This window comes from Heteronotia binoei, chromosome 5, assembly GCF_032191835.1.
Source record: "Heteronotia binoei isolate CCM8104 ecotype False Entrance Well chromosome 5, APGP_CSIRO_Hbin_v1, whole genome shotgun sequence".
Taxonomy (NCBI): domain Eukaryota; kingdom Metazoa; phylum Chordata; class Lepidosauria; order Squamata; family Gekkonidae; genus Heteronotia; species Heteronotia binoei.
In genome coordinates this window covers 105,351,348-105,607,078 of record NC_083227.1, presented here as the reverse complement: position 1 = coordinate 105,607,078, position 255,731 = coordinate 105,351,348, and the positions used below count along the sequence as shown (strand labels likewise).

At 44.0% G+C, this 255,731-nt stretch overlaps 3 protein-coding genes across 5 annotated transcripts; 2 read left to right on the top strand and 1 right to left on the bottom strand.

The window, feature by feature from the left end:
• Positions 1–36,022: 36,022 nt before the first annotated feature.
• Positions 36,023–167,575, top strand: GRM2 (glutamate metabotropic receptor 2). Of its 2 annotated transcripts, XM_060239986.1 has the most exons (7): positions 36,023–36,474; positions 36,782–36,851; positions 107,769–108,503; positions 148,397–149,234; positions 152,891–153,957; positions 164,465–164,630; positions 166,933–167,575. In XM_060239986.1, the coding sequence occupies exons 3-7, from the start codon at positions 108,033–108,035 to the stop codon at positions 167,004–167,006; spliced, it is 2,616 nt and encodes an 871-aa protein (XP_060095969.1). In that variant the 5' UTR covers positions 36,023–36,474; positions 36,782–36,851; positions 107,769–108,032; the 3' UTR covers positions 167,007–167,575. The 2 variants fall into 2 exon arrangements, with proteins under 2 accessions (XP_060095969.1, XP_060095968.1); XM_060239985.1 differs by lacking the exon at positions 36,782–36,851.
• Positions 167,576–175,839: 8,264 nt separating this feature from the next.
• RRP9 (ribosomal RNA processing 9, U3 small nucleolar RNA binding protein) lies at positions 175,840–201,200 on the bottom strand. Its single transcript, XM_060239983.1, has 15 exons — positions 200,922–201,200; positions 199,060–199,142; positions 193,356–193,462; positions 192,545–192,612; positions 190,851–190,892; positions 189,424–189,550; positions 185,278–185,399; positions 184,913–185,005; positions 183,362–183,462; positions 182,407–182,541; positions 180,222–180,284; positions 179,977–180,122; positions 178,737–178,816; positions 176,923–176,996; positions 175,840–176,021 (listed from the first exon to the last, which is right to left on the bottom strand). The coding sequence occupies exons 1-15, from the start codon at positions 201,006–201,008 to the stop codon at positions 175,916–175,918; spliced, it is 1,434 nt and encodes a 477-aa protein (XP_060095966.1). The 5' UTR covers positions 201,009–201,200; the 3' UTR covers positions 175,840–175,915.
• Positions 201,201–202,002: 802 nt separating this feature from the next.
• Positions 202,003–238,589, top strand: PARP3 (poly(ADP-ribose) polymerase family member 3). 2 transcript variants are annotated; one of them, XM_060239982.1, is made up of 11 exons: positions 202,003–202,022; positions 206,532–206,743; positions 207,931–208,056; positions 225,540–225,731; positions 227,771–227,906; positions 228,542–228,768; positions 231,784–231,951; positions 233,821–233,907; positions 236,176–236,353; positions 237,326–237,472; positions 237,959–238,589. In XM_060239982.1, the coding sequence occupies exons 2-11, from the start codon at positions 206,555–206,557 to the stop codon at positions 238,126–238,128; spliced, it is 1,620 nt and encodes a 539-aa protein (XP_060095965.1). In that variant the 5' UTR covers positions 202,003–202,022; positions 206,532–206,554; the 3' UTR covers positions 238,129–238,589. The 2 variants fall into 2 exon arrangements, with proteins under 2 accessions (XP_060095965.1, XP_060095964.1); XM_060239981.1 differs by lacking the exon at positions 202,003–202,022 and adding an exon at positions 202,502–202,635.
• Positions 238,590–255,731: the final 17,142 nt, after the last annotated feature.

The following is a 255,731-nucleotide window of genomic DNA, read 5'->3' as shown; positions in this document are numbered from 1 at the left end:
GTAATGCCTTTCAATGATAAAGGTTTCTGAGCAGAGTTACTAAGAACATAAGAGAAGCCATGTTGGATCAGGCCAATGGCCCATCCAGTCCAACACTCTGTGTCACACAGTAGCCAAAAAAATTACATATATACATATGCACACATCTATATACACACTGTGGCTAATAGCCACTGATGGACCTCTGCTCCATATTTTTATCTAACCCCCTCTTGAAGCTGTCTATACTTGTAGCTGCCACCACCTCCTGTGGCAGTGAATTCCACATGTTAATCACCCTTTGGGTGAAGAAGTACTTCCTTTTATCTGTTTTAACCTGACTGCTCAGCAATTTCATCAAATGCCCACAAGTTCTTGTATTGTGAGAAAGGGAGAAAAGTAATTCTTTCTCTACTTTCTCCATCCCATGCATTATCTTGTAAACCTCTATCATGTCACCCTGCAGTCGACGGGGTTACTGTGATCCCAACTTCTCACATGTTGTTTCTGCTCTTTCTTTCCCACTCCCCCTCATTTTATTGTACCACCCACTTTCAATGTCTTTCTTCCAGACACTGCCTGACCATGGAAAGAATTAAGTTCCTCCTAATTAGAGCTGTTGCACCTGTGAGCATCTGTTGGTGTACTCTAGAGGATGGAACTTGAGAAGTACTTTGTCAAGCCTTACATGAAAAAGAGCCCCTGTGAGAGAAACAGCCATCCACAATACCATTAAAGGTGCCCTCTTCTTATAGCAAAGGGGCTATGGAGGTGTCTCGGCAAAGGGGAGCAACGGAACAACTGAAGTGATGCAACCATATCTTTCTAGTGCTGGTCTTCTGAGGCTTTGGTGCAGTGGTAGTTTACTCCTAGAGTGGGACATTCATGCATTCAGTGCTGTGATGTTGCTGGTTTGCAGTGGTATCTCAAGTGTAACCATAGTGGTGGATTTGATGTTGTGTGCCTGTGCTGGGAATAGCTGGATACTTTGAGTTGTAGCTGGAGATTAACCCAATGGTGCCTCACTTTTTTTTTAATGTAGACTATAGTTTCATGTCTCTAATTCTGGATGTTCACCAGGAACTAATCCTTTTAGGGGAAGCAAGTTATATATCCTGCCCTTAAGTCAGATAAGAATTCCTTCAACTGGCTTTGATTATAATCATAGAAGGATGGGATGAAACAGATCCTCTTCTTGAATTATTAGTTATTCTTTTGTATTGCTCAGTTAGGTCAAACCCGCCTCTGTTGAGATTTCTTGTTGGAGCTGTAGACCAGAGTTCTCATGGACATGACTCTGGTGAATTTATTAGACTGAGAAGTCAGTTGATAAGAACCATGCCAAACCTTTGGAATTCCCCAGGTTCCATTATTATAGCCTGAGGATGTCACTAGGGCAGTAGCAGGAAGAAAGTGTTGATACATGCATTTTTGGAGTGAGTAAATGAAAAGTTATGATCTTCCGCACTGCATTCTTGTTTGTTTTGCTTGCATCCTCCCATAGAGGTCTTGGATCCATTGCTCACTGTGTTTCTTAATGGACTTGGATCCATGCTGTGGACAAAGAAGTTTGACATTCAGCCACCTTCAGCCCTGCATTCTTTCCAAGCATTGACTTAGCCTGGAGGGAAATCAATGGCATGCAATGTTAGACACTTTCCCCTTGGGCTGCCTGGTCTTCAAGGCTCCACTGATCCATCCCCAAGCATTCACCATTGATTCCTTGCTTTCCTTTTTGAGCTCCTGCTGCTACAGTCTATAAAGACTTATTTCTGTTTTAAAATCTATATTCATGTTTCCCCCAATTCTGATTTACTTTGACATCGAAATCAGCAACTCCACTTTAGCTGTGGTGCCCCAAAATCAATAGAACTGATAGAAGCAGACACGTATTCAATATGTGGGGAACTGAATATGTTCCATCCCCCACTTTGTGGTTGGATTCTTCAGGTGAATGTCCACATGTTATTGAGTAGGTTTTCTGATTCTATTGTACATCTGATGTTCTGTGAATTACTTAAATTAGCATCTTTCCAGCTGCCCCATTTTGACACTAATTGTGTGCACACTGTAGACCACCAAGTAAAGCTTCCAGACTGCCAGCACAGAACTAGGAGATGTCCCCAGAGGCTTCATGTGCTTTCACAGCTTATGTATGCTCATAATGCATCTTTATATACGTAAATGTGCAGATGTGTGCTCCTTTGTGTTCCTTTGAGCATGTGTGACTGCCTGTGCCTGTTCATTGTGTGCTTTGATCTATATGTACTAGTGCCCATATACTTGTCTATATGTATACATAATAATTGCACTCCAGCTTTCTTAATAGTAGGGTACTATTAGAGTGCAGGAAAAGGAAAGCAAGCGCAGCAGGAGGCATTTAGATAGAACTGTATTGTGCCTTTCTCCAGATTTCATTGACAGATATAAAAATACTAGTCTTTCTCTGCTGTGCTGCAAGGGACAGTGAAGGGGGAAGTAATTTTTCTCCATCTTCACTGCTGCTTATCTATGAATTCTGCTATTGTAGAAGCCAGGACAGTGTGGGGACACACTGGACATCCATGTGTTCATGCATACATACAGTGGTAACACAACCTCCCCTCTTCACATTTAATCAAGCATAAATGAATGTGATCTGTTTTTGATCTGTTTTTATTAATGATGCTGTCCAGATTATATGAGAGAGACTGGGCAGACATGTGGTGCAGCCTTCCACAGGAATGTATTTACTTAATGATTTATGTACAGGATAGCTCTCACCTCAAAATTTTGTGCATATGAAAAATAGCTATGGCAGAGAGATAAATGTCACTGAATGCAGAATGCTTGCATCTGTAGGATAAGGCTGGGCTAGATTATTTTCCCTAGCCTTCTCCCAGGCATGCAGGCTTTCCATGTGCAGGAAGACTTTGGCAAGGCACATGTTCAGTTGTGCTTTGTTTATGTGGAGAAGTGTATTCTGTGCCAGCCTGAATATCTCAGCTGGCTCCAAACCTTGTAAGGTGAGAACCTTTGAACTATATTCTCATGCTGACAAGAGTTCAGCCTTTCCTTATCCATCTGAGCATAGATGAATGTAAGTTTTTCCCTTTGCAATCTTCCTCCCCCTAAGTCAGCCTGTAGTGTAACTGGAAGTGGATTAGCAGCACAAACAGAGCTACTTTGGGCACTGGAAAGATATGGAGTAGTATGTAAACCTAAAATATCAAAGGGAACCCCTATGCATGCCCTGGATTAAAATGAGCAACTGGTATAAAAAGTTACCATGAACCTGGGACACAACCCTCATTAGATATTAACAGACAATGGTAACAGTTATAAGCCACTTACTCCTACTGATTTAATAAGACTTCTGCAAATGTGGTTGGCATGTCACTGAGTTAAATATTGACATTTCCCATCAGCTCTAGCTTCAGTATTCTGATTAGGTATTCAAGTGGCTACCCTCCCATGAACTGGACAGAGACAAAGGGGATCACCCTGGTTAAAGGTTCTCGTTAAGCTTTCCTTATGTGAAAATCACAAATAAAAATGCTGGCTTTGTGCAAAGAGTTGTTTAAGTAGATATACATAGCTTCTGCAGAGGTAAGCCCCTGAATTATTATCTCTTTCCTCTGAAATAGTGACATGTCCATCATGAAAATACTGATCCCAAATGTAAATGACACTACCTTCATTAAAATAAACAAGGATCTAGTTGCGGTTTAAAGACCAACAAGTTTTTATTCCAGCATCAGCTTTCATGGGTTTAGAAATCTCTAGTCCACAGAAGTTTATGGTATAATAAAATCTTGTTAATCTTCAAGGTGCCTCAAGACTTCTTTCCTTGAAACAGGTTAACAGCTGTCCATCTGAAATTATGGGAATCTGTTAGCTTTCATCTTTGTGAGTCACACATCCTGTTGTGAACAAAGAGTTTAGGATATGATCCTCAAATCAGAACAGAGTTGAACTGAGACAGAGAGCTCTTGATGTTATATGCCAGCATCCTCTACTCCAATCAGCAGAGGGGTCATATTCTTCGCTATGTTGAGTATGTGAGTGAGAGAGATCTTGCCCAGTAGTGTTTCCTGACTGCCTCAGGCATTCTTTCACGCTTCCCCCTCTTTCCCAAAAATTGAATTGCCAGGGGCATAACTGGAGCCTGCTCTTATTAGGCAGCTGTCTGGCAGCCTTTTCTAATGCTCTGTTTGTTCTGTGGCTTCCTTGGCATCTTGGTTTTTGCACTCGCTGTGACTGTGAAGGGATTTGGGTGATAAATGAAATTGCCATCCAACTGTGGTAACACATCAGAGTATCCCAAGAACTATCAATGTTTCATCTGTTCCATATTTAGTCACAACAGACTCAGTTTTGCTCCGACAGTCAGTTACAAGTGTATTGTAGCCTACAACTGGAATAGAACATAATACTACACAATTAACAAATATGGGCAGATCTGTGCAGCTAGATAGAATGGCAGGTCTTTATTACTGTTGCCTTTTGAGACCTTTAAGAGCAACAGCAGTTTTCCTAACATGTTCCCTTTTTGGGACTAAGCATCCTTTGCTGTCAGCATCTCACTTCCATTATTAGCGTCAAACTGTTGCTACTAAGATTCTCACTCTATTTTGAAAGACCTGTGGGATCTGCCCAGGAGCAAATTGAAGCTCACAAGAGTCTGGTCATTTATCTCAATGAGACTGAGTTATTGGGTAGGAATAGCCAGGGAGTCAGAGAAATCCAAACAATTATGAAACAGTACAGTAGGGGTTTTACGCAGCACAACATGCAACCAGTGAACTCACATAGTTCAGATAGCGCCCCTGAACCTAAAGGCCTTGTAATGTGCAATGAAGTGTTTTGTTTTTTTTAATGGCTCTGGGCATTTAAATTCACCGAGTTTTTCTTTATGGGGTTTTTGGAGGGGGAGCTTATCTTTCTTCTAAGTCTTTTTTCTTTCTCTACTACCACTTTGTCATTAGGCATCGTTTCAGCTTTCCAGCCATCCTTAGGAGTAAGAAGAAAGCAGAATGCTACCTCTCCATCCCAATCCCAACCTCAATCCAGTACATCTAAATAGAGTCCCGATCCAATACTAAAAGTCTCTTGCTCCAACCAAGTCTCAGTTACCACTTTCTACCCCCTGCCCCTATTCTGTCTCCTTCTTCAAAGATAGTCAAGCACTATTTTGTAGGTACGTAATAGTCATCATACGTGGTCATCTAAGGTTACAGATCCAACTTTGAAATCTTCAGATAGTTAGTGCTCCTTTTTACACTCAAGAAGTTTTGCACACTTGTTTTATAATATCCTCAAACAAAATTTCCTTGGATAGTCAAAGTGAGGTTTAGTTTTGCTTGCTACTATATGAAATAGAATAACATTTTAGCAGACTGGTTGGCAAATCTTGCATCTCAGTGGATCCCAAATCTTCTTATACTTTACAAGGTTAAGTATCTGTAACTCACTTTTGTTCCCAGCAGTTGGACACCAGTGCTTGGAGGCATGAGGATTAGATCCAGAACTCTTTCAGTTTGACTGAAAAACATGTGGACTATAATTTTTTCTGTGAACTGTTAGTTAGCCTCCAGCTGTAAAACTTCTGTAACAAAGTTTATTTGGGTTTTGTGTATGGAAGGGTTCATAGCAGTGAATTCAGTCATTAACATACACAGGGAATATCTTGCAGAACTAATGAGAAGGGTGTCTGTGTGTGTGCACATGCAGAAAAGGAGCCACAATATTTGGATCCAAAGCCCACCCCCCCAAAAAAGAAAATTTTCATTGTAGAGCTAAAAGAAGAGACAATTTAGTGCTTGATTGTTGTTAAGGTACCTTGCAAAGCTGTTAGACAATTTTGCTTTTTAGTTCTGTTCTGAAGTGAAAACTTTGTTCTGATATGTATTTAATCACTATTTTGATATAATGTATAAGATTTAAAAGTGATTTGTGTACCAGCCTGGTTTAGACATAGATGTTGGGAATGGGGGGAAAACCTCCTTGTTGAAATTGAAAATGACAAATAAAAAAACAAGCCCCTTTCCTTCACACTCTGTGTGTTTGTTTTCTTTATACCCCACTTCTCTCCTCAATATGGAACCCAGAGGTAGCATACATTGTTCTCTGTTTTATCCTCACAACAACCCTGTGAAGTAGGTTAGATTGAGTTTGTAAGTAGGCCAAGGTCACCAAGATTCCATTGCAACACAAAGGTTCAAACTTGGATCTTCCAGTTCCTAGTCTGATACTACAGTCCTTCCAAACAAATACTGAAAACACTTGGTGAGTATTGAAGTATTTTGCAACACTTTGAAAATGTACACTCATGTTTTATATCATGAACTTGCCTTGTAATGTTTTTTTCTTGGGGGGGGATTATGCTATTTCAAGATTTTGTACTATTGAATTCTTTTATTCTCTATACATAATAAGTCAGACTCTTGGTCCATTCAAACCAGTATTGCCTACTCCAACTGACAGTAGTTCTCATGCCTGTTAAGATTTTTAACAGATGAGGTCAGGATTTCCCTGACCTGACTTCGATAATGACAGTCAAACACCAGGAACTTTCCAAGCACCTTGGCCCTAATTTGGATCAGGACCAAGACATAGAGAGAAAAGGAGCTTCAGCCCTCCCTTTTACCATTTTCCTTGCTCAAAACAGTTCAGGAATATCTCTGTTGGGGGGCTGCATATGTACTGATAGTCTACACGTGCATCCCCACGAAGTACAAATAATGCTCCTGTGACTGTTTTGGGTTGGGGGCTGAATCCCTTCTCATCCTGAGGTCCTGATTTCAATCAGGGTCCTGTGCAGTTGGAAAAGAAGTTCCCCCGCTCTTGATGACTGTCCGTCAACACTGAAGTCAAGTTGAGGGAACCTTTACTTGACTATATATTGCAAATCATAATGTAAAGCTTGGGCTTCAGAGAGAGGTAATTCCTTTCCTGCTACATTAGATCCTTTAAGCTGGAGACACCAGGGACTGAACTTGAGATATTTTGCATAACTTTACCACTTTCTTCAACGAAGTCTGTCAGTTCATATTTGATTCCTGTTCCTACCCATCTCTTAGTAGTGGCAATTGATGGGTGAAATGCGAGGAGGGCTAAGGCTTCAGTCATATATTAACTTGCAAGTATGTTCCATTGTATGAAATGCGAATTACTTTTAAACAAATATAATAGCATCATATTGTACATCACTGAGATAAGCAAATGTCTAAGAGGAAATGTGAAAAAATCAGTTCAATTTATTTTGATATATGTTCAGCTCAAATTATTATATTTAAAAAAAAAAATCACAGCCCATATCATGATTGTGTTGGGATTTCCTATTGCATAATTACATGATGGACGTTGTTGCCCTCTCCCAAGGATGACTGCAAGGGTTGGGAGTGTAGAGAAATTGACAATTTGAAACAATTTTTAAGAATGTCCCAGTATGCACCCCCAGTTTCTAAAGCAATGAAGTATCCCTTTTAAAAGCTGTAAGCCAACACTTGAAGGGATTTTATTACAAATCTATTTTGGAAAGACTTTCAGTGTGTTGTATTTACCATCAAAGAAACATCCTAGTATGTGCTGTTATGTCCCTTTCATGAAAAAAGTAAAGGACTGTATAATACTGGAATAGTGAACTCCCCGACATATTAGAAATATTATGTCTTGAATTTCAGAGTGCAATTGATGAAGATGAAAGCTACCTCTACAATCTATCTGTACAATTTTAACCCACTTGCCTCCAGCTGGCTTGGTGTAGAGTACATAGTTCTCTTCCAGATGCACCTTTAGGACTGAAATAGTGGCAGCTTGTGATATTTCATTGTAGTATAATCCACATTATAAGTAACTCAAAATAGATTACAGCTTTGGGGGAGAAGCAATGTAGACTAATGCTCAGCTCCCCTGACAAATGAGATAGTAGTCCACAATTTCTGGATATCCTGGCACATTTGTAGAAGCAAGATCAAAGGCAAAGGCAATACATAGTGTCATAATCTATAAATGGAATATCTTGCCAGATATTAGGATCTATACTAAAATTCTGAGGGAATTAGAGCTCCATGGTGCAATCCTAAACAGAATTACACCCTTCTGAGTCCGCTGAAGTCAATAGGTATAAATTAAATTTGATTTTATTTATACCCCACCCTATCCCGCAAGTGGGCTCAGGGCAGCTTACAAAGAACCCATCAAAAAAATAAAAACAGTACAACAATGGATGGCACAATAAAACAGTAACAAAAACTCATGCCTCATATCAGGCAAAGATGGGTACCCTGTGAAGCTCCAGTGTCCAATTCACATCCAGCAGAGCACTGGGAAAGGGGCCTTGAAAAATTGAACATCCGCCCCTCAACTAAAGCGTGGTGGAACAGCTCCATTTGACTGTCCCTGCAGAATTGTAGTAAGCCCCACAGGGCCCTAATCTCAAGTGGGATCATGTTCAAAAAAGCCCTTGCCCTAGTTGAGGCTAAGTGGACATCCCTCAGGCCAGGGACTACCAGGTGGTGCTGATTGGCAGAGCATAAAGCTTTCCAGGGCTCATATGCGGAGAGGCGGTCCCACAGGTATGATGGTCCCAGGCCACATGGAGCTTGAACCAGATCCAGTAGTGGTGTGATTCTGCTTAGGGTTGCACTGTCAGACAGGCTTATCAACTCTCAGAGACAACAGCTTTGGACTAGTGACAAAAATAGCTATGGGAGGTCCAGGATGAAATCCAGAATGAAGTCCCTGTTGAGCTACTGGGGGATTTTTGAGCCCATCACCATCTCAGTCTAATCTACCTCAGGATTTTGTAGGGGAAGTAGAAATCACTACCCTGAGCTCCTAGGAGAAGAACAATATAAAATAAATATAATAATTCCAGGGAAGGGGACATTCTGGTCTCATTCTCACTTGAGATTTTGAACTATAGGATGCATTCCCAGCCACAAAAATGTATATGAACCTCATGAAATCTGAAGGGTATGTATATATATTTTTGTTATGATCTGTATGTAGATCCGATGGTATGATCCACATCATACACACACACACCATTCCCTCCAAGACTTGCTACCCGCTTCTACTGGAATAGAAATGCAGAGATCATGTTTACTTCTGTGGTACTTTATAAGTATCCTCAAGTATGACCATGTTTTCTGGAAGGGGGCAATGCATGCAGTTTTAAAAGACTGCATTCATACACATATATCCTTTATGTTTATCAGGAATGTCTGTGTTACCACTGAGTATCTGTACCTCAGAACAAAACTCAATGAGCGATGGTCCTCAGTCCAAAGTGACAGCTTATTCTACCTTAGAACTTTTTTAAAAATCAGTTTGGAAACACAAACATACTGATGGTGACTACAGAACTGTTTGATCAATCTATGTACAGTCGACACTCTTTGGGCTGCTTTATACATAATCTGGCATGAGGTAAATGCTGCCTCCCCCATGGTTATTCACATGGCATTCCAGAGCACATAAAGGTTCTGCCCATGTGGTTTACGTAACAAGCCAACAACAGCCGTGGGCAATACCAGAATGTTATGTTGCAAGTATAGCTGAACCATATGGGTGAAAACATTACACATTTCCACAGCAGAATGGAAGCAACCAACAGAGGAGGTGGCAATCCTGCTGCTCCAGGTAACGTGGCAAAGTCAGAAACCTGTGAACCATCATTGTACTGTTTATTCTGTGAATGGGCTTAAAGAAAGGTATATGATGCTGAGTTTGAATAGGAACAACTTGTGTAAGTCTCAAGAGAATGGAAATGACTTCCACTTTTGTTTCCTTGAATATGAAGCAACGAGTCAGAAATAACTTGGGGAGAGAGAAGCTCAGCCTACATATTTGCAGGCAGCAGCTTGTCACAAATGTTCTGAAATTGGCAGTACCAGGAAGGATTCATCTGGGACTGGAAATAGAATAACAGAACAATGTCACAATCCTAAACCCATTTGCTTAGGAGTCAGTCCCCTTGAATTTAAATGGAAATTGCTTCTAAGCGTGTTATTGCTGGGGTATCAGCTCTTTTGTCTGTACAGGTCACTGATGGATTTATGCTGTTCTTACCTGTACTGTCGGCTGAGAGATGGAAATGGTTTTACAGGATGTGGCACTAGTGTAGTAGCGGAATCTGTTCCCAAGGCATGCACACATCTTGTTGCCATGTAGCCTCTAGTCAAACAGGCTTTTCAAGTTTTTTAAATACTATGATGTTCTGTAGAAACCTGCTTACAAGAGACAACAGTGGGATATGTATACACACTGTGAGCCTTGTTTCATATAATACCAACTTCACTTCTTTCCATAAATCTATTTTTTACCTCCAGCCTTTGACATTTTCAACCTGTTTTTGCTTTTAAAATTTCTAGAGGAATAGTTGGAAAGCATGCGTAGAGAAACACAATAGCAGGCAGATAACAGGCAGGAAAAAAAGGGAAATCTCCAGCACTTAAAAAAAAAAGTAGAGAAGAGGAAGGTAATCTTAAATAGATGGGAAAGAAACTGGCCAGATCTGGAAAAATACTGGCAACAAAAACAAGCCAACAAAGCAGTACCCTGCTAACATAAAGATGAAAGAGCTACAAAATGTCAGAATACATTTTAATGATAGAAGGCTCTCAGCCTGTTTAAGCTTTTAGTTTAAAAAGTAGAGGTGCTTCTCACAGTCAGCAAGTTTGGGTTTGCTAGAGAGGTCCTGTGCAGATAAAAGGCTTAACCATGTTCCCCTCCCTCCTAACTGTAGTTTAACATTTTTTATCTGTTAAGCCATGGGTAAGAAGAATTGGCCACAAAACTAGGATATAGAAAAAAATAGCTTGAACCACAGGTTTGCAAACTGTGGTTTGTGTCAATGAATGAGCCTTACATTTGCACCAAGCAAACCATAGTTGATAGCCTCCCTCAGCATCTCTGCTTGCAAGGCCTCTCTATGCATCATCCACAGACAATTCTTAGCTCAGCAATGAAATCATGGATTCAATGTGCACTAGGGATCTCAACCAAAATTTAAGGCACCAAACTGTAGTTAATACTGATCATAGTCATTATGTGTTACATCTGTAGCATTCGACTAAATGAAGCTGATAGCTCTAATTTCTGATCAGAGCATATTATATGGATTTGGTTCATCTGCCATCATCTGATACACCAAACAAACAAAAAATCACCCTGTGTGTGTAATAAATATATACATACTTAAAATGTGTATCTATTTCTAAATTTACTAGAATATTAGCACCATCATACAATTACAACAGAAGTAAATACTCCACTGAAATATATCTACAACATGTTCCAACAGTCTGAAATATTATAATATAACACAATGGATTGCTAGTCTCAATAAAAATCCATTTCAGATCAAATCCTTTTTCAAGGGTCTTTATATAAACAGCCTGTAGACTCTTCACCATGTTGGTTCATGTACAAATCCTATATATTGCAGTGGTTCCTAGGCTCTTAAAATACACACGAGTACTCAAAAGGAGTCAGTATATATGGAGTATTCCAAATGCTTTGCTCACCATGGAGCCATTATCGCTTTCATCACATAGTTACAATACGGAACTGTAGCTCACATTCATCAAGCAGCTTTCTGATATCACTTGAAGAACATCCTTTTGAGTATACCATTTGGTTACCATTTCCTGTGGTCTCTTTTGTTATTCTGGATCATCTAATATGCCAACAGCTGGGGAAAGGGCTAGTTTCTAGTCTCTATTGAATATGGGGTTACTTTGTCATAAAAAGAACAGGTTACCAAAAAAGAAAGAAGAGGTTACTGGGATATTTTACTTTTCTTGAAAAAAAATACTGTGATTTTACTTTACTTTCTTATAGATGTTGTCAGGCAAATGTATCTCTGTGAATCTCTGAATATCAACTGAAGGAGCCAAACAACTGAAAGTTATCAGACCTCTTCCTGCCTTGAAATAGTCACATTGTATATGGTTTATGGAAAGCCAAGTTTCCTGGGATATACCTGAATTTCCTCAACAGGTCCTGGGACTGTTTCCAGCTGGGAAAATGGGGGTGGGGAGAGAGAAGCCTCTTTGCCATGTGATCATGGTCCTGATTCTAATTGGACACCACACACGCAGGAATTTTTGTGTAACTTCACCCCACCCCCGCCCAATGTCTCATTTTGCTCCATTTAGCAATTCTGAACCCACAACTTGTGGGATTCTGTTATGTTAGACACATGGTGGGATTCAAACCCGACTTGTGCATTCCATAATTTGCAAAGAGTTCTTCGTTCGCGAAGCCAAGCCGAGAGAGAAAAAGAGATGTCAAGTCAATTGGATGTAGTTGCTGAGTACAGAATGCTGGATATGAATGAAATGTCTGATCCAGCAAGGCAATTCATATACTATTACATGATCGTTAGATCACTGTTATACCACCAATGAATAAGTTTTGTGGGGGAGGTGGGTTGTGGGAATTGTCCCTTGTGCATGATGATGTACAAGATGCTGACCTGGTATTAACTGTGCCTAACAAGCTACCTCAAAATGGGAATTTCAGCCACAAAATCCTTTTTGAGAGAATAAGGAGTTAATAACTTTCTTAATGGGGAGAATCAAACATCTTCCCTTTTGGACATTCAGAATTGCTAAATGGAGCAAAATGAAATATTGGGCGGGGGTGGGGTGAATTTACACAAAAGTTCTAGCCTACAAAAGATACTAAGAGCGAAAGAGGTGAAACAGGCAGGGATATCAAAGGGCAGCTCTAGAATTCAGACAAGAGGGTGTGGGAAGAGCCAGTGAACTACACAGCGTGGTAGAATTAATGGGGACAGGAATCTAGCAAAAAAGAGTTATTGCCAACTGAAAAAATGTGCAATTAGGGATATATTCGGCAGAAGCCCATTTTTAGAAATATTTGATCATGGACTCTTTTCATTTGTTAAATAGATGGAATCATTAGGATATTTGGAATGTGGTAGTTTCTGCCCTTAGCATATATTGAAGCTGGACCAAATGAGTTTTGCAATCCTTTCCGAAATGACAGTTTTGACAGTGCATTGAACAGTAGCACATTGCAGTTACAAGGATATACCTGAGTCTAGCACCAATGCTATTTTAGATAGTAGGATATCAATCTTATAAAGAGGCAACTTAAATGAAAGGATTCTGGGGCTTGGGGAGGAGGGGCAGCGGAATCCATTCTATTAAAGAGTTAGCAGGACTGCATAATGAGGCTTATAGAGGTGAAATGTTGCATGGTGTAGAAAGAAAAAAAGCTGGGGGGGCAGGAATGGACTAGACAACTATCTAAGGATAGCAGATACAGAGAATGGTCCAGTCATTAGCTAGTCAGGGGATGACAAGCCAGCTCTGAGATGGCTTTGCCTGCTATCTCAGTCATTGTTTAAACTAGGAGCGGCCAAACTGTGGTTCAGGAGCCACATGTAGCTCTTTCATATATATTGTTTGGTTCTTGAGGCCACCGCTACCCTGTTGGCCAGTTTAGAGAAAGCATTTCTCTCTTTAAATCAGTTCTCCATTCCATTCCAAGCCAAGCCAGCCGGCAGCTTAGAGAATGCATCTAATGCAATTGCTTTCTTTCCACTACTCCCTTCCTCTTCCTTCCCCCCCCATCTATTTTCCTTCCTTCCTTCCTTCCTTCCTTCCTTCCTTCCTTCCTTCCTTCCTTCCTTCCTTCCTTCCTTCCTTCCTTCCTTCCTTCCTTCCTTCCTTCCTTCCTTCCTTCCTTCCTCCCTCCCTCCCTCCCTTCCAACATCGGACATTCATGTCTTGTAGCTCTCAAACGTTTATTCTATGTGGCTTTTCTGTTAAGCAAATTTGGCCATCCCTGGTCTAAACTGTCTGCCAAATGTAATTTGAGACCCAGCATGGTGTGGTGGTTGGAGTGTTGGACTAAGATCTTGGAGACCCAGGTTTGAACCCCTACTCTTCTCATGGTAGCTTGCCAGGCTCCCTTTGGCCAGTCCTTCTCAACCTAAACTACCACACAGTGTAGTTGTGAGAATAAAATGGATGAGTGGAGAATGATAGAATGATGACGCAAGCCACTTTAGGTCCCTATTGAGGAGAGGTGTGGGATATTAATGTCTAAATAAATTTGCCAGTAATGGTAACAGCACCCAAGTATAGTCTCCCCTTCAGTTTCTCCGATCAGGATACTATACACATACTTGCTACAAGTACGGCATAATCCTGGAGTTAGGGAGAGGTACATGAAAGCCAGTGTGGTATAATGGTTAAGAGCAGTGAAAATCTGGAGAAACAGGTTTGATTTCCACTCCTCCACATGAAGCCAGCTGGGTGACTTTGGGCCAGTCACAGTTCTCTCAAAGCTCTCTCAGTCTCACCTACCTCTGTTGTGTCTGTTGTGGGGGGGAGGAAGAGAAGGCAATTATAAACCACTCTGAGACTACTTCAGGTAGTGAAGAGCAGGGTATAAAAACCAAGTCTTCTTCATATTCATTTATGCATTGCACCAATGATTTCTTTAATCACTAAAGAAGAAACAGAAAGAATTTCCTGAGCTCCAGATCTCAGCAATCCAATTCAGCTATAAGACTGCTGAGGCTTTCTTTTCCTGTGGTTGCTTTGTTTCCACTCTTCTGTTGAGTATATCTTTGGGGAAGGACACTATGCCTTGTGAGACTCCAACACTGTTACATGCCAATTAGCTGAGCCCCTTCTGGGATCACTGTTACAAGATCACTGTTACACTGTTATAAGAGCCCCGTGGCACAGAGTGTTAAAGCTGCAGTACTGCAGTCCTAAGCTCTGCTCACGACCTGAGTTCGATCCCAGCAACAGCTGGTTCAGGTAGCCGGCTCAAGGTTGACTCTGCCTTCCATCTTTCCGAGGTTGGTAAAATGAGTACTCAGCTTGCTGGGGGGAAAGCGTAGATGACTGCAGAAGGCAATGGCAAACCACTCCATAAAAAGTCTGCTGTGAAAACGTTGTGAAAGCAACGTCACCCCAGAGTAGTAAACGACTGTTGCTTGCACAGGGGACCTTTCCTTTCCTTCTGGGATAGTTGACATGCTTCCAAATGACACTTAGACTATTTGAAGCAGCCACCAACAGGACAGAGGTCTAATATCTCAAGGTGACAGTCATTATGGTCTTTGTTTCCCTGTCATTAACTAGGATGTGGCGTCTGTGGGGCTTTGAATGTCAGTCTGCCCCCAGGGAAATGTGAACATTCCAGGCACATGCATTTGGGAATATGATGGGCATCCAATTTTGAAAAGGTCAGGATTAATCCTCAAAGAACAATTGACATGTGATAATTCAAAAATATTTTGTGCTCTGACTGATAAAATATTAAAATCCTCCAAGCCTGGATGGGAAAATATTTCTCTCCTTATGTGTTTATCTTTCATCCTGGTTATTACTACACAAGAAGAGCAGCAAGAGCCTAAAATGTTTGTTCCAGGCCCCATCCATCATGAGGGCCATTTCCTGACAGTGTTTCTGAAAGACACTTGTTTTCTTCCCTTGTCAGCTACGTCAGCTAGGGAGAAGGTCACCGGTGCAACCAAATAGCAGCCCAGAAAACAACTGGAAAGGGCATGAGGAATGGAGGCCTGTTTGTTCCAGGATTGGGTCCCACTTCTCTTGCAAATTTTTGCTTAAAGATACCTTGTAATGACTTTCCCCAGTCATTTTCAAGTGATGAGCTAGTCTTCCAAATTTGCTTTTGTATGGTGAGGTCTGATATAGTCTGCAAAAGCCTCTTTGATATTTCTTTATTTAAAACATTTTGGTCAACTCTTCCATCTTGCACAGGGTCCCCCCAGGTGACACACAGTTGAGATTAAAACTGCATAATCAAAAAGCAAGAAAAATAAAACCAGCAGATTCAAAACACCCAAACTAGCAGCATTAACATCCAGTTTTGGAAAGCTTTGCATTAAAATCAATTATGGATCAATAATTAGTCAATTGTCAATGTTAAAATAAAGCCTTACTTGTAATATTCTAGAGCAGGGGTGTCAAATTCATTTGTTACAAGGGCTGGGTCTTACACAAATGTCACTTTGATGGGCCAGGCAATGTGTGCCATAAAATGTAACACGAGGTATTGGAGATATAAACTTTATAAAGATTATTTCAGATGCTGAATGGCAATAGTAGACTTGCAGAGGGGTAGAAGGCACAAAGATATCGGTATTGGTAATGAGACAAGAAACCTAGGTCTCAGTTTGGTATAGGAGGATTCAGTCCAGGAGGATGCAAACAGTAAATGGAAATAAGTCTGGAGATGTGAGGAATAACTCACAAAAGAACATACCCTACCACAAATCTTGTTAGACTGATTTCTCACTAGCGTTGCTCCACCCCCAGGCTTCTGTTTTCCCTGGCGCAAGTGATTGATTTCCCACCAGTTGCTCCATGGCACATTTTGATGTGGGGCTCCCTCCAGTTCCCCTTGCAGCTTAATGATGCTGTCTTTTAAGAATTAGGAAGCCACAAGGGGAACTGGATGGAGTCCTGTGTCAAAATGTGCCCGTGGAGCAACTGGTGGGAAATTGATTGCTTGTGCTGGGGGAAAACAGAAACCTGTGGAAGGAGCAATAATGCTGAGAAATCAGTATTAGTCTTTAAGGCAAGGGTGTCAAACTCATTTGTTACGAGGGCCGGATCTGACATAAATGGGATTTGCGTATTATAAGATATTATTTTTTACTTAAAATACAAACATGCTTAAAACTCTTGCAATATTTTGTTTAAAAGGGAAAGGTGGGGGAATATTGGTGTTTGGCAATGAATTTTTTAAAATAAAACATCAAGAAAAAGCACAAGGATCACAGCAGCAACTGAAAATATAAACCAAAAATATAAAATGCTTTTGCTTAGGAAAGTATGAAATGGCTGGGCATTGCAAGCTTCTCCCCCTGCCACCAGGTCTACTCAGACTGGTAATGACTCTTCTCAGTGTAATATCCCTTGGCTGTGGGTTCTCAGGTTAGAGTACTCAATATGCACCAGTTCTAAGGTCCATTCCGCTGAGATAAGCTGGCTCAAAGCATCAACCCAGTTTATTTGCAAGGTCACACAACTCCAGTAAGCAACAGCTTCTAAGTGGCCATATAAATGCTGAAAAGTGAAACTGAGCTCCTCTCCATTAAAACACATTGCACCACAAAGCTGCAAGTAAAACCCAGAATGGACTTTCCATTAAGGTCTCTGTACCCAGAATCTGTGCCCAGTATCTTAATGGAAAGTCCATTCCACATTTTCTTGGCAGCTTTGTAAGGCCAGAAGAACTTCCTGCTTCAGAAGGACAAGGAAGGAGCTGGAAACTTTGGCAGCCTCAGAGCTTCAAAGGGTAAGGACAGGAGGGGAGAGGAGAAAAGAGCCCCATGGGCCTGATTAAAACCCTGGGCAGGTCAGTTCTGGCGTGCAGCCTGGACATTTGACATCCCTGCTTTAAGGTGTTACTAGACTCTTGCTCTTTTCTATTGTCATTAGAAACCACAACATTGAAAAAAACAGTGGGGAAAATTTTAACCTTCCAGGACATTCAGTTGCTGACTTAAGAGTAGCAGTTCTCTCATAAAGGAATTTCAAGGAGATTAGAGAGACTGCTGAGTTGCAACTGATAATGAAGCTCAAGACAATGCATCCTCCTGGACTGAACTGAAACACAGGATACCTTCTCTCTCTCTCTTTGGCTTGTTCTCCCTGGCTCTTCCCCCCCTGTACCTCCCCCCCCTTCTTCTCTCTGTCTCTGAAGAAGTGCGCAGGCACACAAAACCCAAATGAGGAATAAAATGTTGTTGGTCTTAAACACTGGACTCCATCCAACCAAGGCAACCACCAGTTTCTATATGAAAACAAGCAAACCAGGCTGGAATCTAAGCAGTATCCTCCAGGAATCTTTGGAACTGATTTGTCACCAACTATTTGAGCACCATGGCCAAGAATGGAGCATTGGAGACTATAGCCAAAATATCAAAGATGAAAGGGTCAAGGAGACTTTCTTTAGCAGTGCTACCATATCTCCTTTTCAGGTAAAGGAAACCTTGACCTCCCTTTAAAGAGGCATTTGTAAATTCTTCTAACCAGTCAGCCAGTCCCCATCTGACAGCACTAATAAACCAGGAAGGGTAAAGGTTGAATGAATGGATGGTAGTCCTCACTCCTCCAAGGAACCTGTTCATATCCTTACACTAAAGAAGCTGAAAGGTATCCAGCAGAAGGAAAGGAAAGGTCCCCTGTGCAAGCACCAGTGATTTCCAACTCTGGGATGACGTTGCTTTCACGGCAGACTTTTTACGGGGTGGTTTGCCATTGCCTGCCCCAGTCATCTACACTTTCCCCCCAGCAAGCTGGGTACTCATTTTACCGACCTTGGAAGGATGGAAGGCTGAGTCAACCTCGAGCTGACTATCTGAGAACGCAGCTTCCACCGGGGATTGAACTCAGGTCGTGAGCAGAGCTTAGGACTGCAGTACTGCAGCTTTAACACTTTGCGCCACAGACCAGACACACAAAAGTCAAACCAAATTGCCATCTGTAATGAATGTGGAATTACAGGGCAAAATGCCAAATCTCAACATGTGAATGCATGTACTTAAAACCTGATGAAGGCATGACATCGTATCTACTGTGCTGGGTGTGCATGGGGGCTCATCCTTCACTATGCATATGGCCCTTTGCTCTAGATAGCAAATAGTCACCAGAGGGTTTTTTTGTACTGTGCAGCATTCTGTGTTAAGCAACATATGGTGTAAAGTGCAATGCATTGTATCATATTTTATTAAAGTGGAGTTCAGAAGCTTGAGCATCACAGAGCACAGGAGTCTGCTGTGCTCAGCAATGTGTACACATGCCCCTCCATGAATATCTAGTCCATTGCCTTGGGCTTGCAAACTCTCATCACACAGAGAGCCTTAATGACACCGGGGAACCTGTGTTTGAGAAACAGGCTCCTTGTAGCACAGACAAAAATGCCATATGTGGCTACAGTGGGGAGAAGACCAGAAAAATGCTGAAACAACACTAGACAGCTGTGTGACAGGCAAAGGTCTCCATCCACCAGCTGCCAAACCCCTTTCCAGCTCTTGCTTACTCATAGAAGTTCTGGAAAGCAAATGAAGAGAAAAGGGACTAGCCTGGAAGTCCCAAGAAGGGTAATCTTCAGTAAAACATCACCTGGAGGAAACAGCTCTAAGTTGAGCTTGCCTATTTGATCCCACTTGGTAGTTTTGTGATCTGCAAGGAGGGGGAATGGCAGAGGCTCAACTGTTTATATTAACTTTTCATCTGCCCAGTGTCCACATCCTTCATCTCAAAGACATCAAATGAAAGCTGGCAGGGCCTGAAATGGCAGGTTTTGAATTCCCCGCAAATTTCAGAAATACAGTCAGAAATCACTCCAATTGGACTTCTGTCAGGAAAATCCTGCTTCCTTTAAGAATAAACCCTGAAAGGGATCTAAAGAGGGAGCCAGTGACCCATTCTCCTATTGATATTCAACAGCTGCCTTCCTATTCTTTTCCTTCCTATTCAGTCAGGTTTCCCCTACCACCATTATTTTCACACACAAGCTGTTTCTCTTTTCTATATCATGTCACACTTATAGTGAATTTAGCATCCATAATTTTTAAAAAAACCTTCACCTTACACAACACTCCCTATAAGGTCTCATTGCTCTGCTATGACTTCCCCTTAGTCCATTCTTTTTCCAGTCACCATTCCAGCATCCCATTCTCCATCCACCCCATAAATTCCAACCAACTCTGCTAGGGTTGTCAGGTTCTACTCAGAAAATATCTGGGAACTATGGAGCCAGGAAACTTTCTGATTCCCTAAAATAAATAACTAAAAGTACAGTAATGCAGTTTCCCTGAATACAGTCTTTATTTCCTCATCCCCACTTCCTCTAAATGAAAGTGATCACACACACACACACTCACATAGCAGAAAAAAAAACAGTTTGCAAGCACACACTTTTGTGATCTCACTGGGGCAGTTTATTCATGGGAGTTGCTGATGTAACCATCTGCTGTATTTCAGTCAGCTTCTTTAGACTAACAGCAAAATGAAAGGAGAGCAGCCTAGGGGGTGGAGTTTTCCTCCATTCCATAATCAGGTTCTAGTTAACTCTATTTTACTATACACACGACTCCTGAAACCAATGCAAAACGGAAGGACTGTGCTGTCTTCCTGTCTCATATGCTTCACACACTCACCAGGAAGAGCCATGTGGCTCTGCTTGCTCACCCTGCTCATGTAGCTTTCCTCCTGCTGAGATTTAAAGGTACACACACAGTCCAAAACACAAGCAGTTTGAAAGCTTCTTTTAAAGCCGGCCAAGGTTTAAAGGCACAATGTGGCTGTTGGGGAGGGGCTTCCCTCCACCAGCCAGCTGGTTGGTGGCAGGGAGGGGTCTGCAAAACTGGGGGCTCCCTCACCAGGACCTACAGCTTTCCCACCCAATATTCTTTTCATTTAGATCCTCTATGAACTGCCATCTAGTGATGCTATGTGTTGGAAATGGGCTACCATGAGTTCATTCTTTCACACTATCCTGAGGGCTGGCTCACATATTAATTTCAGTGCACTTCCATTCCCCCTGTCCTGCAAGTCATATGCCCAGTTTAAGGCATAAATCAAGAACTCATGGATTTCAGCTGCCATAATTCTTTAATTCATTTCTTCAGTCATGGCATTTCTATGCTCCTTTTCTCCCCAAAAGCACCTGAAGTGACTCTGAAATATACTAGAATACAATTTCCCAAATACCACCACAACAACAAGCACAAGAAACAGATCTCAATTAATACAGGTCTTTTGGACTCTCGGACTTGCCTATAAAGACGGGAGAGAAGCTTAGCTTAGATGGAACTCTGCTGTTGCTAGCTGGATGCCAGCAAATTCGTCTTTGTGGCTTCTGTGCAGTCCCACATGGGACTGCTCAATCACAGGCCAAGCATAGAGAGGAGCTAGCAAACTTCTTACAAAGAATTTTCCAGACTCCCAAGAGTGCTCCCTCCCCAACCAATCACACTGTTTCCCACTCAGAAATCATGTGACCTGGGAGGGATGAGCACTCACCCCTCAATTCTCTTTTTGCTGCCAGTGAGAATCAGTGAGCTTATTCTTCCGGATGTCCTGTGAGGGAAAAGAGTTTTTTTCTTCTTCTTTTGGATTTTGAAAGTGAATTAGTTTATGGCACTTTTTAAAAAGTGCAGTGAGTGCAGGGCGAAGATGGCCCAGTCGGATGACCATTCCTCCTGCCTGCTATGCCTTGGTGAGGGGCATAATACTGCCACTTGCCAGGCCTATCATTGATTGACTCCTAAGGTGAGAGAAGGAAGAGCAGCCCGCCTGAAAGCCACATTGTGGGAAAAGGCCCTGCAGGCACTGTCGAATGCTCTCTCAGACAAACTACTCCTGACTGAAAAACCTCCTTTGGAGGGATCACTGCATTCCCAGTGACCAAGCCCTTCAAAGGAGTCAGAGTCTCAAGCAACATCCGAGCCTCCATTTAAGAAAAAAAGTAAGAAAACCAAGCACTTGACTCAAACTTCTTCCCACTTACCATTCCGGGCTCTGCAAGTGAGCAAGACTAAGTCTTCCTCAAAGTACAGAAAGTCACCTTCCCTGGCACAGAGGCCACTGCCAACCAAGCACCACCTGATATCCCAGACCTGGAAGCGATTGGCACCATCAGCTGCCAATATTGCTTTGTTGCCAAAACCCCATTCACCATCACTTTTGACCAACAGGCATTGGAGGCAACGTGAGTCTTGACACCAACTCTCCTCATCACTGAAGAGACTGTCTACCCCTCTGCGGTGTCATATGGCTTCAGCATAGAGAGCAGCTCTCCCTATGGAACTGGAGAGGTCAAAGTCTAGATGTCAGCCTCAATCAGACATGATTTCCAATGTGAGATCCTGGACTCCTTGACATCAAAGCAACACAGGAGTTCATTTCTATAGTGGTACTTGGTGCCATGGTACTGACACCAATGATGCTTCCACCATACTGGAGTGCATGGGATCATCCTTACCTGAGCCCATGGTACCCACTTTCCTGCTGTTCCAGAGGAAGAGGGGGTCTTTCAAACATCCCCAAGGTCATGACTATGATTCCCATGTCCCCATGGTGATGTCAGTAGTGATAGAGACTCCAACAGGGACTCTAAACCAGCATCAGATGACCAATGGGCATTGGGGGCACTTCCCCAGATGACGCCATTGGGGAATCACATACATCATCACCACCTGATGGAAACAAGCCTTATGCTGAACAGCTGATAAGGATGACAAAAACTTTAAACTTGAAGTACCTCTCCACTGAATCTCATACAAAATATTCTCTTATGAAAATGTTGTTTGGTCCGCAATCCAGACCTGTAGCTCTTCCGTTCCTTTAAGGAATTCAAGAGGTCATCATGTTTACCTAGTTGAGACCAGCTTCAGTTCCAGCCTCTTTGAGAAAATGAGAGGATCTTTATCATGTCAAGGAGACTGACTGTACTTACTTGTTTCAGTACCTGAAAGCTAACTCTATGATGGTTGAGTTCTACCCCTCCAATAAGGAAGGGTGAAAGATGGACATTGTGGGACATAAAATATATTCATCCAGCGTGATGGGACTAAGAGCAGTAAACCATTTAGCTATCATGAGTAGCTAACAGATGCTGCTCTGGGAGAAAATGTCTCAGTTCCTTGAGGTCCTTCCTGATGGCAAACAGCCATTGGCTAAGGCCCTTATTAGTGAGTGGGGATTTGGGGAGACAGCAGTTAAATGCTTCCTGACACAAAGCAGACACCAAGGGTAGTGCAATGGCCTCTACACTGGTTATGAGTTGCCATTTGTGGCTTAGGGCCTTGACTTTGCCCCCTGCTCCATGGTGAAGTTCAAAGACTTCCCTTTTGAGGGTGATGGATTATTTAGTGACCAGACTGATAAAGTCTTGGGAAAGCTGTGGAAATATAAGATGGCAACCAAGACCTTAGGCATTTCAGAATCTGCTTCTAAGTAGGCATCCAAACAGAGGTACTGGTCCAGAGCAGGCTGAAGAACTGGTTGTTCTAGATATTTTCAATACTTTGACTATAGGCCCCAATACTACCCTTACCAGCAGTTTCCAGGAACTGCTTGGTCACTCTTTCAACAACAGGGCCAGACCAAGTGGAAGAATAGATCAAGGAATAAGACATTTGCCTCCTTCCCAAGAGATTAGCTCCCTAAGGAATATGTGGCCCCCTGAGTAGCCAGGCTCAGGGCAGATCACAGAAAATAATGGACCGATATACCATCAATAGATTAAAGGTCATGATTTAATCTCACAAAAATAGGGATCAGAAACTTAGTTCAGATTCTTCTCCTTTGGCTTTTAAACATTTTTTATTCTTCGTTAACTGTACCCTCTAGTCTAGAATAAGACATGTCTCTGCATGCATTATCCAGCACTATATACAGAATTGGTTCCAGTACTGAGATTAATATCTCACCCACCGACCCGCATTTTCCTTGTGGGAGGGCGAGTTCACTTCTGCATACGGATATGAGCATGGATTGCAGGTCTGTGTTTAATGAATTCTGAAGGGAGCTTGATGTGGGAAGCACTTTCATACTGGGCTGAGAGTGTAGGCACAGAAGCAGGAATCCCTGACAGGATATGCTGACAGGCAGCCTGCATTGTGATCAAGCAGCAGCATGTATAGGTTTCCTTTTAATTTAATTTTGCTCTGGATTAGTCATCACCAGAGTAAAAGGGGCAGCAGTATTGACTCTATGTTATGCATGCTGGTGGTTTACACATCCCTTGCAAACTGCCAGGGATATATAGAGTTCAGCAGTGTTCAGCTGTCGTAGAGGTTAAGGTGAAAAGTCACCGCAGAATGAAACTGACACAATTAGTACCTTATAATCAGGCAGCCCAAATTCTCTGGCCTGTTGCTGAGCAAAGTTGGAAAAAGGAGAAGGCAATTTATGGTGGAAGGCAAAGGGCTTTCAAGCTGAATATGCTCATTTTGAAACAAGGCAAATGCTTTCTTCAAAGCCTCCAGAACGTCATTGAACCCTTATTTCCTCTCCCTGTCCCACACCTACTATCGACAATGGCCACAGTCCTTCCCTCAACTAGAGTGCAAGGAGTTTAAAGAGGCAACCATCTGACTTGGGACCCTGAAATCACTACAGACAAGCTTTTCTTCTCCGCTAGGAAGCCCTCTCAGAGTAGGAAGCATTTTGCAGGATGGGGGCCCAAATCAGATTTTGTTGCAAAATTGAACTGACATAATACTATCGCCACTCAGCTGCTCTGCCCTAATTTGAAAACTGTGCATGAGCAACAACAAAAGAGAGATGGGACTTATTGGTGGGCTGGATCGGTGGAACTGGGGTCCATGTGGACAGGCAAGGAGCCATGACAAGTATCAAGGTTTAGGTTTATTGGATTTATATCCCACCCTCCCTGCCAAAGCAGGCTCAAGGTCTCTCAAGGGAAGCTCCTGCCTGATCTTTTAAATTTCACAGCCTTTACCAGGCTTCGCTGTTCTATGATTCTATGAAAAGGTAGGTACATTGTATCAGTGGCCTGAAGTGTGCCCAGCTATTCATCAGGATACCATCAAATCTCGGGTTGTCAGGTCTGGATTGGAAAATACCTGGAAACTTTGGGAGTGGATCAGGGAGAGGGTGAGGTTTGGGGAGGGAAGGGGCCTCACCATGGTACCATGGCATAGAGTCCACCCAGCCATTTTCTCCAGGGGAGCTGATCTCTGTCAGCTGGAGATCAGCTGTAAAAGCAGGAGGTCTCCAGGCCCCACCTGGAGGCTGGCAACCCTAACAAACCACAGATGTTTTCTCCATATCTGTTAGTGTCAGAAATGTGCTATTTGTCAGCAAGGATTCTTCAGAATCTGGTGAGTGTCTTGCATGCAGCATGAGCAACCTAATTCCATTATTTGTAGCACAGTTGTGGCTGTGCATTAATTTTGTATCCCCATATGTATGAGTAAGCACAGGGCACTACGGTTGGAAACAGGATCCTGTGTATTTATTGAAATGATACAGCTGATAGCATAATACAAGCAATCATTTAAGGCCAAGAAGATGCCAGGCATTATTGCAAAGGACCTGGGGATGTGTTAGATACATTTAAGTGGTCTATGAATTTCAGTAAGAAAACAGAAGCCAAGGCATACAATTAAACCACAGTAAAAAGGAGAACAAATGTAAGCTAACCAGGTATCTGCTTTGCCATTGACATCATTGGACAAAGACAAGGGCCAGTGTCTAAGATACCACCTTAAAATAATTTGTACCTTGGTCTTCTTACAAAAGCTAAGGAAAACATCTGAGTTTGCACTAAAGCCTAGTTCTTTTTTTAATGTTCCCAGAATATTTATTTATTAGATTATTTTAGTCACTGCTCACCCAAAGGGTCTTGCAGTGACTTACATTACAACAGTATAAATCAGCTGAAAACAGGCCTGTAGCCACAGGGGGGCACTGCTCCCCAACTTCCAGGCATGTCCTTCCTGACTTTCAGGGGCCTTCTGGGGGGCAGGCTTCTCCTTTCCTTTTTTTTGCCATGGCTGAGCTGCTGAGGTGTCATCAGCAGTAGCTGGAGCCAGGAGACCTGAGCAAGGCACATTGCAGAGGAGAAGCAAAAGCAGCAGGCGAAGAGGAAGGAAGTGGAGGAAGCTGCATGGAATGGGCTGGGGGGGAGGGTGATGGATGGAGCTGCTGGCTGCAAAGTGCTATGGTGGGGGAAAGGGAAGTGGGAGGGAAATCCCTTCTTGACTCCAAAATTTTAGGGCTGGCTGCCTCAACTTGGCCATTTTCAGAGCCTCCAGCTCAGGGCCGTAGCCAGGATTTTAAAAGTTGGGGGGCATTTTAAAAAGTCAGGGGGCACCCTTTCCCATCCACTGTAGGGCTTGCTACTTCTCAGAAGCTTCCTGGGGTAGGGGCAAAAGCTGGAGTTCCTGAAAGTGGCCAAGTTGAGGCAGAAAACCCTAAAACTTTGGGCTCAAGAAGGGATTGCATCTTGCATGCAAGCAGGGGGTTTTCCTTCCACCTCCCTATCCCCCACCCCAGCGCTTTGCAGCAAGCAGCTCCATCTGTCCCCCTTCCGCACTGGCCCATTCCATGTGGCTTCCTCTACCTCCCACTTCTTGACTTTCCTCCTCTCCACCTGCCGCTTTTGCTGCTGTAGTGCATTGTGCCCTGCTCAGCTCTCCCAGTACTGGCTGCTGCTGAAAAATAAAAATAAAAAGCAGGCTGCACCCTGGAGGTCCCCCTGGGAGCTGGGGACCCTGACTGGAATTCAGGGGGCAGTGCCCCACAGGTCCCCCTGTGGCTACAGGCCTGCTCCAGCTTATACCCCTACCCCAGAGAGCTTCTGAGAAGTGGCAAGCCCCTACAGTTGATGGGAAAGTGTGCCCCCTGACTTTTAAAAAAGTCTCCCAACTTTTAAAGTCCTGGCTACAGCCCTGGTTGAAAACAACATAAAAGCAGATAACAAATATAACATATTAACATTAAAACGTTAAACTATTAAAATGTTGTATAGCACCATACCACTAATGTGTACCCAAACATGTGGATTACACTCTGAAGGCCAATCTAAATAATTTGGCCTTGCAGGCCCTGTGGAAGAAAAACCATTCAATAATCAGATTTCTCTAGTCTAAGATGTAATGAAATCTCCACACCATGTTATGAAGTAATGAAAGAATCCTACCAGTCCATTCCATTGGCCCTGCTGCATTTCTCCAGCATAAGGCCCTACTTCTACCTTTAGTGGCAGTGGAAGGTTCCTTGCACAGGACCAGTGGATCTCAGATTCTTTGAAGTGGTACCCACTTCTAAACTTACTGTACTTTTCAAGGCCCACATCACTTTACATAACATAAAGGCAGGGACATCTATTATCATTGAGCAAGTTTATAGTTTATTTTTCATATTGATAAATATACAAGTGGAGGACTACAAAGACTTCTGAGGTAGAATCTCATTTTTCTCGTTCCCTTTCTTAACAGCTTCCTTAGCCTCATCTTTTTCCTGTTGCCTTCTCTCCTTCCCATTCACCAGCCAACCTACCTTTATTTGTTCCATGACTTCAATCTGCTCAACTTTCCAGCAGGGAAGCCTCATTGAGGGGGGCATCTTATTTTCTCCTGTGCCTCTTTCCCCCACATCATTTCCTCTTTCCAACCTACGTAACTTTTATCTGTCCCCCCAGCTTTATCTACATTTATTATTTACTTCATTCATACCCCACCTTTTTCCAGAATGGGATCCCAAAGCCACTTACATCATTCTTCCATCCTCCATTTATATCATCACAATAGCCCCGTGAGGTAAGTTAGACTGAGAATGTGTAAGTGCCCCAAGGTCACCCAGTGAGCTTTCACTGCTGAGTGGTGATTTGAACCACGTCTCCCAGATCCCAAAGGGGTGTCAAACTCATTTGTTAGGAGGGCCAGATCTGACATAAATGAGTCTTTGTGGGGCCAAGCCATGTATGTCCTAAAATATAATGCCAGAGAGAGGAGATATACACTTTAAAAAGGACAGAGGCAAACACAATTAAAGATATTATTTTTAACTTACAAAGATGCTTAAAACTCTTGCAATATTTTGTTTAAAATGGAAAGGTGGGGGAATAGTGGGATTTTGCAATTCAGTTTTAAAAATAAAACATCAAGGAAAAGCACAAGGATCACACAACAGAAAACTAAAAAAAATGCTTTTAACCTGGGAAAACATGAAATGGCAGGGCATCCCCCTCCCCCTAACCTGAGCCCCATTTTGCTTCCTTCCATCCCCTATCTCTGTGTTGTGCAGAGAGGAGCTGAGCTGCCTCTCCTTCCATCTCCTTTCCTCCCAGTGTTTGCGAAAAAAGCTGAAGTCCACTGGCACTTTAGACCCATGAAGTGTTCTTCAAGGTATGAGCTTTCATGTGCCTTGCAGTATGTTCTTTTGGGAAAATTTCCCCAGGAGGCCTGGACAGTAAAGAAGGGGGGGGGATGTTTTTCTCAGCCAGAAGGGGAGGAAATGTTGCTGGCTGGGGTCATCTGATGTTAAGGCTTTACCCCCCCCCTCTCTCTCTCTCTCTCTCTCTCTTTCTTTCTTTCTTTCTTTCTTTCTTTCTTTCTTTCTTTCTTTCTTTCTTTCTTTCTTTCTTTCTTTCTTTTTTTCTTTCTTTTCCTGCAAGTGATGCTCTGTCTGTATTCTTGGTGCTGGGGGGGAGCAACAGTGGGAGGGCTTCTAGTGTCCTGGCCCCACTGGTGGAGGTTCTGGTGCTTTTTGAGCATTATGTGAGAGAATTTTGAACTGGATAGTCCACTGGTCTGATCCAACGTGGCTTCTCTTATGTTCTTATGTTCTTTCTTTCCATGGATTTCTTTTCCGTTCCTTCCATTTCATTCTTTCCCTTTCCTTCTTTTTCTTTTTTCTTTCTTTCCTTCCATTTTTATTGGATGAAACTTTTCTATTCAGTGTTCATCATACTGTTGTTACCGACATAGGAGCTCTGCCAATGAAAAGTTGACACCCCCAGTTGTTGCCAGCTGGCCTTTCTATGAGATTTCTTTGTGAGTGAGTGAGAGTGAGAGGTGTGGAGCAAAAAGAGATTATTGGAGATTACTGCTGTATATCTCAACAGCACTGGAAGTTATAGTACTATGAACTTGGCACCATTTTACTGGTCCTGCTTTTAACAGCTGTCTGACACCAACATTAAACTCCTCCTGTAGATATTAAAATGGATGAAAGAAGTTCACTGGCTAAATATCTGCACAACATGTTGCTCTGAAAGGCATGGGAAACAGCCAGTAAAAAGCTGCAAGCCCCTCATAAATATCCTTTTTGGGATAACTGCAGAAAAGCTTGAATGAACTTCATATAACTTGAAATTAATTCATTAATTGCAATACAATTCTCTGCTACCTTTCACAGTAATTTCCCAGTGATTCAGCCAAGGAAAAGTATGAAAAATAGCTGTCAGAAAATTTTCTTGAAACCAAGGAAGCTTGGTTGTAGCTTGAGGCAGGGTTCCGGTAGTAGCACTTGAAGGAAGGGCCTACTAAATATGTCAGCATATTTTGAGGTAAAGCAGCTGCCAGGGCCCAGTGTGGGTGGTACACAGTGCTGGCATTCCTGATGGCAATGGCAACAGCACTCCCAACTGCATACACTGGCCAGTGCTGTTGAGGAAGGGGTGTGTAGGTGATGCAGGCAATTGGAAACGGGCATTAGGAGTGTTTGCAAGCTGGAGAAGAACACACAAACAGATAGGTCCATGCAGATGTGGGGGTGGAAAGAGAGGACCCAGGGAATGTATGAAAAAGTTGCAGACCGCCCACTTTCCACCCCCATTTTGGCTCAGCATGAATTTCAGAGATTTTTCTGAAAACAAAGTTACTTCAGAAGAAGAAGCAGGTTTGGGGGAGTGCCCTGTAAGTGACATCACAGGAAATGGTGGAGTTTTGGTTCAGTGTGCCCTGGAACTGACATCACTTGGTCCTTGACTTGGAAGTGATACCAAAGAAAATGACATAATTCCTGTCTCCTGGCTCCACCTCCAAAGTTTCCTGGCTTCACCCCTAAATTTTAGTGGGCCACGAAGGAGAAGCGTAAAAATAACCAGGCCATGGGGGGGAAGGGGAAAGTTTGGGAAACCCTGCCCTAAAGTATGATCAGACATGCTGTTTGATCTGATGTCATTGCTGTTCCCCTCCAGATTTAAATGCATGATCAGACAGCATCCTCCCTAAACCATCCCACAGTTGTTGGCCCCCATTCTCACACCTCTCTGATGTGGTTTTTGTTTTTTACACCAGTAAAAGTCCAGGGTTATGAATTTCTCTGGTTTCATCACACATTTCCGGATGTCTGAACTCTCCATTGCGATGTCAAGCCATTTCAGAAGTCTGAACCTTCCCTTCTGTTTTAGCTCCTTTAAAAAAACAAACCAGTTAGTGATATGTACATAAGCAGATCTTTGCCACAGGGTTGTGAGGCACTGCTTGCACATTTATGTGCAATGTTTTGTTGTTATTAGGAGCCCCCAGGGGTTGTTTTTGAGTGACAAATTCAAGGAAAAAATTCTGCCATTTCTTGGGGTGGGATGACACTGGAAATAGTCCCTATTTAGGCTTCCATATCAGTCAGGATTCCACCCCTGGAACTTTACTCCAAGCCATTTCATAATACTGCTGTAGTGGGAAAGCTCTATGGGGAGAGGGAAAAAGGGAAAACTTTCCTACTAAATGAGTGGGAAAGAGAGTAAGATAAGGCAGGAAAGGGAGTGATTTCTGGCAGAGGAATACAGTTGTGTAGGAACTGATTATCACAGTACTTGGTAGAGGGATTGCGGAGCCGACAAAAAGGAGCTGGTGCTTCAGATACGTGCTTATGCACATGTGTGAAAAACAAACAAAAAAAGGATGCTTCCCGACTGACTGCTCCATGGTTACCATGCTGCAATAATCTGGATGGTCAACTATGAGGTGAGTGTGTGGTGAAGCAAGTCACGGGTAGATATTTGTCCAAAATTCTCTGGCACACAAAAAAATATTGGATCAAATCAGGTAATGGGGAGAACTTGGAAAAAGCATGACCCATGATCACATGTTTTGTGTCCGAAGATCTACCATCAATAATTTGAAGAGGCTTTGAATCTGATGTGTTTTTACATTTTACTGGAGGTTATCATCATATGCAGCAGTCCCATGGCACAAAGTAGTAAAGCTGCAGTCCTAAGCTCTGCTCATGACCTGAGTTCGATCCCAGCGGAAGCTGGGTACAGGTAACTGGCTGAAGGTTGACTCAGCCGTCCATCCTTCCGAGGTTGGTAAAATGAGTACCCAGCTTGCTGGGGGGAAAGTATAGATGACTGGGGAAGGCAATGGCAAACCACCCTGTTAAAAAGTTTGCTGTGAAAATGTGAAAGCAACATCACCCCAGAGCGGTGCTTGCACAGGGGACTACCTTTACCTTTTTATCATCATATGAGTGGCTGGAAGAGGATGGAAATGCCTTCCATTCACAGCTATTGCTTTTGTACCTCGTACCAGCTTCTAACTCTTTCAGTGGTAAGAAATGTTGTTCTTTTGCTCTATGTATGGCGGGGGTGGGATCTCTCTGGAACTACACAGGCCAGGTTACTGAGTCCTGAATCAGCACAGGAAATGGCATATACAAGTGACAGAAAAATGGAGAGCTTCTACCTGTAACACCAACCACAGCTAGAAAAGGGCTCCTGCATCTCACTATAGCCAGGGTGAACCAGGTGAGCAGCAAAGGCCTTTCCCAACCCCACAATGCAACATTGATTGGCACTGGCCTGCCTGAGGCCATCTGGAGACCAAGGCAGCTGGAGACCTGGTGGCAAGGCAAGTGAACACATGGGAGATGGGCTGGCTGTCCTCCTAAAGCCATCTCCACCTCTGAAAAGCAACCTCTATCAGGTGCATTGTTATTTGGACTGAGCCCCTCTCAGTGTTTGCTTTGGCACTGGAGGAACTTGCCTTATCTCTCTGAATTTATCTTCATTCCTTTTCCTGGAGTGAATGTGCCTGCTAGACATTCTTCTTTCTGTTGCTCACCCTGTGTTCTATTAAGGGTGTCATATTTTTGATCCATCATGATTTGTAAACATGGAGCTAACTATCAGAAAGGGCTTGGTCCTGTTGAATGAATAATCATCCAAATTAGTATAGTTCTGGCTTCCAGATTTCTATCTTGTTGCTCTCTGGATTTCAAAAAACCTCAATTGTTTGATGCATTCTACAGCAAATTGGCCACAATTGTCATCTAGTGCGGAATAGTTCTGTTTTACAAGCAAACATTAACACTAATGTGAACTCTGCTGGACCTATTAGCTCCATTAAAGCACAGAAAATAATATGGATCCAGGGGTTTTTAATCCGTTGATTGCCAGTAATCCATTTTATGTGCTTTAGGATGTGAACCTATAAATTCAAGATTCCACTGTTTTAGATTCTAGATTCTATATTGACCAGCAGTAGCATAAAAAAGTTCTTGCAGGAAATAACCATTTACATTTTGCAAACAGAGATCACAAGGATGTGTTAATTAAGATTCAGAGTTTACATTCTCCCTGCAGCAAGCTTGATTTTTCTCTGTCACAATTTACTAAGTGGATAGGACTGAACATGGCTGTCAGATTGTTCAGACCTGGATGTTTCCATAGTTCTGCATACAGGTATAACCCACACAAGCTGGTGAAGATGAAGGTCTAACTTTAGGAAAGCACTGGAAGAACATGCCAAGTAATCAGGCATCTTAAAAAGAACAGTCACCATTATTTGAATGCCTCAGATTTATTTGAGTACAGAAAGATGTGCTCCACACACCACCACCCCCAAAACCACCCATATTTCTCAATAACAAAGTGCCTTTACTACAAGGTTGTGTTCTTGTTATGTTTAGCTATCTCCAGGGCTTTTTTGTAGCAGGAACTCCTTTGCATATTAGGCCACTCACCGTGGATGTAGCCAATCCTCCTGAAGCTTACAGTAGGCCCTGTACTAAGAGCCTTGTAAGCTCTTGGAGGATTGGTTTTATTAAGGGTGTGTGGCCTAATATGCAAAGGAGTTCCTGCTGCAAAAAAAGCCCTTGCTATCTCTGAACTCCACCTGCATTCCAATGCATTGCTCAGCATTGCTCAATGTAGTGTAAAATGTTCCCATCTACTTTGAATCTGGTGGTTGTAGGAAGGGTATGTTTAATAGTTGAGCAGTGAGCTCCCTGAGGAAAATGTCTTTCATTCTCAAGCATTCTCATGAGATTTTATTGAATATTTGCTGTTTCCATGCAGTCAGCAGGGGAGTGATAGAAAGTGAAATGTAAAGGGAAAAGTAAAACAATGGGGAGGGGGGGAATCCTTGAAAGTTCTAGCAGTCTCACAATGGAAATACACCCCAGGTGCAAATAGTGGCTGGTTGTTTCATTAGGGTATGACATGTTCTTGGAAAATGGCTCCAATCCACAGGAATATATTTATATAGAGAGAGAGAAGAGAGAGAAGTCTTGGTTTGTCTATATCTATGTCTTTCTCAGTAAAGAACAACCTTTTTGTATTTGTGTGCAGATGGAGCAGGTTGGGTGTATGTATATTTGGAAGATGTAAATTGGCCATTATGAGCATTATGAGTTTCAAAAGCTGTTCCCAGGAACTATTCCTAAAGATATACGCTTGACTGGAAAACTTTGTATTCTTTGGACAGAGTCTCATTTAGCAATTTATTCCAGTCCAAATAAATCTCCGGACTTCTGCAGATCAGGAGACCCAAAGCTTTGGCTAAAGACATGTGCTGGGCCAGCACCTTCTATCTTTCACCATTCCTTCTATGCTAGTGAATATTTAATGGCTGCTCTGAGTGGAGTGGAAGGCACTATCATGTGCTTGGCCACAAGAATGCTGTCCTTCATAGTGTTTAAAATCACCTCATGGAAGGAACAGCAGTTGTATGCCTCAAATACCATGCAAGAACAAGCAGCTCTGGAAAGAAAAGGATATGGAGCAATCACTGAAAGAAGCTGCATGTTGAATGCTCTCCTTTGTTGTGGTAAATGAAACTTGTTCTCAATCTTAGATGAGATATGGTGGTTAAAGAATAGGTACCTGGGTTAAGCATCCAATTGATTTCAGCCCCACTTAAAATCAAGGACATTTTGAAAGCGCTTCTGACATTTGGGGCTCTTTTTCAAAACTATCATTCATTTTTCTGGCAGATTTTGTCATGTTCAGAAGCGCTCAACAGGCTTTGATTTATGCATAGCCTGGTGCTAGGTGCAGTTGCAGATGGCATTAGTTCATTCCAAGGCCGTCTGTGCTGGCGGCATCGTCTTCTGTTTATAGAAGAGTCTGTGTGAGAAAAGACTGAGGCAGGAGAAGTAGCAATGTTGGCAGTGGCAACAACACAATACGATATGGTAGCACATTGGATGAGACAGAAAAAATACAATGTAGTGTAACATCAAGCATACGTTTTTTCCTGAGAATAGTGAAAATCTGGAGCTGCCAATGAGACAAAATATTACAACCAAAATGCAAACTTGCTCAGTCAATTCTAAATTATTTAATTCTTCTAAAAATCTCTGGTCATCTTGTTTTGTACTAAAAATTCCATATGCCTCAACTTGCAACATCTAATGCTCGAAAAAACATGAACCTCTATGAAGTGGGCAGCCAGAGAACATGCAAAGAGATTAATCCAGTCTTCAAACATCACTAATCTTGTTTTGTTACATTACTATCTAACACTATGAGAGAGAGAGAGAGAGAGAGAGAGAGAGAGAGAGAGAGAGAGAGAGAGAGAGAGAGAGAGAGAGAGAGAGAGAGGATTAAAACTAGTACTATAGTAAAGTGAAGATGCCCAGTATCAGAACTGGACCATGCAACTGCAGAAAGCTCATCAGCCTAACCTAGTCCTGTGGACTCCAGTAGATCCAGGAACTCAAGACTGTCGAACTCCAGCTAGAGTCTTCAAAGGTGAACTTTGTAGCTCTGTGAAAGATGATGGTTTTTCTAATCTTTCCCAAAGAGATTCTTTGGTGGTGGGGAGCATGTAGCAGGATCTGAGGGTTCATGAGAGACCTACACTCCTTTTCTGAGTGGGAATCATAAATAATACTAAAAAATGGATACATTTGGACCATGTCCTGTAATAAGTATTAAGATAAAGGCATTTAAACAAAACAAATCTGGATAAGGAAAGATGCTCTGTTGACTAAGTTGCTTCCCCATAGCACATAATTAGTGGCTGATTAAAGAGGCTGCTAACATAAGGAAGGGGAGAAAACATGTCAGCCCTGAAACACAAACTATCCCTAGATTGGGAACAACTCAAGGGAATAATTTGCCTTTCCACACCATCAAACTGATTTGCCCATTTAGTGAATTAAGTTCACTCTAAACCATAGTCTTATCCACAAGTGGGATATGATTAAGCCTTTAGCAAATTTTTTTTTTGCTCATGAATATATCTGGGACAATTCACAATGTTTTAGCCTGGGATAGGGAGAGAAGCTAGTTATCTTTATATGATTCTTGTCATGCATTATAGCTTCCATGAAACCTTCTTTACCTGAAATCTGAATCCTAGTGCAGATCATTTGGGAATCCAAGCAAGGGAGATCACAAATGCAGAAGTCAATGGGCACAGATTCAGATGATTTTGTCTAGAAGCAATAAATACTTAAAATACCAAACCATTACATGTTCTTACACATCCAAGGGGTGTTTTTTTAAGCTAGAGCTGTTACTCGAGGAGCAAGTGGAACCCTGCATTGACTCATGGTAGCTGCATAAGTGAAGATTTCCAGAAGATTTTGCCTACAACCTGCTTTCTGTTTTATCTTCTTTTATACTACCATTTCCTCTTGTGTCTCCTGTTACCCCCAGTTATCTGCTCTATCACCAGTAAAGCTTCAAAGATATTTAACAAGCTGTAGTTACAAATTTGCCGTTTATGGCTTCAGATTAATAGCCACTGTTTGAGGAATGCGAACAGGAATCCTGAACAAATCCTTAAACACTTGGATTCCCTTAGTCAGACGGAGGAAAATGTACCTTTATACTGATCTCTGCAGTGAGACCCACCTTTGGAATCCAAACAGAGGGGCAGCTTCCTTCCCACAGTTTGCTTCTAAGATTCAAAATAGATCTTGAGGACCTGAATGAAGGAACGGGAGGTGAAGGCGGCTTGCTGTGGCCTTTATATGACTCAGACCTTCCTCCTATCAGATACATCCAAGCGGGCGGCCGTGTTGGTCTGAAGCAGTTGAATAAAGCAGGAGTCAAGTGCACCTTTAAGACCAACCAATTTTTATTTAGAACGTAAGCTTTTGTGTGCTCTTAAGCACACTTCATCAGACGAGGAATCCAGCACAGTGAGTAAAGCCATACATAGCTGAGCAGAGCCATACATAGCTGGTAGGCTCCTCTCAGTTTGGCATCCTGGGGGCAAAGTGTTTTAGCAGAGGGTGTGCCCCTGTAGCTCCCTGCGGGAAATGTTCGATGCCGAATCTCCTAGTCCTGGGAGGGAGCCTGAATTTAACACCACATTGTTGGACAGCTCCCACCGGGAGAATGCTTTGTGCTCCAACCCCCCGCGCGGGGAGTTTGATTTCAGCACCCTGGATTCGGACAGCTCCCCGCTGAGAAAATAAATGCTTGGGAAGCTGCTTGACATCAACGTCTTTGGAGGAGTTTCAAACGTGAATCAAATATGCGAGCATCGCGGCCAGCCAGAGACTCGTTTGTACGCTAAGCAAATCAAGAGCTTTCAGCAGCAGAGCTGTGGGCAGCTACTTATGCAAGAGAAGAGAATTCGGAGGCGCAGCACCTCCACCACTTGACAGAGGCGGCATCTTTACAGCAAGGAGCAGGCATCCAGTCCTCCCGGAACAAGAAAGTCGGAGTATCTTTGGCTAGCTCGCCTGGGAAACCTCAAAAGAAGCCAGGATCGGAGAGAGGCAGTTTCCCATCGCCTAACAGGTGTCTCTGCTTTGCAAGGTAACCTTTGTTATTCAAAGACGTTGCAACTACTGAAATAACGTCGTTACCTTCTATTATGTCATATTCTTACTGTATGTTGTTGCTGTGCACGGCTCGTTTTTTGGGAGAGGGTGCTGTATGCTCTGTAGTGTTATCCCTTGTTCTTATTTCACATGATCAAACTGATATTGTTTGTTTTCCCCTCCTTTCCTCCTCCCTCCCAGTTATTTGACTGTGGTGGGATGAATTAGTCCAACACGTTGCTTGGTTAGAGCTTTTTAATCCTATAGATATCCTTGGCATCTAATCCTGTTCTTTCCAACAGATTTAGAAGCTAATAGAAGATTGCTTTGGAGCTAGGTTGAGCCTCTGCCAGACACCCACTGCCATTTCTGGTAATTAATTGTCTTTTAAAGTTTAATTTGGAAGACATCAATCTATTTCAAAGCTCACTGCAGGAGCTTGAGCCAAAATCTGAGAACCGCCCAGTGAGATCCCACAGGTAGCAAAAATATTAAGTTTTGCAACTGATTATCTAACTAATCATTTTTTAAAAAAATACTCTCAGCAGCAAAGCAGTGGGTGACCTGTTTGATGAGGTTTGCTAGGATTCAAACTATTATCATTTTAGAAGCAAGATTTGTTAAAAGTATAAGCAATTTAAAAGACATTCCAAGATTTGTGTGTGCGTGTGTATCCCGATAAGTGAATTACTAAATAAATGAATACATGGAATACGGAAATTAGGAAATGCCGAGGAAGATACATGATGGGCATGGGGTGTGCTTCTAGTATCCCAAACCCCTAACATCTTACTTAGGGATGCTTTGCTTCTTCACTGGTCTCCCCTATCACTTTTAACCACTCTTAGTTTATGCCTTGTCCAGTATGTACAGGGCCTGCATAGGGAAAAACAAATAGATAACAAGAGTCATGCTAGTTTGTTTTACTTTCTTCCAATTTTTCTACCCATTCTAATCAGTTAGTCAGAAAAGACATTGAGAATTCATAACTTCAAAGTTCAACACTAATATAAAAATAATAAGTCTTTCTTCCTTCCTTCCTTCCTTCCTTCCTTCCTTCCTTCCTTCCTTCCTTCCTTCCTTCCTTCCTTTCTTTCTTTCTTTCTTTCTTTCTTTCTTTCTTTCTTTCTTTCTTTCTTCCTTCCTTCCTTCCTTCCTTCCTTCCTTCCTTCCTTCCTTCCTTCCTTCCAAGAATATATTTTACAATCTAGAGCCACATTCTACTTTGCTAGAATGTTTAATAAACTCCTAGGGGAGAGGATGTGTGGTGGATTGTCTCCGCTCAAAACAAATAGCCAGATGAAACCCATATTTTAATACAAGTTAAACAAATAACATTATTTATCATACACAGAGAAAAAGACCAAGTGTCATTACAAAAAGTTTATTTTATAAAAAAACTTATCTGCTATTCCAAATCCTTTAAAATACAAAAGCCAAAAATTGGGGTGGGGATTAGAAAGTCAAGTCAGGGTGTTCATATTCCCACTGGTGTCTTTCAAATGTTTTATTTGACCAGCTACTCTGAAAAGCAGTCTGAATTAATTTGCGTGAATTTAAAATCACCCTGGACTGCCATCCATCAGGCAACCACTGACAGATCATCTCCCAGTCAGAAAGCTGCCCCTACAGAACATCTCGTTTGGGGTGATGCACCGGAGTGACTGATGGTGTCAATTAAGCAAGAAACCAAAGGAACTTGGACCTTTTGCCCGCAGAATCACCTTGTATATTTTAGAGTGCAGATGACTGTCAAATTCTGAGCCTGGAGCTGTAGATGTATAGTTCTTGAAAGATAGCAAAGCAGAGCAACAGGAGATTCAAACATTGTGGCAGCTTGCATATTGCTTTTGCTTTCACATGTAAATCACACTGTTTGCTGCCTTCAGATTGTTGTGATGCTGATGCCTGTTTAAGCACTGGAAGACTTCAGAAGTCTTTTTGCAAAATGTTGTGGCAAGACTTTTTGACCACAAGTGAACAGAAACAAATGACTACTTCTCCTTTGGAAATAAGAATGCCCATGATAGTATTTTCTTACAGTATTGCCCTGGTCCACAGTTTTATTTTAACCATAAATTTAGGGTAAGAAAACATGTAAACAATTCTTGGAAAGCCAGTGTGGTGGAGCAGCTGGACCCTTAGAATGGAAAGAACAGGGTTCTGAACTTCACTGAGACATGAGTCTCATTTATGAGTGATGCTAAGCAAGTCAACATGTCCCAGCCTGATCTGCCTCAACAGTAATAACATGAGGCAATCTCATTTTTGCTGTCCTAAACACATCAGAAGAAAAGTTAGGAAGAAACAAATAAACTGGTGTCTATTTCTACAAATGTTGCTTTTCATGCATATCAGGGCAGATGTACTGATGACTGTTCCAATCCATATCACTGAAAACAACAAAGTGATAACCATTTATAGCAAGTGAGGGATACTCATTGTAGCCCACTCGGAACTAAGAAATGGTGAAATTGTTACTGTGTGTTAACTCACACAGGTGGAATGCATTATAATTAATGGTTGATAGAAGTTTTGGAGAGGGAGAAAACTAATGTAAAAATACAAATATACAAAATTGTCATCAAGAAGAATACAATTTAGAAATGGATATGCATGGGATTAGAAGTATCTTGTCTGCCTCTCCTCTATCCAGTTAATTAAGACCATGGCACTAATTGAACTGTTCCCTAGTAGGCTGCCTCAGCAGTAGAACCTAAAAAAGCCTCTCCTGTGAATTCTACTGTGATTATGTGCACATTTATTTATTTATTTGGTTTACATCCCACACTGTCCCATGGGCTCGGAGCAGCTTATAGCAGTTGTTCCAAATGTAAATATTTCTATCCCCGAAAGACTCACAAAAATAATATTGAGATAAAAGAGGCCAACAAAAATATAAATGTGGTATTTTAGAGATACAAACCTATTTAGAGTTTAGAAAGAAATTCAAACGTTCATCAAAAAGACTGTCTTCTGCAGGCAGTCCTCTGCTTAACAACTGCTCATAGAAGAGGAGCTGCTAGTGGAAGCAGAGAAATGGAATCACCTGCATCGGAAGTAGAGCTCATTCCTAGATGGAGTGGCTGTGAAATTTTTTGAACTCTAACCAGGAAATAGATGGATCTTCACTCCCAGATCCTGTAATTCTCCTCCTCTCCAGCAACAGCACCTGTGGTCAACCCACCAGAAAAAATGCAGAGTGTACTAGGCTTTCTGTTGAAGTTCTTCAAAACTAGTTGAGTACTCTAACCACTTCACCATGCTGACTTTCTGGATTCTGAATGGCAAGCACAAAAAGCAACTTGTTGTTTTTCATCCACAATATTCTAGAAATAAATGTCCAGGACTATTTTTTCCACCCCACCCCAATTTTTGGGATTTATTAGAATGTGATGTGGTATTTGCCAGGAGTATAAGATTAGGCAAGTTTATCAAAGAGAGGAATATTGACAGTGTCTGTTAGTTAATATGGCTAAGACATATGCACTCTTGCTGAAGGTAGTTCTAAACACAGGAATGCTGGAAACTCCACATGATTGATAGTGAATGGAAGTCTCAGATAGTCTTTGCTTATCTGTTAGACATTTCATTTAAATCATGCCGAATTGGCTTTTATTAAGAATGGAATGCTGGACTTAATACACCATTGATCTGATCCAATTACATCTTTTATATTCTGGAAAATTGCTTCAATAATCCTTCCTTGCCTTACGGAGGGACTGTAAAGCAGAGTGTTAGTAATTTGTTCAGAACCTCTGGGGCACCCGTGAATGAAGTCATCATTATGACAGTTGTCCTTGCAGAAATAGATATTAAAACAGGAAATTAAATTAAATGTGTGTTTGACTAAGGCAAAAGGTTGAATTTTTACCACTGGGTCATGAAGAAAATAAAACAGCCCTCAAAAGGGAATAGCCTTACGAGGCTCTAGTGCTTTCATTCCTACCAAGACAGCATATTGCATTGTTCTTCCATAAGGCAAGTGAGCATTTTGCCAGACTAAAGAGTATGCCAAAAGGATCAGACTTTGGATCCACGTTTATTGCTGAGAGATGCTAAATGAGATTATCTCCTCAGTTTGTTGAAAGCCTCATTGACGTGACTGTTGACCGTCTCAGTCCCTTATGAAAGAAAAGGATATCTTAACAAAGCCCTATTGCTATCACCACTTGTTTGCAGAAGTGACCTTGAAATACTTTGGTTTGTGTGCTAAACACTTGTGGCATACACCTGTAAAACCCTGGTTACAGCCTGATTTATCCTGTCTCTGAGGACCAAGCTATACACTACATGAAAGTGAACTTAATAAACTGGGATAGCTGTTGCTTATAGACAAAATGGGTACAGGAAGGCACAATTAACAATGCAGAAATGGCATGGGGGAGGTACGCTTGCCCCTTCCTCCTTTTGCTACTTTGCTGCTTCAGCCCTCTGCTGCCTGGTAGGACCCAAATGTATATTTATATTTCATCCCTTGAAGACATGTTTTGAGAGCCCTGGAGGCAGGGAGAACAGAAGTGAGTAGGGAAAAGGAGTTGTAGTGGACCAGTTAAGGGTTGGGACTGGGAGGATTAACTACCTTCACTTCTCCCGGCAGATCTCACTCTCTCAGACTACTTTGCCTAGAAGAAGCAGTGATGGGGTTCTATATCAGCTTGGGTAATGAATAGATTGCAATGAATAGATTGCATTAACTCTAGCTCTTGTGTATATTAGTTCTAGCCTGGATATCCATAATGAGGCTAAAGCCCAATTTTGGTTTATGTCTGCAAAGGTGCACTTCATTTGCCTCCCTAGCCTTTTGTTTCTTAATGTACGTGTTAACAAGTTTCTCTCTATTGTCCTGATGCAGCAACGGGGTTTTACATTCTATTGTATCCTGATCATGTTTTCTGCTGGTGGGGAAACTGATTTCTTGGGAGGCTATGTTGTTCGTAGTTTAGAAGATGACTGCTTCTTGCCTCCATTGCTTGACTTAATACAGAACAGAAATGTTAACAAGAGGTGGTGGTGAAAATGCTAAGTGGAAGAAGGTGCATTCTGTATTCAGAATGTCCCAGGTTTGATCCCTGGCATGTGCAGTTAATCAGTATCAGGAGGGTTGGACCGGGAAACAGACAATGCAATGCTAAACAGAGTTGCACCCTTCTAAACCTATGGACTTCAGTGGACTTAGAAAGGTACAACTCTACCATCAAAATATTGGGCCAGTTGTGGACAAATCATCCAGTGCAAGTTGTGTGTGTGTGTCTGTCAAGAGTCATGGAGTAAAAGGACAGGTCCTCTTGTGGATCAAAAACTGGCTGATTAATAGGAAGCAGAGAGTGAGTATAAATGGGCAGTCTTCCAGGTGGAGGACGGTAAGCAGTGGGGTGCCGCAGGGCTTGGTACTGGGTCCCATGCTCTTTAACTGTGTCATAATAGGTGATTTTAACTACCCACAGATTGATTGGGTCAATATGTGTTCTGGTCGAGAGAAAGAGATTGAGTTTCTTGATGCTCTCAATGACTGTGCTGTGGAGCAGATGGTCTCAGAACCTACCAGGGGTGGGGTGATCCTGGATTTGGTCCTAAGTAATGCCCAAGGCTTGGTGAGAGATGTAAAAGTGATCGCACCACTTGGGAGCAGCGACCATAACATTATTGATTTCACCATTTGTATAAATAGGGAGTTGCCCCAAAAGACCGGCACAACCACATTTAACTTTAAAAGGGGTAAATTCTCTGAGATGAGGAGGCATGTGAAGAGGAAACTGAAAGGAATGGTAAATACGGTCAAAACTCTTGAGGAAGCTTGGAGGCTATTTAAAACTACAATCCTAGAAGCTCAGATAAAATATATACCACAAGTTAGGAAAGGCACGAACAGGTATAAGAGAAGGCCTGCATGGTTAACAAACAAAATAATGGAAGCTGTAAAAGATAAGAAGGACTCCTTTAAGCGGTGGAAAACCAGTCCAAGTGAGATTAATAAAAAGGAACACAGGCTGTGGCAAATCAAATGCAAGACTGTGATCAGGCAGGCAAAAAGGGACTATGAAGAGCATATTGCAAAAAACATAAAGACCAACAATAAAAATTTCTTCAAATATATTAGAAGCAGGAAACCAGTGAGGGAGGCAGTGGGGCCCCTGGATGACCAAGGGGTCAAATGATTACTGAAGAAGGATAGGGAAATGGCTTAGAAGCTGAATGCATTTTTTGCCTCCGTCTTCACTGTGGAAGATGAGAAGTGTTTGCCCGCTTCAGAACCACTAATTTTGGAAGGGGTATTGAAAGACCTGAGTCAGATTGAGGTGACAAAAGAGGAGGTCCTACAACTGATAGACGAATTAAAAATTAATAAGTCACCAAGTCCGGATGGCATACATCCAAGAGTTCTGAAAGAACTCAAAGTTGAACTTGTGGATCTTCTGACAAAAATATGTAATCTTTCATTGACATCTGCCTCCATTCCTGAGGACTGGAAGGTAGCAAATGTCACCCCCATCTTTAAAAAGGGTTCCAGAGGAGATCCGGGAAATTACAGGCCAGTCAGTCTGACTTCGATACCAGAAAAGTTGGTAGAAACCATTATCAAGGACAGAATGAGTAGGCACATTGATGAACACGGGTTATTGAGGAAGACTCAGCATGGGTTCTGTAAGGGAAGATCTTGCCTCACTAACCTGTTACATTTCTTTGAGGGGGTGAACAAACATGTGGACAAAGGAGACCCAATAGATGTTGTTTACCTTGACTTCCAGAAAGCTTTTGATAAAGTTCCTCATCAAAGGCTCCTTAGTAAGCTTGAGAGTCATGGAGTAAAAGGACAGGTCCTCTTGTGGATCAAAAACTGGCTGATTAATAGGAAGCAGAGAGTGAGTATAAATGGGCAGTCTTCGGAGTGAAGGACGGTAAGCAGTGGGGTGCTGCAGGGCTCGGTACTGGGTCCCATGCTCTTTAACTTGTTCATAAATGATTTGGAGTTGGGAGTGAGCAGTGAAGTGGCCAAGTTGCAGATGACACTAAATTGTTCAGGGTGGTGAGAACCAGAGAGGATTGTGAGGAACTCCAAAGGGATCTGCTGAGGCTGGGTGAGTGGGCGTCAATGTGGCAGATGAGGTTCAATGTGGCCAAGTGCAAAGTAATGCACATTGGGGCCAAGAATCCCAGCTACAAATACAAGTTGATGGGGTGTGAACTGGCAGAGACTGACCAAGAGAGAGATCTTGGGGTTGTGTTAGATAACTCACTGAAAATGTCAAGACAGTGTGCGATTGCAATAAAGAAGGCCAATGCCATGCTGGGAATTATTAGGAAGGGAATTGATAACAAATCAGCCAGTATCATAATGCCCCTGTATAAATCAATGGTGCGGTCTCATTTGGAGTACTGTGTGCAGTTCTGGTTGCTGCACTCCAAAAAAGATATTATAGCATTGGAGAAAGTCCAGAAAAGGGCAACTAGGATGATTAAAGGGTTGGAACACTTTCCCTATGAAAGAAGGTTGAAACGCTTGGGGCTCTTTAGCTTGGAGAAACGTCGCCTGTGGGGCGACATGATAGAGGTTTACAAGATAATGCATGGGATGGAGAAAGTAGAGAAAGAAGTACTTTTCTCCCTTTCTCACAATACAAGAACTCATGGGCATTCGATGAAATTGCTGAGCAGTCAGGTTAAAACGGATAAAAGGAAGTACTTCTTCACCCAAAGGTTGATTAACATGTGGAATTCACTGCCACAGGAGGTGGTGGTGGCTACAAGCATAGCCAGCTTCAAGAGGGGATTGGATAAAAATATGGAGCAGAGGTCCATCAGTGGCTATTAGCCACAGTGTGTGTGTCCATCCATCTATCTATCTATCTATCTATCTATCTATCTATCTATCTATCTATCTATCTATCTATCTATCTATCTATCTATCTATCTATCTATCTATCTATCTATCTATCTATCTTTTTTTTTTGGCCACTGTGTGACACAGAGTGTTGGACTGGATGGGTCATTGGCTTGATCCAACATGGCTTCTCTTATGTTCTTATGTCTGTTTGTATTCATTCATACCTGGTGGTTCTTTTTATCTTCTGGGTGGATCTAGTGTTTTTGTATTATACCATATTCACACATAGAAAAATGTGTGCAAATATTGCCAACCTGTTGCAGTCCAAGTGATACAAATATACATGGCAAAACATGATGTAAGCCATCTGCTAGGTATAACAAGGTAGAGCTATGTGCCACCTGCCCAGGAAGAGCCAGGTGCTGTGATGGGGCCCTGAATCCTTTCTGAAGGATGGAAATTAAAATCCAATCCAATTCAAAACCCTTAATAAAAACTGGAATTTCAGGTTTGTCCATCAGACTATTGTTTCAAAATTGAATTAATGAAAACAATAAACTAAAAAATAATTACTCTCTGACGCTGGACTGTAACAAGAAATTAAGATTGTCTTTGAAATTGATTTTAATGACACCAGTAACAACAATATCAAGATTTGTGGCCCTATAGATTGACTCAGTGTTTTATACAGTAGTTACTACTCTTGGATTGAGCAAATCAGAGAGTTCAAATTCACTCTCCATCATGGATGAACTTGGTCCACTTGCTGACTCTCTGCCCAGACTGTGCATAAAATAGCTCATAAGCATGTGGTAGTCCACATTTCTGGGGCTACGTGGGCTTAATTGCTCAGCTGTTACACCCCACATGGGCATCCAGTGACATCTCAGGTAGGGCAGGCAAACAGGATAGCCAGGGAAGGAAGGTTCAGTCTTGCTTACCTTCCCCCTCCATGTACAGTCTTTCAAACTGTATTTTACTGGGTGGCAGCTCAGGTTTCTTTGATTTTTCCTTTTTCATCAAATGGTAGCATCAGTTTTATTACCAATTTGAGCACCTCTGGAAAGGGAAATGAGAAGGGTGTGGGTGAGATCTCGGGCTTCAGAAGGACAGGGCATGGAGAAATGGGTCCTGTCAGCAGCAAAGGGGGGCAGCTGCTCTAGTAGAATGTTTTGCTGTGGATCAGTTGTGGATAGTGCTGCTGAGATATGTGTTTGCAATGGAGAGTGGGTTCTATAAACACAATGAAGCAAAGACCCAGTTCTGTTTCTCTGTTCCTGCATTTTGATCGTCAGGTATACTCATGCAGCACAGAGCTCATAAAGCCTCCCTTCAGAGATCATACAATGTGTGATGCTTTGGGCATTTTTCTCCCTTTGAAAATGAGTGTGTGGGGGGAGAGGGTCACATTGGGTGTTGTATTTGAAGAATGAATTGGGGTTCTTAATGTGCGCATCAGCTGCCCTTTCAACGCCTTTTTTTAAAGGGAAGTATTGCACTGTACTGTGTTTCACATCTTTCCTGACACCCTTGAAAGCAGATCTGAGACTCAGGAAGGGGGGGGGGGGTCATCCATGAAACACAGAGCACTGTCCTGATTGTGAATATCAATGCTCATTCCAGTGTCTTAGTACTACAGGGAGATATTGTTTTTCATTTACCTCCTACTATTTTAAACAAGACCCTAAATCTGCCCTTACGCATTCCCTGCTCTGATACCTTGTGGTCATTTTATAATCTGTTAAGAGTAGCCTCAAGGCATAATTCTTCAAGAAAGGGCATGGATGTAAACTGACAGGGTGCAGCAGATGGGCAAAGGAAAGAGATGAATGGTGTGGACTGGGGGACCATGCGAGCTTTGGTTCGGGAGAGGGACAGTTTCTCCCTTTAGAGCTGAAAATTCTATGTAGTGTCAAATCACTGCTGGTCTGAAGTCCCCTCACCTTTATAAGCATCTGTCAATTATTACCTGGTGATGGAGCAATCTGCTCATTGTGCCGTACTTTGGTTTTGCTTCCTTGTTTCTCATTCTCAGTAACACTTGTTATGTTATGGCTATAAAAGGTAACGAAACAAAACATAAACTTCTTTTGATTTCTGAAGTTTGTTCTGGTGACCACCAGACTGTTGTTCATACAATAGAAAAAGATATGTATTAGTGGTTTTGAATGATTTTTAAAATATATATGCATTACATGTTATATAATACTTAAAAGGCAAGAAGTGTATATCAAGGGTGGGTCCACATGAGGGAATGTGGCAGTCATCCTTTGGGCTCAGGGCTGCACAAATGGATACTTGTGAATGGTCAGTGGAGCCTGTCTTGATACTGTCCACTGTACACCATCTCCTTCTGGCTAGAGCAAAATTGAGCAATGAGCTTGGGAAGTATGGAAGAATAAAATATCTCGGGTTAGTTTCAGATTTTCAGGTGCATGATAAAGTGATTAAAAGCTGCATTAACAATTCTTTCTGTTTCTCTCATCAAAAGTCAATTCAATCACTTTAAGAGATGCAAAGCAACACAAGGAGGACATAAACATTGCTTAACTGTATCAGGCCAAGGCTGGTCTAGCATGTTGTTCCTGAAATGGTCAGCTGGGTGCTCTTGGGAGCTCAGCTGCATGGCATGGTGGTTGTGGTGGTAGCTGTCCCTTTGTTTGTTCCCAACACTGAGCATGTGAAAGTTGCTAATGGATGTTAACAGACTTGCTTGTTTCTCTAAAGTCGTCAGTGGTCCTTTCCATAAGTGGTAGCATTTAAATAGATGCGATGAACAGCCTATGCTGGAATCAAAACAGGGACTATGGTGACTGGAAGTCCTAGTAGTCTACAGGGGAGGAAGGATGGTCTATTTTAAAGAATGGTTGCCTTAATTTCTAACTATTAATTATTGCCCCACCCTTCCTTTGGAAGACCCCTGCATGGCATATACAGTCCTGCCTCCCATTTTCTTTTCACAACAGCCCTGTGAGATAAGTTATGCTAAGAGTTAGTGGTAGAACATCTCTGTTCCATTTGCTGTTTTCTGTCTCTTGAGAGCTGCATAGCATATTGGCACTCCATCCTTAATAAGTGACCAGACAAAGTTTCATTTATAATAAAATAAATATGGGGTGTCTCTTTTCCACTGGGTCTGTGCAGGTGGTACAACAGCCCAGAAGAAGGGATACTGCTTCTCTCAAGGCCATTAAGGGATCAGTGCACAGTAGACCTGCTGTAGTTGGAAGACAAACAACCAGGGTTGCAAGCTTTATTTGACTTAGCAGGTACATTAATCAACTAAAGCGTCCATTGATTATTGAGAAGAGGGGATGTTAATCAATGAGGGCAATCTTTAATTGGAGAGTCTGAGAGTGAAGGACACCTTTGTTTATTTTTGAAGCCATTTTTAAATGGGTATATTATTATAGTGGGAATAAAAATATTAAATGTTGGCTCTTCCTCCAAGTAATGTGGCAGCTTTAAAAAAATCTATTGCAAGTTTATCTTCAGTTTCCTCAGAAAGGCAGCTACTTTGAGACATTTGTGATTTGTAAATTTATTAAAGTGTAATAAGGCAGATGTTTACAAGGCAGATGGTTAATCAATTGAGTAAACTATTTAATTGATAGAAGGCCTAGTAAATAGCATGGGGAAAATCCTTCACATATTTAGTTATTGTCCTTATTATGTTGTCTACCATTTATTAATACTTCACATTGTTCCTATGAGGAGACTGAGTACACATGCATAAAAACATTCAGCAATGGAAATGAATCCAACTGTCTTCCTCCATCTGCCTAATCTACCAATTATGGGGATGAGCTGGTCCCCTGCTGCATCCTTCCTGCCTCTTTCCACATATATTTTATAAATATATTGATTGATTTTATTCAAAGCATTTTTATGCCATTTCTCCCAGTGACCTCTCCCCAAGGCTCCATCTCTCTCTCACAGCTCTGAGCATGTGCATTTCCTAAACCTACATGTGTCATGACAAGCTGCCATCCAACTTCAATCAGATATGGAAACGGAGAGTTGCTGTGCTTGTGCCTCTGCCCCTTTATACACAGAGCTTGATGCAAAATTTTCCAGCTGGATCAAGCTCCAGTTCATCATGATGTCTGAACACAGGTGCCACAACAAATTGGAGTTTGTTTCCTTCCTCCCCTCAAGCTGGGATTCTAAACTTCAGTTGAATTGCAATTTAGTATCCCAATTCATTTGGAGTAAACAAGTTCCGATTCACCGAGGTGCCTGAATCAAGACATCACGGTGAGCTGGAGTTTGAACAACCTGGGAAGTGTTTGAGCAAGCACTAGAGTTGGGTCAGGGGAGGGCTGCACGCAAGCATAGCAACAAGCTGGGCTGGTGCCTGATTGGAGTTCAACTGCAGCTTGTTGTGACATTTGAGCATAGCCTAAAAATTCTGTTCAGCTTGAAAACTGACACAATCATTCGCCTACAGATATTGACCCAATAAAAGCTAAGCCTTCACTAAATTTGCAGCTCTTCACAGCAAAGATTTTTTGTGAGAGAATAACACCAATATCTCTGCATTGCCTGCATACAGTTGCAAATGGATACATCACAATATTTAAAAACATAGAGACATTTTTCCCCCTCTGTTAAAGGCCTGCTCTGACCAAGCTAACTCTGGCTAGCCTGATCTTATTGGATCTTGTAAGCTAAATAGGGTCGGCCTTGGTTGGCACTTGGATGGGAGACCACCAAGGAAGTCAAGGGTCACTACACAGAAGCAGGCAATAGCAAACCACCTCTGAACATCTCTTGCCTTGAAAACCCTACAGGGCCACCATAAACTGACTGCAACTTGATGCAACTTACACTACCACCATTAAAGACCTATTGAAAATATAAAGATTAAACCTCATAATTTCTAGGAATTCATCTCATCCCTCCTATCCTCTGTTCTCTGTTACTTAGCATTTCCCTCTGTAGGCTGTTACAATCTGCCCTCAGATCTAGCACCCAGCACACTGAGCAACACCAGCCTCCCCAGCTAGCAGGTGGCCACCCCCACTTGGGTCCTGCCAGAGAACTATCTGGACCTTCTGCTTGGACCACTTTCTGGCAGTTGTCCCACCTTGCTCCTTTGTCCCCAGTGCCACTGGGTGGAACCCACCATTTCTGCACATTGGTCTTTGTATACTTGAGGAAACTTGCATTGATTTATTCTAGCACTGGTCCTTTTTAAAACTACCAGTACAAATATAAGCCTCTGCTTCACAGGTAAGTATCATACTGTGATGAAAGAACATCAGGATTCTTCTCTATATAAAATGAAGCTAAGGAAAACTCCAGTTTATTTCTCAAAACTCATACTTTCAGGCATCTTGAGATTTTTAGAAGCAGCAGCATTGATGCCAACAATGCACATAGCCATCACAATGGGCACAATTGCTTAGCTGGCAAGACCTCCCCCCCCCACCTTTTTTTTTGTACTTCCCAGATAGTTTCCTGAACCCGAGGTTCTGTCCAAATCGCAGAATCCATGATATGGGGTTTCTTTGCCATCTTGTACAAAATGCCTTAAAATATACAACCATGACTTGTCATCCACATTCCATGCTGGTTAAATTAATTATATGTAAATGAAACATGCAAATTATCTGACAGCCTGAAGGCCAGGGTATCTTTCTAAGGAGGTGAGGTCCTTAGCACTGGACAGCATTTGGTTTTTGTAACTTTGCTGACAGTATCTTCACAGGGATTTCGGTAAGCCTTCTGCTGGCCAATCTAGCCACAGAGACTGTAGAATTGATGCCCAGCTTCTCTCTTGCTGCCTTGAGGAGTTTGAGATATCCCTCTAGGTTCCACTTTTTCAGCCAGAATAATAATCCTCATCACTCGACTACCCCTCAGTGTTATGTGAGCCTTGCTTTGACTCTGAGAAGTGTAGGCAAAGATGTACTCTTGGCAGGCTGGCTGACTAAATTCTCTGAGATGTCAACAGGAGATGCAGCTCTCTCCATATGGGCAACATGCAGTCTTTGTCACCTGCTATTTAAGTCTATTTCCAATGCTGCAACTGATGGTTGGCTGCAGGAGCAGAAGCTACTGCTGTGAGCCTAATCAGGGACTGGTAGAAGCCAGGACTCCCTGCAAGGAGCACAGAAGTAATCTCCACACTCAATTATTATGTCTATTGGCTCCAGTTAATTCCGCATAGGCCTGAACTTGCAGGGTTTCAAGCCACTTTGCATGTCTCTCTCCCTTCAGCCTCTGCAGTTGCTGTTGTCTTGGCTATTAGAGCTCATCAGATCCTGTCTCTGGTTCCTTAAGCAGCTCTGCTCACCCATCTTTATGAAATGCAATAGTTTAACAGTTCTGGATGGATAGCTAGGACATGCCTGATTGCACCATCGTCCCATTAACAAGGGAAAGGTCAGGGGGTGTTCAACAAATATTTAATTCAAGGAAGCTGCCGCTGTCCTATTTATATCTCATTCAGCCTTCTCATCCATGACAGCCCTGGGATAGCCTACTCTAGATACCACTTCTTCATGGGAAAAGCAGGTATTGAATGCTGTGACAAGGGCAATTATTGCAACGGGCTAAAAGCTCTTGGCTGGAAAAGGGCCCTTCATCAAACAACCCTTCTTAAAAGATGTTGGTATTTTTAAAATGGTGTATGCGCGCTTGTGTGTGTGTACAGATGGAAGGAAGGATGGAGATAGTGAATGTTAAATCCATTTCTTCATGCTTGTGAAAAGCTCACTCTCTCTACCCTATTTTTATCTAGTCCTTAACACACATGGTTCTCCTGCCCCTCATTTTATCATATCTGGCCCTTCTATATGTACTTATCCACTCAGGTCTGCCTAATATTCCCTTTGGTCCATTCTCTCTGTACATTTATCTGCTGTGAGAAACTAGGTCCCTGGAATGTCCTAACAAAGGATGAGCCTGGAGGTCCCTTCCACCTCTATGATTCTATGCAGAGCTCCCTCTTTGGATGTTAGATTATCTTTTAAAAGACCACCTGGTTACAGGCAGCATTTTGCTGATGTCTTGTGGGTGATGATGAGCTACACTTCCCATTTATTTAAGCAACCTTTGATGGTTTCTCTTTAATGAGCAATTCTAAGCAGGTCTACCCAGAGGCAAGTTTCATGTTGTTCAATGAGGCTTACTCCCAGGAAAGTGTCTTTATGCCTGCAGCCTTAGTTATTGTTTTTATATTTTGCATATTGTTGGAAACCTCCTCAACCATTTGGAAAAATTAAGTAGATTTTTTTTAAAGAAAAAATAATTCTCACAATAAGCTTAAAAGATTCCTCCTCACTTACAACACCTGACCTCCCTTTGCAGCGGTGAGATGGGTGGTGGCAGTGGTAGTACCTTGCCTGTAGAATGGCCTTCCCCTTGAGGGTCACTCACCTGGTACCCACCCCACTCTCTTGGCGGCATCAAGCAGAAACATTTCTTTTTACCCAGGCTTTTAATTAAGGGGCCAATCTTTTAAATTGTTTTCACAGTCTGCTTCTAGCCTGAAAATTGTTTTAGGAGACTGATTTTAAGCTGCTAAATGATTTGTGTTGTTTTTATGCCGTGACTGAGTTTTTAGTAGTTCACCATTTCTAATAGTTGTATGCTGTTTCATGATTTTACCATGTTTTACTTAGGAAGCTACCTTGAGCAGGTTCTGTAGAAAGGCAGCATATCAGTTTTCTGTATGAATGAGTGAGGTAGGTTAGTCTGAAAGAAAGAGAAAGCAGTGAGCTTTCATGGGAATTCGAACCCAAGCATTCCAGGTCCTAATTTTTCTACCCTCTATACCAGGGGTCCTCAACCTTTTTAAATAGGGGGCCAGTTCACTGTCCCTCAGACTGTTGGAGGGCCGGACTGCCATTACTGTACAAGGCCGCGGGCCGTCAGTTCTCCATCTTCTGCATCTCTCTCCCTTCCCCACACCACACACCCCGGCCTGGGAACTCACCTCACCTCGGTATCACCTCACACTCTGTCTCCGCCGCCTCAGCCCAGTGCCGGAAGTGTGCGTTGCTAACGCAAGTTTAGGTCGAACGTCACTTCCGGTCTGATTTTGCCATAACCCGGCGGGCCGCATAAACGTCCTCAGCGGGCCGCATCTGGCCCGCGGGCCGTAGGTTGAGGACCCCTGCTCTATACAACACTGGGTTCTCCTTGAGCAGAAAAGACACAATCTGCACTCATCTGTTAATATCTTGCTTACAGTTCTATTTCTCTTCCACACCATCTGCATTAGTTTATTTATTTGATACATTTTTAGCCAGCCTTTCCTCCCCCTTCCTCCTCCGTTTCATCCTCACAAAGACCCTTTGAGGTAGTTTAGGCTGAGAGAGAGTGACAGTCCCAAGATTACCCAGTGAGCATCAGAGCATTGTCGAGCTTTGAAACTGATTCTCCCAGATTCTCCACCAGCCACAACACCAAGCTGGCTCAAAGAGCTCCCATTTTCCCTCAGAGAGAAAGCAGAAATATACAGGAAGTGTTTTCTTCCTGTGTTCCTGCGCTGGGAAGGGCAGAGGCTGACCTGGAAAGAAGGCTGTTCTCAAAGTGGGCCACAGAAAAGAGGAGAAAACTCTTCTGACTTTGTCCAAGGACATTTACCTCTTCAGAGACAGATAAGGCATTGGTAGACTACTCTTAGCAAAAGCTCTGTCTGTTCCCAGCCTTCTTGGTGGTTACATCCGGCAAAGTGGGGTTTGGCTCATGAAAACATGCACCGCAATAAAGTTTAAGGTGTCACAAGGTTCTTTGTCATTTTAATGATAAAATGAACAGTGCCAGAATATGTCTTTGAAAGCTTGTAAAGCTGAATCCCAGTGAGGCCTTAGTGTCCTATTTTGTGTTAGGTGGCAGGCTGTGATCTTTGGTGTCTCACATGACAAGGCAGAATAATCAGCAAAATCAGAAAGGCAAACAGGTTTACTTACCAGAAGCACTAGTGTGTGAAGCTCTCAGAGTAACAGTACCTGTCACATTCTGGCTTCTGTGGCCATCAGTGCATATCAGGGGTGATCTCCTGATTCCTTCTTTGCTGACATTGTAGTGTCTGTCTATGAGGAACGTGGGCATACAATAAGGATGGTTGACATCAACATTCCCTAAAAATCTAAGTTTTGTGGAAGCAATTGGTAGTAGATGGACATCTCCAAAACCCAAATGTAATTTCTCTTTGCTGTCTTCATTTCACAGTTGAACACCACAGGCTCTGAGGAGTATACAGGCCAGTTATGTCAAAGTAATTAGATTTTAGGCAGCTCAGGCTGCAATACTAAGCAGACTCAGTATCCCATTGGACTCAGCACAGCTTACTTCTGAGTAAACATGTTTAAGGTTAAGCCAGATATTCTCCCAGGCTTTTAGTGGTTCATTCTGATGTGTGACTGGTTCTCGCCCACATTTTAATATCGATCTTACTACTGCTGAATGGATTTCATGATTTTTCTGCAGCAAAATTATTTGATTGTGTTATTGTTCCTACATAGTTGGTTTTATTGCTACTAAATGGATTTACTCTGTGTTGAGCAGAATGGTTTAAAAAGTTTTCAGACTGCTGCCATTTCTTATTTATCATGAGGGCTTTATGGGTCTTTTTATTTGTAATTTGTTTTGTGTAGTTTTCAGTTTTATTTTTTTGTTTACCACCTCAGGAACCTTATAAGGCAATATAAACAAATTAAATAAATATTGCTCCTCTCTTTAATGTGAAATGAGTTGCATAATTTTTGAACATTTTATTCTCACAACTCTCTTGTAAAGCGGCCACTGTTGTATCTGTACACAGTGGAACTGAAACAGAAACAACGACTAGCCCAGGGCCTGCCAGTGTGAAAATGAGCATGGGTCTACCATCCTCCACCCGCTGCACCTCATTGTTGGAACCAATGAAGGGAAATCAAATTAGGGAACTGGGCTCCCAAACCTCAATGGGCACCACTAGTGCCAGCACTGAGGGTTAGAAGCCTTGGGGTGATATTGGATGCCTCGCTTTCTGTGGAGGCCCCAGATCACAGCAGTTGTCAGATCTGCTTTCTACCACCTTTGACAGGTCAGGCAACTGATTCCTTTCCTCTTCACTCAGGATCTCACCACAGTGACCCATGCAATGGTCACCTCCAGGTAAGATTACTGCAATTTGTTCTATGTGGGCTCGCCCTTGAATTTGATCTGGAAACACATTTCTAGTTGTAACTATTTTCGCTTCCCATCCAATTGTGATTACATCCTCAGAGATTATACGCTCACTGAAGAGAACTCTGTCAAATAAAATAACACCCATTTCATAGGCAATATATATTTTTTGCTTGAAGGCATATATGGGCTTAAAAGTCAGTTTTTCTTCCAGTGATCCTCAAGTGCATGTGTGTGTGTGCACGTGCACATTGGGAGGGGACCTGCTTTAAGCAACACTGGAGCATTGGAAGGGTGCTAAATTTTCACCCTCCTTCTTACACTGTTGAGCCTGAGTATTTTTCTCCTGGTCCAGTTGACTTCCATGATCAAAGCTTGGCTGGGGAAAATAAATCGTTCAAATACCAGTGTAAGATGTGAGAGAGAACAGGACTGATCTCCCCAGCTCACAGCCACATGCTCCACTTTGTAAAAACTAAATATAGACTTCCCTCATCTCCACTTTGTTTGCTCCAGCCTCCATTCTTCTATGAATATGCAGTTGCCCATCTTTCCCCCTCTAGTAGGGTTAACAGTGGAAGGTGTGGATAGCTCATATTAGGGGACTGGTATTGCTGTTTTTAGTGCATGTAAAATGTTTACCCCATCCCTGTGGGCAAGGGGAATGTAGCCTCTGCCTGCCTCCCTCCCTGTCTGCAACTACTGACTTCAGAGAGTACTAGCAAACTATGTGCCCTATGCAGGGGTGCAACAGGTGAGGCGGGAAGAGAATGGAATGGCAAGCTAGCAGGATCCCATTCAGAAATGGTACAATGACTGGCAAAAACATTGTACCCAGAAATGCTTGAGAGGACCATCTGCTAACTTTTCTGGTTGGAAAATGCCCTTGTGCTAATTAGACTGTGACATGAGTAATGCTCTACCCTTGCAGTCCCTTTCACATCCACCTCAAGTGACTGTGAAAATCAGCAAGCTCAGGCACCAGGAATCGCAACACTTTCCCACTGATTTCCAGAGACTATCAGTTTTTTAAGTGATTGGATAAATATATTGAAGAAAAATGGGGTTTGATTCAGATTTTTTTCCAATTAATCCCCGAGCTTCCATTAAAGTCTCTTGGTTTATCTACTGAGTGATTTGCTCATTGCCTCTGAGTTCATTTACAGTCCCTGTGGAAGTAAAAGCAAGGCCTTCCAACTCCCTAAAATTTTTAAAAATGAACCAAAACGGATTCCTCATCCCTCCATTTCATGCTGTAGCAGAAAGGTGTTTTGCTAATCATTTCTCAGTCCCCACAGTCTTCTTCAAAAGCTGGAGTTACTTTTCACAGCTTATATTCATTTCCAAGGAAGCCTCACATGCATAGATCTCAGATTAAGGTTCTGTAACTGGAAAAAAACAGGAGATACACACAAAACAATTCTCCCTCACACAGCCAGGAATTCACTCCATGCTTTCTTTTTTTAGTCATGATACAGTAATGGTAAACTGTAGTATTTTGTATGCTTCCTTCCCACCCAGTCTATACTTTCAAACAAAATCAGCTCTTGTATTGCACTGTGAGCCTCGCTAGATAGAAATTAAGGCAATTGTTTCTCCTACTCATAGTTACAAGGGGTAATCCAATAGCCAGTGGGGTCACTGTGATCAGATAACATGCTGGAGTGTGGGATAATCACTGGGATTTTAACACCCTTGAAATGCATCTCCAGTATCCTTGCAATCATAAATCATAACCAAACTAAACAATGCAACTGCAGGCCTTCTAAGAAGCTCTTTTCTCTGGTCCTCCTCAACCTCTGTGAGGACTAGGGACTTCACTGTACTCGCCAGACATATCCTGTCTTCGCCAGACATTTGCCCATGTTGCTAAATGGTTGCTTTGACTGTCCAGGTCACAAAAATCTGTCTTGTCATCACTCAGTCTAAAGAGCAGTTGATGACTCAGATGTAAAAATGGATCACAGCCAAGGTCACCTTCACGTCCTACTTCTGGAAATAGCTGGCTGGCCGCTGTTGGAAACAGGCTGCTGGGACTAGACAGCTCCTTAGTCTGATCCAATTTGCATTTTAAGTTCACGGTGTGCTGCTGCAAGTGTGATTTCACTTCTGCTGTGCAGATAAAAGAGCTTAAGAGGGGACTGAGAAGGAAGAGGAATTGAAATAAACTGCCAGATAGAGGCAATGTAATATTATTTTACAGCATTCTGTGCAAGAGTGTGAAATGATGTCCTCGATTGTATCTCTTTGCCTTCCCTTTTTTTCTGGGCTCTGTCAGGATGCTGCCTGCCCAGGCTTTTGTCTATAAGTTAAAGTACAGCCGTTGTAGTCTTGGGAGTGAATCATGAAACTTGGAGAATGGTTTTCTTAGCTGGCCACTATATAAAATTCAGAATGTTTCATATGTGACCTACTGAGACCAAAAGGCAAATTAGCAGGTTCAGAAAAATAAGACTGAGGTTGCTCTTGAAGTTCAGCAAGTCAACAGGTTAAGTGCCTTTGTGAACTTCTGTGTTGCGTCTAGGGTTACCAGCACTGGGTTAGGAAATACCTGGAGATTTGGGAGGTGTAGCCTGTGATGGGTGGGGGTTGGAGACGGGAAGGACCTCAACCAAATGCAATACCATTGAGTTCATTCTCCAAAGCAGCCATTTTCTCCAGGGGAACTGATCTCTATTGTCTGGAGACCAGTTGTAATAGCAGGAGATCTCCAGGCCCAACTTGGAGGCTGGCAACCCTAATAGAATCACATCCCCACTGAACTCCTTCTCACCCCCAAAGTCCACCCTCATAAGGCACCACCCCCAAATCTCCAGGAAATTCCCAAGCCAAAGTTGGCAGTCCTAAAGTTCCACGCTAGTTTATAGAAACAATGGAAGAGTCAGGAAAAGGTACTTGCTCCTCTTTATTTATTTTATTTGGTTTTTATCCTGTCCTCTCCTGCAGGCAGGGCTCAGGGCGGCTTACAACATATGTAAAAATGGCAATTTAAAAAATTACAAAATTACAAAATAAATATAAGTTCAATATAACAATGTGAAGTGCAAGATGGCTCCAATGTGGTTAGATTGCTCATCAATTCCCATTGTATATGTGCTCAGGTGGTTTGATAGTTCAACGGGTGGCAAAACTCCCATCAGTAATAACATAAAAGCAATGCCTCCAAATAGCCCTGGCAGATGGAACAGGTGGGTGGAGCGGGGGGAGGGGTTAATTTGGTATCTGCCACCTCAACCAAAGGCCCAGCAGAACATCTCCATTTCACAGGCCCTGGGGAACTGTAACAAGTTCTGCAGGGCCCTGATTTCACTTGGGAGAGTGTTCTACCAGGCTAAGCAGATATCTCTGGGAGGGACAAAGAGCCTTGTGTTCTTTAGATCAACATCCACCATGGATCACTGGTAGATGTTGATCTAAAGAACACAAGGCTCTTTGGGGGCATAGTGGGAGAGATAGTCCTGCAGATATGCTGGTCCAAGACACACAGGGCTTTAAAGGCTAATACCATAACCTTGCACTTGATCCGAAAGCCAGTTCAGTGGTGGAGCACTGGTTTTATATGTGCTTGCATAGATGTCCCAGTGAGGACACATGCAGCTGCATTTTGAACCAGCTGAAGTTTCCAGATCAGTCTCAACGGTAGCCCTGCATAGAGCTAGTTACAGTAATCCAGTCTGGAGGTGACCATTGCATGGAGCACTATGGCTAAATTGTTCAGGGAGAGAGAGGAACCAGTTGCCTGACCAGCCATGGATGATAAAAGGCTGATCTGGCAACATTTTTGATCTGGGCCTCCATTGAGAGTGAGACAACCAGGTTCACACCAAAATTCCTTACCATTGACGTTGGCATTAACGTCCTATCAAGGGTAGAGAACTGGATTCCTGATTCCATCTCCCCATGGCTCAGGCACAGGACCTCCACCGTAGATGGATTTAATTTCAGTTGACTCTGCTTCAGTCAGTCAGCCATGGCCTCCAATGCCCTGGCCAGGACCACTGGGGCAGTGTCCAGGTGGCCATCCATCGGCAGATATAGTTCAGTGTCACCAGCATACTGGTGACAGCCCAGTCCAAACCCCTGGACCAGATGGGCAAACCACCCCATCACAAAAAGTCTGCCAAGAAAACATCATGATGTGACATTACCCCATGGATCAGTAATGACTCGGTGCTTGCACACCACCATCCATGTGCTCATGCCAAGTTTTTGAAATGCTGCCAAAAATATTGAGGCCCATCTTCCCAAGATCAATATGATGGATGCCATCAAGAACTTCTCATTAGTAACCCACTGACCTGGTTATCTCTCAGTACCATGCTAGCATTTTGTGAGTGCCACTGGTCTAACATTCTTCTGCAGCAAAAGCTGTTATTTCAGGAAATTGCTGTGATATTTTGTTCAGCTTTTAGCTACAAAATGTCAGTTGAATTTAGGAAAGTTGTATTTACTTTTTGTTTTCTGGTATAGAAAATATTTGGTAACAAAAATATATGATCACTGCTGATTTTTCAATTCATAAGCCACTGTGGACTGTAAAAGGAGAGTTCGGGTTTAGAAAAACAATGTTTCTACTGTTTGGAAGCAAAATTTAATTTAGAAAAGGCAAGCATAATCTGATTATACACCACTACTGACTCTTCACACATTACAGTTTTCTTTTATGAGTATATTTAAGAAATTCTAAGCATATGCTTGCAAATGTAAGTATAGATACGAGCATGGTTTTCTGTGGGTGGAGGAATTTGTGCTCCTAGCACAATTGTCTTGCCTTCCCCATCCCACAGCATGCATTTGTCATGTATCTAGGATTAACTGGTGAGTGTATATTCAGTGGTAACCCCAGGTTTGCTACTGGATAATATATGAGATGGTCTAATATCCACATAAACATTAGCAGAGGAAGTGTAGTGGTAAAGCTTGGTGAACAGCATTCCAAAAATATCCAATACATTCACTTTAATATTTTAAAAATGCAACATTGTGTGTGAGCATTCAAGTTTGCATTCTTATTCATGAAAATGCTGAAAATAAAAATCAACAATTTTGTACACAGCTCCCCATAATTGGTGTGGGGTAGGGTGGAATTCACTAAGAAAGCTAAGTAATCATCTTGACCCTTAAATCAGCAGCCTGAAATGCCCCACTCATGTCTTGTTCCTAAGGGTGAAAAAACCACAGGAAGAAGGTTTTTGAAGAGGGGATTTCAGGCTCCTGCTGGATGCTGAAAAAACTACAGTCTATGAGTGCATATTTCTCAGCTCACAGAAAGCCTTTGGGTCTGGTTGCCAGCCTCCAGGTGAGGCCTGGAGATCCTCTGGAATTACAACCATTCCCTGGATGACAGATCAGCTGCCTTGGAGGAAATGGCTGCTTTGAAGGATGAACGCTATGTTGTTATACCACACTGAGTTCTCACCGCTCTCCAAACCCAGCCCTCCCTGGATTCACCCCCAAATCTCCAAGAATTTCCTAATCCAGAGCTGACAAGCCTACCTCCAAGGGGTACAAGTTTTTATATTGGCAGCCATGCATTTGTCATAAGTAACTAGGATTAACTGGTGAGTGTATATTCAGTGATAACCCCAGGTTTGCTACTGGATAATATGTGAGATGGTCTAATATCCACATAAACATTAGCAGAGGAAGTGTAGTGGTAAAGCTTGGTGAACAGCATTCCAAAAATATCCAATACATTCACTTTAATATTTTAAAAATGCAACATTGTGTGTGAGCATTCAAGTTTGCATTCTTATTCATGAAAATACTGAAAATAGAAATCAACAATTTTGTACACAGCTCCCCATAATTGGTGTGGGGTAGGGTGGAATTCACTAAGAAAACTAAGTAATCACCTTGACCCTTAAATCACCAGTTCCCCTGAAGAAGGTTTGTAACTGATAGTTCAGACACTGAGATTAGGGGATGTTATCCATGTTCCTTAACCCAGTTCATTTTGCAGGTTGGATGAGCTGTGAAGTGTTTATCAACAGCCAGAGAACTGCCTGCTTTCAAGTTGTATGCATTTATAATTCATAAAAGGAACATAAGAAAATATGTAAACTGTGAGCCTGTGAGGAAGGGTTGTGAAACAGGGCAGGTGTTTGCCATGGAGAGGGCATATAAACAAGCAGCACAACAAATGTGAAAGTGTGAATCTCCAAGAAGACAGATGCTCCAGTCCCAGCTGAATAGGGCCCTTTCTAGGAATATTCAGCTGCAGGGAATATTATGGTATGTTTGTACATGGCATGCATGCATATATACATGCAGTCATAACTTTTTTTTGCTGCAGTTTTGTTAACAGCTCTGTTGATCTGCATGGGTTCAAGACAAGACAGACAAGAGGCAGGAAGAAACAGGAGACTTCTGTGAGATTGTGAAGCTAGGGTAAGGTTGCCAACTCCTGCTTGGGAAATTCCTAAAGATTTGGGAGTAGAACCTGGGGAGGGTGGGCATCGAAAGGAGAGGGACTACAGAGGGCATTTCTCCACGAGAACTGATCTCTGTCATTTGGGGGTCAGTAGTAATTCCAGGAGATCTCCAGGCCTTGCCCAGAGTTTGGCAAGTCTAAGCTAGGGCTGCATTACATACTTGCATGCCAATGTACAAGTACAATTGCCTTGGGGAGGTTGAAAAGTACCTAGAACCCTATGCATACACATAAACAGCACCTCCCACCTTTTCACTGCTGTTCCAAATGTGTTCACTACTTGACCTGCAGCTACTTTGGAACTATTTTTAGATAGGGGTGGGGTCATGCTTCCCAGCTATGTGATCTTCACCAATCAGGAGCCAAGTAGTTATCATGCCATTGTGACAGGTAATGATGTTCCACTGGCATGTGACATAACACAGCCAGTTCAGAATTGAGGGCTATGCTCCAACAAAAATATCCCCGTTCTTTTCACAGCTGACAGATGCAAAGGCAGTTTGTCTAGAGCAGGGATGGCCAAACTTGCTTAACATAAGAGCCACATAGAATAAAGTCAGATGTTGGGGAGCCGCAAGACATGAACAAATATTAAACACACATCTTTATAAAAACTCTTAATACTTCCTTTGCACAGAAAGATACAATACATATGTATGCACTTTACAACATGACCATGCTAGAAAGAGACTTTAAAAAAAAGCTGGGAATAACAGGTCCCATAAAACCAGCATAGAGAAAGGTTAGGGGATTATTTTTTTGGCACTAGTGGAAGAAGGAAACACACATGTACCATATAAATCACTGACCACAGTTGCATCATTAGGCATCTCTCTTTATCTAGACACCAAGGTTAGTAAATACAGCTCCTACAAGTGCTATGAAACTAAGGGGGAACCCTGAGCCACCCTCTTTAATTCTGTCCCTTCTTCCAGTGGCTCCCTTGGCTCTTGTGCTCTCTTTCCCTGCTGCAGGTCTCCAGGCAACCTTTGTGGTGCAGGAGAAGAGCTTGCAAGTCTGCTTATTTCCCCCTCCTTCCTCACTTCACACAGAATGCAAATAGTCACCTAGCTATGGGTCAGTGCTCAGAGGCTAACTGAGGTCCCAATGCTAAGCATACTTAGTTCAGAGTAAACTTGCATTAAGTTCCTCCTCGCCCTCTGGGAGCCACACAATATGTGTGAAAGAGCTGCATGTGGCTCCTGAGCCACAGTTTGGCCATTCCTGGTGTAGACGATCACACTCCTGGACAAAAGGGCATAGCAACAGTGTGAACGCTTACCTTCAGCAGGAAGAGAGGCAGAGACAGAGGACAGAGGCACATGCTGCAAAAGATGAATAATGCATTGGATGAATATAACCTCCATTTCCACTCCAGGAATCCCCATGAGCAAATCAGCATTTCGTTGCATTTATGCATTACTGAAAATTATTCAGTGAACCCCCTCTCCCAAGCTTTCTTGACTCTGAATGCTTGTTGGGAATTGTTCTCTGCCTGCAATTGCAAGGGAATTTCTTTCCCATTCAGGAAATACTAGCACAAGGCCTTTGTGGTAATGAGATTAAGAGCTCTCCTCAATCAAAAGGTCCTCTTTTTTGTTTGGACCTGTCTGTGTCTTTGGTGATGCTTAGATGAACCAACTTGAAGACAGGACCGGATCTACATGTTTTTTGAGGGGGGGGCAAAATTAAAAAAATGACTCCCTCTTTTGAGCCATTCAGTCTTATGGTCCCATAGAATACAATGGACTCCATACCCAATTTGGCGCCCCCCCCCCCATCGGTGCCTGGGGCAATCACCCCTCTCTGCCCCCGCTTAGATCCGGCCCTGCTTGAAGACGTGTGTGTATGGCTTTCACCACCCTGGATGGCAGTGAATTCACCTACTAACACAGGAGCAGAAATAGAGTGTGGGTATAAAGTGATTCTCTTCCTCTTACTGTTTTCTAATACAGCCCCACATATAGCAAGATCAAGATTGACATGCCAAGGATGTGGTGGGAAATGATAGTATTAGCCACAACTTTGCTCATATAGTTCACTGCAGATGAAAAACATTTGTTGCTGCATGCAATGGCTAGGGAGGCGGGGGAGTACAGAGATTTTACATCTGCCATCTATGGCAATGGGTTGCAGAGAAATCTGCCCTCCAGTGGGTTGTCTGCAGGTAAGCAAGAAGATGGTGCGGAGTGTGGTTATTTCATGTTTTCATAGGTCCTTTTGGCACCAACTAGGTTTATAAATGCATTAAAGGTCACCCCAAAGGCCCTTGTCATAGGGGCCTCTGGGCACTCTCCTGTTTCCCTTATGGTGGGCATCAAAGAGGCAGAAGAACTCAGCTCTTTTCTGCTGCTCGGCACCCAAAACGCTTTTAAAAGCACACTTTCCTGAATCCAGTAATTGGCAGAGACAGCTGAAGGTTGTGTAGCAAACCTTATTTGTGCTCCTCTGTACCCATTCATTCATTGTCACACTTCCTTCTGATGGGAAAAAAGTCTGGATGTGCATTGGAGATTGTACATAGGAACTCATTGGAGGGGGAGAGAGATCAGTCTGTTGGACAGTATTTTTCTCAGTGCCCCCTAAACCTGCAGCTGCCTCTGAGCTTCACCCCTTCATAAGATCCAGTGCATAATGATACTGGACAACTGTCAAAGCCATTTATTTGACAGTACCCACAACCCCTCTTATGTCAAGACATACTGTTTTTCCTAATCACACCTGTAGAAACCTGAGTATTGCTTTTATAGCTTGTTGTTTTATATTTTCCATGAGTGCTCATGTAACCTTTTAAAAAACTGGCAAAGATCAACAGAACTTCTCTCAGTTTATATTCCAATCCCAAAGAAGGGTAATGCCAAGGAATGTTCAAACTATTGCACCATTGCACTCATTTCACATGCCAGCAAAGTCATGTTAAAGATCCTACAAGCTAGGCTTCAGCTGTATGTAGATCAGGAAGTACCAGAAAAATGTCTATTTCTGCTTCATTGACTATACTAAAGCCTTTGATTGTGTGGATCACAACAAACTGTGGCAAGTCCTTAAAGAGATGGGAGTACCAGATCACCTCACATGTCTCCTGAGAAATCTGTATAAGGTTCAAGAAGCAACTGTCAGAACGGCATATGGAACAACTGATTGGTTTAGAATAGGAAAAGGAGTTCAACAAGGATATATATTGTCACCCTGCTTATTTAATTTATATGCAGAGCACATCATGCGGAATGCTGGCCTGGATGAAGCACAAGCCGGAATTAAGATTGCTGGGGGAAAAAAATCAACAAACTCAGATATGAAGATGACACCACTCTAATAGCAGATAGTGAGGAGGACCTAAAGAATCTCTTGTTGAGGGTGAAAGAGGAGAGCACAAAAGTAGGCTTGAAACTCAACATCAAAAAAACTAAGATCATGGCATCTGGCCCCATCACACCTTGGCAAATAGAAGGGGAAGACATTGAAGTAGTGACAGACTTCACATTTCTGGGATCCAAGATCACTGCAGATGGTCACTGTAGCCATGAAATTAAAAGACGTTTGCTCCTTGGGAGGACAGCTATGGTGAACCTGGGCAGTATAATAAAAAGTAGAGACATCAGCCTGCCAACAAAAGTCTGTATAGTCAAAGCGATGGTATTCCCAGTAGTAATGTATGGCTGTGAGAGCTGGACCATAAGGAAGGCCGAGTGCAGAAGAATAGATGCTTTTGAGATGTGGTGCTGGAGAACACTCTTGAGAGTCCCTTGGACTGCAAGAAGATCAAATCAGTCAGTCCTAAGGGAAATCAACCCAGACTGTTCCCTGGAAGGTCAGATGCTGAAGCTGAGGCTCAAATACTTTGACCACCAAATGAGAAGGGAGCACTCCCTGTAAAAGATCCTGATGCTAGGAAAGACAAAAGGCAAAAGAAGAAGGGGATGGCAAAAGATGAGATGGCTGGACAGTGTTACTGATGTAACAAACACGAATTTGAGCAGACTTTGGAGGATGGTGGAAGACAGGAGGGCCTGGCATGACTTTGTCCATGGGATTGCAAAGAGTCGGACTCGACTGTGCAACTGAACAACAACAAATCACTTTTCATCCCTCCCTCCTTCCCTCTTCTCTGATTCTCCTCAGAAGTCTGGCTGTTGCTTTCTCCCTTTTAGGGTTGCTAAATCCGATTCAAGCAATATCTGGGGACTTTGGGGCTGGAGCCAGGAGCAAGGCTGTGACAAGCAGGACTGAACTCTGAAGGGAGTTCTCTCCATTACATTTAAAGGGACCGCACACCTTTTAAATGCCTTCCCTCCATTTGGAAATAATGAAGGATAGGGGAACCTTCTTTTGGGGATTATAGAATTGGACCCCCTGGTCCAATATTTTTGAAACTTGGAGGGTATTTTGAGGAGAGGCACTAGATGCTGCACTGAAAATTTGGTGTCTCTACCTCAAAAAAAAGCTCCCCCCCAGAGTGCCAGATACCCACAGATTAATTCTCCATTATACCCTATGAGGACTGGCCTCCATAGGGTATAATGAAGTGCCCAGTGGACATTCAACCCCCCCCTCCAATTTCTTGATGACCCTGAAGTGGGGGGAGGGCCTCCAAACCAGGGGATCCCCTGCCCCCAGCTGGGGATTGGCAACTCTATCTCCCTTGAAAATACCATTGCTTCCTGCTGCCTTGGTTGTAGCATCTTCATAAATGTTTACTTTGAGATGACAGGCATTTTACCAAAAACACTCTAACAAAAAACACGTTCTTGACTCACCTGAAGGCAGCCACCCTTGAAATCTGAGTTGCAGGGAAGGTCTTCATAGAACATCTTTAGGTTCTGAATGTGTACTCTTTTTTTAAAAAAGAGGGGAAGGGAGCGTGTAAATACATAAGTAAAATGAGCGTTCATTGTTAATGTTTGCATGTTATGGGCTCTGAATGAATGGTGCACAGAGTCATAAGGTTAGAAGGAGTGAAACGTTTACAGTAAATTTGTACTTCTATAGTGCTTTAGAGTATTCAAGGTGCTTCACAACATTATCAATAATCCTTACATTGCCTCTACAATTTCCCCATATTAAAAATGTTCAAAAGGGAAGCTGAAAGATAATAATAATAATAATAATAATAATAATAATAATAATAATAATAATAATAATAATAATAATAATAATAATAATAATACATTATTTTTATTTATATCCCGCCCTCCCCGCCGAGTCAGGCTTAGGGCAGCTCACAAGACATGGTACATACCATGATTACAATAAAATACAGTTAAAATACAATTAAATTACAAATTCATAAATTAGGTTAAATAAATAAAGTAAAACCAGTATAAATTGAAGGTGCTGCCGTTCAATACATATATATAAAGATGGCTAACTTAAGGCTACCTAACTACCAACAGTGGACTCTTAAACAGAATTACACCTTTCTAAGTCTATTGAAACCAGTGGGTGTAAAAGGGTATAACTGTTTTTTATTCCATTGTGAGACTGTGATGTAGATCTATATCTGCCTCACATTTTTTGTTGTAGCTGCAGCGAAAATCTGAGCAAATTTCAAGACCGGACCATTATGCTTCTAGAAGAACACATTACAATATAAATCTAGACAGGACTTTTTTTGTAGCAGGAACTCCTTTGCATATTAGGCCACGCACCCCTGCTGTAGCCAATCCTCCTGGAGCTTACAGCAAGCCCTGTAAGAAGTGCCCTGTAAACTCTTGGAGGATTGGCTACATCTAGGCTTCCCAATCCCCAGGTCCCAGCGGGGGATCTCCTGGTTTTACAAGTTCCCCCCCCCCTGCCCCCCAGCCAGCTAGCCGGCAGGGGAATCCCCACCCCCCACAGTCCCCACAGCTCTAGATCTCCAGCAGTTTTAGGGAATAATGGGGAATTGATCTGCGGATATCAGGGGCTCTAGGGGGGCTGTGTTTTGAGGTAGATGCACCAAATTTTCAGTATAGCATCTAGTGCCTCTTCTCAAAATACCTCCCAAGTTTCAAAACGATTGGACCAGGGGGTCCAATTCTACGAGCCCCAAAAGAAGGTGCCCCTATCCTTCATGATTTCCTATGGAAGAAAGGCATTTAAAAAGGTGTGCGGTCCCTTTCTATGTGATTGCCAGAACTCCCTTTGGAGTTCAGTTGTGCTTGTCACAGCCTTGATCTTGGCTCCACCCCTAATGTCTCCTGGCTCCACCCCCAAAGTCTCCTGGCTCCATCCCCAAAGTCCCCAGATATTTCTTGAATTGGACTTGGCAACCCTAGCTACATCAGGGGTGTGTGGCCCAATATGCAAAGGAGTTCCTGCTTAAAAAAAAAAACCCTGTCCTGTCTTCACCATTCCGCTCCTCTTGGCAGCCTCTCCCTTAAAAAAACTTTGCATGGTTCTGGCCACCAGGCTGGGTGAGGCCTGGCTGCACAGTGGGAAATCCACAAGGACTTGTGGGAGGCAGCTCACTTTCACCTGTATTGCCCTTCCCACACTATTTCCTCTTTTTCCTTCTTGGATAGCCCCCAAATCCTCACCCTTTCCCACTTCCTTTCCTCCTTCCCACCCTTCCACCCACTTACCTATCCTCCTACCTACCCTTTTATCTGCCCCCACTCCCCCAATCTTCAGCCAATCTTCAGATATATATATATATTTTCATTTATACCCTGTCTTTCATTATGGACGCAAACAGCTTACATCTCCTCTCCTCCATTTTATCCTCAGAACAATCCTGTGGGATAGGTTAGACTGAAGGTGTGTAACTGGCCCAAGGCCACCCAGTTAGCACCAGGGAGAGAAAACATTCAAATCTGGATCTTCCAGGTCCTAGTCTGAAACTCTAGTTACTAGGCCACACTGGCTTTTGTGAGGTGGTTGCTGTTGAATTATAGTGAACAGCCAGGCTTGTTAGTGGTTGCTGCTGCTTGCTGAGTCTTTTCTCAAAAGTCAGAAGAGCCAAAGAAAAGGCACTACCCCCTCCCCTTGCCTTTTACTGACAGAAACCTGAGCTTGAAACCTGGCAACATTATTGTGGTTGTTAGGGTTGCCAAGTCCAATTCAAGAAATATCTGGGGACTTTGGGGGTGGAGCCAGGAGACATTAGGGGTGGAGCCATGATCAAGGCTGTGACAAGCATGATTGAACTCCAAAGGGAGTTCTGGCCATCACATTTAAAGGGACGGCACACCTTTTCAATTCCTTCCTTCCATAGGAAATAATGAAGGATAGGGGCACCTTCTTTTGGGGCTCATAGAATTGGACCCCCTGGTCCAATCCTTTTGAAACTTGGGGGGTATTTTGGGGAGAGGCACTAGATGCTATACTGAAAATTTGGTGCCTCTATCCCAAAAAACAGCCCCCCCCCCAGAGCCCCAGATACCCGTGGATTAATTCTCCATGATTTTCTATGGGAATAAATCTCCATAGGGAATAACAGAGTTCCCAGCAGACATTTCCCTCCCCCCCCCCCCGCTTTCTGATGACCCTGAAGCGGGGGGAGGGCCTCCAAACCGGGGAATCCCCTGCCCCCACCTGGGGATTGGCAACCCTAGTGGTTGTCAAGCACCTCCCACAATGGCCATAATTTCCTAATGGTACACAGGCCTCGGATTCAGCGGGAGCTCACAGGAGTGCAGTTCCTGAACCTTTCTGAGAGTTCTACCTCCTCCTTCCCACTTTGTCCATTGAACAGTAGGTGCAGCTGCATAACAATCCCTGGATGAGCTCCACCACCTATTTTTCTATAAAACGACCCCTGATGGTACAGATGCTACTTTATTTTTTATTTCAGATATATCTGGGAATTTGTGACTTTCTCAGGTTTATAAAAAGATTTGTCTTGCCTGCTCATGGCTTCAGTCTCTGGATTTAACTATTCACAGATGGGTCCATGTTAAGAATTAGATATACTGATGTGTTTGCCAGTGTGGTATGTAATTAGACCACTGTAAGGTATTTTTTAAATTTACTTTGGTATTTCAATTATGTTTCAGTTTGAAGGATGGCTTTAATGGTTTGTTTCTTAAAATTGTATTGGTTGTTTAGATACACAAGATGTTTATTTACTTCAGCATACCTTTAGACTTTAACTTCATGAGACAATAAATATTTTCCTTTGTTACAGTTATTTTAGATAATTCTAGTTGCCCTGCTAGTGAATCCCCTTTTACTAAAATCATAGATTGAAGCCCTCACAGTTTGTGTGATGGATGTTAGAAGGGGATGTTAGTTGGGAACACTTAATTTGAATTCTGAGCTAAGTTAGTTAAACAGTTTGCAGGAGGGAACTCCCTGTGTAACAAATGGTACTTTCACATATGCCAAATAATGCACTTTCAATACACTTCAGCAATTGGTTGAAAGTGAATTTTGCCATTTCACACAGGAAATTCCAGTTGCAAGGTATATTGAATGTGAATTGAAAGTGCTTTATTCAACATGTGTGAAAGCCCTGAAAGACTACAGAACTATATGATGAAGATAGACTCTGAAGTCTCATCAGATCTTCTCTCCCAATCTGGCCCATGTAAAGCCAGAAAATGAATGGGAGGAAAAACCCCCAGCAAAGCTGAGTAAAGGAAGTTCTTAATTTGATTGTTCTAGTAGTTGGAGAGTGATGTGCCCTTCGTTTTTGCAAATGATCCAGTTAGGACTACTTGTCTAAAATGATTTTGTCACAGATCATTTTACCATAGTCCGATTAGACACAAACATGGAAGCATTATTAACAGAATAGTCCAAAGCTGTTACTCCCAATGACAGGGCATCTGGAGGTCAGGAATTTACCAAATGACTTGCATTTCAGCCTAATGAAAATGGTCAAAGCCAGAAAAGTCTTTCCTGCAACCTGATCCATTACGGCTAAGACTAATTTTTGGATTACAGAAATCAGTGGAACTATCACTAGGTCAGAGAGAGTCAATTAATGAATGGAATGGGTGTCAAATGACAGAATATATATGTTGCAGGACATTTTTATAAAACATATTACTATAGCAAGGGTGAGTGGAAGAAGCCCCAAGGAGAAGAAGGTTCATCAGCAAGGGTCTGAGGTGCTAATTTCTAAGCAACAAATGGAGAATATAAGCAACAGGAGTTAGATGCTACCCTGCCCATGCTTTAACTTGCTACACTGGTGCTATCAGCATTCTTCTACCAACCTGCACCCCCTACCAGAAATCAGCTGGGGAGGAGAGGGATTCTTCAAGCACTGGAATAAGGTGGAGGATAAGCCAATGTTTTTTTCCCTGACTTGTTTCTGCTTTTATTTAACAATAGCAACACACACAGTTTCTCTCTATCTGAATGAGAAGTATTGTTTAACTTTTCCCCTTACTGGGCTAATGGGGGGTAGGGAGGAAAGAATTTTGTTGGGGGAAAGGTACAGCTGCTTAATACTATTACTAAGTACTTAACATAACCCTTCTCTTATATGCTGACGATGCGGTGCTGATTTCTAGGACCCCTGTCAGTCTTAAACGAGCTATGAAAATCTTAGCTCAGTATTGCCATTTCAATTATATTAAAATCAATTACCAGAAGTCTAAAGTTTTAGTCTTTGCTAACAAGCCCAGAACATATCATTGGCGAATCAACTCAGTAGAAGTTGAACAAGTTTGCTGTTTCAAATATTTGGGAGTAGTTTTTCAATCCTCTGGTTCCAGAAAGGCGCATGTGGATCATGTCATAATGAATGCGACTAGAAGTACTGGGGCAACGGAGAAATTTTTCTGGAACTCAGGGGGACAGAATATAGCTGTGGCAGTTAAGATCTTTAAGGCCAAATCTCTTGCCCAACTACTATATGGAGCCCCTTTGAGCATATCCCCACATAAGACACACTGGCAAGCATTAGAAAGAGTTCAATCTAAGTTTCTAAGGCATGTTCTTCAAGCCCCACCCGGTGCTTCAAATGCTTTCATACGAGTGGAAACTGGCATGGTCACCTTACAGGCCCGTTTATGGATTGCTATCTTTCTATATTGGTACAAACTAATGACTAACTCTACTGTGCTAATGAGCCTGATAATGAAAGACTCCTTGACACCTTACTGGGTTAGAGAAACCAAGCTTAAATTAGCTTATTATGGGCTCTCTAAACAGTTTATGATGCAGTTGGAAGGTAGTGCAGTTAAACCCTTCCTTAAACAAAGGATTCTAGATACCAAAAGACAACACGATTTGTCCCAGATTAAAGGTTATCCTTCAGGCACAGGAAACCTGAATCAAATAATTCTGATGCCATACTTGCAGAATTTAGATAAACCTGATTATAGAAGAGCTTTCATACTCATGGGAGCAAATATGCTCCCTTCAGCAGTCACAGAAGGTAAATACAAAAGGCACCCCATGAGGAAAGGTTATGTATCTGTGGAGATGGGAGGATAGAGACGAAAGAGCACATTCTCTTGAATGTAAACTTTATCAGAATATTCGTTTGATTTATATTACTCCTATTTGTGACCAATTCCTAGGGAGAGATTTTAGCTTTTATCTAGATAAGATGTTAGCAGATAGGAACCAGGAAATTACTATGAAGGCTGCAACATTTGCTGTACAAGCCATAAGACTCCATAAACAACTAATGGATAAAAGCATTTAAATGTCTATGAAATATTTTATGTTTTATAACTAGAAATGGAAACTGAAATTTTTATGTATAATATTTTGTATTGTGCCCAAGTTCAATTGTATTCCTTGGTTGTTGTTTTTTTAATGCCACTTGTTACCTATTTTCTTTCTTTTTGGAAGGGTCTCTGACCGTATTGTCAGCGTCCCCATGGCACAGAGTGGTAAAACAGCAGTACTGCAGTACTGTGGTCTGAACTCTCTGCTCATGATCTGAGTTCAATCCCAGCAGAAGCTGGATTCAGGTAGCTGGCCCAAGGTTGACTCAGCCTTCCATCCTTCCGAGGTCGGTAAAATGAATACCCAGCTTGCTGGGGGCGAAAGTGTAGATGACTGGGGAAGGCAATGGCAAACCATCCTGTAAAAAGTCTGCTGTGAAAACATTGTGAAAGCAACGTCACCCCAGAGTCGGAAACGACTGGTGCTTGCACAGGGGACCTTTCCTTCCTTTCCTTTCCTGACCATATTAAACTAAACTTGACTTAACTTGACTACTGTTACAGTAAAATACAGATGCTGTAACTTCTCACTTCCTGAATCAGAAATTCTTTCACATGGAGGCTGGATTTTTCCTCATAACTGTTCTGTCACATCTTATGAGATTGGAGACGCATGTTTGTGTTACTGTTCAAGGGCGGAGATTTTACACAGCAGGCACACTGCCTGTCACTGGTAGCAACAGTCTGAGCCTTTGCCTCTGTTTCTCCATGACATCTGAAGCTCTGCCTGCCTGCCAGGTAGTTCAATCAAAGCATTACCATACATCCTTTGCAGGGTGTGAAGCCTGGGTAGCACTGCCTACTATACTTGGGAGAAAGCCATAGCTCCTGCTTCCTTCCCCAAAGGAAAGCAAACTAGCTGTCTATCATGAGGATGGTGAGGTAAGCCATAGCCATTTGCCTGCCCTGCCACTAGGCAAATTAGGGAATTGCCTAGGGTGCTGGCCTTCTGAGGGCACCAAATCGGGTGCTCCCCATGTGATTCTGTGATGTTATCAGTGCAGGGGGAGCACTGGAAGTTAGCCTTGCCTAGGGTGCCAGACAGTCTAGGGCTGGCCCTGCTTGCTTCCAATAGAAACAACCAGAGCCTTTTGGTTTTCCTAATTAGTATGCACACCCTTGGATAATGCAGTAGTTCAGACAAAGGGAACATGCTTATGTGTGTGTGAACTGCAATCAAGTTACAACTGCCAGTAAGGGGCTTTCAAGGCAAGTGAGAAGCAGAGATGGTTTGCTATTGCCTTCCTCTGCAAAGTCTCCCATCCAAGTACTGACCCTGCTTAGCTTCCAAGATCTGACAAAATCAGGTTATACTATACCATTCCACATCCCTGAACATGCTTATATAGAGCCAGAAAGGTTTCCCAAAGCCAGTGAGATGGTATGATGATTGGAGGAAAGTGGAAATTGACAGAATTGCCAATTAGGACAATTCTATTAGGTGGGGAGTCTTCTGACACAGCTCCTGCCAGACACTTCTCCCCTGATGCTGAGTTACTCTTTCCTTTATCCTCCTCAGCCCCGCCCACCACCCACTTCTCAGGAAAATGATGCCAGTGAGGCATTAGAATAAAGGTTTGTTTGGAAGGGTTCTGCCTCCTCCCTCCGAATGTCAGAAATAATTGTATTCACATTTGGAGCATATTTCTGAATTCTAGGTCAAATCATAATTAGTAAATATTTTAACAGACTTCCTTTTTTCCATCCAGGCCTTTCTATAAATTATTACAATAGCATTTATATCATGCTGAGAATTCACAGTACATTATCTGCATTTCTGCATGGTAGGCCTGTTGTCAAGCATCGATATTTCGCAATAATCAAGCTTCTGTTCTTCAATCGAAAGTTGCTTTATTGTTGAAACTCCATAGCTTGCCAAGGACGGATGCCTTGGAAGTAATGACATACACAGTATTGCATAGTAACTTATAGGCATACTTCAAAGGGATAGGTTACAGATAACTTCAAAAGGATAACATAAAGATGCAAATTGAGTTGAGGGTTCAAAGGCTACTCACTAATATCTCTTTGTGACTAAGGAATGTCAGCTAATAAAAAACATCTCCCTTTCTCACACATTCTCTGGGAACTGATAAGATCTGGCTGTGTGAATATGGGGGAGAGGCACTCTACACCGTTAACACAAGGTTATTCTAAACATTCTGGACCCAGATGGATTTATTATGCACCCTTTGGTTAGAAGGAGAAAGCAGGGGGGTGGGGGAAGGAAGGAAGGAAGAGAGTATTAAGAGTGTTCTGCTTTGGATCTGGCCTGTCTACAAAACGCCATTAGGAATAGCATATAGAAATGACATGCTTGACACCTGTATTATTAGCTATATTATTGCAGGTCATGAGAAGGGCCAAAGCTGAGTTCACATCTAAGAGGAGCTTTGAGCTAGGCATTTCCAGGCTCTCTCTGTTCACACTAAATAGTCATATCAACAGTCCACCTCCAATTATACACATGCTTAGTGGAGACATGTTTCAGTGCATAACAGTGCCTGGCTATTATGTCCAGATAATCCTTAGCTCCATTTTGGTTTATGAAAGAAGTAGAAAGAGGTAGATGGTTGTCTGAGATGATCCGCTTAGCTGGACGGACAGACTGTTTAGCATAAAGGGCTGAGAGATGTCTTTTACTTTGAAGGACTCTCTCATTTCAAAACTCCCTCTGTCTGCAAAGAACAAACCCCACGCATCTCCACAATGTCCCTTTCTCTTTGGAAAATGTTGATATGGAAACCCCATGTGGCACACTGCAGCAAGAGAAACTAGTATATCTGTATGGCATACAGCAAAACAGGGTAAACTATGCCAAAAGCCGCAAGTTAACAATAGCTTTTCACTATAAGATTGTGACAGTCAGAGCAACACACCAGGGAGCTGTAATTAGGTAGCTTAGCTAGAGAGAAGAAAGGTCAGAGTTCCTTTCTATAGGAGGTTTTATCATCCCGTTTCCTATCTACCTCTTTGTACATTCATGAGTTTTATAAAGAAATAATAGAAGTCATTGAAATGCAATAAAATCGAGAGGCTGACGTCAACTAGTTTTATGATCCAGAAGTAAGATTAAACCATTTTGTATCTTTTTTAATGCCTACAAAGCTGACTGTTTGAGGGTCAAATGACATGAAATGCTAGAAATGCATTACTGGGTTGGCTAATGTGTAATTTAGGGGCAAAAAGCAGCTGGGGGGGGGAATGATCTAGATCAGGGTCGCAACACTGGTAAAGGAAGGGATAACTCTTCTTCTCCATGCCGTTTGCCTGGTTGAAGTGTCCCCTGGCTGCATTTAGCCCTGCTGGGAAAAAGACAGGCAGTCATCTTAAGCATGTCTTTCCCCCTTCCAGGGCTTTAAGCTGTGAAGGGGTCATTTTCAACCAGGTGAAAATGAGGTGAAGAATTAAAACCAGCAACCCCTTTCAGGCCTCCTGCAGCTGCTTTTGCAGTTAGATTATATGTTAGGGCAGGGATGTCAGATTTACAGCCCAGGGGCTGAATCAGGCCCCCGGAGGGCTCCTATCAGGCCCCTGAAGAACTGGCTGTCATCTGCTTCCTTCTCCCTCTCTCTTGCTTCCTTCTGCATCACAGCTTGCTTTCCCAGGAATTCTCAATTGTACAGGAGCTACAGAACAAAGCCTCTGTTTTCTCCATTGGCTGAGGCCATTGGCCAACGTTACATGGAGCCGCAGCTTCACAGAGCTCTTGAAGAACCAGTAGCAGCAAATTAGAGCATACGTGGATCCATGTTGTAAAGAGTAGAGCTGTGGCTCCATGTAACGTTGGAAGAAAGAGGCTAAGGAAGAACTATTGAAACCGTGAGGAGTCCTTTTAAAAGGGGTTCCTTGGGGTTTCTGGTTTCGGCATGACAACGGGTAGCAACGTTCCTTAACACTCTGGCAGGGAACATGCTGACTGTGCAACTTTTGGGGGTCTTGCAAAGTTCAAGACCTGCTAGGCAGGGGGAGCTTGAGGAAGGTCGAATTGGGGCGTAAGCTTCAGTTCGGACCCTCCCTTCTTTTTTCCCCCTTAAGTCCAGGTTGCTGCAGACGCCATTTGACGATTCAGTCATGAACACCAGAGAGGAGGAGAATTGTGGTTGAGATTTTACAACAAAGAAGAAGCTTTCCCCCAAAGCAGTTTGTTTGTTTAAAGCTGGTTTGGTGCAAAAAGAGGAGACAACGGCTTGACCGAAGAGGAAAAGAATGTTGGATCTATGTGGAGATGGAGAGAGGGAAGGTGGAGAAAGTGGGGACGGTGCCAGATGAAATTGACTAAAAGCTTTGGTGTGGCGGAAAGGCGCAAAATTACTGCATGGGGTACAATTAACTGACCAAGTTTCCTAAGCATCATAAGAGGACAAAGTGGGAATGTAATATCATGCTCTTGAATTCAGAGGAATGTTTACCTTACAGAATTTGCAGCTTCTGGCATTTGACTAATTACTGTTATTTAAATAGACATTCCATCAGTGTGTAGACGGGGAGAAGAAAGGGGTCGAAGAGGAAGAGGAAAGAAGACCCAGAAGATTTACAATAGAACTTAAATGAGAGGCAATGCTTGTATGTAACGTCTGAATAGTTGAGAGTTGAGAGTAATAGTGTATAAGTGCATAAGTAAATGTGCGTGAGAATGAGGGATGAGAGGAATGAGAGAGTGAGGTGTGGTTGCGCAACCGGGGAGACGTGCTATTGGAGAAAAAAAAAAGAGGAGGGGGGTTGTATGTGTGTAAGGGTGGTAAAGCCTTGATGGAGAATTTATAAATATAAACACAAACAAACTAGAAATAGACTGCCTAGGCAAGTGCCTTAACTAATGTATAAAAGCACAGAAGATTGAAGAGTCAGAGGAGAATGAAGATTTTTTCCTTTGGACTGGACTATAAGAGAAAAATCACCTTGGAAGGGTCTGAATCAGTTTTTCAGAAATCACTTATGGACAGACTGAACTAATTTTGTAAAATTTTGAAGTGATGGAATAAGGTTGAAAGAGACTGACTTAGTAATGAAGAGACTTGAATGAGTGGACTGGAGAAGAAGTAATGAATTAGTTCCGGATGTTTAAATTCTAAAATGTGCAGCATAACCTTACATTTTGAATTAGTAACAAATGGGTTGATGAATTGTTTATGAAATTAGCATCAAGTGTTCATTTGTGCTTTATTGATTATTAATTAATTATTAATTGTAATAGTTGTGGAATTAATTATTAATTAATTATTAGTGGGAGTAAAAGGAAATTGGGTTTAAGGAAGACCAAAGGTGGGAAAAGGAAAGATATTAGTCACTAGTAGTGGAAGAGGGTATAAGTAGCTAAGTGGAAGAGAGTAAGAGGCACTAGGTGCAGAAGAGGTGATAGGTATATTTAATTGTTGTTAATTGTGTATTTGTTTGAGGTGATATAAGTGTGTGAATAAGGACAAGGCGTACGAATACGGAAAAAGATAAAGGAAGATGAAGAGGTTAACCACTCCCTGAATAATAATACAAATAAGGACATTGGTCTTTAGGTTAAAATATGTTAGTCAAGTCAGCAGCCTCACTTGATGCCCCCAAATCAATGGAGCCCACAATATCTCAGGACGCGATTAAAGAACTACAAAACAATATGCAAATCTATTTTAGGACAATACTGAATCAGATGCAGGCGAATCTAGCAGAGCAGATGGGTGGGTGGGTTGAACTAAAAAATGGACAGCCTACAGGAACAAATAATAGGAACTAAGGAAGAGATTCTGGGCTTAACTCAGTCTTTAAAACCTCTTGATACTAAAATGAAGTTTGCTTATCAAATATTGGAGGCAGATAAGACAACTCAAGAGATAAAAGAAGAAAGGTTAGTTAGTCCTGAGATGGAACAGGTAATTTATAATTTGAGATCTCAAGAGGTTCTAGAACAAAGACAAGAAGATGATTTATTATAAACATCAAGTGATGCATTGGTAGTAGTAATGGAAATGGAGCCCTTATTTATTTATTTTGATTTATATCCCACCCTCCCCGCCAAGGCAGACTCAGAGTGGCTCACAACATAAAAACAGTTAAAACAATACACATTATAAGTCATACATTATATAAATTATTCATTTTACAGTTAAAACAATCAAAATTCATTAGGTGCTGGTTTTGCAGGCCCTGTGGAACTGGACAAGGTTCCGCAAGGCCCGCACTTCCTCTGGCAGTTGGTTTCACCAGTGGGGTGCTACAATCAAGAAGGCCCGTTCTCTGATGACTTTCAGTTTGGCCTCCTTCGGCCCAGGGATTACTAGTAGATTTTGTGAACCAGATTGCAGTACCCTCTGGGGAATATATGGGGAGAGACAGTCCCTAACGTAGACAGGTCCTTGGCTGTATAGGGCTTTAAAGGTAATAACCAGCACCTTGTAACAAATCCGGTATACTATTGGCAGCCAGTGCAGTTCCCGCAGCCCGGCTGTATGTGCTCCCACCTAGGGAGCCCCAATAGCATCCTGGCCGCTGCGTTCTACACTAGCTGCAGCTTCTGGGTTTGGCACAGGGGCAGTCCCATGTAGAGGGCATTACAGTAGTCCAACCTCGAGGTGACCGTTGCATGGATTACTGTTGCCAGGTTGTTGCACTCCAGGAAGAGGGCCAACTGCCTCACCCGCCTAAGTTGAAAAAAGGTGGATTTAGCAGTGGCTGCTATCTGGGCCTCCATTGTCAAGGCAGGCTCCAGCAGCACCTCCAAGCACTTGATCTTGTGCGCCATTTTCAATGGCGCACCGTCAAATGCTGGTAGGGGGATTTCCCTGCCCAGACCGCTGTGACTCAGACAAAGGACCTCTGTCTTCTCTGGATTCAACTTCAACCTACTCAGCCTGAGCCATCCTGCCACAGCTTGCAACGCCAGATCCAGATTTTCTGGGACATTGTCAGGCTGGCTGTCCATCAGTAGATAGAGCTGGGTGTCATCGGCATATTGGTGGCAACCCAGCAATATCTCCAGGCAATCTGGGCAAGGGGGCACATGTAGATGTTAAACAACATCGGGGAGAGCACCGCCCCTTATGGCAACCCACAATTGTGGGTGCCTCTGGGACAGTTCTTCCCCAATTGCCACCCTTTGTCCCTGACCATCGAGGAAAGAGGAAAGTCATTGCAAGGCCAACCCCTGAATCCCCACGTCGACAAGGCGGCGGGTCAGTAACTGATGGTCAACTGTGTTGAACGAGGCTGACAGGTTTAACAGCATCAGCACCGCCAAACCGCCTCGATCCAGATGCCACTGGAGATCATCCACCAGGGCAACCAGCACTGTCTCCGTCCCATGACCTGGGTGAAAGCCGGACTGGTGGAGGTCTAAAACGGAAGCATCATCCAGAAAACTCTGTAACTGTAACCCTACTGCCCTCTCACTAATTTTACCCAAAAAGGGTAAATTTGAGACTGGCCGATAGTGTGCTGGGTCTGATGTAGCTTTTTTCAAGAGAGGGCGGACCACCGCCTCTTTAAGAGCGTTGGAAAAAGCCCTTCCAAGAGGGATCTATTTATGATGTCCCGTATAGGACATCTAAGCTCCCTCTGGCAAGCTTTAATTAGCCAGGAGGGACAAGGGTCACAGATTGTTGGGCGTACAGTGGAGAGGATTCTGTCAACTTCCTCCAGGCTGAGAATGTTGAAGCAATCCAGAACTGGGCCAGAAGACAGGCACGGGGCCTCGAGTTCACATACTGTTTCCAATGTGGCGGGGAGGTCTCGTCGCTCCGTCACGACCTCCCCGCCACATTGGAAACAGTATGTGAACTCGAGGCCCCATGCGTGTCTTCTGGCCCAGTTCTGGATTATCTGCAAAAAATTTCGCAAAAGCCTCACAGCCTATCTCCGATTCCCTAGCATTTGGCCTGCCTTGTGGCAGTGTTGTAACAGTCTGAATTGTCCTAAACAATTGTGCCAAGTGCAAATTTGCAGATGCAATCTTGGCCCCAAAGTAAGTTTTCTTTGTGGCTTTGACTGCCATCTCATAGGACCTCATAAACTCTCTATAAGATGTTCTAGTCACTTTGTCTCAAGTACACCGCCATTGCCTCTCTAGCCGTCTGAGCCCTCATTTCAGCTGCCGCAATTCCAGGGTATACCACAGTGCCAGCTTAACACGGGGGCACAGAGGGCGCCGAGGTTTAATCTCATCGATGGCTCTGGAGAGTTGGCCACGCCAAGATTCCACCAGGTCATCGAGAGAATCGCCAGGGGGCCAGGGATCCCAAAGAGCCATTTGGAACTGCTCAGGGTCCATCAGGCTCATGGGCGAGCCAAAATATGCTCGCCAACTAAATGGACTTGGGGCGGGACATCCACACAAGCCTTAAAGGTGAGGTGGTCTGACCATGGCACTGCTTCAGCAGTAATATCATCCACCAAAACCCCTGACACAAAGATCAAATCTAGTATGTGCCCCGCCTGGTGAGTGGGGGATGTAACAAGTTGGAGAGTTCTAGTGTTGCCATGGATGACACTAACTCCATCGCCTGACTGGAGGTCGCATCATCAGCATGGACATTGAAGTCACCCAGGACCACAAGCCTTGGGTACTCCAATGTCCAGCCTGCTATGACCTCCATCAAGGATGGTAAGGCGCTGGCTGTTGTGTTAGGCGGACGGTACACCAGCCATATCGTCAACCCCTCCCCAACATCCCACGCCAGACTGGCACATTCAATGCCATTGATCTCTGGGGCTGAGAGAGCCCCAAAAGAGTAAACCTCTCGTATGTATAAATCCACCCCTCCCCCCCACTCGCTCATCTGTGATTGGTGAAAGACTGAATATCCCAGGGAAGCCATTTGGGAGAGTGCTCTATATCTTGGATATAGAGGAAGAAATAGAGGATTCATATAAGGGTAATTCAGCCCATAATAGAAAGTATTGTTCTCAGAGGGAAGGTCATAGTACCTTTAACAGAAAAATGGGTAAGGAGGCAAGTTGGAAAGTCTTAACAGATCAATAATTAAAAATCACTGAACAAAAAATTATGGTCTTAAGAGAAACTTCATGGTTGGTGAGGAAGAGAAGATCAAAATTAATTCTAGTCTATACAAGTGATTTCAAGGAAGGGAGGGAGGGAGGAAGGAAGGAAGGAAGGAAGGAAGGAAGGAAGGAAGGAAGGAAGGAAGGAAGGAAGGAAGGAAGGAAGGAAGGAAGGGAGGGAGGGAGGGAGGGAGGGAGGGAGGGAGGGAGGGAGGGAGGGAGGGAGGGAGGAAGACAAAGAAAAAGGAGGAAGGGGGGGGAAAGAGAGTGAGTGATAGATTTTCTGCCAAATATATTGTGAACAGAACAGAATTAATATAAAATATGAAATGGGTCACCGCCCTATGATTGGATTTGCAAATGTAAATAATGGTATGTGGATTTCATTAGAGAATGAAGCCGGTTAAAAGGTTAGTAAATTAGTATGTTTAAGATATTGGATGTTGAGGGAAAAGGGATCAAAAATAATTGTTGAAAAGCTATACAGTTGTGCATTATTGAATAGTTATATATGGAAGCTGCATTCTCCATCCAAATTTATGTTGTCATGTTGTTTGGTATTGATTTTTTTTTCGTATGTATTTCTTTTTCGTATTTGGTTTTTGGAGAAAATAAAAAAGACTATCAATGGAAAAGCGGTTCCTTATTCTCTCTGCACCATCACGAGTGGAACACTAAGAATTTAAAGACTTCACCCATGTCTTCAGGGCTCTTTTTCTAGCAGGAGCTCCTCTGCATATTAGGCCACGCCCTCCTGATGTAACCAATCCTCCAAGAGCTTAGAGGGCTCTTAGCACAGGGCCTACTGTGAGCTCCAGGAGGATTGGCTGCCTCAGGGGGGCGTGGCCTATTATACAGAGGAGCTCCTACTAGAAAAAGAGCCCTGCATGTCTTCATTAAGTCCTATTTGAAGAGGCTATCATTCTTTGTGACTGTTGAGAGACTTTGTGGGGAAAATTTCAAGAATGTTCAGTATTCCTTATATTTGTTTTTGTTTTACTTCACTAAAAATGCATATTTACATGCTTTACGTGAAAGTTTTATTACTTCTGGTGGTTATCTTATATTGCTTTGCCAGTAGGGCTGCCATGTCCCTGGGCCAGGTAGGGTTTCTCCCACCCTGGAGGTTCTCAACCTGCCGGCCCACATTGGGCCAGTGGGGGAAACCTCCCCCCAATGTCGCCAATGTGATGACGTCACCTGGAAGTGACATCATCGCACCAGCAATGTCACTTGCTGGCCGCTCTAAGTGTTTACAGGAAAACACTATGGTTTTCCTGAACGCTCTAGCGATTTGGGAGGGAACATAGGTACCATAGAGTTTTTTGCTCCCAAATTGTTAGAGCATCCGGGAAAACCATAGAGTTTTCCCAGAAACGCTTAAAGTGGCCAGCGAGCAACATTGCTGGTATGATGATGTCACTTCCGGTGGTGTCATCGCACCGCACACGCATTACGTGTGCAAAATAAGTCCCCCGCCGGAACCCACAGGGGATTTAGCAACCTTATTTGCCAGGCTCTCTCAATTGTGCAGCCGAGCTACTGAGTCAAGCCTCTTTCTTCCATGGCCCAGCCCAACAAGGTTGCATTAATGTCAGATTTGGCCCTCATAACAAATGAGTTTGATGTAGGGTTGCCAAGTCCAATTCAAGAAATATCTGTGGATTTGGGGGTGGAGCCAGGAGACTTTGGGGGTGGAGCCAGGAGACATTGGGGGCAAAGCCAGGAGCAAGGGTATGACAAGCATAATTGAACTCCAATGGAGTTCTGGCCATCACATTTAAAGGGACAGCACATCTTTTTAAATGCTTTCCATCCATAGGAAATAATGGATAGGGCTCATAGAATTGGACCCCCTGGACCAATCGTTTTGAAACATGTAGAAATGACAATGACATAAGAGGCCTCTCCTGTGTCATTGCCATTGTCAATGCAGCAGATAATGGGATATCTGTCAGGGGTACTTTGGGGAGAGGTACTAGATGCTATGCTGAAAATGTGGTGCCTCTGCCTCAAAAAACAGCCCCCCAGAGCCCCCGATACCTCCAGATCAATTCCCCATTATACCCTATGAGAATCGATCTCCATATAGGGAATAATGAAGTGCCCAGCAGACATTTCCTTCCCTCTCCCCCACCCCCACCCCCATTTCTGGCAACCCTGAAGCGAGGGATTGGCATCTCTACTCAAGAGTTGCTGCCAACTTCTTCAAAGTAACACAGACACACCATTCCAAGAGGAAGTCTTTCCAATTGGAGACTGAAGCCTCCGGAGGTGGAAAGTCACATGGTGGCTTTGGGGACAGGGTTTCCCCCCGCCGGCCAGCTGATTAGGGGCGGGAAAGAGCCTGGGGAAGTGGAAGAACCCCTGCTGGGACCTGGGGATTGGCAAGCCTAGTTTGATGCCCCTTTGCCAGGGGGTCCATCCCAGGTCTCCAGCATCATGGAGAGTTTGGCTTTGACTGCCTTGCAACCTGTCTTTTTAATTCATTATCTGCTGCATTGTTGGTGTCTATCAAACTTCAGCTTGGGAATTTTCCACCAGGATCACCATCTTTCACTCCCAACAGCAACAAGACTGTATACTTTTCTTGTTATATAGTAAGATCAGTGAAACCATATTCCTTTGTGCAAACCTTTTTGTAAGTTTGTGTGTGCTGCTCTCTCTGTACCTAGTAAACAGGTGCCCTCTCTCTTTACACTGAGTTTCCTTCATACAGGCACATACATCAATTTGTCACCCAAGACATAATGAATGCAGAAATGAGTTCCTTTGAAAAGCATTGTGCCTTTGATCAGAGGAAGTGATATGCAAGCCCTAAATTCTGTATTCCAGCCCAAGCCTCACCAGTCCTAAGGAAAGCAGAACAGCACTATTAGCTCCTGTGTCATATGCACAGACATACAGACAAGATCTCTACCAATAGCCATCTAGAAGAGTCCAAGAGGTTCCTTACCTGACTTCTGATTGGGCACTGAGCTATCCAATAAATTGTCTTGACTTTGGGGCTCCTAAAGGCTACTGTGGGATGCACAATGCAAATATCTGTCTTCGCTTTGATGTCTGCACTGCTAACAGGAGTCCAGGTCTCAGCCAGTTCCTCCTCATTGGTCAGTGCAAAAGCCTCAGAAACATGTAGGAATGGCAATGACATAGGAGGCCTCTCCTGTGTCATTGCCACTGTCAATGCAGCAGATAATGGGATATCTGTCAATTATTTGTGGTTTGAGGTAAAAAATCACTTTGAAGATCTTATGGCTTAATAAATCTTATTTGTTAAAAGATACCTAACACCACCATCATAAGCAAAGTTAAAACTGTGAGTCTAAAGTCAATTACTTTAGAAAGGTATAACTCTGCTTAGGGTTGAACTGCAAATGAGGAAAAGAGTTATCGTACAATAATTTGTGAAACTCACTGATTAGGTGAATATAAGCCATTAGCAGCATTGACTTGCAAGAACTTCTGAAACAGAGGTAGTACACAATCTGCTTGGAAGTTCTGCTGTGTAGGTACCATTGAAAGAATGGGAGCCATGCAAGAGCAGTCCAAACTGGGTTTGTGTCAGAAGATTTCCCTACAGATCATGCCCATTGTCCACAAACAATATGGGAAGATTGTCACCTGCATGAGCTTCAGAAGGATCTAGGTGCTGGAAGAAGAATGCAGATTCAGCAATAGAGTACCTTCAGGGACTTCAGGCCCGGTCACCTCTGAGAAGGGCAAATTCAGCTTTCACCTAAAGCTGAGATTTCTATGCAGTCTTATTTGAAAGGATACAGGATAGAATCTCTCTTTATTTCATCCTTTTTTCTTCCATCTGTCCATCTTTTTCTGTTTATGCTAATAAGGACTAGAAACCCTTCATGTGTTAAAAAATACCAATTGTGTTTATTCTATAGGGAGAAAGAAAAACCAGTAGTTTTTTGAGAGGAAATCTTTATTTCAAAGGCAGCTTCAAACGAACAACAAAACATTTCCTTTGTTTGGGAAAAATACAATGAATCGCAAAGGAAACTATTGCCATTAAAAAAAACCCCTAGTGTGTTGCAAAAGCATTTGATTCCCCTAGCCCCCACACTCATTTGTACAGAGGTAGCATGTTGTATGTTTAATTTGATATCATTTAATTTGGGAGAAATTAGTGTTTAGATTTTTTTAAAAAGGAATCAATATATAATCTGGGAGACCCATGGGACTGATGAAAGGGAAAGAAATGACAAGTAACAAAATTGGCCATGAAAAATATGAACTTAAAAAAAATCTTCCCACTTTTGTTATTCTGAAATAACTACGTTTGAAACAAAGAATTAATTAACTGGCTTGAATGCATAACTTGCCTCATCACGTACAAAGCTCACAGTATTTTGCTTTGTGTTGTCATCCTGACTTTGCTTTCTGCCCAGAAATTTCATAGCTCCAGGGAAGCTTCACACATTTTTTTTTTAAAAAAACCCTGCAACTAACAATGTAAAATATGCATGTGATAAACAGGTATTTAAAAATGGGCATGATGCAGAAACATTCATCTGTCAATTAGCACGGGCTATGGCTCCATGGAATAGATGTCTGTGAGCAAATCTCATTTGGAAGCTGTGCAATATGAGATGTGGTCACCAATGCTGACATTATCAGAGCTGTATTATAGCACAATAAAAATGATAACTTGGTGGGTTACAGTGGCCGCAGGCTTAAGCAGCAGGTGGTTTCATTTCTCCTCTTATTTATAGGTCTTTTGTATTGTGAGACCCTACGAGGTGCCTGTGGGTGCCTTGGCACCCTGAACACCTTTCCTGATGCCAGCAAGTGCTTTTAGGAAGTGGTTGGGGCTAGGTGGAGCTTTTGCTTCATACATCTTCTGATTCTCTGTCAATCTGATCAGCTATAAGATGTTGCTTTGGCAGCAGCTGCCACCACAACATAGAGACTTCACTTTATGCTGAAGATAAGTTGTGTGTACGCAAGAAAAATATTTTAAACAATATGTTAATTTTAAAAAACATCCTGTTAGGCAGTGCTTCTGACCGAAATGTTGAAGCGTTACTATCAGAGTTATGCACAATCACATTCTCTGATATTTTGTGGTTGATTCTAGGGATGGGCACAAACCAGGAAAGTGTGATTTGTTTTGATTTGTAGTTCATGGCATGCCCAGTTTGTGAGCCACAAACCATCACAAATTTTTAGGTGCCAAATAAACTGGTTTGGTTCATGAGGTATGTGATGCAGTAGAATGCCCCTCCCAGGCATACTAGCAACACTAGACTCACAGGGGATCTCCAGCTAACTCTCCTCTACCTGCCAAATCTGGTGCGGATTGGATCTACAGGGTCCAAGTTAAAGCCCCCCTAGCAGCGGCACTCCCCTCTGGTGGTATGCCACTATAGGCAACCACCTACATTGCCTACTGGTTGGTGCCAGCCCTGGGCCCCCCAAAGAAGATGCCCCCAGGAAAGTACTTTCTGGTGAAATGACAGGTGCAGATTCAGAAGGGTATAGAATGGACATTGTGCAAGCTAGAAGCATCAAACTCACAGGAGACCTCCCCCTGATGGTTCTCTACATCCCAGACAAGTTATGTGCAGGATGGACTTAGGTCTGATTATGGTCCCTCAAAAAGAATGCCCCCAGGAAAGTGCTTTTGGTGGAAATGTCAGGTGCAGGTTCAAAAGTGTATAGAGTGGACCCTACACACACCGAACACCCAGGAAACCTCACCCTGCTACATGCTTCTCTACAATCTCTCCAAATTGGGGGCAGATTATATTTCAGTTACAAAGAAGATCTCCCAGTACTCTCTTTGTAAAAGAAAACTGCAGTTACAGGAGTCTGTAGAACTCAGGAACAAGCCAGTGACACCAAACTCACAGGGAAACTGCATCTAGGCAGACCCACTCCCAGCCAGACACTAGAATCAAGGTAAGCATTTCCCCTATGCTCACAGCCTTCCCTCCCCCAAGTCTCCAAAGAAAGGTTCTGAATGGCAGGCAGACATTCAGAGTTTCAACAGGAGTCCCCCAAAGTAATCCCATGGCAGCTTGGCTGGCACCCTAACTATACAACACAAGCAAAAGAATCATTCCCACAACTCTCTCAGTCCTCACCCCAGGCTGAAACACAGGCCCAGAGCACACCCATCAAATAGGGTGTATTTTTCTACACAGCAAAGGAACAGAAACACAAATTTTGCTGGCAAGGCCACCTTCAAGCCTCCAAAGGCAGCTTCTGAAGGACAGAAAGGAAGACATCCCCAGAATTTTGACAGGATGTCCCCAAAGTAACTCCGTAACAGCTTGGTAGAGACCCAGCAAGGCATGCCCACAATGCTCTCAGGCCCCCTCAGGCTCAAACACATAGATCCTCTGGTCACAGACCAACCCTACATGAAATTTCTAGTTATTCACCATTGGTGGAACACATTGTACTGATAAGACATCACCTGTTGTGTATTGTATGAATGCAATGGAAAGGTGTAGTCAAACAGGCAGATGTTTGTTGAGATAGGTGTTTGCTCAGTGGATGTTGTTCCATGAGGAAGGTTTTGTGTTATGAGACAGATGTTCTTTTGTGAGGTAGGTGTTGTGAGGGAGATTTTCTTTGGAGGGTAAAAGTAAAGTGAGATATCCAGGGATTTTCTCAGTGGAGGAAATTCAGTGAGAAAGGGTTGGGAATGGGGCCAGCCTATGCCTACCCTGCAGAGATGGCCATCCTTCCATCCAATTGCCAAGTGTGCAACCCACAGACTGGATCACCCAGAGAGAAGGTGGGATGATGGGACACACAGGGAAACAACAGGAGGATTGATATTGATCAGGAAGAGGCTGATCTTGAGGAAGGGCAGCTCATCCACCCTGGTGAAGTCCAGGCAGGAGCAGTGGGGGCTGAGAATGTCTCCCAGATGGGAGAACACTTGCTTGCTCTGGACCCTGATGGGAGGGCAGGAGAAGAGACTCATGGCCATGCAAGAGAGGCTGGGCCAGATGACAGCCTTATGTGACTGGCACTCCAGGGGATCATGTCAGCAAGCTCTGTCCCTCACCATCACCTCTGCCAAATCCTCTGCCATTGCATGCTTGACATCCCCACTACTGCTGATCTCCCAGTTCACTGCTGACAAGAAGTGGGGCTTCTTCCTGAGTCAGGGGTGCTGGGCTGTGGCTCCTTCTCCTCCTCCTCCCCAGCTTCTTCCACCTGCTGTTCCCTCTGGCCACATCTGCTGGCCTGTAGCTTCTGCACTTCTTTGAAGAGCTCACACTTCCATTGCAAGAGCTCTGCATTCTGGAGAGCAATTCTCCCTTTTATCTGGGGGTCACAGATACAGGCCAGCCTGTACTCCCCTTCCTTGCAGAGAGAATGCAAGCTGATGATGCCCACCTGCAACCTCTGTGCCAAGGTCCTCACCCATGGTCGAACTGCCTTGGGATCCGACTCCAGTCCAGAGGCCAGTGCCAGGTCCAGCCCCCAAATCAGGGAAATCACTTGCCCCAGGCTGGCTGCATGGGTACAAAGCACATTGGTGGTGTCCTAGAAGGATATACATCATTTGGGAGAAGGTTAGCCAGTCACTGGAGCTGATACTTAGCCCCTTTTCCTTGTGCAGGATGATCATGGAGGAAATGACAACCTGCACTGTGCTCTTCTGTTCTACCAAATGTGCAATCATGGCATAGGTGGAGTTCTAATGAGTAGCTAAGTCTAGGATGAGCCAGTGTTCAGGCAGCAGACAGGCAGACTTAATGCTGCATGAGAAGTGGGTGGCCAGTTGCTGGCAGATCTCAAGCAAGGACCACATCTCAAGGATGTCAGCATCCCAGGTGGCCTTGACAGTGCTCCCCAGCCCCAGAGTGTCCTTCACCACCAGGTGAAGCATATGCTCCAGGCAGATGATGCCCTTGAGGTACACAGCCACCAGCATGTTGGTACCAATGTCCATGACCGTGTAGCTATGGACAATGTTGACACTGTGTGTTCTTAAGATGGAAGCAGCAACAGGGAGTTGGGATGTGGAAGGGGATGATGCTTCCCTCTCACCCTCTGAACCACTGCTGCCCTCTCCAAAGAGTGTTAGTGTCACGGGCTGGGACCAGGCCAGGCGAAGTCCAGGGGCAGTCGAAGGTCTGTAGCTGGGTAGCAAGGAGGGTCCAAAACCAAATCACAGTCCAGGTATCGTAGGTCAGAGGTTCAGAAGCCAAAGTCAGGGGGTCCAGAAGTCAATGCCAGAGTCAGGGGGTCCAGAAGCCGAAGTGGATGCTAGAACGTCAGGTAAGTGACTAGTTGCTTCCACAAAGCCTTCTCTCAAAGCCCACAGCTATATAGCCCTCTGCTGCCTGTTGCCCATTTGGGCTAATTGCTGACTCAGAGGGCAGCCAGGATCCTGCTGAGACTCAAGCACCCGCACTCCTAGAAAGGCCAGAATCCTTTCAAAACTCAGGGCTCAGGGAGCGTCTTGCTCGTGAGCGTGCCGCCCTCCTCCGATCCCTGAGGTCCTGACGAAGGCGGTCACGCACACAAGCCACCCGAGAGGGCGAGGCAGGGGGGCTTGGATCTTCTCCAGCAGGAGGCAGGGGCACTGGTGCAGGTGGCAGGGGCACAGTTTCTTCTGCAGGCTTGGCTTCTTCTGCAGGGCCCCCAGCACCCATGACAGTTAGCAACTGTTGGTATCTCTGGGCAGTGCTAACAGCTCTTTGTCCTCTGTGGAGAGCCCCAGGAACAGATCTGGGAAAGGAGACTCTGAGATCCCCAGTGATGCCCTGCCAGGAGTAGGCTCCAGTGGGCTGGCAGGATGGGTTTGGTGCCCAGGGATGTGGGCCTGTGGTACTCAGGGGGTGGAGGACTTCTTCCCCACAATTAGCAACCTTTGCATCCACTTTCACTCTCATGGCACACAGAGGTGTTCATTTTCAGGAGGAGTGGGAGGGAATAAATTCATTCATTCATTCAATATATAACTCGCCCTTCCCTGTAAACAGGACTCAAGGAGGGGAACGACATTTCCAGAAATACACAATAATTTAAAATTGAATTAAAATTAAATAAGCTTAATTCAGTTAACAATTACAAATAACAATTTCAGAGGGTGCCAGCAAACACACAATTCAGTAGCCATTCCCGATGAGAGAGATGGAAGGAAGAAAACAGGCTAGCTAAAAACTGTTGCTGTCCTCATCCATAAGCCTGGTGGAACATCTGTGTCTTACAAGGCCTGGAGAACTGAGTTAGGTCCCACAGGAAACGAATATCATTCAACAGAGAGTTCCACCAGGTTGGTGCCAGGGCTGAGAAAGCCCTGGCTCTGGTTGAGGACAGCCAGATACTTTGTGGGTCTTCTCTCTTGAGCTTAATGCTATTTGGAGAATACACCAGGAGAGGTAGTCCTGTAGATATGTTGTTCCCAGCCTGTTCAGGGCCTTTAAGGTTAATAGCAAAACCTTGAATCTGATCTGGTATTCAACCTGGAGCCAATGCAACTGGAGGAGCACTAGTTGAATATGTGCTGTCAATTGTTCAGTTTCAGGATCCACAATTTTAGAAGGATATAGACAAGCTGGAATGTGTACAGGGGAGGGCAACAAAGATAGTGAGAGGGTCTTGAGACCAAGTCCTATCAGGATAGGTTGAGGGATCTCAGTATGTTTAGCCTGGAGAGCAGATGATTGAGAGGTGATATGATCACCATCTTCAGGTTCTTGAAGGGCTGTCATATAAAGGATGGTGCAGAATTGTTTTCTGTTGCCCCAGAAGGTCAGACCAGAACCAACAGATTAAAATTGAATCAAAAGAGTTTTTGGCTAAACATTAGGAAGAACTTCCTGACAGTTAGAATGGTTCCTCAGTGGAACAGGCTTCCTCAGGAGGTGGTGGACTCTCCTTCTTTGGAGGATTTTTAATCAGAGACTGGATGGGCATCTGACAGCAATGCTGATTCTGTGAATTTAGGCAGATAATGAAAGGGAGGGTCACATAAGTGCTTAGTTCTTGTGGCCCCTTCTTACACACCCAGAGAAATGCAGGGAAATGCTGTTCACCATTTTGGGGTCAGGTAGCAATTTTTCTCCAGGCCAACTTGGGCAGGGATCCTAAAGGTTTTTGTTTGTTTGTTTTGCCATCTTCTGGGCATGGAGCAGGGGTCACTGGGTGTGAGGGAGAGGTATTTGTGAAGTTCCTACATTGTGCAGGGGGTTGGACTAGATTATTCTGGAGGTCCCTTCCAACTCTATGATTCTATGGATCATTTGCAGTTTCTGGGTCAGTCCCTTACAGTAGTCTAACCTGGAGGCAAGTGTTACATGGATCACTGTGATTAGGTCAGGGTGAGACAGGAAGAGAGCCAGTTGCCTGACATAGCAACATTTGCAATTTGGGTCTCCACTGATAAACACACCCAGAAACACACCAAGGCTCCTGATGGTTGGAACAGGTGTTAAAGATACACAGGCAAGGGCCAGGAGTTGGCATCCTAACACTATGGATTCTCAGCGGAGGCACCCAGTAGCTAAGCCCCTTTGCACAGAATGAGCAAAAAGACAGGATGGAGCCCTGAATCTACCTAATACCCAAACCCCACGGGGGAGAGGTGTTCACAGTGAAGAAGGGTGAGAAGATATAAAATGAGGCTTCTCAGCAGAGGGACCCAGTAGCTAAGTCCCTTTGCTTGATATGAGCAGAGAGATGGGGTGGCTCAGAGTACTGAGTCCACCCTGCACTTAAATCCCACCAGGGGAGAAGTGTTCACAATCAGGAATGGGTGACTGTGCTCTGCTTTTAACAAATTCTCTGCCTCTCTGTCTAACTGCCAACACCCAACAGAGGAGATAGTGCTGAGATGAAGGTATATGTTGCATTTTGATCCCATAGAGCAGAATGGGAATTCTGTTATTGGCAACAAGAGGTACCTGTTAAGCTATGGAGGGCCCCTATCAGTGTTAACAAGGCTGGAGAATACCACCCTGCTGTTGCTTTGAAGTTTGGTAAACATTTTGATTGAGCAGGGACAGTCTGTCTGGAAATGTATCCATTCATGAACTGACATGAAAGATTTAAAAGTTTGTGGAAAGTTTGTACTGGTTGACCTGCCATGAACGCCAGTTACTGAACCGCTCTGCCTCTTATGGCAGTCATTTTTGCTTGGGTCCACCATCCAGTGTCATTCCAAAGGTGCCTGCAGACTCAATAAGATGCCCTTAGATGTAGCTTACTTAGCTTATGCCTACATTCTGCCTTTGGATCCTATGTTCTGACAAAGCCCCCACTGGATGACAGCTATTGGATATGGCAACAAAACAGCTACCAAGATAATACTAGACTTTGCATCATTTGGGCCAGGTTGGTGTGGTGGTTAAGTATGTAGACTCTTATCTGGGAGAACCGTGTTTGATTCCCCACTCCTCCACTTGTAACTGCTGGAATGGCCTTAGGTCAGCCATAGCTCTCACAGAGTTGTCCTTGAAAGGGCAGCTTCTGGGAGAGCTCTCTCACCCCCACCTACCTCACAGGGTGTTTGTTGTGGGGGAGGAAGGTAAAGGAGATTCTGAGCCGCTCTGCAACTCTGAGATTCGGAGTGGAGGGCGGGATAAATCCAATATCTTCATCTTCTTCTTCTTGGTTTTAATACTGACATGTTAAATGAAGACTTGACATGACCAGTCATTCTTTCTAGATCACCATTGGCTGCCACCTATTAATCACAGTTCCTTCCTGCATTGCCTTCCTTCTTCTCTATCCCTGAAAGAAGTACATCTCTCCTTATGCAGAATTTAAATCTTGGGGTGGTCTAGGCAGTGATATAGCCACTAATTCCTTTGAAGTCAACTGTTAGGTCTCTTTATGCTCACAAAAAGCCCCTCATCTGTCATCCTTTAGATGAAGTACTGACTAAATATATAACATAACCATCATGCCAGCTGATGGATTCACTCTACTATGTTCTACCTCAATCCATTAATCAAGCCTGTATTAATCTCAAAAGATTCTGATGTTCATCCAGCACAAAGATATTAGACATAAAACGAAAACAAGAATGGGGAGAATTAGCCTTTGCAAAGGACATATCTTCACAATCGTCATCTTCTCTATGGCTGGATTTCTGGAGCTGGTTTATGTTCAAATGTAGATGCTTTCTTCTGCTTTTTCTTAAATTTGCTGTGATGCAATGCTTGTAATATTTATAAACAGTCATTAAGTGGAGCTATGCTGTTGTTTTCAGAGCTAAAACATTAATTCAAAAAGGGAAATCTTCCTTGGAAACTTCCTGTCCTTTTCCCATTCTTTATGGCAGAGTGTGAGAAGTGGTAAGAGACTACTTGCTTTACAGAAGCAAAAAGCCAAAATAGTACTTATATGACAGGATTTTCAGTAAAGAAAAAAGCATTTACTCCTGTGAACTGTAACATCAGTAATGAAAAATCCATGCAGGATGCTAGAAAAGGAAAAACAAATCCATAAGACACTGATAGTATGTAAATTCACCTTGCTGCTTATATGAGTGTGATGTAGTGGTTAAGAGTGGTAGACTTGAATTTGGAGAGCCGGGTTTATTTTCCTTCTCCACATGAAGCCATGCATGTGGACCTGGCCCAGTGGCCATGACCACACAACTGGGCCACATTTTTCCTAGGTCAGTCACAGTTCTCTCAGCCCCACCTATCTTGCAAGGTGCCTGTTGTGAGGAGAGGAAGGAAAGGTGATTGTAGGTTGCTTTGAGACTCCTTTAGGTAGAGAAAAATGGGGTACAAAAGCCTACTCTTTTTCTACTAAGAAAGACCCCCATGGTGCAGAGTGGTAAAGCTGCAGTTCTGCAGTCCTAAACTCTGCTCACAACCTGAGTTCGATCCCAGCAGAAGCTGGGTTCAGGTAGCCGGCTCCAGGTTGACTCATCCTTCCATCATTCCAAGGTCAGTAAAATGAGTACCCAACTTGCTGGGGGGAAAGTGTAGATGACTGGGGAAGGCAATGGCAAACCACCTCATAAAAAGTCTGCTGTGAAAACGTGAAAGCAACATCACCCCAGAGTCGGAAACGACTGGTGCTTGCACAGGGGACTACCTTTACCTTTTTTTTCTTCTACTAAGAACACTAGGAAAGAAACTTCTCCAAGAGACTTCATGGTCTTCTTCAAAGTCTAGGATGCCATCAGTTGCTGCTTGCACACAATTTACAACAGGCTTGTTTTCCCCATATTGTACAGGTTTGTGTCTCTGTGTTTCATCCATTTCATTGTTTGAGGCCATGCTATGCAGTATGTGGAAGACAAAGTCTGGCTGCAACTGAGTCAATTTTATCTATAGCCAAGTGACCACATCTTAGGATACTTAAATTCAATGGCTGCAGCTGTGAATGGGCAGAATATTTTTACAAACCTGAAAAGGGCCCCAGGTTTGCAGGAAAAATGTAAAATTAAAAAAAACACATTTTGGGGGGGGGGGGTTAAAAACCTCAAAAATGATAAAGGGAGCACCTGTAATTTTAAGCAACAGATTCCTTCAGTGGCTGTTGCTAGGCAACAGCAGTATTCCAGGCTGAGTTTATGTGAGAGGAAAAAGGTGTATGGGGGGGGAGAGAGCCCTTCCCAGGTCTATTTCAGCTTTTGAGGCAGGACTTATTGGGGCCAAGCCTGACTGGGGTTGCCAACTCCATGTTGGGAAATTCCTGGAGATTTTGTGGTAGACTCTGAGGAGAGCAGGGCTTGGGCCCTCAGTTGGATATTCTGCTAGAGTCCACCCTCTAAAGCAGTCATTTTCTCCAGGGGGACAGATCTCTGTCACCTGGAGTTCAATTGTAATTCCAGGTGGTCTCCAGGTCCCAGTTGGAGGCTGACAACTCTAGGCCTGAGAGCAACCTCCAAGTGACTTGATACCACCCAACTTGCATGATTAAACTAGGCCTGGCTACTTGCTACTCTTCAACAGCAGCCACCCTATGGAAGCCAGTGCGGTGTAGCAGTTAGAGCATCATGGGTCTAAGAGACCCAGGTTCAAATTCCTATATTGCTGTGGAAGCATACTGAGTGCTTTTGAACCACTCATATACTTTCAGCCTAACCTACCTCACTGGGTTGTTTTGTGGATAAAAAGGAGGAGAGGAAAATAATGTAAACTACTTTAATCCCACTGTGGAGAAAGGTGGAGTATAAATGAAGTAAATAAATAATAAATATAGTTGAAAATGGGAGGCAAAGAAAAAATAAGCTGGTGAATGGCTGAGAAGGAAAGACTGGGCAGGGGGAGGGAAGAGAATATAGGGGTTGACAGGAGGAGAGAAAGTGTGGGGAGGGGGATAGAGGGGAAAGTTAGTTGCCACCACATAAATCCTTGAGGGTTCTCTACCATGCATGTGGGCCTGGCCCAGTGGCCAGCACCACACAACTGGGCCACAGTTTTACTAGGTAGAGGCTCCTGCAGGGGGTGGGAAAGCTGAAGACAAAGGGGCAGGTAAAGGTAAGCTGACTGTTGAGTGGGAAGGCGATAAGGTTGCCAGCTCCAGATTAGGAAATTCCTAGAGATTTGAGCAGTGTAGCCTGGGGGGGAGTTTGAGAAGGGGAGGGACCTCAGAGGGGTATAATGTCATAGACTCCATTCTCCAATGCAGCCATTTTTCTACATGGGTTGCCAACCTCCAGGTGGAGACTGAAGATCACCTGAAATTACAATTGTTTCCTAGATGACAAAGATAAGTTTTCCTGGAGATAATGGCTGCTTCGGAGGGTGGAGCCTATGGAATTATACCCTGCTAAGGTCCCTTCCCTCTCCAGACCTCACATTCCCAAGGCTCCACCCACAAATCTCCAGGAATTTTCCAACTTGGAGCTGGCAACCCTAAGGGGGAACTGATCTCTGTATCTGGGAGATAACTAGGAGATCACTAGGCTCCACCTAGAGGTTGGTAGCCCTAGAAGGGGAGATACTATAAGGACTTTCAGGCAAAAAATCCCCCAAGTTCAGTTTCTGCCATCTCCACTTTGAAGGACTCTGGGAATCAGGGCTGGAAACCTTCTGCATGAGACCTTGGATATCTACACAGCCAGTTAAGGGAAACAGTACTAGATCAACCAATGGTGGGACTCATTATAAAAGAGCTTCTTATGGTGATATGCAGTAGTCCGTGCTGCCTGGTCATACATGCTTCTTCCTACTGCCAAAGAGGCCACAGAATCACCTTGAGCCAAGAGGAAAAGTGGGGTATAAGTATTTTAATAAATAAATAAATAAATAAAGGGGTCCTTTTTTTCTGGGTACCTGAGCAGACTGACCTTGTTATCTTGCTATTCATCTTGTATTTTCACATCTACTTCGAGCAGAAGCCTGGTGAGGCTGGATTTCATTTTATTTCATTTTACAACTCAAGAGTTATACTTTATTCATTGACCGTGTCAGCCAAGCCCTGCATCTCACAATGGCTTGGTGGGGAATTGTCTAGGAACAGCAAGCAAGGTTGTCCCTGCTTGAAATGCCTCTTCCCTTTCAGCTTGCTTTACATCTCTCCCTGCAGGCCTGGTTGCGTCTTTGTTCTCGTTTCTGTCAGAGGGTCAGGCAAATTGATGCTGATCATTATTGTATTCACTCCACTGCTATAAACAGAAGTGCCTTCCTCTTAATGGAGATTTAATTATAGAATTAAACAATTATATCATTTTCTTCTACTGATCCCATTAGCAGCAAGGAGACAAAACAGTTCAATCTCACATGCAGTAAGAAGCGCACAAGCCTACGCATCTTATTCAGGCAAAGCCACAGGGATACATTCACCCCCTCGCCACAAAAGCACAGACATCTGAACACAGACAGAGAAGCCTGCCTATGTGCAACGTGTATGTTGTGACTCTGCATACATTCCCAAACCCATGTATGCAGCGACACGGAAACCGTAGGCATGGACTGATGTAAACAGACTCTGTGTACAGGAATCCCCTTTGACAAAAATCTGCACAATGGTGAGAAGCACACATGCAAAAACACCTTGCGTTAAAATATATTTTATTCATTTATGTAGTCAGTTGGGCTTTTACCCCAAATAAAGACTCAGAATGGGTCACGTATCACAATGAATGTGACCAGAGCTTTTTTGTAGAAAAAGCAAAGCAGGAACTCATTTGCATATTAGACCACACCCCGCCACCAAGCCAGCCGGAACTGCGTTTCTGTGTGTTCCTGCTCAAAAAAAGCCCTGAATGTAATCCACACAGAATCACATGAAACGTTACAAATCTTTGGCTGAAGAAAGATGATCTTTTTAATGACAACCTCCAGAATCATCTTTACCTTGACCATAATCCCAGCCTTGTGAAGGAAAATCTCATGCTGCTTCTCTTTTCTGGGCATTGGTGGTAAATCAATACAAATGTATTTCAGCAACAAATAAATATAAACACTATACAGCACATTTCAAGTGTTGATGCAAAGGAACTTTCCAAATGCAGATTGCTGCATCATGCATTAACCCTCTCCTACATGGATGGCACTTTCTCATAAGTAATAGCCTGTATCCAGCCACACATTTCAAAGACTTGCAGACATGTAAAGTTTCTTAAGAAAGACCGACATTTCCACAGGATCTCCCCTCCCCCTGAAGACCCCTGTGTTGCCCTTTATGCTGTTACTGAGAGTCTGCTGACCCCAGGAACAAAATTTGGGGCTACTCAGTGGGCTGCAGTGAGAGAGGCAAATTGGTAGAAATTGCTACTTTCTTTTAAGAAAGCTTACCCTTAACTGTGTGGTTGGATACAGACCAGTAGAACTGCATGTAAACAACCACATCCTATGATGGTGCTTAATTGCATGCACTTGGAAGGCACAGCCCACCACAACTTTCCACTGGTGTGTCTATACAAGGAAATAAACATAAGTGCATCCATCATACATGACTATCTAACAACAGGTTTCCTGCCTGGCATGCAGAGATGTACTTTCCATGTTGGAAAAACAGAATATCTGAGACAGTCCTTAGAATGCCTTTGTCTGTGTCCTCACCATTCACAGGTGGGACAAAGAGGCAGCGCACTGCCAGGAGATCACACTCTGCAGAGCTCACTAGGGTGGAGGGCAGTGTTCCCTCTAAGCTGAGTTAGCGTGAGCTAGCTCATAGATTTTTAGCCTCCAGCTCACACGTTTTTGTCTTAGCTCAGGAAAAATGGCCCCAGAGCGCAATAATTTATGCAGTAGCTCACAACTTTAATGCCAGCAGCTCACAATTTTAATGCCAGTAGCTCACAAAATAGAATTTTTGCTCACAAGACTCTGCAGCTTAGAGGGAAAATTGGTGGAGGGTTGCAGTTTTTACATCTGGAAAAGTGCTCTTAGCCATCATTGTACCATGATGCTGCAAGTGACTTCCAGTCCAGGAGGACCTGAAACCAGAACATCCAAGATAGGCTGACATCTCTGTCAGAGGAGAGAACCAAACCATTGTTCATTTTGCATGATGACTTAGTACAATAAAAATGCAACTGCCCAGCTTTTTTGCCTTCTAAATGTATTTGGAGAGAACTAGCTAGGACAGGAATCTCAAACTGCCCACAAACATTTGAGAGAGACACCAGGCTTCAGTGTTTGTTTGCAAGCAGACTGCACAGCAACCTCTCCAATGGAAAAATGTAATAATAAGGATATTGCAATGATTTACTAGACATTAATCTCAAATCGGGGTGTGTGTGGGGGGGAGTTGTTTGCAAAGTTTGAGTGTCAGGGTCTGCCTTGGCTCATAAGCCCTGACTAAGAGAAACAGGAGAAGAGGGGCAATGGAAGGGCAATGAAGAGATACTTCAGGTTATTGGGGAATTCCTCCACCAGCCCATCAAGATGAAATTGACAGTGCTTCCCCCTTGCTTTGTTTCCCAGGCAGGCTGAAAGCTGAGGAAATCCAAGGATGTCTCCCCTTAATAGTCAAGGAGATTTGTTTCATCTCTCTCCACTACTGCCTATGATAGGATCTGTCCAAGCTGTGAAAGACACCCTGGTGGCAGGTGGGTGGGAGCAAGTAATTCATCCATGACGGCTTTGACATGCCTTGAGAACTCCTGCAATGCCACAAGACAGGATTGGATAAGCTTGTCATTCTTGGTTCATAATGCAGAATTTTTTTAAAATGCTTTCACAAAGCAACAAAAGGAGCAGAGAGGCAGGCGAATAACCTCTCCTCCTTATCGGCACATTTTAAGCACTCTTCCTCCTTGAGCACTTACAGTATGCAAAGTGCTTTGTTCTCTTCTGCTTCCCAGGAATTTCTCCTCAAGCCACACTTGCCCTGAAAATGGAAATGAAAGAAAACTTTAGACTTATGCCCGGTGTTTGCTAGTCAGTGTTCAAGGCCTGCCTGGTACACACAAGTATTTAGGACATTTCTATGCCATCTTTGCACCCAAACAGGGTCCCCAAGGCAGAGAACATCAAAACATTTCAGCACTGAAACACCAATACATTAAAACAGCACTTCAAAGAGAGTGTATATAAACTATTTAAACACTTCAATAAAACATATAAACACACAATACACATAGCACAACCAGGGAGAAGGGCCAATAACAGTTACTGGGGGTATGCCAAACAAAACAAAAAGTCTTCACTCATTGGTGAAAGACAACGGTAGAGAAAAAGAGATGGATCTCTCTGGGGAGAGCGTTTCAAAGTTTTGGTGTCACAATCAATAAGGCCTTTTCTTAAATTGTCACCTGTTTAGTTTCAGTCAGTGGGAACAGCCAAGCAGGGCCTCCAAAGATAACCTAAGTGGGTGGGTGGGTTCATATGGGAGAAGGTGATCCTTCATAGTCTATCAGTCTTAAACCATGTAGGGCTTTAGAGGTCAATGCCAGCTCTTTGAATTGGGTCCTGAAACAAATTGGAAGTCAGTGTAGATGAAATAATATTGGAGTATCATGGTCCCTGCAACTCACTCCAGTCAACATTCTGTAGCTTCTGGACAATCTTCAAGGGCAGCCCCACACAGAGCGCATTGCAGTAACCTAATCTAGATGTAACCAGGGCATGCACCACAGTAGCAAAATGGGTTATAGGTGGCTCATCAGCCATAGCTGTAGAAAGGCACCCCAGGCCACTTCTTCCACCTGCTTATTCAACAGGAGGCCCAGGTCCAGGAACACTCCCAAGCTATATACCTGCTCTTGCTACAGGTCCAGTGCTCCCTAGTGACTAATTGGAGCCCCCTTTCCTTTCCTTTCCTTTCCTTTCCTTTCCTTTCCTTTCCTTTCCTTTCCTTTCCTTTCCTTTCCTTTCCTTTCCTTTCCTTTCCTTTCCTTTCCTTTCCTTTCCTTTCCTTTCCCTATTTGGCAACTTGGAAATGTGTTAGTTATACCTTTGTAATATACTGCTAGAGTGTACAGTCTTCTGTTTTCATCCTCCCCTATGAATTTTGTGCACATGTATGCAAATACATGTGCACCTGCTCACACACAAAACACTAGCGTGTTGCTTCCTGTTCTGTTTCCAAGGAGGCACCATATTGTCTGACCCAGTCAGTCATGAAAACTGATGAGGTCTGACAGTCAGAGAATGGATCAACATAGGAGCTGTCCAAGGTAAAAATTAAGTGGGTCACACTATCAGGAGCTGAGTGTTAGCACAGGAGCAGTTTGGGCAGGTCTTCTAAAAGCAAAGGCTAGCCTAGCGAAATGTTGCATTAGTGGCTGTAAAGACACTACTGAAACTTTTCATAGTTGGTCTGGGAGTTGCACCTTTCCTGGTGTACTGACTAGGGCACTGATCTGGCTGAGACCTAGTGTTCAGTCTCTTCCTCTTATGCAAGTCTGCCAGGTGGTATCAGGAGGACCTTGTAGGTTAAAAAGGCAGTGAATTGCAAAAGGTGCAGTCTATTTAGTCTATGACATTTCAATGCAAAGCTCAATTATATACAATATAAGCACACAAAAAAACACTCACGGTAGCAATAATAGGTAGGTGATCACAAAATCTGCCTGGCCATTTCTCTCCTCCACCCATCTGTGTTTGATATCTTTGGCTGAAGGAATGTTCCTTTAAAGGAACAAACAGCATTCCCTCTGATATACTCACAAATCAGGCAAGTAGATGCTGAAGTAGATGGTTACTTCCAGAGTAGGCTGGACTATGTTATTTTTACACAGTGCAATTTTACTTTTCAGTAGCTGGAAACTGCAATTGTGGAACCATTAACACAGATTTAGTTCAAGCTGGGAATTGTTCTGTAATGCTTGCAACATATAAATTGACATTTTTAATTGCAGGCTATCAGCTGGTATGTTCAAAAGATGGTGACAGCAGTTATTTAAACTTCCCAGCACACACCTGGTGTGCTGCACTTAAACAGGTGTTTTGGTGCTTTTAAACTTAAACCTGAGGGTATGTTTTAATTTTTTTTTAAAGGATGCTCATTGCATTTAGAATTCAGTACAAAGATATCTCTAGGCTATAGTTTCCTTATTTAATACCTTATAAGAAAAAAATGCTTTTGTTAGTGTGCTCTCAGAGCTTTATTTGAATCAGCGCTCAGCCATGGAGCTTGCTCTTGATACTCTTGAACATGTGAAACAGTCATGGAGAAGAGCACATCTGAGTGCATGAAAAGTACATTTTACCCTTGGCAGTGAGTAAACTCACTGTGCTTCTTCTTGCACATGTACTGTGAGTAGCAAACCTTACACTTGTCTTCTTCACTGTGGGGGTATCTTGCATATGTTGCTAAGCATTCAGTGCTTGATGTGTGCTACCACAAGACTTCAATGAATAGTAGGGATGCTGCAGATTTTGCCACAAAAGTGTTTGATAGTCTTAACTTACGGTCTTCAGACATGTCAGTGAGGTGGGAACTGATCACCCAGCCTGTTCAGTTCAAGCTGAACAGTGATAACTGCCTACTGAACAGGCTTCCATTGGGTTGTTGCAAAAGTGTGCACTCACAAAAATGCTACCACTGCAGTTCATGTGGACTGCTTAAGCAAACACCAAAGGGTGGGATTTTATTAAAACACAGCGTTTATTTATGACTGGTTGGCATGGTTTTTGACTGCTCAAATCATCTAAAGAGTTGGCTCCTGAGTGGAGCAGTTACACAGCAAGGAGGTATGTTAGAACTCAATTGGGTTGTGTGAATTGTGCAAAAAGCCAATTGCACCAAACTGCATGATTAGAAAGGAATACACAGAAGCCACCAGGGCTGCTGAGAGCCACCCCAGACAATGATTCTATCTGCCCCCTATACGACCCTGATCCAAACCAAATATCATACACAAAACAAACATATCACCTGGCTTGCTATTTCCATGAATCCATAGTAATTAATGAACTGGATTGTCTGTCCATGTTTGTTTGTTTCTTTCTCTCCAATGGCAACCCAAAGTAATTTACATAATTCTCCCCTCCTCCATTTTATCCTCACAATCACCCAATGAGGTAGGTTAGGCTGAGAGACTGGCCCTAGGTCACCCAGTCAGCTTCTATGGCAGAATAAGAAATTGAACCTGGGTCTCCCAGATCCCAGTCCAACACTTTAACCACTACACCATACTGGGGAGAAAGACTAGGTATGGTATTTGTTATAAATCTAATGTTAACAATATTAAAAAGATTACGGGCGTTTTCGCACTGACCTTAATCGGCAGCTACGTCCCTCTTCACCGCGCAGGATCTGCGTGGATTTCGCACCAATTGCTGCGGAGCACCCGGAAGAGCCGCAAAGTCCCACGGCTTTTGTGGCGCAAATGGAAACTGGTTTTTGGCGGTTTCCATTTGCACTGCAAAAGCCGCGGAACTTTGCGGCTCTTCCGGGTGCTCCGCAGCAATTGGTGCGAAATCCACGCAGATCCTGCGCGGTGAAGAGGGACGTCGCTGCCGATTAAGGTCAGTGCGAAAACGACCTACATCATTTGTCACACAACAAAGTAGCCTTTAGAAAGGGCTATTACATCTTCCACTCCCACAATAGTAATGATAACAACCCAGTGCCTGAACTGGGAGTTGTAACTTCTGTTCCACACATATAACCATTAAATTGATTAACGTTCCATTACCATGCATGTAAAGGGTGGAGGAAGGGGGAAGCATCCTTTTAGCGTTTTGTTAGCTCATGGGGAAATATTAGCTCCCCCTTTTTTCATAATGTTACCAAAGGTTAACTTCTATACTTAAGAGTACTTTCTGTTGCCAAACAGGAGAGGGAAGAGAAAAACTAGGCTGTTAGAGACAATGACCTTGTTAGGAGGCTGGCATTACTGTAGCAGCCATCAGTCTTGTCTTGCTCTAGTGCTGGCTTGGTTGATGGGCTTGGCGATTGGTTTGGCAAGTTTGCATCTGGCTTAGAAAAAGGGAAGTGTAGCTGAGAGCGCTTTTTACTGTGCTCAGACTTTCCTGCACCCCTAGTGGATGCAGCTGTATTAAAAATAAATGGAAAGGCTGGCACTTCAGCTGACTTGCGCCCCTGAATTTTGCCACCCCCCCCCCCCCAGTCCTCCTCTGTTGGCAGTCCTAGAAGCAACCTGCTGAACACAGACAAATGGATTGAGAAACAGTCGAACTGGCCATTTTTCTGTTTGTGATTGACAAACAGAATATGAGCAGGACTGGGGGGTGTTTAAACATTCCTAATGTTTAGAAGTAACTATGATGGGTACCAGGCAGCCTGGAATCAATTTCCATATGTATGGTTCCAAGCTGCCATTTTATAGATAAAAAGGTAAAGGTAGTCCCTGTGCAAGCACCAGTCATTTCTGACTCTGGGGTGATGTTGCATCATGACATTTTCACAGCAGACTTTTTATGGGGTGGTTTGCCATTGCCTTTCCCAGTCATCTACACTCCCCCCCCCCCCCCAGAAAGCTGGGTACTCATTTTACCAACCTCGGAAGGATGGAAGGCTGAGTCATCCTTGAGCCACCTACCTGAACCTAGCTTCCGCCGGGATCGAACTCAGGTTGTGAGCAGAGAGCTCAGACTGCAGTACTGCAACTTTACCACTCTGCGCCATGGGGCTCTTTATTTTATAGATACACACAGATGAATACAGCCTGTATAATTTGTCACAATTTTGCATTAGCCATGCTAGGAATTTAAGAAAGTATTCATCATAATTGTTAATCCAGTTCAGTTGTAAAGGACTGGGTCATATTTTGAGGATCACGTTTTAAAGCAGTGCCTATTTTTTAATAGAAAATGTTCAACCCACTCTTATCCACACATTTTGAACCTGTCATTATCCCTTTAAAAATAATTGCTGTGGTGGCAGCATTTAAAAACTAATTGTAGCTGACTTTGCTTTTGAACATCTGTGAGTTTGATTGACTCATGATTAAAGCAAGAATGAAAACACACAGAAACATTCCCTATTATTTACAACACACGCCGTGCACTTTAAGGTAGAAGACCTTAGCAACATGAAGGAAAATACTGGAAATCTTCCTGTGGTCCTTAGGAGTAAACGATAATGGTTAGTTTTGCATTAGAACGGGTTTTTACTCTGGCGAGCTGAAACTATGAATGTTTAATCAAAAACATTTATGAAAAACACTTTAGGTAGGAAGAGGGGGGGGGGGCTGAATACTAATTTTGAAGACAAATTGTGCTGTGTATAGATTCACATCAGTTCCTGTGATCTTATGCATCTAACTGACTGATTTCTATTGAAAGCTATTGGATTTCCAACATGCAGAGCTATGGTTAAGAACATGACCTAAGTACCACCATGAAATATATTGCAGCCATGAATACAGGGCTTATATAAATGTGTACATCTGGTCATCAGCAGAGGCCTTATTCCAGGCTGTGGTAAGGGATTGGCTGCAGGCAAAGAAATTCCTGTCACTGTGGAATATGTGAGGGCTGTAGTGGGAGAATTCACGGTAAGGTTCAAAATCCTGCTCTTGCATCTATTTTAGATTTCATTATCCCCCACAAATGCATTTTAAGAGCATGATTATTTTAAGGGTGCAATGTTTACTCAGTTCAGATTAAGTGACAAAAACCAGGCAAGAGGTGCCTCTGATTAATTAGGCAAAAGAGTTTTAAAAACTCACCAAAACTTCTTAGAAGAGGCAATCCTCCTAATGTGGTGATGACTATGCTACATCTGAAATGAAGTGTGGTCTTTTTTTGCAGAAACAGGTTTGTTCATATGCCAATTTGCAAGGATTTGAATCAATCAGCTAAAATCATCCATAATGAACTGAAAGTCTTTAGTTGGGTGACAGCCCTAGTTACTTTTTTGGGGGGTGGGCACCATCCAGCAGCTACTGTGGCCTTGCGGTCCAGGCTGGGTCCACTGTCAACCCCTGGCCCTTCCTTCACCCACTGCTTGTTCCCTCACTTTACTCTGGATGAGGAGTTGGCAATGCTAGTGGTTGGAAGAAGCACTAGTGGTCTGATAGAGGCAAGATTCCAGAACTGGAAAAGTACGGATCTATTGTTCGCCACCACTATAGTCAGGGACACACAGGTATCTGTAGCAGCAGCATGTCGCTCCTCATCTTCTGGCTGTTGAAACCATTCTGACTAGTTCCCTGTCTTCAAGACAGTGAATAGGTGAATAGTGGCAACTATTCCTTCTCTTTTGCACTGTTGCTGTCCACTGGACAGTGACTAATGAACCAGCAATGACAGCTGGAAGCAGCCACGTTGCCACTTGCTCACTCCACCTTGTACACGGCAGTAGTACTTTGTGCCTGCTCTTGAATAGGTTGGGGCGACTGGTTGGCCTATCAAGGATCCCCAGCACACTACACCTGGCTCTAAAATTGTTCCTGGACCTTTCTAAAATGGCACCCATGGTTGCTAGTTCTCTCCATCTCCTCACACCTCTCTGAACACCAAGGTACTAAATCAAAAGCAAACTTGTTACTTCTTTTTGTTTAGGTTCTTATTCCAGTAGTGCTCTCCTTGGGTACTTGGCATATCTTCATGGCTTTAGTTTATTTCCTTGTTTTATGTTTAGAGTGTGTCCCTCGAGAGTTTCAGTAGTCAGGTCTTTATTTTTCGCTGTGCTTGAGGAGAAAGGGGAAGAGAAAGAAAAGAGAAAAGACAGGGGAAGGGCATGGTCTGTAGGAAAAGATGAGCTAATAAATGATGATGTTGTGCTACCTAATCTGTCGTCCTAATAAAGAATCTCAAAACTGGTACTGTGTCTTCCTCCAGGGAAGTTTAGTTGCAAGGGAGTGGGGGTTTGGAATGAAGTGTGAATTTGATGGGCACTTTTCCTCCACCACAGCCCACTGCCTTTGTTTCCCTTTAGCAGTAGGATCACTCGAAGCAACAGCTGGCACATAAGCAGTGGGCAAGTAAGGAAAATTCTGTCCAGGGTGCCTTAGAATTAAAGCCCCAAGGGACATTGTGAGACACTAAGCTTGGCAACTTTGACACAACTCACAATTCAAAACACAACGAAAGGGGAAGGGCAGGCTAAAAGGCTGGCAGACTTTCCCCCGTGGGTATTCTAGGGTGGTGCTTTTTTGTTTGTTTTAATACATACACTGCCAGCCTTAAATATTTTGGAGCCCGGGTGGAAAGTTAAAATTGCAACTCCCACACTGTGCAGATCTTTCAGGCAGCAACTCATAAATAATACAGGTCAGTTCAACAGTCGTAAAGAAATTCTGTGTTACTCACCATACCTCCCTCTGTCTTCTGCAAAGTGCCTCTTGCAAATTTTGCAATGAAAGTGCTACCCAGTGAACTGTGTTGCCCTAGGAAGCCACCTACTGTTGCCTAATGATAGAGCTGCCCCTGCAAACATGTATGCATACACAAGCATCTCCCTTCCTATCTGTCTCCTGGTTTCTATGGTGACAAGGAATCCTAGAAAGCTGCAACCCAGAAGTATCTTCTTTTGAAGCAAGAGTAGCAAGATCAGCATCCTTAAAAACACAGTGAGCAATATGAAGATGTGGACTTGGGAGAGTCTGAAATGAGCCCTCCATGATGGGTGAGATGATATTTCAAACTGTGACTTCTGAATCTAAACCCATTCATTTATCCACTCTGCCACACCATTTCTTCCCAGAACATCATGTATGGCATAAAGTTAGCACTATTTAATTCTTACAGATGATTTGTACAAGATGTGCACATTTTCAGCACTTTTTTTCCATGACAGGATAAATATTGCAGTACCACAGAATGGTCTATAGGTCATAGGCCTGCAGTCTTGTTTTCTGGAGCATATTCAATTGGATTTATACTTATCAGAGGTCTAGAAAAGAAGAATGTAATTTTAAAAAATAATGGAGTGGGGAGATCTTGTCAGCAAGAGAAAAAAGAGAGGCAAAGGCAGAAAGGCTTGGAGGAGGGACACAGACTTACTATCATGTAGCCTGAAGGGTAAATCCACATAGCGCTATAAAATGGTTTTAAAGTTGATGTGTAAATTATGGTTTTATATGTTTTATCGGATTAATTGTTTTATAATGTTGTAAGCCGCCCTGAGTCCGCTTGCGGAGAGGGCGGGATATAAATGAAAAGTAATAAATAAATAAATAAATAAAATAAAAATTTTAAAATTTCCTGGCAGCAGGGGTCATTAGCTTCCACTCCTCCTGGTTTCCTCCATGGTTATGTTCTCCTGCTGCTGCCTTTCCTTCTGATGTCAGCAGGATTCCAGGTGAGCCAGACAGCAGGTGAGGGAGGATACAGAAGAGAGGTCTGGTGGAGAGGGGGTTGAGGAGGAACAACAATTAGAGTTTCTTCTGATGCAGCAGGAGTTTTAGAGGTTTGTGTTTGGACTGCCTGGCATCAGGCCTGTTTTAATATTCCTTCAGGATTCTTTTCCTTCCATTCAATGGCAACTTTCTAGCTGCTTAGGGGCATGAGATCAAAATCTGAAAACAAAGGGAAAACTTGAGCTAAATGTGTCATCTTCTCAGCTCTATGAAACGGCAGGGTTCTGAAGTATACCCATTAAGTTCCATGCTACAATACATTCCAGAACAAAAAACAATACTTTGAAAATAACCCATGAAAATAGGGGACATCTGGTATCCATTCTTTACCAGCCTGTGGGAACAGAATGCAAATGACTCAGATATTCACTGCCTGAATTCTAGCTGTACCTGAGAGGCATATTCCCTGAGGTTATCCCATGCACACCAGAAAGCTGACTCTAGCCTACCCTAAATAAATACCACTTTCTGTTTTGTAGGCAGTGATTTTAGCATCTAAATGCTACAGAGTGACTGATTTAGGGATTCCCCAACAGGAGTGATAGCATCTGTAGACTCCTACAGCTTATCATAAAGGCACTGATCCAGAGCATAAAGACATCTTTTGTCTCTTAGATGTTTATATTGTAACTAACTAACTCCCTCTTTCTCTCTCTCTCTCTCTTCCCCCCCTCCCCTATTCCCATAGGTGCTGTGAGTTTCCTTCTGCAAAGGGGCTAGTGAAAGTGCAGCCGCTATCAATACCAATGATTGCTTTCACTGGGATACATCTGAGGATGAACATTCCTCAGGCAGCCACTGAGCCAACAGTGATATTTCCACGAGGTGCCAAGTACAACTGCCTCTCTTTCTCAACTACCCACATCAAATGGTAGGCCAACAGAGACCTTTGCTCTGACTAGGGTGACCTGGTGGTTCAGAGAACCTTTTGTTGCCCTTTTGAGGCAACACAATGGCATTCTCTGCCACCATATGGATTCTGCTGGTCTACCCTTTAATGTGTCACACCAATAGCCAGAATCCTAGCTTCAGCGCAGTACCCAAGAAGGAGATCAGCTTGGAAGGTGACCTGGTTATTGGGGGCCTCTTTCCAGTTCATGAGAAAGGGAGCCCCACAGAGGAATGTGGCAAGATCAACGAACATCGTGGCATCCAACGTCTTGAAGCTATGCTGTTTGCCCTAGATGAGATCAACAAAGACCAACGCCTTCTTCCGGGCATTACACTGGGGGCCCATATCCTAGACACTTGCTCCAAGGACACATATGCTCTAGAACAGTCACTAGATTTCGTCCGTGCCTCCCTCACCAGAGTGGATGGCTCTGAGCACATCTGTCCTGACGGATCCTACGCCATCCATGATGATGTCCCCACAGCTATCACAGGGGTCATTGGGGGCTCCTACAGTGACGTCTCTATCCAGGTATTGTGAACAAGAGATAGTGAAGAGGCAGAGTGCAGTGTTTAAAATCTGAAGGTGTTATGGCCAGGGTCTTATGATACTTATACTCTACCTTTCTTCCATCATTAATGTTAAGACAGCACACATAGAGTTTCCTGAAGTTCTCCAGTCCAGACACTGGCCAGTCCCAGACCTACTGGCTTCAGTGAGGCTGCCCTATTGTATGCTTTTCAACCAGATCCTGGTGCCAGCCATGTTGGGGACCTCAAAGAACAGTGGACCTGATGTGGTGATATGGGAAAGCAACAGTAAAAACAGAGAGAAAGCATTACATTATTTCCTTTCAGTGGGTTGTAAACTATAAACAAATTTAAATCTATGTTAATTAGTGAACTTACTAGGTAGCATTAGGTGAGCGATTATCTATCTCTCAGTCACTCACTACCCCAGTCCATATTATAAGGATAAAACTGTGGCATACTTACAGGGATGAGGATTTCTTGGGTGGTACTTGGATGGACTGCTGCTTATTTCAATGCATCACAGTTTCTGTAAAACATAATAGAGTCCCCTATCTCAGATTTTACATCTCTAGGATATTGCTAATGTTGGGATTTTATTCTGTATCCATAAAGGCCCAAAAGGTCATCTCAGCACCGTGCAGTCTTGTCATGGGAATTTAAGCTGAACAGATTTAAAAGGATCGTAGCCTTTCCTATACAGAAGAGATCTATGGCAAGATGAGGGGTTAGGGCAAAACAAGGTGAGCTACACCTGAAACATATTCATGGGAAGGGGCTGTGGACAGGTGAACACCTTTGACAGTGATAATGTAAAGTGAGCTCTGAGCAGCTGTATTTATCAGAATGTAACAGACAGTGATTGAGGATGGTAGCATAAGACTGGACATGCTGGGAACAGATCTGGTCACATGTGAAGTGAGTACATCGAGTGCCTTTTCATGCCCAGGGTCTTTGGGTGTTTCTCAGTGTCCTGGTTTAGCTTTACTGACATTCCCTGAGATGCAGTGAAAATGATAATCATAGCCTGAGTCACATACCTGTTCAAGAGCTGAAAGTCCTTTTTATAGCTTTCTCTGACCGCCACCTCTGCCTTTTTGTCCATCCCTCCCAACAAAAGCTGAGTGGGATGTGAGGCGTGCTAACACAGGGACCATATCCCAGAACGTTCATATGACAGAGTAATTAGCTGCTGCTCCTGAGAAGCCCCAAGGATGTATTAATGCTATAATTAATGCAAATTAATATATCATTATCATGTACAGAGCCCATTGTTGAAAGAAAGGATGGAAAGCCGCTGCCTCGTTTGCAAAAAGACGCAACGCCTGTTTCCAGGGCTTTGCTGTTATATCTCTGGCCCACTTCCCTAAAGCAGAGCATGACAGGACAGCTGTTTCTTCACATGAAGCCTTTAACCTTCCAGGGAGGCTCATTCATTCAAGAGAGGGAGGCCTTCTTCAGTAATGCCAGTCTGAAAAGGAGGGGGGCGCCCTGTGCTATTCATGCCATTGAGCTCTGTCACCTTGAGTGATGTTTGCTTCGGTCTCAGATTTGACCCCGATTCCTTGGGCAGGAAGACCACAGGATCTCTTGGAAGACACCTGAGACCAGAGCCATCTGTCATTTCATTTTCTACAGACTCCCCAGGCCAAACTCCTCCTCTTCTCTCCCCCTTCCCTTATTGAAATGCCACTACAGTGCACAGAAGACAGGCTGCTGGAGCCAGCCTTGGGTGTCTGGAACAAACAAGCCAGGGATGGGTGGAGAAGAATGAACGCTTCAGTGTCGAGAGTGACACTGCCTGACTCATAGCAAGTCCTCACAAGTCTTTTCAGTGGCTAGTTGGGTGCACTGGCTTTATACATGCTCTTCGGCAGAGGATTCAGCTGGCAGAAGGGCATGAATGCTGCTATGCTGGGCTTGGCTGTGGCCATGCAGCAGGGCTGGGCTCTGCAACTGCACTGCTAGGCCATAGAATGAAGGCAGCATCAGGTAGGGTTGTCAGCCTCCAGGCAAGGCCTGGAGATCTCCCAGTTTTACAACTGATTTCTAGGTTGCAGAGATCAGCTCCCCTGGAGAAAATCGCTGCTTTGAAGGGTGGACTCTATGGCATTGTACCATGCTGAGGCCCCTCCCCTCCCCAAAGCCCACCCTCTCCTGACTCCACTCCCAAAGTCTTCAGGTATTTTCCAACACAGACTTGGCAACGCTAGCATAAGGAGAATGCCTTTCCAGGCCCTGTGTTTCCTCTTCCCCTCACTTTCCAATGGGAAGTTGCACATGACTCTTCTCACTTCTAGATATTTAGGGCCAAGCTAGATGTGATGTTGTAAATCTCTGATTAGGTCCCCCTTTAACTTAAAGCAGCCAGGGAAGGAGTGCATATAGACCAACCGGGAAACTGAAAAGCCCCATGCAGTTTCCCTGGTTGAAAATGCTCCCTCCAGGCCTCTTAAGCCTCAGGTGTGAAAAAGACTGGTTCTCAAACTGACTCGCCATGGCTTATAGCTGTCTGTGCACCATTTGCCCCCTTCCCCAGAGTGATGGCCCCAGTTCGCTGTGCAGCTAAATTACAGGCTGGGGCATCTGATGATGGATCTCCAGAATCAAAAGTAGTTTGGCCTTCAGAAGTGGCAAAGGAGGGATGAGTAGATCCAGAGCTGACATACTTCCTTGGCCGTCCTTTGGGACTCCAAACAATATTTTTTGTCCTTCCAGTGTTCCTCCACAAAGGTCTATTTGTTCCATTCTGAAATCCATTACCAAAGAACTGGAGCAGGGTCCCCCCTCTCTCTTACTTTTAAAAGATGTGTGTCACTGAGCTATAAAGAAGAACATAGGAAAACACACCTTTTTAAAAAGAGGTTACAGGTTAGGTAGGAGAATCTTTATGGTAAAATACAATGGCTAGAAACAAAGAAGAGAGATTATTTTAAACACTGGAGGAAAAGGAATGTAATGTGGCAAAGAGTGGATGAAAACTTAAAGCAAGGGAAAGTTAACTGGGAAAAGGGGGAAGAGAGGAGAGACCGGGGTGGGGAGGGCAGTCTGTGTGAAGAGAAGAGATGGAACTGATTATCAGCAGTAAAATCTGTTGAAAATGACCATGGTGAAAATAAAAGGGTCACCTTGTTTTTCTACTTTGATGGTGCTTCTGGGCAAACAAAGTGAAGCAAGCAAGACCCCCAACACAGAGGGACAGAAAGCAAAATAGAAAGCATTTTAAATCAAGGAATCATAAGCTAAATTAACAGCCCAAAAGGTGGGTAAATACAAAGCAGTGCCTGGAGTCATACAATGTGAGAGGGGGATAGACTGGCAACATAATTAGGCAGCTTATTAAAAAGATAAGCAGATAAATTGGCTACAGCGGCAGGCACTCTCCACAGAGCTCTGCAGTGGTGGCAATAACACAAAGACATTTATTAATAAATCTGGGCTCCTCTCCCTCACTGCTGTCCCCTATGCTGCGCATCCCCTCCAGGCTGAAAGAAACCAGAGTGCTCTCTGTCTCTGGTTCTCTCCTGCAATCCCCCTGGGGTTGGCAGCAAGAGCTACAGATTTGATCCAGCTGAGACACTACATTTCCAAACAGCACAGCGGATTAACACCTTCCCATTTCCCTGTCAGCTCCCCCAAGAACAGTTTCAGCAGAGGATGTCAGAAAAGGAGAGGTTCACTAGCAACTGTGGTGTGCTGCATAAATGTATAAGCCCACACATTTGTGGCATCCTCTCTTCTCTTGGCCCGATGGAGCTAATTAAACTAACAAGGTGATTCCAGTCTCCCTATCAAGCACGCTTTAGTTCTTTGGGACAGCATAAGGAGCAGAGTTCAGGGTCATAGGAGGACAAGGACTACAGTTTTGCATGCACTGTCTGGCTTTTGTTCTGATTCTGTTTAAAAGTTTTGTGAGAATGGTTCATCCATGCAATGAAAACCAGAGTCCTCCAAGCCTCTTGACTCAAGGGATTTTCTAAAAGTACACTGTATGTGGATGAGCCATTTGTACATATCTTGGCCCAGAGAAGCCTTCCAAGAGATGGTCAAGGGGAGCAAAGTAGCATAGTACTTGTGTAATGAGATCCCTTGTAAGCAACCACTTGCTTTTTCAGTTGTAGTGAGTAACCATCAGCCTCCAAGTAACTAAGCATGGAAACCTTTAAAATGTGGATGGTCCTGTTATTTTAGGTCACAAATGATTAATCTAGCCAGAAACTGAGTTCAAATTGTAGCAGGACTAGTAGCTTCTGTGGATACTTAATTATCATTGTTCGGTGTGGTCCAGACTGAGATTCCAGAGCAGGGGTCCCCAATGTGGCACTCACCAACAGCTCTCCTAGTGCCTGCCAATTGTTTTTAGAAAGGGGTTGAAGCCAGGTGGGGTTTTTGCCCAGCAAAGCTTTTGATTGGCCATTAGAGAACGGATTGGCTGGACACTGGCAGCAACTGCCACCACAGTACAGGGATCTTTATTGTAAGACTGAAAGTAAGCTGTGGCAGCCATTTTGTGGCTGGCTCTGAATCCTAACATAGCCATTTTTGGCTGCACCCACCATACTCTGTCAGATTTCCAGAAATGACCACAGATTCAACAAGGTTCAACAAGATGACTCATATATGTGCATGTATGGATCTGTGTTTTAGGTCAAACCACTAACCAATGACACACCAGCTGCCTAAAAAGATGGTGAGCTCCCCTTCATTGGCAGTCATCAAAATGTGGCAGGATGATTATTTGTCGGAGATGCTTTAGGCTGATCCTGCATGGAGCAGGGGGTTGGACTAGATGGCCTGTATGGCCCCTTCCAACTCTATGATTCTATGATAAACATTCACCAATGAAACTAGCAGACATAACAGTCAGGCCTAGATCTTAATTTTTTAATCCTTCTCCTGGAAGACCTGTGCAAGCACCATGCATGGGGAGACTGAAGAAAGTGCAGGTACCATTGCACCACACTCCTTTGTGATGCACAAGTCTAGACTGACTCAGTTGACTCAGATTTCACCCATAACATTTGAGCTGTTGCCTCAAAACTCCCCATGCATTAATTGAAAGCTACATTTGAGAAAGAAATTAGATTATAAAACATGTGTTTATTTTACCAATGGAGGTCTGACTCAGAGAACAGTCTTTTCTACCTTCAGCATGGAGTCTATTTACCCAACAATAATCTCAATGTTCAAGTTCACTCCCCCACAGGCTGGGTTGCTGCTTGAAAAGTTTCTGGCAGCTCTCAGGTAGGCGTAGTACCGCCAGTTGTTTTGGATGATTAGGGCTGCCTTCTGATACTTCTTGTACTGGGTTTTCCTAAGCCACATTTTAAACATAGACTGCAGGAGGACAGCATTCTTCTGAGGCCAAATGTATGTCACCAGTGCCTTTATCCTTCGCTTTTCCTGGAGCCGGCAGAAAACACGGGCCCACCACTTCTGGATGTACCATACACAGATGACAGCATGTCTCAGAGTACGCCGGACTAGCTGGCCACGCCACCAGGCTTGGATAGTGACAGCAGCCTGGAAGATAAGTTAACAAGGGAAATCTCACTTTCAGTTTATAGTATGGAAAACAAAGAACTGGTTGTCACTAAAATATAAGCAAAAGGGTAACCCAAAGTGCCAGGGCTGGATTAACAATTAGGCCAAGTAGGCACTGGTCTAAGGTCCACCATGCCTTGAGGGGCCCCGGCCTGGCATTTCCCTCCAGTTTTCCTCCTGCTTGCAGCCCTCCCAGCCTGCATGCACAGCCAACAACTCAACTGCTCTTTGCCCAACTTTCCTGGTGTGGCTGATGCTGGCGTTGTCGCCAAGTTTGCCTCTCTCTGCCTTTCTCCTGCAGCTTAGTAAAAGGGGCTTTTTAAGAAGGTGCCTGCAGCCTGCAGTGGGGGTCATGGGCAGCGGGGTGGGTGCTCAGACTCTGAGATAATTTGCAAGGGGCCCCCTGAGATTTTGACTGCCTAGGGGGCTCCACAGGGTTTAATCCGGCACTGCAAAGTATTTTCCTAGGGTTGCCAGTCCCCTGGTCAGGGTGGGGGTTTCTCCAGGGGAGGCACCAGCCCAAAACAGCCCCCTCCCATGTCAACATAGTTGGAAGGATGAAGTCATGCAGAAGCGATGTCATTATGCTGGTCATGTCACACAGCAACACTCTAGCACGCCCAGCATGATGATGTCATTTCTGTGTGATGTCATCATGCTGATGATACCATGTACAGTGTTGTCCCCCTGACCTCTGCATTCCTGAAAGGCTCCCCCACCCCTGTTGGCCGGGTAAATAGGTTTAGGTTTTATTAAATTTATACCCCGCCCTCCCCACCGAGGCAGGCTCAGGGCGGCTTACAACAATCATCATAAGACAATAGGAGACTAACACATTAGTACATCATATTAATAAAATCACTTAAATTTAAAACAATTTAAAACCATTGGTGCTAGTAACATTGTGATGTTATTCAAGTTCGATTCTGGTGTTATTCAAGTTTAATGACATCAGTATTCCCTGGATTCCTCCCGCTGTTACAAGTCTCAAAGTCAGCCAAAAGCAAGCTGGAAGAGTTTGGTCTTACATCCCACACGGCTCTAACATAAGAACATAAGAGAAGCCATGTTAGATCAGGCCAATGGCCCATCCAGTCCAACACTCTGTGTCACACAGTGGCAAAATTTATACACCCACACACACACACACACTGTGGCTAATAGCCACTGATAGACCTCTGCTCCATATTTTTATCTAAACCCCTCTTGAAGGTGGCTATGCTTGTGGCCGCCACCACCTCCTGTGGCAGTGAATTCACATGTTAATCACCCTTTGGGTGAAGAAGTACTTCCTTTTATCCATTTTAACCTGTCTGCTCAGCAATTTCATCAAATGCCCACGAGTTCTTGTATTGTGAGAAAGGGAGAAAAGTACTTCTTTCTCTACTTTCTCCATACCATGCATTATCTTGTAAACCTCTATCATGTCACCCCGCAGTCGACGTTTCTCCAAGCTAAAGAGTCCCAAGCGTTTCAACCTTTCTTCATGGGGAAAGTGCTCCAGCCCTTTAATCATTCTAGTTGCCCATTTCTGGACTTTCTCCAATGCTATAATATCCTTTTTGAGGTGCGGCGACCAAAACTGCACACAGTACTCCAAATGAGACCGCACCATCGATTTATACAGGGGCATTATGATACTGGCTGATTTGTTTTCAATTCCCTTCCTAATAATTCCCAGCATGGCGTTGGCCTTTTTTATTGCAATCGCACACTGTCTTGACATTTTCAGTGAGTTATCTACCACGACCCCAAGATCTCTCTCTTGGTCAGTCTCTACCAGTTCACACCCCATCAACTTGTATTTGTAGCTGGGATTTTTGGCCCCAATGTGCATTACTTTGCACTTGGCCACATTGAACCACATCTGCCACGTTGACACCCACTCACCCAGCCTCAACAGATCCCTTTGGAGTGCCTCACAATCCTCTCTGGTTCTCACCACCCTGAACAATTTAGTGTCATCCGCAAATTTGGCCACTTCACTGCTCACTCCCAACTCTAAATCATTTATGAACAAGTTAAAGAGCATGGGACCCAGTACCAAGCCCTGCGGCACCCCACTGCCTACCATCCTCCACTGCGAAGACTGCCCATTTATACTCACTCTCTGCTTCCTATTACTCAGCCAGTTTTTGATCCACAAGAGGACCTATCCTTTTATTCCATGACTCTCAAGCTTTCTAAGGAGCCTTTGATGAGGAACTTTATCAAAAGCTTTCTGGAAGTCAAGGTAAACAACATCTATCGGGTCTCCTTTGTCCACATGTTTGTTCACCCCCTCAAAGAAATGTAACAGGTTAGTGAGGCAAGATCTTCTCTTACAGAACCCATGCTGAGTCTTCCTCAATAACCCGTGTCCATCAATGTGCCTACTCATTCTGTCCTTGATAATGCTTTCTACCAACTTTCCCGGTATTGAAGTCAGACTGACTGGCCTGTAATTTCCCGGATCTCCTCTGGAACCCTTTTTAAAGATGGGGGTGACATTTCCTACCTTCCAGTCCTCAGGAACAGAGGCAGATTTCAATGAAAGATTATAGATTTTTATTAGAAGATCCACAAGTTCAGTTTTGAGTTCTTTCAGAACTCTCGGATGTATGCCATCCGGACCCGGTGACTTATTAGTTTTTAATTTGTCTATCAGTTATAGGACCTCCTCTTTTGTCACCTCAATCTGACTCAGGTCTTTCAACACCCCTTCCAAAATAAGTGGTTCTGGGGCAGGCAGCTGGTTTCACCAGCAGGGGGCTGCTACTGAGAAAGCGTGATCCCTGGTAGCCATCTCCCTCGCCTCTTTCAGCCCGGGTATCACTAAAAGATATTGAGTTCCCAATCTTAGTACCCTCTGGGGAACGTGTGGGGACAGACGGTCCTTCAGGTAAGCAGGTCCTCAGTCATAAAGGGCTTTAAAGGTAATAACCAGCACCTTGTAGCTAATCCGGTATACTATTGGCAGCCAGTGTAGTTCTTGCAGCGCCAGCTGTATGTGCTCCCACCTGGACAGCCCCATTAACAGCCTGGCCACCACATTCTGCACTAGCTGTAGTTTCCGGATTTGTGACAAGGGCAGCCCCATGTAGAGAGCATTACAGTAATCCAGTTTTGAGGTGACCGTTGCATGGATCACAGTTGCCAGGTCGCTACGGTTAAGGAAAGGAGCCAACTGTTTTGCCCGCCTAAAATGGAAAAAGGCGGATTTCACAGTTGCTGCTATCTGGGCCTCCATTGTCAGGGAGAGCTCTGTAGCATCCCCAAACTTCTGACCTTGTGCACCATTGTCAGTGGCGCACTGTCAAAAGTTGGTAGGGGAACTCCCCTGCCCAGACCGCCACGACTTAGGCAAAGGACCTCTGTCTTCATCGGATTCAGCTTCAGTTGACTCAGTTTAAGCCATCCAGCCACAGCGTGCAATGCCTGGCCAGGTTTTCTGGGACATCATCAGAAAATAGACCTGGCAACCCTGTTTTCCTGAGTGATAAAAGAATTAGAGATGTGACATTGAAGGCCAAGTTAATGCACAGACACAAATGTGGCGTTAACAGTAGGTGAGTCCTAGTCTTTCACTTAGGGTTGCCAAGTGCAATTCAAGAAATATCTAGGGACTTTGGGGAAGGAGCCAGGAGACATTGGGGATGGAGCCAGGAGCAAGGTTCTGACAAGCACAATTGAACTCCAAAGGGATTCTGGCCAACACATTTAAAGAGACCACACACCTTTTAAATGCCTTCCCTCCATAGGAAGTAATGAAGTATAGGGGCACCTTCTTTGGGTGCCCCTATTGGGACCCCTGGTCCAGTCTTTTTGAAATGGAGGGTATTTTGGGGAGAGGCACTGGATGCTATGCTGAAAATTTGGTGCCTCTATCTCAAAAAACAGCCCCCCCCCAATAGCTCCAGATACCTGCAGATCAATTCTCCATTATCCCCTATAGCAGTGTTTCCTATTTGCAGGGTTGCGACCCGGTACTGGGCCATGGAAGCCTCACTACCGGGTCAAAAGGAAAAACCAAAGCTAGCCCCACCACCAGCAAAGCATGAGGTCTGCTCTGCTTCCTTCCCGCATCTCTGTTTTGTGCAGAGAAAAACTAGCCTTGAAGTCTGACACAGGCTGCAAAGCCTGAGCTCCATTTGGCTTCCTTCCTTCCCCCGTCTCTGGAGTCCACTGGCACTTTAGACCAATGAATTGTTCTTCAAGGTATGAGCCTTCATGTGTCTTGCAGTATGTTTTTTTGGGAAGATTTCCCCGGGAGGCCTGGACAGCAAAGAAGGGGGGGATGTTTTTTTCAGCTGGGAGGGGTGGGGAGTGGGCATTCCAATAGCTTTTTTTTTTTTACCAAACAACTCCTGGGCAGAATTGTTGCTGGATGGGATCATCTGATGGTAAGGCTTTTCTTTCTTTCTTTCTTTCTTTCTTTCTTTCTTTCTTTCTTTCTTTCTTTCTTTCTTTCTTTCTTTCTTTCTTTCTTTCTTTCTTTCTTTCTTTCTTTCTTTCTTTCTTTCTTTCTTTCTTTCTTTCCCTTCAAGTGATGCTCTGTCTGTATTCTTGGTGCTAGGGGGGGAAGCAACAGTGGGAGGGCTTCTAGTACCCTGGCCCCACTGGTGGACATTCTGGTGCTTTTTGGGCTTTGTGTGAGAGAATTTTGGACTGGATTGTCCACTGGCCTGATCCAACATGGCTTCTCTTATGTTCGTTCTTCCCATGTGTTTATTTTCCTTTCCTTCCATTTAGGGTTGCCAAGACTAATTCAAGAAATATCTGGGGACTTGTGGGTGGAGCCAGGAGACTTTGGGGGTGCAGCCAGGAGACACTGGGGGTGGAGCCAGGAGACACTGGGGATGGAGCCATAAGCAAAGTTGTGACAAGCACATCTGAACTCCAAAGGGAGTTCTGGCCATCACATTTAAAGGAACCACACACCTTTTAAATGCCTTCCCTACATTAGAAATAATGAAGGATAGGAGCACCTTCTTTTGGGACTCATAGAATTGGACCCCCTGGTCCAAACTTTTTGAAGCTTGGAGGGCAATTGGAGGAAAGGCACGGAATGCTACACTGAAAATTTGGTGCCTCTACCTCAAAAAACAGCCCCTCCAGAGCCTCAGATACCCCCAGATTAATTCTCTATTATAACCTATGAGAATCAATCTTCATAGGGAATAATGAAGTGCCCGGCAGACATTTCCCTCTCCCCCCCCCCATTTCTGATGACTCTGAAGTGGGGGATTGGCATCTCTACTCACAAGTTGCTGAACTTCCAACTTCTTCAAAGTAACACAGAGCAACCAAAGGTTCAAGTTTACCTTCCCCTATGCAAAGGACCTCTGAAAAGACTGTGCAACTACAGCCACTGGGAGCAGTCATGTTTTTCTGCTTACTCCCCCCCTCAACCCCATTCAGCTTTAAAGACACACACACACCATCCATTCAGCCTTACAGACACAAGAGGAAGCCTTTCCAAGTGGAGCCTGGAGCCTCCAGAGGTGGAAAGGCACATGGGGGCTGTGGGGGCGGGGCTTCCCCCCACCGGCCAGCTGACTGGGAGCGGGAAGGAGCCTGGGAAAGTGGGAGAACCCCCGCTGGGATCTGGGGATTGGCAAGCCTACTTCCATTTCATTCTTTCCCTTTCTTTCTTTTCCTTTTCCTTTCTTTCTTTCCTTCCATTTTTACTGGATGAAACTTTTCTGTTCATCATACTGTTGTTGCAGACATAGAAGCTCTGCCAATGAAAAGTTGGCACCCCTAGTTGTAGTCAGCTGGCCTTTCTATAAAATTTCTGTGTGAGTGAGTGAGAGTGAGAGGTGTGGGGAAGAAAGAGATTAATGGAGATTACTGCTGTATATCTCAACAGCACTGGAAGCGATGGTACTATGAAGTTGGCACCATTTTACTGGTCCTACTTTTAACAGCTGTGTGACACCAAAATTAAACTCCTCCTGTAGATATTAAAAAGGATGAAAGCAGTTCACTGGCTAAATATCTGCACAACAGGTTGCTTTAAAGGCATGGGAAACACAGCCAGTAAAAAGCTGCAAGCCCCTCATAAATATCCTTTCTGGGATAACTGCAGAACAGCTTGTATGACCTTCATATAACTTGAAATTAATTCATTAATTGCAGTACAATTCTCTGCTATCTTTCACAGCAATTTCCCAGTGTTTCAGCCAACGAAAAGTATGAAAAATAGCTGTCAAAAGATTTTCTTGAAACCAAGCAAGTTTGGTTGTAGCTTGAGGCAAAGTTCCAGTAGTAGCAGCTGAAGGAAGGGCCTACTAAATGTGTCAGCATATTTTGAGGTAGAGCAGCTGCCAGGGCCCAGTGTGGGTGGTACACAGTGCTGGCATTCCTGATGGCAATGGCAACAGCACTCCCAACTGCATACACTGGCCAGTGCTGTTGAGGAAGGGGTATGTAAGTGGTGCAGGCAATTGAACATGGGCATTAGGAGTGCCTGCAAGCTGGAGAAGAACACATAAACAGAGAGGTGCATGCAGGTGTGGTGGTAGAAAGTATGAACGTATGAAAAAGGAATTTTTGAAAAAGCAGACCGCCCACTTTCCACCCCATTGTGGCTCAGCATGAGTTTCAGAGAGATTTTGCTGAAAACAAAGTTACTTCAGAAGAAGAGGCAAGTTTGGGGGAGTGCCCTGGAAGTGACATCACAGAAAAAAGTGGAGTTTTGGTTCAGCGTGCCCCGAAAGTGACATCACTTGGCCCTTGACCTGGAAGTGACACCACAGGAAATGGCATGATTCCTATCTCCCAGCTCCACCCCCAAAGTCTCCTGGCTCCATTCCCAAATTTTAGTGGGCCATGAAGGAGAAGTGTAAAAATAACTGGGCCACAGGAATCAAAGTTTGGGAAACCCTGCCTTATAGGAATTGGTCTTCATAGGGAATAATGGAGTGCCCGGCAGAGATCCCACCCCCCACTTTCTGATGACCCTGAAGCGGGGGGGAGGGACTCCAAACCGGGTGATCCACCTGGGAAGAACCTGGAAATCTTACAGACATGTTCTGAACCTTGTTGGTCTCCTGTGAATGTATTGTAAAGATTGGGTTCCAGTGATAAATAAGCCTCCAAACTGAAGAAAGACAGATGAAATGTCTTGATATCTAGAACAGACTTCTTTGGAAGGGCTTCTTTTAGGATATTTTTACATTCAATTTGATTAGGGTTGCCAAGTCCCATTCAAGAAATATCTGGAGACTTTGGGGGTGGAGCTAGGAGATTTTGGGGGTGGAGCTAGGAGACATTGGGAGTGGAGCAAGGAACAAGGGGGTGACAAGCATAATTGAAGGGAGTTCTGGCCATCACATTTAAAGGGAACTTCAAGGGAGTTCTGGCCATCACATTTAAAGGGACAGCACACCTTTTAAAATGCCTTCCTTCAATAGGAAATAATGAAGGATAGGGGCACCTTCTTTTGGGGCTCATAAAATCGGATCCCCTGGTCCAATCATTTCAAAACTTGGGAGGTATTTTTGGGAGAGGCACTAGATGCTATACTAAAAATTTGGTGCCTCTTCCTCAAAAACAGCCCACCCCAGAGCCTTCGATACTCACTGATCAATTCCCCATTATTTCATATGATAATCGTTCTCCATAGGAAATAATAGAATGCCCAGTAGACATTTCCCTCCCCCCCCCTTTCTAAAGTGGAGGGAGGACCTCCAAACCAGGGAATCCCCTGCCCCCTCCCTCTCTCTCACACACAAACACTTACTTGGTCTGGTTCCTGCACAATTTTACTTGCTCTGAAAATGAAAGCAAAACAAAGGGAGGGGCTGTTATTGACCCTTTCCCATGAAGTGCTTCCTGTTTCCTGCTCAGCTTTAAAGGCACACATTTTAAAAACGGACCTGTTTTCAGGTTTCTAAACCTGCCGGAGCTCTAAAGGTACATGGTGACTGTGGGGGCGGGGCTTCCCCAGCCAGCCAGCTGGCTGGAGGCGGGGGGGGGAGCCTGTAAAAACGGGGGATCCCAGAGTTCTAGAGTCTTCAAATCGTCTGCCACTGTTCCACTTTAATTATTTTCCTTTTACATTTAAGCGTTTCAATTTGGGGTGGGGGGATGTCTCTGATCAGAGGGCAGCTCGAATACCAGTGCTTAGTTAAATGTATACAATTGCTTGCAAATTGTGTCAGCACTGCAAAAACAAAACAAATTTAAATTACTAGATGAGACAAGCAATGATATGTAAAAATTTCAAGTGCTGTCAGTTCTCATGCAAATTACTGCACCTTGTGGCTTTTGGAGGAGTCTTTTAAAACGCATGAAAATTTCTACAATACAAGTTTGAAACGCCTGTAGAGAAAAGACCAGATCAAAACTAGTGTCGAGAAAAATGTTGCAGCACCAGCTCCGAAACTCATCTCACCAAAACAAATGTAGATGTTTCGGGCAGCAGCGATGCAAAACAGTTGTGAGAACGTTAGGTAATGTAAAAAGTGAGTTTCCAATGCAGTGATAGAGAGTCACAAACTGTCAGTGTTAAAACACCCTTAGTTCCATGAACTAAATACTGGATTATTGTCACTCTTTTGTGATTGGAAAGACTGCTTTTGAATTGTCTTCTGTTTATGTTTTTTGCTACATGCTTTCTATTTGAAGTTCTATGTGCAAATTTTGTCAGTACACCACTTACATTACACTGTCTTCTTGTTTAAAATTTATGGTGTTTCTTAGCGTTTTTTTTATTTACACAACTGTATGCTAAGTTCCTATAGTTTTGCTACCCACCTAGGGATTGGCAACCCTACTTTCACTATTTGAGATGAATGACTAGGTCACTGCCTTGCATTTCAATGAAAAAACAATATTTCTTTGCTACCATTGCTTCTGCACTGTGTAGACCTGCAGAACTCTTTGAGGTGGTCTGGGGCCTAGTGGGTTCTGGCCTGTGGGAGGAGGTAGAAAGCTCGATGGTTTGCTGTGTGAGATTAGTTTGTTCAGCATGTTGCAAACAAAATCTCTTCCAACTTGGATTCTCCTTAGCAGTAAAAAGACTGGATGGTCGAGTGCTGATTTGTCCAATTGTATGGTATCCCTTCCAGCTTGTTCAATCTGAGGATGTGGATAGGATTCTTGGAGGTTTGAGACCTACCTCCTGTTTATGTGACCCATGCCCCCCATCCTGGCTGCTTAAATCTGATTGGAAGGGGCTGGTGGACTGGGCCAGGAGAGAAGGGATAGTTGCCCCTGTCTTGAAATGGGCAGTGGTGCATCCACTCATAAATAATTTACTCTGGGCTCAGGAGAGTTGAATAAGTATAGTCCAGTCTCAAATGCATCATTCTTGAATAAGATTTGAATTAATGGTGGCTGACCAACTTCAGATTCCTGAATGAAGTAGATGGTTTGGATCCTTTCCAGTCTGGTTTCAGTATGGAACTGATCAGTCTTGGTCACATTGGGAGATGACCTGTTCCAGGAAATAGACAGGGGTAGTTCAACCCTGATCATTCTTCTGGACCTCTCAACAGCTTTTGATGCCATCGAACATGGATATCCTACCTATGGGATTGCCTTACAGGGCTGAGACTAGGAGGCACCATTTCATGGTGGCTTTGGTCTACCCAGAAAGTAGGTTTCAGAGTGTTGTCCAGGAGACCTGCTGCTTGGCTTCCTGGCCTCTGGTGTTTCTACAAATATGCAGCTAGCACTCAGCTCTATCACACATATATACCAGACCCCTGGGACGCTGTAGAAGCTGCGAACAGATGCCTAGAGGCAATTTTGTTTATGTGATTATATATTTCATTTCAATATTTTAAATATTTTAGCTTAAATAATGTTTGAAATATTTTAGTGATAATATTTTAATGTTTGTCACCTTGGGGACCCTGAGCTAGGTGAAAAGCGGCATAGAAATGTTTTTAATTGATTGATTGATTCGCCCACAGACACACCTAAAAACCTGGTAGCATCAGAGATGGTGACTGTGGAGGAAAAGTTGGTCCAAGATTTCTCCTGCCTGGCTTCCCTAGACTAGTTCATTCCCCCTGGTCTCCTTCCAAAACAAGAAGTCATGATAGAGAGCTGACCTGATGATACCTTACAATAAGGATTTCCAAATTTTTTGGAGCTTCTGGGCACCTTTAGAATTCTGACACAGCGTGGTGGGCACAATCACAAAATGGCTGTTGTGGGAGGCCAAGCCACACACAGATCCAGAGAAAGTGCAGGGAAGAAGGGTAATTTAAACAATACACTGAAAAAGGAGCCACTTAAAGGGGCCACTTGAAGGGGAGCCACTTAAACAAACAGCATTTAAAGAGGACTGTATATTTTAATATATATATATATATATCATGAAGATAGAATGCCAGCAGGGGGTTGGGGGCTTTCCAGTGTTTTGCACTGAGTGTCACATGTATGACTATCTGCCCACAGGACAGAAGTCTTGGGTGTGTGCTCGATGCAAGGAGCTCCTGGTCCTCAGGGAATGAGTTCGTACCCTTGAGGCCAAGGTGACTGCCCTGGAGAAGCAGAGACAGTCAGTTAGGCACTTGGGGAAGACTCTCGGGGGCGTATTAGATGAGCCCCGCTCTGAACGTAGCAGCCTCGTTGCTGCCAGAGAGCGTGAGGGTCGAGAGGGAACAGGGCACCGGGCTGAGGACAAGGGGAATGCGCCCTTAGAAGGGACCTCTTCTTCGGTTGGTGAGCGGGTATCCTTTCGCGCCAAGGAACCATCCCTGAGCAGGGGGAGAGGGGGGGGTTTGGTAGTTGGTGATTCAATCCTTAGGCAAGTAGACAGCTGGGTGGCGAAACCGCGTACTGACTGTATGGTGACTTGCCTGCCTGGTGCGAAGGTAGCGGACATTACGCGTGTAGTAGATAGACTGATAGACAGTGCTGGGGAGGAGCCTGTGGTCGTGGTGCATGTTGGCACCAACGATGTGGGGAAATGCAGTCGTGAGGTCCTGGAGGAAAAATTTAGGCTGCTAGGCGGGAGACTTAAGGCCAGGACCTCCAAGGCAGCCTTCTCAGAAGTGCTACCTGTTCCACGTGCAGGGCAGGAGAGACAGGCACAAATTAGAAGTCTCAATGTGTGGATGAGACGATGGTGTAAGGAGGAAGGGTTTAAGTTTGTTAGGCACTGGGATGCTTTCTGGAACAAGCGGGAGCTGTACAAAAGAGACGGTCTCTACTTGTCCCCGGATGGAACCAGGCTGCTGGCGCTTAAAATCAAAAAGGTGGCAGAGCAGTTTTTAAACTAAATCTTGGGGGAAAGCCGACAGGAGATGAAATGTCTCTGGTTCGGGAGGACTCGTCTCAAAGAGATGAAGGGTTAGCTGCTATTTTTCTACCGGGTAACGGACCAGAGTTGTCCACTGTGAAGGTGACAAACAATATGGACTGTCTGCCAGAGTCTCGAGGCGGCAGGAGGAAGGTGGCGGGCCTAGCTCGCCTGGTAAATTATAGATATTTGTATGCAAATGCTAGAAGTGTTCGAAGTAAAATTGGTGAATTGGAATGTTTAGTGTTGGGAGAAAACATAGACATTGTGGGAATTTCAGAAAATTGGTGGAATGAGGAGAATCAGTGGGACACGGTGATTCCTGGATATAAGCTATATCGGAAGGGAAGGGTTGGAGGTGGGGTGGCTCTGTATGTCAGAGAGGATAAACGGTCCAGTAAGACTGAGATCAGAGAATTAGATTCACTTTTAGAAATGCTTTGGGTTGAAATAGAGGGCCCAAAAGGAAATTTAACTATAGGAGTTTGTTATCGCCCACCAAATCAAAAGAAAGAGGACGATTATAATATGATGGAAGGCTTAAAGATAGCAGCTGAACGTAAAAACTGTGTCGTAATAGGTGATTTTAACTACCCGCAGATTGATTGGGTCAATATGTGTTCTGGTCGAGAGAAAGAGATTGAGTTTCTTGATGCTCTCAATGACTGTGCTATGGAGCAGATGGTCTCAGAACCTACCAGGGGTGGGGCGATCCTGGATTTGGTCCTAAGTAATGCCCAAGACTTGGTGAGAGATGTAAAAGTGATTGCGCCACTTGGGAGCAGTGACCATAATGTTATTGATTTCACCGTTTGTATAAATAGGGAGTTGTCCAAAAAGACCGCCACAACCACGTTTAACTTTAAAAGGGGTAAATTCTCTGAGATGAGGAGGCATGTGAGGAGGAAACTGAAAGGAAAGGTACATACGGTCAAAACCCTTGGGGAAGCTTGGATGCTATTTAAAACTATAATCCTAGAAGCTCAGATAAAATACATACCACAAGTTAGGAAAGGCGCAAACAGGCATAAGAAAAGGCCTGCGTGGTTAACAAACAAAGTAATGGAAGCTGTAAAAGGTAAGAAGGACTCCTTTAAGCAGTGGAAAACCAGTCCAAGTGAGATTAGTAAAAGGGAACACAGGCTGTGGCAAATCAAATGCAAGACTGTGATCAGGCAGGCAAAAAGGGACTATGAGGAGCATATTGCAAAAAACATAAAGACCAACAATAAAACTTTCTTCAAACATATTAGAAGTAGGAAACCAGCCAGGGAGGCAGTGGGGCCCTTGGATGACCATGGGGTAAAAGGATTACTGAAGGAGGATAGGGAAATGGCTGAGAAGCTAAATGAATTTTTTGCCTCCATCTTCACTGTGGAAGATGAGAACTTTTTGCCCGCCCCTGAACCACTAATGTTGGAAGGGGTGCTGAAAGACCTGAGTCAGATTGAGGTGAAAAAAGAGGAGGTCCTACAACTGATAGACAAATTAAAAACTAATAAGTCACCGGGTCCAGATGGCATACATCCGAGAGTTCTGAAAGAACTCAAAGTTGAACTTGTGGATCTTCTAACAAAAATCTGTAATCTTTCATTGAAATCTGCCTCCGTTCCTGAGGACTGGAAGGTAGCAAATGTCACCCCCATCTTTAAAAAGGGTTCCAGAGGAGACCCGGGAAATTACAGGCCAGTCAGTCTGACTTCAATACCGGGAAAGTTGGTAGAAACCATTATCAAGGACAGAATGAGTAGGCACATTGATGAACACGGGTTATTGAGGAAGACTCAGCATGGGTTCTGCAAGGGAAGATCTTGCCTCACTAACCTGTTACATTTCTTTGAGGGGGTGAACAAACATGTGGACAAAGGAGACCCAATAGATGTTGTTTACCTTGACTTCCAGAAAGCTTTTGATAAAGTTCCTCATCAAAGGCTCCTTAGAAAGCTTGAGAGTCATGGAGTAAAAGGACAGGTCCTCTTGTGGATCAAAAACTGGCTGAGTAATAGGAAGCAGAGAGTGAGTATAAATGGGCAGTCTTCGCAGTGGAGGACGGTAAGCAGTGGGGTGCCGCAGGGCTCGGTACTGGGTCCCATGCTCTTTAACTTGTTCATAAATGATTTAGAGTTGGGAGTGAGCAGTGAAGTGGCCAAGTTTGCGGATGACACTAAATTGTTCAGGGTGGTGAGAACCAGAGAGGATTGTGAGGAACTCCAAAGGGATCTGTTGAGGCTGGGTTAGTGGGTGTCAACGTGGCAGATGCGGTTCAATGTGGCCAAGTGCAAAGTAATGCACATTGGGGCCAAGAATCCCAGCTACAAATACAAGTTGATGGGGTGTGAACTGGCAGAGACTGACCAAGAGAGAGATCTTGGGGTCGTGGTAGATAACTCACTGAAAATGTCAAGACAGTGTGCGTTTGCAATAAAAAAGGCCAACGCCATGCTGGGAATTATTAGGAAGGGAATTGAAAACAAATCAGCCAGTATCATAATGCTCCTGTATAAATCGATGGTGCGGTCTCATTTGGAGTACTGTGTGCAGTTCTGGTCGCCGCACCTCAAAAAGGATATTATAGCATTGGAGAAAGTCCAGAGAAGGGCAACTAGAATGATTAAAGGGCTGGAGCACTTTCCCTATGAAGAAAGGTTGAAACGCTTGGGACTCTTTAGCTTGGAGAAACGTCAACTGCGGGGTGACATGATAGAGGTTTACAAGATAATGCATGGTATGGAGAAAGTAGAGAAAGAAGTACTTTTCTCCCTTTCTCACAATACAAGAACTCGTGGGCATTCGATGAAATTGCTGAGCAGATAGGTTAAAACGGATAAAAGGAAGTACTTCTTCACCCAAAGGTTGATTAACATGTGGAATTCACTGCCACAGGAGGTGGTGGCGGCCACAAGCATAGCCACCTTCAAGAGGGGTTTAGATAGAAATATGGAGCACAGGTCCATCGGTGGCTATTAGCCACAGTATATGTGTGTATATAAAATTTTTTGCCACTGTGTGACACAGAGTGTTGGACTTGATGGGCCGTTGGCCTGATCCAACATGGCTTCTCTTATGTTCTTAAGGAGGAAAAGTGACAAAATAAAACCGAAACTGTGGTGGCAACTGCTGCAGAAACAATGTTCTTTTCATTTGCACAGCCAATCAGATCTTCAAAGACTAATAAGAAGCCATAGTGCGCAAGAGTCCTACTTGAAACCATCCACTTTTCGAAAACACTTGGCAGTCACCCAAAAGAGTGTTGGTGGGTACCATGGCATCCATGGACACCATGTTTGGGATGCCTACTCTAGAGGTTTTTGCCCCTGTGTTGTCATTATGAACATGCCAGGGATGGCATATTTTCTCATTAAAAATTGTAAAAATTGTCTCACTCTAGAAAGCTGCTGCCTGCAGCCAAAATTTGTTTTGTAGTAGTGTTCATTTTAGCTCCACAAACTGGTTCTTCCTCCAATTTCTCATTCTCACCTATTTTGACTTGGTTTATTGTCCAGTATATCTCAGACCTGGATAGCCTTAGCTGGATGGCCCAGGATAGCCTCATCTTGTCGGATCTCCAAAGTTAAGCAGGGTCAGATCTCATTATTATTTAGATGGGAGACCACTGAGGAAATTTGAGGGCAATACACAGAGGCAGGCATGTCTCTTGCCTTGAAAACACCTTGGGGTTGCTGTAACTTGATGGCAACCCCCCCCCCCCCCTTCAGACCATATATCAATCATTGTTTTCAGAGCAAGGGCAGTCCTTATTTAGTGCTATTGTTTTTCTAGCCCCAGTCATAGATTGGCAAATTGATAACTACAGATTTTATTGAAGAGGGAAGGGGTAAAATGTCTGGAAGTGTGAGAAATAGCCTTGTTGCGTGGCTCGCTATCTTTTTGTAATTTACAGAAACCCTAAAGATGTAAATCGATTGGATATATGGTCATCTGAAGTAGCAGATAAGTGCTTCTCCTTCCCCCTACCCCCCCCCCCCCAAAAAAAGGAAAGGAAAAAAAGAGAAAAATTTTACAATCCTTAAAAAAAACCCCTAAAGACAGTTCTAAAAAGTATACCTGACATAGCTAGAACATGTCACAGGCATTATTCAACAGATGCTCTTGAGAGTCATGATAATACACTCAAATTAAATAATACAGATTGCTCTTCAAGGAGACTGCTAGTTGACTGACAGTGCCAACCCAGGCAGAGTGACTCTGTATAGAGTAAATGGGTTTAAAACAGCATAGGGTTACACTGTAAACCAGATAAGGCTTATAGTGTTGCTGGAACCCATGTTGGATCAAGAAAGGAGTACTACAGAAAAGATGTGTGTGTGTCATTTTCAGGAAACCACGTACGCATTCCCAGGTCTCTAAGAGGTTACATCCAAATGAACCCTTGATAAGCCTAATGCCTTCAGCTCACATACTTTATGGATCTGATGAGATAGCCCCACCCCAATAGCTTGGATCCTCTGCACTGTAGACAGAGCTGCACTTCAAAAATAGCCATTTCCCCACTTGTCTGCTTCTATTGCAGTCTTCCGACACCAGATATTGTGTCCCCATGGGCCAACTAATCCCCAGGCGTACCATGGGGACTCAAGTGGAGGGGTGTCAAGGGGGGGAGGGGTTTGGCAAAATGCCACCCCCCTCTTCTGTGAGCAGAAGTACATAGAGTGAATGGAAAGGGCAAAAAGTCAGTATTATCACCCTACAATATGCATAGCAGCTCTTGGCACTAACATCTCTTGCTTTGAAAGCCCCATGGAAAAAGAAAAGGGAAAGATCCCCTGTGCAAGCACCAGTCGTTTCCGACTCTTGGGTAACGTTGCTTTCACAATGTTTTCATGGCAGACTTTTTACCGGGTGGTTTGCCATTGCCTTCCACAGTCATCTACACTTTCCCCCTAGCAAGATAGGTACTCATGTTAACAACCTCGGAAGGATGGAAGGCTGAGTCAACCCCGAGCCAGCTACCTGAAAAACCAGCTACCACCATGGATCAAACTCAGGTCATGAGCAGAGCTTAGGACTGCAGTACTGCAACTTTAACATAAATCAGCCCTGACTTGAGATATCTCTCTCTCTCCACCCCCATCTCTCTCTCTCTCTCTCCACCCCCATCTCTCTCTCTCTCTCTCTCTCCATCCCCATCTCTCTCTCTCTCTCTCTCTCTCTCTCTCTCTCTCTCTATCTATTGGAGAGAGAGAGAGATGCATCAAAGACCCTAGGCTGTCAGGAATATATACTGCTGTGTTGATATTTTAGATGCAGGTTATTCATTAGCCAGTTTGGTGTGTTGTCTTCTCTCCAGCACAATGGGAAGGGAGGAAAAGCAGTGTCAGTCAAAGACCTTTGGTACCTGAAGCAGAAAATCCAGATGGCATCCCCTGCTCCATTTGTTAACATGGGCTCCCCTCTAACAGGAAGGTCTGTGCTTGCATGCTTCATTGAAACGTGCAAGAGCATGACTGTGCCCTTGTCAGCTCCTGCTCATTTCAGTGGGGCTTATGCAAAACAACTTCCCATAAAACCATACACTGAAATAAATTTTGTTAGTCTTTAAGGTGCTACTTGACTCTTGGGTAATTTCCCCAGGAGACTGTGCCCCAGGGGGTTCTTCTATTGTGTCCCCTTAACAGCACCCCAAATCTGTCTGTAGGACAAATCTGCCTCATCTTGCTCTATAAGAACATTGTATCTGAGGGAAAAATAGGAAACATAATATCATGCATGGTGGGGCGTGGTGCATGGTGGTGGATTCTTGCTTTTGCCCTGCTTTATGTTTCAAAGACTTTAACATCATAAGATCTGGTGATCGATTTATTGGCTTTGTGATTGCTGACCCATTTGAGCTATTAAAGCCCATCAAACATGTATAACTTAAGCTTTCCTGACTGGAGAGTTTCAGTAGAATCATCCTGACTCTTATTTGTCCTGTGCCTGAGGCATAAAATTCTACATACTGTTCAGAGCTTGTCTGTCTTTTTAAAAAGTGCAACCTATGATGTACTAGGGATCTATTCTCATTTTGATTAAATGCACACAGCAACCTTGATAAGCACCCATGAGGGAACAGCTTCCTAAGCAACCCGTGAGTCAGGGGACTGGAGGGTATTTGCTACCAGCGCTGCTACAATTAGGAAGGAGAAACTTAATCACCTCCCATTCTGCTAAGGTCAAATCATGTGTGTGTGGCAAAGCCATTGCTTGACATAGAGGTTAATGTTACAGCGTGTTCAAAGGACAGAGAGAACACCATATAACTGAGTTTCATCGGTTTACTGTTGGCTACATACAAGCTTGCTATGTACCTTAATTGCTTCATGCAAAGGTGGTTCTGGTTCAGGGTAAGCTAGCTCCTCATCAGCAAAACTTCTTGGATACTTGGCATCCATTGCAAAGACAAAGAGAATAAACATGGTAAGTATAGATATCAGTTTAAGGCTTAAACAATGAGAAAGTCCCAAATGACTTCCCTTGGGATTCTGCCATGTATATAATTGTGCACATATATTAGGTATAAAGACTTGGAAGAGCAATTAAGTAGGATATACCTTGTTATTAGGTACCGTATTTTTCGCACCATAAGATGCACTTCCCCCCCCCAAAAAAAGTGGGGTAAAAAGTGTGTGCGTCTTATGGAGCGAAGGTACCGTACGTACCTTCCTCCGGGGGGGGGGGCGATCCGCTGCCTCCGTCCCGGCACTTCCCCGCGCCTGCCTGCCTGGCTCCAGCTCTGACGCTTACAGCAAACGCCAGGATCGCTCCCTCCGCCCTCCGATCCCAGCGCTTGCTTTAAGCATCAGCGCTGAAGCCATGCAAACAGGCAGGGAGAAAGCACGCCGCCCCCTCCACAGCTGGCGCTCGCGAAGCGCTGGGTTTGCGGAGGGGGCAGGTGCTTCCTCTGCCTGGCTTCAGCTGCTGCTTTCAGCAAGTGCTGGGATCGGAGGGTGGAGGGAGCGATCCTGGCGCTTGCTGTAAGCATCAGCTGAAGCCAGGCAGGCAGGCAGGGGGGAAACACGCCGCCCCCTCCACAGTCCAGCGCTTTGCGAAGCGCTGGGTTTGCGGAGGGGGCGGGTGCTTCCTCTGCCTGGCTTCAGCTGCTGCTTTCACCAAGCGCTGGGATCGGAGGGTGGAGGGAGCAATCCTGGCGCTTGCTGTAAGCATCAGCTGAAGCCAGGCAGGCAGGCAGGGGGGAAGCATGCCGCCCCCTCCACAGCCCAGTGCTTTGCAAAGTGCTGGGTTTGCGGAGGGGGCGGGTGCTTCCTCTGCCTGGCTTCAGCTGCTGCTTTCAGCAAGCGCTGGGATCGGAGGGTGGAGGGAGAGATCCTGGCGCTTGCTGTAAGCATCAGCTGAAGCCAGGCAGGCAGGTGGAAAGCACGCCGCCCCCTCTACAGCCCAGCGCTTTGCGAAGCGCTGGGTTTGCGGAGGGGGCAGGTGCTTCCTCTGTGCCTGTGTGCCTGGCTGGGAGACAAGCGGCGAGATCGCCCCCTCCGCCCCCATCGCAAACCCAGCAGTTCGCAGGGAGCGATCTCTCCACTTGTCTCCCAGCCAGGCACGCAAGCGCGGGGGAAGCACGCCAGCGCCTGCGTGCCTGGCTGGGAGACAAGCGGCGAGATCACTCCCTGCGAAGTGCTGGGTTTGCGGTGGGGGCAGAGGTAGCGATCGCGCCGCTTGTCTCCCAGCCAGGCACCTGCGTCTAATGGTCCGGAGCATCCAATGGACCGAAAAATACGGTATATCATGTTTTTCCATTCTAAAAAAAATACTCCAGCATTTCGGACTTGTCTGGTAACCACAGCCTTGGTTCAGACCTCCTAATTCCAAACATGTATGGGAAGGATTTGGCTACTCAGTGAAGACTTAAATAGGCACTGAGCAGGTACCATAGGCAGGGGAGGCCAAGATGATTGAGTGCCCACCTCTCCAACCAAAGGCCTGTTGGAATAGTTCTGTCTTACAGGTCCTGCAGAACTGTAACAGGCCCCACAGGGCCGATCTCAGAAGGGAGAATGTTCCACCAGGCTGGAACCAGGGCTGCAAATGCCCTCGCCCTGGCCTAGGGTTGCCAAGTCCAATTCAAGAAATATCTGGGGACATTGGGGGTGGAGCCAGGAACAAGGGCGTGACAAGCATAATTGAACTCCAAGGGAGTTCTGGCCATCACATTTAAAGGGGCAGCACACCTTTTCAAATGCCTTTCTTCCATAGGAAATTATGAAGGATAGGGGCACCATATTTTGGGGCTCATAGAATTGGACCCCCTGGTCCAATCATTTATAAACTTGGGGGGTATTAAGGGGAGAGGCACTAGATGCTATACTAAAAATTTGGTGCCTCTACCTCAAAAAATAGCCCCCCCAGAGCCCCCAATACCCGCTGATCAATTCCCCATTATTCCCTAAGGGAATCGTTCTCCATAGGGAATAATAGAGTGCCCAGTAGACATTTCCCTCCCCTCTCACACTTTCTAAAGCGGGGGGAAGGGCCTCCAAACCAGGGAATCCCCTGCCCCCTCCCTCTCTCACATGCACAAATATTTACTGGGTCTTGTTCCTGCAGAACTTTACTCGCTCTGAAAATGAAAGCAAAAGAAAGGGAGGGGCCGTTCTCTGAGGAAACTGTTACTGATCCTTTCCCATGAAGCCCTTCCTGTTCCCTACTTTCTGCTCAGCCTTAAAGGCACATATTTTAAAAACTGTTTGCAGGTTTCTAAACCTGCAGGAGCTCTAAATCTACAGAATGACTGTGTGGGCGGGGCTTCCCCCGCTAGCCAGTTGGTTGGGGGCGGGGAGAAGCCTGTCAAAATGGGGGATCCCCCACTGGGACCTGGGGATTGGGAAGCCTACCCTGGCCAAGGCTTAGCGGACACCCCTCCAATCAGGGATAACCAAAACGTGCTGATCTGCAGAGTTCAAGGCTCTCCAGGGTACATATTAAGAGAGATAGCCCCATAGGTATGCTGGTCCCAGTCCTCATAGAGCTTTCAAGGTCAGTACCATAACCTTGAACTGGATTCAGTATTTGATTGGCAGCCAGTACAGTTGGTGAAGCACTGGCTGAATGTGTGCCCCTCACAGAAATTGCTGTCAGCAGGTGCACTGCCTAATTCTGCACTAGCTGCAGAGCCTTTTTTGAGCTAGAGTGCACCAGACCACAGCTCTGCCTGGGATGGCCAGGGCTCCAGCCCTCCTCTAAAGCTGTGGTGTTTCCTGGAGCCCGGCCTGGAGCCAAGCCCTGACAAGCTGAAGTTTCCAGATCAGGTTCAAGGGCATCCCTGCATACAGCAAGTTACAGTAATCCAGCCTGGAAGTGACCATTGCATAGATTGCTGTAGCCTGGTCCTGGGAAGTGAGACAGTGAACCAGCTGCATGATCAGCTAAAGGTGATAGAAGGCCAATTTAGCAACTGCAGTGACCTGGGCCTCTGAAGGGTTTCCAATCCCAAGTTAGGGCCAAGGAATCCCCCAATTTGGAGGCCCTCTCCCCACTTCAGGGTTTTCAGAAAGTGGGGAGGGAGATTTCTGCTGAACACCCCATTATACCCTATGGAGACTGGTCCTCAAAGGGTATAATGAAGAATTGATCAATGGGTATTGGGGACTCTGGATGAGCTATTTTTTGAGATAGAGGCACTAAATTTTCAACTGGTGCCTGTCCTCAACCCCTCCCCCCTAATTTCAAAAAGATTGGACCAAGGTATCCAATTCTATGAGCCCCCCCAAAAGGTGCCCCTTCCTCCATTATTTCCAGTGAAGGGGAGGCACAGTCCATTTAAATGTGATGGCCAGAACTCTCTTTGGAATTCAATTATGCTTGTCACATTCTGTCTCCTGGCTCCACCCCCAAAGTCTCCTGGATTCATCCCCAAAGCCCCCAGATATTTCTTGAGTCAGACCTCGCAACCCTACTCCATAGAAAGTGAGGGATCCAGAATCACCTCAAGACTCCTCACCCTCGATGCTGGCCCCAGTGTATGCTGGGTTGGTACCCTGTGTTTTACAGGATGCCAAATCACATGGAGAGAGTATACTTACCTATGTATGTATATAGGCTCCATGCACACAGAGCTGACCAAGTATGGATATTGGGGTGGAGTTTGCTACTACAATTCTGATCCCCATTCCATGTATTCTTACTTCAAAATAAAGGCTTCTGCTTGCACTGTATAGATGGGAGGACAACAGGGCAGAACAGGATCTATAAGTATATAATTTCTACTATGAATAGCTATTATACCATTGTACAGTCTGCAAATAAGATTTATGTACTATACTAAATATGCAGATTCCACTTACACAACATGAGCATAGAGGTTGTCCCGAAAATAATGCCCCCATGGTGGACTTTTATTCAAGAAAAGACCATGTTTCAGGGAAAGGTGACTTCCTGCAGCTGAAGTGCTCTTAGAACAGCAGCATTGACTTGGGTTGTACACTCTGATGTCACAATAAACATGCTGAAACCACTCCCCCCCCTCTGATTCTGATCATCACTAACACTGGTCTAGTTAAGGATGGATCTGTCCTTAACTACATCCTGTTATTGCTAATTGGCTGGACTAGAGAGGAGTCACTGCTGTGTGTGCATGTGCCATGGAAACGGACTGAGGTTTTCTCCTTCTGGAGCAAGTTTCTTAATCAGTGGTGAGGCAGCGGAGGCAGAGCAGGGAGGTGAGATGCAGGCAAAACCTTAATAGCTTTAGAAGGATGTTCGTCCAAGCAACTGATTGCATCTGCCAATAGATGGCATATTAGCCATTTCTTTCTTCTTCGTGTCTAGCTGTGACTAATGGCACATGTGGCTGAATATTGTTTTATTTTACAAATTCATGGCAAATATCTCCTGTGACAGTATACAAACACAGTAGTGGCATTTCCTGTGATTCCAAAAACCACAGCAAACCAATGGCACATAGGAAACTGAAGGATGTTTCCAATGCAACTTCTGATGTGGCACAGGGCAGCTATAGCCAACTCATGAAATAAAAGTCCTAAAAACAGTGAAAGGCCTGGTGGCGGAAGGAATTCAGAAGTGGAGGCCACTGTAAAAACTATGTATTCATTGATTCTAAGGCATACAGATAAAAGATGTGACTGGGAAGGAAGGGGGGTGGTTTTGCCCCTGGTTTTTTCTAGTAACTGGTCTAAATGCAATAAATGGCCCAGACACACTTTTGTGTGCATCTGCTTTTAAAAGAAAAAGTTCAGTACTTACCCATGAGCTCTCTGGGCATACCTAAGTAGCTCTTTGGACTTTGCAGGTCAATCTAATAGCAGAGTTGTTTCTGAAAAAGGAATATTGATCCTTTGGGACTCTCTTCTGCTCTTTTCTATTCCATGCAGTGTAGTGACTCAGGCAAGTGTTTGGGAATATGTCTCAAGCTAAAGCTGAAATTTCATGTCTCAAGCATCTTCACAACTGATTTAATTTGTTGTGCAAAAGAGACAGTAGGTGAGCATGGTCAGCAACAGTGTCACTCTTAAACTTTCCCTTCCCTGTTACTGGGCCTGTCCCCTGTGCCCCTGTGATGTCATGTTGCTGATTTGGGGTGAAATACAATCCTCCACGGAGCCAAAAAAGTAATTGTGTGGGAATAACAGCCTACTTGACTCTAACGCAGGGGTCCCCAACCCCCGGGCCATGGGCCAGTACAGTCCATGGCCTGTTAGTAACCAGGCTGCATGGCACTGCACTGCCCCTTTTGCTTAAAATGAGGCACAGCAGCCCCACCGCCCTTTCCACTTGCCTGGGACCCAGGCAGACAAAAAAGGCAGCACAGCCTGGCTCCAAAGCTGTCTCTCCTGGGGAGCTAGCCTTGGAGTGAGGCCACACTGCCTCTTTCATCCACCCAGGTTCAGGGTGGACAGAAGGGGTGGTGCTGCTGTGACTTTCGCCTACCCTTCATTTATAGACCTCCACTGTTCAGCTGATTGGCGGGAGTCTTTAAATGGAAGGGGGAGGCAGATTGGCTGCTTCTGCCACCTGGCCACCTAGCAGGGAGGTAGCAGAAGAAGCCCCAGTCTCCCACCCATTTAAAAACCCCCATGGGGGGCAAGGAGGGGCAGTGGGGCAGCCTGGGGCAGCAAAAACTCCAGTGCCTCCCCACTCCACAAGTCCATGGAAAAATTGTCTTGCACAAAACTGACCCCTGGTGCCAGAAAGGTTGGGAGCCACTGCTCTGACATACATAATTAGATTCCTTCTAGTTCAGGGCTAATCTATCCAATTCTACCAGTGGGTGTAGGAATTTCTAGTGACTACAACACTAAGGACTACAGCACTGAGCACATAAAATGGCTTTCCTGCCTAACAAAATTCCTATATTGGAGTTACTTTGCATTATGGGAATGTGTCTAAGTGGGGTCCCATAATGCATTCACTTTGAGTGAGCTCTGATGTTCTGTATCTAAGCAGTGTGATTTGGGGATTCCCTCCCCACCCACCCACAGCTGAGAGAACTATTTGGTTTTTAATGTTCATCAGAAATGGATCACTTATCCATTTGGTCTCACAAACACACAAAAAAGTGCAGTCAGTAAAGAAAGTTATCTCTGAGGAATCTGGTTAGATTTCAAAGCTATGTTTTTGAAATAGGAAGACTTCTTCAACCCTAAACTTGCATATACTTAAAAGTGATAGATTAAAACAATGATTGTGTGAAATCCATGAACAGATTTCTCCAGTGGTTTTTAAAGGGGAATAGTGGCCACATTGTCAATCTCAATATGCTGAACACATCATAAGGAAAGATTTAGATGAAGGTGAAGTGAAAATTGGTAGAAAGAATATTAATAATTTAAGATTATGCAGATGACATCACATTTCTGACTGAACACAGTGAAGGAACATCAGCTACTGAAGGTTAAAGCAGAAATACAGTTAAAGCAAAGATACAGCTGAACATCAAGAAGAAGAAAAGTAATGACTACTGAAGAATTATGCAGCTTTAAGGTTGACATATTGAAGAAACTGAAATTGATTAAAGATTTTCTATTCCTTGGCTCCATCATCTACCTTCAACCAAGAAACCAGAAGGAGACTGTGAGTGGAAAGGGCAGCCATGAAGGAACTAGTTAAGATCCTTAAGTGTAAGGATGTGTCAATGGTGACCAAAATCAAGGTAATTCATACTACAGTATACCCCATTACTATGAATGTGAAAGCTGGACAATGAAAAAAGCTGACTGGAAGAAAGTTGATTCGTTTGAAATGGAGGAGAATGACCCTGCAGGGGTTTCAAGGCAAGAAATGTTCAGAGGTGGTTGCCATTGCCTGCCTCTGCATCATGACCCTGGCATTCCATGGAGGTCTCCCATCCGTTTACTAGCCAAGGCCAACCGTGCTTAGATTTTGAGAACTGATGAGACTGAGCTAGCCTGGGCTATCCAAGTAAAGGTCCCATGCTATTTAGCCTGTTAAAATAGATCCCCTTCTCCACTGTACCATTATTAGACTTGGAAGGGGCAAAAATGAATGAAGAGTGATCGACATCCTGTCCTTTTTCCTTCCCATAAGGGGGAAAAGGTTGCTATTAATCAGCAAAACTAGGCTGGGGGAAAGTTAAATGCAACCTGAGATTACTATTGCCCTTTAAAGAACACTGGAGAGATCCATTCATTGATTTTCCAGCATCTTGTTTACTTTGGCCCTTAGGTGATGCAAACTAGCACCCACAAGCTTAAAACAAGAATTAGTTTAATTATCACAACTAATCTCAAAGTACAGGAGCCTACAGCCTAATGCAATGAAGATATGGCACCTGCCTCTTCCAAGGGTACTCATTCACCTGATTGGAGCTTTCCCCAGGATAGTAGCTGCTAATGACCAATTGATGACAAGAGAGAAAATTCTCTTTTGCTAAACCAATCTTATTTCATAACTCACTTTACCTGAACAGATCATTTATATTTGAACAAAAGAGTTCACTTAGTTCCACCAGCTGTTACTGAAACGATCTACCTCAATTGTACTTATGGTGGTTAAATAAACAATGGCCCATTAACAATAGATAAATGGCTGCATTATTACTGGGGAATTATAATGGCCTTGAGTTTCACTATACAGTTTATATAAAACTATACTTTGCAGGATTTATAAATTACAACATCACGCTAATAATTCAGAAATAAGGCCTGACAGGTGTGAAAGATTGTTCTCGTTTCCCATCGAATGTATGGTTAAACATGAAGCTTAAGGTCAAATGCCCTTGACATGGCCTGCGGGGAGTCATCGGAGAGTAATTTGCAGTCTCTGGTGCCTTATTGCAGTTACAGAATGTAATTTTCTGCTTAAAATGTTTTTTGTGCATGTTAATTATGCAGCAAGGTTTTGACACATCCTGAGCTGTGAAATGTGTTCTGGCGCTCGACTTGGAAGAGCCTATTGGATTGCAGGGTCTTTCTCTAGCCTGCCTCTTTTGTAGTCTTTATTTTTAACAAGCTCATTAGTGAGGATTTTTTCTCCGTTGAAGATAATGAGCATTACTGCAGAGCATCTGGAACAAGTGGACAATTTGAGCTGTGGATTGCAACAGTACCATCCATCGCTCTGGTGCACATTTTAACTGCTAGTCATTCACTTGGCTTCTCTGCTTGTCATTTCCTTCCTTTGCTGGCAGGGCATTGACAGCTGTGCAGCAGACAGGACAGCAACAAGTGAAGCTTTCCCCCATCATGGCATCTGCATACTAGAGAAAGCTTCAGTTCTACAAGAAGGGCATGTGTGCAGCTGTGAAAAGCACAAAGAGCATGTCAAGAAAATGGCAATACACCTTATGCTGCCTCTGATACGAATTATATTGTAGCACCTAAAGCAATTGCGATCATTCTGCTTTTTCTGATGTGGTTCTGTTTCAAAATGTAATCAGCTGCTGCCCTATTTCTAATACTAATCTAGCATGTCTTCTCCTGCCCTCAATCAAATAGGTTTAAATGCTGTGATTTCACACATTAATGCTATATGCTAATTTAAAAAACAAAACAAAAAAACCCTCCACTGGCAGTTACCTTGTGCGAGGGGGCTTGCTTTCGCCAATACCTTCTGGCAGTATTCCACAATTTATTATTTCTATCATGCCTTTTTTCCAATTTTTTTACCATGCGTTGTGTCAAGTTCCTTGCTGTTATCTGTGTTCCTTTTGATGTAGTCTGTGGAATGTATGGCTAGAATGCTTAGTCTGCTGCAAAAATGAATCTTAACTTGCTTGCCTCCTAGGAGCTGGGAACCTACTTGGTACCAAGGTTGTAACTCTCTCCCTGGGATGTTTTGTAGAAAGCCTGGTAGTGAATGTGTATGTGTGACCTATAGTCACGAAATCTGAACTGTCTTTGCGCCCTAAATTCAGACATGCTTCTAATGACCATTGCAAGGGTATATAACCTGAACCTGTGCTGTTGTGTGCCACTTTTGACACTGACTGCAAGTCAGTGTCAATGTATCCTGCCTTACAATAAATGCTTATCCAAACATATGGAGAGTCGTCTTTATTGAAGGAAAAATGGGAACTTGACACCTTGTATCATTAAACAGAATAATTTATAAAGTGGTTTGTTCTTGTTATCTCATTGATACAAAGAGGTAACTGGTGGACTGAATCTTATCAGCATTAAAAAAAACTTTACTCAGGACACAGGGTTGCTGGACTGCAGAGCAAGCTGAAGGCAGACAAAACAAAGTAGAAACCCAAGAGCCAGAATCAAACAGAGGAACATCTGGATTTTCTAAAGAGCTTGGGGTAATATGTGACATACATTATGCTGTGGCTGGATCTGTTCTATGCAGATAACTCAGTTGTCCCTAGAAGAGTTTTTTTTCTAGTTAACATATGACTACTTCTACTGACAGAGCCATGGTTGGTTGCATAAGGAGAATTTATGTAGCATTCCAATGGCAAACTGGGAAGCCAAAACAAGCTGAGCTTCAGTGGCACTTGGGGCACAGGAGGGACTGCTTGGCTGAGATCCAGACAACAGCAGTACAGAAGAAGATGAGGGAGGAGCATATACTCAGTGTCACAGCCACTGGGGCTCTACAGGTGCTTGGCTCAGCTTGCTTCTGGTCACCAGTGGCTCTCCAAGAACTTTCATGGTAAGTTGACTAGGGTTGCCAAGTCCAATTCAAGAAATATCTGGGAACTTTGGGGGTGGAGCCAGGAGACTCTGGGGGTGGAGCCAGGAGCAAGGGTGTGACAAGCATAATTGAACTTCAAAGGGAGTTCTGGCTATCACATTTAAAGGGGCCGCACATCTTTTAAATGCCTTCCCTCCATTGGAAATAATGAAGGATAGGGAAACCTCCTTTTGGGGCTCATAGAATTGGACCCCCCTGGTCCAATTTTTTGAAACTTGGAGGGTGCTTTGAGGAATGGATGCTATGCTGCAAATTTGTTGCCTCTAACTCAACAAACAGGCCCCCCAAGCCCCAGATACCCACAGATAAATTCTCCATTATATCCTATGGGAATCGGTCTTCACAGGGAATAATGGAGTGTCCAGCAGACATTTCCCTCCCTCCCCACTTTGTGAAGACCCTGAAGTGGGGGAAGGGCCTCCAAACTGGAGGATGCCCTGCTCCCACCCGGGAACTGAGCAACCAACAAAGAGCTACGTGGATAATGGAGCAGGAAAACAGGGATTTTCATGGAGGGTTTATCCCTGTTTTCCTGCCCCACCTGGGGATTGGCAACCCTAAAGTTGATCCAACTGGGATTCCAACCTCAAGACTACAAAAATCAGTTCTGCTGGAGAAAATGGCTGCTTTGGAGACTGGACTCTACAGCATATTAAAGATTGTCACTCTGCGAAGGTTCCTTTCATCCCCAAACCCCACCCTCCCCAGACTACATCCCAAAAATCTCTAGGTATTTTCCAACCCAGACCTGGAAACCCTACTGGGGTTCACCCCTGCTGCATTCAGCCATCACTAAAAACAAAATACAAAAACAAGCAGAGATGGTGTAACAAACATGACTTATTGCTGTCCTTGCGCAGACTCCTTCCTTCTTCACCCTTCCTTCAATCAAGGATTCCGGGTTTGAAACAAACTCTGGTTCCCTGTTATGTACAAATGCAGCTGCCTGGGGGAACTGGAGTTTGTTTAGTTCTCCCAAGACGGGATTCTAAACCACAGCTTGATCCCAATGCTTTTACTCAGCAAATACCTTCTGTAAACAAGAGATGCCCCACCCCCTTTCTGCTAGGATTTTTGGAAGGATCTCAGACTCAGACAGAGCAAAGAATATACAGAGGCTCAGTCCCACAAATCCACTCAGGAAGAGACAGTTTTGTCATTTTAAAGCTTCTTCATCACCCAGAAGCCTAGCAGAATCTGGTCTTTGAATGCTTCCATGATGGTTTAGGGGGTGCTTTGTGCTAGCCATATTTTAGCACAGCCAAACACTCCCTTCCCACACCTTTAGCTGCAGTGAAAGGACGCACATCGTTATGCTGCACTCCTGTGAGGCAAGGGTTTATTTCTGAATGGTTTCTAAAGAATAAAAACACACCATTAATCTATAAAATATAGCTTCATAACAACTAGGATAATGGCTTCAAACCACAAGGGAAATAATGACAGGGGAAAATTATGACCTAGATCAACCTATTTCAGCCATTGGTCATTAATGCTCCAGAGAGAGAACCCAGGCCTTGGTCATTACAGCTTGTTTTGAGAAATCTGTCCTGCACTAGAGCTAATGGCTTTTCATTTCTTTTCACCAAGATATTTTTAACCAATAATGTTATTGATTTCTTAAAAACATATAACAAATATGACAATCTGCAGAAAAATAAAGAAACTGAGAGAAAAGCAAAGTATAATGTGATTCAAATGTCCAGTGGATAGGTACTAATTCTTCGAATAAAGTGTATATGGGGTGGGTGGGAATACATTGTAGACCGAATATTAGATGGCTGACCTGAAACATCAAACCTCAGTTGGGGGGAGGGGGTACATATTAAAGATTGTCACTATTTCAATGAAAACATTCTCAACAGCTACCAAATTGTAAGAGAAACATGAAAGGTGTAGTGTCCTGAATGTTAACGTGTTCCCAGTCCCACCCCCCTCCAGAAAGATTCCTGTACCTACCTTCATCTGCTGCATCTCCATTGTTGATAAATTCCATAGATTATACCTCACCATTTCCCCCAGTCAACTCTAATCATCCCTGTCTTTCCAGATTGCTTTGCTATGTTTATGAATGTGTGTTTGCTCTTGCATTCTGGGAAGGTCCTCCTTTTCAGTCCTTGTTCTATGGGTACCCCAATCCTCATCATACTACACTTCTTTCTTCCTTAGCTCTCTCAGTTGTGTTGTGTTGCAGTTCCTTTATAGCTATGGACTGAACTTGGATTTTTTTTTTTACATTGTGATTAAGTTGTTCCTTATAATGCAGTTTAATTGGGAAGTGCACTGGTCAGATATGCAAGGATCAAGCTGAATAGACGTCTGAGGGCCATAGCTTTAAAAGGGGTAAGGAAACAACCTTACCCTTTGCTTTTCCCCAAAACAAAACCTCCACAAAGTCCGTGATTCATGACCAGCTGGAAACAGTAGGTAGGGGTCTAACTCTTTTCAAGTTAATGGAAATTCAAATCTTGACTCTAATGGAACCTCGAGTTTTTATATCTGTTACAAATATTATTTCCCCATTTGTTTTTGTTTTCATTTCTGCTTATCAATAGCAAAAATATTTCAAGGTGTGACTTCTTTCCCGCCATTTAAGATTAAATACTTAAGAAGTGTATCCCTCACCTATTTTTTCTGGAAAATGGAAGTGTTCTGCATGTAAACAACTATTTTCAGGAACATGTGCTAAGTATTCTGGTTGGAAGACATCCCTGACACTTAGATTATCTGATGAATCACAAATTACTAAAGAAGGGATTCAGTTCAGATTTTCATTAGTTAATCTCTAAATCACATACCCAATAAGGAATGTGATGAGACTATACCATTAGTCAAAATTAGTGTAGCCTTCCAAATATTTACACATGGTTTACATGCCTGATCACTTATATATTATACGCTAATCAGACTTCAAAAAATAGTGAAAATTTAAGTGCAATAATAAGAACATTTTCTTGGGTGTAAGCCTGGTTAAAAAGACCTGTTTAGGATTGTACTTGGAATTCTTTTACCACTGCAACCCAGCTTGGGGCATGGAGCCTGGCTGGCTGTCCTGCAGCCCCTAAATGATGGACAACCCCTTGTCAGTTTTGCAGCCTATCTCTGCCATCGAGATGGGGAGGGGATTAAGTATATAGAACTCTGCAGTATGGGTTGTTGATATGCTGCATATAGCTAGGAATTTGAAATGGGGGGGATTTGCTAGGCATTTTTGTAGTGTTCCATAGACTATGGACAATATTTCAGCTATCAATGAAGAAGAGGAAAATATTTCAGAGGAAAGGAAAGAGTCACAGCAAAGTTTAAAAGTTTGTTCTTAGCTGAATGTATGATTAGATGTGAAAGACTTCATAGCAAACATCAGCCCTTTTTTGGTAGAAAAAGTCCAGCAGGAACTCATTAGCCACACCCCCTGATGTCACCACTCTTTCACATAGGGCTTTTTGTAGAAAAAGCCCAGCAGGAATTCACTTGCATATTAGGCCACACCCCCTGACACCAAGCCAGCCAGAACTGCGTTCCTATGCGTTCCTGCTCAAAAAAAGCCCTGGCAAACATGTATTCTGAGGAATAACTGAAAAAACTTATGGAGGAGGGAGGGGAGATTCCCTGCCTACCATTGTGAAAATTCAAGCTGACTGCTTAACTGGCATTCTAACTGGGTTGTCAGATTTCCATCAATATTTAGTTTGTTGTAGACAACATGCTTTCTTTGGACAATATCTGTAAATGTTATGGACATTTGTGCCAATTTTGTGTGCAAATAGCCAGGAAGACAGCCCACAGGATGCTTTATGCATATATTTACATTTATGCATGTGCAGCCAGGATTAGAAGCGTGACTGTTTATGCCGATCAGTCTTGAGGCTCATCTGTTTGCCAAGGAAGAAAATTTTGCAAATCCAAATCTAGATAGTAAAACTCAGAACTGCTTCCAGCAATTGAAACAAGTGCCCAGTGTGTCCTGGAGAGTCCAGAACAAAACAGATCTTGGTTTGCTTGTCCATTGCAGAAACTGAGGGCCTTTTAGTCTAGTTACAGACATGAGGACCCTTTGCAGTTAAAGAATAAGAACAAAATAGGAGTCAATTTCACCTTTAAGACCAATGTAGTTTTATTCAGAACATAAGCTTCTAGTTTGCCATTAGGAAAAAATTCTAGTTTGCCATTAGGAAAAAATACATTAAAATATAGTGGAAGATGGGTTTAGTATATGTAATGAGATAAACAGCCAATATCCCTTGTTTGAGTATGTCAATACAAAAGCATTATTCTGATACACTATCCTTAAAGAGAAATACATTGGAATACTGTGGATATATCGCCATACTTGGTGAAAGTGGGTTTAGCATATGTAATGAGATAAAAGAACAAAACAACATCTCTGTTCAGTTCTGGGGAGGTGTTTGTTCCAAGTTTCATAATAGTTTGTAATTCAGCAATTCCCCTCTCCATTCTAATGGAGAGGCAAACTAGAATGATGTATATATTTATGTTACATGTTAAAAGGTAAATTAGTTGGACAGGGAAATCTTCTGGGAAAGAAATGCCTTCTTTCTGACCCAGGTTTATTAGCAATAGAATAATTAACAGGCATTCTCACATTCTGACATGTTACTGTTTTATGGTTTCCCATGCTAATGCAACACAGATCAAAGGTTTTCTGAATTTGTTAATTTTACTATTCTGCTATTGGTTTTTAACTTTGTACCACTTGGCATTCCAAACCCCACCAGCTATATGTGTCTCTGCTTACAGTATCTCATTCCTCGTCTGAAGAAGTGTGCATACACACGAAAGATTATGTTCTGAATAAAACTACGCTGGTCTTAAAGATGCAATTGACTTCTATTTTCTTCTACTATTTCAGACCAACACAGCTGCCTATTTGGATCTAGTTAAAGAATAAGATATACATCAAAATATATGATGGTATCATGTCAGAATTTTTATGAGGCTACTACCTTTCGCTTGCCATTTTGAAAGCGCAATCCACCTCCCACAGAGGTCGGTGGCAAAGTGTCTATTGATTTGACCTGGGATTTTAGCTATTAGAACGGCTACAAAATTCCCCCAAAATGTCATCCAAGTGCCTGAGTTCACATCTGTTTGAATGAGACTGCAAGTAGCCTGTAATGATAGCCTCCATTAAATACCCTGTTCATCTCAGTGTGGGGTTAATTTGGATGGCCTGTGAAGATAATGTAGGTCATTCCTACACCACAGGCTGTCCTGTTCTATCTTGCTTAGATTTACAGTGTCTGCAGAGCATGTGCCAAAGTCAGCTGCATTGTGGACTCCTACAACTCAGGGTCATTTTCTTTTCTGCCCATGGTCTGTATGTTGCAACAAAGGATTATCCTGTCATACCTAGATGGCACTTTGATGGTCTTTCATGCTCTTAAATCAACTCGTCACATTTTTAATGCATAACAAGAGCTGAGCTGCTGTTCAACTGTGTAATATCAAGCACTGCAACTTTGCATCAACTCTCCCCTCCCTGAAAGGCAACACTGTGGAAGATTTCTATCTGCCCTAATTTTAGTACATAGCAAGCTGCAGTAGGGAAGCATGTCCCTCTTCAAAACAAAAGGCATATTTTGCACAGTGACAGCCCACCCAAAAATGTTCAGATGTTTTCTTTCAGACAATACAGCTCAGGTGCATGTCACAGGAACATCAGCATTGCATTAATGCGCTGTGTAAATCATTCACTCAGGCAAGGCCAATTGATGCCAGCCGTGCTATTTGTTAACCTAATTCCCTTTATAAGAAAGTGAAATGGGTTACACAGCCAATTAAGAATTCGCTTTCAACAGCAAAGAACCTCAATCATACGTTTTTAATATTAGATTGCCAGGCTGTCTATCAGTGTGTGCTTTTCAGACTTCACAACCGCATCACTGAGCATGGGGCATTCCTCTAAATTTGACAGCTTCTTAAAAAAGCAATTTTCCATTTCTCATAATTACAAATAGAATTTTGAAATGTGTCTGCCGAGGGTTCAGCTGCTGGCTTAGGCAAAGCCACCAGGGAGTAGAGTTCCTATGCCTTGCTCAACCTTTCTACTGTATCTCATGAAGCAAGATATATTTAAAGACTTGTGGCCCATGAGCTTTTGTTTTGAATTTAGGCTTAATTCAGATCATGGTTTGTGCTAACGATAGTTCAGAGTTCAAGCCATAGTTTGAGTTTCCAAGTGTACAAGAGGCAGGCTTGTAGCTAACCAGGGACCCATGGGGTCTGGCCCCCTGACAGGGGTTTTGGGCCCCTCATCCCCGTTCCACGGCCACGCCCCTCCTGTGTAATTTAAATTGCATGGGAGCAGGAACAGTCACTACCCCTGTCACACCTTTTAAAGGGCCCGCCAATCAACTGATCAGCAGGTTCTTTAAATCATGCAGAAGGGAAACGGATAGCCCCCATGGGCCCCTTCCCAGCTTTCTGCACTCACCCCCATTATTTCTAATTCTGATTAGTCAGGGCAAACTATGGATCATCAATTCAAAGCTACAGGTAAGCTTCGTAACCATGTTCAGTCTGAATCAAACTTTAGAGCAGAATTGTTTCACTTTGGATTTGGAGAGGGATAGTTTCATGACTGGCACTCATTCTCCTTTTTAAGAGGCCGACAAGAAGGACTGCTAGGACAATACATTTAAGTGGTAACATTGTCATCTTCATAGTGATTGGAATAGAGAGCCAATGTAGTGTAGCACATGGAATGTTAGACCAGGACTGGGGAAATATGGATTGAAATGTGTGAAACTCACTGGGTGAATTTGGGCCTGTCATTCACTCTCAGCCTCATCGAACTCATATATTTGTTCTGAGGATAAAATGGGGGGGAACAAGGGTGCTCCCAACTGGTGCTTGCTGGAAGAGAAGAAGAAAAATGCAATACATAGAACTGTCTCTCGTACTACTTCTTACCTGCACCATATTGCTGTTGCTGATCAAGCCCCTTTTTCTCCCCACAGGTGGCTAACCTCCTGCGACTGTTCCAGATCCCCCAGATCAGCTATGCCTCCACCAGTGCCAAACTCAGTGACAAATCTCGCTATGATTACTTTGCTCGCACTGTCCCCCCAGACTTCTACCAAGCCAAGGCTATGTCTGAGATCCTACGCTTCTTCAACTGGACCTACGTCTCCACAGTGGCCTCAGAAGGTGACTATGGTGAAACGGGCATTGAAGCTTTTGAGCAGCAAGCTCGAGCCCGCAACATTTGCATTGCCACCTCAGAGAAAGTAGGGCGCTCCATGAACAAAAATACTTTTGATGTGGTGATCAAGGCACTGATGCAGAAGCCCAGTGCTAGAGTGGTAGTATTGTTCACCCGGAGTGAAGATGCTCGGGAGCTGTTGGCAGCTGCCCACAGGATCAATGTGTCCTTCACATGGGTGGCCAGTGATGGCTGGGGTGCCCTGGAGACTGTGGTAGCTGGTAGTGAATCCATAGCTGAAGGAGCTATCACTATTGAACTGGCATCCTACCCAGTACAGGAATTCGCTGTGTACTTTCGGAACCTTGACCCTTACAACAACAGCAGAAATCCTTGGTTCCGGGAGTTCTGGGAACATAAGTTCCAGTGCAGTTTTCACAACCAGAACTGCAGTCACCATTCCTTAAAGATAGGCAAGTTTGAGCAGGAATCCAAGATCATGTTTGTAGTCAATGCAGTCTATGCTATGGCCCATGCTCTTCATAACATGTACCAGGCACTATGCCCCAACGCCACCAAGCTCTGTGATTCCATGAAGCCGGTGAATGGCAAGAGATTCTACAAGGAATTCATGCTCAATGTAACGTTTGATGGTAAGCCAATTTGTGCCATGGAAAACAAGGACATAGTATATAGTAGAGAAGAAACAACAGGAGAAAGATCTGAGAAATTCTGAAGCAGGCAGTGAGGTCTCAAGACTACTTCTCATGTTACTTTGGGGAAATGTATTTTCCTTGATGGGTACTTGCAACATATAGCTGTGATCAGCTGAGAGTTTCCTATAGGGAAACTTTTCCAGCATGCATATTCTTCTATTTAATTGCCTCCTATTCAACAGCTAGTCTCAATCATTTCCCCCATTTTTAAGAACCTGCACAAATAGTGAACTGTAGTTCTGCTATGCCAAGCATGTTTAGAAATCTGACTGGTCATAATTTGCTTTCCATTTGTTAAGCTTTTATGTTGTGCTGAAGATGATGTAGGTATAAGAAAAGTCCATCTGAAACAGGAAAGTGATATTTATTGTAAGAAGGATCCATGGCCCCTAACCTGAACACGTCTGTTTCATTTCCCAGCTGTATATTATGGAGGAGGATTCACAGGCTCATTTTTTGGAGCCCAATGATATTTAGGTCCCCAATTTCAGAGCGTGTTTCATATTTTTCTCCTATTTATGAGCTCATTCAGGTGCTGTCTATAGCAGAGGGAGCCAAATTTGTTTAACATAAGAGCCACATTGAATAAACATCAGATGTTTGAGAGCTGCAGGACAGGAAGGCAGGCAGGCAAATAGATGGGAGGAGGGTGGGTGGAAAGAAAGCAACTTTAAATCTAAGTCACTGGCTGGCTTGGTTTAGAGAAGTGATTTAAAGAGACAAATACCTTCTCCAAGCCAGCCAATAGGGTGGTGTGGGCTTTGAGAGCCACACGGTATGTGTGAAAGAGCCACATATGGCTCCTGAGCCTCAGTTTGGCCACCCCTGATCTATAGTAATTAAGACAGAAATCGTAAGCACTGTTATGCCCTTTTAAGTCTACTGAAGTCAATTGGCTTAGTAGGGTGTAACTCTGTCTACGATTGCACTGTAAACTTTATAGTTTGTCACTGGGGAGATTAAATTCTCCTCTGGCTAAACCAACCATTAATGTGTGCCTATGTAGGACAGAAGCTAGGTTTTGAATGTCACTTCTAATGTTGTCATGACTTTTCATGGATCAACACCAGCCTTTTGTTTGGAATGCCTTCAAAAGCAGAAGGTCCACAATTCCTAGAGACATACAGCAATCATTTCCCCATCCCATGTAGATGTACCAGGCATGAAATTTCCATATTTCTAGTAGCTACTTTAAAAAGGGAAGATTTATTTATTTATTTATTTATTTATTTTTATTTATTTATTTATTTATTTATTACTTTGCATTTATATTCCGCCCTCTCCGCAAGCAGACTCAGGGCGGCTTACGGTATCATAAAAACAATCAATTCCATAAAACATATAAAACCATAATACATTTATCAGTTTAAAACTATTACGCTATCTCAATCCAGTCTGGCGGTATTGGGTTCTGACTATGACCACCAGCTTCTGTAGGATGTCCGGTGGCAGCCCATTTTCAGTCAACCAGAAAAGCCTGTCTAAACAGTTCAGTCTTACAGGCCCTGCGGAACGCCGACAGATCCCGCAGGGCCCTTATAGCTTCTGGGAGGGTGTTCCAGAGTTCTGGTGCGGCCACCGAGAAGGCCCTAGATCTTGTTGCGCATAGCCTGGCTTCTTTTGGACCAGGGGCAGACAGCAGATTTTTTGTCCCTGATCGCAGTGCTCTCTGGGGGATATATGGGGAAAGGCGGTCCCGTAGATAGGCAGGTCCCTGACCATAAAGGGCTTTAAAGGTTAATACCAACACCTTGAAGCGAACTCGGAACACAACAGGCAACCAGTGCAGCTCTCTCAGCACTGGCCGAATGTGCTCCCGTCGTGGTAGCCCCATTAACAGATAGATAGAAGTAGGCAATTTCAAGTTCCATTGATTTCAGTGGAAGAGTTAATTGCTAAAATCTCTCTCATTAGAATCTATGGTATCCAAAAGTGGTTAATTTCAGTTGGATCATGCCCATTAGGGTGCTCCATGAACACTGAACTGAATCTTATATGCAAACATGTGTAATCCATTCCCAATGGCCCTCTCCCTCACTTTTTAAAAAGAAAAGGTCACAGGGTGGATGGATGACAATAAGTAAGGTTTTTTTTTAATCCCAGTTTATTCTGGGAATGGAATTTGAGGATTTGAAGTGAAGAGTGTATGTACTTCAAGTACTATCCTGCATTTTCTGCTTTCTTGAAGGTGCATGAAATATGTTGAAAAGTGAAATCTGATTGATAAATACTTGAATTATTATTTATCACTGTGATTCACTCCAAGAAGAATGTGTTTCTTTGAATGAATTGCTATGACTTTTACTGCTGAAGCCAGAAGTTATTTCAAATGTATACTGTATCTTATGAAATGTGGTAGTTGCACTTAAAGTAGTAACAGACATTTAATAAGTGGTATACTCTGGGATGCATCCTGCACATTGAAAGGGGTTCTACATGAGATCAGCCTCACTAGAGATTGTTGACACATACCTGACACAGGTCTCCAGGACTGCAGAATTTACTCTTACCCTTGCCAACAGAAGATAGATCCCATGGTATATACCCAATAAAATACTGAGTGACCAGTGTTTTTCTGTTAATGCAAAGGTCATTGTGCAAGTGTTAGCACCTGCCATGACAAATTCTTGCAGAATTGTGAATGCTTACCATATCTCAAACTGAAAAACAACAATAACAACAATATGCATTATTTGACAGCAATATTAAATTGTAAATTATCACAGAATCATATATTTAAACTAATATTCTGAACTGAGTGCTATGTATCAAACTATGGAAATAGGTCATTGGATACAATGATTTTCTATGTGCAATAGCTTTCCACGGTTTTTAAAAAATCTACCAGCATAATGGCCTTTATATTAATGGAAGTGGACTGTAGGGTATATGTCTTTGAGGATATTCAGAATGAACTTCCTTACATACATTGATCTGCTATTACAAGAATGAACAGGTCCAGTCTTACTCTCTCCTAGACCTACTGATTGCTGCTGTGAGAAACTGGGGTATAAGTATTCACCCCACTGCAGTTCCATTGAGTTCTGCAATTCTACATGCTTGCTGAGGACATACCGGTAAAACATATATGGTGAGGGCAACAGGCATGCATTTGTGAACATCCACATACATTTATCTGAGAGGATGTATTCTGTGTTATTAGAATGTACATAGAATAGAAAACAAAAATACATTCAGGGTAAGGCATAATAATACAAAAGATGATGGCATTTGGAATTGAACTTTTATGCTCAAAATGGATAATAAACACTTGCTGCTCATACATTTCTAAAAATGTTGACCTAGATATTTTGAATTTATTAATATTCTTAAACATCAAATATTTGTTTTTAAATGCATTCTACTGAAGCCACATTTTCTGCTGAAAAATTTGTGTTAGTAAAATTTTTTTGTCAATGCTAAGAAACAAAAGCATATATTTCCAAGTCTCTGTGTAGTTAATTCTTTGCAGACATACCCTAAGAAGAAGAGTGACAAGTGCAGGCAGAGCTGGATTTAATTAAATGTGGAAATCCAGTTTTGTAACAGTTTAGTTTTTTGTATAATTTGCATTAGATTTTCCTATTCCACAGCTCCATTTCGACCATCATCAGACACCAAAAGCACCGTACGATTTGACCGCTGTGGAGACGGGATTGGCCGTTACAACATCTTCAACTACCACAAAGTTAATGGAAGGTATCGCTATCAGAAAGTGGGTTACTGGGCAGAAGGGCTCACTCTAAACACCTCCCTCATCCCCTGGGTGAAGACCTCAATTCCTGTTTCCCAGTGCAGTGATCCCTGCAAGAAGAATGAAATGAAGAGCATGCAGCCAGGAGACATGTGCTGCTGGATATGCATTCCATGCCAGCCCTACGAATATCTTCTGGATGAATTCTCTTGCCGGGACTGCGGTCTTGGCTACTGGCCTAACGAGACATTAAATGGATGCTATGAGCTACCCCAAGAGTACATCCGCTGGAAGGATGTCTGGGCTATTGGACCAGTCACCATTTCTTGCCTAGGTTTCATCTCCACTCTGTTTGTTTTTGGGGTCTTTGTTAAAAATAATGACACTCCCATTGTGAAAGCCTCGGGTCGTGAACTCTGTTACATCCTTCTTACTGGAGTGTTGATGTGCTATAGCATGACATTCATCTTCATTGCCAAGCCCTCCACTGCAGTTTGCACCTTGCGGCGACTGGGGCTCGGTACTTCCTTTGCTGTCTGCTACTCTGCTCTGTTGACCAAGACAAACAGAATTGCTCGGATCTTCAGTGGGGTGAAGGAGGGCGTGCAGCGCCCACGGTTTATAAGCCCCACGTCACAAGTGGTCATCTGCCTGGCTCTTATTTCCTGCCAGCTCATTATTGTCATCATTTGGCTCATGGTGGAGACTCCAGGAACACGGAAGGAGACAGAGCCTGACAAAAGGTATATTGTCATCCTCAAGTGCAACAACCGAGACTCAAGTATGCTAATTTCACTCACCTACAATGTCCTCTTGATCGTCTTGTGTACAGTCTATGCCTTCAAGACCAGGAAATGTCCTGAAAACTTCAATGAGGCTAAGTTCATTGGGTTCACCATGTATACCACGTGCATCATCTGGCTAGCATTCCTGCCCATCTTCTATGTCACTTCCAGTGATTACCGGGTAAGTGATCTCATGCTGTGAATGAATGAGACCAGAACCTAGTAGCAGTATGCTAGAAGACTAGCATTTCAGTTTCTCTGGTTGGGTTAGATCCAGACTAAATTTTTTGCTCATGGAAGGCTCTTCTGTCAGTGAAACAGAACTTGCCTGCCTCCCTACTCCTGTTGCAGCTCCCTGGTCTCCCTGATATGCTACGCCTGGGGGAAGGGAGACCCTGAGGACCAGCATGAGGGACAAATCAGGGGCCTGCATCAGAAAGCGAGAACTGGTATCATCCCTTCTGTTAGCAGAACATCATCTGGATCCAGCCCATTGTTACATTCTTCATGGTTAATCAAAGTGTAGGCATCAGGAACCTATGAAGTTTAAAGTCAAGTTTAAGTGTTGTTTTGGAAATAGCTCTTGGGGCTTGCATTGGGAAAGTAAAGCATATACAAATCACAGTGTCACTTGACTATGTTAATGATCCTTCCATTGAGATCAGTAGTCCCACCTCCTTATTCGGTATATTAAGGTGGACATCTTATTCACACTTACCCAGGAATAAGCCTCATTGAACACCATATGACTTATGTGCACAGGATATTTGGTGACAGTGGCAGGGACACATGAAGCTGACAAGTAGCTTCTCAATGCTGGCCAGTTTTCAGATGTGATTCACATTTCTGCAGGTTGAACTTCACAGCTACAAGATGGCACAGGCATTGGAACAAAAGTGTGATCGTCTTCATCAGTGGCAATATGAGCACTGTTTAATAGATGTCCATCACTTACACAGCTACATTTCACCAAGTCTAACAGTTATCATGCTGTTGGATGAACATGTCAGTAGTGCTGAGGTCCAAGGAGTGTAGAAGAGAGGCTCATTTTTGGAAGCACATTATCATTGTAATGAAAATACAAATAATCAACTATTTGGGGGCTATTGGCCCACATTTTTTTTCTTTCTGGCTATGCAGCTGCTTTATGTGGGACCTTATAGATTTGGTCAAAAATAGAAAAATCTCATTGTTTTCAAGCATCAGGGGGGAATGTACTTTGCTGGCAACGGCACAAAAGATGATCTGCAACTGAGTAATTAGGAGCTAGGAAATAATTACTTCCTGGACCTTCAGGCAATCTCCAAAATAAGCATTTATATAGTTCTTGCCTTCTAGTACCTGACTGCAGCCTTTCCTGCCCTGTATTTCTTTCTCTAGAGAAACAGCGTCACCTGCTGGTTATTGACAAGCTGTGCAACTGTTACTGGTATTACATTCTGAAGGAGAAATCATGAATCGTGCAAGAATGTTTTGTTACTAGTGATATAGAAAGGATACACTTACGCTAGTGAAACTCCACTGGTAGAGAAATAGGCCATTTTTTTTTATCCCCCCGCGTCCACTGCAGACCCCTGCTTCACCTCTATGCTCGTGTTAGGGTTGCCAATTCCCATTTGGGGGCAGGGGATCCCCTAGTTTGGAGACCCTCACCCCACTTTAGGGTTATCAAAAAGTGAATGTCCACTGGGGGGCACTCCATTATAATGCCTGGTTCCCATAGGGTATGATACTGAAGCAATCTGTGTGCATCTGGGGCTCTGGGAGGGCTGTTTTTTGAGGTAAAGGCTCCAAATTTTCAGCATAGCATCTGGTGCCTTTCCTCAAACCCCTTCCAAATTTCAAAAAGACTGGACCAGGGGGTCCAGTTCTATGAGCCCCAAAAGAAGGTGCTCCCATCCTCCATTATTTCCAGTGAAGGGAAGGCATTTTAATGGAGCACAGTCCCTTTAAATGGGATGGCCAGAATTCCCTTTGGAGTTCAATTGTGCTTGTCACACCCTTGCTCCTGGCTCCACCCCCAAAATCTCCTGGCTCCACCCCCAAAGTCTCCAGATATCTCCAGAGTTGAACCTGGCAACCCTTACTGAGGGTCCCTTGACTCCCTGGAGCAGAAGGGGCTGCAACATGGAGCATGAGGAGACAGGAAAGTTCTGCTCTTTGAGCTTCATTCTATTCTTAGTACTTTGTATCCAGTGCCTAGTATTTACCTCCTGATGGTGAACACAAAGAAACCTGGTCGTTTCAAATGAATCAGTAAATTATTCTAGGGCACATACTTGTGCATGTAACAGGGCATATGATTTTTCATCTATCAGGAGGGCTTGGAGAAAGCTTATACTGCTTCCTGGCCACTTCGTACCCCAGGAGGATTGGAACAGCTTTGAGGAGCTTGTTAATATGGTACTGGGAGAAACTTTGTACAAGGGGAGTTTTGTTAGTGCTTTTTTATTTCTGTAAGAATGCAGAATGTGTGGTATTTAGGGAATAGGCTGCAAAGCTCCCATTGAAGTTACCCGGAAACACCAAATTCCTCCATGGGATGCAGGAACCAGAGCTGTGATTTGATTTGGCTCATGGAAAAATCCTGCTATGCTGTTACCTTCTGAAGTGCTGAGTGACAGGGCCCTCTGTGCCCTCAGCTCCCAAGACAACTTTAGATGCCAGAGCTAAATACACTACAAAGCTGTTTAAACATGACTTGTTTTATTCCCCCTCCTTAATTTCTGGTGAGAAGCCAGCTCAGCATAAAAGCAGGAAAGCAGCAGCCTGGATAAGTATCATGGGACTCCTGCAAAGCTGGCATGCTGTAGATTTTCCCATTTTGAAAACCTCTGTTTGTATTGCTGCACACACATCACACTGAGAAGGCCCTCCCCCAAGTTGCCACTTGCAGAAGGCAGAGCTCTTGAAGCAGGGCTTTGCAAGAGGACCATAGTGGCTAGGAAGGTTCATAAGGGAGTAGGTAGTGCTTCAGGTATGTTGCTCAAAAACCATGATCTCTTCATGTTGCCAGGTCTCCTCTGGCCGCTGGTGGGGATATGGGGGTAGGGTTGTCAGATCCATGTTGGAAAACTCCTGGAAATTTGGGGGTGGAGTCTGAGGAGGACAGAGACCTCAATGGGGTACAATGACATGGAGTCCACCCTCCAAAGCATCCATTTTCTCCAGGAGAACTGATCTCTGAAATCTGGAGTGAGCTGTAATTCTGGGGGATCCCCAGGTCCCACCTGGAGGCTGGCATCCCTGCTGGTTACTTCATCTCTCTTTGCAAAAGCAAAGTTCTATTCTTTTGAATAGGAAAGGATGGCAAGGGCAGGGTAGTACCTATTAATTTGGTTAGGTTTGGGTTTTAGGTGACCAGAAAGAGAACCAGCTGGCTGTGAAGAAAGAGGAGCAAAACCTCCACTCTCACCACCACCACCACTTCATTGCTGCCTGCCTGCTTTTTTCTTGCATGGCTGCTCCAGTGGTTTTACTTGCTCTTCTCTGTGGTCGGCTTGTCGTCCTCCCAATGGCTGCTCAGGAGCTGAGATAAGAGCACAGGGTCTGCAGGGGGAAAGGACTGTTGGAAAGGACAAGCCCTTTACTTCAATCCCTCAATGAGGTCAAGAAGGCTTACCAGTTACCCATCCGCCTGTAGGGGCTGTTTTAAGCTGGAAAGCATGTGACAACCACAAGCTTTACAAGGCACTAACCTTGCTTGTTTTCCAGATATGTGAGGTGGGTACCACACTGAGAAAGAGCCACAAGTAACGTGTAAAAAAATCCCAAGCCACTGCATATCAGTGTTCTGTGTTGTATTCCATAGGGTCCAGGGAAAATAGAGTTGCCTACCTCCAGGTGATAACACAACAAAAAACGCAAGCTAGTGACCAATTTACTAAGAAGTATATAGAAATCAGTCCAAATGTCCAAAACATGTATATTCAAGTCCCAAAGTAGTGTGGTGACAAGCCAATCGATTAAGTACTTGTTTCTTTCCAGTCTTCATCAGACCTGGGACCAATATTGATTCAATTATATAGATTCTTTACATACTGAGCTGTAGCTGATGTGAAATTGCTGCTCTGTGTCCCTCTTTTTTGAAAATTGTGTAAAGGATCTATATAATTGAATCAATATTTGGGACTTGAATATACATGTTTTGGACATTTGGACTGATTTCTATATACTTCTTAGTAAACTGGTCACTAGCTTGCATTTTTTGTTGTGTTATCCATTATAGTGACCTCTCTTGGATTGTATTCTACCTCCAGCTGATGGCTAGAGATCTCCTGGGAATACAATTAATATCCAGGTGAGAGTAGGCAGCTGAGAGGTGATATGATCACCAGGTACTTGAAGGGCTGTCGTATAGAGGATAGTGTGGAATTGTTTTCTGTGGCCCCAGAAGGTAGGACCAGAACCAATGGGTTGCAATTAAATCAAAAGAGTTTCCGGCTCAACATTAGGAAGAGCATCCTGACCATTAGAGTGGTTCCTCGGTGGAACAGGCTTCCTTGGGAGGTGGTGGGTTCTCCTTCCTTGGAAGTTTTTAAGCAGAGGCTAGATGGCCATCTGACAGCAATGAAGATCCTGTGAATTTAGGGGGAGGTATTTGTGAGTTTCCTGCATTGTACAGGGGGTTGGACTAGATGACCCTGGAGGTCACTTCCAACTCTCTGATTCTATGACAGAAATCAGTTCACTTGGATAAAATGGCCGCTTTGGAGGGTGGACTCTGTCAGGGCTTTTTTGTAGCAGGAACTCCTTTGTATATTAGGCCACACACCCCTGCTGTAGTCAATCCTCCTGGAGCTTACAGTAGGCTCTGTACTAAGAGGCCTGTAAGCTCTTGGAGGATTGGCTACATCAGAGGTGTGCGGCCTAATATGCAAAGAAGCTCCAGCTACAAAAAAAAGCCCAGGACTCTGTGGTATTAAGTTCCATGGAAGTTAGAGTTGCCAGGTCCTACCTGGCTGCCAGCGAGGGGATCCTTGGTCCTCTGCAGGACCTTTTGCTGCACATGTGTCATGTGTACAACATTATGACGTCACCCAGAAGTGATGTTATAATGTTGCCAGCATTGGGGGGGGGGGTGATGCTCTAATTTCTGACCAACACTGTATGGCTTGTAGCTGATTTTACCATCATATCACCTTTCTGGCCAGTTTGGGATGGGTCTTCCAAAGTGCCCTGCAAAAGTCCTCCATCTCCCCAAGGTCTTCCCTCCTCAGGCTCCACCCATCAAATCTCCAGGTATTTTCCAACCTGGAGCTGGCAATCCTAAGGGAAAATTAAAATGAGTTAAAAATGAGTCCAGGTGATGATTCTTCAAGAAGTAAAACTTACTTTCCCAACACACAGTACAGATGACTGAATAGGTACAGAGCACATATCTGTCTTGGTATATAGCAGAACCTGCAAGCAAAAAAGGAGTGAAGGAGCAAAATAGAAACTAGAAAAATCTAGACCACAGGTAGTTTACTAGGCAACATCACCTCTTCTGTCAACTGAATAACCGTAACTGAATTAACCCTTCAATTACCTCTCCACTTCTGCTAGTTACACAAAGTGTATTCAAAAGCACACAGAATCCTGTTCTGATCTGATTTCAATGCTTATTAAAATAAAATACCACCAGTTTTCAGTGGTTTTCCAGTGTTATTTCAAATTTCTATTAGAAAAAAACTGAAAAAGTTTAATGACTTTTTCATGCTATACATTTGGAATGTGTAAAATCCTTTTAAAGAGTTCTGCTGACTCAAAAAGAGAATTATTTTGCAGGTTTTTTCAGTGGTCTCTAAAATGTCCCAGTATTTCCACTGGATAAAATTGAAAAATTTCTCAGGCCTTTTCATGCTATACATTTTGAGTGTGAAAAACCTTGGTTTAATTCATTCTCAAAGAGAAAATATTTCATAGGAGTCCCCCACCTCCAAGATCCCCCAGATTGGAAAAATGGTATGTGTGTGAGTCCTTGTTTTTTTCTGGGCCTTTACATCTCTACTCACTAGTTTATCAGGCCCAGAGATTACATTAATTCACCTCAGGACTGCTAGTTCTACAGACTGTATGGCATCTGGGCTCAAGAGAGGTTAAGTTTACATCTCAGCCTCTTCTATGATGTTCTTCTACTAGACTTCAGAACTCACACATCTGCTACAGTTACCTAGCCTAAACTCTTCCTCCCTTTCTGCTCATAATGTATATGGGTTGCCTATGTTATAAACTAGTTGCCACTTCTTGACTATTTTGTACATTACAACTTCATTGTTTAAACTATATTGGACAGGTGAATGAATGATATGAAAAAGATTCAGCCATGTTGTCTGGAAAGCTCTTTTTTGTAGTTGATTTTAAACCTACTTTTAGGTGGAACAGTGTACTATTAGACCTAAATCATCATATATGTAACCGAAAGACTTAACTGTTAACCCTCGATGCTTAACAGTGAAGTAATAGGCCTGGCTAGATCTTCTGAAGGTATGAAATAATATGAAACTAAAGAAGAGTAACAATAGGAGCCGTGGGGTTATGACGGGAGGGTGGGGTGCTATTAAGCCATTCATGCTTTGCCATTTTCCTGATTTAATCCTTGTTCTCACTCCCTTTCCCTCTCACACACACACACAAACACCAAACTTATTTACCACCTGAGAGAAAATATAGGTACCTGAAGGAGATCACATATTTTCCATCATAGGCAAATAAGAGGTTTAGGACAGTGGGATTTAAATCAGGGTGATGACGAGGATGTAATGATTCTGTCTCCTGCAGCTGCTTGTGACATGAAAAAAATGCCGATCTGATCACAATTTTTTGTTGTAATTTTGTCTCATTTAATCTGAGTGTTTTTCAATTTAATGTGCAGTTCAGAATTTGACACTTTCCGTTTTGCAGCCTGCAAACCTGTTATAAAATCTGTCGAAACCTAGTGGATGGGAGGCTCCACCTACTGATATTCTTATCCCAGTCTGAATTTGCTGAGCTTGGGAACGGGATGTAGAAACAGAGCACCACTCCACTGCCCCTTCACCTCTCCTGACTTGGTTGTTGGCTTAATGGAGTTTCCCATGCAGATAATTTAAAAGATAATTTTTTCTGCCCACTGCCTGGTCTCTGAAGGTTCAAAGTTCATAGAAAACTTTAAGAGGTTTCACTGAGGTATTGCTATAGCAGGACACATTGGTAACAACTCAGGCCCAGTTTCACAACATTTTGAGTAGTTTCTTAGAATCTCTAAATTTAAAATATCACTAGATACCCTGAGCAACATAAGGGCTGCTTCTTGCTTTGCATTTTGTACTAAAGCACAATATTCCAACGCAAAAATATGTCCAACTTACATCAAATGAAAATAGCATACACTTATTTAAAATATTACTTTTCTTGGCATATACACAGAAGAGGGTTATATTCTTTTTTGTTGTAGGTATCCATTTTACTCTGAAAAGTGTTGATTGCACCTTCTTCAGCTGTCACTTGGAAATAAACTCTGAAAAGTATTCCAGCAGTTTTCTTAAGAACACAAGAGAAGCTATGTTGTATCAAGCCAATGGCCCATCAAGTCCATCACTCTGTCACACAGTGACCAAAATAAACAAGGTGCCATCAGGAGGTTCACCAGTGGGGCCAAGACACTAGAAGCCCTCCCATTGTTGCCCCCAAGCACCAAGAATACAGAGCATCATTGCCCCAGACAGAGAGTTCCATCTACACCCTGTGGCTAATAGCCACTGATGGACCTCTGCTCCATGTTTATCCAATCCCCACTTGAAACCATCTATGCATGTAGCTGCCACTACCTCTTGCGGGATATATTTAGGATGAAATTGTAAGTTCATGATAAAGAGTCATGAGATACTGTTCTTGGTAGAAGTACTGCAGTGTACAGGAGTCTCACCATCTAGGTATCTCACTTATTTAGGGAAAACACAGTGAGACTTGATGATGCATTATATTGGAGTTACTGGTGTTTAAAATACTATAGGTGAGTATGTAGAATATTTCTTCACATATAGCTGTTAAATTTTCAAAAAATACTTTATACATTCTGAGGTGAATATGAACTTCTGAGCAGTCTCTTAGAGCACAGAAGGTAGAGATCTGAGCCTAGAGTCATATTGATTGCATTGATCTAGACTTGCACAAGTCCCAGAAATATGTCGAGTGATTTTTTCAAGATGTGATAAATAATTGTTCAGCTCAGTATAGTACAATCCATATGAGAACTGCATATACAAATGCATATACAAATGCCTAAAACTGCATATACAAATGCCTAAAACAATAATAGGAGCAATGTAATCCTGGTGGCTCTCATTGGAAATGAGAAAATCAGAGAATGTCCTTGGTAAAGTTATTGCCAAAATATATTAATTAATCAGTCTGTTTAAAGTTTTTTTTAAAAAAAATGCTGTGCTGTATTATTCATGAAGTAAGCTAAATTTCTTGACAACTTATTTAGTCTCTTTTAATGATGACTTTCACTTAATATTTCTCACCTATTGTATTGTATATATTCTTGAATTTAATTTCTGTCAATATGAAGAATGTATGGTTGAAGGCAAAGCAGTATGTTGGTGGGATGACAATATACTAGTTTCCTTAGTAATTCAAGAACAGAAGCAATCAACACCCCCACCATACAGTACTAGAAAGGAAACCAATATGTTATTTTATCTTTTGCCTAACCACCCACTTCTTTACATCTTTGTCTTTAAACACTTGTTCCAATTACCCAGCTGTTATTTTAATATATTTATTAAGCAGCTGTAGTCTAATACCACAGTTTTTAGGTATTTACACAACAAAAACTTTCAGTTCTGTTTTAGTTCATGGCAGTTTTTTTTAGTTTTATCTTTATTGTAGTAATTATAGTTCACTGTCTTTATTATATTCTCTTATTTCCACTGCTCCCCCCCTCCAAAGATGAAATCATGTACCCCGCATTCAAGGGATCCTCCCCACCAAAATCTACGCAGATAAGAGAAAGTACCCTATTTTATAGGCAATTAACATTGTCAAGGGTTAGAGTCTATTTCTAAACAAAAATAAAGTGCTTGAATGAGAGGAGATATCTCCCACAGTCTTATTTGGTTTGCTGAATTCCAAAGAGACTCAGATGGGATAAAAATGCTGAAATCAGCTTTGCAGTAAATTGAGAGATAAAGGGTATCAAGTGTTGGGTCAGGTTTTTGTGTCCCCTCACCTTCATGTTTTGTTTTTGCTTAAAAACAGATGCCCTATCCCTGCTTGAGAATCTCATTTTTAAAAACTTGTATACTCACCTGAACACAGTGTGATGGGGTGGGGGGCAGTTGGGATTAGATTCCTTATCTATACTTGCTTTGTTTTCAATTAACAGTAGATCCTCTCTTCTCACCCACTCCACCCCACCCCCACTTGAGGCTCCTGGGAAAGGTGAAAAACTCATTCATGTACCAGTACTGGCACTTCTCACTCTGTTAATTCTGCAAATGAAGATGTTAATTGCCTGTTAACTGAGATTTGGTGACTAGTACCATACATACTATTCCAATGTAGTGTACCATAGATCTATAAAAGGCCATTATAATACTTTGTTTCCAACCCCTTTCCTAATGATCAATAGCGTTGATCTAGACTTGCACAAGTCCTAGATATATGTCAAGTGATTTTTTTCAAGATGTGATAAGAAATAATGGTTCAGCTCAGTATAGCACAATTCATATTAGAACTGCATATACAAATGCCTAAAACAATCATAGGAGCAATGTAATCTTGCTGGCTCTCATTATTAGAAAAATCACTCTTTTTCACTAGGCTGAATACTGAATCAGCATTTTCATTGGATTTTCCACCACAATCCCAAGATCTCTTTAACAGTTAGTCATCACCAGTTCAGATTCCTTTAACTCAGTTCAGTGCTGTGCACACTGATGTTATTACATAGCTAAATAACAAAACAACTGATGTTCTCAGAAATAACTTAATAATATGTGACTTTTGCCTCCATATTATAGAAGTCACCCCCCCCTTTTTTTCAAATAAAGGTAAAAAAAAGGTAAAGGTAGTCCCCTGTGCAAGCACCAGTTGTTTTCGACTCTGATGTCTGGGGTGATGTTGCTTTCACAACGTTTTCATGGCAGACTTTTTACGGGGTGGTTTGCTATTGCCTTCCCCAGTCATCTACACTTTCCCCCCAGCAAGCTAGGTACTCGATTTACCAACCTCGGAAGAATGGAAGGCTGAGTTGACCTGGAGCCTGCTACCTGAACCAGCTTTTGCTGGGATCAAACTCAGGTTGTGAGCAGAGGGCTCCGACTGCAGTACTGCAGCTTTACCACTCGGTGCCACAGGGCACATATAGAAACATAAATCTCAGTTAACAGGCAATTAACATCTTCATTTGCAGAATTCAAATACACATATATAAACCTAAAACCAAGGGAACAGAAGATATTGAAGCAGGTACAAGGAAGGGGAGGGAGGTACTAGGAACTACGGTAACTTTTTCAGTTGTGATGGAAATCCTGTAGGCCAACATTGTTTTGAAGAATGTCCATATAGAAGAAGCTTATGCCTTCTTTTTATTCTAGGCTGACATGCTTCCTCCACCTGCTGGTGATGTAGCTTGTGTTTAGGTAATTCTTAGTAGTGCATATATGCATTTCCATCTCTTTCCCTGCCTGCAGCATTGATGTTCTTATTCTTGACCACAGGTTCAAACCACTACTATGTGCATCTCAGTTAGTCTTAGTGGCACTGTGGTCCTTGGCTGCCTCTTTACTCCCAAGCTTCATATCATCCTCTTCCAGCCCCAGAAGAACGTAGCCAGTCATCGAGTCTCCACCAATCGTTTTAGCGTGACTGCTGCAAGCTCACATGGTGAGTTACAGGGAAACCTTTTCCTGCACTGTGTTCATTCTCATTATGACAACAGGGAGCTGAAATGTATGTAACCTGAAGCTGAACTACAGTGTCCACATTTTAAAAGAATTACTCAGTGGTGAGGATGCAACAGAAAATTCTACACCTGGTTCAGGTTGCAGTGTTTTGGAAAAAGTGCAAAAGTTTTCTGAGAAACATAAAAGTACAAATGAACTGTAGCCCTGTTCAACTGTTACACTACTGGCAATTGAACAATGTGTTAGGGGAAATCACACTTGCACACTTCTCCTGATGCACATGATCACCATTTTGTGTGAATGGGGCAGTTTATGTATTTTTCCAGTTTTGATACACGTGACTGGAAACCCAGATTTTTGACAATGCATATTTACATTTACCAAAACTGGAAAATGTATTTGTAAACTATTAACACAAAATGGCTACTGCGTGTATTGAGAGGATTGCTCATAGCATAATCTTCCCTTTCAGAAGATGATGATATTGGATTTATACCTCAACCTTCACTCTGAACCTCAGAGCAGCTTACAATCTCCTTTACCTTCCTCCCCCACAACAGACACTCTGTGAGATAGGTGGGGCTGAGAGTTCTCTCCCAGAAGCTGCCCTTTCAAGGACAGCTCTGTGAGAACTATGGTTAACCAAGGCCATTCCAGTGGAGGAGTGGGGAATCAAATCCAGTTCTCCCAGATAAGAGTCTGCACACTTAAGCACTACACCCAACTAGCTGTGAGAACTATGGTTAACCAAGGCCATTCCAGTGGAGGAGTGGGGAATCAAATCCAGTTCTCCCAGATAAGAGTCTGCACACTTAAGCACTACACCCAACTGGCTCTCTGGCCACAGTTGGATGGCCATATAGTTGGATGGCCAAAATCATAACAACTGTTTCTTAGTCATCAGGACTGCCATATCATGCTCATGTTCATTTCTGTTAGTGCTATTCCCTCTGCTGCCTGTGTCCAGTTTGCAACAGGACAAAAGATTGTCAGACCTTTAGATTGTAAGACCCTCATTGGCTCAGACCAAGTCCAGTAGTGGCTTCCCAGATGCAGTGATAAAGGTGCAGTGCCCTCCTAAGCAGAGGTAGCCCATTGAGGTCAATGGCTTTAGAAGAATGTTACTCGGTTTAGGATGGCACTGGTAGTGCATGGTGTCTGGCTACCTTCAGTGAAGGTGCAGCAGTGTCCTTTTTGTGATTTAAGAAAAAGGCACATTCAAAATCTTGCACACAGTCAACTCCAAATGTATATTAAATGTGGATTTGGTAACCTATATAAATTTTATTTACCCTACCTGGATAGTCTAGATTAGCCCAGTCTCATCAGCTCTCAGAAGCTAAGCAGGGTCAGCCCTGGTTAGCACTTGGATGTGATATTGCCAAGGAATTTCAGGGCTGCTATGAAGAGAAAGGCAATGGCAAACCACCTCTGAATGTCCCTTGTTTTAAAAACCCTACAGAGTTGCCGTAAGTCAGCTGCGACTTGACAGGACTTTCCCACTGTCCTAAATTATGTTTACAACACTTGATCAAAGTAACTACAGTTTGTGGCGCTAAAGCCTGTTACCCTTCATTAGAAATCCTGCTCACGCACCCGCCTAGCTTCTGAAAGCTGAGGGTCTCATGAAACTGAATCCACATACCTCTGGATAAAGTCTTCAGGCAATGCTGATCTAGTATACAAGGCGGTGTGGGAAATGCAGATGTTGTATGCTCTGTACTAAATCCACATACCTCTGGATAAAGTCTGCAAGCAATGCTGATGCAGTATAAATGGTGGTGTGGGAGATGTAGATGTTGTATGGCTACTACAGAATGTGTAGTAGAATGGTTTGCAAAATTTCAGATTGCAGGTGAGGAATCACAATTTTTCATTGATGTCTTATGTCAAACTCCCTGCAAAAAGGAAACCAATGCAAAAGGCAAGTAACTTGAGAAGAACCTTCCTCCCTGATGTGCTAGTTTTCTATTTGGAATGAACATTTTAATGCATTCATACTAATAGCCCATAGCCTTTGTCAATATACAAAATTTAATACTAGGAATTGTTTTGAAAAATATGGCATTGTTAACAGTAAATGGAAGCTCACAGTGTAATCCTAAATGGAGTTATGTCCTTCTAACTCCATTAAATCAATGGACTTAGAGGCATGTTAAGATCACACAGTTACCCTCACCAGGTGTTGTAGGTTTGCAGATGGTGAGGTTTGTGGCATGTAAACATGGGGTTCTCAACAGCTATTATTCTTCTAAACCTCCCCTTAATTCTTCATTCCACAGGGTCATCTTCTCAGTATGTTCCAACGGTGTGCAATGGCCGTGAAGTGGTGGATTCCACAACGTCCTCCTTGTGAATGCCCTGTGCTTTCTGCCAGTGAGTGTATGCTGCCTTTGTGCAGACTTCCTAGGAACACATGCCTTTTTCTTTCCTAATGGGCCTTTTAAATTCTTTCCATTTTACACAAAACTGCATCTGATTATTGGACAGTCTTTTCCGGGGGAAAGAGAAATTGACACATGAGAACTGAGAACCAGCCTATACCCCTGAAGTTTATTGCCACCTCAGAGATACAGGAAAACTTCAGGATGCTTGAGTGTGTGCCTGTGAAAGGTTTCCTTTGTAAGGCAGAGACACTACTGACCAAGATGGATTCCCTCCCTCATTCCTTGGGAGACATGACAGCATTCTATAAAGACTGGATATTCATATTCCTCTTACCCAAACTACTGTACTATTGTACTGCCCCACCCTTAAAAGTTTCCATAACAAACAGTACAATACTTCTGCTATTAGAGGAAGGAGAACAACTGCCACAGACTTTGCAGGACTATTAGGTGCTACAGGTTGAATAAATGGGACAGAAGCTCATTATACAATACATACAAAGAACAAGGAAGAAACACAGGCTTTGGGGCAAAGAACCCCAAAATAGTTGCTATTTTATGTCACCCTGCTGATTTGTAAAGGTAATTTCTTAACAAAGAGAGACACTTCCTACAATTAATGAACAAGGTGCTCCTAATGTCTGAGAAGGAAATTTGGGGAGAAGAGGAAGAACATAAGAAGAGCCCTTCTTGACCAGCGTAAGCATCCATCAGGCCATTTGTCACAGCCACCAATTGGATGTTCCTAGATGGCTCACAATCAGGGCATGAAGGCAATAGCTTCTCCTGCTGTGCTCCAGAGCAACTAATATTGTGGCATTCTGCCTTAAAACATGTAGGTTCTATTTCATTATCATGAAACAGAACCAGCCCTAGCTGATCACAGAATGATATATGCTTCTCAGTTATACAAAACTTAGTGGAGCCAGGAAGAAAAGATAACCAGAAGACCTGTGTATTAGGTCTAGTAACACTAGCAAGGAGTGACAGAGGATTGTTGGCAATACTAGCAAACTGAAGAAAGAACCCATCATTAGATCTGCCAGGAGTGTCCATGTTCCTCTGTGAGTATGCAATGGTTTGGACCAAATACCCAGGAAGTCTTCCTATGTCACCAAATTGCCTAAGGCTATAGAATGGGAAAGGAAGGGTGAGCTCCAGTAAGCAGGAGGCCATTTGGAATGAGAGCTCCTGATGGAACAGGCAATGAAGGCAAATAGAGATTACTTAAGTACAAGGCTAAATGTAAGAAGAAACACAGGCAACTGCCAGTGACCAGGGGGAACCTGGCAACCATAGGCAACTTACACCCATCAGGTCAAGTACCTCCATTTCTCTGCATTTCAGTAGGACTCGTATTGAATCTGTAAAGGAGATCAGCACCTTGGTCAAGAGGCTGGATATGGGCTATAGACAAAAAGAAGGCCCTTGTCTGTCCAGGTCTGATTGGGTGAAGGTGGTGTCTGCTGCTTTGCTGTTTACACTGAAGCTCTGTAAGGATTGCTGACTATCATTGTTCTCAAACCTGCCTACCACAGCAGATCCCTGCCACTTCTAAACATTGTTAGATATTCTTTGTCCCTGGAAACGGCAGGTAAATTCTGTTTTGGTGCCAAAGCTTCCAAACAGGAAGCATATCCTAGCCTCCAAAGGATTCTGGGTATCTAAAGACACAACTATAATAGAACCTCTGAATAATTAGCTCCGTGATGTTGTGGGGAGACACACACATTTCTCTGAAGATTCTGAGCTTTTGTTTATGTATAGCTTGGCTCTCAGCTGCTCTAATCTGGCAGGGTTTTCTTTAAAAAAAAAAATCTTCTGAGCTCCCTGCCCCGGTGAAACACTTTTATTCTTAGTATCCACTTCATAGAAAATGAGTCCTGACCTGCCTCGCTGTTCCTCCTCTACTTCACCCTTCCACAGAATAGGGCTATCTTTTGAGGCCTGCTACTTGTCCGTGCATGCATAGAAGAGGTATACTATTCATGACACAGCCATTGCAGAGCATGACCTAGCTATGTATTGTTTCTGTACTCCAAGCAACTGGAGTCCTGTTACCCCATTATTCACATTAGGGTTTGTGAGTTTTTTTCTTGGAACTGTGAACAGGGCCTAGTTGTTAAATTACAATACACAATGGCTTTTTTAAAAAGACCCTATTCCACACTACCACAAACATTTGCTGTGATGGGAGGATTTTTCTCAGTGAATTATTAATCAATCCAATTTATATAGTACCTGAATTAAATCTCCTGCCTTATTCCGTATGTTTTGCTCCATGGAGGCCCATCAGGATTTCTGAGAACAAGGAGAAGGTATAGTAGAGGCTGGAGGACCTCAGTGGAAATCTCCATTCCTAAAAGCTGAAAATGGTGCTGAACATTTTGGGACAAACCCACATTATTCATTGCTGCCAAGAGTGCTGCCACCAGTTATTGCCTGGTGTAAGCAACAACAGTAGCCTGTGTAGCATGCATGCTGACTGCACTATAATTTCCAGTTTGAGGGGCGCTAAACTCAGTGTCATTCTTGAAAGGATGAATGCTCAGAAGAAGAAGAAGAAGATATTGGATTTATATCCCGCCCTCCACTCCAAAGAGTCTCAGAGCGGCTCACAATCTCCTATAACTTCTCCCCCCACAACAGACACCCTGTGAGGTGGGTGGGGCTGGAGAGGGCTCTCACAGCAGCTGCCCTTTCAAGGACAACCTCTGCCAGAGCTATGGTTGACCCAAGGCCATCTCAGCAGGTGCAAGTGGAGGAGTGGGGAATCAAACCCGGTTCTCCCAGATAAGAGTCCGCACTCAGGGGGAAGAGTGGCAGCTTTGGAGGGTGTACTGTATGGCATCACATCCCTGATGAGCTCCTTCCCCTCAGCAAACTCTACCCTCAAATCTGCAGAAATCTCCCAAACCAGAGCTGGTAGCTCTAGTTGTGTAAGATCCCCAAAGATAGCACTATTTTCTGTTTAGGTGGACCCTGTTTGCAGTTGCCAGCACTTGACCTGCTAAATCCCAGTACCCCTGGCACTAGCATGGGTTCCCTTATTCACTTCTTTCCAAAATTTAAAGAAGCCAAGAGAATTTTGAATATTGTACATATTCCGCTAAAGGTAAGAACTAGTGATGCCTGCCCTTGTTTGCTGGAAGCTTGAATAATGCAGATGGAACCATTTTTATAGCTTTTTCATGATGTTCTTGTTAAACATCTCTTATTTAATTCTGATGCCTGACAATCACTTTGGAGGAACCTTCTCTTTGTGAATTGTTTAACACCTGAGTCCCAGCAGATGAGAATAGTAAGCCTCCCATATAGGTCTCTTAGAAACAAGGACATCATGATCGTTATTACAGTTAATCTTAAGTTATCAAATTCATTCTGAAAAAAGCACAGTGCACAGGGTTATGAGGGAGAATACTTCAAGGCCTTAGTTATTCACAACAAAAGCTAAAACCACTGATAGAAGCACAATTTTACTTCTATAAAACAATTCAGTAAAAAAAAATTATGTATAGTTTTGCTATGTAGCTTCTGAAACCAGTACAAAGCATGAAGCTTAGGGAACAATATATCCCACCCCCCCAGTGTTGCAGGCAGCCAACTTTTGCCTCAGAATGAATAATTCTCCTCCCTGGTTTTTGGAGAGAGAAGATGGAGCTACCTCACAGTCCCCGGAAGACCAGTGTTCCCAGACAAAGGATTTTTTTTTTTTTTTGGAAGGGTCCCAGATTATGCTTGTGAATCTGTGAAGAGTTACAAAACTGATTCAAAAGCTGACCCATCATGCCCACATCTCAAAGGCCATTGCCAGCCTGAACTTCCTGCTGAGAGCCATCAATGAAATGGCAACCACAGTATTAAAGGGTGACTTGGGTGTGTCTTAAAAAGTGTTTACAAATTGCAGTATTTCTAATGTAACCATGTAAGTGTTTGAAACAGACAATGTATTATAATGTGTTGTAGCAGTTTTTTTGTTTGTTCAAAGGCAAGACTTAATGAATACCATAAAAATATTGTATCAGTGCTACTTTTTTTTTTTTTTGCAGTAGACCTGTGGGCTGTACTAGATTTCTATAACAAGTTAGTAATTATTTGAGGCATCTACAGTATAATATGCATCTCTGCCTCACCTGCACCATCCATATTGAAAACATATGTGAAATGGTGCATGTGCCTCCTGCCAGGGCACAGCATGTAGCAGCATGTTGAAATAGCCAATCTTTCCCTACCCCCGATACAGCTTATCTACATAGTTTCAGAGGGTAGCTTTGCTGGTCTGCAGTAGAACAGCTAGTTTCCATTCCGGTATCACCTTAAAAAACCATAAAGATTTTGGGGAGCATAAGTTTTTGAGTGTTAAAGCATCTGACAAAAGGCGCTTGGACTCTTGAAAGCTCATACCCCAAACAATCTTGCTGGTTCTAAGTGCTACTGGACTCGAATCTAGGTATCTACATGAATATCCCATTACTACAGCATCCATGCTCACTTTTCTCTGATTCAAAGAGATGGGCAGGATTCCCCCTCTCCCCCTTTTTTTAGTTTAGAATTTTGCACGCAAATTCAGCACCATCAACTTGATATGACATGACATTTAAGGGACACAGAAACAAAGGGAATTAAATTTTGAGACATAAAGCTTTTCCATATTAATAATGGAAAATGCAGCCACAAGAGAAAGGCAGGAAACAGAATGTACAGCTAGGCATGACCAGTGTAGCCCAGCTGCAAGATGAAATTTCAGTTCTGAAATGCTCAGATATTAACCTAGCCTATTTTAATGAACTAAATACCATCTGAACATCAACAAGATAACTGGCTGTACCGCTGAGTCCTGGGGCATTATTTCATGAATTGAAGTTCCTGTGCCTGTTTCCTAATCACTGATCTGGTACTTAGTACCCTCTTCTGCCAGCATGGTCCTTTTATGCTGTCTTGAAGTAAAGAAATTCATTTCACTTAATGATCTTTCCTGCCTTCTCATAACAGGCATATTAGGGTGTCAGATAGGAGGGGCCTATAACAAACTACTGATGTTGGGGAGTCTTTTCAGTGACCGGGGAAAAATATTAGCAAGTTTGCCAGTATCAGTGACCTTGACAAAAAGCATTTGCTATAAGTGTTCAGTAATGTTTAAATAGTAATTAAGTGCCATCACATCTCAACCAGTTTAGGGCGATCCCTCAAGAGGGGCAAAAGATGAACAGAGGTGGTTTCCCATGGCCTTCCTCTGCTTGACAATTCTGGGCTTCCTTGGTCATCTCATATCCAAGTATTAACAATGGCTGACCCCACCTAGTTTCCAGAATCCAATGAACTCCAGCTAGTCTGGGCCATTTGTGCTGCTTGGTAATATTTATGTTACCCAAATCAGCAATATTGACACTACCATAAAATGTTAAGTTGTTGGACCCCTTGCCCCCAAATCTAACCACAGAGCCTTTAACAACAGACTGCCAGACAAAAAAAATAATCCATGAGGCTTTTTCCACACCTTTATTTGTGCCAAGAAAAATGTACTCTTTTACAAAGTTGTAGTTTTACAACATTGACTTGTTACAGAGACTTAAGGGGGGGGGGGTCCGGGAGTGTCAGTAAAGCTGAGTTCTAAATCCTGGCCTGAATACAGCCAGTCCAGGTCTTGTTACTCTTCTCTATAGAATAAGTGTGAATTCCTAATGCCAGGTACAAGAAGGGATTGCAATTTATGTCCCCTGTTGGAACAGTGTGACCCAGCTTAGCTTGGCTGCAATCAAAAGGAAGAGGCAGTTATTTAACTTACAGCTCAAAAAAATTGGGGGGAGGGGAAGCACATGATAAAAACAGAATTTCTGTACACAATTATAGCTTTTCTACCTCCAAACTGAACATTCCAGAGGACAGCCACTGGACTCTTCTACATTTTCTCAATTTCCAGTCCTCCAAGAAACCCCAGGAAAAGGAGAGATCTGCCAATGTATTTCTAGTCTGCTTTCTGTGATCTGAGAAGGCAGGGTCCAGGATTTTTTGTGTTACTGCATTAATAGGAATGTACTTCAAAAATGAATTGTAGGCCTACTACATTAGGAGGTAAGAAGAGCGTTCAGAGTACTATGAGGTGCTTTGTTGTACAACTCAAACATGACTGTTGTAGTTTCTCATAGGAAAAAGTGTCTCGGGTACAGAAAAAAGTTCTTCCTATTTCATTTTTTCATGAGCACACTTGTGCCAGACTAAGCTCTTAGACTGCCTATCACTCTTGGTGTAAAAATGATTGGTCAAAATTCAGGGTTTCTTTTGATCCTATAATGGCAAAACATTGCCAATGACTGTGAGAAAACATGAGAGATTTTGGGGGGACCAAATGAGAGAACGGGGAAGTCTAACTATGTATCTTTTGGTATTTTAAAATTTTATGAAGTATTTGCAGAACAAGGGAATTGGGTGGGGGGATGGGGTGGGGTGGGGAAGGGAGACAGTGCTGCTACAAATAATAATGGCTCCAAAACAGAATGTGAATTTTGTTTGAACTAAAAAGTGTTATTGTGATGTTATTTTAAGAGGGTGATTTTTTTCCTGTGAACAAGTTTGTGATTTTTTTTGTAATTTATGTAAATAAAGTGCTTTTTTAAATTATTTGAGTCTCTATGGGTATCCAGAAAGCATCTCACCTAACTTGGAGGCCAGCTGGACACCTGTGAAACAAAGGAGGTAGAATTGACTGAGCAGGTCTCCATCTCCCTGGAAGCCTGGATATTCACCCTGTTCTCAGATTCTAGCTGGGTACCCAGAGTATACCATTAACAACGGGCATGCCACATAAGCTTAGTGGCACAAAAGCAAGCTCTTCAAGAAAAAGTAATATATATAAACATGTTTTAGTTTTACTCCCTCCAGGAAGTGGCAGCTCTGAACTCTAAGCTACAAGGAAAATGGCTGCTATGTGGATGGAAAAAATCCAAGCATGCCCACCTACATGTCAGTCATCTAAGCTTTATTATGATCTTTCCCAAACTTCACAGCACAGCAAGTTTGAGAAAGTTCAGAAAATAGCTGGAGAATACCTTTGCAGGTGTATGAATGCACCACAGTGCTACTGGGAAACTGGGGGTGGGGGAGACTGCTTTCCAAAGTATAGAACCCACTGAATAAAACTGTTTGAAACAGCTGTCAATACAGATTGTCTAGCTCACCCTCAATATTTGAATGACTAAACCAGACATAGCTACAGGCCAGTTCACAAAAACAGCATCCTGTAATGTGCTCATCTCCTGATAAACAGTGGAGCTGACCTTCAACAAAAAGAATTCCAAGGGATGATCCAGCACAGAGGTGTCAAATTCATTTGTTATAAGGGCCGGACCTGACAGAGAGACCTTGTTGGGCCAGGCTTTGTGTGTCATAAAATGTAATGCCAGGTAGCGGAGACATAAACTTTGTAAAGGAAACAGAGAGAATTAAAGATTTTAAAAAATTAAATAAAACATGCTCAAAAGACTGGCACTCTTGCAATATTTTATTAATAGTTTCTGATAACTGAGAGAGAAAGAAGGAAGCAGACTTGCTCGCTGGCTTGATAGGAGCCCTCCGGGGGCCTGATTCGGTCCCTGAACCACATGTTTAACACCCCTAATCTAGCATAAACTCTCTTAGGAAATTTAATGGTAGTCATTTCTGACTTGGGGATTGGAGCAGGGTTTCTTGTTACAGAAAATAATCATTTCTTTAGCTGTTAACATGTGTGTGTGAAGTACTTTCAAGGCACTTCTGACCTCCCAAATATCCCATTGTTAAAAGCCTTGCTCAAGTCTTGCAAACGGAAGGCCATGGCTTCCTTAACTTAGAATGCTCAGAAAAAAATGAGCTTATCAGAACAGTTTTTACACTCTTAGAGAAATTTAATTTGTAACTATGGACTGAGAAGGGAGGAAAACTGGAATATAGCTAACTGGACAACACCAGAGACTCAAACCTCAAGATGGGAATGAAAAGTTAGGGAGAAAAAATGCAACAGGATACATTGCCTTCCTTTTTAGATTATAGTAATACACTGGGCCCCAAAAGAGCACTAGAAGCCCAAGCTATTAAGCATGGCCAATGGAGAACACTAGATTACAGGGTTGATAGATCACCTTTATTTAGTCCAGATGATGTGCTTAAAGTACAAGATATTCCATTCCTGAAGCTGGACCCAGCTAGTACTGAGTTGAGAAAACTAGGTACTTCCTGAATTGTTGATGTGGCAGAAGACAAATAACTGTTTTCAAAGGCCCCTTAAAACATCATAGTCCATACAACAGGGCACCTCAACATGACAGCCAAGGGCACTGTAGTGCTCACCAATACCTTTCATGACACCCACCAAGTGCTTTTTATCAAGTGGGGGACTAGTGAGGGCTTTTGCCCAGCAGGGCTCCTGACTGGCCATTGGAGATCTAATTGCCTGCACAGATATTTTTAAAAAAACTGCTTTGGCAGCAGCTGCCACCCCAACACAAGGATCTTCACTGCATGGCTGAAGGTAAGCTTGTATAAACAAGATACTTTTTAAAAAGGCATCCTGTTAAGCAGAGCCTCTGCCTGAAATGCTGAAGAGTTAAAATAATAAGAGTTAAACATAACCTCACTCCAACATTTTACGGTTGACTCCACCTGCTGCGGCAGCAATTTTGTGGTTGCACCCACCACCGTGTCAGAATTCCAAAGATGCCTGCAGACTCAGAAAGGTTGGGGATCCCTGCCACAGAAAATATTGCACATTCTTTATTTTAGGAAGTACACCTCTGTTTTTTGAGGATAATAAAGAGACCGCCACTGCCATTTTACAAAAAAGAGATAAGGTAGTTTTAATATATAGGTTAATATAAGAACATCCAACAAAGAACATGGAAGAATGTTAGGACCCTTCCAAAGGTATCTCTGCGTCGCCTGCTGCTGTCTTCTTGAGTGGGATAATGCAGATGCTATTCTTGGCTTCCCTGATCCTCCACCAACGACCCAATCTGTAAAACAAACCCGAACAGAGATGTTTCGCCCCACTGCATGTACATCGCTAAGCATGATCCAGTAAACCTTTCTGGCCCATGGCTCCAACACACAGCAAGATGTTGTCACCAATGCAGATTAGTAAAACTGGAAGAACAGTGGACTTGCAACAGACCATAATGCAAGGCAATGGGAAAGCAAGGGCCAAAATGAGAAATGTTTTGTTTGGTTAATGAAAAAGTCAAATAACTGTCTACAAAACGAAAGGCTGTCTTCTGTTCTTCATGCAATTCCTTGTTCTTCCGCATGGTCTCTTGTCCCATAGCCCAAATGCCCAAAAAGCATTTAGCAGCACAATTTCAAGAGCAGTGAGGTCCTTCTAAATCCACTGACATCATGGGCTTTAAAGGCTGTTTAGGATTATACAGTCAAACAGGATTTAACAGCAGTTTGTTTCTGCTGCTGTACAGCAAGCTTTTCAGTGATGTAAACAGACACTGCCCATAATCAGTTGTGTGTCAAATGTGGAATGATCTTCATGTAGCTGGTAGAAAAAGCCCACCAGGAACTCATTTGCATCTTAGCCCACACCCCATGATGTCACTACCATTCCACAAAAAAGCCCAGCAGGAATTCATTTGCATATTAGGCCACACACCCCTGATGCCAAGCCAGCTGGAACTGCGTTCCTGCTCAAAATAAGCCCTGGGCATAAGCGTGCTAAAAAAGTTTCACAGAAATTACTGCCAGGTGTTCTACCCTAAGGATGCTAAGACTCTTCTAAGAGAACCCTAATAATGTCATCAAACCCAAGACAGTTTCAATCTAGGTTTAAAGTTGGTAGCATACACATCTTATGCTGTCACCCCTGGAAACCAAGTACAGAGGATGATAAAATAGAAAAGATGGCTGGAATACCTGTGTTCTTGTCCTATCCCAGCAATTAGAAAATTTCCAGTGTTTGAGAATTTCAAACTATTAACAAAGCCAACCTGATAGAGGAAAAAAAGGACAACATTAAGCACTAGAAGTTGGTCAGCAATATAGCCATCAACAGGTGACACCTCTGGAGTTTTTAGACATCTGTGCCCCTCCCCTTTGTCACTCCTTGGCTGCATGAGTCACCCAACAGCGTGTGTCAGCAGAACCAGTCACACCTTGCCTTCCATCCCTGTTCAAAGTGTGCAAATGATTAGGGATAGGCATGAACTGGGAAAATGCTATTTGGGGTTCATGAGTGTACAGAATGCCCCTCAGCGTGCTAGAGACACCAATCTTGCAGTTTGGTGAGGACTGGATTTCTCCAGAAAGCACTTTCCTAGGGGCATCTTCTTTGGAGGGGGCTGTAACTCAGACCCTGTAAATCCAACCCTCACCAGACTTGGAGAGCAGGTAGAGGAGTGTTAGCTAGAGATCCCCTGTGAGGCTGGTGTCTCTAGCTTGCACACAGTCTGTTCTATATGCACCTGAACCTGCAGCATATAGAACACATCCTGTGCAAGCTAGGGACACCAAACTTGTAGGGGATGCTTCACTACCTGCCCTCTAAGTTGCTACTTTGAAGTTTTGTAAACATTTTGATTGAGTGGAGACAGTCTGTCTGGAAACGTATCCGCTCACAAACTGCATGAACCTCCATGAACAGCTTGAAAGTTCATGAAAAGTTCATCCTGGTTAACTTACAACAAACTTAACTTTGAAAATCACAAACCGGCCAAAATTAGTCATGAACTTTAGTTTGTGAGCTGGCCCATGCCCATCCCTACAACTGATCCAACTGGTAACTGATCCAACTGGTAAGCATCTAAGATACCCAGAAGTGCTTGACATATTGCAGAAACTTTTTGATTTAAACTAGGTCCTTTCCTCTACTGAAAAATTTACATACACTCTAACTTCATTTTACCCTTTGTTCCCCTTATGTATTTTAAAGCTATCGTTTCTTTCCTCAGGACAGTCAAGCTACTAATCTTCAAGATTTTTCTATAGTTGCCATCATGGCTACTATCTCAATATCTGTCTCACAGTTGAAATTCTGATTAGTCAGCTACTCCTGAAGAATCTAGATAAGGATAATTAAAGCACCAGCATTTCACTAATGTAAAGGTGCGCTATTTTTATTGTACAGATTAAAAGTTCTGAAATTTTGGAAATTTTACCAGGAAACTGGAATAGTACAGAGGACAATGACCATGTTTTCAATATCTGTAAAAACTAATCAGATTCTGTATTGTGGCTTACTATAACATAATTGTTAATCTAGTTTATATATGAACTGCTTTGAGGAAAATGCAGCTGCACAAAAATAAGCATTTATAAAGTATTTTACAGCAGTGTGAGTGCCAATAGGCCCTGGGAGACCCAGGTTCAAATCCTTTCTCTGCCAGGGATGCTTGCTGGATGATCTTGGGCCAGCCACTCACTCTTAACCTAACCTATCTAACTGGGTTGTTGTGAGGATAAAATGGAAGAGAGGAGAATGATTTAAGCCACTTTGGGTCTCCATGGGGCGGTGGGGGGTATAAATGAAGAAAATAATAAATAAAATTCAATATTGCAAACAGACAGCTGACAGAGCCCAGGGATAAGGTGAGACCAGAATGAGAAGACTTTTTGGCTCAGTTACAATCTGACACCATTATTATTTGCCTTGTGCAATTAGTGGTTTTAGACCTTCAGTGTGGAACTCTTATCTATGAAAAAGACATTCTCCACCCATGTGCTTTTCTCACCAGGGGAATATCAAAAAGTGGTTCCAGCTTCCGGAATCCCTCTCCACACTTCCACAACTTCACACCAGTGTTGTGAGAACCTGATGGAGAAAAAGCATGTGAGAGCTAGCTTTCATATTCTGGATCCAAAGGGATTAAAGAAAGGAAGGGTTTTTTTTCCTAGGTGAGCTGAGTTACTAGTTCTAGAGTACAAAGTTAACATTTAATCTGTCATCCAGCTCACCTGAGTCTATAAAAAGTATATTACTGGAATCAACCCCATCCTGACTTGGCATATCTTGTTTATTCCTGTGATCTGTTTCGACACATCTTGGACAGATGTAATTGGGCAAATCTGTCAGCTGTTGCCTATATCTGGAACTCTAAACCAGAATCTGAATTCTAATAAAAAGTTATCAGTTGATCTGTCAGCTGTTGCCTATATCTGGAACTCTAAACCAGAATCTGAATTCTAATAAAAAGTTATCAGTTGATCATCTTACACAGATAAAAAAACCCTTTCCATAAATGCAGCAACGTTTGCTACTTAAGCAGCAAACGCTGCCCACAGTCTTCAGGATTTAAAAACTATGGTTTCTCCACAACAGCCAGCTGCATTCTCTGCCAATGCCAGCTGCAAGATCAGAAGAGCTAGAGAGTATTAGCCCAAAAGGTGAGGGGCTTGAATAGCTTATTTATTTATAAATGTAACAAAGCCTACTCCCCATCCAAAGCCCAACACAGCTAACTGATGTTCTAACAGTAAGAGCATGAGGAAGAAGCAAATATTCTCTGAAGGCTCTGCATTAACAAGAATCCTGAAAATAAGATCAGATAAATTTTCCATCCACTGATGGAACCTCCCCTGTGCCCCTTTCCTACTGCAGTGCATTAATCTCCATGAAATTCTGCTCTTGCTGAATAGAGAACTCTGAGGAACAACATTTTTTTTGGGGGGGGGGGGGGACTGCAGCATGAAAAAAGAATTGGAGGAAATCGCCTGTCCCCTTTCAATAGTGGAAAGCTTAGAAGTCAACCCATTAACTTGCCTCCAAATCAGATCTGTTAAGTCAGCATTACCTCACTGACAAATCAGCACAGAAGGCAGTTCTTTACATATCTGTTTTACACAATCATGTGTCCCACAAGGAGAGAATCATACATCTAGTTCCCGTGACATGCCTTAAAATAAAGGCCATTCCACTTTCCTCTATTCCCCAAAAGAAAAAGGACAAGACAAGAGTCTCATAGCGTTAGGCACCTGTAGCTACAATGTCACTGTTCAGCAAAGCAGCAACAGAAGTGATCCAATAGGGCTGTTCCAAGCCTTGTGCACCTTGGAAACCATGGGCCTGCTTCACTGTGGTTAGTGGTTTCTTTTTTGAGAGACCCCAGAGGGCTACTGACCTTAAGAAGAAGAAGAAAACAAATGGTTACATCACATAGAAGAGCCAGTGGGCAAAACAACAGTGTTGTGGCAAGATCAATATTTCAGGTGCTACTCACCCATCATCTGCCCCAGACACCATATGTTCCTCATTGATCAGCTGGATACAGTCAATGGAACCCCTAATACAAAAGAGAAGACCACCATTCTATGTATTTGTTTTCAAAAGAAGTAACCTGAAGAATTTGGTAGCCAGATTACTCCATTGCCAATACTTGCAAAGTTTAGACAAATAACTTTAATCCAGTTTCAGAAGGGTAGCCATGTTGGAAGAGCTTGATTGGATTTATTATCAAATTATTATGATACATATCCCTCCTTACCTCATGAGTGGGCTCAGGGCAGCTCACAACATAACAACAATAAAACCTGATAATATTAAAACAATTTAAATGATTAAAACAAGATGGCATTGCAACACTAGCAGTCCAATGTCTCCTGTAGCATTTTAACAGGTGGTAATAGATGGCCTGATTTATAACAGTTTTCAATCAAATGGTGGTAGGTACCCTAATATACAACAATGTCTCATAAGTAATAGATGGTATCTGGAAGGCACTGGGCAGGTACCAAAAGCAGAGGAGGCTGAAATGATTTAACATCTGCCACCTCACTCAAAGACCTGGCAGCTCCATCTTACAAGCCCTGAGGAACTGTAGTAGGGCCCTTATCTCCAGTGGGAGCATTTCCAGCCAGGCTGGGGCCGAAAAAGCCCTGGCCCTGGTTGAGGCTAAGCAGATGTCTCTCAGGCTGTAAATTACCAGGAGGTGTTGATCTATGGCACACAAGGCTCTCCAGGACACATATGGAGAGAGGCAGTACCGTAGATATGCTGGTCCCAGGCTGTGCACGGCTTTAAAGGTCAATACCATAACCTTGAACCAGATTCAGTATTCAATTTGCAGCCAGTGAAGTGCCTGCTGGATGCACACCCGCACAGATGGTGTTGTCAGCAGGTGCGCCACCATATTCTGCACTAGCTACAGTTTCTGAATCAGTTTCAAGGGTAGCCACACATAGAGTGAGTCACAATAATCCAGCCTGGAAAATCACCATCGCGAGGATCACTGTAGCTAAACCCTGAGAGGTGAGACAGGGAACCAGCTGCCTGATCTGGTGAAGATGGTAAAAGGCCTATCTGGCAGATGTGGTGACCTGGGCCTCCATAGAAAGCAAGGGATCCAAGATCACCACGAGACTCCTCACCTTTGGCACTGGTGCCAATGATACCCCACTGAGTGCTGAGAGCCAGATTCCTGATCCCACAACCCCTCCGCTCATTTACAGGACCTCACTGGATTTAATTTCAGCCGACTCTGCTGTAGCCATCCAGCCATTTGAGTCCAATAGCACCTTAGAAACCAACAAGAGTTTTGGAGCATGAGCTGCAACACTATCTAATGAACGGAGCTTTGACTCTTGAACGCTCACATCCTGAAAATCTTGTTGGTCTCTAAGGTGCTCCTGGACTTGAATCTAGCTTTCACCTAGTGTATATTAATGCAGGACAAGAATGGACATACATCTGAGAACCACTGCTGCTGAAACAAGAGACTTCTTTACCCAAATTATTATGTGAATAGTCACAAGAGTAGAAGTTTCATCTGTCATCTTAATGGGTAATCTTCCCATGAAGAAGTTCAAACATATTAGATGCTGTCCTCAATGAGGCTCAGACTAAGAATATCATTCTCCACCACCAAAGAGTTACACCACCTAGTTAACCGGCACTGGATGCTATTTTGTTGCCAACAATTACCTGTGCAATCCTAAAAAGTAGTAACCTCCTTCTAAATCCAATAATTTCAACTGTATGTGCTCTGCTCTCTGAAAGCAGCAAAGTCATGGATGTCAGCAACCTCAGATGACGCATTTATTGGAACCATAGCATCAGAACTCCAATCTAACAATCCAATCACTAGACTGGATAAATAAAGTTCACTATTCCTGCATCTAGACCCACAGAGGCTTACTGCCTCAGGACAGGATTAGAAAAGGATGCAAGTTCAGCGGCTAAGTTCCAAAGAGACATTAACAACTAAATGATGTAGCCTCCTGCTCCTACACAGTCTCCAAGAGCCAACAGCAAACATCTTTAGCTGCAAATGATGGCAGGACTGCAGTGAAAAGTGTGGCAGAGGCTTTTCAATCATAGCTCATTGCACTGAAAGCATAGGATCTCCCTTCCCACTCTGTACAGTCTATCTGAAGTAATTCCTGAACAGGGACCACTCTCATACTTACTGGTGCCCATAGAATACAAGCTGAGATTCCTCAGGAATCTTCCAGACTCTGACAGTGCCATCCCTCCCCCCTGATGTGACACAGCACTCCCGGCTCAGGCTGTCCAGTCCTGTAATCACATCCTGATGGCCAAACCTGAAGAGAAAGAGAGCAGAGGAGATTCCATCAGGAACTATGCATACTTAAAAGACCAGCATTTCTTCTGGATATATTTCAAGTATCTCATAGTTTAGAGCCTGCCACCCACAACTCCTTGTTTAAGACTGAACAAAGTTTGCTTTATTTGGCCGGATTAGTAACTGGCATTCAGAAAAGGAAAGGTTTGCCCTGAAGGCTTGCACACTCAGTAGGGTCCAGGCTCCTCTGCTTTTCACAGTTCTGAAGGGAAATAATGTCACGGCAAACTCACCCACCACAACATATAGCAATGGTAAAAGTATCCAGGGAGCTCCATGTATCCCTGACATGTTTGCCAGAGTCTGCTTCTGGACACAATGAACTGGATGAAGGGGGGATAAGCCATTAGAAAAAGACACTGGTTGAAGACAGGGTGGTTATATGAAGACATGTCTTTCTGTAGACAATTACAGTTGTCAACTGTCTTTGCAGGCAGCCAAGCGGATTCTTTGCTTCCCACTCAGTCTTTGCTTCTCAATAAACAAAGGTCACATTAGAAAGCCACAGCTGTTAGGAACAGGGTTCCAATGCAAGCACTTTATTCAGTTGTGCACAACCAAACAAACTCAGTTTGGCAAATGTTGACCAATTATTCAAGCAGCACAGCAGCCATGAAGAACAACAACATGGATCACAGAGGCCAACCTACCTCACCCCCATGAGCAGTGCCATAACCAGCAGAGGGGTACTTGATAATTACAGTTCCATTATATGCTAAATTCACTCCTAGGATTGCTGCCCCAATCTAATGAATACACACAGAATGCAGGCAACTTACAAGGTTTCCACGTAGGCATTCTCTGCCACATTCCACACTTTGACTGATCGATCATGGGAAGCACTGTACAACTGGTGTGTGCCTTTTCGGAAAGACAGGCCCTGCACAAAGGAACAGGAAGAGATCTGGGGTAGGAGGGAGACTGTGGAATGAATTATCCTCAGAGGAAGGGACAGAACTGCTTTATGAGACTTGCTTTTTATTCATCTTTGATTTTTACTTCCAAGGCTATTTCCATATTTGATTCCTACTACCACTCCCATTTGGCAATTCACAATTCTGGTAAAGTTACTTTACTTTGTTTTAGGCACCAAGCCAAAACACACCTTTCCCCTCAGGCTTTTAATCCGGTGTTTTATCTTACCAATTTTTTTAAATGGTCTGCCTCTATTTTATGGATCGCTTTTATGGTGTCCAATGGTTACACAAATAATGCTAGGCTTGAATACCTTTTATCTGATAAGAATCCCAAGATCGTTGGTTGTTGTAGATTTTCTGGGCTGTGTGGCTGTGGTCTTGGCATTGTGAGACCTGATCTTTTGCCAGCAACTGTGACTGGCAGGTAATTTATATCTACTCAGACAGGTGAGGTAGGGCTGAGTCATTATCTTGTGGATGCTTCCAGGGCTGTGACAGGAAGCTCCCACAAGATAATGACTCATCCCTACTTCACCTGCCTGAGTAGATATAAATTACCTGCCTATCAACTTCTTCTCAATCTGTCCCAGAAAGAACTCCAGTTTTATGAGTTACACCTCTGAGGATGCCAGTCACAGTTGCTGGTGGAATGTCAAGTCTCACAATGCCAAGACGATGGCCACACAGCCTGGAAAATTTACAACAACCAATGGACTCCAGCTGTGAAAGGCTTCAACAACATAATTCCAAGATCACTTATCAAGTAGCTAGATTCCGTGTACTGATACTTAGATCATGGACACTGTATTTTAACTAGGCACCAATTTTAACTTTTTATTCTGTATATCTTGTATCCTGTATACATTTTTTAAAATTATAACTATATACAAATAGATGGTCTAATGACTGTAATAATATCTATCACACTGTCCAATGTATTGTTTTAAATACTGTGACACCAGTTTAATTGTAAGTTGCCTTGAGCAGGATGTTAAAGAGGTGGCATAGAAAAATCCTAAACAAATAAATACATCCTCAGAAACAAACATACCTGCATAGATGTAACAAATATCTAGTCCCATATTTTGATCTAGCCTTCCAGAATAGAACAAGGCAACTCACACCAAAACATCTTTTAAAATCTGTATTAGCTATCAGATCAATACAGCTAGCAATAACACTGACTTTATTAGCCAGAGTGCAGTTCTGTGAAGATCCAATTGTAGCTGGCTGACTGAGGAAACCTGGATATTTCTACAAAGTCTGCCCCCAGGTTTATGTGAAATGGTTTGTATAATACTCCCTTCATATCAGAAAACAGCATAAATAGTCCTATAAAAATTATGTTCCTGTCAAATCCTGTGTGCACCTGCCCTACAACATAACTCTTTCTGCCAGGCTCAAATCACTCACCGACACAGCATCACGATGACCTGTGAACTTGTACAGGTACTGGCAGGTTGCAGCTTCCCAGATCATGATGAGTTTGTTTTTATCTCCCGTAGCCTAGTCAAGGCAGACAAGAGAAAACACTTGTGTCAAGAACCCTCAATACCAATAGCTGCTGCTACAAGTAATAGAGAGACTCAGTCAAGGACAAGTCATGCAGATGGATGGGCTGGTTCTGTCATCACTCAGTGCCTTCAAATCAAGAGACTGTTAACACCCAGCTGTGCTGCAAACCAGGGTGGCAGCAGCAGCTCTACTGTGTGTTTTGTTAGTAGTATGTGGGAGAGATGTCCTGTTTCTCAGAATAGGAGGTTGGTAGGTTCTCTTACCAGGTATTTACCATCTGAGGAGATAGCCATGGAGAGGATGTGTGCTGTATGGCCATGACTTTCCTCTGTCACCTTCTTCCCTCCATGGATCACATGCAGCTTCTTCCCACTCTCCACATCCCCTAAGAGATACAAAGTTCTATTTAATCCTTAGCTGGACAAAGCCCAGAATCACACATGCTTTAAACCACTTTAATCACTACTTGGGAATCTTTTCATGTTCCATCAACCCAGTGCTCTGCAAACTGGAGTTGCTCCACTAGAACCTCTGGCTAGGGAGTCCAGTCAATCTCCCCTAAGCTGACCTATCCCCCAGGGTGCTGTGGGAGCAGAACTATGTATGCCAATCCTGAGTTCCTTGGAGGGACTTGGGGGTAAAAATGGAGAGAGATGGGGAGGCACAGATGTAGTCCTAGTAGTGACCAAAGAACAACTTCCATACTGGCATGAGAGCTTAAAACAGGGGTCCCTAACCTTTTTGAGCCTGCAGGTGCTTTTGGAATTCTGTCAGGGTATGGTGGGTACAGCAACAAAGTGGATGTCACAGGAGGTGAAGCCAGTTACAGCTTAACTTCAGTAACACAGTGTAGATTCCTGTGCTATGGTGGCAGCTGCTGCCAGAGTAACACCTTAAAAACCCTGCACAGCCAATCAAATCTCCAAGTCAATGAGAAGCCTTGCTTGGCACAAGCCCTACCTAGCCCCACCCATGTCCTAAAAACACTTGGTGGGCACCAGAAAAAGTGCAGGTGGTTGCCCTGGTACCCATGGGCACCATACTGAGAATCCCTGGCTTAAAATGTGAAAAGCACATTGTCCAGCATTCACAGCTCTGTAGGAAAAACAATCATACATGGAGATCAAAATGCCCTTCAGACAAAACATGCCTATTCACGGGTGACATAATAACTTCAATAGAGTTAAAATGCATTTCAAATCCACCTTTTTGCATCAATAATTTTAAAAAGAAATATGAGTGTGTTGCAAAAAACCCTATTTCCACTTTTCACAAATGTACGCTGTTTAAGAAGGAAGGCTGAAAAACACTTTGGCATGTGGCCATCCTCTACTGACTTTCTAAAACCAAATGGATTACACTTGCATGAACTATGACTTCCTTGAACAGACTGAACTGAAAGGATGGGGGGAGGAAGACACATTTTCATCTATAAACTATCAACATTCTCAATTCACCTTATTCTGATATGTTTATTACCTGGCTTATCCCAACCTACTGATTATCTCTTCATAATGCATAGTAATGAATTTTATTAATTTTTTCTTTCCACTGGCAAACTTAGGCAGAATAAAAATGGCCAGATTATAAGGGCTCTGATTCAGAGAGAAGGGCGGAGTACAAACCTGCAGTCGTCTTCTTTATTTTAGCACATTGCTGGGCATTCTACTCTTGCAGCTGTGATGCTCAACAGAATGCACTCAATTTCTGGAAGCAGCAGTCACCCCAGCCCCCGCACCGGTCCAGGTCCATGGCCTGTTAGCAATGGGGCTGCAAGGCAGAGCCCTACCACCCACCAGGACCCAGGAGGATGAAAGATGAGGCATGGCCTCCCTCTGAAGCTGCCTCCCCTCCCCTGAGAGAGGCCACGCTAATTTCATTTATTTATCTATCAAATTCATATTCCGCTCTCCCCTAACAGGCTCAGGCTCATTTGCCTGGGTCCCAACCAGGCAGAAGGGGCAGCACTACTGTGACCTTCCTACCTTTCGTTTATAGACCCCCACCAGTCAGCTGACCTGGGGCGGCAAAAAACCCAATCCCCCCCCCCCACTGGTCCCTGGAAAAATTGCTTCCATGATACCTGTCCCTGGTGCCAAAAAGGTTGGGAGCCACTAACCTAGAGGCTTGAACACACTCATCCCTGTTAATTTTCAAAGAACTCCTTCTATACTCCCTTCCTGTGCACCTCATGCCCATTGTGCCAACACCATCACAACATTCACTGAACACCTGCACTTTACAAAAGTTACCTGAGCTGAAGCTAATCTGAAAAGTTCCCGCTAATGTAGCTCTGACTTCATCATTACAGAATTTGGTGTATATAATTCAGAGAATATCAGATGAATCTCCACAAGTGTTCAGAAACCACCTTCAGAAAGACTACTTTCAACCCATAGCATGGTCTTAAGTCAAGCCATAAATTCCCTAACCCAAAAGGTTAGCAGGATCTTAATGACAGGATTAGTTTGGACACAAATGTAACATACCACATGCATGAGAGGAACCATACATTGACAGTGCACATGCTTTGCATGGATAAGAGGTTTTAAGATCAAACTTCTTGCAACTCCAATTAAAGAATCTGAGAAAGCACAGCTAAGACAGACCTCTGTTGGAAACTCTGAAACAGCCACTTGTCAGAATACTACAGGACTACATGACCCAGTGGCTTCAGATCCATATAAAGCAGCACCTTTTGTCGAGCCTTTTATAAATCACAGACACTCAGGAACTGAACATCCATCAGTCAAAAAAAGATACACCAGGACAGGAAAGGTCCCCTGTGCAAGCACCAGTCGTTTCCAACTCTGGGGTGACGTTGCTTTTCACATTTTCACAGCAGACTTTTACAGGGTGGTTTGCCATTGCCTTCCCCAGTCATCTACACCAGGACAGCCACATAGCTTTTAAGTCTTATGAGGGAAAAAAAGTGGTTTTCAAGCTCAGTTGTTACTCTATTAAAGAAATCTTACAAGGCAATCCTATGCAGCATTGCTTCAACCTAAACCCACTGAAATAAATGGGCTTAGGCTGCAGGAACTCTGCATAAAATTGCATTGTTAGGCTAGCAATTGTATTATTTATTTACATTGAATCTGCCCTTCTCACTGAGATGCAAGGCAGATTACACAGCATAAGTCAAATACAATCAATAGGATGGGACAGCCAATATATATATATATATATATATAGCAATAGAAATCTGAAACAAGAAGTCTGGAGATGGAGCTGAAACACAGCTTGTATTAACATGACAGGTTAAACAATGCAGAAATTTACATAATAAGATCATATGTACAGCAACAGACAGTATGCACTATACATAGCAGTTTAGTCCATAGTCCCTGTATCTTTACCAAAGCACCCTTATACAACAGGCCCTAATCAGTTACATAAAAAAGCCACCCTGAATAATTCAGTTTTGCATTATTCGTGGAAAGCCAGGACAGTGGGAACATTTCTGACCGCCTCAGGCAGAGTATTTTACAAGCTGAGGGCCACAACTGAGAAGGCATACTTATGACAGTTGTTGATTTTGCTCAATTGCAGGGTGGCACATGCAGAAGGCCCTGCTCAGATAAGCAAAGCTGTCATGGTGGAACATAAGAGGAAAGGTGATCCTGAAGATATGAGGGGCCAAGGTTTTATAAACTGGCAGATTCATTCATTAAATTTTCACATAGAAAACATATTGCTACTGAAGATGAATATACAAAAATTGGTTTTAGAAGACAGTGCTTGGTGCAACAGAAGTATCTTAGATGAAGCATTGGTCTTTCCCTCAGACACATGGCAAACACCTACCAGCCACACTTTTTTGTAAGTTCTTGCATTAGATTAAATAACACATTTTTTGTCTGGTTAGTCATCACTAGCAGGCCAATCTGTGTTTCAACAGATTGATCCAACCAGAATTACTCCAATCTAAGCCCAATGAAGTCACAACTTATACAGCCGCAGCTCTGTGAAGGGCTGCAGTATTCTGTGTTCCAGCCCTATTTCAGCATCAGGTGCCTTGTAGCAATGCAGGCCACTCTGCAGCTAAGCCATTTGTCAGAATAACTTGTTAATTCTTAGCAGAACAAGCAGAATTTCCAGGGCTGAGAATACAAGAGGCAGGAGGAACAACATTGAGAATGTGTAAAGGCAGATATAGTGGAAGGAGACTGACAAAATTAGGCTATATTTTGTTGATGTTACTAGAAGGGGTCTCTTTACTTCCCCAAGAAGCACAAAGAGGAAGTGGATTTCAACATCTGGTACCATTTTGACTAACTGAGCCTTCCATTATTAAGGGTATGTCCCACAGAACGTGCAGTGGTGCTTTCTCTCTGGCCTCATTTTCCAAACACTGTCAATGATATCCACCTTAGAAACTTTCTCCTTTTGTAGAAAACAAGACTCACACTTGATGATGGAGCAGTCTTTGGCAGCAGAAAATACATATTTATCATCTGGTGATACAACTAGACAAATTATGGGCAGCCGATGTCCTCGGAGAACCTGGATGTCAGCTCTGTCTGGAAGCTGCAACTGTTAAGAGAACCAGTTAAATCAATGTTCAGGCCCAAACATCAGTTGTAATTCTGCAATGAGAGCTTGCCATACTTAGAGCTGAGACAAATATTTGGATCACCAACTTAATAGTGCCTAGTGGTAATAGTGGCTATTGTGGAGGAACAGCATACTAGATAATAATGTTGTAATTAGCTCATTCAAACAGTAATCATATAACAAAACAATTAACTAACCCATCTGGAAAATATCATCAACCTCATAACATACAAGGTTAACTATCCATATATCAGTCAGATCCATAAGAGAGCATCCACAAGCTATCAACAAAATGCTCACCAAAATAGCCAAGTTTCCCAAGCCTTCCTAAAGCCCAGAAAAGGTGGGCTGGGAATGTTGAAAGAGGGAAAAATGAAATTGGCAGTTTAACTTCTGGCCAACTGATAGAGTTGGGGGCTGCTGTACTTTAGTGGGAGAAGGGTTAGGAGGTCTACTTGGTTAGGCAGTGAGTCCATTAGAGAATTCAGGTATTTTGAAGATAGTTAGAAAAGTGGTGCTGTTCATGTCAAAAACAGTTAAAAGCCTTTCTGTTCCATGCTATCAATCTGAATTAGTCAAACAAGAAACCTGCTTTCTAAGGCTCCAGCTCTCCAGTAACTTTGTTACTATGACACTCAAGAGGGCTGGAGAAAAGGGAAACAAAGAAAACAACCTAGCCATGCATACTACTGAAATAAACCTGTTTCTTAGTTGTTACCATCAAGCCTACTGGGTAATTCCTTCAAGCTTATAATCCCCTCATAACAGGCAACATAAAGACTGGGAGGCACCCTGAGTCCAGGTATTGCCCTCATTGAAGACTAAGCAGTCCCAAAAATAAGCAAGTACAGCACACACACAAGAAAGAAGCTTGTAGGGTATGAAAGTTAAGCACCTAGTTACTAGGTCAGGAGGTGGGGTATTGTCACACTGCTCAATACCAGTAACATGACATTTCCCATACTATAGTAGCATACAAAGACCAGGGCAGAAATTTTAAAATGGAGCATCTAACCAACCAAATATGCACATTCTTGGAAATCTAAGCATTTAGATTGGATTACTACATAGAAAAGCTGCCACATCTTTTCTACCTGACCAGCTCAAAACAATGTCTAATAAGAAAGAAGAACAATTTATTTAACACCAGAGGATAAGAAAAACAAGCTGAAGAAGTATCAAACAGAAAAGGAACCTTGACAGAGAAAATAAACATCTTCTACTTCAAGAAACAGCAGTAACTGCTCTCAGGTTCTGTAGGGAAGTGATTTCTACTTACGCTTTTGGCAATTTGTCGCCATAATTTCCCTTTCTGTTCAAGCTGCAGGAGAAAGAGGAAACAAAAATCAGAGTGATCACTGCAATTCTCTTTTCCCACTGTCCCCTCAAGCAACCTAGAAATAAGCAAAGATGAACAATGTTTTTTGGGAAAATATATGCATAGGACTCAGCATTTATATACCACTAAGAGCCATCAGAATCCTCCTTCCTAAGTGTTACAAAACAAAACAGCTGTAAGTTGCTAGACTGTATGATTGTGAAGATAAGTTTTTTGCAAAGGTGCAGAGAAGTAAGGCGGCCAGTGAACCCCACAGCTATACTGGATATTGAATGTTCAGAACTCCAGAATACCTAAAACTCTGAAGAACTGACATGTTTTTGTATATAATATTAACACTGAAAATTCAAAGGTTTATCCTCTTAGAAGCCTAGAACTGTTTTCTTGAAATGCCACAAAGCAGAGAGATGGTGCAACTTAACACACCAGCTAAGAAATGTGCTGTCATTTCACAGCTTCCTTGGTTCCAGTCTCACCTCTTACACATTCATGCAGTAACCTTAGACAAGTCATTTTTTTCCATTTCAGGCCTCAACCTCAACCCTGCATATGCAATATGGGGATAATGACAGCCTACTTTATAAGTCTGTTCCAAAGATTACAATAAAATGATGTAAATGCAGCACTTCAAACACTGAAAGTATCCTATAAATACTGAGAATTCACTATAATGGCCACCACAGACCTCTTAAGGATGAAATCATGTAACGCTCACTGACAGAACATACGTTTTGCAAGCAAAAGGTCCATTTGATCCCCTCAATTTCTAGTTAAACAGATCTCTGCAAGGTATGCTGGGATACTTTTCTGCCTGCAATCCTGAAAGTCACTTCCAGTCACAGTACACCAATGCTGAGCAATGTAGACCAGTGATCTGACTTGGTTAACAGTAGCTTCATGTGTTCACCCACAAATACTCTAAAAAATTCAGACTAGATATACAAATACTACACATTCAAGAGACTAGGACAAGGTCCCTAAATCTTTTTAAGTTTGTGGACTGCGGGAAACGATGGCATTCAAAGATACCATGAGGAAAATTATTGGCCTACCATATAATGTTGTCCTTGCCCATAATCTATAATATCTGCACGTTAGTAGCTCCTCTGTGACTCACTCCCAGTAATACCACAACAAAGTGGGAATGTACACTTGGTGAGTCAGGTTTGTCAGCAAGCTCAGTTCTCACCAGGTTGCTACAAAGGTAAATTTAAGTTTTATTCAAGGATTCACAATAGATACTTTCATTTTCCATAATCAGCTGGATTGGCTTAAACCAAGCAAGAAATTCTCAGCCGTGCAATGCAAGGGGAACAATTCAAAAATGCATTTTGTTCCTGGAAACTGAGTCCAGCCCAGCAGAAGGGACTGCTTGTTCTTTCTAATTCACAAAAAACCCTTTGGTTCTACAAGGGTTAAGACCTGTTGTTCTTATAAGTCTTGCCCACACAGCAGCAAGAGCTAAGCCCAGTTAGTCCCTGCATGGAAGGCGTTTCTGTCCAACCCATTAATGAGATTAATCTTCTTCTTTAGGTCAAATGAAAAGATGAGTCCTTCATTTTGATGCCCCCATCCATGAGCAAGAGAAGGTCAGAGCAGCTCTTCTGCAACCCCACCCCAAGTATCCCACTCACCACATCTTCCTTCAGTCGGCCAGCAACCAGGTCCCTTTCCAAGGCCTCTTCTTCTGCCCTCTCCTCTTCTGCTCAAGCAATACAACAAAAACAAAACCCAAACTGTACATGAGGGACATGGCACAGAAACAGATCAGAATTAACAGTGGGAGGGAAGGATGCATAAAGGCAGCCTGTGCTACTCACTTAACAGACAATCTCTGCCCCCACAAAGACCAAGCTACTCTGGCACAGACATTAGCCAACACACTAGTGGCCAGATATCACACATCAAAAATATGGTTGCCATTTGAAGCTGCTGTGTATGGCCGTCTCCTGCCTATGACCACTTAGTATATGCAGTTCAATGCGCAGAACAAAACTGCTTTCATAGAATTTTTTGTGCGAAGTTCTTTCAAAGACCCTTTTAAGATTTATTATATGTTCAGGAAACTTTCACAAGGACAAAATCTTAGCACCTGTTCCATTCTCCAGTATACAGCATAAGCATTCTTGAAAAATACATTTCTATTCATATACATAGGAACTGAGCTTTTGATACTAGTGTAAGGTACAACTTATCAGGACAGCACATACTTTGCATGCACAAAATCCCAGGTTCAATCTGTGGTGTCTTTAGCCAAAGACAGGCTGGAAAAGACTGGTATCTGCCTAAGACTCTGGAGAATCACTATTAGTCAGTGCTGCTGATACTGACCTAGATGTAGCAGTGGTCTAACTTGGAACAAGCCCATGCACCTCTGAGCTTGCTCATGTTTAAGTGTCTGACTTCAAGACAATTGAATTAATTGCCTGGCAGCCCATCCTTCACCTTGCTGACGAAGCTGCTCTAGATATAATTTTGCTAATCTCAGCTTCTTCTCTTGTGGTGTCTCATCAATCTCTTCTTCTGCTTCATTGTTCTTTTTCTTTGGAGGGCTGTGAGAAGAGAGCAAAGAAAAAGACATGGAAGCATCTCTCTTTTTATTTATATCCCGCCCTCCCCGCCAAAGCAGGCTCAGGGCGGCTAACAACATGTCCATATAATTATACAAGGGTTTAAAATCACATTAATCTTAAAACATTCCAATTTAAAACAAAAACATTTCAGGTGCTAATTCTGTTCATAAAAATAGTGGTGGTAGAAGTCACCTAGCATCAGTCACTCAGCTGGCAAAGGCCATCCTGAAAAGAGTGGTCTTGCAGGCCCTGCGGAACTGGTCAAGGCTCTGCAGGGCTCGCACTTCCTCTGGGAGCTGGTTCCATAGGTGTGGAGCTGCGATAGAGAAGGCCCATGTGCGAGTATTTTGTAGTTTTGCCTCCTTTGGTCTGGGGATAGCCAGTTCTTCCTTGCTGACCTCAGTGCTCTCTGGGGTTTGTATGGGGAAAGACGGTCCCTCAGGTAGGCAGATCCTCGGCCATATAGGGCTTTAAAGGTAATAACCAGCAATTTGTAACGAACCCGGTAAGTAACCGGCAAACAGAGCAGTCTGCGTAGCCCCGACTGTATGTGCTCCCACTTCGGGAGCCCCAATAACAGCCTAGCTGCCGCATTCTGCACCAGCTGCAACCTCCGGGTTCGGCACAGAGGCAGCCCCATGTAGAGGGCATTACAGTAATCCAATTTTGAGGTGACCGTTGCATGGATCACTGTTGCTAGGTCCCGGCGCTCCAGGAAGGGAGCCAACTGCCTTGCCCGCTTCAGATGAAAAAACGCCGACTTGGCAGTGGCTGCTATCTGGGCCTCCATTGATAATGAAGGCTCCAGTAGAACCCCCAATCTCTTGACCCAGTGCGCCGCTTTCAGCGGCACACTGTCAAAAACCGGGAGAGGTATTTCTCTCCCTAGGGCGCCGCGGCCCACGCAAAGGACTTCTGTCTTCGTCGGGTTCAGCTTCAGCCCACTCAGCCTAAGCCAGGTTGCCACGGCCTGCAATGCCAGGCCCAGGTTCCCTGGAACGCAGTCAGGCCAGCTGTCCATTAGCAGATAGAGCTGGGTGTCATCTGCATATTGATGACACCCAAGCCCATACCTCCAGGCAATCTGGGCAAGGGGGCGCATATAGATGTTAAATAGCATCGGGGAGAAAACTGCTCCCTGCAGCACCCCACATTCTAGTGTGTGCCTCTGGGACAGCTCACCCCCGATTGCCACCCTTTGTCCCCATCCCTTGAGGAAGGAGGAAAGCCATTGTAGGGCCAGACCCCTAACCCCTATGTCGGTGAAGCGGCGGGTCAGTAGCTGATGGTCGACCGTATTGAATGCAGCCAACAGATCTAATAGCATCAGCACCACCATTCCGCCTCGGTCCAGATGCCGCTGGAGGTCATCTACCAAGGCGACCAGCACTGTCTCCGTCCCATGACCTGGGCGAAAGCCGGACTGGCAAGGGTCTAGGATGGAAGCGTCATCCAGAAAACCCTGCAACTGCAACGCCACTACCCTCTCAATTATTTTACCAAGAAGCAGTAAATTGGAGACCGGTCGGTAATTTGCCAATTCGGCCAGGTCTGCTGTACTTTTTTTCAGGAGGGGGCGGACCATAGCCTCTTTCAAGGGTGTTGGAAAGCGCCCCTCAGAGAGGGATCTATTTATGATGTTCCGTAAAGGACATCTAAGCTCCCTTTGGCAAGGTTTAATCAGCCAAGAGGGGGAAGGGTCCAAATCACAAGTTGTTGGGCGTGCGGAAGAGAGAATTCCGTCGACTTCCTCCAGGCTGAGTGGGTCGAAGCGATCCAGAACGAAATCAGAAGACAGGCACGGAGCCTCAAGTTCCTGTACTGTATCCAATGTGATAGGCAGGTCCTGGCGGAGCGACGTGATTTTATCTGCAAAGTATTTCGCAAAAGCCTCACAGCCTATCTCTAATTCTCTCACATTTGGTCTGCCTTGAGGCAGTGCAATAAGATTTCCAATTATTCTAAACAATTGTGCTGGGCGCAAATTTGCAGACGCAATCCTGGCCGCAAAGTAAGCTTTCTTCGCGGCCTTGACTGCCATCTCATAAGACCTCATAAACGTTCTGTAGGATGTTCTCGTCGCTTCCTCACGAGTATGCCACCACTGCCTCTCTAGTCGTCTGAGCCCTTGTTTCAGCTGGCGTAACTCCAAGGTGTACCATGGAGCCAGCCTCACACGGGGGCGCAGAGGACATTGAGGTGTGATCTCATTGATTGCCCTGGATAGCCGGTTTTGCCAGGCCTCCACCAGGTCATCAAGGGAATCGCCAGGGGGCCAGGGATCCTGCAGGGCCATTTGGAACCGTTCCGGGTCCATTAGGCTCCGCGGGTGAGCCAAAATAGGCTCTCCGCCCATACAGGGTTGAGGCGGTGTCTCCATACGGGCCTTGAGGGCTAGGTGATCCGACTATGGTACCGCTTCTACCGCGATATCGTTCACCAAAATCCCAGACGCAAAGATCAGGTCTAACGTGTGTCCGGCCGGATGCGTGGGTGTCGTAACAAATTGAGAGAGTGCTAGAGTCGCCATGGACGACACCAGACCCATCGCCTGATTGGAGGCCGTGTCATCAGCATGGACGTTGAAATCACCCAGGACCATAAGCCCTGGGTACTCCAACGCCCAGCCCGCCACTGCCTCCATCAGGGATGGTAAGGCGCTGGCTGGTGCGTTAGGTGGATGGTACACCAGCCAGATCGCCAACCCCTCTCCGACATTCCACGCTAGACCAGCACATTCAATACCCTTGATCGTTGGGGCCGGGAGAGCCCGGAAGAAGTAACCCTCCTGTATGAATAACGCCAGCCCTCCCCCCTGCCCGCTAGTCCGCGATTGATGAAAGCCCAAGTAGCCCGGGGGGGGGGGTCATCTGGGAGAGAGCCACCGTCTCCCCATCTCGCACCCAGGTCTCAGTCACACAAGCCAGGTCCACATCCTGCCGAAGCAGGAACTCCCTAAGGGTTGAGGTCTTATTATTCATGGACCTGGTGTTGCATAACACCAATGACAGAGACTGGCACTGGAGGAGAGCCAGTTTGGTGTAGTGGTTAAGTACGTGGACTCTTATCTGGGAGAACCGGGTTTGATTCCCCACTCCTCCATTTGCACCTGCTGGAATGGCCTTGGGTCAGCCATAGCTCTGGCAGAAGTTGTCCTTGAAAGGGCAGCTGCTGTGAGAACCCTCTCCAGCCCCACCCACCTCACAGGGTTTCTGTTGTGGGGGAGGAAGGTAAAGGAGATTGTGAGCCGCTCTGAGACTCTTCGGAGTGGAGGGCGGGATATAAATCCAATATCATCTTCTTCTTCTTCTCTTGGCCCCACTACCTGTCACCGTTGGGATGGGAAGTAGACTGGAAGGGGGCCGAGCACTGTTTTGTCTCTGCCTCCTTCCATTACACTTCTGTCTATTCCCACCGTCACACCTTCCCCTCCCCAGGAGCACTGGAATCCCCTGGCCGAGCATCCACACCTATGCCCGGTATGGTCTTACTAATCCCCGGACAGCCTCCCCCTCCCATCCAGATTTTTAGTCTGCAGCTTGAGTTCCTGCCTCACCATCCGCTTCAACCCCCTTATTGTCTGACTCACTATGTATTAAGTCAAGTTAATTAATTAAAAAAACCACCCTACTACTCCCTCTAATTGATTAGTCAAAGTTAATTTATTAGTTATGATAGCCATCCATCAACATCTCAGAACATTAAACAAAATGTATTTGGAATGAAAACACCCAAAAAATACACCCTAAAGCCTAATAAGGGGGCTTACCACAATAGAAATAAAATATTTTCTATTATATGGCAAATAAGAACTAACAAAACACTCTTCCTTGCTAAACAAAAACATTTCAAGACTATCACAGCAAAAGAGTCTCAGCTGCTTTTCTGAAACACGGGGCAGAGGAATCTCTATATGCTGTTAAAGCAACCTATATATATATACACAGAATATGCAGATTTCAAGAACTGATTGTAGCAATATTATTGACCAAACTTCTTTACGTATATCTCAAGAATGAAGTCATAAGATGGGCAAATGTTGTCCCCATCTTCAAGAAGGGAAAAAAGGAGGATCCGGGTAACTACTGACCTGTCAGCTTGACATCTATACCTAGAAAAGTTTTAGATCAAATAATCAAACAGTCAGTCCTGGAACATTTAGAAAGGATGGCTGTGACTACTAAGAGCCAGCATGGATTTCTCAAGAACAAGCCATGTCAGACTAACCTGATCTCTTTTTCTGAGAAAGTGACTACTTTGCTGGATCAGAGGAATACTGTAGACATAGTTTATCTTGACTTCAGTAAGGCTTACTGTTAGGTGGATCTATAACTGGCTGACAGATCGCACCTACAGAGTGCTTGTGAATGACCTACAGAGTGCTTCACCCACTTGGAGAGGAGGGACAAGTGGAGTACCTCAAGGATTTGTCCTGGGACCTGTTTTTATAAATGATCTGGATGAAGGACTAGAGGAAATGATTATTAAATATGCAGTTGACACTAAATTGGGAGAGGTTGAAAATACAGTAGAGGATAGAAACAGGATACAGGATGACCTTGACAGGCTGGAAAACAGGGCTAAAACCAATAAAATGAATTTTAACAGGAATAAATTCCTCTTTAAATTCTGCATTTAGGTAGGAAAAATCCAATGCGTAATTATAGGATGGGGGAGACTTGTCTAGGCAGTAGTGTGTGTGAAAAGGATCTAGGGGTCTTAGTGGACCATACGCTGGACATGAGTCAACACTGCGATGCAGTGGCTAAAAAGGCAAATGCAGTCTGGGGCTGTATTAATAGAAGTATAATGTCCAGATCACATGAAGTGATGGTATTGCTTTACACTGCTCTGGTAAGACCTCACCTGGAGTATTGTGTTCAGTTTTGGGCATCACATTTTAAAATATAGACAAGCTGGAATGGATCCAGAGGAGCGCGACGTAGATGGTGAGGGGTCTGGAGACCAAGTCCTACAAGGAAAGGTTGATGGAGCTGAGCATGTTTAGCTTGGAGATAAGGAGGCTGAGAGGTGATATGATCACCATCTTCAAGTACTTGAATGGCTGTCATATAGAGGATGGCACAGAATTGTTTTCTGCGCCCCCAGAAGGTAGGACCAGAACCAATGGATGGAAATTAAATCAAAAGAGTTTCCACCTCAATATTAGGAAGAACTTCCTGACAGAGAGGTTCCTCAGTGGAACAAGGTTCCTCGGGAGGTGGTGGGCTCTCCTTCGTTGGAGGTTTTTAAACAGAGGCTAGATGGCCATCTGACAGCAATGCGGATCCTGTGAACTTAGGGGGAGGTATTTGTGAAGTTCCTGCATTCTGCAGGGGTTGGACTAGATGACCCTGGGGGTCCCTTCCAACTCTATGATCCTATAAGGTTTTACCTTTCTGAGGCTACGGCTCTATTTAAGAACGTATAACAACTGCCCTGGCCAGGCTAGGAAAGATATCAAATGGGTGATATCATAAGAAGAGCCCTTCTGGATCAGCCCAATGGTCCATCTAGACCTGCAGCCCGTGACCCATTGTGGCCAGACAGATACCCACGTGTGAGTGAACCATTACCTATCTGGCTCGGAGTCACTGGAGATCTCCTCATTCAGCTTGAAGCCAGTTTTCTGCCAGGATTTCTCCTCTGCCACTGGAAGCTAGAAGATAAGAGATGTTTTTTTAAAAACAGCTTCAACTCTATTAGATAGAACTACCACTCCAGACCACAATGTTCTTTCTCTGGTATTGTAGAAAAGCAGGAAAGATAGCAAACAATCCGCAGCTTGATTAAAAATCGAGGAACCCTTGCAGCCAGAACTTTTACACCAATATACTGTTAGTTATCCATGCCTCCATCTGTAGACTGGGGCCACATGGATACTAAACACATCTTTCTTCAAACTTGGAGGATTCCCCAAGTTTGCAGAAAAATCTGTAATCTTAAATCACCTCATAATCGCATTTTCTGTACATGCGCAAAGAACGTGCTTAGGCAGCTGCTGCAGATCAGCTGTGGCTGCCACCAGTCACAGCTGCAAGCTTGGGTGAGTCAGAGGAGAACACTGGTATCTTTCCTGTGTGCCCAGCTGCCCAAGCACAGCAACAACAACCAATGCCAGCACCCCCTGAAGACCCACAGGTGTGGAGGCAGACAATGGCAACTACAGTGGGCCCAGGCACAGCAGAGGCAGTTTCCAGTAGCCAAGCTCCATGGTAAGTGGTAGGGTCTGGAACCTTGCCAGGTTCAGCATTGAGGGAGTATGCGGGTCCCTCACCACCATGAGTCTCCCAGCCCCTCTACTGATCCCAAAGGAGAGAACCAGAAGTGATGGGAAGGAGGAGTCTCTCCTATGGGAATATCACAGGTTCCCACTTATATAGAAGAATCCTTATCAACAATTCTACCAAGCAGAAAATGTCCAACTATTGATGCAGACAAGGTGTGAACTACAAGATTGTGGCTCAAAATCCATTTGTAGCTTTATGTTTCACAGATGATCTTGAGAGACTCTTACTGCTTCCTAAACTATCATTAAAGTCACAAGACACATACTATTCTGGTGATGGTGGAAAGCACAGTAAAGTCACAGCCAACCCCATAAGGTGTTCAAGGCAAAGGGTATTTCAGAGGTGGCATGCCATTGCCTGCCTCTGTGTTGTGACGCTGGACTTTATTGGTGGTCTCCCAGCCAAATAATATTCATGGCTTAGTCTGCTTAGTTTATGAGATCTGACTAGATCCAGTGAGCCTGGGCTACCCAAGCAAGGATGGATACCATTATTCATACAAGTAAGGCAGCTTCCTGAAACTACTCTGCCTAACATATTAACCAAAGAATAAGATTCTCTTGAATTCAGCAGAACTAGCTTCTAATCAGAATTTAGCAGGCAATAACAGGAGCCCCGTGGCGCAGAGTGTTAAAGCTGTAGTACTGCAGTCCAAGCTCTCTGCTCACAACCTGAGTTCGATCCTGGCGGAAGCTGGGTTCAGGTAGTCGGCTCGAGGTTGACTCAGCCTTCCAACCTTCCGAGGCCGGTAAAATGAGTACCCAGCTTGCTGGGGGAAAGTGTAGATGACTGGGGAAGACAATGGCAAACCACCCCGTAAAAAGTCCGCCGTGAAAACGTCGTGATGTGACATCACCCCAGAATCGGAAACGACTGGAGTTTGCACAGGGGACTACCTTTACCTTAATATGTCCACTGCATTTTCATCCCACCCTTCTACCAGTGCGCTCGCAAAAACACACAGTCCCTCCCCCCATTTGCCCGCCTGCCACCCAGATAAGACAGAACTATGCGTTGGATTAATTGACCCAAGCATTCGATAATCCTGGAGTGCAAACTCTTACACATCCATCCTATGAGTACTCCACGGCCAGATCAACTACAGGAGACGGCCCGGCCTGTCCTTTCCCCCACTATCTCTTACTAACTTTTCGCCTCTTGCGTCCGATTCCTCCAGCCGTTGCAGTAGCAACATCTCGCCTTTGCTTTTTCCTGTTCATGCTCCCAGCCGCCATGCTGCCGCAGCCTGACCCCTTCCTACACGTGGCTCTACGAATCAATTCCCCCGGTCTTTCCGATAGGACAGAAGCAAAACTGCCCTCCTCTCATTGGCTAAAATTCTGCTTAGAAACTCCTTCAGAAGTAGAGAGGTAGCGGTCCTTTGGCCTGTGACGTCACTCCATTCTCATTGGTCTATGTATTTGTACAACTCGGCTAACTGTTCTCTCACAGTCCTTTTAGGCTGCACATATTGATTATTGAGCATGCGTATTCTGTTATTCCGGAGGCGGAGCGATGAGCGAGGAGGATGCTCCAGTAGTAAGAGAAAAGAGTCCTGCGCTATCTTAAAGACTAACAGAAGGCAGCCCTGTTGGTTTGAAGCAATAGAACAAAGCAGTAGACAAGTGTACCTTTAAGACCAACTAAGTTGTATTCAGAATGTAAGCTTTCTCTGCTCTTAAGCAGACTTCATCAGACAAAAAAAAAGTTTGCTTAAGAGCAGACGAAAGCTTACATTCTGAATACAACTTAGTTGGTCTTAAAGGTGCACTTGTCTACTACTTTGTTAAAGACAAACAAAATGTGTTTCTTCCTATAGTAGTCACTACTTCAGATACTGAAGAAATGAGCAGTGCCTCGCGAAAGCTCCTACCCTGCCACAAATGTTGTTAGTCTTTAAGGTGCTACTGCCGGACTCTTGCTCTTTTCTGCTGCTTAAAAGGTAAAGGTAGCCCCCTGTGCAAGTATCAGTCATTTCCGACTCTGGGGTGACGTTGCATTACGACGTTTTCACGGCAGACTTTTTTACGGGGTGGTTTGCCATTGCCTTCCCCAGTCATCTACACCCCGCCCCCCGCAAGCAGGGTTTCTGCTGCTACAGACAGGCTAACAGGGCTACCCATCTTGAACCCTCTCCTAGAGTATGGTTTGTGCACCAGCTGGAGACGCTGCCGGCGTAATATCATTGGGGCACGGTGGTGTTAAATTTAGAGAGAGGAGAAATCGGGGAGGTGGGATTGTGGCAATTGGTGAGTCACTCTGCTAAATGCAGAAAATGAGCGAACGGGGGAAAATGATTCCCCTGCTGGATTTCTAGCTTGCATGAGGCTTTCCTAGCCGCACCTTTACCCTCCCCCCTCCTTTTTTTTCTTGTTGCACTGAGCCTGATGAAGAACTCTGAGAATGTTGGAAACTTGCTTTGCCATTTGTTACAATAAAAAGGTAGCGCCCCCCCCCCCAAAAAAAAACAAATTAAAAACCTATTTCCTCACGAGACCCGGGATCGGCATGGCTTATGTTACTTTGACAGTTGCGCACAGGATGACTCAAGTCCAAATTCCATTCCCTGGGCCCAAGGGACTGCTGGGATCCCTTTGCCCGGATCTCCAAGGCGCTGCCTGTCATCTGCTCTCGCGGTTCCAGCGGCGATGTGAGACTGCTGTCCATTCGCTGTTGTCTCTGGGCTGTGCTGGTGCTTTTCCCATAAAGGCGTGTTGTTGGCTGCACTGTTATGTAGTATGCAGGCTGAGGTCACCAGCAGCCTGGAGGAAATGAAAGCAGACTGCAGCACGCACCGACTTGTCCGAACTTGCCCTGCTGTCGGTTTTTCCTCTACCAGCGCCGACGGCGGACCCTTCCCCGGTAAGTTTGCTGCTTCAGGGAGAAGCGGTGGCTGCTGTTAAAGAATGCCTGTTTCTGTATTGTTGCTGAACTGATAAGTAAACATGGGACGGTAATCCTGGAGCTGATCCCTAAAGCACAGAAAAGTCACGGATATTCCCAAGGACCTAAGGTTTGCCGGAAGAGTAACCTCTTTTTTGTGTGGGTGTGTCCGTCGTCTTTGGGCTCTCTTTAAAATGCTCATGAAAATGCCCTCTTTGGGGGCTGGAAGGTTAGGGATATTCCTAGTTAGTAGCAATTATCACAGATTAGCTAGTTGGGGTATTTAGTGTTGACAGTCTCCAGGTGGGGCCTGGAGTTCTCCCAGAATTACAACTTGTCTCCAGGTGACAGAGATCAGTTCACTTGGAGGGAAAAAATGGCAGCTTTGGAAGGCCAACTGTATGGCATCACATCCCTGTTTAAGCTCCTTCCCCATCCCCAGGCTCTGATCCCAGATCTCCAGGAATTTCCAAACATAGTTGGCAACACTAGGTATTTAAAATGAAATTTGTCATAGTGATCACATGTTTGAAGTAATCAAATGGGAACATGTCCTTTTTTCTGTTCTTTTCAAATTATGGTAACCCTAGTTGCCTGCTACTACATCTAGACCGGAGCCATTGATACTCTAGGGGTGGATCAATGCATAGTCAGCCAGAGTAAGTTACAAGGGAACTGACCCAGGACTAGAAATATGTCCCTTTCTGAAGCCTGCAGGTTGCTGATCTTCCTTTGATCAGGCTTGTAAACAGGCCTCCTCAGGCAAATAATCAAATCAGGAACTTGTGTAAACTGCAAAAGAGGTGGTTTAGACTGGCCAAATGGGGCTGCTGAGATGCAATGAGATTAAATGAAGACTATGTGGGCAAGTAGGCTTGTCAAAGTTCCTACGGGCTTGTAGTTTTTGTGGCCTACAAATCTTTACTTTCTGGGATAAGCAACATATCCAGTGAAAGAACATGATTTGGGCCCCGTAGCACTTTAAAGATTAACAAGATTTCCATGGTATGAGCTTTTGAGAGTCAGAGCTTCCTTTCCTCAGATACAAGTGAAGAGAGTAAAGTGTTTATACAGGGAGTTCAGATATACGTAGACATTTTCTGTTCACCATTTTCAAAGTCTTGTAGTATAGTATAAATTTAGAAATGTATTTCCTGTTTAGGTCTAAATTGTTTGTATCATAGAAAGGAAACTAGGATAATCCTCTAGCCAGTATTTCCTTTTGCTCTGACACAATTTGCTGGCATGTTGTTTTGAGAAGAGACATGCCAATATAGTTAAATAGAGACCATTTCCACTTATATACACTGAAATCAATTCCCAAGTACTAAATGAACATATGTGACATCGTTTTTGATACACATAGATTTATGCTTCTGATTTGGCTGGAAACTCTATGTAAGGGTTTGCCCTGTAAGGACTGGATCCCAGTGCAGGCAAAAGCTGTGATTTATGTATGCATGGGCCATTAATAAATTATAGCAACATAGAGCAAGAGCATTCTGTTCCCATTGAGAACGTAAGTAGAAATCATGCAAGTAGAAATAGTGCCCCATACCCATCCTGGATGGCCTGACTCAGATGGCTTAGGCTAGCCCCATGCTAGAAGCTGAGCATGGTTGGCCCTGGTTAGTACTTGGATTGGAGATCCAAACCACCAAGCAAGTCCAGTGTTGCTACATGAAGGCAGGCAATAGCAAACCATCAACAAACTTCTCTTGCCTCAAAATCCCTATGGGGTCACTATAAGTCAGTTGCAACTTGACAGCACTTTCCACCACCACAAATTTGAAACCAGTGGACTTGTGTAAAATTGAGACTGTCTGGATCAGCCTTTGAAATTTCCCTGTATGTGAAAAAATAACAAGTTCCTTGAAAGTTTGAACCAAAGATTTCAGGTTTCTTGATCTGATCAATGCTCCAAACTGATAAAAAGATTGGGTGGACTCTCGGAATCATTTTGCTATAGAAATAGAGGGGGGCAGTGTGGGAAAAAGTTTTAAGTGGTGTGAAAGAGCACTGAGACTGTGCGCTGCATAGATTTGTGACTGGATTGGATCCCCTGACGTTTTCTTTCTTAAACAGGAGTCTAGTGACAACTCAAGGACCACAACACATTTTATTCCTGCATAAACTTTTATGAGTCAGAGCTCACTTTATCAGGCACATCTAATTGATTAGCTCTGTTGTGTTGAAGTGTGAGCACTGATTCACAAAAGCTTTAACTGGAATAAATTTTGTAAGGCCTAAAGGTGCCACTGGACTTCTGTTCCACTTGGCTATAACAGAAGAACATGGCTATTCCTCTGGAATCTTTTTTCTATATGAGATAGGGAATGGGGAGCTGCCAGACTGATCAGGAGGAGGGAGGGGAAAAGATGTATAACTAATCCTTTGCACGATGTTTTCTTGACTGAATTCCCTCCCTACTGCAATTGTGTGTGTGGGGGGGGAGTTCTTATTGACATGGTTTCCCTTGTAGGTTCAGCAGCAGTTCGAGGGAAAGAGATTTCTATTAGGAAAACACACACACGTACATAATTCAGCTGCTGCAAGCAGATTGGCAGCTCCCTTCCACTACATTTAGTCTAAAAAAGGGAAAGTATCAGGTGTCTCCTGCCTGCCATAAAGCTCCTGCATGATGTATGGTTTCATCCTGAGCTAACTGGGAACCAGAGAGTTTAGGATCCTGAATAACTGGGGTGGGGGGAGGGGGCAGATAACTGAGAGTGGCACAAAAAGTGGCGATTGACTGAATGCTGCAGAGAAGTTAGTGTTGTTTGCCTAGGCCTTAGGGTGTAGGCTTCAGCCTCTGACTTAGGGTCATGCTAATGGCTGCATGTTTGAATAAAGATGCAGCGAAACTGGTTTCTTTGGAAATCTGTCAAGTTGTTATACTGCATAAACACAAAAGCTGTGGATTAATTGAAACCAAACAACTAGGCAAGAGAATAAGAATCAGCTAGCCTTGAAAGGGTGCAGGGCTGATGATTCTTACATCCAGCTCTTTCTCTTTTTCACTTCAGGCAGATGGCAGGGACTGAGCTGTCTTTAGAAACATTAGTGGTTTACAACAGGTTCCCCCAGGAATGCACACCCAGGTCTGAGTCTCTCTCTCTCTTTTTTTTCTTGCAATATAATCCTGTGAGCACTTCCCTGGGAGTAAGCCCCACTGAATACAGTGGGACTTACTTATGAATAAATCTGGTCAAAATTTCACTGTCACAGCCACTGAGTAGTATCATCCAAAGAGTTTAGCACATCTAATTTGTATATTTAGTTGTCAATGAAGTGCTGTCTGGCAGGGGCTTTTCTGTAGCATCTCAGCTGTTATAAAGCACAATCTCCAGTCCCCCAGCAATGTGCCATGAAAACTAAGCCTGTCTTTCTGAAATCTCTGGTGTTAAGGGGTTTAACCAGTGGACAAAAGAACCATTCTAGTGTTTTGTGCATTGTGGCCTATGTCAAAACCTCTCAGGTAAGTTCCCTACTAACCAATGGAACAGTGATTTCATTAGAAGATCCACTTTGTAGTTCTGTCGTGAACTTTTAATTCTTTATGGTATTGTTCTAACATGCAAGTCCTCTCAAGGCCTCTTAAACAAACCCCTCTTTCATTTGGAAATTAGTGCCCTTACAGTGCTGTTCTAACTAGTCCCACCATTGAAATCAATGGACTAGGCAGAGTGTGACTGTGCACAGGGTGGCACTGATATTTTCCTACTGGATCTGTTGAGACTCTCTGATGTGCTGCTGGTTTGGGATAGAATATAGTGTAGGCAAAAAATTACCATGCTTTCCATTGTTCATTCAGCTGTGTGAAATAAGTGATTCTAATTAGCAGTTCTGATTTTGTTTGCATGTGATGGAAATAGGTTGAGACTCTGCTAAAGTAATCATGCTATCAAAGCGCAAGGCTCCTGCCCAAACCCAGGCAGCGGTCAAGGGCAAGAAGGTGAAAGAGGAGCCTGTACCAGAAGAAGACAGCTTCCGCTCCACTGTGGAGGCACTGAAGGCTGCTCCCAAGGAGAAGCTCAAAGCCAAAATCGATGCTGCTTGCCAGCTATGTAATACCAGCGGTGCCAAGGTGAGGTTGAAGCTCTGGCAGAAGTGCTATTTGTACCCAGTTTGCATTGGGCATAGGAGAGGGAAGAGGGCACATACAATTTTTCCTGGAACAGACTGGCACAATGTAAAGGGAGACTATATCTCCTGAACACCTGTGGCTGGAATTAAGATGATTATCCATTGAATTTTGAAGCTTTTTCTGTTGTGCCTTTTGTTAGACGGCCTGTTTGCACAAATCTAAGTTATATTTCGTCTGTATGAAGAAAGAAAACCAACTGAATCATGAGAATGTTTCCCCTGCCAGCTCAATAGCCAATAGAGCACAGGTCTGGAAAATATTCTTTCCTTCAGGATATCTTATGTCAATTGGACATTGTTCCCCTTCTAGGTGATGATGGTTGCAGGCTTATAGGAGGTTCCAGCCCTGATAGGAATTCATCAGTCTGATGTGGGCTCCATTAATTGACTAATTTATAACCCTCCCTTTTCCACATGGGCTCTGAACGGATTACAACAGTCAATAATACAAGGTCAAAATCAGATGTATATAATAAAACAATATACAATCTAAAAGCAATATAACAGTCTAAAAACAAACTCCAATTCTGTACAAATATAGTACTGGGGATTCCTGTTAGGGTATTTAATAGTAATATTTTATGGTGCTTGCCTTATTTGTTCTGAAGGCAACCCTGTGGCGCAGAGTGGTAAAGCTGCAGTACTGCAGTCTGAACTCTCTGCTCATGACCTGAGTTCAATTCCGGCGCAAGATGGATTCAGGTAGCCGGCTCAAGGTTGACTGAGCCTTCCATCCTTCCAAGGTGGGTAAAATGAGTACCCAGCTTGCTGAGGGGAAAGTGTAGATGACTGGAGAAGGCAATGGCAAACCACCCCGTAAAAAAATCCGCCATGAAAACGTCAGAAACAACTGGTGCTTGCACAGGGAACCTTTCCTTTCCTTATTTGTTCTTGTAGTACCCCTGAGTCATTATAGTACTCCCATTTTTAGAAAGCTCAAACAAAGACTTGAGATACAGGGTCTGACTCAGTGCTATTCAATAAATACAGAGGTCAAAGTGCAGCATGCAGTCCACACTGGTACAAACTGACTTATCCCTATCTGGCATAAATGCGACATGGTTATGAGTTCTTAGAAGAGGAGCTCTCATATTCCCTGAGTACAGGTGTCTTTCTTTATTCTTCTAGATCTATGATGATTATGACTGCATGCTGAACCAAACCAACATTGGGCACAACAACAACAAATTTTACATTATCCAACTTATAGAGCACAATGAGAGTTACAGCTGTTGGAACCGCTGGGGCCGGGTGGTGAGTATCTTCTGCATAACATGATTATTAGGGCTCAAGAACACTTCTTCTTCAATCCAGGTGTGTGAGTCAGAATCTCTGAAAGTGCTATAGCCATCTCTTTAAATGTGGCTCACGATGCCTGACCTGAAGACGATATTAGCCATTATAAGGATTTCTTATGCACTCTGCAGTAATGTTTCTGAGACTATAGTTTGCAGAAGCAGGGTTTTTTTGAGCAGGAGCGCACAGGAACACAGTTCCGCCTGACTTGGTGTCCAGGGATGTGGCCTAATATGCAAGTGAGTTCCTGCTGGGCTTTTTCTACAAAAAGCCCTCTGTGGAATAATGATGACATCATGGGGTGTGGCCTAATATGCAAGTGAGTTCCTGCTGGGCTTTTTCTACAAAAAGCCCTCTGTGGAATAATGATGACATCATGGGGTGTGGCCTAATATGCAAGTGAGTTCCTGCTGGACTTTTTCTACAAAAAAAGGCCCTGTGCAGAAGTATAATTCAGGTAGGTTCTGAGGAGCTTCTCACAAGCAGTATTCTCTGAACTTGTTCATGGCTGGTTCTCTGCAATGTGCTTCCGTGTTTCCCCTAGAACTACTGGTATTATGTATGTGGTCACGTCCATCTGTGTGAATGAGGCACACTTTCCAGTTTGATCCAAATTCATGCTGGGAAAACCAAGTGTAAGGAAAAGCCATATCTTCTGCTGCCTCTTACTCCTAAATTTTGTATCCAGCATATAATAGATGGCATGCACACAGATACTAATGGATCATTTTGGCTAAGTAACAAAGCCCCTTATGTGAGCTTGAAAGAGAGGACTGAAACTTGAATATATTGGAAACTAAGGACAGCTTTTATTAAGAAAAATAATACTTGTGCAGTGAGATTAATGTAGCACAATATAACATCGAATACGACAATGCCCATGTTGAGAAGAAAGTATTCCAAGTACATGTATTCACATGTTCTTTTGTGTGATATTTGCCTCTCAAGGAAGGGAAGCAGGGACCTTAAAAGAGAGCAAGAGGGGAAAGCAGAAACTTAAAGTCCTCTATCAACCTTCATCCTGGATGGAGATGCTTCAGGGGAAATTCTCAAGTGTCTAGTCAGCCAATAATCCAAAAAGGGACCTCAGCCCTACTCACCCTAGTAAGGTTTGGAGCCAATTTAAAAAGATGCATGCTGGGGTCAAAAGCAAAGACTCAATTAAACAAAATCCAGGTAGTGATCCAAGGAAAACAGAGCAAGAAACCATATGAAATCTGCTGTGTAAGTCAGAACTGAGTACATCAAGGGAGCCAAATCTCAGGGTTGTTTACCTTGACTTCCTAGATGTTGTTTACCTTGACTTCCAGAAAGCTTTTGATAAAGTTCCTCATCAAAGGCTCCTTAGAAAACTTGAGAGTCATGGAGTAAAAGGACAGGTCCTCTTGTGGATCAAAAACTGGCTGAGTAATAGGAAGCAGAGAGTCAGTATAAATGGGCAGTCTTCGCAGTGGAGGACGGTAAGCAGTGGGGTGCCGCAGGGCTCGGTACTGGGTCCCATGCTCTTTAACTTGTTCATAAATGATTTGGAGTTGGGAGTGAGCAGTGAAGTGGCCAAGTTTGCGGATTACACTAAATTGTTCAGGGTGGTGAGAACCAGAGAGGATTATGAGGAACTCCAAAGAGATCTGTTGAGGCTGGGTGAGTGGGCGTCAACGTGGCAGATGCGGTTCAATGTGGCCAAGTGCAAAGTAATGCACATTGGGGCCAAGAATCCCAGCTACAAATACAAGTTGATGGGTTGTGAACTGGCAGAGACTGACCAAGAGAGAGATCTTGGGGTCGTGGTAGATAACTCACTGAAAATGTCAAGACAGTGTGCGTCTGCAATAAAAAAGGCCAACGCCATGCTGGGAATTATTAGGAAGGGAATTGAAAACAAATCAGCCAGTATCATAATGCCCCTGTATAAATCGATGGTGCGGTCTCATTTGGAGTACTGTGTGCAGTTCTGGTCGCCGCACCTCAAAAAGGATATTATAGCATTGGAGAAAGTCCAGAGAAGGGCAACTAGAATGATTAAAGGGCTGGAGCACTTTCCCTATGAAGAAAGGTTGAAACGCTTGGGACTCTTTAGCTTGGAGAAACGTCGACTGCGGGGTGACATGATAGAGGTTTACAAGATAATGCATGGGATGGAGAAAGTAGAGAAAGAAGTACTTTTCTCCCTTTCTCACAATACAAGAACTCGTGGGCATTCAATGAAATTGCTGAGCAGAAAGGTTAAAACGGATAAAAGGAAGTACTTCTTCACCCAAAGGGTGATTAACATGTGGAATTCACTGCCACAGGAGGTGGTGGCGGCCACAAGTATAGCCACCTTCAAGAAGGGTTTAGATAAATATATGGAGCACAGGTCCATCAGTGGCTATTAGCCACAGTGTATGTGTGTATATAAATTTTTTTGCCACTGTGTGACACAGAGTGTTGGACTTGATGGGCCGTTGGCCTGATCCAACATGGCTTCTCTTATGTTCTTATGTTCAGGGTACCCAGCAAGACCAGATGGCTGGAGCAAAGCAGAACTTGAGGAAGCACCCTGCATCAGTTATATTACTCTGAACTGAACCAAATATATCCCCCCTTAAAGATGTATGCCTCCTCCCCAAAGCCCAGGCAGACAGGCAGGCCTTGCAGTACTTCCTGAAGATCTCCAAGTAAGGACCCCCTCTCACCTCTTCACAGAGCCCATTCCACAGATCAGAGCCATGGTGAAAAAGACCTGGACTCTGGTCAATGCCAGCTGGACCACCCTAAGTAGTGGGATAGCCAACAGATGGCTGCTTGATAACTGTAGCTGGCACTCAGGGACATATGGAAGGAGATGGAAGGAGGATGCATGACTAAAGAAGTCATCATGTTGCACTGCAGGAACTTCACCAGCTGAGATAAAGTAAGGAAGTCTTGTGGAAGGGTGAGCCCTTGGCTCATGTAACCAAGACATAACTCAGGCTTGGAATATGGGAAATAGAGACCAACTGTCCAGTCATATGAGAAGCAAACTCTGTTGTGCCAAGATGATTAATTGCCAAGGAGTTCTTATTACTAGTGTGAAAGCCTTGTTTCTTAGGAGTGTTAGTATCTCTCTAGGTTTGTCTCATTTCTAGCACGTTATGATACAATCAGACTGATTGTACATTGTTCATGCCCCCTTTCTGCCTGTTCTCACCTTTTATACTGCAAATGGCTCAGAAACGTTTTGTAGGTTTCATGTGGGTGTGGCACTAGCTTGTCATGGAAGAAGGTAGAGGAGAAAAGAGAAAGTTCAACAAAATGAAGGCTTGGCAGCAGTACTGGATGATGAAAGCCACAAAATTTGGCTGCTCATAAAGTAAAATTCTCTCCATACTTGGAGGATTCCCCGGGTATTCAGAAACATATGACTTTGTAATTAATCAGAAGGGAAAAACTTAAAATAGCCGAAGGATCAAAAATTTTCCAAAAAGTAGCCAAGCCCAATCTTGTCAAATCTCAGAAGCTATAGAAAAACCAGAAAACCACAGTAAAGGTTGATAACAAAATAATGTGGAAAATAATGAAATGCAATAAATGGTACTTCCAAATACTTAAACAAAAATTCAAAAAGCAGCAGCAATAATAATTTCATAGCAAATTTAGTAAATATACAAAACACTAATCACTACAGCATCTATAAGATCATAATCACAACAATTCAATCGATAACATCACTCATAAATCATTACAAACAATACATTAATATCCTAAAGCATGTCATTCCTCCAGACGACTTCCAAAAGTTTAGCAAAATTATCCTGCCGCTTCTCTTACAGTGGATTAAAGTGCTAGTGCGCTCCAACAGTCCTGTGGCCAGTACCGATCTCCCACTCATCAACTAGCCAAGTAACAGCCTCACAGCACTACACATGGCTGTGAGGCTGTTACCTGGGCTAGTTGATGAGTGGGAAAAGCCTCTTCGATAAAAGACTGGGTCAGAAATGATGATATATGCGTGTCCCCATCAGAGGTTCTCCACACACTTGCTTGTTCGTCTTTTCAAGAACTGAAGTCTTAATTCTGGCTGGACTGAATTCTTTATTTAAACATCTATCAACATATAAGATTGATATTGGCCACAGGACAATTAATGTATTATTTGTAATGATTTATGAGTGATGTTATTAATTGAATTGTTGGGATTATGATCTTATAGCTGCTGTAGTGATTAGTGTTTTGTATATTTAGTAAATTTTCTATGAAATTATTATTGCTGCTGCTTTTTGAATTTTTGTTTAAGTATTTGGAAGTACCATTTATTGCATTTCGTGATTTTCCACAGATCTCAGAAGCTAAGCAGGGCCAACCCTGGCAAGCATTTGGATGGAGACCTTCAAGGAATACCAGCAGTCAGGAAGCAGAGGCAGGCTGTATCAAGCCACTTCTCTGAATGTCCTCTATGGCTCAATAGGGGTCACCAGAAGTTGTACTGACTTCCAGGCATGTGCGCACACAAGCATATAAACATTTTTTAAAATGCTCCCAATTCTTTTTAAATGCTCTCATTTTGGGCAGGAGCTCACAGGAGCAGAGCTCCGTAACCTCTAAATTTTATTATGCTTTTTCTTTCTTATACCCCCCACCCCCAATACTTGCTTCTGGGTGCCATTGTTCAAACCCCCTGGGAGAATTTTGCTGAACCCTAAGATTTGACAAACTTTCTAATATCCCCCCCCCTCAAAAAAATGGGAAAATAACTCAAACATATAAAGCAAACGGGTAGAAATCTTCATCATGCCACTGTGGCCACATAGGAGAAAGTACTTTAAAAAGTAAGATGGGAGTGAGGTTTTATTATGACAATTATAATTTAAGAAGCATTTTAAGGTAGATGCTGAACTGATACAATTTAGTACACCTTCCGGTGATGTCAGGGGTGTGTGGCATATGCAAATGAGTTCTCCAAATGAGTTGTGCTAATGAGCTCTGGCATCTCTTTTTCTATGAAATGACCCCTGCCTCAAAGCAGGGCTTTTTTTGAGCAGGAATGCACAGGGTCGCAGTTCTGGCTGGCTTGGCTTCAGGGAATATGGCCTAATATAATAATAATAATAATAATTTATTTTTATATCCCGCCCTCCCCGCCGGGGCGGGCTCAGGGCGGCTGACAGACATGGGAATCCCATGAATCATAAAACATAAATCATAAAACAACATAAACAATTTTAAAATATGCAAATGAGTGCCTGCTGGACTTTTTCTACAAAAAAGCCTTGCCCTAAAGGAGCAACATTTAAAGGAAAAAGAAGAGCAGAAGGAGAAATCAGCCTGCTCAGGTTCCTGGAAGTGGAAATTTGGGGGACGGGTGGGATTTTCCAGTTGTCCATCTACAGCTTGTTATAAAACTTTTACATGACTGTAAATGCTTTGATATCAATTGTGCATGCAAATATGTTCATGAACTCTCTCTGTGTTTACCTGCAGCTGTGTATCCAATAAGGTGTTAGCAGAGACACAGTCTTGTAGGTTCCTGTGATAACACTTGCTCCAAACCTGTATACTCACCACAGGACAATGGGTTTATAGCCACAGTATGGAAATCTCTCACTTTGTGGTTTCTGAGGCATGTTTTATGAAGCAGATTGAGTCAAATGATTAGGTATCTGAACTAATATGAAGTGAACACATTTCTCCCTCCTGTTGGCCATGGATTCTATTAATTCAAAACTTATACAGCCACCAGGGCAGAATGTAGAGCAACAGTATTCACTGGTATTCAAATCACCCAAGTGCATTTTCCAGTTATACACGGAAGGTCCATGTTGTGCTTGCAGAATACACTAAAGTCTGAGACCAGACACTAAAGTCTGAGAATACACTAAAGTCTGAGACCAGTGCCTGGAGGTTTCTTCTCCTTTCATTGGCTTCCAAACTGTAGCAGGTTTTGTTATTTTTTTTTACCTTAGATGTGGAGAGGAGGAAACATCCATACAGCATCTTCCTCTAATTGTCCATTCCTGTTTTCTAAATGCTTTCTCAAACCTGATTTGGTATAATAATTCCCTAGAGCATAGTCAAATGTATTACCAAGCCATCTAGATGGGAAGATGCATGTTTTAGAAAATCCTGCCTACTTTGCTCCATAGCATTAGAGGGCTTTTAAGAAAAATGGTAACTACTATTGCACTACATTGCAATGAAGCTATAATGATCTATTGCCACAGTCTGCTAGTTTCTCTGAGTTCCCAGCTTTCATTTATAAAAACTCCCCATAACATAAGTGTCTAGCATAAGATTGTAGAGATATAAGGGGAAAGGCAGTTGAGGAATTTCCTCTTATATCTCTGCAATGAAAAGAGTTAGAAAAGCTGGGAATTCATAGGAACTTGAAGACCCTGGCAAAAATTTATTATAAGTTCACTACAATATAGTCCAATAGCAATTACAGATTCTTTATAAAAATCCATCAGAAAGACCACAGTAGCAGGAGAAAAATGCAGAAAAAATGATAACTGATGCAGCACAAAACTCCTTTGCAGAGACATCCCATTACCTGTGTGAATGCCTTTCTATTCATGGCAGCAATTACAGGAAAACAAATGTTTGCCATGTGGATGTAGCCAATGACTAACAAATATTTTTGATAGAGTAACAAGCACACTCTTGAACAAATGGCCAATCCCATGTAGACCAGTACATGTGATAATATTGTTGAAAAGTTTAGTGGCAAGATGCTCCTAACAGTCCTAGTTAGCTTTATTAGCGCATAAGAAGAGCCCTGCTGGATCAGACCAGTGGTCCGTCTAGTTCAGCATCCTGTCTCACATAGTGACCAACCAGTTCCTCTCAAGGACCAACAACAGGGCATAAAGGCCAAGGCCTTCCCCTGATGTTGCCTCCTGGCACTAGGATTCAGAGACTGACTGCCTCTGAACATGGAGGTTTTCTTTAGTCACCATGGCTGATAGCCACTGACCTAGGCTATCTTCCATAAAACTGTCTATCTCCTTATCTAAAACTGTCTGTGCCTCTGGCCATCACTACATTGTCTGGCAGCAAATTCCACATTTTAATCACTACTGTTTAAAGTGTTTCCTTTTGTCTATCCTGAATCTGCTGCCCATCAGCTTCATTGGATGTCCTCAAGATGTCCTCTCCACCCTGTGCATAATTTTATAAACCTCTGTCATGCCCCCCCCCCAGTTGTCTCTTTTCTAAATTTAAAAGTCCCAGACTCTTTAGCCTTTCCTCATAGAGAAGATGCTCCAACTCCCTAATCATCTTGGTTACTGTCCTCTACTTTTCCCAGGTCTACAACATCCTTTTTGAGATACAGCGAACAGAACTGCACACAATACTCCAAACGAGACTGCACAATAGATTTCTGCTGTTGTTTTGCCACCAAGTCACAGCTGCTTTATAGCAACCCAATGGGGTTTTCAAGGCAACAGATGTTCAGAGATTGTTTACCAATGCCAGCTTCCATATCATAAAGTGGTATTATAATATCAGCCATTTTATTTTCAATCCTGTTCCTAATAATCCCTAACATAGAGTTTGTCTTTTTCACTGCTGCAGCACACTAGGTTGACACTTTCATCAAGCTATCTACTATGTCCCCGTGATCTTTTTCCTTTTCAGTCTCAGCCAGTTCAGACCCTATTAGCCTTTACACGAAGTTGGGATTATTTTGTCCTTTTTTTGAACCAACTCCTGTTTTCTGAGGCTTTCTAGGAAGTCCATCTGTTTCTTGGTAAGCAGTTTTACCATCTGTAGCCAGAAAAGCAGTGTTTCTGGAGGGGATAGGATAATAGCAAATTGTATTTCCTTTGGAAAAATCTGTGGAAAATGTATAAAAGTTGTGTTTGGGGTATGTTCACTTTCCCAAGGCCAGTTCAAAATTCCAACTGTCACCAAATAAGTCAATGTTTATGGCAGCAGAATTTCATACTTCAAAATTCCCAGACTTTGGACACAATATATTAGAAAGCCAATATATGTATCTTATCATTATCTGTCACCAACATGGTTGGTGTTTCACTTTGTGTGGTAAAGTAAATGTTCTTCAATGAAAGCCGATTGCTTGTGTTTGCCAATGGACCATTGTCATATTTCAATGCTCCTTTGGGTCAGATGCCCTTTGAAAAACTTGGCTTTTAAATCCAAATACATTATATTGCCTGGGGTAAAAAACCCCACCTCAATGATGAAATCAACAATAAACGTCAGGTGTTGTTTTATTTGTTACCTGCACATTATTAAACAATGTTCTGGTTGCTCATAGGCAGGTGACAGTGTCCTTAAAGTACAAAGCTGTTGAGCCACTTCCCAATAGACAGATTCTTTTCTTAAATGGCGGCATTTGTTATGCTTACCTTTTCTTCCAACCCAGAAACTCACATGCTTGTAAACCATCTGCATTAAACACTTGTGAAATTAAAGTTTGAGTCCTGTTGCTTCTAACCAACACAGCTACCCTCCTGAATCTAACTTGTGAGATTGTACAGTATTCCAGGCAAGGGTGTGGATTTGGACCTTTTGTTCATCTGACTGTGCTTTTGTGCCAGGGCTTTCTGCATAAGCCACGTTGCTTGGTTATTTGCACTGTATCTTGATGGTTGAAGGGATGGAAAATTATTAGTACTGGCTTATGTTCTTTATTTCCAGCTGGTTTCATTTGTCAGCTTGGATTTCCTTTGCATTTGCAAAGAGAACCCTCAGTTTAGGATAGTTGTGTTCTGCTCGATCGGTGCTGGCTTGAGAGGGACTATCTAAAACATTGACTGTGGCAGAGCCACCGAAGTTATCTTCTTATGATGATCTGGATTCACCTTGGGTCAATCTGGGCTGACAGCATGTCTGCCAGTTGCCCTTCTTCCTCTAAGGCTCACATTTCATAAGGCATTCGTTTCCTGGAATACTATGTCATACCCTGGCAGCAACTTTGTTTGAGAAAATGGAATGCGAACTCCATTAAATCATCAGCTGCAATGTGTCCTTTCTTCTCCTCTTCACCAGCATTTGTCCTGTATGGGTCCTTCCCTCCTTGTTTTGCATAATGGACACACTCCTGTACCACTCCTGTACCCATGCATTTTTTTCTTGGGGGTGGTGGTGGTCAAGATCTTCCTCTCTCTATAGGCCAGCAAAAGGAGGGGATGTTTCCAGGTAGCTTTTCCATACTTCAAGCCAAAGGCTGCTGACAGTTCTAGTATATCAGTTACAATTCATTCATTCTGTGCAGAAGGAGATGTGATGCAAACCCAGAGATCATTCTGTGTATGAGCAGTAGACTCTGATTTTTAGCATACAAGTTCTGTGCATTTTCTGTTACATGATATTTCCTGGAACTCTAAAACACAGCGTTTTAACAAATCAGTTTGAGTTTAAAATGCCAGGAAACAAGCTTTTGGGTTATATCGAATGTTTCTTTTGGTGCCCACGTCTAAAGCAAAATTGAGTGGTGATTTGTATTCAGGTTGCTATTAACCAAGTTGTGATGACTTCTCTCTAAATCAGCAAATAAAGAAATCAAAGCTGGGTTCATGCTAAAGAAAGGGTTCTCCTCTTGCGCTTTAGACATCTTTATTTGCTGATCAGCAGCTAGTTAACTTGTGGAATAGGGCTGCCAAGTCCAATTCAAGAAATATCTGGAGACTTTGGGGGTGGAGCCAGGATACTTTGGGGGTGGGGCCAGGAGACATTGGTGGTGGAGTCATGAGCAAGGTTGGAACAAGTACAATTGAACTCCAAAGGGTGTTTTGGCCATCACATTGAAAGTGACTGCACCCCTTTTCAATGCCTTCCCTCCATTAGAAATAATGAAGGATAGGGGCACCTTCTTTGGGGACTCATAGAATTGACCCCCCTAGTCCAATCCTTTTGAAACCTGGAGGGTGATTTGAGGAAAGGCATCAGATGCTATGCTGCAAATTTGGTGCCTCTATCTTAAAGAACATCCCCCCTCCCCCCGAGCACCAGATACCCATGGATCAATTCCTCATTATTCCCTATGGGAATCGTTCTTCACAGGGAATAATAGAGTGCCCAGTAGACATTTCCCTCTCTCCCCCACTTTCTAAAGCGGGGAGAGGGCCTCCAAACCGGAGAATCTCCTGCCCCCTCCCTCTCTCACACACAGACACACATTTACTGGGTCTGCTTCCTCCACAACTTTACTTGCTCTGAAGACAAAAGGAAAACAAACGGAGGGTCTATGCTCTGACGAAACTGTTGCTGACTCTTCCCCATGAAGCGCTTCCTGCTCAACTTTAAAGGCACACATTTTAAAAACAGACCTGTTTGTAGGTTTCTAAACCTGCCAGAGCTCTGGAGGTACATGGTAACTGTGGGGGCAGGGCTTTCCCCCGCCGACCAGTTGACTGGGGGCGGGGGGAAGTCTGTAAAACCGGAGGATCCCTCGCTGGGACCTGGGGATTGGGAAGCCTATCAGGGAACCACTTTCCAGGGTGTTTTCATGCAGGATTTGCTTGTCTAGACTTTCTCAGATCAGTTTTTTTTTTAAAAAAAACTTTTTCTCATTAGATGTACACTATTATGCTCTATCAGTACAGCTGCATATCTACACAGCTGCATGACTTTTTAAAAACTGTGCATTGGCACTTCCGGTTTTCTGCTTGGGCAGGGCAGCAGTGGTGCTATTTGCTCTGTGAACAATCCCTCCTTTTAATGTTTTTAGCTGGTTTTATCTTCTGATTTTATTTTCGGGGTCGTTGGCTGATTTGTTTTGTTGTAAAGTAGCTGCCTTTGGCAGATTTAAACATTTTTTCTTTTTTGTTTCGTTTTTGCCAGTTGGGTGTGGGTTGGCAGTATTCCAAAAGAGTACCACTTTGACTATTTTAATGGATTTTGTCTTTTGTTTTGAATAACTCTTTTTTTCTATTCTGTTTTGATTTTTCTGGTCAAGGGGGGAAAGGGAAAAAAGCTCTTTTCTCTCTCTTAGATGTGAGAAGAGAAAGCTTTCTCTGTGGTCTTTTCTCAGGCATTAAGCTCATTAGCTAAAAGATTTCCTAGCTTTGATTAGGGATCGGGTGGGGAGGGTGAGGAGATAGTTTTGTCTTGCCTTTTGCTGTTTATGTTATGTTACATACTTTTATACTTTTGTGAATAGGGAGAATGGAGCTGGTTTTATATGGTTCGTTATTAGTTTCTGTGTGGTGCAGGTTTTATGTAGGAAAACACAATATAAACTCCTTATTTCTCTTTCTAAAAGTATTTTTGTCTGTTTAAAGTTGTATTAAGTGGTTTTAAGTTGCATATTCATTAGAGTGAATAGATTTATATTAGGGATTACTGAAATGGGTGAAAAGTGAGCCTGTCCTTTTCTTGATGATGATTTTAACATGCAACCAAGACAAAGCAGACTAGAGGACTTTTTTAAACTAATGTTTTTCCAGTCGCTCTAAAAAAATAGGTTCAACCCTTTAATCCCTCAGAGCCAGGCGAGGTTGAGGAACTTGACAGATCCCACTCTCTGAACCAAAATGATTTCTTCAATGGGGAAAAATGATATGGTAATTCTTGATGAGAATGTTGGAAAGAAGTCCCAAGATTTCAGTCTGCTGGCATCACAAACTACACTTGCAGCTGACACACTGAAATGTATCTGTAAAAAAATTGAGTTTATTATAAACCAGAGGTGGCCAAACTTGCTTAATGTAAGAGCCACATAGAATAAACTTCAAATGTTTGAGGGAAGGGGGGAGGAAAGGGAGGGGGGGAGAAAGAGAGAGGTGGAAAGAAAGCAACTTTAACTTTAAATGCATTCTTCAAGTCACCAGATGGCATGGCTTGGAGAAGTGATTTAAAAAGAGAAATTCCTTCTCCAAGCTGGGTGACAGGGTAGTGGGGGCTTGGAGAGCTAAACAATATGTGTGAAAGAGCCACATGTAGCTCCCAAGTCACAGTTGGACCACCCCTGTTATGAACAGTCTTCTTAAGATAAAAGCCACTGAATCACAGGGCTGGATGGGGGGGGGGAGGCAGAGGGGGTGTTTTGCCCCCAGCGCTGTCAGAGAGGGGGCGCCAAATTGGATATGATATGTGATTGGATGGTGAGCTTGGGGGAATCCAAAGCATGATTTTTCTGGTGCTGCCTATAGTCTAAGATAGAATCTACAGCATGATGGTGGTTTCATTTCATTTCACCATGAAAATCATATGAATTCATGAGGATCCGTGCTTTGGAACCCTGTTTTTCCACTGGTGAGGTGCCACAAATCAGTGGAGGCATGATTTTTGTGGTCCTGCCTATAGTCTAAGACAGGATCTACAGAATAATAGTGGTCTGATTTCATTTCAATGTAAAAATCATATGAATTCATGAAGATCCATGTAGTTTCGACTTTTACCCAGATCCAGTTTTTAGAGTATCCAGTTACAAACACTTTGCATTTTCACTTACTTGTCCCTTGCAATCCTTAGCTCTTCCCCCTTTCTCCCTCTTTGTCAAAATGCAAGCTGTAACCTCCTCAGCTGGGGCAGAGACTTGCTTTATGTTAGTCTGTACAGCACCCTATACAGGAACAAAACTATGAATATTATTACCAGTTCTCCTTTTTCAAGGTGAGAAGCTGCCTAAATTTTATACTGGATTGTAAGAAAGTCCCACTGAATTTAATGAGACTAGAGGAGAGGGGACCTAAAATTGCAGCTGAGAGTCCTAAACCTTTACTCAGAAGTAAGTTCCACATAGCTCAGCATTTAGTATTAAGTATGTATGCTTGGGACTGTGGCCTTCTTTGCTGTAGATCCCAAACAGGTTACGCACTTAAAGAAATGCAAACAGCTGTCAGATCCCTGGAAAGAAATGCATGCCATATTGAGAAGGGAAAACCAACCTGGGTTTTTCTCTTACTGTTCAGGTGAAGATCCTGTGAATTTAGAGGGAGATATTTGTGAGTTTCCTGCATTGTGCAGGGAGTTGGACTAGATGACCCTGGAGGTCCCTTCCAACTCTAGGATTCTAGGTTCCTATCCTTTTGCCACTGCTGCACAACTCTAGAGAAGGGAATTTAAACTTTAAACCCCTTCTCTGGTGTGCTGCTGCAGAAAGGCGCACAAAGTTAGTTTTGGCTAAGGCTCAAAATGCTCTAGTGCCGGCCCTGAGTCTTCCCCTCCCCATACAAACACCCAATGGGGTGTTTAAATGGAGTGTGTGTGTCGGATTGCCCACGGTTCCCTTCATTTTTTGAGTGGGGGCGCCATTTTTTTGTTTTGCCCCCTCTCAAAAAATATGTAGATCCGGCCCTGCTGAATCGGGAATATCCAACACAAAGTTACAGGAAACCCCTTTATTCAGAAATTGCTTAAAAGGATGTAATATGCAATGGAAGGCCTTTATATAACAATACCATCAAGAAAAGGACTTACTTCCCTCCCCTTCCAAAAAAAAAAAGAATGTGATCCAGGTGAAAAACTTCAGATTGTAGTAACTGAGTAACTGTCTTTTCTTTCAAAGGATGATCCTGTGAATTTAGGGGGAGGTATTTGTGAGTTTCCTGCATTGTGCAGGGGGTTGGACTAGATGACCCTAGAGGTCGCTTCCAACTCTATGATTCTATAAACTGATGGGGAAAGTGGAATACTAAAAAGCATTTGTCCTACTTGTTAGATATACTCATTTCTTCTATTAATTTCAAATTTACTGAAAAGTTACAAAGACCAATTCAGGGAGAGAGATATTTGACCTTTCACAGGGTTTATTTGATAGAAAAAGTCCAGCAGGAACTTATTTGCATAGTAGGCCACACCCCTTAATGTCACCATTATTTCACACAGTGCTTTTTTTGTAAAAAAAGAAAAAAAAAGCCCAGCAGAAACTCATTTGAATAGTAGGCCACACTCCCTGATGCCAAGCCAGCCAGAACTGCGTTCATGTGTGTTCCTGCTAAAAAAAAGCCCTGGCTACTTGTCCAAAGAGTAGAAGTCCATGAAGGAGAGAGACAAGATGACTAGCAGCTTGGGTGCGTGGTTGGATCCCAGAACACACAACACTGAGCATGTCCAGAGTGTCTCCTTAAACGGGCAAAACTATCCTGCAGAATGGCTGGGTGTGTTAAGTGGTTTATACAATAGGTTAATAAGATTCCCATTGTGTAGTGAGGGTGAGCTGAATGCTTTTCAGGTGCTAGAAACAAAAGAATGATGTTCTGTGTTTGTTCAGAGAATGGGACCAGGAGATGGCTATTTGGTAAAAACGGTGATTATTTTCTTGAAAGTCTGAAGCTGAGAAGAGACAATGCAGATGAAGACTATCAACTAGAAAAATAACTTTCAGGAAAGATGTGATTAGCTGGAAGGGAGAGGTTCAGCTGAACCTGAAATGTGACAATGTGGACAGTCGGAAACATAGTATCTGTCATAAACCATTCATACCAATGGAGATGGGCTAGAGGCATAATCCTTTGTCCATGCTTGCTGTCAAACAATAACCAGCCTCTTAGCACATTGAAAACTGTGACCTTTGGATGATGGCCATTGCTTATCCATTGTTACACCAAGAAGGAGAGGAGACTGGGGGTGGGGGAGGGAGCTGACAGAGGAATGTGGCAGCCAGCCCTGACATTGGCACCTGTATCTCAGGTCCAAGCAATGGCTCCTTAGAGGCTCACCTTTGATGCCACTCCTGATTGCAGTGGTGGCACTACTGTGAAGGCCCATAGTTTTTTTCAGGGTGTTTTGGTGTTTCTGCTCTCAGAAAAAGTCCACCTCAGGTTGGAGGGCTGTTGCCTTTGGTAACACATAAGGGTTGAATTCTTTTGAATGAAATAATGTTGGACAAGGCAAAGAGAAGCTGAATAAGGGAAGGCATAAACCCCCACTTACTCATGACAGTGATGGCAGTGATTATAGTATCAATGATTGCACATTTGCTGTCCTCACAGATTTTGTTGGAAGGAAGCAGAACCCACATTCTAGTGGGCAATAAACTGTGCACTGGTCCAGTGGGCTAAACATCATAATCCAGAGTGTCCATCTATCTTGTTGAAGTCTTGACAGTTGGAGGATCTTTGGAGACTGAATTTTTAGTCTTCATGAGGGTTTTGTCTGAATTTGGAGACATAAACAGTTTCTGATGACCCCATCATTTGTCTCCCTTCTTATTACAAACCACCTCTCTATCTGAGAAATATTAAGGCTGAGGACAGTGCATAAACAGAATGGAGCTCTGGTGAGGAAGAGGATGATGAAAGATGGAGAAAGTGCAATTTCGCCCCTGCTCTCTTCTGACTGCAACCATGACTCTGTTACCCCACACAAACCTGCAGCCCTGGAAATAAACTTTCCTGGAGTTCAGAAGGGTTTATGGGAGAGGAAAGCAGGAAAATCACAGCTGACAGTGACTTTGATGCAGGGGTCGTTTGTAGAGAAAAAGATGGCGAAGCTCATCCAGGGATTGTTATGCAGCTACTATTCAATGGACAAGGTGGGAAGAAGGAGGTGGAACTCTCAGAAAGGTTCAGGAGTTGTGCTCCTGTGAGCTCCCGCTGAATCCGAGGCCTGCTTTGATGTATCCTAGATCCTACCAATCGTCTGCAGCTATTCTAGACCAGAAATGTTAAGGGCATTTTATAGTGGCACATGATACAAGAACTGTGCTGTACTAATCGGGTCTGAGTTATTTATAGCATACCTTTGAAATACTCTTTTTTTTCTTTCCTTTTTTTTTTGTAAAACTCTGAGACATCTGTGTGATAAATATGTGTATTCCCAACCCTGTTGCTAAGGTTCTAAATTAAGTTTCCTGTCTGCAAGCACCCTCTGTTTTACAATTAATATTTGCTCAAACATCAAGAGAACCCACTCATGTATAATCGTTAACTTACTGAAATTTAGCTGCTCCAGAAGAGGAGTCCGTAGGGAAGAATTGGTTTTAATTACCTGAAACTGGCAGGGGAGGAAGGGGAGAAATACAAATCAAGTTAAGGACCAGGAGGCTGCAGGAGAGTTGTACTTCATCTTCAAAGCCAAGAGTCATTATTTTAGGGAGGGCCTTGCCTGGCACTTTGGTCTTTGTGAGAGATTTGCAGGGCATATGACTTAGGGAAGATGCTTGCGATCCAAGACTTCGTATTTTCATATAAAAACCTGAATTCTTTGATTTTGTAACAAGGCAAAATCTACCCTACTGCAGTGTACAAGTTACTTGCTCCTGTCTTTTTAATTTTGGTCCCAGTTTGTTTTTCAGTAAACAGTTTTCCATTTCCAGTGAGCACCCCCCACTTCTTGATTCAAGCCTGTTTCATACTTGGGGTTGACAGCTGGTAGTCTAAAGGGCTCTGAAATGAAAAGGACACTGCAGTGTTTCAGAGGTTCAGTAATAGGCTGTAACTTTTGCCAGATCTTTAGAGGGCTCATGCATTTAGAAAGGTTTTGGTGGTGGCAGCAGGGCTTTCATTCAGAGCAACAGATGGAGACTCATGGCTGCTTCACAACAGGCCCAAAATACTGATTGATAAAGAGATGTAGGTTGATGTGGAGTCTGAATGCTTCTGAACTAAAAAGAGAACTTTAGATCTTTGACTGCATTCAAATATTGGATGGATGGGGGATAGATAATCTCCATTCAAGAGAGATGGTACTTTCATATTTTAGTTTATTTATGACATGTATAAGTCTCCCTTCTCCTTAGATAACTAGGAACAACAACAAAATCCATAAAAGAACAGAATTCTAAAACCAACAGAATTAAATGTGTAGCGGGGGGGGGGGGACTCTTACATTTCAACAGAGGTCACTAGTGAAACAGCAGGTAAAAGCAATTATTTGAGTAAGTCAGATTAATCTGGGGAAGGTTGCCTGGTGAATGGTAATCACAACTGTGAACTACAGCTACAGTCAGAGGCTGAACTTTGAGAAATTAGGCAGCCTGAATGAGGAGGCACCTTGCTGTGGTTCAGAGGTGAGGTTCCTGCTTTCAATTCAGATGGTTCAAAGTTAAATTGGTATTTTTGATTAAATGATCTCAGATAGCAGGTGTGTGGAGAAAGACCCTTCTCTGCCTAAGACCCTGGAAAGCTGCTTCTAGTGAGAGACAATAATGCTGAGTTAGGTGGGCCAATACGTTGGCATCTGTTTTAGTGAATGGTGGTTGATTATTAGATATTATGGTTGGCTACTAGATATCTATACTGGCTTGAATCATGTTGACTGGAATCGATGCCTCAGGAATCTAATGGGGGTATGCTTCCAACATATTGTGTTTCCTAGCAGCATTCAAGAGCAGCAGAATGTCTTCCTTAAGTGGAGAATTTCATTCTGGATATGAAGCTCTCTATAGGCAAACCCTACTGTGTAGCAGACAAGAATAGCCTTAGCCATAAGGAAAATATAGAGTGCTGCCGATCTGGATACTCACTTTTTTACTGTACAAGGAGCTATAGCAATGAGATATACAAAACATAGGAATGAGTTACAAGATAGTTAGTGGTCTGTGTTTTTTTATTTCCTGCTATTTGTTTTAGGGGGAGTCAGGACAGTCAAAACTCAGCAGCTTTCCTTCCTTGGAAGCTGCCAAGAAGGACTTTGAGAAGAAGTTTCGGGATAAGACGAAAAATAGTTGGGCTGACCGGGAGAACTTTGTAGCCCATGATGGCAAGTATACCTTGATTGAAGTGCAACAAGGGGATGAAGAGGAACAAGAAGTGACAGTGAAGGTAAATGACCAAGGAACATAACAGGGACAAAAGTCTGCTAAGGAAGAATGGGCATGGCAATGTAGACTAGCAAAAGACTAAATATATGTAATCTAATGGCTATGAATGGTACTTAACATATTTATTTATTTAATTTATATTCCGCCCTCCCCACCAAAGGCAGGCTCAGGGCGGCTCACAAACCAAGGGTCGACACAACCACATTAGTGTGGCCGATACAATAAACAACAATAAAAACATTAAAACAATTTAAAACAATTACATGTGCTACTATCATATTTTCAGGCAGCGATTTAGCTATACTCAGAGGTCTGAGGATCGCCATAGCGCAGAGAAGTAGTCCATTGGTAGTGTTCTTATGGGCCAGTCCCATTGCTGCAGATGTTACCATTCAGGCAAATGTGGAAGAGTGCCGTTTTGAGGCCCTGCAGAACTGTAAGAGCTCTTGCAGGGCCCTAACCTCCTCCGGCAAATCATTCCACCAGCTGGGGGCAGTAACGGAAAAGGCCCTGGCTCTCATTGTTTTGAGCTTCACTTCTCTGATGCTGGGAACTGTCAACAGGTTTTGAGACCTGGACCAAAGTGCTCGCTGGGGCATGTGCAGGGAAAGGTAGTCCCTAAGGTATGCAGGACCCTGGCCATATAGGGCTAAAGGTAATAACCAGCACCTTGAAGAAGAAGATGATATTGGATTTATATCCCGCCCTCCACTCCGAAGAGTCTCAGAGCGGCTCACAATCTCCTTTACCTTCCTCCCCCACAACAGACACCCTGTGAGGTGGGTGGGGCTGAGAGGGCTCTCCCAGCAGCTGCCCTTTCAAGGACAACCTCTGCCAGAACTATGGCGGACCCAAGGCCATGCTAGCAGGTGCAAGTGGAGGAGTGGGGAATCAAACCCGGTTCTCCCAGATAAGAGTCCGCACACTTAACCACTGCACCAAACTGGCTCTCCGGTACATTATCAGTACCGGAAGCAAATCCGGTACATTATCAGTAGCCAGTGCAGCACTTTCAGCACAGGCTGAATGTGTTCCCATAAAGGAACTCCCATAAGCAGCCTGGCTGCAGCATTCTGCATTAGCTGGAGTTGCCGGATTTAGGTCATGGGCAGCCCCATGTAGAGAGCATTACAGTAATCCAGTCTCAAGGTTACCATAGCATGGATCACTGTTGCCAAGTCGTCACGTTCAAGAAAGGGGACCAACTGCCTCACCATCCGCAGATGGTAAAAGCCTGACCTGGCAGTGGCAGCTACTTGGGCCTCCATTGTTAAAGAATACTGTATAATTTTAATAAAAATAAAGAGAATGGCTAACAATCAGTCATCCTTATGCCGTGCGTTCAGTGACCTCAATGCTCTAAACCAGGAGATTTACCTCTTAATGTACAACTGGGTAGAATAGTGTACATTTTCACATGGATCTTTATAAGTAAATGTGCTATAAACGTTTTTTAAATGGAAAGGAGTGAAAGGGACTTGAAACATCCCAGAGGGAGTCAAGAGCCCTGTCAGCATGCACACCATGGCTAGGTAATATTTATCCTTTTGAGTTGAGGTGTGTATAGGGGCTCATTTGGAAGGTCAGCTGGCAGGTTCCTGGGGATTGTAGACTGAAGTGCACTGTATGGGTAGATTAGTGACTGGGCAACTGGCCTTGAACAGTGTGTAGGCCTTTTGTGTTTGAGCACAAACATGACCCAAGAAGTCAGCTGATTCTGTCTGGTTGCCCTGCAGTGTCCTAAATCTTCTCTCAAGGATCAGGAAGACTCTTTCACTTTAGCTATAGGAAATCCCCTGCTGGTTTCTGAACTTCACATGCATGTGAACGCACAGATGCCAACTGAACAGTGATGAGTGAGACCCAGGATATGCATAGGCAACCCAGTCCTATGTTTATGTAAACATAGGTGTTCAGTGGGGCTTGCTCCCAGATAAGTATGCATAAGACTTTGCATCTGAGGTTGCAATCCTATCTCAGTTGGAAGGAATGTCATTGTCTGTAAATTCAGGCTCAGATCATCTGTTTCCTGTCTCCAAGGTGGACAATGTAGATGGAATGAAGCTATCCAAGCAAAAGATACGACCTTGCACCCTAAACAAGGCTACCCAGGAACTGGTCTCACTCATCTTCAGCAATGACATGTTTAAAGAAGCCATGCAAACCATGAATCTAGGTAAAAAGTGGAGGGGGCTCTATCTAGTTATGCAGATGAAATGGAGGGCACCAGGGCTCATTTTGTAGAAAAATAGGTGGTGGAGCTCATCCAGGGCTTGTTATGCAGTTGCACATATTGTTCAATGGACAAGGAGGTGGAACTCTCAAAAAGGTTCAGGAGCTGCACTCCTGTGAGCTCCCACTGAATCTGAGGCCTGGAGGGCCCCACCCCCCATGTCAGCTGGACTTGGTATCTGGCTGAGGCCAGCTTGTCATTGAGTAGCATCTGCCTCATGGGGTTCTTCCTTTTACTAACCTTAGTGCTGTTGCAGAATTGTGGGCTGTACAGTTTCATTGGGGACAAGCCAAAGTAACTGGTAGCAGCGAAGCTCAGGGTGTGAGTAGTTCAAGCCACTAGCAGTAGTGAATTTGGTTCTTTAACTCTCTCACAAATACAGACAACCTGCTTAGGTATGGGAATAATAAGGATTTTTTTTTCAACTAGAAAGTGAAAGGCCGTAGTACACCCTTAACTTGGAATAGTTTCTAATCCAAGTGGCCGAAAGCCACTTGATTTGTACACTTCTTGAAGTTCACTGAAGTAGTCCTATCAATCCATTCCAAATTACCATTTTTCATTTTGCTTCCTGTCAGATGTGAAGAAAATGCCCTTGGGGAAGCTGAGCAAGCAGCAGATTGCAAAAGGTTTCGAAGCTCTGGAGGCTATTGAGACAGCCATGAAGAAGCAGCCGCCATCACAGAAGGTGCTGGAGAAACTCTCCTCTAGTTTCTACACCATCATCCCCCACAACTTTGGCCGTGCTCGGCCTCCATCCATCACCACCCAAGAGGTCATCCAAGCCAAGAAGGACATGCTGTTGGTAAGGAGTTTTGAGAACTGGCTAAGGCTTGGTTTAAACTCACACAGGGGATCTTGCGCACACACTTTGTCTCATGCAAAGAGCTATGCATGCTTGATTTGTATGTCTGTACAGTTCTCCACATAGCATACTGTTTTTCTACTTGTGGTATGATAGCTGGCACAAGCTGGGCAGTAACCTGCACCATGAAAGCAAGGGAAGGCAAGCCCAAACAGTTTCTGTAGTGCTTTCAACTCCTGGCCTCCAGTGACCTTTTAGCACCGCCACAAGGAAGTTTGTTTTCCTCTTGGCTGTCTCCATCCTGCAGCCTTTTCTGTGTAACCTTGAACGTTTCTTGTGTGACCCAGCCAGCTCACAATTACTGGATAGAGTGGCATGGCTTTCGATGTGGGGATGGGCTTCAGATGTTACTGTAAGCAACAAGCTCAAGTTTTTACCTCAGTAAACTTTTTGACAAGCAGCTGATTAAACTAGTTGGGTGGAGGTGTTGTTAAAATAACATATACTTAAAAAAAAAAAGGCATTAAGCAGTATACGGTGTGTGTAATATACACATGCTGTATACTACCTAACAGCTTATTTGTGGGCATTTAGGCTAAGAAAGTAACAAAGAAAAATACATCCTGCTTAAAGCGAATTCAACTGTTCTCTGTCCTGGCAGATTCTAAAAGAAAGCAATTTCTTTCAGTTTAACCTTCCTTCAGCTGGTCATCCCCTTGCCCTCACATTCTCCAGCAAAGGTTTTTCCTTAGTCCCCACCCCCCCACCTCCGGTTAGTGGTGTTTTTAAAGCCTTAGTTTAGTACTTTCTCCTAAACTTGTTTATATAGTTTAATGTGATTTTTCCTCCCAGATTGATCAACCTGTGAGGGCATCTCTTAAGATTCGGACCTCAAAAAGTATTTCATTTTTCCTGACCCATAAGAGACCTTATCTTTTGGTTTCCACTTTGGAGGCCAGGGGTCCCCAACCTTTTTTAGTCTGGAAGCCCCTTTGGAATGCTTACACAGGGTGGGGAGCACAACCAGAAAATGGCTGCTACAGGAGGCAGAGCCTACCAAAAATGTCAGGGAGTAAGTTGGACTTGGTGCATAACTCTCATAGTAACTCTTCAGCATTTGATAGCTTCTGTTTCACAGGATGTTTGAGGAGAGGTGACGACCTCAGGCAGGTACAATGCCATAGACTCCACCCTCCAAACCAGCCATTTCCATTGCTGCCAAGCTAGAGATCATTCAGCGTTACAACTGCTCACCAGATGGCAGAAATCAGCTCCCCTGGAGAAAATAACTGCTTTGCAGGGTGGACTCTGTGTCATTATACTCTGCTGAGGTAGCTTCCTTTCTGCTTCAATTCCTCTATAGAAAACAGCTGCCTTGAGGTGCATACTCTATGGCCCACCATAATACAACCATACCAGGGCAAAAAAACCAGATCATGCCACAAGCTTATGCTAAATACTACAAGGCTGAATATGACAGGAAAGAGCAGCAACGATGCATTGCAAACAAAAGGAATGCTGAGCTTCAGTTTTTGTGTGACCAGAGCCTCTTTCCAGAGCCCGTTGTGTTTTCCCTCACAATGGGTCTTATTCCTAGTATTCAATAAAAGAGCAATGAATGGTGAGGAAAATAATAATAAAACTAGAGTCTAAGCTAAGCACACTTAAAAGCATTGGTTCAGGATCCAGGTGTTCCCCTACAAGACTGAGTCCAATGGGGTTCCAAAGTCCAAGACAAGGTTTCCAGTCAAGAAGTGTCCCAAAGTCAGATTTAATCCAGACATAGGGTAAAGCTGAATTTAATCCAGATACAGATATTTCCAATTCGCTAACAACCCATGTTTCTAGTTAATCTATCATATGTATAGCAAATGATGTAACTTGGCCATTTTGGGTGTATTGCTAATCAAGTGAGTCAATCAATCAGATGAGTTTGTTGATTAGACCAAATTAGGGTTGCCAAGTCCAAGTCGAGAAATATCTGGGGACTTTGGGGGTGGAGCCAGGAACAAAGGTGTGACAAGCATAATTGAACTCCAAGAGAATTCTGGCCATCACATTTAAAGGGACAGCACGTCTTTTTAAATGCCTTTCTTCCATAGGAAATAATGAAGATTAGGGGCACCATCTTTCGGGGCTCATAGAATTAGACCCCCTGGTCCAATCATTTTGAAACTTGGGGGCATTTTGAGGAGAAGCACTAGATGCTATACTGAAAATTGGGTGCCTCTACCTCAAAACACAGCCCCCCCCAGAGCCCCCAATACCCGCGGATCAATTCCCCATTATTCCCTATGGGAATCATTCTCCATAGGGAATAATAGAGTGCCCAGTAGACATTTCCCTCCCCCTCCATGCTTTCTAAAGCAGGGGGAAGGCTTCCAAACCAGGGAATCCCCTGCCCCCTTCCTCTCTCTCTCATACACAAATACTTACTGGGTCTTGTTCCTGCAGAACTTTACTTAATCTGAAAACAAAAACAAAGGGAGGGGCTGTTCTTCGAAGCCCTTCCTGTTTCCCTCTTTCTGCTCAGCCTTAAAGGCACATATTTTAAAAATGGACCTGCAGGAGCTCTAAAACTACATGGTGATTGTGGGGGGCGGGGCTTCCCCCGCCAGCCAGCTGGCTGGGGGCCGGGAGAAGTCTGTAAAAATGGGGGATCCCCCGCTGGGACCTGGGGATTGGGAAGTCTAGACCAGATGCCATGTTATCTGAATTGAGTTCAGTTAAGCAAACACCTTCTCCGACCCATGGCCTTGGACATGATGGAATCCTTAATTCTTGTGGCTTTGCAAGGCCTTGAAACTGCCAGGACCTAATGATACAACCAGCACCTGGATTACGTCCCATTTCCCCTATCTGACTCTTTGAAGCTATAAGCAGCTTGACCTATGTTTTCAAAGAGAGAAATTTCCATGTTTTCTAGGCCTCAGCCTGAATCATTATCTAAATGTAACAAGAAACTGCTTAAAGGAATCAGTTTCTTGACCATATGGGTTCTTAATTTCTTCCTAGGTGCTGGCAGATATTGAATTGGCCCAGAGCCTACAGGCTCAGAAAAAGAAGGATGATGAAAAGGAAGAGGAGATGAAGGTAGAAGAAGTGCCCCATCCGTTGGACAAGGACTATGGGCTGTTGAAGTGTGAACTTACCCTGGTGGACCCTTCATCAGAGGATTATGAGGTCTGACAACCCTTCAAAAGGTTTCTCACTTCACACATTACATATGAACTTGAACATATGAAGCTGCCTTATACTGAATCAGACCCTTGGTCCATCAAAGTCAGTATTGTCTTCTCAGACTGGCAGCGGCTCTCCAGGGTCTCAAGCTGAGGTTTTTCACATCTATTTGCCTGGACCCACGTGTGGCCATCCAGGATTCTGTTGGTCAAATGTTCTCTTGAAGTGCTCAGAACTTAATTTCCAGATGCACCCAGGACCAATTCAGATTAGGACTGTGGCACACAAGGAAGAAAGCGAGGGTTTAAGTCATTCCTCAGCCCTGTGCCATTTTCCTGGCATGAGATAATTCTGTGAAGCTGTTGTGTGTTCTCTTGTGGAAGCTTATGTTTAGTTATTTGTAGCTATATGTTATTTATTTATTTGTATCTTTTTTTGTTTTTCTAAAAATTCAAGTGACATAAATCAGATTATGATTTCTAAAAATTTACTGCATAAAAATAGCACATTAATGAGGCAATCAAATAACCAGCAGTAGATGGCCAATAGAATTAGAGCTGTAAATAAAAATCTGAACTCCCACAGGGCAGCTAAAAGATGATGTCGCCCTTCACAGCAGGCCATGGATCTGGTGTCATCCATGGCAGCATTAGGCCTTACCCAAATTGTATCAGAGGCCACACATCAAGAGGCCACATGCAGGATTTGATCTTTGGCACCAGGGTTGATGTGGTCAGATCACTGCACCCTGAAGGTCTGGTTGGGTGTCCCCGCCCACCCTCCCTTCTAGACAGTGAGCGGATTTATGCTTGCCTGCAGAGACTGATGGATTCAGTTGGATCCAATGGAGCCAATGCCCTCTGGCAGTTCCTAAGATGAGCTGATAGAGGATTGGGACTCTTGGCTCTCTGAAGCCATCAACAAAATTGATCCCTGATGTCCTTTCCATCCCCAACAGAAACCATCCCCCTGGTACATAATGGAACTCAGGTTGATACAGGAACTCAGATTATTGGAGTGAATTTGGTGGTGAACTTGCAACAAAGCTACAAGAGCATCTAATAGGATGCTTATGAAATCCTATGAGTTGGCAATAAAGGCTGCTAAAAAAGATTTTTATGCAGCTTCCGTCATGTCTCACCCAGCTCAATTATTTAGGTAATTAGGTCTCTTACATCCTTCTCAAAGAGCACCCAAAAATAACAGTGATTTGACTATAAGCTATGAGGCATTTGCAAGCTTTTTCACAGATAAAGTCGTGTCGCTCCACAATCACCTTCCCAGCCAATGTTGATACAGTACGTGAACCGGAAGCCCCTTGGCTGTCTTAGGATCCAGTCCTTTGATACCTTCAGCCAGCTCTCCCAAGCTGATGTTGACAGGATTCTGGGTGCTGTTAGGCTGACCACCTGCCTCCTTCCTCCCCACCCCTCTTGGTGAAAACCAGTGGTGAGGGGCTATGAGGTCCCCTGGAAGATATTGTTAACCTGTCTCTGGACCCAAGGATTCTTCCAGTGGGGCTGAAGGAGGTTGTGAGGCAATAAAGCATGGCAGGTGGTCCCACATGAGCTGGCATTTTGGGTGGGGGTGATAGAGAGCCTGCCAGAATGTGATCTCTGCCTCATTCAGAGAGTTGTGCCACATCCACAGTTCAGCAGGGCAGAAAGAGCTTCAGCTGGAGAGGGTTTCAACTGAAGTTCCCTGCCCCAGCGCCGCCACTCCAAAATTTCTGGCTACAGGCCTATACCTCCTTGGCTGACCTTAAATAAGGACATTTATAAGGGAGGAGGTACTCCTTGAGATACATAAAACTCAATCTTGATACAGACTTGTTTGCTGTCCATCTGAATCTTTTTCCCCACTCCTCACTAGCTGATTGTAACCTACGTAGAGAATACTGGTTGCACATACCGAAAACTCAAAGTCCTGAATATCTGGAAGGTGAACAGAGAGAGTGAGGTAAGGCTAACTAACATTGCCCTTCCCTTTGTGCTCTAGTCACTGATTGTATGTGAACTATTTTCTCTTGGGTATAGACTGTTCAGAGCAGGGGTGTCAAACATGCTGGTCTCCAATCCATCCCCCGAGCAGCTTTCTTCTCCTGAGACCTTTCCGGGGCTGCTGCTGCTGCAGCTACATCATAGCTTGCTTTTCCCCCAGCTCTCTCAGTGGCTCTTAGCTTCCTGTTTCTTGCCTCTTGCCTCCCTCCCCACCCTTGCTCGCTCTCTCTCCCACACACACATAGCTCTGTGGCTACTTCTTGCTTGATGTGAGAGAGATACAAAGACAAGCCTTTCTCAAACACATGCACACAACAGAGCTTTTGCTTCCTTCTCCGGGTCTGCTGCTTCTCTTTTGGAGAGGAAGGGAGGGGGAGGAAAGAGAGAGAGAAAAAACAAACCTGGAGTCCCCTGGCAGCTGTAAGACCAACAACTTTTTTTTTTTAGGTGAAAACTTTTGTGTGCAAGTATACTTCTTCTTCCTCAGAGGGAGGGAGGGTCCGTGGGTGGCTGGGTGGATTCTTCTGACAAGCGCAATATACAATGAGAAAATTATTTTGGCTTATTCTGAAAAGTTGAGTTGGTTTAAAAAAAAAAAAAAGATTGGATTACTCTGTTCCTAATTGGATTTATTTTCTTTCAAAAAGACCCTGATTAGGAATTATAACACTTGGATTTGTCCTTTGTATCTTGGAGATTGGCGTGATTTCAGATGCCAAATGATAATAGCACACCCTGGTTAATGAGACAGGAAAACTAGCTCCCAGTTTAGTCCAGGAGGATGCATTGCCTTGAGCTTCATAATCAGTTGCAATTCAGCAGCCTCTCTAATCTCCCTTTGAAATTCCTTTATAAGAGCACTGCTACTCTTAGGTCAGCAGCTGAATGTTGTGGTTTCTGATGTCACTTATGTTCATTTCTTCTTTGCATCCTGGACTGAATCCTCCTGGATGGAGCTGAGACTTAGGTTTTCTGTCTCGTTCCCAACATTGATATCTCCATGCCTACTACCCTCTGCATATCACACCAATCAAACTTGCTATTGCAATTTGACATCTGAAATCACCTTTATAAAGTTTATATCTGTGGTACCTCATGTTACACTTTATGGCATGCATGGCCTGGCCCAACGAAGTGATATTAATGTCAGATCTGACTTTCATAACAAATGAGTTTGTCACTTCTGGTTTACAGCTCATCTGTCTGTGGCACCAAAAAAGATTTACCCAGGAGACTAGCAATTAAAGCTTGTCCCCATCTTGAAATACAGCTCTTGGTTTCTTATAGTTTGGTTCCAGCAGCTCCAGGAACCCTTGTGCTAGGTAAGCAGCCAAGTATTAATTGACCAAGTAGCAACAGGGCTCCCTGCAAGCCTAACAGCTACATCATGTAAGGTTTATGGTCCTGCTGTATTGTCTCACATAGTGCTGTATGTACCAATCAATGTTGAAAGATGTCTCTGAAATTCTGCAACAGGCCAGCTTAGGTATCCAAAGCACGGGCTGGTTTCATGGAGATGATGGAAGATGACAGTCCTATAGTTCAACTCCAACAAAAAGCAGGACTGTTTGCTTTTCCAGCCCCCCATGGTTCTCACCATAGATCAATTTGTGCTGTTGAAGTCAGAATTTGCCACACACTGATGAACCATAGAAAAGCAGTTGCAGAACAAATGGTTTCAGGCAGGACTTTTTTCAGGGGGAACACAGCAGAATAGAGTTCCAGAACATCTTTGTGGAAACAAAATTCTCAAAACAAATTTAAAAGTTAATGAGGGGCAGCTATGTGTTTCTCCTTTGTTTCCATCTTGAAAGTTCTGGCACCTCTTTTTCCAGAAAAAAATCCCTGGTTTCAGGTGAGAACCACGTTACATGCTTGGACAAGACATTCTTGTTTCTGCCACCTTCCAGTGGGGATCACAATGATACACTCTTAAAATGGTGAGGTGCCCAGAACCCTTAAGTGAAGAGGTCTAGCATGCCCTTTAGGTAAGTGAAAACAATGCTGGAATCTAAAGGAGAAGAGGTGGGAGTTGAACATGTTGTTTGTTGTCTCTGCAATGCATGATCCATAGATGCTCATCTAGAATAGACTGTAGTCCATACTGTGATATGCAGAAGTCATGCTCAGTTCCCTACAGAAAGCTTTTTCTGGTTGTGGGCAGCAAACCTACCAGCTGGACAGGCTCTGCTCACTAACTCTTCCCTGTTTCCTTCAACACCAACAGGCCATTCGTTTTCTGACTCACAATGATTTGGAGAACAGGCATTTGCTGTGGCATGGCACCAATGTGGCTGTAATTGCTGCCATCCTGAAGAGCGGCTTGCGCATCATGCCACACTCTGGTGGACGTGTGGGCAAGGGCCTGTACTTTGCTTCTGAGAATAGCAAATCAGCAGGTTATGGTGAGGTGATAACTATCTGTTGCCTTTGGTTGGAAGAGCATTCTGCCCTCATTCTGCCTTTCTTTGCAAAGGGTTCCACTATGTTATGGGGAAAGGGTTCATGTGAAGTCTTTGCCCTTTTTTCCCGACTAGCTAGCCACCTGTGTAAAAATGCTTTGAAACACTGCCCAAAGTATTCTGTCTAAATCTCATAAAAGAATATTGGGGGGGGGGGGGGCGAGGGGATGACATATGTTAACTATATCCCCATTACTGTTTCCTGGCTTTGGATCCTTTATGGTGTTTCCCACTAGCCCTTAAGTTCTGGAAATCTTGACCTGGAAAGGGGAAATGTGGACCTTTTAGGGAGTAGAAAGCCATAGATATACATCAAGACTACATACTAAACTATAATGGTGACTCTCTTAAGGTATTGGGGAATGGAGGCTGAACGATTAGGATAGGAATAAAAGAAAATAAATGTTTAGTTTACTAAACTATGATCCAATATAGTCCTGATGTAAACTAAAGCCATACTTCCCTGCAGGTAGCTGTGAAGCTGCCTAGTTAAAGCTTAGAGTGGAGCTTCTCTGCACTTGACACTTTCACTTGCCTTGTGTTCCTGATTAGTGTTGCCTGATAACATCTTGGAACTTCCCAGCAAAGGCAAAGCTTGCCAGCCATAATATGGTGGAGGAGCCCCACATAAGCTCTTTGCTTTCTTGAATTATCCAGGGCACAAATAAAGCAGAGGGTCCTCTGGAGACAAAGATAGTTCATGCACTCTTCATTGTGTTGGCCTTCATTTCTTGAAGCAATGCCTCTGATTACTTGATCCCACTGGATTTGGATTTGCAACATAATTTGATGAAGAAGATGGTGTAGTGTGGGTAAGAGACTCAAAACAGTGGACTGTCAGAGCCTAGATGCTAGGGTAGTAGGATGCCAGCTGTTGTTCATTTTTATCACTGGGGCCTGCCTTTCTTTCCACAGTGGGCACCACTTCCAAGCAGGTGGGGATCATGTTCCTCAATGAGGTGGCCCTGGGTAAAGAGTACCGCATCACCTGTGATGATTCTTTACTACGCAAGCCCCCAGCTGGCTATGACAGTGTGTTGGCCTGTGGCAGAACTGAGCCAGGTAAGTCTGAGACCAAGTCTGGTGGCTTGCGGCCTGCCAATTTAACTAATAGTCAACATGGTCCTATTTACAAATACTTAAATCTACAGGTTAGAGCTACATTGAGAGAAGGGAGATTTTTCTCCACACTTGGTGAAACAGTCCACCTTTACAGAAAAGACATAAATCTCAAACTTTGGATGGGGGTGTAGAAAATATCTCAAGACAGAGAGCACAACAGTGGCAGCTAGGGAGGAGGAGAAACCTCTGTTTCCTCTCTGCCTCCCCTCTGCCACTGATGTGCCGCAGTGAAGAAGCAGGTTGCTGATGCCACCACAACATGAGCCTAGATGGTGGGCAGAGCGGCAAGGAGAGGGGCTGCCAGGCAGACAAAGCATCCGGGATGGGGAGGGCAACCTAAATCCCCCTCCAGGAGTCTTGTGGGTCCCTCTTGTCATAAGCTAACCTCTTGCTTCCTTCACCTCTCTCTTGCTTTGTCTTCCACAGACCCTGCCTATGACAAAGAGATAATCCTGGATGGGAAAAGAGTGCAGGTAGCACAAGGAAAACCCATATCTATGGCTGAGTACCAGGGTTCCAGCTTCTGCCAAAGTGAATATCTGATCTATCAGGAAAGTCAGTGCCGCATCCGCTACCTTGTCCAACTCAAGTTCTGAGATGTATTCTAAAGCTGCTGACCTGCTGGGAACCATCCGCTGAGGAGACCCTTACCTTTCTCACACCAAAAGAGAGAGAAGCAAGCAACTGTGACAATGTTCTGAGAGCCTTGGCAGTGTTTCCCTGCTCTCAGTAATCCAAGATCACAACTGTACTGTGGGGAGAGAGGGGGTGTAAGAGAGAAACCAGTGTCCAGCTGCTGAGTTCTGCGGAAAACTGCATGACATAGATAACTTGCATTTTGACAATAATTTATTTTCTGTTTGCCAGCAAGGAGGAAATTATACTGGCCAGAATTGTAGCTCTAAAAGTACCTTGGTAACACCCCCTTTCTTGAATATTTTGGCCCTGTCAATCCTGTACATAAATTAATGAATGTTAAGCCAACCCAATTTCTTTCTTTTTCCTCTTGTTTTCTCCACAGGAGCATCTCTTGCAATATTAAAATATAGTCATTATATATCAGCAGTTGTCCTTTATATATGGGATAGAGAGACTAAACTAATTGCCTGGGGAAGGGTCCTGCCAAACCTGAGGCTCTCAGGAATACACTTATGTAAAATGGTAATGGGAGATGTGAACCTTTTTTGGAAGGGGGAGTATTCAATAAAAGTAGATGCTGCGAAACTGTAGCCACTTGGTACGGTACATTAGTGGCTGAAGGGTTGGCATACATTTAGCGGGAAGCTGTCACTGACACTTTCCATGTCCCATGGATGTCATGGGTGCTTGCTTTTGAAGAACTTTGATTTGTTTTTGTTGTTGTTTTTAAAAAAATGCATATGGCTAGCATGTGGTCGATTATGTGTGTGAACATATACACAACTACTGTGTCTCTTTTTAAATAAAATAACCCCTGGAAGAAAGGCAAAGATATTTGTACTGTAGCTGTATCCCTAATGTCCACAACATTGCTTATGTCACAAAAATTCACCCTACAAAGAACTTTAGCAGGGGAAATCTTTCACAGATGTTCTGTTTCTCCTGGAAAGACTGCAGAACAGTGTGACTGGAGCAGTCAGGAAATGTTTCTCTATAGAATCATCCAACAGCAATCCCACTTCAAATCTTACGCCTTCCCCCATGTGCGTGCACATGTAATGCCCTTACTCCTCAAAAGCAGTCATAAACAACTAGAGACACTTTTATGTTTTCTTTGTATAATCTGATTTAACCTAGTGCATCTGTACACACACAGACACATGAAGCTTCCTTATACAGAATCAGAACTTCAGCCTATCGGGTTGGTATTATCTACTCAGACTGGCGGTGGTTCTCTAGGGTTACAGGCAGGGGTCTTTCACATCACCAACTGATACTTTTTTTAAAACTGGAGATGGCAGGGATTGATCCTTGGACCTTTTGCGCCACACACCAAGCAGGTGCTGTAGTGCTAAGCCACACCCCCTCCTTCAATCCCTCATTAGAAGAATTTTCTTTCTTGAGCAGAACCTTGCTCATGTTTCTGCCCACACTACTTGTTCTCAGGACAAAATCTTAGGCATAGAAATGGCAAGAGACATGTCTGTGTAGTGGCTGTCCTGCCTAGAAGAAATGAGCAGGTGTGGGATGGTGAACACCCTCCTGGTGTCACTTGCCTTCAGTGGATCTACAGAGCTGAATCCTGTTATCTACTCATTGCTTGAGTTTCTTTAACAGGAAATGGTGGATGAGAGTGGAGCAAAGGTGTGGCTGTGCAATTTAGTATAAACTAAGGTGTGATGTACTCTGTGACTCCAGGGTCTGCCTAGTTGGGAGAATGATTGTGGTTTATTGTTTTTGCAAGTGTGATAAACTCACAATCTCTGCTTATCTAATCTGTGTATTTATAGCTTCCATCACCATAGTGTCACTGTGCCTCTCATGTATTTGCAGAGGGAAATGGCAATAACAGAGCTGTCTTTTTTTAATCCTTTGTATGTTCTCAGCCTGCAGGAAAAATAGCTGCATGAATTTAAGGGCTGCTTTTAATTCATTTGAGTGGGTCTGTCAAGAATTCTTGTGTGAAAGTTCAATATTGAACCTGGGTACTTCACTTTTGATAACAAGGCCTGTATTCTAAGCTCATTAGAGGGCGCAATCTAGGAACATAGTTCTTCTTTCAAAACTGTTGGACTATTGGGCTAACACAGTATTATCCATTCTAACCACAGCTGCTTTCCAAGATCTTGGGCAGTAGTTTTACTTGGTCCTGTTTTTTTGAGAAGGTTTTGTATGAAGAGATGTCAGGGGCTGCTTTCATACTAGGGTGGCCAGACCGTCCCGGTCTCCCGGGACATTCCCGGATCTGGCCACCCAATCCCGGATCCCGGGCTCCCTATACCGGGACCATTAAAGGTCCCGGTTTAGGCAGCCCAGGAGCCGGTGGGCCGCGGGCGGGGAAGGCGGGGAGTGAGGGAGGGAGCGTCCCTGCGCCTGCGCAGGGCCCCTGCGCACGCGCAGGGACGCTCCCTCCCTCACTCCCCGCCTTCCCCGCCCGCGCGCGGGGCCGGCAGCGGTGGGGGAGGCCTCTCCGCGGCCTCCGCTGGTCGCTGGGGGCCTTCCAGAGTGTCTGGAAGGCCCCCAGCGACCAGCGGAGGCCGCGGGGAGGCCGCGGAGCACCCGGCGCTGGTCCGGGAAGGCCTTCCAGAGCCTCTGGAAGGCCTTCCCGGGCCAGCGCCGGCCAGCGAAGGCCTCCCCGCGGCCTCCGCTGGTCGCTGGGGGGCCTTCCAGAGTGTCTGGAAGGCCCCCAGCGACCAGCGGAGGCCGCGGGGAGGCCGCGGAGCACCCGGCGCTGGTCCGGGAAGGCCTTCCAGAGCCTCTGGAAGGCCTTCCCGGGCCAGCGCCGGCCAGCGAAGGCCTCCCCGCGGCCTCCGCTGGTCGCTGGGGGCCTTCCAGAGTGTCTGGAAGGCCCCCAGCGACCAGCGGAGGCCGCGGGGAGGCCGCGGAGCACCCGGCGCTGGTCCGGGAAGGCCTTCCAGAGCCTCTGGAAGGCCTTCCCGGACCAGCGCCGGCCAGCGAAGGCCTCCCCGCGGCCTCCGCTGGTCGCTGGGGGCCTTCCAGAGTGTCTGGAAGGCCCCCAGCGACCAGCGGAGGCCGCGGGGAGGCCGCGGAGCACCCGGCGCTGGTCCGGGAAGGCCTTCCAGAGCCTCTGGAAGGCCTTCCCGGACCAGCGCCGGCCAGCGAAGGCCTCCCCGCGGCCTCCGCTGGTCGCTGGGGGCCTTCCAGAGTGTCTGGAAGGCCCCCAGCGACCAGCGGAGGCCGCGGGGAGGCCGCGGAGCACCCGGCGCTGGTCCGGGAAGGCCTTCCAGAGCCTCTGGAAGGCCTTCCCGGGCCAGCGCCGGCCAGCGAAGGCCTCCCCCGCGGCCTCCCGCTGGTCGCTGGGGGGCCTTCCAGAGTGTCTGGAAGGCCCCCAGCGACCAGCGGAGGCCGCGGGGGAGGCCGCGGAGCACCCGGCGCTGGTCCGGGAAGGCCTTCCAGAGCCTCTGGAAGGCCTTCCCGGGCCAGCGCCGGCCAAGGAAGGCCTCTCCGACGCCTCCCTGGCCTCGCCGCCGCCCCCGCCGCTGGACTCGCCGCCGCCGCTGGACTCGCCGCCGCCGCCCGACCCGCCGCCGCCGCCCGACTCGCCGCCGACCGCCACCGCAGGTAAGGGGGCCGAAAGCGGGGGGGGGGGCGGCCTTCCTTTCTTCCCTCCCTCTTCCCTTCTTTCCTTTCTTCCTCCCTTCCTTCCCTCCCTTCCTTCCCTCCCTCCCTTCCCTTCCTTCCTTCCCTCCCTCCCTCCTCCCTTCCTTCCTTTCTTTCTTCCTTCCCTCCCTCCCTTCCTTCCTTCCTTCCTTCCTTCCTTCCTTCCTTCCTCCCTTCCCTTCCCTTCCCTCCTCCCTTCCCTCCTCCCTTCCTTCCCTCCCTCCTCCCCTCCCTCCTCCCTCCCTTCCTTTCTTTCTTCCTTCCCTCCCTTCCCTTCCTTCCTTCCTTCCTTCCTTCCTTCCTTCCTTCCTTCCTTCCTTCCTTCCTTCCTTCCTTCCTTCCTTCCTCCCTTCCCTTCCCTTCCCTTCCTTCCCTTCCCTTCCCTTCCCTTCCATTCCCTCCTCCCTTCCCTCCTCCCTTCCTTCCCTCCTTATGTTCTTATGTGGCGCAGAGTGTTGGACTGGAGGGGCCACTGGCCTGATGCAACAGGGCTTCTCTTATGTGACACAGAGTGTTGGACTGGATGGGCCACTGGCCTGATCCAACAGGGCTTCTGTTATGTTCTTATGTGACGCAGAGTGTTGGACTGGATGGGCCACTGGCCTGATCCAACAGGGCTTCTCTTATGTTCTTATGTGACGCAGAGTGTTGGACTGGATGGGCCACTGGCCTGATCCAACAGGGCTTCTGTTATGTTCTTATGTGACGCAGAGTGTTGGACTGGATGGGCCACTGGCCTGATCCAACAGGGCTTCTCTTATGTTCTTATGTGACGCAGAGTGTTGGACTGGATGGGCCACTGGCCTGATCCAACAGGGCTTCTGTTATGTTCTTATGTGACGCAGAGTGTTGGACTGGATGGGCCACTGGCCTGATCCAACAGGGCTTCTGTTATGTTCTTATGTGACGCAGAGTGTTGGACTGGATGGGCCACTGGCCTGATCCAACAGGGCTTCTCTTATGTTCTTATGTGACGCAGAGTGTTGGACTGGATGGGCCACTGGCCTGATCCAACAGGGCTTCTGTTATGTTCTTATGTGACGCAGAGTGTTGGACTGGATGGGCCACTGGCCTGATCCAACAGGGCTTCTGTTATGTTCTTATGTGACAATACTGACTTTGGTGGACCCAAGCACTGATTCAGTGTAAGGGAGCTTTGTGTTTGTGACTGGAGTGGACAATACTGACTTTGGTGGACCCAAGCACTGATTCAGTGTAAGGGAGCTTTGTGTTTGTGTCTTCTGGTGCAATTTTGTTCTCAGATCCTGTATTTACTTCATCAGTATATGGGATAAGGCACTTTCTCAACTGTGCTGCATAATGCAGCCTATTTATTTTGTCCTGTTGGCTCTGTTGGCTCTATCTGCGCCACCTTCATCACTTTCGGGGTGTGGATCCCCCAGTGGGGTGGGCTCCCGACTCCCTCTGCCGGCTGTTTCTGATAGCCCTGCGCCCCCTCTTTCATTTGATATGTGTCCCGTGCGGGTGCCACCCTCCTGCCGGGAGATGCCGCAAAATGAGCCCCCTTGAGGCTTATGGCGGCAGGGCTCGGGGGAAGCAAGCTAGACTGCTGTTCTTTTGAGGGGTTATAGAGTGTTTCGAGCCCCTCCCTGTGGCATCGGTCCCATCGTTGTGGGACCCAGGGGGCCGGCGCAGCGGCCCGCTGAAGCAGCCTGTCAGTCACTTCCGCATCTCGACCTGTGTTATTAGTGACAGGCTGCTTCGGCAGGCTGCTGCGCCGGCCCCCTGGGTCCCACGACGATGGGACCAATGCCACAGGGAGGGGCTCGAAACACTCTATAACCCCTCAAAAGAACAGCAGTCTAGCTTGCTTCCCCCGAGCCCTGCCGCCATAAGCCTCAAGGGGGCTCATTTTGCGGCATCTCCCGGCAGGAGGGTGGCACCCGCACGGGACACATATCAAATGAAAGAGGGGGCGCAGGGCTATCAGAAACAGCCGGCGGAGGGAGTCGGGAGCCCACCCCACTGGGGGATCCACACCCCGAAAGTGATGAAGGTGGCGCAGATAGAGCCAACAGAGCCAACAGGACAAAATAAATAGGCTGCATTATGCAGCACAGTTGAGAAAGTGCCTTATCCCATATACTGATGAAGTATATACAGGATTTGAGAACAAAATTGTTTCCGGCGGTGATATTTGGGGGATTTTTGGGGACGTCACAGGAAGTGCTGTGAAGTCACTTCCTGTTTCCGGCAGTGGCATTTGGGGGAAATGATGCCATTTGGGGGAAATGATGTCACAGGAAGTGATGTCACTTCCTGCTTCCGGCAGGTGGCGCGGGGGAAATGATGTCACAGGAAGTGATGTCACTTCCCGTTTCCGGCAGGTGGCGCGGGGGAAATGATGTCACAGGAAGTGATGTCACTTCCTGTTTCCGGCGGTGGTATGATGTCGCCGGAAGTGACGTCGCCGGAAGTGACGCCACTTCCTGTTTCCGGCGGCGCGCGCGCACTCCTGCCTTCCCCCCCCCAAGGTGTCCCTGGCTGGCCTTCAGACATTATGGCCACCCTATTTCATACTGAGGATTTCTCACATTTTGGCCACCAAGCTTGTATGGGGTCTCCCGCCCCCCCCACAACGGTTCCACATTATGTCACCTCCTTTTTGTAGGTCACGGGACATCAGAGTAGGAAGAACAATCAGTGGCATATAGTTTAAGCCACAATGGAGAAAGGACAGGAACAGAAATTAAGTTCTGCGTTAGACTCCATTCGGCATAGTTGTATGCACAGCTGCCTGCTAATAAGCAAGAGGCCTTTACTGTGAATGAGAATAATTCTGGGTAAAAGTTATGTCCAAATTAGTATATGATCATGAGCAGAGCGCCCTAGGCAAACTCGCAGTCTGCCCCCCCTGTGGTGCTACAGAATCGTGCCCCCACACCTCCTCCCTCTATTCCCCACGAGGTCTAGTTCAACGCCCGGGAACTCGCGGCCGAATGCTATGCTCCCCAGCTATCTGGGCGCCCCCCTGCTGATCAACTGATTGGCGGGTAAAACGGGGGGGGCGCTCTCACTGTCAGTGCCTGGGCAGGCCAGTAGCAGTGGGAAGGACCGCTAAGTCTGAAAGGGCATGCCACTGCTGACTCCTCCCCACTTCCTTCCCATCCAGAAGTGGAGAGGAGGCAGCACCGGCAGCACCATTTCAGACTTTGTAGTCCTTCCCGCCGCTGCTGGCCTGCCCGAACACTGACAGTGAGAGCGCCACTCGGTTTTACTTGCTGACCAGCTGATAGGTGGGGGGCGCACCTTTAATAGCCGGCAGCATGGCGCTTAACCGCAGGTTCCACGGCGTTGAACTAGACCTCGTGGGGGAGGGAGGAGGAGGTGGTGGCGGCTGGAGAGCCTAGGGGGCAGGAGGGAAGGCCAAATTCTGTGCCCCCACCCTGCCGGTGCCCTAGGCAACTGCCTAGTTTGTCTAATGGGTGAGCTGGCCCTGATCATGAGGCTAGGTTCTTCCAGAGCATCAGGCATTTAACCCTAGTTAGAAGTTTTACAAATCTGATCCATTTTTAAAAGAGTTATGGTGGCAAAAATGGAAGCAATACACACATTTCAGGACTGTGCATATAGGTATATGCAAAGGTAGCTAGACTACCTTTTCTGGTAGGTTCATATGTGTGAAAAATGGTGTACGCACCCTCCACCCTTGCAAAATTCTCATATTGTTTTCAAAATGAGGTTGATTTCAGGATGCAAATTTCACATCCCTCCCAGTTTCAAAATAAGGCTGGTTTCAGGCTCACACATTTTGTAAATCTTTTTTAAAACTCTGATGTTTTCCCAGCAGCGTGCTATTGACATTTTCTTGCATTTGAAAGGAAGATATGCCTTATGCTTGAATGAAAAGAAATGCCCCCTTTGTTCCTTTTGTTCATCTGCAATTTGTTTATGAACTGCTATGTAGTTGCTGGTACCATTAAGACTTCTTTAAAAAAATGTTTAGACTTGAACAACACTTTAGTACATTAGTACTTCCCATTTGGGGGCTTCCATTCCTGGAGTGAAAAGTACCTAGTACCTAGTTTATCAATTTCTTCATTATGGCATCTGAAAGCTCCCACACCCACCCACAAGTTGCTGTGTCTCACTATAGATTATGATTTTTTCCTTCACTGACCGAAGACACTTTTCTACTTAGAAGTGCCATGGAAGAGGATGGATGCCTACAGTTAGTTCCATATCTTTCTTTTTAAAAAATGCATGCAGAACACTACAAATTGTGTTTCTGGCCAGAAGCTGCCAGAAGTGCAAGAAATAATAAGTAGAATTGTTTTGTCCCATGCAAAAGTTCGGAGAAGTGTAAGGCTAGAGGTTCTGTGGCAAAACAGCAGAAAGTAATATGGTTGGGAATGTGGGCATTCTAGAAGACAAAGGATGAGAAGACAATGGGATGGCACTGTTTCTACATAGTGGTGAGCATGCACCCAATTTTTTTTTAAAGGTTGTAAAGAAGATAATGTTCATGTGGCAATGCAGCAAAGGGAGACTTCAGTGGACATCAGGAATATGTGGATGTGGTAGAAGTCTGGGCCAGGATGAAACACGACTGGGAACTGCCCCCCCACATCAACACCAGGGCATGTAACAATGCTGGTGTCTGTCCTTTTGCAACAACAAGTGGTGTCTGACAACAAACAGCCTCTTGCCTTCAATTGTTTTGTTCCCTGAGATACATGACATCATTTGTTAGTCAAAGCATCCTTCTTATGAGCCTGAACAAACCACTGGCTCTGGGTTACGTCAAGGAGGTATGAGCATCTCTCCTCTGCTGCCCAAACCACATACACAGCTGCTCTTCTACAGCTGTAAATATGGGAAAGGGGAGATTTTTTTCCTTTTTAAACTTGAGTGCCCCAGAGAACACTAGTGTGTTCACTATAGAAAAACCTGGCCATTTCAACACCCATATCCTATTCCCTGTTGCTGACTTGGTGCCAAAGTAGGGATGCCAGCCTCCAGGTGGGACCTGGAGATCCCCCGGAATTAAAGCTGACCTCCAGACTATAGAGATCTGTTCCACTGCAGAAAATGGATGCTTTGGAGGGTGGACTCTACGGCACTGTACCCCACTGAGATCCTACTCCATCCCCAAATATCCAGGAGTTTCCCAATCTGGATCTGGCAACCCTACCCCAGTTGCCAGGGGAACTTGGCAACCCTATGTCAAGGGCCAAATCAAGCATGGCTGCAGTGTCTACCTCTATGTTTCATTTCTGTTAAAAAAAATAGATGCATCCCCAGTTTTAGCTGTAAATAAGCAAGGCATGGGAACAGGTAGGTTCTCCCCCCTGCCCCCCCTCCACGTCTGGACTGTTCTTGTTCTCTTACAGGGGTACCTTTAACCATATCTCTACAAGGACCAATAAGAACAGAAAATAATGTACTAGATTGCATATCTGCAGAATGTGATATAAGAAGACCGCAGATTTATGCTCCACCTTTCTCTCTGAATCAGTCTCAGAGCGGTCACAATCTCCTTTACCTTCCCCCATCCCACAACAGACACCCTGTGAGGTAGGTGGGGCTGAGAGAGCTCTCCAAGAAGCTGCCCTTTCAAGGACAGCTCTGCAAGTGCTATGGCTGATCCAAGGCCATTCCAGCAGCTGCAAGTGAAGGAGTGGAATCAAACCCGGTTCTCCCAGATAAGACTCCACACACTTAACCACTACACTAAACTGCCCTGACAAAAACTATGATATGAAGTGAACATCTTCTTTGTCTTCACCTAGCAAACAAATCCAAAGAGCCACCAAAATGTGTTCATTTGTAACAAGATACAGTTGTGATTTTTTTTATTATAAAAACAAAATCTAAACAATCTAAATAGTAGTTTAGTGTAGTGGTTAAGAGTGTGGACTCTTATCTGGGAGAACCGGGTTTGATTCCACTCCTCCACTTGCAGCTGCTGGAATTGCCTTGGGTCAGCCATGCTCTAATGAACCACTTACAACCTGTATGAAGTTATAAGCAGCAGCTATCATAGGCAGACAACAAACCAAAATAAATATTGCATAGCAGCAAAAACAAAAAAATAGTAATTATTAATAATTTAAGTTAAAAGGCAATAAATTTAAGTTGGTAATAAAATATTAATCACTAAGGTAGGCTAGAGAAACATGAAAAGCTTTCTGAAATCAGACGGATCCCTCCTTCATGAGGCTAGCAGTAAATTCCTGGAGACTGGGGGGCCTGGAGAGTATGGAGTATGAGAGGAGGGAAGGACCTCAGTGCATTATAATGTCATAGGGTTCACCCCCCAAAGTGGAGGCACTCCTTATCCTAGTTCAAAGCCAGCATTCTGAATTAGTCCCAGAAAGAAATAGGCAACAGTTCTTCTAGAATGGCCACAACTAATAAATCAGTCAAAGCTTGTTCAGTTAGACTTCTGAGCCTTGTCATCACCACCCCCATGCTTGTTTCTCAATATAGAGAACTGGATTCAGGAGTAATCAAAAAACGGGAACTCAGTCCTTCATGGAGACTTTCATAGAAAGGTCTCACATGCTTTTTCAATGATATGGAGCCTTGCCACCCAGCAAAGGCCAAGGGTATACACTAGAACAAATTTTGAAACCAGTGGCACCTTTAAGACCAACAAAAATTTATTCAAGAAGTCTACACACACACACTTCTTCAGATACATAGCAATGGAAGCTAATGTTTCATACATATAGGTCAGGGATGGCTGAACTTGCTTAATTAGGGTTCCCAACCTCCCAGTGGGGGGGGGGGGTTCCCCTGATCTTGGGGCCTCCAACCTGTTGGCACAGAATTGGCTGGTGGGGGAGCCCTGCCCCCAAAGAGCTCCAGTGGCACCTGATGTGCCCAGTGTGATTACATCACCCAGAATTGACATGATTGTACTAGGCACATCACATTCTAGCATTTCATTATAAAACTCTATAGCACCATATAGTCACCTCCTTGGCAGCCAGGTAAAACCTAGAAACCCTATGAGCTTAAGAGCCACATAGAATAAATGTCAGATGTTTGAGAGCTACAAGACATGAACAAATATTTCACACATGTCTTTATTAAAACTCTTAATACTGTCTTTGCACAGAAAGTTAAAATACATAAGAATGCACTTTACAACACAATCATGCTAGAAGGAGACTTTTTTTAAAAAGCTGAGAACAACAGACCCCATAATACCTGCATTGGGAAAGGTTATGGCATTATTTTTTGGCACCAGTGGGAGAAGGAAATCAGTCTACAACTGATAGACAATTTAAAAACTGATAAATAACTAGACCCGGATGGCATATATCCAAGAGTTCTGAAGGAGCTCAAATGTGAACTTGTGGATCTTCTGACAAAAATACATAATCTTTAATTAAAATCTGCCTCTAGTCCTGAGGACTGGAATGTAGCTAATGTCACCCCCATCTTTAAAAAGAGGATATCTGGGAGATTACAGGCCAGTCAGTCTGACATCAATACCAGGAGAGTTGGTGGAAACAGTTATTAAAGAGAGAATTAGTAGGCACATTGATGAAAATTACTGAGGAAGACTCAGCATGGGTTCTGTAAGGGAAGAACTTGTCTCACTAACCTAATCTTCTTCGTGGTCTCTGTGCATTCACACATATGGGTATTCCGCAGGACTTACCCTGACCTCGGAGAGTTCAAAGCAATCTTGATCGTAGATCTGGCGCGCCTCCCCTTCGTCCCAGGGAGGAGCCACCTTGTGCGCATGCCTGGGAAGGGGAGGCGCTTAGCCACTCAGTTTCTTCCTTACCCCTCCGCCATCTTCCCCACCTCTCACGGGAATGGCACAGCCGGCAGCTTCCGTGGCTCAAGGTCCCTGCAAGCCTAAGTCCGGTAAGCACACTGCAAAATCCGATGAGGCCAGTAAGCGCCGCCGCTCCGACTCCGCTCATGCGGACCCGACGAGCAAGACGACGAAAAAGCCCAAGACGAGACACAGATCATCCGACCCTCCGGCGCAAACCACGGGGTCGACCCTCGCTACGAGTTCGAGCACGGCGAAGCCCACGGCACCGAACCCGGTCACGAATCCTAGTTCGAACCCGAAGACACCACTGAAGTCCACCTCGACACTGTCCATCACACCGCTTGAGATCGTGCGTATCTCTTCCAAGTCCCCGTCGATACCGAACTCCCCACCAGACCAGATACTCGACGTCAACTCACCCATTTCCGTCCGAAGCCAACGCCATACACTCGACCCGAGAGCCTTCCAAGACGTGCAGCGCCAACCACTGCAAGCCCACTCTCTACTCAGAGAACCCTCGACTCCGAAAACGATTCCACGGCCTCCAACTCCAAGATCTCGCAGTCGCCAACGGGCTCACAGTCACCAAAGAGAAAGATATCATTACTACTCCCCATTGAGGTCCAGATCCCCATCCCCTCGGTACCGAAGAAGGCACCGAAGATCTCCCTCCTTCGATAGATACCACTACCGTGACTCCCCTCGGTACCGAGACCTCACCGAGAGACTGGACCGGACCCGATACCACGAGGTGTCCCCGCGTCGACACCACCCCGACTACGAGGCACCCCCTCGGTACCGTGACGAACAGGCACTCCCTCGGTACCGTGACGAACAGGCACTCCCTCGGTACCGCGACGAACACGCTCACCTCGACCTCGAGCAGAAACCACGATCGCCGACAGCGTCCACCTCGGCCATCCCCACCAAACAGCCTACACCCGTGCAACCCCAGCCTGACCTACAACACGGAACCGATGACGAATCCGAGGCAGAACTCTCGGACTCTACGCATTCTTCCGCCTCAGATCTACAATCCCCGGCTTCAGACATAGCCAAGCCAGTGGATTTATCTCCATCAGAAGGCCCCAGATCCTACCTGGACCTCATCTCAAATATGGCAAATTCACTAAACCTAAAACTCAACACCGACGCACCCAGGGTCTCGGACGTCGTGTACGACCTCGTACACGCAGACCTCCCATCCAGCTCTTCTCTCCCTATGCTCCCCGTCCTTCTCGAGACACTCAAAGAAGCGTGGGACAAACCGGCATCGGTACCGCCAACCTCCAAGCGAGTAGAAGCCCTCTACAAGATCCACGCACCGGAGTCGAAGTTTTTATTTAGCCACCCGGCGCCGAACTCGATCATAGTACACTCTTCCTCGAAGTCGAAGCAAACTAGACACCCAGCGCCCCCCCGAGAGGGAGGGCAAGAAGCTCGACACTATCGGGAGGAAGATATACGCACTCACCACGGCCACATCTAAAATACACAACTACATGGCGTGCTTTTCCGCCTATGCATACAACCTGACTAACTACCTAAACACACTAGTTCCATCCCTACCCGAGGCATCCCAGAAATCAGCAACCCATGCCTTGCAAGAACTGGCCAGGGTGAGTAAGCAGCAGATCAACACGGCACGGCACGCCGAGCAGTGCTCCTCCAAAACCCTCGCCTCAGCCATAGCCCTACGCAGACACACGTGGCTGAGATCTTCATCCCTCCAACCCGACATCAAATACAAGGTTGAGGACCTACCATTCGATGGGCTTGGCCTATTCAACGCGACTACGGATGACATCCTCACGTCTGTAGATGATGGCAGAAAGAGGGCGAAGAGATTGGGGGTCTCCCAATACCAGCCTCAACTCAGCAAACAGAGACACTGGAAACCAAGCTACTACAAGGGTACTAGATCCCCAAGGCAACAGGAGCCATGGAGACGGAAGCCTCCACAATCCAAACAGCCCTTTCAACACCGGCCACGCTCTCAAACAACCAAGAAAACAGCTACCTCCAAACCGCCGCTGTGACCACCCCATCCTGAGACGTCCAGCTACCCCCCTTCAGCCAGACCACCACCCAGACACGCGACTTCTTCCATTCTACCCAGCATGGAGGGCCATAACATCGGACTCCTTCCTCGCCATCATACAAAGGGGCTATCTAATAGAATTCAACTCCACCCCGAAACATCACAGGTTCCTCATCACACCACCTTCCGCACCTCTGCAGGCAGAGATCACGTCTTTGCTGGACAAGGGCGCGATAGAACCAGTCCCAACACAGTACCATCGGACCGGGTTCTACTCTCGTTATTTCCTAGTACCAAAGAAGGACGGAGGACTCCGCCCCATCCTCGACCTCCGCAAACTCAACCTTCACATCACCTACAAGAAATTCCGTATGATCACCCTCCAGTCGATCCTACCACTCATTCCAGAACGGTCCTGGATGGCGTCCATAGACCTGCAGGATGCCTACTTTCATATTACCATCAACCAGCATCACAGAAGATTCAGGTTCGCCATCGGGGACCAGCACTTTCAGTTCCGTTCCCTCCCATTCGGCCTCTCAACAGCCCCGAGAGTCTTCACCAAGTGCATGGCAGTGGTAGCCGCATCACTACGCCAACAAAAGATATCTATCTACCCGTATATCGACGACTGGCTGATCGTCGCCCACTCAAAGGAACAACTCCAACTGGACGTCTCCACTACCCTCTCTCTTCTAGCCACTCTCGGCCTCCAAGTCAACTTATCGAAGTCCAAGCTAACTCCTACCCAGACAATTCAATTCATAGGAGCGGAAATATCCACAGTCGCCCAAAAAGCGTACTTACCACTGGACAGAGCACGCAGCATTCAGTCCCTAGCCACCACTATTATGGGCCAACGCTCCCAACCAGCACTCACCTTCCAGAGAATGCTGGGCCTGATGGCAGCGACCACCGCGGTCCTAGGCTTCGCAAAGTTACACATGCGACCCCTGCAAATGTGGTTCGTCAGGGCTTTCCGCCCCCACACGCAACACCAATCCACAGTACTGACTCTCCCATCCCACATCACTACATCTCTCAGATGGTGGACAATGGAACATCACCTCCGCACGGGCATGCCGTTCAAACAGACACCCCCATCACTGACCGTCACCACAGACGCCTCCAAGTGGGGATGGGGAGCCCACTTGGGACCCCTAACGGTGCAGGGCCAATGGTCGGACTACGAACGCTCCCTACACATCAACTGCTTAGAGCTACTCGCAGTCCACAAAGCCCTAAAATCCTTCCTCCCGTCACTACACAACCGTCATATACAAGTCGCCTCCGACAATATTGCCACGGTTTTTTATATCAACAGGCAGGGAGGCACCGCCTCCGTCAGACTATGCAAGAAAGCCATAGCACTATGGCATTGGAGCATCAGCCACGGCATGTTCCTCACGGCAGTTCACCTACCAGGAATCGAGAACGAGCAGGCGGACGCCCTGAGCCGCCACTCAACCAACAACCACGAGTGGTCCATCAACCGCCAGTACATAAGACAGATCTTCAGGATCTTCGGCACCCCGAACATAGATGTATTTGCAGCACCATCAAATGCCCAGTGCACCCGTTTCTACATGAGAGGGCCTCCATCTCAACTTTCCAAGGGGGACGCATTCCTCCAATCCTGGAAGGGAACACTCCACTACCTCTTCCCTCCAATACCACTCATCACCAGAGTCCTACAGAAAATACAAACGGACCGCACAAACTGCATCCTAATAACTCCATGGTGGCCACGTCAACCCTGGTTTACCACTGTGCTGCTCCTGTCCAACAACACATTCCTCCAACTCCCGCAAGCGCAGGACCTTCTCTCCCAACAACACGGCAAGGTCCTACATCACAACCCAGCGTCACTCAAACTGACAGCCTGGAGGATCAATTTTTAGATTTCCCCCCTGAGGTCCACCAAGTTCTAGTGAACTCCAGGAAGCCATCCACCAGAAAATCCTACTCACTCAAGTGGAAGCGCTTCGTTCACTACGCCTCACAACACAACTTCAACCCCGCAAGTGCTAGCATCCCTCAAGTTCTATCCTACACCCTAGCACTCTCCAAATCAGGACTCTCCTACTCCTCCCTGAAGGTACACCTCGCAGCCATCTCCGCCTTCCACCCCCGCATCGAAGGCGTGACAGTTTTTTCTCACCAGGCCACCAAGGCCTTCCTCAAAGGCATCATTCGCCTGCACCCCCCAATCCGACGACTCCAACCCACATGGAGCCTTTCCCTCGTCCTAAGCCAGCTCATGAGACCACCCTTCGAGCCAATGGCTTCCATTCCCTTGAACTTACTCTCTTGGAAGACAGCACTACTCATAGCGCTCACCTCGGGCAAGAGAGCCAGCGACATCTGCGCACTCAGGGCAGACCCTCCATATACCATCTTTTATGCCGACAGAGTGGTCCTCCGCCCTGACCTGACCTTCCTACCAAAGGTCATCTCTCCCTTCCACCTTGGAAAAGCCTCTACCATACCGGCCTTCTTTCAACACCCCACGGACGCAGGCCAGAGAGCACTACACAACCTAGACGCCCAGAGGGCTCTAGCCTTTTACATAGACAGGACTCGGGAATTCCGTAAGGATCCCAGACTCTTTGTTGCTTACGCTACCCACAACAAGGGCAGCAAGATATCTACCCAGAGACTCTCCAAGTGGCTCGTGGCCGCCATCGAACTCTGCTACCAATTGGCGAAACAGCCAATCCCACAGCACATACGAGCTCACTCCACCAGAGCTGTCGCTACCTCGTCAGCTTTCCTAAGGGGCGTTTCAATAGAGGACATCTGTGCCGCTGCGGTCTGGTCCTCTCCATCCACCTTCGCCTCGCACTACGCTCTCGACGTTCGTGCCCGGCGTGACTCGTCCTTCGGACAGGCTGTGCTATGCTCCATCTTCGACTAACTGCCGGTGAGTACCACTCCCACTATGTTTCCAATCTAACTACACATATTCTTCCAGATCCAGCACCCTCCTCCGAGGGAAATAGCTCGCTAATCACCCATATGTGTGAATGCACAGAGACCACGAAGAAGATGGACAGGTTTCTTACCTGTAACTGGTGATCTTCGAGTGGTCATCTGTGCAATCACACAGACCCACCCAGCCTTCCCCGCTGCTGGACACTCATCTAGCTTAAGAACTCTTCCACCTGTCCGGCGGCGGGAAGAAACTGAGTGGCTAAGCGCCTCCCCTTCCCAGGCATGCGCACAAGGTGGCTCCTCCCTGGGACGAAGGGGAGGCGCGCCAGATCTACGATCAAGATTGCTTTGAACTCTCCGAGGTCAGGGTAAGTCCTGCGGAATACCCATATGTGTGATTGCACAGATGACCACTCGAAGATCACCAGTTACAGGTAAGAAACCTGTCCTTAGTGATCTTTGAGGGGGTGAACAAACATATGGACAAAGGAGACCCAATAAATGTTGTTCACCCTTACTTCCAAAAAGCTTTTAATAAAGTTCCTCATCAAAAGCTCCTAAGTAACTCAATAGTCATGGGGTAAAAGAGCAAGTCTTCTCATGGAAGGTGGTAAGTAGTTGGGCACCACAGGGCTCAGTACAGGGTCCGATGCTTTTTAACTTGTTCATTAATGATTTAGAGTTGGGAGCAGGCCTGGTGCTAGGGGTTCTGGTGTTCATGCACACGGCCTGATGAAATCACTGGAAGTGATGTCATCGAGGTGCACAAGAAGCACAAACGCTCGGCCCACCCCGTGCCCGGCCCTCTCCCGCTTCAAAGGGAGCTGGGAAGAGGCCACCTCCTTCTTTCTTTGCAACAAAGTCGGAGGAAGCCTCTTCCCAGCTCCCTTTGAAGCGGGAGAGGGCCGGGCACAGGGTGGGTCGAGCTGCATGTTCTTTCTTCGAGAATACGTGGCTTGGCCTACCCCTTGTCTGGCCCTCTCCCACTTCAAAGGGAGCCATGAAGAGGCCACCTCTGTCTTTGCAAGTGGGAGAGGGCTGGGCAAGGAGCAAGCCGAACCACACATTTGGAAAGAATGCACGGCTCAGCCACCCCTTGTCCAGCCCTCTCCCGCTTCAGAGGGAGCTGGACAGGCACAGCTTCGTCCTTTTTTTGCTCTGATTGCTTGGAGTGAAGAAAGGACGACTAAGAGAATAAGCAT

Coding starts and splice junctions, on each gene's coding strand:
- GRM2 (XM_060239985.1), top strand. CDS start 108,033: ATGGCATTCTCTGCCACCATATGGATTCTGCTGGTCTACCCTTTAATG. Junction 153,958..164,464: donor TCACTTCCAGTGATTACCGG/GTAAGTGATCTC, acceptor TCTTGACCACAG/GTTCAAACCACTACTATGTG. Junction 164,631..166,932: donor GACTGCTGCAAGCTCACATG/GTGAGTTACAGG, acceptor TTCATTCCACAG/GGTCATCTTCTCAGTATGTT.
- RRP9 (XM_060239983.1), bottom strand. CDS start 201,008: ATGGCGGCTGGGAGCATGAACAGGAAAAAGCAAAGGCGAGATGTTGCT. Junction 183,463..184,912: donor GTCATCGTGATGCTGTGTCG/GTGAGTGATTTG, acceptor TCCTTTGTGCAG/GGCCTGTCTTTCCGAAAAGG. Junction 176,997..178,736: donor CACTTTTTGATATTCCCCTG/GTGAGAAAAGCA, acceptor TTCCTCTATCAG/GTTGGCTTTGTTAATAGTTT.
- PARP3 (XM_060239982.1), top strand. CDS start 206,555: ATGCTATCAAAGCGCAAGGCTCCTGCCCAAACCCAGGCAGCGGTCAAG. Junction 225,732..227,770: donor AACAAGAAGTGACAGTGAAG/GTAAATGACCAA, acceptor CCTGTCTCCAAG/GTGGACAATGTAGATGGAAT. Junction 227,907..228,541: donor CATGCAAACCATGAATCTAG/GTAAAAAGTGGA, acceptor GCTTCCTGTCAG/ATGTGAAGAAAATGCCCTTG.